This window comes from Melospiza melodia, chromosome 3, assembly GCF_035770615.1.
Source record: "Melospiza melodia melodia isolate bMelMel2 chromosome 3, bMelMel2.pri, whole genome shotgun sequence".
In the NCBI taxonomy this organism is placed as follows: domain Eukaryota; kingdom Metazoa; phylum Chordata; class Aves; order Passeriformes; family Passerellidae; genus Melospiza; species Melospiza melodia.
In genome coordinates, this window is record NC_086196.1 from 133,092,465 (window position 1) to 133,354,921 (window position 262,457).

Genomic DNA, 262,457 nt, shown 5'->3' on the forward strand with positions numbered 1-262,457 from the left:
TAGGAAAGAAAGCAACTGACAGCAAACAGAAAATGTCTGAAATACCAAGTGAAACAAGAGGATAATTATACAATCTCACATAATTTGCTGAGGAAGACTCATGAGATCTACAGATAAAAAAAAAAGAATTTGAGTTCCTTCTTAATAGTCTTCTGAGAGGTTTACAATCTGATTTTGGAAGTGATAAAGGACTCAGTAGTGGAAATAATGAGAAGGTACAGACGGGCAGCTCTCCCTATGGAAGAAGCAGCAAACTCATTTTCAAGTTTAAAAAAACAGAGCCATATGGCTAGATGGTAATGCAGGGCTGAACCCTATTTAATATCAGCATTAACACTATAGAAGCTGTTGCTATAGTAGTGACATCTGGAAGAATCCTTCAAATAGATTATTCTCTAACCTGGATGAAGGATTCTGCCAGTCTGTCTGTCAAGGAAAGCCTTCAGAGCAAATCAATAACAAAGATCTTGTTACCTGAATGCAATGTAATTTAGTGGCTAATCAGTTTGACAACATTAGAAACACAAGGAGAGAAGAAAAGAAGAATAGAAACCAGGAGATGTAATTAACAGCCAAGAAGGCAGAGAGGAGTCCAGCAACACAAGGAGAAACATCAAACTTTTATATGCCACTATCCAATGAACTTGATCAGTAAAATCACACCTTCACTCTGAACTGTTCCCAGTCCAGCTGACATTTGCTGTTCATAGGCTTCACTTAAAAAGCATTAACACTACCAATAGATAGCATCATTAGTGAAGGAGAGAGATGCATGCACAAAATACTGCTAATTGCCAGAGCAGTGATAGACATGATGTTCCATTTTTTTAATACTGATTTGAGTACTGTTTTGCTTTGGCCAAGTGAAAAGGCTCCTCTTGACTAATTAAAATGTCTCTGCTGAGCACAGACATTTAGCAGCCTCTAAAGATTCAAGTGTAGCTGGTTTCTTGTAGCTGGTTCTCTGGACGAAACAATATATGAAAATATTGCTAGAGAGAGGGGTTTGTTGGTCATTTTGTTGGTTTGTATTATATTTACACAAAAACATTTTGAACCTGATTTACTTCTGACACTGAGGAGATCAGCTGAAGGAGCAATTCTCAGCCCTTGCACCTGATCTGGCCATTGAAATTGTAAAGTGTGATAAAGTTAGCAATGTCATTTCCATTCACTTGCACAATGTATGAAACAGCTGCATGCCAAACACTCTGATGTGAAATCATGATCATGGCCACATGTTTTTGGAAGGGAACAGGCTGTGTGTGGGGACACAGCATCAAGCTCTGGGGATATTATTGAAAAAATCTTGGAAATAGCAATTGCCGTTTTTCACACTTGTTTTCAAAATGTACTGTCCCTTGCATCCCTTAATGTAATCCTGGAGGGAACAAACCATTTATTCCTTGAAGAGACATTGATATTCATTAGGGGTCTTACCCCCATCCCTTCAAAGTCAGAATGGGTGAATACTGGGTCCCTCTACGTCTTCTCCACTCAGCAGAGCAGATCTTACAGAGAACAAAGGCATGACACAATTCCTGACTTGCAGCCCATGGTTTCCCACGTGAGCAAGGGAATCCTACTTCTCAAGAACAGCCATGGGCCCACGTTAATGGGTTATATGTATTTACCAAGGCATGTTGCCATGGAGGCCACAGAAATTTTGTCACGGAGTCCAGTGGGAGCAGACCCTTGCAGAGGTCCCTAACACCATCTAAGGTGCCACCTGCAGATGTCTCAGAAAATTTGTGGTTTTAGAAGTCACGCAGTCCTGGTTGTTCACAGACACATGTGAGCTAGAGCTGGATACACGATTCATATCAGTAACACTTAATACCAGTGCTGCCTAAGTGTTAACACAATATGTGCTATTTCAGTATACCACATTTCTCACACAAAGTAATTCTGGACTTTCTTGTGCATGAAGCAGAGACAGAATTTCAAAGTCTCAGCATGCTCAAATGTGAAAATAGATACAATCTTTAGACCAAAAAGCCCATGCTCTTTGAGATTTGGTTTTATTTAGATATATAAAGGTGATATAAGTTATTTAATAGCAGAATTCATCGAGTCTAAGCAGGAGGAGCTCTAAGAAAGAAGAAAGGTAGATGGAGCACTAGGAGGAAAAAAAAAAAAAAAGAAATTTCATTCCAGTTCTGAGAAAGTAGTTAAGAAGTCCCTGGATGGCTGTTCATGCAATTTTTACTCTAGCAAAACTGCCACTGACTTTAATTGTAGTTCACTCTGTTGGATCAGCCTGCTAATCAACTAAGCACTTTTCATTTCATGGCAATGAGAAGGTGTGCTGAAAATGCCATCATATCTCTAACCATCTTCAAAGCCTAGAATGTCTTCACACCCTTTCATGGGTTTCCCCTTTCCAGTACTAAAAAAAGGATGCTATAAAAGCCATGATTTAAATGATATATTGCAATTTTATGGACTTGGAAGCTAATTTTGCTTAGAAGCATTTTTATGGACTTTGGAAGCTGAGAGTGGGGGGAAGCAGAGCTCCTGAGATCAAAAACTTTCCTTCTGTAGAAAAGGGTTTTAGGGGAGAGCAATTTCTGCCTCCTCTGGATAGGACTCAATTGCTTCTTGGGTCTCCAATATTAAAAGGGTTTTGCTGGAGAATATGCCTATAAGAAGGAATCCATTCTATCTGCCCTGCAAACAAAAGAGATTATTTTCAGTTTCTGTTATGAGAGTGAGAAGGGGGGAAGTCCTTTCCAGGGAAAAGCTGTAAGATGTTTTCCTTAATTAGTTTAATTACAAAATGCACTAAGACTATTAGATAAACATTAGGCTGTTTTCGGGTTCAAAACAGGCAGATGTCAGCAGGATTAAACCAAAATACTTTATATGCCTTTGAAGATTTTTTTTTTTTACTTAAAGACCTCAGATTTTTTTTTTCTCTTTTTAGGCTCTGTAACAGCTGATATTATTAGATTTTTTTTCCTTTTGATTAAAATTATATTTATGCAACTTATGCAAGTCACCTTTCATTAGCAAAGCAAGTGGTATCTGGCCTATGGTATCACATTTCTGGAATCTGATGATTTTTTTTTATTCTCCCTACTCTGATCAGATTCTAATTGTAGCCAAATTACTGCTATTGTCTCAAAGGCTGAGTAACATATTTGTGGTGGTGGGGGAAGGAGGAACAGAAGATGGCTGATTTAAAAATAGGAATTATACAAAGTAGTAAGAGTTGTTTATAACAATTTTTAAGGGAAGATGGCAATGATGGAGAAGGGGAAGGCATCTTTACATCCAAGCAGGAGGGAGTTACACTTTGCTGAATCGAAGCTGTGTTTCTACAGCTTCCTTCAACATTATAATGCACTTTATCAGCTGCTATGAGGCACTGAAGAGCTTGGTAACTCCAGAGTTACAAGTATGATATATGCTGCTTTGGGATCTAAAAAATATGAATAGTTAAAGTATCACTGGAGAAATAAGTGTAGAACATATAGAGAAAGATTCATAGTCAGAAGCAAATCTGCTATAAACTTAAAATTATGTCACATTTACATATATACCAAGAGAAGAAATAACACTTTATTAAGCAAAAGTATAAGGAGCTGAAATCCATGCTTGTGGATCCTTTAGAGCAATAACAATGCTTCTCTGAAACCATAAAAATTATTTGCAAACTGAATATAGGCCAAAGGCATTTCCAGCACAAGTATCCTTAACCATTATCATTGACTGAGAACCTGACAGAACTGCTTGTAAAGGTATGAATGCCATCAACCCTAAATGAGAACTCAAACTACAAAATGCAACAAACCCTTTTGCTCAGAAAGGCATTTTCCACTGGTAATATATTTACAGAGCATTTTTACTTTGTCACTTTTAAAATCTATTGCTAAAGACCACCTCTAAGATTGCTTAATACTGCAAATGACCCCAAGATACATGCAAAGTCAAATGAAAGACTTCTCACACATTCTTGCATATCAATAGAAGCTGGTTTACAACAACAAGGCTAAATGCAGTATATTTTATTGCATTACCCTTCTGGTCACCTCAATAAGATGAAAATGTAAAAAAGCTTTTTTTAGAATTTGGTTTTTAAAAGGCACTTTGGATACTTGGCAGATTTTCGTCTCCGCGACTGATCTAAAAGTTTATTATTTTCTCAGAGACTGTCTTCACCAGCATCTCCCAGGTAGACAATAACAGCAAAAAAACAGCAGGGCAGGCTGATGATGAACAGACAGCTTCACTAAAGAGTCCATAAAACACAGAAAACCTATATATGGACAATGCTGCAAAGACAATGCACTGCAAAGACATATACAATACAGACTATACTGATATATTCAGTAAAAAAGTGTGCATTGTGAATATTTGCTCTTCACGTACATGCACAGGCCAGTGGTCAACTTTTCACACACAATAAACCCTTTCAAAGCCTTTGGCGAAAAAAACAGAGGCTAAAGTCCCTGAAATGCTCCTCCTGCACACAGAGTTGTGCAGCTCCTCCTCAAGAAAGAAATGCATAAATGTCATCAGGTGTTAGTGTAATGCAAGGACCACCAGATTTTATTAAATGACTAAATCTATTAAATGATTAAATTCTTGGTCCCACCAATTTGTATCAAGTGTAAACATACGGTGAAACACTTTTAAATCAATTACCTGATGATAAAGGAATAATCTTCTTACTTGAATGAAAGCAATTAATGTATGTCAGGGCTATGCATTTAAGAGGTTTCCAGGATCAGAACCATCCCTTTGATAGTACCTAAACTCACACTTTCAGAAGTTAAATTAAATATCACTAGCAGATGTTGAGTAGCACACTCAGTTGTTGTGCACTAAAGCACATGGAAAACTAAATAGTGCTTCCTTTCCCCCCACACAGGCACATTCCATTCCACAGGATGGCACAACGTTGTAACTCACAGAACACTGAAATGCAGCCACCGATTTTCCTCCTGCCGTTTGTTTCAGTTTCTGTGAGCAGGACCCCGGGAAGGGAGCAGAAGGGCTGCTCCACTCACACTGCTAAAAGGTGACGCCATGGTGCTCTTACAAGCCAGGACAACACAAATAGCATGTGAAAGAGAAGAGGAGATTCAATAGGGCCAGATGAGGTGCCCCGAGGCAGTGCCTCAGCTGCTCAAGGTGGCTGTGGCTGCGGGGCCAGGCAGAGCATCCCCATGCTGGACCAGGAACACAATATGCTCCTTCTGGGACCCCTGGACCACAAAAACTGAGACTATTGAGAGGCCACAACGTGCACCTGGCCAGCTGACAAAGAATAAATACCATCACTGCTTTAGTTAAGAGCCTTTACCGAAATTGCATGCAGAACCTGCCACATTTTCATAGAATTGAAGAATCATTTAGTTTGAAAAAGACCTGTAAGATCATCAAGTCCAACAGTTAACACTGCTAATTTTTTTCTGACTCTTGCTAGCTAAGCCTGTCTCCTGCTCTTGGCAGAACTGTGGCCATTGGTCTTGCTCTTGGGAAGAGGATAAATGAAGAATTGCAACTGCCTCCATGTTCACACTCTTCCTTCAGTCTTCCTTACTCCTTTCAGGCAACTTGTTTTAGATATTATATTTGCAGTATGGTGGCACCGACAGAGAGGTGGATGTGACCGCCCTCTGTCAATGTCACCATACTGCAAATACAATGTCTAATACAATCCTTTCTTCCTCAACCTGTGGTCCATTCACCTCAACACAGGTCTCACCTCCACATGCACCACCACAGAGGTAGGAGTGACCCTAGGAGGCAGGTCACCACTAAGAGCTCATTTTCTGAACAGAATAATGGCAGTGAATGCCAAGCATGAGCTCAGGGGGTCTGGCCCTGGGCCCTAGCTGAAGGGCAGCCTTCAGTGTGCATTCTGTTGGATACCTTGACCATGCTGGAGAGGTCTCATAGCATTTATTGTGGGTGTGCTGAAAGATGTGCACTGTTAAGTGATACTCATGAGCAGCGTGACCATACCTGTATAACGCACAGTGAAACAGCATTACACATGGCTTGTGCCAGAAGTCCAGTCTCCACGAGCGTGCAGCATGCAGTCATTCTGGGGCAGGGCCTAAAGGCAGCCCTGCTAAGTGGCAGCAACAACTGTGGGTGCTGGTGGAACAGGCTGATACCCATTCTGCTGAGAAAATGCAGCGCGTTCCTGGAGCTGACGTAGCAGCTCATCCAGCGCAAGCTCAGTGCTCTCCAGCACTGCAGGATGCATTGGATGCACCCTAGGTTGCAGAAGGATGGTGATCTCTGTCTTCTCAGTGCCGCTTTCCAGCCTTCACCCTAATTCTGTGAGGGAGAGAGAAGTTGCTCTTCCCAGCACATGGGGAAGGGAGAAATTCCAACCTGCTGCCAGCCTACGGCTCAGAAACATAAGTTGTTAATGCAGACAGTCCCACAGGTAGGCAGATAGTTGTGCATAGAGTACAGATGGAGATGGAGACATGAGTCCAGGGACTCTTTCTTTGACTGACTGGCCTTTGGGAGCAGACCTTTCCTAAAGTTTCACTAGTTGCATCTTTAATTCAGCTAGTGTTGTTTAGTGTCCTGGCTATTCTCTACTTCCTACCTTTCTTTTGTCCCCATCGCCTACATCTGTATTTTTGCTTTTTTTATGTCTAGGGTTTCACTGTATCCTGCCACTAATACCTATGTCTCTATGGCAAAAATAAAATCAGAGGTGGGAAATATTTCCAGGACTACTATGTCCAGCTGTAAAATCTTTGGACCTGTGTGTCTTTTCTCTGATCCCATTCTGAGAGCCATTTCCAGAAGAGATGCAAAAGACCCTTAGATGTAGGGAGGCCCTTGGACTGCAGAGTGCCAGCTTTAGCTAATAAAATTAATTTCCCCCATAACTTATTATGTTGCTAGGCTGTTTGTTACCACTTCCTGCATCCCAGGTTTCACTGACAAATTGAGAAGAGCTCCTGTCTAAACAAGATGATACAGAACTGGATCCTTGGAAGCATCATGTGCAATATAAATGTATCACACTGAAGTATTTATCTCACCATAACTTTTCACTCACACTGCCCTTATATTCCCAAACTGACTTCTGGAACTTCAGCTATGTTTTACCTACAATGCACAGCACATATACCACATATAACTGTCAGGAAAGACTTTGAACTCTCTCCCATTTCTGCTGAACTTCATCATAAATTCCCCTTAACCTTTAATGCATAGGTTCAAGTTCTTTCTCAAATGATTGAAGATCACTCTTAAAAACCAGACCTCTTCTAAGTATTAAAACCTGGAAAATAAATTCATAATACCCTCTTCTACTTTTTCCAAACCCAAACAATTGACCAAGTTGCCTGATTTCAAAATCTTACGGAGTGGGAAAAAATGTCCTGCCTGAGACTCTCCACACCAAACTTAAGCCACAAACACATTTTTTACCATGACCATTTACAACTGGGAAATGTGTGGTTTATAATGGAATGATTATACAGCTTTGGCTTGGGATGTCACAGGCCTGCTGGTAAGATCAGTAAGAATGGAGCCAGTTCTGCACCTTCACGCATGTTAGGCGCAACTATTGCAATAAAGCAGCTCCCTGGCCCTTTGTACACGGTTTTACCAGGTCTGGGTTTTGTGGAATTCTCTTTTTAATAAAGTATATGGTCTAAGGCCCAGCTTGAAACAAAAATGCTCGTTGCTTGCTGAGTTGTATGAACTTTGGAAATATGGCAATAAAATGGACACATATGTTCTATTACTATTATTATTATGCTTAAAGGCTACAAAAATAAATCATTCACGAAGCTCACATGGACAAAATGAGCACTGCCTTCTGCGAGAGTCTGTACTTACATGTATCTGTTTACTTAGATGCATCTGTTCTTGATATCTTGTGGAAAAATCAAATATTGTATCTTATGAAAAACCGTTGCTGAAGCATTGTTCAAAAAATCAATCCTAAACCAGAAGTCCATTAAAAAAAACTGAATACCTGGGTCTCTCTGCTTCGAACTCTCTTTTATTGTTATTAATAGATCATTTATCTTCAGTATGGTTGGAGATAAAAATTCCTTTTTAAAGTGATGAAATGAAGAGATTTGCAAGTGCTGAAACCCCCTGATCTCCCCCTCTCTCTCATCACCTGATACAGGCTTAAGGTTTCACAGTTTGTAAAAATCAATGGGAAGTTCTCTCCTTACCAGCAGACTGGGCCAATTTAATAAGCACCTGAACAGAGGGGCGGCCTGTGGAAGGGGCAGTCACCTTTCGCCTGGCATTGGGAGGAGCTGCGAGGGACACTGGAGTGCATTGTGTCCCCGTGCGAAGGCCTGGATCCCCACTGACGAGATTTCTTCTCTCCTGCTTTCCCCCATCGGCCTGGCTGCAACCTGGAGGGGAATCTGCGAGGGGATGGACAGCCTCTGCCATTGCAGGATGCAGCTCCCAGGGGTGGCAGGAGACTTCACGTTTCCAGTAAAGGGCTCTCTCATCTCCCACTAGGGCAAGCTCATAGTGGGAAAACTCCAAGCAGCTGCCAGGCAATTTCGTTTCAACTCTGTCCCAACACCACTGTTTACAGTTTTATGAAGGCAGCTCTGACTGTCCCTTCTCCTCTCCCTCCCACTTGTTCAAGTTTGTCGATACCCGATCCATGAACATTTGTTTCCTCCTTCCCTGGAGGAGTTTTGCGCTCCACTGACCTCAAGTTCAGCCCCGACGAGGCTGGCAGGAGGGCTCAGCTGGCTCTCGTTTCCCCACTTGCTGCAGTCCCTTCTGTGGGACTAGCAAAGCCAGTGTAATTCAAGCGGGGCGACTCTTCCCTCGCCAGCTCCTCACACCGCCCAGGGCTCTGCTGACGGGGCAGACTTCATCCACCCTGTCCCGACCCACGGAGGAGAACCCCGTACCCTCCATCCATGGAGGCCACCGGTGCTGGGGGTGTGCGGGCAGGTCAGGACCCTCAGCCCCGCTCCGGCTGCCCTTAGCTCTCCTCCCTGGTCTACAGCGCTCCACGCTGCTCTGCACCGCACACAGCTGCGGCCGCGCTGCACCGTCCCCAGGTGGGTCCCAACTTGCCAGCACAGGGGTGAAGCACTGGGGGTGGCACTGGAATGGTTGGATGGATGGACGGACGCGTATTTAACTTCCCTCGCAACTTCATCTCCAGGTGATTCCCCCCCTACCCTGTATCTTATACTCTTCAGCATCAGACCTCTCTTTCCTCCCCCCTTCTCTCCCCACATCTCCCTCTTTCCAGCAATGACAAAGCCTTTTACTTTAACCCGTCGGGGCTGTCCCCTGCCATCCCGCGAAGATGGATTGAGGAGGGCTTGGGAGATCGAGGCTCTCTGTCTGTCAACAGCTGCGCGGCCCCTGCCCAGCCCTCGCCGCCGCGCTGCCCGGCGCGGAGAGCCGCGGGGGTGCGCGGAGCTGTCGCCGGCCACCCGCGGCGAGGACGGGAGCCTTGCGGGGCAGAGGCACAGAGAACCGCGGAGCAGGGGAGGGGAGGGGAGGGCTGGATCCCCGCGTGGATGTCCCTCCCGGCGCCGTGCGGAGCGTGTGCGCAGGCAGGGAGCTGGAGACGGGAGGTGGGCGAGGTTCCCTGCCCGCACCGCGGCTCCGCTCTCGGTCCGCAGCCCGGCGGGGAGAACCGCGCTAATTCCCGTCCCGCGGAGCCGCTCCGGCGCTGCTCCCACGGCACTCGGAAACCGCCGCCCCTCCGCTGGCTCCTTCTGCGCCACCGGCCACTCAAATGTTTATTAAATGCCGGCATTCGTTGCTTTCTAATTAGCGGAGCCCGAATCCGTCTGCTTTGTCTTCTTCGAGACGTTGCTGTTACGCGAGCAAGATGCATCGAAGACGGGCGGGGGGAAAACTCTTTATTTTAATTAATTTTTTCCCCAAGCGTAGAGAGGTAAAAAAAAAAAAAAAAAAAAAAAAAAAAACCAAACCAAAAAAACCCCCAAACAAACAAACAACAAAAAAAAAAAAACAAACCAAAACGCAGTACACATTCTGGGAGATAATCTCTACTTTCTGCCTGATCTGCCCCGGGTTATTCATTCCGATTGTCGCGCTATTATTTATTTCCGTGTATTTGTGTTTCCCGATAGTTACTCAGTAAAGCTGTTTACGCAAACTTCAGCGAGGGAACCGTGGCAAAACTTTTGGGAAGGATGTGAAAATGATTGTGGTTTGATAGTGCCAGAATTACGGCGGAGTTCAAATTTAAATTGCACTCGTCGTCGGAGTACTCTGGGTATGCGTAAGGAAAAAAAAAAAAAAAAGAAAAAAGGGGGAAAAAAAGGGGAGGAAGGAAAAAATAAGAAGAAAAAGAGCACACGCTAGGAATATCGTACTTTTCTCGGTGCTGCCGAGGGGCGGGCGGGGGAGACCCGCCCGTGTTTGCTCCGCGCTGGCTCGGAGAGCGCTGCGGCGCCGCAGCCCCGCGGCCGGCGGGAGGGAGGGAGGGAGGGCAGAGCCGGCTGATCCCGGCCCGCCGGGCCCGCTCAGGTGCGCCCAGCAGCAGGTGGGGTGAGCTGGGCTGGACCGAGCCGGGCCGGGCCGGATTGGGGCCGCGGAGGGGACTGCTGAAAGGAGGGGTGTGCGAAAGCTGAGTGCTCATTAGCCCGGCGCTAATTGACCCTTCCCTCCGCACCGCTGCAGCACCGGGGCGCGGGGACCGGGGAGTGCCGCCGCCCCTGCGCCCGGCTCCCTGTCCGCTGCAGCGCCCGGCAAGGGCCCCACGGGCGGGGGTGTTTTCCTTTCCCCTCGCACCAGCCGCCGGCAGGATTACCGGCACGGCCTTGGGCTTTGACCGCTCTGCAGCGCGCACCGCAAACAGGGAACTGCCCGGTGGTTCCTGCGCTGAGGAGTGAATCAGCCGCCGGTGGGACGAGCCCTGGTGCTCGGGAAACACGCTCGGGCTGCTGTCGGGAAGGAAAGCGGGCATCTTCTTTTTTTTTTTCTTCCCGGGGATTTATGTGAAATAAAAAAAAAAGTCCCTTTTAAGAGCGTTGTAAAGCGGGATAATTTATGATACAACACGAAGTCCCTCGGTACGGCCTTTATGTTCGCTCCCAGGAGTTAACTCGTTCCTCGGCGTCGCGGTGCCGGAGGCGGGAGGTGACCGAGCCGAGCCTGACGCTCCTCACCGGCTCCGCAGCGCTGGGAGCTGCTTAAAACGTGTCCCTCCATACACGTTTTATAAAAACCGATTCTCATCTGCAAGCAGCTTCTCAGAAGCTAAACAAATTACTTGTTATTATCGAGCTTACCACTTGCCGTTAGGGTAAAACAAAACTAACTTTCTGTAAATAAACTTACCCCCGGGGGTGAAAAGGAGATTCCGGGAGACTGCTGATGTCTTTTTTGGATTGCCCTAAATGCAACGCTTTGCATAATCTTTAGCGGCTACCTGGTCATTAAAACGCCACAGAATTATTTGTGGGGGTTCAAAGAAAAGGGCCCCCAGGCGTCCAGGAGGAAAAGATATACATACTGGATTTTAGGAGTGGGGAAGAGACCTGCATTCAAGCAAGCACTTTCCTCCTAAATCACTTTTCAAACCAAATTCACCTAATTCTGGTGCCACCTGAGCCTCCTCCTCACTAGCACAAAAAAGATTATGTTGTTGGGGCTCTGGGATGGTTGGCAAGCTATTGATTTCCCAGCTGTTGAGAAGACAGACTGGACGCAATTCAGCAGATGCAAACAGAATCTGGCTGAGAGATTGTTTTCCTCCAGAAAGTAACCTTGTGAGATGCTGAGGTTATTGACTTTGGAGTGGGGAAGGAGGTGTCTGATAATCAGCTCACTCTCTATCTCCCCTAGATTTATAGCTCAGGGCCTCCCTGTCACTCCTGAAAATATAATCACGCTGGCAATAAACCCTGAGGGAAGAATGAGACAGCAAGTGTTTTTTCTTAGAGGTAACGCAGTGACCTCTGAGTTACACACTTAAATGAGCCATGATCTTATAGCAAGCCCACTGCTGGTCTACTTGATTGCCCTGTCTTGGTTGAGATGCCAGAAGTGTCCCAGCACATGCAGGGCTGCTAGCATGTCCCACATCCTCACTGCAGAGGGGCCAAGGGCACAGTGCCTTTGAGAAATGTAGTTTGAGAGGGGGGAGAGATCTGTCTCACTTTGCTTCTCCAGATGGGAAAACTGTACCAGAGGGATTGCTGGAGTTTTTGGTTTGAATTTTGGGGGTTGTTTTTGCTTGTTGGGAGGGTTTCTTGACAGAAACATTTCCTGTCCTCTTTACAAAAATGTATTTTATGACCATTTTGCTGTACAGACTTCTCCCTCTCTGGACATTGAACAGAGTAATGTAACACCTTCAATCTGTGGAGCAGATACCTCTTGGTTTCTCTAGCTCAGAACATGCCTTTGTCTCTCTTCAACCTGTTCTTGCTCTTCAGCAAAAACTCACCTTTTTTACAAGCTGTCAAACGTAACACTAACAGCTGAGCATTCCTTTGGAAGGAAAAAAAAAAAAAACCACATATATTTTCTTAAAAATCACTTAGTATTTATTACTCCTTGATTTTTTATTAGCCTTTTAACCATGTCTCTCACTTTAATCCAGAGGGAATGGGCTCTCTCTTGTGCTGTAGTAGATATATCCAAACAGGGAAGGGGAAAAGAGTTGTTTAATTGTAGTATTGTAGTATTTCTGATATTTAAGGCCGTTTTTGAACAAGTAAAAGATCCTGCTTTGATGTGTGCCCTCTGCTAAAAAAAAATATTGTTTCCAAAAGCCACGGTCTATTTGCTGATAAGCAGATTCAGACAAAAGCACAAAAGGCTGCAAAAGCACTGCTTCTACAATCCCATTCCAGAGAGGAGACGCCAGGGATCTTCCTTTAAGGAGGAAGAACATAATCAGGTGATTATGTTCTTCAGGCCCGTTGACACAAAGATGGCCCAAGCATCCATCTCTCCTTCACTTTCCTAAACTCAGTTGAGTGCCCTCAGCCTGCCCACAGTCTGGCAGGCAAAAGGAGGATAAGAGCAACTCAGCTGAGCAGTGTCCATCTTAACTGGTGCCAGTGGTTACCTTGGCCAAAAGCGTGACAGACTGAGAGGAATTTCAGAGAGCCCCAGGGCAGCCAGGAGAATGGGTAACAGCTTGGGAAATGTTAAACAAGAGACACAAGACTTGAACAACACATTCACTGATCTGCTCCTCAAGTCGTTCTAGTGACTCAGGGTGGAAATCTGGACATCACTGTGGATAATACAGTGAAAACCTCTGGTCAAAGGGCAGCGACAGTAAAGGAAGCTAATTAAATATTGGATAGCAGTGGAAAGGGGAGGCAGGCGTGGGAGAAAGGTTTACATAAGCTTTGTCATCGTGTACATCAGTGGGAAGCCCCTGCCAGAAATAGGATCTCAAAAAGAAAAGAGCAAAATGTAATGGCTCAGGGAAGAGCACCACAAATTGTCAGTGATCTACACAAAACTGATGTTTGGAAAGACCACTGGGTGCTTTGGGGAGTATGGGATAATCAGAGGGTAAGATGAATAATACAGATGTGTAAAATACAATGGGTGTAGTAGAAGATAGATTAGGAACTTCTTGGCCCTCATGACTTGCATGAGTAATACTTAAATAAGACAAGAGGAAATGGAAAAGAGATCTTAGGAATTTTCTGCACAAGGGAGAGTGGAACACTGCAGAACTTTGGAACATTGTCAAGAGGTGCCATTAAAAGCAAGGTCTTCATGGAATTACAGGAAAAAAATACAGATGGATAGGCAGAGTTATACTCTCAAATGAAAACAATAATAATAATAATCTTATATTATCCCATTTGGAAGTAAAACAAATCTTCATCTCTAAGCCTAAGTAACCGAATGTTTAGAAAGAAACATGATTAATCTAGAAATGTTATTTTTGGCAATTTTTGCATCTTCCTTAGAAGTAGTCACTAGTAGTCATAATTTGAGACTGAATACACCTTGGACTGAGCTAGTATGACCATTACCATGTTTTTAAATCTGTTCTGGAGGCAGCTTTCTTTCCTGGACAGCTTTTAGTTCAGCTTGCTAGCAGAAAGTCTTGAAGAGAATTCACAGAATAGAAATATTGAATATGACACTAAAATATTAAGGAGAACAAATTAAATAAAGTTCTATCCTTTTCTTCATGTTATTATGGCACCTATATGAATTAGGATATCTAATTTTAGTGTCATAAAAATATTAAGTCTTTAGATTTATGAATATGGGATTGGGAAGCTTTTGAAAATATTGAACCCACTGCCTAAATAATAACATGGAATGTGTTAACCATCACCTCTTCACCCTATTCAAAACAATAACCATGAACAATAATCTGGGTCTTCACATGTTGCAGTCAGTTTGACTTTCTCTTCCAATTCAAGTAATCACTACAGGAAATCTTTATATTTGCATACTAATTTGGGGACTTGAATTTGGTTTTAATGGAACTAGAAAGAGTGCTAGCATGAAATGTAAATTTTTTTTTTAAACTGCAAAGAGAAAAGTTCCACCCTTATTTTTGTTCTTTAACATTTACTAAGAATAATTTTAATTTACCACATCTGGGCATGGTCAGATAGTGCTTGCATATCCATTCTTCTAAGCAGTCTGAACAAATACGGTGATTCAACAAATATTTTTATTTAAAATCTCAAATTAAATAAACCCAAGAGCAACCATGACACTCATCAACCATCCTTACAGACTTCTAACAATATTTTTTTGCCCCTCCAAACACCCATCTCTTTTAGGCAAGAGGAAAAAAGAGCAGGGGGTTTGTACCCTGAAAGAAAATACCATCAGTAAATTCAAGCTATTTGAAACATAAAAGAAAAATAAGCAGCAAATTTCCAGGATTCTAATACAGTAATTTCTCCCTCAGTAGAGACTGTGCTTCAATACCAATTCCTCTGCTGATTGAAATTCCTCTAGCCACACTCTGCCTCGAATCAAATACTTTCAATGTGGGACTGCTGAAGCAGGTTACAAACCTGAAAACACCCATGCTTGCAATCACTGTGACACAGTCACTGCTTTACAGAGAAATATTATTTACCTTGTACAGAAGAAGCAAGGTACAATATCCTGCCCAAGCTTAAAGGAAGTCTCTCTAGTTCAGGAAGAGAAAGCTCTTCCCAAATCCCATTGTGGAAGACTGGAAGGCCACCATTCCACACAGTATTTAACCCAGCCAGCCCACCTCACACAGCACCACACTTTTGTCACATTTTCTCCATTTCAGTTGTCATTGTGGCCGGGGGACAAAAAAGGCTGTAGACTGCCCCAAAGCACTTTTCCCTCAGCTCTTTTTTCAGAACAGGATGCCATTTAGACTCATGCATATCATTAACATAAATAACCTCAGAACTACTTAAATCACAAAAAGAGTTTTCAAGTGTTTGTAAACAAAAATGTGTGCCGGGTATACATTTTAATTTACCCTTTCCTCCTGGTTTTTTTGTTGGTTGGTTTTTTTTTTTTTGTTTTTTTCTTGCTTGCAAACGTTGCTAAATTAGAATATTGTGAAAACGACATAAAGGGATAGTTTTCAGTTTGCTCATTCCTCCCTTCACCCTCAGACGTTCTCTGTGTGCCCTGACATGCAAATGCAGGGTGGTTGCCTCAGATTATTCTGCTATTGATTATTGAAATATTTTTACTGCTGGGCAGCACCCCTCCCTGTAATTTTGAAGATGGAAAGCCTTTGAGTCAGTTGATTTTAAAAACGTGTTTCACTTGTTTGAGAACACCTTTTTGGTGTTGGAAAAAGCCAAGAAACAAAGTCACCCAATTTGCTTAAAATGTCATGGACACTTGATGGAAGCTTAACTTGCTATTCCTTTAATTCTAGCCTCTTGTCAGTACAACTGATGGTAAAGAGCAGATATTTAAATTAAAATGTCCTGTGATGAAAGTGTGACAATATCTAAATAAATTCGTGCCTCTTTTTAAATTAAAAAAGAGAGTAATGTTCCTTCCTCTCACTTTCTGTATTTTCTGCCCTTTTCCTTTGTTTTCCAAGCATCCAAAGGTAAAAGAGCTTGATAAAAATGTAGTAATGGGATGGGGGGAAGGAGAGGAGAGGTAAGATAACATTATTTCAGGTCTTTGCTCTGCTTTGTTAGGACAGATTTAATCTTTGGGCAGCATCAGAAGATAGGCCTGAATGATCACCTGATCATCTCTTCACTCTCTCCTCTTTTATCTGGATTACTGCTGACTCTTTTCAGGGATGATATCTCACTATTCCCATTTGGTAAATCAGGTTATTTTTCCCTGTATTTCGCTTATTGTAAAATGTTTTCTTTCTTAACTTCAGGCCCTTGTTCCTGAGTAGTGAGCATGGTTGTCACTGGAGACAGGGTGAGAGGATGGAAATGTGTAACTGGGGACACATATGCATGTTTTTTCTGCCACATTTTGCCAGTTAGCAGTGGCTTGCTGTCAAGTGCTCTTGACTTCATGGCAGTTTGTAGCAGAAAAAAAACATGGATAAAAGGGGTCAAAGTTGGCCTTGTAACTGAAAAATGAGGAAAGATAATGAATATTATGGAATATGGAATATTCTCAAATGGCAATTTAATTTTCAAGTTAGCAAATACTCAGAATGACAGAATAATACTCAGAATAATACTCATGAACTGGGTGAGTTTTGAGAAAGCATTTGTTCACAGTCTGATTTATTAGTGCTTCTTGTTGCCTTATGACAAACACTAAAAAAAAAGAAGAAACAAACACAAACACCAACATCACAGTCATCTTTGTTCCATTTAACAGTGAAATGCAAAGATAACAGTTGCAGTTCAGAACCAGAAACCTCACGACAGAATACTAAAACGTGGGGTGCTGGGACTTTGTTGTCACTGGAATGTATATTCTGTGTGGTAATCTTTTATCTAGTTGTGCACTGAAAATAAAAACCCCAAACCAAACCCCACTGTAATTACATTTTGCTTGTTCATGCTGAGTAAAACATGTCAGACATTTGGGGAGAGCAGGCTGAGGTGCAGAGGAACCAAGCATGAGCATGTGTTAGTGTTCCACAGCACATGCAGCCTGATTGCTGGCACCAGCCAAGAGAACCAAGGGATTGCTGCTGTGATGGTCACAAGGTGAAGGTGGTTACAGACCAGCTCATTAAACATTATGGACATGAGTTGTGCCACGTTTGATGGCTGTTGAGAGAGGCCGGAGTGAAAGAGCTTACATAAAAGCCAGGACATAATGCCAGTTGACTCACAGCACAAAGTGGCCTCTGCACGTGGAGCCAGAATGAGTGCAGGAAGTGCTCCTGTGTCTTTCGGGAAGCGTTGGGAGCTACAAGTTCCATTAGGTGGTCAATGACCACCTGTCCACAAGTCAGGCAGGTGATGGGCATTTCACAGGAGGCACACAGAGAGCTTCTCTGGGGAGGCTACTGCTCTTTTCTGGCTCTCTTCCCTCAAAGGCATCAACATTAAGACCAGGGATATTCACGGAAAATCACACCAAGAGGACTATGTCCATAACAGCAGGGTGCCTACAGTAGAAGAGTGCAGCAAGATGGAAGTTGCACCTCACCTGTGTGAGGTGGGTTTTCCTTTTTAATTGCTCTTTCAAAATGAGGCAGGGATGCAACAGCATCTGACATACTTATATGGAGCATGCCTCTCATCCTGGAAATATTTATTCTGAGCTCAAAAATAACATTGCTGGACCAGATCCATCCCTGGTGTTCATTGTGGGACGCTGGACTTGCTGTTGGTGGGGTAGCGAGCAGTCTGTGCCCATAGGTGTGGGGGCAGAGTGTTTTGGTGGGAGGCATGGAAGGGCCCCGCAGAGGCACCTCCACATCACCGTGCCAGATGTGGAGATTGCTCAAGGACACCCTCCCTGCTCAAGGCATGATGATCAAGGCATGGCTCTGGCTCTCCAGTGGGACTTTCACCAACCCCTTTAGACAGACTGACATAAGGGATCGAGCAGGCTGGGGGGCAGGATGCATATGGGATCAGTCCCACCAGAAAACAGAGCAAGCTGCTTGTCTGCAGCTCTCCAATGCCCCACTCCTACCAGTGTCCCTGCCACACCCTCTGCTGCAGCGCTGCACGCGATTCCCCAGCTCGGAGCTCCCACGGACCGAGCTATATTTTTACTATTCTCCTTTTTTCCTACATAAGACACGAAAGGAAGGCAGACACGAGCCGAGCCGCTCCTGACAGGGCCGCGCTCAAGGGCCCAAGGGCGGCCCCGCTCCCTGGCAAGGGCAGCGGAGGGGGCTGAGCTCTGCCCCTCATGCCCCGCGGGCGAGGCCCTCGCTGCCGGGGCTCCTGCCAGGCGCCGCGGCCCCCGGGAGCCCCTTGCCGGGGCCAAAGTGAAAGTGAAGCGACTCCCGAAGCCCTTCTGGGGGTGGCGGCAGGGGTGGCCATGTGACAGCGGGGAAGCGGAGCCCGGCCGCACGGGGGGCGAGCAGCGGGCCCGGGGCTGTGTGTGGATAATTCCTGAGGGCTGCGGTGCCCCCTCCCCGCCCGCCGCGGCAGGGGCGCCCCGCGCCGCCTCCCCTCCCTTCCCCGCAGCCGCACCGTCCGCATCTCCCTCCGCAGCCGCACTCGAGCCCTCCCTGGAACCCGGGCCGGGCCGGGCCAGGCAGGGCAGGGCGGGCGGCTCCCCCTCCTCCCCTCCCCTACCTCCGCCGCGTCCCCCTCAGGCAGGGCAGGGCAGGGCAGGAGCGCGCCCCGCAGCGCTGCCCCCGGGAGGAGGGACTCGCGTCCCCAGCATGATCACGGCGGCTCGTTAGGGTGGTCGTCTCTCCACCTCTTTTTTTTTTTTTTTTTTTTTTTTTTTTTTTTTTTTTTTTTTTTTTTTTTCCCTTGCAACTATTTTTTTCCCCCCCAATTTCCCTGCTCGCCGCGGCTGTCAGCGCTCTCACCGCCGCTCTTAGCACCGCGCCTCCCGGGGCCGCCCCTTTGTGCCCGGCGCGATGCTGCGGGGGCCCGGGGCAGCCGCAGGTAAGCGGGGCGGTGGCGAGGGGCTGGCGGGGCACGGCCGGGCCGGGAGGCGCCGCTGAGGAGGGCGCGGAGCCGCCTGCCCCCGGAGCAGCCCCGCTCCTCGCCCGCGCCTCCGCGCCCGGCCGGGTTTGTGCCTTCCTTTGTTTTATTTAGGCTGTCTGTAAAAAGTTGTTATCACCGCTACCCGAAAGGACACTCCCTCCCTTCCCCCCCATCCCCAGTCGAGACCTCGGGGCTCAAACCCTGCCCTTGCTTTGGGTCTCCCTGTAAGTGCTGCGTATTAAACCTGTCTCCAGCTGCGAATCATCCCTCTCTCCAGCCTACTTACCCCGCTGCCCCATGGAGTCCCCCACTCCAACCTTTCTATTTTGATTTTATTTCCTCCCCCTCGCCTCTCCTTGGTTTCTAAGGGACTCCCCTCCAACCTGTCTGTAGGTATGTTTGTGTAACCAGACACTGAGAGTAGCTGTCTGCCGAGGAATTAACTCGGCAACCCCCAAAGCTTAGTTTGCATTCAATAGACGTGTTTGTTTTTCAGGTTTAAATCTCCAGACGGGTTGAAGAAGTCGCCCAAAAGGAACCACTTCGCAAATTTTGTTTCCTCCCCTGAAATCCCACTGGACGTGGAGCAGGTGGGGGATCGGGAGGGGAAACTTTTGGGGTGGGAGTGATGGGATGGAGAGTGATCAGGGCTGAGTGGTGGGGGAAAGCGCTTTAAAGTTGGGAGAGTGGAGCTGCACTTTCCCCCTTCCCCTCCTCAGCGGAGGGTAGCTCAAGGCTCTTGCTCTCGTTCGTTAAAAATAAATACTACAGAAGTTGGCAAATTTTTGTAGTTTTAGAGAAGTGGATTCTCTCCAGGATTAACGTAAAAAATGTTGATGTTTGAGGAACTGCTCTTGCTCAACCCGTAAATAAAGTGGAGATGTTAACAGTTTGTCTAGCCTCTGGTAAATGAGAACAAAAAAATATTTCATTTCTTGAAGGGCACCAATAATTGTTAGGGTGGGAGGGAGAGGAAGGAGTTTAACTATTAACCTTTATCTGGGCTCATAAATGAGTTGAAACTCGTGTTTCTGAAGCTTCTTTTATGCGTTTGCTTTCCTGCTTTCCCCCCTTCTTCTTTCCTTCAATTGAGATGGTGAAAGGTAAATGAAAATAATGATGCTCGCATTAGTTGGACAGGCAGGCGATTTTATGGCTCACCAGTAAAAAATAAATGCCACGGGAAAGTCGCTGTTTGCAGTGCAAGCGGTGGGAAAGTGGTCTGGAGGGCGTGGGGGGGCGGGGGGCACGGCAGAGAAGCGTGGCTGGCTGCTGGTTGCACTCTTACTTTAGGAGGTTTGGGTTTGTGTTTCCAGATCTTCCCTTGAAGACGGCAGAGGACAGTTTGTGGAAGGTAAGGGAGCCTCTTCCCCAGCCCTTACACCGTGCCCACGTGTGCTGTGAGTACCTGGGTGTTCGCTCCGGCCCGCAGAGCCAGCGCAGCCGCGCTGGGAAGCGATAAACAGGAGAGTGTGGAGCTGTTGCTGGACACGGCGTGCGTATTGGGGAGAACAGGATGTTTTAGCAGAGAAATTAGCCGCTTTTACACACTGAAATGATTCTTAAGTTAATGAATTCTTCCCCTCCAAAAACGGGATAGCTTTCCTTTTCTTAATCAGAAAACAGCAGTTGAAGACTACAGTGAAAAAGTTTCTGTTTTTTTCTGCAGTGAAAGTAATATGCCTAACTTAACATGTAGGTTATTTCCATCAAAGATGTTAGTATTTATTTTGGTATGAATTGGGGGTAAAATTATCCCTGTATTCTTCTTAATTGCATCTTTTCCAAATGTGGTGTTGTTATTTTGTGGCATGGTTCTTGCCAGAAGTGAAATAAAGTTACTCTTACTCGCTTTGGAGATAAACTATGTCCAGCCACCAGAGGTTTTCTCCTTCCTACAGGCTTAATGAAGTGAAAGCAAGAGATCCTGTGGAGGAGGCAAGGGTGGGAGAGATATGGGATCATAAAATTTGGCAGAGCAAGTGATTGAGTGCGGCGTCTTTGTTAGTTTGTCAGCATCGCAGTTACAAGTAAAATATGCTTGTAAAATGCAAATTCAAGTAATTTTAAATGAAAATTGAAAAAATGCTTTCTCCCTTTTTTTTTATTCCCTAGTAAGAACAATCTTTCACTTATTTGTCATTGTTTTGTCATTCTCTGGTGTGGGAATCAAAAATACAAGGACCAAGTAATGCTGTTTATTCTCATGAATTTTTGTAGAAATCTGTACAGCATACTCAGTTTGGAGGGAGTTCCTCATCTCCCCCCCTAAAATGAGTCCTTGTCAGCAACAAGTGTGTTGATATATGGATCTGAAGGACTTGGGCACGATGCCAGCTCAGGCAATTTAAATGACATGGTTAATAGTGTCTCTACTGTCCTTATCACACAGTAGTTGTCTTTAATAAATTCAGAGGCTTCCAACTGATAATCACAGATGACAAATTAAGTGGAATCCTAGCTCCCGTGTTCAGATGAACTCTCTTTTGCACTAGTTGCTAAATATGAAATGCTAGTTCCAGATGGACTATAAAAATTCATGAAATATACATTTCTCCTCTAAATATGTGATTCCTTTAAGACAAATAGAAGCCAAATAGATTATCTGAAAGTATTTCTAAAGTTGAAGTGTTCTCATGGATTCTATTGCTAGCAGTGTAATTTTTAAAAAGTTTTTCTGTAGTAATAAATGTATGTGGGACAGTGCATCCTTCAAATGAATCTTTATCAAACATTTCAAAAGAGGGAACAGTTTTACATAAATTAGGTAAGCCAGTACAGCAAATATAACAAATTAAAACACTCTGTAACTCTCGTAAAGCATTTAGGATTGAAGTGAAAAAGATCATACCATCACTTTCAGTTTGAAATAAGTAACCTTTAAAGAGCAGCAAATACAATTTCAGAAATACTCACACTGATACACAGCTGTTTCATAATGGGAATTTTAAAGTTCTTTGAGCACCTCTGGTAATCACAAAAACTTTTCCCCTTGTCAAATTAAAAGACTACAGCATAATATGTAACTACATAAGAAGAGGCAGAGTAGTGCAATTGACAGTTTAACTGCAAGTTGCATGTATGATTGCATAGTTTATGACCTTTTTTTTTTTTTTTTTTTGGAAAGGTTTGATCCTAAAAATATAGTGACCGGATCTCATTTTTCCTGATTTTCAAGCCTGCTAGATCTTGCCAATAGTTGTAGAAATGCTCCCTGAAATTCTCAGCAGCTGTTAAGATTTTGCTAAAGCACCTAATAATAATGTGTTTTAGCATTTGTGACTGTGGTAGAAATACAGTACTGTGTGTTTAACTGATAAGCTTGGAAATGTTCTTCTTAATGGTGAAGATTGTGTTTTTGAAAAACAATGAATGCAAATTGTCATCACAGATTTTGTTTCTTGTGGCTTTGTTTTCAAAATTCATTCCTTTGAGACTAGTGAAAACTGACAAGATACTACCTATGTCTTAAAAGTAACAATAGATAAATAATAGTACTTTCCTAAAAGTTGTACAAAGAAGAAGTCTAACAGATTTTTTTTAACTTTGTGTCTCAGATCATATCACAGTCATACCAAAATTTATTCAAGTGTTAGCTTTTGTCAAAGTGAATGACTCAACCTGCGGTAGTAATTAAATGTTACCATGAAAGTCTGTGGCCCAGAGAAAGGGGCAAAGAAGGGAACGTGCCTTTATGTTCACTGTATAACAATGAACATAAATTCACTGTATAACAAATATGTTCATATTTGCCACTTCTTGCCAATATGGATCTGCCCTATTCATTAAAACTAAATACTTGTTAGTTCCAAGTAATACTTGGAAAGATACTGTGCCTTCACACCATTAGTATTCCTAGAGATACTTTTTAATTGAGTTGATAGGTCACTCCTCTTTTTGCATGCTCTGAAATTATGATAGTGGCTTTCTGATACTCAGGATGTGAAGTTAAAAGTGATCTTCATTGTTAAGAATTATAACTTACTACCTTTTTTCCCCTGGAGCCCTCCTCAAACCTGATAGCATTTCAGTTCCACAGCTGGCCCACTTTTCTTTTTAATTTGAAGGCTGGGCAGAAGTCTTGTCAGGGTCTGCAGCTGTACTCTCTGTGTAGGGCTGGGTGTCCATGCTTGAAACCATATGGGTGTTACTCTTCCAGAAGTGTTGCCACCATTCCCAATTCCACTCTTTTATTAAACCAAATAATCCTAAGGATTTTTTCCTTAATAAAGTATCACAGTAGAAACCACACACTAAGCATCATGTACTTGAAAAATTACAAGCCTCAAAGGGTTGGGTTTTTCTGGGTGGGGTTTTTGTTGGGATTTTGTTTGTTTGTTTTTGTTGGGTTGTTGGTTTTTTTTTTTGGTTGGTCGGTTTGGGTTAGTTTGAGTATATTTGTGAAAACTAGGCACATTCATTAAATGCATAGAAAAAGTGTTCAGGGTCAGAAAACTTTGCAAATGTTGTGCATCTGAAGCATTTCTCTATAAAATATCTTTGTCTTTTACCCTCTCTTGCTTGCCATGTTCATCACAAGACCTGAAATTACCAGCATGCATAATAAGCACAGTCTTACTGCTGTGAGAAATGCCACTGAAGTAATTGCAATAATTTTTGGTCAAGCAGTGCCCTGTGTTTGCAGAATGGACCTTGTCTTTTAAGCTCTGCAGGGAAGGGAATTGTCTTCAAAGTATTTTCTATGAAGTGCCTGCTATGTCTGTATGTGCCAAAAAATGGTAAATTATAACAAACAGTAGTTGACAGTTTATGCAGACTTCTTTTTTTTTTAATTATTATTATTATGATTTTGGAATTTGCCTATGGGGTGCTTTCTAGCAAAAAGAAAAATGCCAGAGTGGCTTCCAGCTGGGGCAAGATGTGCTGTGATGGCAAGAGAAGCTTTTAATCGGAATAGAGCCCACGATTAATCGATTGTATCTTCTGTGAAGCTGTCGGGTCAAAACATCAACTGGCGTAAATCAGCGAATCTGCACTGAAGTCTGCAGAGGCACGGCTGACTTACGCCAGATGATGTGAGTGTCCTTTTTGGCTTTAACAGTTTTCCTTTAATCTTCCTGCTGCTTAAACTTTTACTATGATCTGCCCACATTCCAGAAGCATGGATGGGCGATGGGATAATGTTTCCTTACTTTCCTTCTCCTTTCAAGCTTTTGGAGGCTTTTCTTTTGCGTGATGGTGTATATGCTTCGTTAGTTATGTATGCTCTATGTACTCTGCAAGCCAGTGAAGAATGCTGCCCTTCTCAAAATCACACCTGCAATTATATTCTGAAAACCTCCAGTCCTGTCTAGCTTGCCAAAAGCAAGTGTATTGCAAATAGCACCCAGATCATGGTGTATCTGTAATTAAAGGTTTCTAATACTGTTGCTAGTAACTCCCTTATTAACAATTTTTTTTACTTTAAGAAGTTTTAAACCCTTGCCCCCTGCATCTATTTCCCAGAATAATTTTATTTTGTCTGCTAAGGGTCATAATACCTTTAGTTACTAAACTGCATCATCTGTACAAAATAATTGAAAATACTGACTTTGTCTTGTATGGTGGGAGTCATCCCACCCATGATACTTGCACAGTAAAGAGTAGAAATAAACTTCTTTTCTCTTTCTTACAAGCCACTAGTAAATATTCTTGAAAGCAATGTTGCTAAACTAATTCTTGTTAGACATGGGAAATCTGTTTCATTAGAGATAGGAAATCTGATTGATTTCCAAATGTTCAAGCTAAATCTCATTTCCCATTGAAGTATAATGCCATTTTTAGAATTTCAGCATAAATATTTTTAACAAAACTTGCTTTGTTAACTAATGTAGAAAAGTAATCAAGTTTCTTAGATGCCTGCCCAAAATTGATGGTTTTGAAGAAGGATTTGAGATACTTGTGTGTGTGAGATTTGAAAAACAGAGAAATCATAAATCCTAAAACACAGCGACACAGGCATGTTCGGAGGAGAATTATATTAATTGCCTAACCATACATTTTTTCTCAAACTTCTCACCTCATATCCAATTTTTCCTGATCTTTATAAATTAATAATACCTTCACTGAAAAAGGAAGTAGTAAGAGGAAAGTTGTGCCCAGATGCTTCTGTACTGCATAAGGTGACACAGAAATGTCTGTAGAGGCTGATAGAGAGTGGATTCTGCAAGTGGAAATGACCATACTCCTTTGAATTGATTGGAAAGTTACTTTCCTCTTTCCATTTGTCAGTTCTTCCAGAGCTATAAAGGACCATAGTAACCAAACCTTTCACCAACATTTTATGAAAGCAGGAAATATATGTAATTACAACATTTCAAGTGGCTCAACAGAGATACATAGAAAACCAATAATGTATGTAATAATTTTAGTTTTTTACAGGCACTTGGATGTCTGTTTTCTTTTTGTTCATAGTTAGGAAAAACTTTGGATAGAAATGGAGCTGGAAGAGGTTGAGAGTTGATGCCAAAAAAAGTAAAGCACATTTCAGAACTTGGCTTGATTTTATTTTCTATTGGTGATGCTGTCTTTGCAGAAAGTGAAAATATTCCAGTGAAACTCTTAACTGGACTGAAAAGCTGTAAGAGTGAGCCACTTTCAAAAATGTGCCTCTTCAGTATATTTCCGTGTTGTATAAGAAGACATGTTTTCACTCTTTGTTTGTACCTGTTTTACTGTCAGAAACACTTTGCTGGTCCGAAATTAGTCCTAGTGGGACATCAGCTCCTGCTGAGATATGACAGTTCATAGCAGCTGAGTATCTGATAGATTTCTAACTTAAGAACCTGATCCTGCTAATGTAACATTGTTAGATTTCATAGTTAGCATGTTACATAAGGAAAATGAACTTCTAAACACTTATACTAGAATTCCTTAAAAATATGAATTTATAAGATGATTTAATATGAGAAGGAAGTCCTGTTATTTCACAGGTTTTAGTGATTTTCTTAAAGTTCTGTATGACATTTACAAACTGCAGCTAGTGACAAAAAGTCAAGTGCTGCAAACTTGCATCATAGATTGTTATGTCTAAAGATGTTTTTATGGTTGCAAATACTTCACTGGCACTTAATCTATAGCAATAAAATAATTTCTTGGTTCAGATTTCTGTTACATATTTTCAAGGGTTTTTTCCCCCCTACCTTTTTAAAGAAATTACAGAAGTCTATAAAATACAAGAGATGGGTATTGTGATTTAGAGAAAGTAAAAAAAAAAATTAAATTCCTAAGTGAAAATCAGTAATGCTAGAAATTATTTGTTTTGTAGAAGCCTTTTTCCTAAAGAGCAAAACACCCCCAAAAATTTTGTTGTTTTTTTTTTTTTTCGAAAGTTTTACAAATATTTTAATGGAAGAACTTTATATATTGTGTATTGCTTTTATCTCGTAGCAAGAGGTTTTTTTAAGGCTGGATATCTGAGGATTTTATATACCAACAGAATGATTTTATATACAGAATGATTCTATAATTCTGTATGAACTACAGACCCCTCCCAGCCAGTCACACAAAGTCTGCATGGTGCTGACTCCTGTAAGGTTCTTGTTTATAAGTAATTACAGTAATATAATGGACACGCTACGTTGGATAGCAGAACACTGGAAAGTTTGTGGATCAGGAGTTTAATCCTTCCAGCCTTGCTCTGCAGCTGGCTTTGGGCAAGTGAAGTGTCCAGCTATGTGAATCTGCAGCAGGAAAGGAACGCATGGGAGGGCTCAGACAGAAAGTTGTTTGTGAGGGAGTGTTTGCAGGACCAGAGCCTTGTACTGTGAGTTGGCTCTCATGATTTCAAAATGAAAGCATTTTAACTTATGAGCTTAAAAGTAGTTACTCTTAATTTAAATACACATTGACAGACTCCTGAGGTCTCCTAAATGCTTTTCTGCTATGACTTTGTATGCTGAGTTATCTATTTGAGAATGAAATCATCTATCACAGCGAAATTAAAAACCAAAATCTGATCAAAGCAATTGTTAGAAATTACACTATTTGATAAGATCATCTGCTGAAAATAAAGGGGGAAATGAGATCTGACAGAGGTAAAACCAGGTAAATAGCTTTCAGCTCTTCTTTTGTTATTCAAGAAGAAAGAGAAACAATAGGTGCTGTTTAGAGTCAGGAGCTGCCCTTCTAACCTCTGCTGCTCTTAAAATGCCTGAAGGTTATTGCATGGTTCATGGTGCCTTTTATGTTTGCAGTTCAACTTTTAATTTTCTAACTAAAGGAGATGTGGTACCAGCCTGCTGATAAACACTGTACCGAATAATCAGAGAAAAGAATGGAGAAATTCCCTCACGTTTTCTTCCTCCATTCCAGTTACTGAATTATGCTGCCATATTTTTAACAAAGAAGACCACTTCTTCTTTTGTTAAGCTGCCAAAGTTGGAGACTGATTTTTTCTAAAAGTAGGGACATTATGAGGATGGGATGTGCTCTTGCATTCAATAACCCCAGCCCAAACAGATGATTCGTTGCATGCTGTTATGGGAAGTGATCTGAACATCCACAGGGGCTGAGTGTATTTCAATAAGATTTTTAGTTCTTGCTGCACTGGTAAAACAGACGAGTTTGCCTTAAATCCAGCCTTCTCTGCATCAAAACTCCAGCTGGCCCAGGAGTGTTCCCTGAATGAGAGAAGCAGCCTTTCTGTGCATGCTGTAAAGTGATGCACGGTGTAAGTAACACAGAGAAACTTCAGTCGGTGCTCTAGCCCTGTCCTTACACGAGCTGCTTGAATTTGTTGGCTGATCATTGCTGCTGTTTGGAATACCGTGCTTGCTGTGATGCTTTGTACTCGGACACCAGTGTCATCAGAGGAGAGAAGGGGTCAACTTCTGAAGGTATTGTTTTCAAGCACAGCTGAAAGTAATGGAATGTAACAGTTTTAGGAATGTACACCTGTGAGTATATAATAAGAGAGTATCTGTTTGTGTATTTTCACCGCTGACATTCAGATCAAAGGTCCCCTAGGTGGTGGTGGTGTAAGAAAAAGGGAAAGGGGCCACATGTCTCGGCAACTCTGACCTGTCCTCCTGTTTGTTGTTTGCAAGTTTTCACTAGAAAATCAGCCACGAGCCTGTTCTGATGAGGTGACTTGCTTTCAGTTACATACAAATATGCAGTTCAAAAAGCTGGCAGTGAACAGAAGAAAAATACTGTTAGCAAATGCTTCCTCTTAAATACCAAAACTAATGTCCAGTCTTGCATTGGACTGCACTGGGATATTGTCACAAGCCCTTAAAAAAACCCATTGTGTTTTGGGGCAGAGACCTCTGGATGACCGATGCCAAAAAGGCTGACAAGTAAAGTGAGAAACATCTTCAAGCCTTTACAAACACATACCAGCTAAAATAAAAAGCCAAGGAAGCATCTGTCTCTTGCCCTTCAGCTTGCTTAGAGCTAAAATAAATCTATCCCAAATGGAGGAGAATCCTCCAGGCCCTCGAAGTTGTTTAATTAATCATCAGTTTCATCCTTCTCATTAAATGGCTTTTCTTTTCTCACACAGGCGAATTTAAAAGATGATTACACCTGGGAGAAACAATGACACCTGTTACATTTTCCCCTGTTGCTGAGCATGGTCAGAAAAAATTAGATTTAATTTTAGATATGCAGAATAAGTAGAATTATGCTTGGTTTCTTTTTATGCGGGTTATGTGGATGTGTGCTGGTACATATTTGTGTCATAATAATGTATGCTATTGCTCCTGGCAGTAATTCTCATCTTCTTTAACTGAACTTGCTGAAAAACTAGCTTTTTGAAAAATTTATTAAGGTAGAGAAACTTTTACCATCAATGTTTCGCTTGCTTCTGTGACACATCTGACTTAGATATAACAAAGGTGTTTTACATGAGAGTCCTGATATTTTTTTTCATGTTGCTTCAGTGCTGGCACCTTGTTAGCTATGAGGAACTTCAGGCAGAATTTTCCATTGACTCAAGGAAGCCAGCAGACTCACTGTTAGACTTTTTCATGGATATCTGTATATAGATAGGGCATGAAGGAAATTGCTTATGATTTTGGGTGCATGTTTGGTAAGAAGAAGTAAGAGGGGGTGTTGGGTAACTGTGGTCATCAAGAGCTTAGTTTGGTGTCTGTTCTCAACGTGCATAAGACCTCTTGGAATAATTTTCTAACATGTTGTGGAAAGTTACCAGTGCTTTGATGATACACATTTTTCTCTTTCCTGGTGGGCTCTGCAGCTCCAGTTTGCTCTGGATGAATTCCTGGGGCACATGGTTTGCTTTCTGGACTCAGGCCTGGGAAATCTGTATCTCACTAGGTGATAAAGAGGGTTGTTTAGACAGTTTGATTTAAGGTATTATTTCTGAGATAGAGATTGAGATCGAGTCCTTATTTTGCTTTACCCAGATTTATTCCAGAGAAAATAATAAGCTGGGTATAATTTGCAAATGTTTTCTTTAGTTGCAAAGTTTTCACAGTGTGTTCCCCCAGTCAAAGGGTGGGGAAAATATGCAAGAAGGCCTGTGACAGCATTTTACTCAACTCTTGGCCACATGGTTTTGTTTTATTTTTGTTTTCTGTTGGCAGGCACTAAAGGGGCTGTTAATTCGTGGCCTGCTAATTTTGCTGGGAGGTCTGTTCAGCCAGCAGCACAAGAAAAGGGTTGCCAGCCTTGCTGTTGCCTGTGGCAGCCGTGGCGCAAGAGCAGCAAGTGCTGCTCAGATCGATCTCAAGGCTGGGCTGTTGAAGTTAACCCGCAGTAAAACCTTCACCCAGCTCCTCTTTGCTTGCCCACTGCATCTTTGAGAGCAGCAGTGTGCCTTCAGCTGGTGGTACTGTGTGCTCACTGTGTCAACCCTCTGGTTTTTTGGGTTGCCAAGCTGTGTGAAGTGGTGACTGAACTTTAAGGTGGTGGTTCTGCTGTATGCATTTCAAAGCTACGTGGTAGGACCTGGTTACCTTAAAGATTGCTTCCTGAAGCTTCAGCCTGAAGAATGTTTGCCTTCAGACGTAAGCCCTTTAATTTTCCCACCATTATATTGACTATGAGTAGAGGTGGTGAGATGTTTACCTCCTGGACCCTGCCTCAGGCCTTCAGTTGTATCTTTGGTCCCTCTTCAGTGATTTGGCCAAAGTGGCATTGTTCCAGAAGGTGTAGGTCCACAACAGCTTGAATTCCTCTTTCCTTGCAGTTTCTGCCCTCTCCCTTGCTCTAGAGCTGGCTCACAGCTGATCCCATACCAACCACCATACAGACGTCAACCTGCAGACTTAACCACAGAAAATCAAGAAGGTTTCTGCAGGGTTATCTCCCCAAACTGGCTTCTCAGAGCAGTGGACCTGTTCTGCCACCGGCAGCAAAGATGTGGTGATGGGAGCAGAGAGCCTGGACAAGGGGGAATGATAGCACAGTCTGAGCACCAACACAATTTAGTTGTTACCTTTTAAATATTGTGAAAATGCAGCTCTTTCCTAGCACTACGGTTATTGCCTATATTTCTAAGCAGGAAAACCTTTTAATTGCTTTATCACATGCCTGGACACATGAGAGAGCAAGACAAAAGCTTGAGACATGGTTAGGCATCACTGTTAGAGAGGCTAAAGGGGTGTCTTTTAAATGTTATCAAAATCCTTGTTGTTGCCAGTGCTGAGAGCTGGTCTGTAATGTCATGTTATTTTTCTTTATAGTTCAAGATGATATATCAGCATAGCAGACTGGGAAGCCATAACACTGAAACCCAAGGACCAAGGGTGCAGTCTGTCTAGCTCTTTGCATCTCTAGCTCCTGCTTTCTTATAAAAAACCTAATACCATAGCAGGCATTTTTGGCTGAGGAAAGGGGTCTATTTACAGTATTTACGTAAATATTTTTTTTCTGGAGGAAATGCCAGTCACTGCACTTCATACTTTAGGTGATTAGCCAGTGGGAGAAAATGAGTTTGTTGCTGTTTAGCTTGCTAAAAACAATGAAACACATTCTTCTTATGTTTTTGCCTTTCAAATATCAGATTTTTTAATCTTTTTTCCCTAAAACAAGGCTAAAAAACTAAAATAGGAGCTGTCTGAGACTGAAATTGGTAATGATAAATATTTTATAAAATTTATTTTCATATTTTGGTAATCAGCTGGAATGTTGAATAAAGCAAAACATCAAAACCTGAATATGCTACATGTATAACTTAAAAAAAGAACAAGAGAAATTAGATTAAAATATCTTGCCCTGACGGTTGCTGAAGTTTTCATCTCTTGATGTATGAAATGTTAAAAGCCAGCAAAAATATCTAGTGAGACAGAGAGGAGGAAAGGAAAAAAGCTAAACAAGAGAGACAAGTGGGTTTTGGTGCAAAAATAAAGGCAGCAACAAGTGTAATGCCTTCTGTCTTCAGAACAATTTTGAAATTAGTAAAAATTCCATCCTTGGAGGGGCTTTGTCATGTTAGAGTGATGCATAGAATAAAGTGATTTTTATATCTTTTTTGCTTATGTTTAAGTGGGATTTCTCTCAGACAAACAAAGTAAGGCACACTCAAAGACTCTTTCTGCCTCATTTAAACACCCCACCTTATCAAAACTCCATTTCCCTGAGTGATGGATCTCTGCCTCTGGATGGGAGAATGAAGTATTCAATTACCTTATTTTCATGTGCTAATGAAGCAGAATGTGGCTTTAGGGGTTTTCTTTTCAGCGAGGTAGCCTGTTTGGTTATGCACATGCCGCCTTCTTATGTTTCCTTCCGTGTCCCTGCCTACACTGGAGCGGTGCCTTAATGGGCAGCGAGGGCTAATCCGTCTGTCCGTCTGCCTGACAGCGAGCCTTGGCCTTCTGCAGCCCAGCGGGAGCAGCCCTGGCCTGTAATTAACGGAGCCATCAACCCAAACTCTCTGGCTCAAAATTATTTCTTTTGGCACATCTTGCAACAACTTTATGTATTTCCCTCAATTTTTTTCTCTGCATCATTGAGTGCTAATATGAGCTCACAATTCCTCTGCCAGCTCTGATAACTCTGCCGGTCCCCAAATGGGAAATGTGCAGCTTTTAAGGGTTTGCCATGGTTTGTTCAACTGAGTTTAAAGTGCAGGTATGTTTGTGACTGAGAGTCAGATGGTAAAGGGTATTTTTTATAGAAGTGTTGCACTTCTGCTGATGTAGGAAAGGCACATGTTCAGCTCACAGGCTTCTCAGTACTGGCACAGCTCCTCTGGCATCCTCAGCTTTGCTTCCATAAGGGATACTGGTTGAATGGGTAGGATGACTTGTACCCTTGATGTTAAGCTTTTACTTAGTGCTTGGATGAAACAGAAAATAAGCATTCAATGCTGTACACAATAGTTCCTTAGCTGCAGTTGCACATCCTTTTAGCACCATATAATGAAAATAAACACATTTGGATTTTTTTTTTTCCTAGCAACTTTATGCTAGGAATTACTGTATCAACTTCACCCCAATGGATGATGGAGAAAAATAGCCATACAGGAATTAAGAGTTACTCATTGCCAGTTATGAAGATGAGGAATTGGAAAAAAGCAACAAATTTCCCCTTCTTTCTTCCCCCAAAGAATGAAATAAAAGAACTTTACAAAGTACATTGAAACCTATGCAAGGCAGGAATCTGTGTGAGTGTGGAGACTTCTGAAGAAAGCAAAGAATCACTTAAATGATTGTAGTAGGTGTAAGAATAGTCACCTTCAATTCCCCTAGTAGGTAAAAGGAGGAAGTGTAGTAGACACTGAGGATTTTGTAAGGTGCACCATGCTGCTTGGCATTCTGTTTTCTCCTGAAGAGGGAAAGAAAGTGTGAAAACAAAAGTTGGAGATGTTTTTGATATGCACTTTCACAAAGGGACCAAAGTTAATGGTTTAGTGGTTTAGTCTGGTCAGGAATTACAGGTGAAGAAGTTAGGTGGTGAAGGATAACAGCCCTCAGCTCTTGAATCCTATTTAAATGGAGCTTTAAAACAATACTATTCAAAGCAGTGTGTATTAAAGGCAGCGAGAGATGGAGAAGCAGCCCTGATCATTGAGGATTCCTGGCCAGTAGTTTGAAATTATATATTTTAAGGCTGCTAGGGGAAGATGACTGGAAAAATGTGCAAGAAAATGAGGCAACCTAATGACACACAACGTGTCTGGAGTGCATCACAAGCCAGATGTGATCAATGCAATGACATTTCCAATTCCCTTTCATGCAGGTGAGGCCAGTACCATGTTCTGCTGTAGATGGTCGGTATGGCTTTTGTGCACAGATCCCAGCCAGTGCTGCTCCTAGGAAATTCACCTTGTGTGAAGGAAATTCCCTGCATGCCTCCCCGCTCCAGCCTTCCTCTGCTTGGAGGGGAATTTCCATGCCTCTCCCTTATCTCTTGCCTATCCCATCTCCAGAGTGTGCTGGGGAAAAACAAGGGGTATTTGGAGCTCTGCAGAGTCCTAGCTGCCTTTGGCAACCAGAGATGCAAACTGTGGTCTGGCCAAAGTCACAGCAGCTCTTTCATCCTCAGATTCGGGGAAACAGCCCTGTGCTCTTCAGCTAGAGCTGTGCAGAGGAGGTTCTCATGACAAATAACATTGCCAATACGTGCTGCTGTGGAAAGCAAAGCAATTAACTTGGTTATGAATTCAGTTTGTTGTTCTGGTTAAGAGTTGGAGAGTTTTCAGCTGAAACTTTTTTAAGCTTTTAATTTCATTAATCATTCTCAAAGTGTAGCATCTCAGAGCGTCCCTTTTGAAATAAAACACATATTTTTAAAAATACTCAAAGACTTTCTTTGGGAACACTTGAGAGGTTTGGTTTTTTCACACTGCTTAACATTATTCATTCATCCCAAAACAAAATTTTTACAATGTGCAGAAAAACCCCCACCTCCTACCTCCTTAACTGGTTTTAAGACAATTCTCCTTTTTCCTTCCACTTCCTTTTCTATGTCTCTCTCTTGGATTTGAGTAAGTAGAGTATCTGGTGTCTCAGTGTGTCTTGAATTTACTGAAGCAAACTTTCCAGAGTTTTGGAAAAAATAAAGGGAAGCAATGTAGCAGCAGAATGTCACTTGAAAAAGTAAACTTATTATTAGCTCTGCACTTGGCAATTGCACTGTGCATTCAGAGCTGGTAGTAGCAAATTAAAATTAGTAATAAACAACATGCCTGTTTTGCAAAACTGTATTTCTTAGAATCAAAATAAGTTTCTTATTTGTTTAGTTACCCCAGGTTTTGGATTATTTCCCATGAATTTCTCAGCTGAAAACTTCCCACTAAAGTTACTCTTTTTAGTTCACTTTCTGATTCTCATACCTCAGTACCCTGCTGAACCATTAAAGCTGGAAACAGTGCATAGGTCTGTCTTTCCATGGGCATGCTTACCAAATTCTTTAGAAATTGGTAAGCTGGTGTGTTTTGGGAAAATCCTCTCTGAAAAACTAGATTTTTTTCACTGCATTGCATTTTAGATTAATGATGACAGGAAATAGAAAAAAATAAAACAATTTTATGGTGGTAGAGGTAATACCTTCTTCATTATTTTGTATTGGGGAATATTTTGAATTTGTTTTAGAGTGATGTGTCTTGCACTGTGATAGAGCTTTTTGTATTTATATATAAATAATTCCTGGGGATGAATTTTTTATGGGAAGCAGTTATCTTATTGAATCTCATCCCACTCAGGAGGGAAATGTGAAAGTTGTATGACCATGCAGTGTAAATTTTGTATATAATAGATATGTAAAGCATAACCACCAAATTTTGAGTATTGAGTTGCAATATTCAGTGCTTAACAGTCTATAAGACAGCTCTATTATCACTTCAGAGATTCACAGACTAGCAGTCCTCCTCCTGCCTGGTTATATGTAGTAAAAAATTTCTCTCTCTGAAGAAATATAAAGCCAACAGTGTCAAAATCCAAGTAAAACCAGGAAGAATTGATAGTGCAAAAATCATCAATTGATAGCAAAAGGCATGTCAGGAAGAGAAGCCTTCCCAGTGAACTGATTGCAAGTCTAAGATTAGCATTTAGACAATGTTGCTTCTTGCATATCAATGAATTTATGCAGACCTAGGGGACCATGGAGTTACAGAGTAGGCAGCTGTGTCATGGGGAAGCTGAAAGCACTTACAGCTAAACCTTTATCACTGCATTAAGTTCAACCTGCTGTTGTGCATAAGTGATCATAGAGCCACGCTTGGGCTGCCCTGTGTGTTTGATTTCACTTCAGCTTCTGTGCAATCTTAAGGACCCCAGCAAGTAAAGCCATGACAGTAGCCCGCTCTTGAGGTGACCAAAATATGGTAAATGTCAGAAATCCACATCTGAAATAAGAGGTCACACGCTCTTTACCAAGCTCAGATGAAGAAAAAAGGCTCTTTGATGTGGCTCTAGTGTAGTATCAGCTCTGTCTGCAGCAAGACCTTTGTGCTCCGAGCTCGATCTGTGTGTAAAAGGCTGTGCTGCTGGGTGGAAGGGCTGGTACAGGCTGATCCTTCCTGTGCTCTCCACCCCCACCCGCCTTCTGCACCTCTCGGGGATCTCTGTTTTGGCTGGCTCGTGTCTCAGCCAGCTAGTCCTCATCCCAGCCCAATCACCTAAACCCCCAGATAATCCCATTCCAGTGCATAAACCAGAGCAGCCATAACAGCAGTAAACAATTGCAGAGCAGCTGCTTGTTGCAGACATAGCCCCACTGGAGAAACTGATGGACATCAAATGCTGCTGCCCAGAGAGCAGCCCCTCAGGTGGCAAGGTGGCCTTGGTGTGTCCCTCTGGTTCCTAGCACATACAGCAGTTTCCATACCTACAGAATTTATACTTTGCTGAATATATACCCTTAATTAATATTAGCATTGCCCTTTACCCTACTGCTGCTCATACCTGTTTCTGTGCCTGGGGCAAGACCTGCATAGGACATAAGGACCCCTCTTTCATGCCGTTCTCCTTCACAGTCCTCATTTGCCCTGGCATTTTCTCACTGTGAAGGAGTTTGTTTTGATACACCTGATCTGACAGCATATGACAAGACAGTGCCCCTCTTTGAATCATAATTATTGAAAAATTAGACTTCTATCCCTGGATATGTGAGCAGAGTAAATCTTCCCATGCTGTTTTTGTTGTAGGCAATGGATGTGGTAGGAAAATGCTCAATGATGACGTAACTAAGTGGAGCATATTAACCTTATGTTATACTGCTATACTTTTCTCACACTATCACTGTCTTTGAAGTGCCTTTAAGTTTTGTAAAAAATGGGTTGGGTGTTCTGCTAGGTGAGAAACATCCTTCCCATCACATTGCTGTAATTAATCTGTTGCATGCATCATTGGTCCTTATTCTTCAGCCATGAAATGTTGTTGGCTGGTTTGATGAGAAGTCCTCAGCTCCTGCCTGGGTACTGCACATTTGAGGGTGTCAGGGATATATATGATCAGGGTGTTCACTTCCTCCAGAATTTAGGCCGTCCATGAGGATGGCAGAAGGGGGGATTTTGCAGTTGGTTAGGGACATGCTCCACTTGATTTTTGAAAGGTAAAGGGATTCCACATATTATTACAGCACAGTAGTCACTCCTGTGGTGACTGGCATGTTTCCTCAGTGCAGAGACTTGAGGTGCAGGGACAGAAGGGTTGCCCTGAGAGCTTTGTCTTCCCTGGTCCTCACTGCACCAGAAGCCAGAGCAGAGCAAAATAAGGCATAAAGGTTGCACTGGAAAAGCACTTTCAAAGCCTGGCCTTCCAGTTAGGTTGTAATGGCATTTCAGCTACCAAGTTACTAATGCATGGCACAGGTGAACTGGTGGTGACAGCTACTTCTGCTGTCCCACTTCCTACCTCTCCATCCCAGAAAACGCTGATATTCCCAACTCTGCCTTCACTGGTGTATACAACTTGTTAGTGACTGGCTATGCAGTGTAACTACTTGCATGGCTGATGTTGGTGGAAATGGATATATCTGGACTTGAGGAAGAAGACAGAGCACCATGGTGCCTGTTACACTTTTGGTGTGGGGAGTAAAAGAGTGATGAGCCGTGGGTGAGCTGTGCCTGGAGTCCCCTCCTCCCATTCCATGGACTCATGGGACACAGCTAGAGTGCCAGGTAGGGCAGTCTGCTCCTGGGCTGGAATGTTATCACCTTTTATTAACCTTCTCTTATTTTTTGAAACATATGCAGAGTATTTACCAGGCCATAAAAAATACACTATGAGGAGTTGCCATATGCAAGTGCAGCTGCCAGAATGAAAAAAAAAAACTGTCTTTGTGAAGCTGGTGATAGTGTATTTAGAGGGGAATGGGTTGCTTTGGGGTTTGATGTGATGTTTACACACTACCTTACAAATCTCAGTGCAATGCTTGAGCTCCCAGCATTAAGGAGTAAAAATTCCGCTCTCCCAGGAGAGCATTCAAACAGGGCTGTGTGAGTCAGAGCTGCTGACTTGCAGTGTTGCCCAGACTCCATCCCTCTGCTTGGCTATGAGCAGAGGAACACAGCCCTCCCCCTCCATCATTTGCTCAGCAAATGGAGGGAAAGATGCCAGTGGGAAAGGCGACCAGTGTGGTTCTTGCTCTGGCATCTGGGCAGCAGGTGTGCTCCCAGGGACTGCCTGCCTGCAGCTGTGAGCTGTTACAGATACTGAAACAGCATGGGCAGAAGGGTTTCAGAAAGCAGTCTTCATTTGTGTCTCCCAGACTCCACCTATCCCTGATAAGGTCTGTGTTAAGGAAAACAGGGCTGTTTATCAGGTCTCAGGTGTTACTTGCCAGCCAAGCATCTGGGTTTTCACAAATATTCCTCAGCAAGAGGTAGTGTATAGTGAAGGAGTTTGTTTGTACTTAAATAGGGCCATTAAGGCCATTATGAATTGTAAAGGAGGTACTAAAGTAGGGTCATATATCCTGGCAAATTAATCTACCATGTAATCCATTACTTTTAGTTTTATGGTTTAATATCTTTGTGTGGTAAGGCATTAGCTGCATCACTTGTTCATGCTGAAAATCAGTTTGGTCAGTTCAATACTTGCTGTATAGGCACTCCAGATCACAGTTCACATGAAGGACTGCCTCTCTAGGTATTGTCCTGGGAATTGCTCCTCCATGCATCAGAAATCTGGCTTTTCTCTTACCTAGGTCAGGAACACAAGAGGAACTGATAGAAGTCGCTCATCACTGTTAGCCATGAAACAACCATGACCTTGTTTGTTTTGAGCTAATTTTCAGATGAAGAAAGCATTGACATTTCTTTCCCCTCCTTTTAGATTGATGGGTGGAAGCAGTCCTTGGGATTTGGCTATTTTCAAAACAAAATATTTGACCTGTAATATTTATAGCAGGCAGCTAATAGAAAACATACTTGCCCTCTCTGTGTGTCTCTTGTGTGTGTGTGTACGGGCACTTTGGGTTCCCTCCTGGGCCTGACCTCTGCTGTGCTCAGTGCAGCTTCATTGACTTCACCTTCTATTCCCTTCTCCTGATAAATGAAGCACTGGCAGCAGAGGGGCTGGGTATGCAGGGGAAGCAGGGTGCAGGAAGTTCATGGCAGTCCCGTGCCATTCTGATCCTCTGCAAATGTCCCTTCCTGCCGGAGTGATGGATGGCGTGGGGCTCCTGCGCCCGTCACTTGTGAACTCTGAAGGTCACCCGGGACAGCTATTCTCCCTTTGGAAAGAGACCCTGCAGGGATGTTGATTTAGTGACATCTAGCAAGGACTGACCCTGTCAGTCAGTGCAGTAATGCTGGGAGTGGGGAATGGTGTTAGCATTGGGTCACTGGATCTAAAGCAGGAGGAAATGATAGCTGGCCTCTATAAAAGCCCTCCTCTGGGCTGCTGATTGGACCTGGCAGGTGGGAAGGGGCTATTTTGGAAGAGGTGTCTGGCTGAATGAGCAACTGCAGTCACAGCTCTCTTGCAGCAGCAAGTGCTTTGCCTTAAAGTGAGGGCTGGGGAGTCCTCATCTTCTTACAAACAGGCACTTTCTGGTTTTTTTCTTCAAGGTAAAAATATCAGGGGGGCAGTGGGTCTCTACGGAGCTTAAAAATGTCCATGTCATTAGAAGTTGTGCCTGCAGCTTTTTGGGCTCATGGTTCCTGTGAAGTTTGGATTTGAACAAATCTAATTTTCTCATGTATGGACCCCTGTGCGTGTCAATAAATCCATCATTGCTCAGGGAGGATTTGCTGTGTTGAGGTGTGGCTCAGTGGGATTCAAGGTGAGCACGGGACAGGCAGTGAGGTGCCTATGCCATTAAAATGAATAATGAGCAGAAGCAAACCAGTTGCAAAAGCAGCATTTGGAGTGAGGTGGGAACAACCTGGGCTGAGCCAAATAGAGTTCTGGTCTCCTTTTTCAGCCTCTACCTGGGATGCAGTGCTGGTGGCCTATTTATCATCAAGGCATTTCTTATACTCTAGTCTGGCCATAGCTGCAGACTTCATCACATATTTGAAAACACATTCTATTTTTTCCAGTCGAAATTGCTGATACACCAAACTGCAGTGACTTCACAACAGCTGGAGACCCAACACAAAAATTCTGCATTCCACAACATCGCAAAGTTCCAGATTTTGGTTCAGCCATTATGTGTTCAGAAATAGAGATCATACTCTAAGCAAGTTGGAATTTGGGTGAATTTGAGCTGACTATTTATTAAAGCTCTATTTAGACTGAGCTGTGATGAGGGTGAATTGCAGAGCTACAGCCCGTGATCAACACTCAGCAGGAGGTTATTTAGATTAAATTCCAACTGTCTTGGAATGGTGGGAAAAGTTTCAGACAAAAGTTTTATTTACTGGGTTTTTGGACAAAGCTGTGGGATTGCGGTAATATTTTAGGAATTCTGCTGGACAGACATTTTTCCTTCTTGAAGAAATATTCGTTTTGCATTGCAGTGTTCTTGAATTCAGCTACTCTCTTATGTATCCTCTGATGAATACAGCTCATATCCAATTTGCTCCTGTCCTTTATCTCCTTACTGTGAGAATGTAATCATCCTCTTGCTTTCTTTCAGTCTACATTTTTTTTCTGCAAAGACAAAAACAAAACAAGGGAGAAGCTTTTTTTTTCGGGGGGGAGGAGGGGGAGAGTGGAGGGATAAGCATCACAATTTTCTCGTTTTTCTTGAGATTTTTCTCTCTTTTCCCACTTCACTTTTCCATTTTTCATGCTGACCTTCCTTCTCACCTTTCCTTTTCCTGTGTTCTCTCTAAAGGGTGGGCTCGCTCCTCCCTTCTCATCTACTCTTTTATTTTTGAAAATAAGAATCATGACTGACTGATTGTTTTTTCCTCTCATCACTTATCTACTTGTCCACACCTGTTTCTTTCACTTTGGTTTCCTTCAAGTTTCAGCATGCATTTTCTCTTGTTCTGCTATTTGCTTTTCATTTCTCCTCTGTGATTATGCCAGATCCCCTGGTCCCCCCTCTCCTCCTTTCCAAGCTGCTTGCTTCCTCCTGCCCAGCCCCAGCAGAGGACTTTGCAGCTTGGCTGAGCAGCCCCTGCTGCTGCTGCAGTGCTGGGGACAGACTCCTGCCTTTCCTTTCTGCTTCTCCCAGCACAGTGGCATTCAGCTCGAGCGCTAATGTGATTTGCATCGTTTTATTTTGGGGTCAGCCCTTTCAAAAACTAATGCAGGTAGGAAGCACCATAATGACTATGTTGCAATGTTAGGCTTGAACTGCAAAAAAGAGGGTCCACTGACTGACTTTCAGAATGAGTGCACAGTGTATAAAAATCACAGAGAGGAAAAATGATACTCATGCAGTTAATGTCCCTGTAAACAGAACGAGTGATTCTGTAAACAAATGTGGCAAGAAACTCCCTGAAATTAGGAAAAATGCATGTTTCCTGTAATACTGCTTCATGTTTATACAGGGTGTCTTGTCTTTCTTTGGCTCCACAGAGCAAGCAATACAAAATACTGGAAATTATAGTTAGACTATTGAAGGTTTCCAGCCTTTCGCACTTATGCAAGTGTGAGATTTCCTGTTTCTCATTGTCACCTGACTGCCATGATGGAGGTATTTGGTACAATTGTTAATTTTATCTAGAAGTTATTTCTTCTTTCTTCCTTTTTTTCCCCCCTTCCAACTGCTACAAAACTTTCCTGAAATTTGTTTTACTAATTAGTGTATTCCTCTTGCCTCAGTTACTTTATTTTGTGTTGGAGCTTGGAGGGTCCAGGTGAGATGATGCCTGCCAAAAGTCTCAGTGAAGCCATGCAGTCCTTGTCACACAGCAATGTGAAATAGGTCACAAAGGGCCTTCCTTGGCTGTGATGGGCTAGAAGCAAGTGTCCTCCAAAGACTACAGTCACAGGTGTGCACTGTACATTAGCAGGGGAGTCATTGGAAGGTGGAGGCCTTGCAGGCACCAGCTCATCAAAAAGAGTCAAATGCTGGGGCAAAACAAACTAGCCCCATGGCCAGTGCTGAGCAGATGGATTGGAGGGAGATACAAAGACTGAAATGTTTTTATCTGTAGAGGTGTAGTCTGAAAGGCTGATGTGTGAAGCATGTCACTGTGTTGGGCAAAGAAAATTATGAAGACTTTGTACAATGGAGGTACTTTACATTACTAACTTAAGTAAAATTCAGCAATATAAAAATTATAAACTTCCTTAAAATAAAACTGAAAATTCTGAGAGCCTTTGATCAGAATTTACTCAAGCTCGAACTGAAACTCTTACTTGATTTTCCAATGTCACAGTGAAACCAAACACTCATTAAATCACTGTTACAGTATTTAATATCCTTAAGTAGTCTGCAGAAGTTTTTGTTTTCAGAAAATAATTTTACCGAAGTTACATTTGTCATCTGAATTTTGCTAAGTAGGTTAATCAAATTGTAATTTAGTATCTGAACCACAAACACCTTGCAAAGCTCTCTGGTTTCGGGTCTTACATGCTAGTTATTCTATTTCCATCCTGCCTAGCATAGAAATAATATTTTAAAGGTTATAGGTTTTAACTAGAAACCATAGGTGAACGATCTCAAGACATGTAGTACACTTTATATGGTGTCTCCTGCAGACCCTTGTAGTGCTTAGACTCAGACTATTTCTTCCTGCACCTGTCTCATACAAGCTTTTGGGGAGGCTCCCATGTGTAGACATTTTCATCTTTGCATCCTGATGATGAAGAAACTGAAAATACCCCTTCTGTTTGGTTTAAAAATGTGCCAACAGACATTGGAAAATTATTATTGTTATTAAAAGGGACAAAATATGAGTGGGAAAAAAAAAAAAGCTTCACAGGTCCTCAGCTCATGCAGCACTCCAGTATCACAAATGGTGCAAAATAGATATCAGTGGGCTTCTCATGAATTGTTTTCTGCAGGGTAGAGAGAGTGACTGAGCCTTAGCTGGTGTGCATGGACTGACACAGCTTCCTCTTTCCAAGGTGCTTCCTTGCAGAAGCTGTGATCAAACTGCAAACCTTCTCAGGCAGTGCTGGATTAGTGATTGAGGAATGATGCCTGGTGGTGGCAGAGCAGCAGCCACCACAGGAATGTGTACCATGGCAGCTCTGGCTTCTAAGCAGTTGAATCCACATTTTCAGGACATCCCTTCAGAAGTGCGGTTAGTGCATCTCAGTTTGAAAATGTTTAAATAAAACTTTAAGGTAGTTTGGGAAGTTTTGCTCACAGGCTCTGTGAGCACTCCTCATGTGTCCCATCAAAACTCCTGATGAGGAAGGCTCATTAGCATGTGTGCTCTTCTACTGTTGTAAGATCTCTGTGTTCCAGAGAATTCAGATTAAAACTATATTTAATGTGATTATTAAAGCAGACAAGCAGCATCTCAAAATTCAAGCACACAGCTCAGTTGGTAAAACGAGTGCACATCAGCAATAAAAAAAATTCTTATACAATAAATTTATTTGTCTTTGCTAATCTAAAGAGAAACACACTTGTTCTTCATATAAACAAGCAACTACAGTTACCTTCCTGTTTTGGATTTCATCAGTACATCACACATTTTATTTTTCAAAATCCAATAAAACAGATGGGAAAAATTCTTTGAAACTCATTTAATGAATCCTAATATATATAATTTAAAATGTGGTTTCCCTGTTTCTACAAGCTGTTTGCATGCCATGCTTTACTACTGGTCTAGCATCTCCTAGATGAGGAAAAAGTGATGAATAACAAAGCTGCAGTTTTCCCCAGTGTAGGGGTGACTGCTCAAGCCCAGATTTCTAACAGACCAAAGAGAATTCCTGAGAAGGGATAAGATAACTATTTACTGTGGTAGCCTTTAAGTCTAAATAATAACTCTTCTAATTGAATGCATGGGTCCCAAATCACAGCTTAATAGCAATTCCCAGGAGGATATTTTACATCTCAGATGAAAATAAAATATAAAGATTTTCTTTTAGGTGAGTGATGCATTCAGGTTGTGTCTGCATCCTCTCTTAAAAATTTGGTCTTATGTTCTGAGAAAATGGCAAAATTGAAATTGGGATAAGAACAACTTGGCCATGTATTGAGATAATAGATTTTATTTCCACTCATGAAATTTTGAGGCAAGATTGTGAATTAATGTAAATTTTTAAGCCATCAGCAATTTCACAGCACATACAAAAATCACACAAATTTCATTTATAGCTTATCAATTGCAACAGTATCAGGAAGATATTATATGGACCTGAATTTGTTTGGTGCACTCACAGTAGCACTGAACAACAGCCTCCAACATTAAGGTCATAAAAAAAAAGAAGATACACATTTCTCTGTCACTGTTAATTTGATACTGAACTGTGATAGATTTATGAAAGAAGCTATGTGTGGAAATCATTATTCCTAGAAAAGGTACTGCAGGAAATATCTGTGAAATGCTGTGGGGTTAGCACACTCAGGACAAAAGGAAAACCTATAGGTTCAATTGCACATATAAAGCATTATTTTCTTCTTTTTTTTTTTTTTTTTTTTTTTCATCTAGATGAATATATTGTGTTTAGATGATGGGAGATATAAGTAAGGCTCCAGTACTGCAGACCTTCAGTAGGATTCCCCATGGCAGCAAAGGAAAGGGTAATCATTTGTCAGAGAGATAGTAGGATTCATAACCGAGTGTTTTGTTTGTTGACTTGCTCATAAATGGTTTATTTTGGGCTGATTTTATGTTGGCTGTGTGCAGAGGGCATCCAGCCATGTTCTGAGGCAATTCTGCTTTGTTACATTTGGAAAGAAAATGGGTTGGATTACGTTTTTTTCTCAAATTATTAGCAGGAACAAATGGTGTTTGATTTATCTTGCTTTTCTTTTGCATAATGATTAATGATAGGGCAGTTCCTGAATTAGCTTGGAAATCACACAACTGTTTTGAATTGACCTGATTTCTATATTTGGACAAGTTTCCTTTTCCTGCATGTAAATATCCATAAAAATATGTTGAAAATTTCAGGTCTCACCTAGTTATTCCCCTTGTTGTGGCTACTGCTATCTTTATGAGTTTGATTCTCAAACTCTTACGTACCAGTGCTCCACTTGATGGCTTGTTAACACACATTGTTCAAATAAAACCCCTTCCCTTTCATCTGATTTAATGTCATATTCTTCTTGGAGAATCATGGAAATAAGAGTTAAAAAAGTAAACTTGTGCAAATCTGTCACTTGTTTAAGATTTTTCTCTGATTCCTGCCTCTCATCCAATGTTTATTGATTGCCAGTGGTCTGTTAGTTAATAGATGGCCTGCCACCACACCTTATTTAGGTAGAAGGCCTTCTGTGCCTCTGAAGCTCAGGCAGTTAGTCATGTTATCATCATCCACAGAACACTGTTTTTCCTATGGAAAGACTGGTAGCTGCACTGTTTATAAGCTGGCTACTAAGAAGGCGTAAAACCCCATACAGTTCTGACTGTTCCTCTACGTGGAAAGTACAAAATAATTTAAGAACTGTGTTTCTCTTTTTTACTCAGGCAATGTTCCGAGTAAGATTTCAGCAGAATTGCTTTTGTGATGCAGCAAAAAAACCCCCCAAACCTGTCCAAGGACTTCACTGTCTGTTTTCTTTCTCTGTCTTTCTCTTTTTTTACATCTTGCAAGCAGACATTGCCGTTACCCAAATTAACCTCTTCTGAGTTTTTCTTTTTTCCCCTGGTATTTGGATCAGGCTTCTTTCTGGGTGGGGCGAAAAGTGAACTCTCCTAACATACAGTACAAATTAGGTCTTTCTAAAAACAAAGACTTCTCTTAAGAATAGCTGTATTTTATTTCTGACAAAAGAAGGGAAAACACAAGTGTGCTCAGTAAATCAAGAAGTCAAATGTGTGTAATCTGATGCCAAGTGTAAACATGTATGGACTTTACAAGGCTTGCCGACACTAGATGCTCTGATTTTCTTTCATTTGAAAAAGTGCTTTTGAGTATTCACAGTAGTGCTTGCAAGAGGCAGTCAAAATCACAGAGTGAATAAGAGCAGGTCCATGCAACAGCTTTTGCTGAATCGAGACACTTTTAGTGTTTTTATGAATACATTATTTTCTGCTTGTGCTAACTAATGTAAATGTGGTAAATCTAGCTAGCTGCATATGCAGTGGGACCTTTTGGCCTGGCTTTTTGGCAGAAAGTTTGTTAATTGAATACTATAAAAACCTGCTAAAGAATCAAAATATAGTCCCTCACATATTAGCAAAACAGTTTGATTTCAATGGATGTTAAATACATAACAGCCTGAGGATATTGGGCATAAAGACCACATGAAAACTCTTCCAGCACTGAAGGGCCTGAATTCCTTTCTCTGTCCACAGAAGGAAAAACAGAGTGCAGAAGTTAGTGCTTTAATTAATAAAGATGTTGTCATGTCTTCATTGCTATTCTGACAGGCTGCTGCTGTAACAAATCGTGGAATTACTCCATCTGTGCAGGAGTACTGATGTAAAACTAAAATTTTCAGGCTGCTCAACATTTGCACTGAATGTTTCAAGCTGTGTTAATTAGATATCTGTAAGCACTCTGACACTTGTGTTAGTTGGGGAGATCCCAGAGGTCTACCAAGATTTTTTTCACATAATTTTAATATTGACAGTATTTTTGTAGCTGGGTATTTATTTTAAACATATCTCAAGTGTTTCTGAGCACTAAGAAAAATTGTGTTTGCAGCCAGCGAGTGGGACTTCTGTTCTTCAGCCATATCTGTAATTACACCCCATGACTGGGAGAATGTGTGTTTAATTTTTGCTTCTTCATGCTTTAGATTGCTTTGTGGGGAAGGGAAGGGAAGGGAAGGGAAGGGAAGGGAAGGGAAGGGAAGGGAAGGGAAGGGAAGGGAAGGGAAGGGAAGGGAAGGGAAGGGAAGGGAAGGGAAGGGAAGGGAAGGGAAGGGAAGGGAAGGGAAGGGAAGGGAAGGGAAGGGAAGGGAAGGGAAGGGAAGGGAAGGGAAGGTGTGCTGCTATCCGCCTTGCCCGTGACATCAAATCTGAGGGACATCTTCCAAAGAAGAGTCTAGAACTTCCTAGATGGATTCATACAGTGCTTTTCATTCCCTCCCATCCTCTGCCAAGTTTTTTCCATGTAAAATAAGAGAACTGGCTCCTCAAAGTCACTTGGATGAATATAAACTCTCGAAAGTGTCACGTAGCCCTTGGAATCATTCCAAAAGAATCCCAGCTTATTTGGAAAAAACTGTTCCTTGAAAGAAATGCACAAACATTGGTCTGGTTCCAAAGCCATGAAATCAACGGAGAGACTCTCATTACAGAGGGCTTTGGATCTGACTGACCCATTGGTGGCTATGACCAGAACAATGGTCTGTTACAATAAATAATTTTTGGATTCATGTTTTCCTGATGCCTGCAAAGTTTTGGTAAGAGTAGAAAGAAAAGAACAACCTTCCAGTGCAATCTCCTTCTGTTTTCCAAGTTCTTTGAAACTAGAATTTATGACTGTTATTGTTCTTTTTTGAATGCAGTACCTTTTTTTCTCTCTTTTTACAAAAATTAGAGATATATGTAACCATTTAGAATGAAGAGTGAATTAGCCATGCCAAGGACTTGCTTTTAATTTCCTTTTCTGTTTGTTTTTCTTAAATGCTCTGTTCTTTTGATTATATGGATCCATAGGTCATCCTAGGTAGTTTAAATACCTATGAGACAGAAGAGATAGAGCAAACAGCAGAGACTAAAAAAAATCAAATATAGTCCTAATATTCTCTATCCTGAGTTCTTCAATGTGCTTTTACATAGCAGAAGCTTGAAACTACATATTTGCTAGTGTCATTTGCTTTGCACTCATTTTTTTTCATCATTTGGGTTTTTTTACCGTTAACAGCAGACACTGCACTTGCTTTGTCAGAAAACCACAACCTTCACTGCTAAATGCAGTGGAGACAAAAGTGTTCGTCTAGAGGTTGGAGAAAGGAGTTTATTTCTTGGGGTATTATGACAAAATATTTTACCTACAAAAAAAGCCAAGAAAAATTTTTAAGCAGTTCAGAGAATATGGGGGGTTTAGATTACCACCTGTAATATTATCAAACCCTAGCTTTCAACAACTGTAAGTCATGTCATGAAGTTGCCTTAAAATCACAGGTTATGAAAATAGTATTTTGGGTTCTGGGCTTGGTGCTAATCTATTTCAGTTTCAGGCTTTTCTTTGTCACCTAGACTAGACAGCTAACCTCTTTCTTTCACAACAACTGAGATTCCCAAAAATCACTTTTTATTTTACATACAAGGCTTTAAGAAAAACTTATATTGTAAGATTCACATTTGAATTCCAAAGAGCTCACAGCACTGGTCTTGCATGAAGTACAAGCTGAGGATAGATAAGCAGGTTTTCCAAATTTACTCTAATAAATACATTCTGCTCCTCAGATGGTGTGGATACATACCATCTCAACATCCTTAAATATTGTGCCCGGAAACACCTAAGGAGCACCTGCTACTCTTAACTGGGCAGAATGGTCTCTACTGTGCCTGCAGCAGCAGAGGGTCTCCATTTCCTCGGTCAGATTGGCAGCTCTGGGTGTGTCTTCTTCTCTCCTTTGTACTGGGAAAGGAGAAAGCAGGGGGCAAGAGGGTGCCAAGTGGCCCTGTATGTCTCTCTAATTAGCGATGTTAATTAGCTGCCTTTTCCCGGAAGCCATGCAGATCATAGAGAGCTGACAGTGGTGATAGGTTTTCCTATTGCCAAGTCTGGAAATGTAATAGGTACTCAACCTTTTCATGGGCAATAGTACATCTGAGAAATTGATGCACTGGCACAGAAGAAGCACTGGATGCTCTAGTAGTCTTCACTAACTGACCTGCTGAGATTAAAAGTATGGCTGTATGATCTTGAAGTGTTTCAGAGTGATGAATCAAAGTGCACTCTTCTTTTAGACTCACGGTGAAGACAGTAATGTTCTGGAAACAGGATCACATTCACAAATAAGCTCTAAAGTCTTCTATCTTAGTCCAAACTTTGGGACTTGTGATAGCAGGATCTCACAAATGGGCTGTGCTTGCTCATTCTGGAGGAACTAAGAAGACAAGACAAAATATGATCCATATTTCTGCTTTTAATCTTGTAAAGGGATGACTGTTTCAAGGATAAAAGAGTTATAGCTGGGGTTGGGATATCTGAGATTGGATGAGGTTTTCTTACTGAGTCCCAAGTGAAGGAGGTTTGTCAGCCCTGTGGAAGACACACAGAGGTGACCTGAGTGGTGGGGCCATGCACTCCTTCATCCATCAGTTTTTGTAGCTGGAGCAGGACAGTAACACAGCCCTGTGCCGAGGGCACATACTAATTCCTGATTTTGCTCATTAATGCATTTTAACAGCTCCTTTTTCTGAGTACATGAGGCAGAATGATCAAAAATCCCCCAAGAGGGGGACTGATGTATGAGAAGTAAAAAGCTTCTTAGTAGCCTTTGACTGAGAAAATCCATACTTGGCTCCTTTTGTGTAAGTTACTGCCTCTGGTTTGGGGAAAAAACAACACATTTGAAGCACTGTGCTTTGGTTTGGTTTGGTTGGTTTTGGCTTGTTGTTTTGTTTTCTTAATTTTTTTTTTTTTTTTTTTTTTTTTTGGGTGGGTGTTTACGCTTTTGGCAAGGCCCTTTTAATGCTGAATGTCTGGAGTCTACATGCTGTCATACACAAAAGCTTGTGGATTCTTTAATACCGTGCATTTCTGAAAATACATAATTATTCACTTTCTAACTTTGAAATGGAATAGTAGTGTGTGTGTGTGTGTGTGTGTGTGTGTGTGTGTGTGTAGTCTTCACTTACAGTAAATGTGGAAATAGGGAAGACCTGAGGAGGATAAACAGAGAGTCAAAAAGAATCTCAGAGGAGATAAGTGGTGAAAATGGGTAAACAGAAAACTGCACTTCTGTGGGAAACATGGAGGAGCTAAACCACAAAAGGGAGAGGAAACATCCAAATCTAAACAAGGAATTCAGCAGCAAGTTACAGCAAATGTGATTTTAAAGAACAGAGTGTTCACAACAGACATGTGTCACTGCTGAAGTGTGTGAGCCCTGCTTTCCTGCTTCCCCATCCCCAGTACTTCCACAGAATGCTCAGCCTCTCCTGTCCACCTTATTTGTTCAGTAGTGGACTTCACAGGATTGATTCAGTTCTCATTAAACTGATTTACTGGGCTCGCTGGCTCTGCTCAGCTTCAGTTTATTCCTACTTTGTTTAAAATTCGGGAAGTGCTGGGGGAGGGGACAGGACACTAATGGCCGTTCTCGTGTGAGTGGAGTGGTAGCTGATTTATTGCAAAGGTTATAAAGGAAAAGTATTAAGTGTGTTCCATTCTACTTGGCAAAGCCATCCTGCACAATGTCCAACAAAACCCTGAGAGCGCTGGTTTGTACCAAAAGGAAAAAAAAAAAAAAAGGAAGGAGAGCTCTGTGTGTGTGTGCATGTGTGTGGAAGGGGGATGCTCCACCAAGACGTTCTCTTCTTCTTTGAGAGCATTAATTAAGACTGTAAATCACGAGCAACATGAAACAACTGTATTTGATGGAACATGGACAGTTCTGGAGTTGTGCTGTGCTTGCGCCATCAGTTTGAATACCTACACTGAGACACTAATGGGAGAGCAAACTTCAAAGAGAAATTCTGGCATGAAGAAGCAGGCTGCAAGGATCATTACATGGATAAAGTTGTAAAATAGACTCCTCCGTGCAAACTGGGAAGGAGGTGGAATGAAAGTTTGAAAGGTTTATAGGAACTCAGGCTTGTTTTCCTTTCATGCACAAAGTCAGTCCCACATTAATCTGGTAACATAAACTTGTGTATTAGTGTTTTGAATAAAAGGGGGGATAGGAGAGTGACAGCAGGAAAAAGAATTGTACTTGAATAATGAAAAACTCTTTAAAGATAATTTTCCTTTTCTAATTAATAGTTGAGGGAGGTTTTTTGTTACATCACAAGTAGTGGTGGATTGCATTCCCCATACTTAGAGAATTTAAAGCCTAAATTTGTTACAATCACATAGTTTTATCTTCAGCAGAGCATCAGTAATAGAAATTCACCCAGTAATTCCTGCACAGTTGTCATACCCTAAATGAATGTGCTTATATTTAGGAATCCATTTAATCTTGTTTTAAAGGCATTAAGTAACGCAGACAACCCCCTGTGTCAGATTGTTCGCTTTATTATTTGTTTAAAATAATATTTTGTCTTTAAAATTTGTTTCTCCTTGATTTAATCTAGTTTCTTGCTGTTGTGTCTGTACTGGGCTGCAGTGCAGTGGCTCTGCTGTAGCTGAAATGATTTTCATCCATTGTGGCATATAGTCCATTTGTTCCTCATTTCCATTTGGTGTAAAGGACTGGATGCAAGTAACATCTTGATGAAAAATGGTCTATCCGTAATAGTTAATTCACAAGCAACTTATTTCCCAGCACAACATTTTTATGTAATTATAAGTAGACCTCTGTCCAACTACTTGTCCAGGATTACTCAAAGTTTTTGGTTTGCCAAATGTGGTTTGAGATGCAATTAATAATATGGTGGATTCCAGAATTGCTGATGAGGGTAATTTTCCTTCTTGCAGAATATGATACTGTAATAGAGATGTTCTCTATAGATGCATGAGATGGAAAAAATTGTAAATAATAACTTAGGGGAAAAATTATCTGGAGTTATTTATATTTAGGAATCAGGAGCCCTGTTTGCAGCAATAGCTTCCACGCTTACAACAAAGCCACTTCTTCCACTGATCCTATTAATTTTATGAAGGATAACCCCCTGATGTTATGATACTATTTTGGAGACTATTCATTAATATAGACACATTAATTCTATATTTACATGTAGTATAAATGCCTATGCAATAAGTAGGGAAAAGGAATTTGTTATATTACAGGAATGTGCATGCTAGAGGGTTGATGGAATGAGAATTCATGTGCCTCAAACCAAAGGTAGCGTTCAGAGTCATTGGACTTGTCATAACTTGCAGAAAGAGACAAATTACCTGTATGCTACTTGGGTTGTAAAGGAAAGTACTTCATGTTCAGCACAGTGTATCCACTACTTGCCACTGTACTGGTACTTCAGAACAGTACCTCTCCTTTCCCTAAGGACAGAAAAAACCACATTAACTGACTTTCTATGGCATTTAAGACAGCATCTTTTTTCTTCATTGGGAAGCAGGATTGTGCTGGCTTAGCCTGCAGTGTCTTTCAGAGGCACTCAGATGGTCTTGGACATGAATAAATGTGTGCTCTTTGCCAAGAGGGGTTGCACCATAGCGTGGTCGTGTTTGGAAAGGCTAACACTTGCATGTCCAAGTGTAAATAAAAGGTGCACAGTCTTGAGCTGTAACTATGCTGGAAAAAAGGTCTTGTCAGAAACTCTGAGATACAGTAGACTCTTCTTTTACTTCTCCACTGTTCTCCTGTTCTCTATCAACCAAAAAAAAACCCCAAAAAAACCAAAAAACCCAAACAAACATACCTCCCCCAGCACTACAGCATAAATGAACCTTATGTTAATAATTCTTTTTAAATAAATTTATTTCAGTGTTATTATAGAATTTCATACAAAAGGCACAATTTGCCACTGATTTCCATGGACCTGAACCAGTGTTTCTTGCACCCAGCCAGAGCAGCTGCCTTCAGTTGCTAAGGACATTGTGTGCAGCCACTAGACGAAGTTGTATTTTCTTTTCTCCATTGTCTTTTGTACACTGCTGTGGCTGGTTCAGAATGTCTGTGACTAAATAGGTGGTCACAGGAAAACCATGCATTGAAAACTTCTGGCCTGAAATGATTGGCAGATGTGAAGGATCTGTCCCAGGCTCTTTAGAACAAGCACACTATAACCTTGGTTCCCTAGTTGTCTTGGTGTATGTAATCAATTCTTTGATCATCTGGGAAGACTCCCCAGCTCAGGGTAGTTTAATTTTCATTCATAGATAATTTCTATGTATGAGAAACAGTCAAACAGTTTTGAATGAGAGCTGATAAAGGGAGGCAGAACCAAGTGAGATGCTTTTCCATTTCTTATTGACATCAGATCAAGACCCAAAGTGTTCCTGGGAAATACACTCCATGCAAATGAGGTCCATGGAGTTACCAGCCAAGTGACACACAGGCTGGTGCTGTGTAAATGAACGGGCTTTCTGCCCATGCTGGCTGAATCTGTGGTAGCAGCAGAGCTGAGCAAATGCCCTTCAACACCATTTGCTAGCAAAGTGACTGCTGTTGCACAGTCTGTACACCCAGGTAAGCGTGCTTTGGGTCTCATCTTGTGCAAGCACATTTACATGGAAGAGAGAACATCCAAACTGCATTTCATGGCTGGTGTTTGCCTCCAGCATGGGCAGGAAGCGGGGGTGGCATATTTTTCACCCATCTTCATATGCCAGAGTTTGAGTCAGTTTTCTCACAGCTTCCTTTACAGCCAGCATTTACAACACATTTATCAATCTCTTTCAGACATCAGCAACAGAAAAGTTTACATTTGTTAAGATGGAACAGTTAGCACCAGACTTTTGAAGTGTGTTGAGATAGATGTCTGATGATGCAGAAGGATACACAGTGGGTATGTCAAAAGATGGTGGAGATCGCTCCAGGCTGTTCTTTTTTCCCTGAGGAGACAAAACAGCTTTAACAATCAGTCTCTGAGCTGCTGGGCTAGTGATGCTCGCCTGCTGGGCACAGGAGCCTTGGGTGCTGGATATCTACACTGAACTGGTGGGGAGGGTTGCTAGCAGCTGTGGCCTGACTCATCCAGCATTCTTTTGGATGATACCTGGACACAGTTGGGGTGTTAATGCTAGACCAGGCGTTGTTGCCATTGCTGTAGGTGACTTGCATAACATTGCTGTGAAGGAGTTTGATGCTGTGACATGTGATGTGGGCCCTCCTGGGTGAGTAGTCTGAAGTGCCACAGGATGGTTGCAGCTGTGTCTGTAGCTGGTGTGTCCCTGCTCCTTGTTTATTAAATGACAGCCACAGTGTTCCCTGGCTCAGAACAGTTAATAAGCCTAAATTAAAACTTGGGGAAGAGTTCCTAGACAGGGTAGTTTACAGCCAGAGTAGTTCCTTAGTCCATTTTGCTCACAGCTGAACAAATCCTTGTGTCTTTATCACTGGGGAAGACTGGGGTGGGGGAAGGTAAATATATCAGCAGGTAGAGAGAGAGAGGTGGCAGCAACTGCTTTAAACCAGCATTGCTGCCAGAAACTTGTTCTTCAAATGACCCCCTGTCGACTTACCTGACAATCCATGGTCGTTTGAATAGTTCACTATATTGGCTTCAGGGAGCCCCAGAACAAAGACTTTCCTTAAAAAACTCAGACCTTACTCAGATAAAACTCCCACTCATGCCCCAGGGAGTTTTGCATGACGCAGGATTACAGGATGGGGTCTCAGCTTTGTTGTGTGTACTGCCTGTAGCTGCTTTTTACTTCTGTGGATGAATAAAGGCTGTGCCCATTTACAAGAAAACTTGATTTCCGTTTGCTCACAATCAGTTTACTAAAAACTTCATCATCCTCTTAATAAGCTAGAGATGGGGCTTTTGAGGAACTTACAAGTGAGCAGGAAGAGCACCCGCCTGAAGGAGGTGCCTTGGGACAATGTGGAGAAGGACAAGGCTTTTAGGATCTTAGCAGGCAGGCAGTGGCATCTGAGATTTTTAATTTGCCCACACTTTCCCAAGGTTTCCGAGGTGAGGAGTTGCTGAGGACTGCTGGTAAACCCAAGCTCAGCTCGTGAGTCTGTTCAGTGTTTGGGGATCCTGAGGTGTTTTTTTCCCCTCCTCCTGTGTGACAGGTATGCTGCATCATGCCTTTAGTTTCTCTGATTCTGTGATTACTCACTGTTATTTCGTGTGAGCAAAGCCAGCAGGTGTTACAATACCTTCCCCGTCAGCATGTCCTGCAGTTTCTGTTTACTTGGATGAGGCAGGAAAGCAGTCACTTCAGGGCCAGAGAACTGAGCCTCATTTCGTCAGCTGGAAGGTGACTAGTTAAAATCTAACTAGCAGTCTCACACCCAGTGCCTGACAGGAACAGTCCCTGAAGACTATTAAGAAAATAAAAATGCCCTGCTCTGTCATATAATGGAAATGAGAATACTTCAACAGCCATTCCCTCTAATCTGTTAGCCAGCCCTTAGCAGCTTACCAAGCCTGTATTTAACCTATTTCCCTAATGGCAATTAAGAAATGTTTTCATTTCCCAGGGAGAGGATTGCCAATGAAATCCCCCTCTCGCCCCAGCCCCCATCCTGTGGCTCCCTTCTCTCCCTCCTCTTCCCCACACCCCAGCCCCTTCTTCCTTAGCCCAAGGCATCCAAAGCATTCCCCGTGTGTTTGGGTAGCATGCAGTGAGGAAGAAATGATTAAGCAGCTGAATGTTTGAAATCCAGCTAAATGCACCGATTATTATCTGCTTAGGGCTTTCTTATCTCGAACTGTGTGGTGCTTAATGGCAGGCCCATTGTTTTCAGCTCAAAGGTATTAATGAAGGAATCAGGGCAGCAGGCTGATGTCATAGGTGGCTGAAAGGTGACTTGTGCACTGATTTCCCTTACTCCACCCCTTCACAAGTCTCTTCCAACTAGTTCAGAAGGAGGGTTAGTATTTTTAGAATGGAGGGAAAAAAAAAAAAAAACCAGCAAGCAGCCTAGGTTGCATTTGTGTGTCTGGTAAAAGGATTGCAGAGGCTCCTAAATATCCTGCTTAAAAGATGTACTCTCTGAGCTTCTGCTCTACTTTCTCACTTCATAAAGACTCTCAAGTGTTGGCGCAGGTCTCAGCGTGAAAGCGACCGGCTGGCCCTTGTTCACACCTGCCCCAGGCACTCACCAGCCGACCACACTTCATGTCCTGACCTATATCCAAGGTGAGGTTTCCACTTAGTGGTTTCCACAGGAAGAAAGAGCTGTGTAAGTAGCTGCTACCAAGGATGGCTTCTTGAGGTGGATGAAGCCCTCAAGATGATGCACAATTTAAGGAAGTGCTTTCGTAGTCAAGTTATCAGCTGTGCTTTTTGTCACTCTTGGGAGTTAAATCCTTTTCTCTTTTTTTTCAAATGTACATAGGTATTAGATGCAAAGTGGTGTATGTTATGTGAGGAAAGACTCTTCTCTCTGGGCTGAGGTATCCTGAGTGTATTCAGTTTTCTATTACACAACACAAGCAGGGTAAGAGTAAAGATTTAGAATAGATTAGATTTCATTGTCATTGTTTGTATTTTAATCATACACTTATTGCACTAATTCTTTTTGTCACAGATTTAATTTGGTATTCCTTCCTTTTTTGTCATCAACATGAAAAACACTATTATTTCTTTGACTTAAAGTACTGCTCTATGTGGTAGGACTTTGGCATCAGACTCCTGTAAAAATGCTAAAATTTCTTCTAGGTTTTTTTTGGGTTTTTTTGTTTGGTTTTTTTTTTTTTTTTATGGACCCAGCTAAGAATTCAAGGAAAGATGTGCCACCAGAAGCTGACTTGTGGAGCTTTTGTAATTTTGTGGAAAATAAAAGAAAAAGAGCTTTTAAATAGCAATGTCATAAGGTAGCAAGTAAAGAGTTCTTGTGTCCATACATATCCAAGCAGATCTCAGACTAGAATAAAAAATAATGCACTTTCTTTTTTCATTTTAATGAGACAATATTTTTTGTGTAATATGTAAGTTAATCAGAATCTTTGTGATTACAGTTATAATGTCTTTGCTGGCACAGGGTTCATAAGATAGGATTTCTGTCTTACCTAGACAATTGAGTGCAGAGCTTAATCCTTTCAAATTTTTGATCGGTTTTGTTTGTTTTTCTCAATTTCAGTTTAGTTTTGCTTTGATGAACGTGCAGTAGCTTTCACTGTCGCTTGAGTACTTTGTGCCTGTTGAAGGAGCTATCTAAATAGTCCACTAGCAAAGACTAGAAAGTAGAAAGAGAAAGCAGAGAAGAAAGAGTGGCACTGAATACCCATAAATGCATCAAAGCCAGCTACTGTCTTGAATAAGATTTACTTAACAGGAAACCATCAAACACCAAGACGCTCCCTTCAATTTTTTTTTCCAGGGAGAAAAAGAATTGCATAGCACAGATTGACTTTGAGTTGGGCTTTTTTTTTTTTTTTCATTTTAACTTATTAGTTAATGACTGAGATTGGTTTGTGTGGAGTGTTTTTGGTTTATTTGGGGTTTTTTGGGAAGGGTTGAGTGGACTGGCACTTCCAGTCCTGTCCTCTCACATCCCATTCCTGTCCCCCTCCCTGTTTCTGTAGATTCAGCAGTAAAAACCTATTGAAATGTGAGATTACCAAACTGAAGCAATCAGTCTGAAATGATTAAGGAAGATGACTATTCTTTTCTTCAGATGACCAAAAGTCATCTTGTCCAGAGTTCCTTATCTTCAAGGCGCTATTTCACAACAGTTTCTTTCTAAGTATGTATTTCCTGTTAAAATCTGAAGACTTTACATTGTAGGTAAGCTTGTATGTACAAACTATCACCAACAGTTACAAAAATTGGTATCTGTCTTTCTTTTCAAATTGTGTTGATTTTTTAAAAGGAAAAAGTGTTTATTTATTTCTTTAGTAATTTAGGAGATTATGTGTCAAGCCTAGGGTGAAATTTTGTTTGCTGAACTTATCTTAAACCTCAGGAGGGGAGGAAGGTTCCGTTTAAAGGTCAAAGCATTTCAAGGTTTCAATTCAGTGTATTTTTTACTTTTAAAGTTTTCCCTTACCCCACCCAGACCTCGGACCTTAGAAACTTTTCAGATGCCTTACACATGTTCATCTTGTATTGAAATTTTTGAAATAACTCCACCATAGTTAAATATTCATGCCCATATTACTATAATCTACTGTGCACCAACACTCCTCTGGCAAGAAATTCAGTGTTTGAGCTTGGAGGAGAGTGCTGGAGCTGACAAAATTCAGATGCTAATGATAATTAATTTATGTAGTGGCAAAGATAGGTGCACTGCCAGGTGCTTTACAGGCAGATAAGATCTGGTTTCTGCTTCAGTGAGTTTACAATCCGAGGCCCCGGTTTTGCAAATACTTATGCACATGAGTTATGCCACCGGGTGCAGTGACACTACTCATGCATGTGAAGTTACTCACCTGTAGTGAGCTCTCTGTGTACAGTTTCAACTGCATTAGCTTTTCAATTGATTGTGCAGTGAGTCAGTAACTATTCAGGCTGATAATTGCAGTTATTTAACAAGTTCTGCCAGTCAGAAATTAAACAAAAAATACAGGAGTCACCTTTCCACAAGGGAATTGAAAACTGATGTTTTCCTGGGAAGTTTTCCAGGAAGCAAACAGTCCATGTTGGATCTGGCATTTTCATGTCACACTGGCTTAAATTATGTCTATTTGCGTACAAATCACAGAGGAGAAAAAAAATCACCTGATAATTGGAAGGGAAAAGTGTTATTCCCGTTCCTCATTTGTCCTGATGCTGATCTTGGGGCCGTGGTAAGAGTGTTTCCAGTGAAATTACTTTCAAGTCTGGGAAAAAGCAATCAGCAGAGGCCTTGGTAGCTGTAAATTTGTGGCAGCAGTCCCTAATTCATCTTGTAATTCTATGACAGGCTCTGAATTGCCCGTATTTGGCCAGGGATCACCTCAGTGGACAGTTAATGAAAGAGCAGAGGGAACTTGAAGGTCAGTCACACTGAATTCTTTTTTCTTCCTGGCTATGTCTTTTTTATTGCATCCTACCTTTCTTTGTATAATTTATTAAAGAAAACCTTTTGTTTTGTTTGTTTCTGGCAAAGGCAAATCTCTGCCTCTTTGTTTATCTGCTTTTTTTTTGCCTGAGGCATTTACAAAACAGCTTAAAATGCCTCAAAATAGATGTTTCTGTTGAAATCAAGTGACAGAATTACACTTTAGCCAATTTCTATTTCTTGTCTGAATGTGGTCATGAGAATAAAACAGCAACAGATGCGGCAACCAGGTATGGTTTTGAGGATGGAATTTGTTCATTGGCATGTGAATCTAATCTAAGTACAATGAGAATACTTTAGTTATTGGCTCACGCTCAGAATAAATGAATTTGAACTTCAGAAAGCAAAGAGACTAATTAAAATAACACCAGAAAATGCATTTGTGTCTGCTGGAGTCAGACTAACCAGCAGATAAGCTGTAATAGCATTTGTTTGTTGAAACACTGTAGTAAATGGGGGCTGACTTATCAGAACACAAGATTTTTTGTGACATCTATAGCAGAACAGACATGTTGAAAAAAAATTAAAAACAAAGAGGAGTCACGTATTAAAAATTAAGATGGCCTTTTCTTTTTCTTCTTCCCTCTTTCTTATTTTATAAGATAATTCCCTGTCATCACTGTTTTCTCTTTTTCAGAATCTTTTCTTTCTTTGGAGGATATCAATCTTCTCCCTTGTTTTATCTCATTCAGTCTGTCTCTCAGAATACCTCGTGTCTTAATCTTCTCTCTCTAGCTTATGCCTTCAATCTTTTTGCCTCCTTTTTCTGTTCTTTTCATAGTGTTGTTTTCATTTCTCCTTTATTTTGACTTTCATTCCAAATACAATATCTTCCCACCTCAGAGTTCCCTTTCCCAATTCAGCCTTTGTCAGAAAAAAATTCATAGGGCTCACCATCATTTGACCCTTCCAGATAAAGTATTTTGAATGACCACTCTGGCTGCAGGGAAAAAGGAAGTGTTGGTGGATGAAGTTGTGGTTTTTTCACTCTCTGAACTCCTTTCAGTCACAACAAGATCACTGTTACTTCCTCTCAGGTTGAATTCAAAATCCTTTGCAATTCATTGGAAGCTTCATTTGCTATTAAACTAAACCTACAAAGTAGGGAGAAAAGGGAGAATAAAAAAAAAGCAGGTAAAGAAGTTCACTTTCTGCCTCCTATACAAGGAAAAATTAAATATTTAGAGGTGAGTTTATTTTTCAAAGTACATTCAATTTAAACTAGTGGTAAGAATTAACTGCATTTTAATGGTTATCATGTAGTCAAGGATGCCCTTACTATAAGCAGAGTACAATGAGCTTTTCTATTTGTGAACTTGGGATTCCATGTCACTTTTCAATAGGCATCTGCAGCACATGTCCTTTTGTGATAGAGCAGGGGCCACTCCCAGCTGCAGGACCTGCTGCTTGGCTGTGCCTGTCTTGGCTGCTGGGATGTCTCCTGTGGACTGTGGCCACTTGTGACTGTGACTGTGCCCATTTGTCACTTACCAGCACCAGGGGATTTCCAGCCCCAAAGCTTTTGCAGATCCCAGACAAGCAGATCACAGATGTGCTGTGGAAAGCAAGATGATGCCTTCATCCGTACAGATAAAAGGGGGGTGTGTGCATACATAACCCTTCAACAATGATGCCAATACAATCTTAGTCAGGTCTAGTGGAACAAAAATGTTCTTGGTTCTTGCACAAGCCAACACAGGAAACAAAGCAGCCTCTCATAGTTTTAGCAACATCTCATTTCTACACATGCTGAGTTTCCAATATTTGTACAAGAAGCTGCTCTCTGAAGGTTGACTGGAAGTGATCAGGATTGTTTTGTGTCTCAATTTTTCATATTTCTGTTTAAATCAGATTAAGTCACCATATTTGAAATGCTGGATTTGGCAGAAACAAAATTGGTTGAAGGAGGACATGAAAATCTTCTCTTTGTGTGTAGAAGACTATTGTTAACTTAATATAACAGGGTGTCAAAACCCATCATATGCTAAGTGTTTATAAAGTGCTTTTATTAATGGTGTAAAAAATCCAATAACAACCCAAGAAACTTCTCATTATGAGAGGAGAAAACATTAGTGCTTTTCCTGACAGTGTTCATTTTCATGGGGGATTCCTCTGTGGAACACTAATCAAGTCCATTCAGAAAGATCTTAATTAATTTAATTAAAATCTGTCAGATCAAACTGATTAGCCTGACATCCAGCCTGGCGGGAGGAAGGAGGCTGGTGCAAGCATTGTAAGTGTGTTGAGGTGGGCTTGCTGCTTGCAATCAGAGATGTGTGGCTGCTGTGGGGATCAAAGTTGTCTTTCACTGTCATCAGAATAAATATTATGGCTCCCCCGGGCAAGTGATCCAGTTTCTTTTTGTCAGAAAATATTTTATACCTCCACAGCCCCAGCAGCTCAGCAGGGGACAGCAGGTACCTGGTTCTGTGCCGGGTGACCTTTCCCACCCTCCTGACAACGGGAATACAGATTAGGCATTTCTCATCTCTTCACCCTCCTCTGTCTCAGGTGTTGGCCATGGGCAGGAGAGAGGCCATGGTGACAGGGGTGACATTGCATTTTGATGCTGAGCATGGGTGTTGCTGCAACAGAGCCTTCCAAGGAGTGGTGTGTCCACATGGGCATCTTCCTTCTGCTGCCACCTCCCACTGAACTGAGGTGGGAGCTGAGAAACTGCACTCTCTGCTACCTGGCTGTGCTCGTCCAAAATATGAGGAGCTACCTCAGCCATGTAAGCTTCTCAGTTCTGCAGCTGCTAATAATGATGTGTGGTTTCCATGGCACACACCAGGGCAGCCAGTGCTAATCTGTATCTCCAGGTCCTTCCACTTCCCCTACCCCACACATGTACTTACAGAGTACCTCTCGTCTTCAAAGATTTTAATAAGCACTTTTATCCATCGTTACAGTGGGAGGGATCCATCAAAAGGGTAACAGCTAGTAAATACTCAAATTTTCAGGCCCCAATCCTGCAAATGCTTAGGCATATGTTTTAGCTTTATGTGCCATAATTCAGGTTTCAGTGGAACCATTCACAGTACGTGAGGCTAAGCATATGTGTAAGTTAGGAATTGTAAAGATTAAATAGCATTCCTGTTAGCTGGAAATCAAAAGGTAGATGAAAACAGGGACTCCAGCTACAGAGGAAATGCAGTTCCTGAAGGAAGAGCAGCAGCAGCAGCTGACATGAAAGACTTGCCAACAGAAGACCTGTCAGTGACACGTGTTAAGTCTTTATTTGTGAGAGGGACTCTTCTCACATTGGCAAAATGCCAATGGGTCAGTTTCTCCAAGGGTGGAATTCATCTGGGGCATTGAGTTCCATTTGCATGGGCACACACCCTGTGAAAGCATCTTTCCACAGTTTAGAAGCATGTATCTGATTTCAGTGCTTGGGCTTCACCAGACTTTTTGCCAGGAAATGATAGATTGTTGGAAGAAATGGGACATAAGTTTCATCTGCAGATGCTTTTCCTGACTTACACCTTCCCAGTACTTTCTGGCCGTGTCAGTGGAATTGATACCAATATCCTTGAAACAGGCAAGGTAGCTTTAATTTGAACAGTGAGCCTGCAATAAAAAAGATATGTTTGGTCAGTTTTGGATCTTACAGCTGGAGGAAGACACTTTATGGAATGATTCATGGTGATAAGGATAGGGCAGACAAATAGGCAGAAATAAGCCACTAGCCACACTAGACAATATATTTGTCCCCTTTTTTTAATAAATTAAAAATGTAATAATATTTTGCTTTCTCCACTATCTAAGCCTCAGCTCAGATATTCAGACTTTTTTTTCCCTACCTGCCAAGGGCTTATTTGATCCTGATCTTGTATTATCTCCACACTGGCCCAAGAATCCACCCATGATGACAGCTTTTAACAAGAAACTGTATTACACAGTGTACATGTAATAAATGTGGTCTCTGTTGATGGTGACTAACTCAGGCCATTCTTCTAGTGGAGTACCAGAGTCTATAGTTTTTTCTCCTTGTTGTTTTTACTATGGAGTCCTCCATGGCATCTTCCCAACTTCTTCATTAATTTTCTCTTAAGATAATGCAAAATTGAATTCTATTCAACCGTACTTATTAAACTGGATTCTGCTCTAAATTTTATTTTTTTACTAAATGTCAGGTAACTAACTTGAAAAGCTTCAAGGTTCCAGTGACGGAACTGAGACTGAGTGATAGGTTCAACACACTGCCATAAGGCGTATTTGTAGGTATAAATGGGAAACAAGAAGGAATTTTTGAAGATATCTTTTCAGTAAGATTTTATAGAATTGGTCTCTTCCAATGCAGCAGCTGTATGAGCTGTAGGTACCATTTGGATCAAAGTGATTTTTATTTTTTCTTTGTCTTTTGCAGTCAGCTAACCTAATATTTTGAGGAAATAACACTGGACATTATTGATCTATTTTTTTCTTTTCTTCCTGGCTCCTAGGTCACAGTTTAGGCCCTAGTTCAGCAAAGTACTTAAGAAGAGGCTTATCTTTAAGCACATGTTCAAGTCTCAGCAGAGTAAATGAGAATTAAGCAAATACTTAAGTACTTTACTGAATAGGGATAGAATTAAGCATGTAGTTGAATGTTTTGCTGAATCAGGGCCTTAAAATTAAAAATTAATCTTATTTGTGCTACGAAGATTGGAAAGCTACGCGCTAGATTTGGATCTTGAATTAATATAAACCAGGAACAGGGTAGCACCAACTGTCACAAGGAGAGGGGTGTATAGGTGTAAAAAGGGGGTAAAGCTGGGGTAGCTAAAATCATGGGCAGGACATAGGAGAGATGAGCATTCTGTTCCTGTGTCTGTTTCAGGCTAAATTACTGGAGACTGACATTCCTTTGTGTTTCAGCCCTGCTGCTGGTGGAACCTGGCATGCATAAAAAGTTCCATTATAGCTGCCATGCTAAGTCTGAAGTTGCAGGAGAAGGAGCTTAATCTTTCTAAGCCTCAACACACACTCTATCTGTTCTGTGAAGGGAAGGTGATGCCACTTTCCTTCTTTCAAACTCTTTGAGCTGGTGAGATTTCTTTCTGCACATTACCATTATGCCTGGCACAGTGCTCTTGCTTGTGCTTTTTAGAAGGTTTTCTAATAAAAGTCCATACTAATAAATCCTGTGCTTTGGGCATGACAAAATTATTTGTGTGACATGATAGAGTATTGTTGCAGCTGAAGTTTTTGTCAAGATTTAGGTTGATATAAACTAATGGCAGCATTAAGTAGCTTTTTGACCAGCATCATTAACTTGTGAGACTCTAGGAAAAAAAATATTTGAAGAAGTGTGATAACTTTCCACTATTTTTTAGGAAGACAGCTGCTGCTTTCTGCCTGTAGGGTTCAGCAGGTTATGGATGAATGTACAGGAATGTTTGCATGGACCAGTTTTAGGGATGTCTGTTAAATCTGCAAACATTTAAAGTTTTTAGTGCCTGTGAATTCCTTCTGAGCAGTTTTTGGTATTGGCAATAAACATTTGAGTGGTTTAAGTGAAGCATTTCAAAACCATCGTTTCTGCAAACATGGAATTGGTGCCTGGAGCTGGCTCAGTGTTCATCATGATGTTCTGTGTTGCTGTTACCCTGTAGTGATGCTCAGAGAAGATTGATTGACCCAAGTGCTTCTCTTCAACTAAACTTCGTACAAGGATAGCTCAGCCGGTAGGGCTGTGAGTGTAATATGAGCTGCATGGGTACTAGCTAATGGTTAACTGGCTCTGCTGAACCTGTGTTCCTTGAACAAATGCTATCAGTGTGGGATGAGTTGTCTTATTCCTGCAGACAACCTACTTCAGGTTGGAGACTAAAGCTTTGCTCTTAGGAGTAGAAGACAGCAGGAGGGCTTTCAATGCCTGCTCAAACAGGGAAGGGAAGGAAGGCATCGTGTTACTAGAGCTGCTGTTTTCCACTGAAAACAGGAGGGATGAGGCTAGTAGGGTGTCTGAGTATGTTCTGAAATGTGTAGGGTGGCTGACCTCCACTCAGCTGTTATTTTGATTTTTTAACCGAGTGTGGGGCGAACAGGTGCTTGACACAGTGTGAACCTTCTCAGGATAGCTGGAGAAACTTTGTGCCAAGGCTCTGAGAAAGGGGAGAGAAACAGGCAAGATCATGCTTTACACAGGAGGTTACAGTGTGGAGATACTCTGTATGGAGAATGAAGGGGCAAGATAGTGCTGAAACTTTGAGCTTTCTGTACAAGACAGAAAATTAATAGATAAGGTGAGTCAAAACTGTGGATCTTGTATGCTGGGGGCTTTGAAAACTTTGTGGAAACTGCTTGTTATTAGGCATATGGGATAACCATCTTTTTTTCTGAAATTCCATAAGAGCATAAATCTACATTTTTCTGTATTTTATGTATATGAGGGAGCTCTCACCCAAGCACAGTTTTTGCAATGATAGCATTGTATGATCATCTTGATTAATCATTTTGGCTTATAAAATAGATTATTATCTTAAATCTGAACTGTTTAAAAAACACTAGCTCTAGATGATTTGTAATAATGTGGGTTTGTTTGGGGTTTCGTTTTTGTTTTTTTAATGGCAAATACAAATTCCCCTCTATGCATTTGAAATACGAAAACTTAGGGGGGTTTTTGAGAATAAACAAACTACTTGTTCCTATAGGTAGAAATCCAGAACTCAGTATTGAGGGCTTTGAAAGCATGTCTAGAGCAAAACCAGTGGGTTTCACTTTTTCAGGTATGGGTAGAGTAAGTTGGTAATTCATTTTTTTTTTGATCCTGACTAGTAGGAGATACATTAATTACATCAGAAATTATCTCTTTGTGGTTATTTTTTTGAGACTTTTTTTAACTTTTCCTCCCTTGATGAATGAAGTGACCCACATCTAAAAAGAAGATAGCTTTGTATAAAGTAATGGATTTTAACTGTATAGCATCAATTGCTTACAGTGGAAGCCTCTGTTGAGAACAGAAGTTTACGATTTGATGCATTTAAAATGGTTTTTTTGACCAGATAAAAATTCTTTGTTAAAATATTGTTGGGCACTCAGTTCCCTCTTCATTTAGGTTACCCTTGCGCTGGTGTAAGTGCATTTAATTTGATTGAGCTCCCTGTGACTTAGAGCATTAAACATGTGACAAGAAACAAAATTATGAGAGATTTAAAAGGCTACTATTTTTCTTTTAGTTTTGTGTTATTTATTAACAGTATACTTCATTTGACTTCGGTTGCCCAAAAGCTCTGTCAACTAAGTTAATAGCAAATGCCACTTCCTAGTCAGCATGACATGAAAGTCTCTGGCACACAGAATGATTCCTTTAAGTATCTTGCATTCACAGAATAAAATAAGTATCTGTAATTTTTTTTAAATTAGTCTTTTAAAATTACTATTAAAGTACAAAACTTTAATTGGTTATCTTATTTAAATAATCTCTAGACAGAGTATGGTTTGATATGATAACTGAATTGATTTATTATACAGAATGAAAGAGAGATTAACATATTTTAGACAGGTCAATGAAATATTGACAGGCCTGGAACATAAGTAATTTTGATTTGTGAATTCTCCAGTCACTTTTCTCTTTGGCAGAAAAGTCACACTTGCACAATTTCTACGAGTTATTCTGTTAATGGCAAAAAGTTTAAACTTATAATTCGAAATTTTTGAAGCAAATCAGAAATTAGGAACCTGGAACAAGAGGCAGCTTTTGAACTCCAGGTTTGTTAAACAAAAATGCATTCGATTTTTTGCTGGGACACTCCTCTTTTAAGCACACCAAAGTTCTAAATTTTTATCTCCTTAATACCTTCTTGGCTTAAAGTGACAAAGTCTAAAAAGACTTTATGAATACAAGTTTTGGGGGTTTTTTTTTGTTTTGTTTCACTAACATCCATTTTATGGAGACTTTATGAGTTCCTTTGCATCCTCCAAATATTGACACTGCTGGGGCTGGATGGAAAGTTCAGACCAAATCTTGAACCTCCTCTTGTTGGTTCTACAGACTGTCTGGAGTCCAAAGGTTACGAACTGCTTGTAAACTATCTCCAGAATAAAAGCCTGTGTGCCAGGACATCAGTGCTAGTATTGTGTCCTCTATTCTTTTCCTAATTTGCAGTTTCTCCCCACCCTGCCCCCGTGGATTGTCAATGGCCTGAATTGTTTCAGTCTGTTTAATTCAGCGAGGCTGTGCTAATCGGTGTCGCCTGAAAGCCTGTCCTGAGACCCCAAGACTTCAGAGATGTTAATTCGCTTAGTATTACAAAACTAAAAGGGAAGAAAAAAAGAAGAAAACAAAAAACCACCAGAGTAGTTCTTCATTGTCTGCTCTAGTGACACAGACATTAAACCCTTGGATTCTGCAACAGTCAGTACACAATTTTTAACAGAACAGTTTTTAATCCATGCCGATTTAACAGAACTATTTTCTTAAATATTAAGAATTCAAATTGCTCTGTACAGGATTTACCCAGTGACCAAAAGTCAACAGAAATCTTCCTGTGAACCCAAATGTAAAGAGTTCGCTTTGCTTAGCTGTGCCAGATGTGCATGTTCAACCAAATAAGACCATTTATGTCCTTAAACCTGAGACAGTACCAACGCTGAACCTACAGCTTTCCCAGAGTGGATGTGGTCCCTTCGGGTTGTACCTGGAGGAGAATCTAAGAGCTTGAGTTACTGCCGAGGCTCTCTGGGTGGCTCAGTGGGAGAACACAGTCCTCAGGAGAGGAATCCCAGGAGCCACCAAGTTCAGCCAGCAGCATCCTGAGTTCAGTTCAATGACTTGTGCATTTTTGCAAAGTGGAGGATAGACCACAGTCCAACCACATCCTTCCTCAGTAAACCAAATTGTCTGTTCGTTGGATATCCTTTGAGGATCCAGGCTCAACCTCTCAGGAAAAAGTGTAAAATAGTAGATTCCTTCAATGTTATCAAAAAACTTGTTCTAAATGAACATTTCTGCCTAGAGCTATTTTCCAAATAAATACTATTGCTAGAGAGACAGGGAGCAACCACTTACAGCTTTCCACAGGCAAACACTACATGTATTTTTACTCCCAACTGTGATAAATTTACCTTGGGTTTAGTTCATTAAGAAAACTTCATCAGGGAAATGCAATTTCCCCTCACTGTCTAAACGTAACAAATAGTACTTATCTCCTTTGGCTAGTTGTTTTTCAGACCTGAAATTCCTGTTAAATGGATCTTGTTAATACAAACATTCTTAAAAGCCACACATTCTTTTCCATTGCATCGGTGTGTGGTTTTTAGTTGGTAACACAATATCTACTATCTGTGGTTTATCACAGTGATTAAAAGTCCAGTGAAGGCAACTTACATGAGTCTTCAACAATGAATTGATCCTCAGTGATCAAATTTAATTTGTTGGTTTTTTTCAGGAATAAAATTATTGTGGGGTTTTTTTGTTTGTTTTATGTAAAATAGCTTTTACCAAAAATTAGGGTTTGTATAATGATTTTAAAATGTTTTTGTGGCATATGCCTCATGAATATTCTCTAAATACTCCTCACAGCCAGCAGTAATCTTAATGATAAATCATTTTGCAACGTTTCAAATGTTCTTAAGTCTCGGTGAGATAATTCCAAATTCAGTGTGTTAAATATTTTCAAGAAGTAGGCTTGCTGACTTTTAATCTGCAGGTCTGTTTTGTGCCACATGCAGTTTCCAGGTACCCTGTATCTCTGGTGCTGTGTAACCCCGTCTCGCGTGCGTGGCTATCTAATCTTGCGGCAGGTGAGAAGCTGTAATTTGTGCGGCTCCTTATCGAAATGCAGAAAACCGATGTGGAAAGAATGGCAACCAAGCTGTATTTTGCCCTCACAGTATTAATTTTGTTGGGTTTTTTTTTTTTTTTAAGAAAGGTGTAACTGAATGGATAATCTGCGGAGCTGTTAGAACATGGCAGGTTGCGTGGTTCAAAGGCAAACCCTGCGGAGTTGAGTTGTGTGGGGCACCAGCGCCCTTCACTCCCCAAGGGCCCAGCGCCCCCCATGCTCACCGGGGTCTGATTGTCCAGTGATGCAAGAGTTTGCTAATTAAACAGTTCACAGAAGTGTTTGGGGCAGAACCTGTGGACATTTAACCAATTGAACAATTTATTGCTGTAATTGAAGGGGTTAGCTGGTGTTTATTAACTAGCCTTCTTGTCACGTTCCAATGGCTGGACTAACCCTTGGTCCCTGATTTGTTTTCAAGGGTCCCACCGGTGGTGTTGGCGCTGCAGTGTCACTCTTCAGGCTGCCACTTCAAGGCCACAGCTTCACTTATCAGCCTTTTGCAAATCCAGCCACATTACTGGATTTTTTTTTTCCCTTGCTGGCGCAGCAAGTGTTTTATTATTACAAAGTACTGTTGCTTTGGAGCAAAAACCAAGATGAAAAATAAGTTTGGATTATTAAGAAATTTCAGCAAACCGCTTCTGGCTTGAAAACATTTTCTTCCTTTGTAATCTCAGCATAGCACCAGTTTATTTTCCTTTTATGTTTATGGTCACCTCTGCCGTCTCCATCATCATTAAAGCGGGTTTGGGGCTGGGATAAAGGCGTCATTGCGTGCAGCAGGGCTCCCAGTCAAACCGCTGAGGCACGCGCAGTTTGGGACACAAATCTATTCAGGGGAACAATGAGTCCTGATGGTGATAACAGGCTGCTTCTCCCCCTTACCCATGAAAGCTTCTATAACTAGAACTAATTGGCCGTTCTTAAAGTGCAATTAGCAGGGATATTAATCTAGGCCTGACAGGTGTGAAAATGTGTTTCTTTGAGTCCATTCAATAGGCAGTCTCTCTGATCACCCGTAGGAGGGGTCTGAAGAAATTGTACCTATAAACTTGCAAGCCTTTAGTTTGCTGGAACCGAACAGCCCACTTTTAATAATCGCATTTGAGTCAGATGACATTAACTCGACAGAAATGCATGGGAGGAAGTTCACTTAGTACTGACATAATAGTTGGTATCACTTCCATCATCGGGAAAGGAAATGACTGCTTTCGCCTTCTTTGGGTATGTGAAGAAAAGGGAAGACTTTTTAAAAATACATATTTTGATGAGAAAGTTAGGACTGAATTATTTTGCATTAAGGATAATTAGGTGTCCTCCCTCGGTTTGCCTCTTGTGCAGTTTGATAATCTCCATTTGCAATGTTTGCTGCTTTCCTCATTTTTGTTCTTCATCCCAATAGGCACAGCATAGAGCAGAGACATTAAAAGGCATTGCCAACAAGGGTGGTATTATGGTATTATCATCAGCTCTGCAGCTTTTAAATAGTGATAATGTAACTGTTTAACTCCAATTGGAAATAGTTTCAGGACTGGGATGGATACAGCACTGCTAGTTCAGCTTTCCTACAGCTGGTGTGCAAGGGCACAGCTCAGTGGAGCTGCATTGGTCTATACATGTCCAAAGATCCTTAATTTAAGCAGCAGACTTATTGTGGGATGCTGAAAGGGTTCCAGCTGAATCTGCAGATGGCTGCTTATGCTAGTGGGCTTCAGGCTTGGAACTAAACGAGGAAATTTGTATTTCCCGTTTTAATTAAAAGGGGTATTCACAATTTAAGACTAAAAGACAAAAGCCTACCCCAAAGACATGCATCTGTTTTACATAAGATAAATGTGTTATAAGAGTGAGAAATTGCTTGAAGATGGTCTTGATACTGAAAATAGTGTGAGTTCATGGGCATGCACATGCATGTATACTGCTCAGTCAGCTAGAAATTTTTCTAAAGATGGAAAACTTATTATGTATGGTCTGCATACATAAAAAAAATCTGCATAATGCTTTACTTCTGAATTGTGATATTGTGATATTTCTTAGAAATACCTTAGAAGACTTGTTAGAAAAAATAAATCTGGTCTTTCTTAGCCACTCAGCAGAGTCTTCTGATAAAAAAGGAAACTTCATTTAAAAAATTGTTCTACTAAGGTAGGAGACCCATCTTACAAAGTCTGGCATTTTTTTTTGCCTCACTGCTGTGATGGAAACACCCCTCTTAGACTAAAGAACTTATTGTCTGAAGTTGCTTGAGAGAGTTTTGTTCTTCAGGAAAATCCTTAGCAGAAAAATCTCAAAAAATAGATCCTTGCTGTTCTTCATGACACTGAGCACATCCTTTCCCAACCTAAGCAAAACCAGAAAGATCATGCTTGCATAATGGAACAACGTTCAGCAGCCTCCAGGAGTTCGAGCAGTGAATGCAATAGCCTTAGAAACTGTGTATGTCCCTGAACCCGAATTTGTGCACCCTTCTGAGATGTAAAGCTTATTAACTTAGCTGTGACAGGATCTGCATTGCTCTCTTGATGCCCTGATACCCCTCAGGACACTGCAGCTTTCCACAGCCACTGGGGCTTGGAGCTGGCTCTGCAGGCTTTGCAACAGAGCATGCTGCATGGTTGGATGTGCTCTCTTGCATCTTTTCTAAGAAAGGCTCTGCATTTTCTAACCCAATGCAATCGAAATTGATCTTGATTCAACACAGATGACCAGCAGAGGAAACAACACTCTGCTTCTGGAGCAATAGCAAGGTTTGTCATGCCTTTGAAACTCATTGCCCTTCTTCCTGGTTTAGGAGGGCAAGGCAATATTTTTCTTGATTACCCTAAATAGTGCAAAACATCCAAGGGGAAGGAGGGTCTTGTGATTGAGACAAAGGGCTGTGATTCAGGACTCGTGGGTACAGCTCCTATCGCTGCTGCCTGCTTTCAGTTAAACCTTGGGGAAGTCATTAGATCTCTTCCTCTTACACAAAATCCCAGACTCCTTCTGTCTTTTCCATTGAACTGAGAGGTTTTGTCACCAGCTGCACATTTGTATGCATTCCTCACCATTGTTATCCACTAATGCAAGCTAGAGAGCCTGCCTTCTCATATTTGGGGAGGAAAGTTGAGGTATTAGTGTTTTGGGGGCTGTCCTTGGAATGGTGAACATGATCCTACGCCCAAATCTGCTACCAGGACTTCTGCTTGCCTTTTCATCTCCCACACTAATTCTCTCCCCTCACAACAGCTCCATTTCTCCCCTGTTCTTCCTGAATCACTGAGAAGTGGAGAGGAAGAGAAGAGGTAGAGCTTCCCCCCTCCCTACTGTGAAATCAAAATATATTATCTGTCTTCTCTTAACCAGACATTGCAACAAGATTAGTCAAATTCATGTCAACTGAATACGAGCTATGAAGTTTTGCAAGTTGATGACTAAAATTATTGGAATTACCCAGAGCTAAATGGTTTGTTATAGCTGGAAATTGGAAAATCTCTTGGTGCTTGCACCATTGTTTGTCATGGAAGTGTCAGTCCTGCTGCTTCATGTCTTCACCCTTTTTATAGACAAAAAGGATACACAATGAAGAGGTTTGTTCATACTTGCTTAAATTCAAATGGTTTGGACAGTTACTTTCTTTATACCTCAGTTATATTTTCATTCCTATTCAGAGTTTTCATTAGCAGGTTATTTTGTGGTTACCCAGGATGGCATTTAGTCATTGCATTGAGATATTTTTCTCTTAGATTTCTTAGCTGTAATAATGCAGTAAATCCTGCTTTTGCTCAAGAAATACCTGAGAAAAAAAAAAAACAGTGATTAAAAGAATGCCTAAATAACAACTGCTATGGTATTCACTGATGGGAAGTTGCAGCTCTTAGCTGCAAGGCTGGTAAGAAACAAGAGAATGAATAATAGCTACCAGTGTCCCAAGTTTGAAAAGCCAGAGGAAATGGCCACAAGAAAAAGTGAATGAAGATGGATGAAATCCCAGGAGGGTGAAGGGAGATTGCATCCTCCATGCTGGACAGGGCTGAGTGGCTGACTCCTGGCTCACCTCAGTGTTGCCTTTTGCAGTGGTATTTTGAAAGGCACTGTTTGGGAAAAGTGCTTCCCGGCCGCCACCGCTGCACACCACTCGCAGATGCTGCCTGTGGGTCAGTGAGAGGTCACCTCCAGTTAACTCAACACCCTCAGTGAGGAGAAAGCTCCTGGGGATAAACTGTCTTACTATCACTGTCTAACCAGCACTGAGAGAACTTGCAGATGCTTAACTTGCTCTTTTGCCTTGTCCTGAAGTAGTTTTCATGGCATCATTAGCAGTGCCAACTATTACTTCTCCACTTGTCCAGTACAGCAGGTTCAGCAGCACCAATTTCTACAGCCTGGTGGTTGGGGTTTCTCCTGGCAGGTCCCCCTCCCTGTGCTGTGCTGTGGCCAGGGCCCAGCTGCCCTCCAGTGCCTCACCAGCACCTTGGCAGAGCTGTCAAGGACCAAGAGAGACCTTGGGGTCTGCAGAGGGAACAGCATCCCATGTGCACTTGGATGCCCCAGAGCACGTGTGGGTGCCTCCCCAGCTTGCTGTGTGTGACAGGATATGGCCCCTGGTCCCACGGAACCTAAACCAGGGCACTCACAGCTCCATGGCTCAGTGCCAAAGGGAAGACAGAGCTCTTACACCTCTGCCTGTAGTTTTAGTTTGAATGTTGTCAGTGATGACATGGAGGGTGGCATCAGGAGGGGATGAACTGAACGGGAAGGAGGGTGGTGTTTGCTCAGGAAATGTAAAGTAAGTTCAGCAAACTACTCAAGTCCTGTAGGTCTAGAAGCAGAGCAGTCACATTTAAATAATTGTGTTCTGAAAAAGATCAAAGATACAAATAAATGGCACAAGTCGTGCAGGAGCCCATTTTACATATATGCATAGAGATACATGAGAAATCAATGTATTTTACACTGCTCCCACATTTTTACTTGTGACAGCAGTTACAGAGCCCTGCTCACAGGTGAGTCTGGGTGCAGGCACTCCCTGGTTGTTACTTCCCTGGTGGGGCTTTCTCAAGTATCCGTGCAGATTTGGGGCAAAAGTCTGGAAAAGGTAAAATGCTGAGGCAAGAGACCCGAAGTCTGAAAAACCTCTTTAGGTTTCAGACTGTTCTGTTCTTGTCCATAAAAGAATTTAGTAGGCATATATTTTATGTGTGTGGGTACATCAGTAGATGCATAAAAATACATACGTCTGTTTTCAATAAAAGTGTTCCATGATCTAAACATCTTCCAGATAACATCTTAAAAATCTTAGGCTTCACATTTTCTCAAACAGGCTTGTTCAGGGAAACGAAAGAGAGTGCTTGACAAGATTATGGTGTTGCTTCTATACATTTCCTTTATTCTTGTGGCTAAAAGGAAATTACAATGTGTTGTTAAGTCAAAGCGTGGTCTGTGGAGCTGAACCAAAAAACCTTTAAATGGACTAAAATTCCCCTTCTGATAAAAGGGAAAACTACACAGCAGAGAGACAGGATATCTTTAATTTAAATAGTGGGTTTAGGTATATTAATTTGAGTTCAAAGCATCTTTCAAAGGGTATGATGCCCACATTTTTAATTTTACCTAATACTGAGCATCTGGTGTGGACTGGTTTGTGGTACTGAGAGCAAAAGGAAATACATTACTCATAGATGAAAGGAGTGAGGGAGAATCACTGTCCTGACTAAAAATAGCCCCTTTTCCACCAGTTAATATCAGCTGGAGGTTTTATTAAATAGTAATTGTCTAGAAAAAGACAATAATTGAGTGTGACTGTTTCCTTTCAGGGGCCAGGCCCAGGTGGTGAAAGTTAAGTATTGTCCTTCAGATAAGGTCCTGAAAGCAGTTTTCCTGAATGTCCACTGAGCCCTCCTGCAAAATGTCCTCTCTGGGTGCTGAGCTGCAGACAGACAAAATCCAGGCCTTTTTGCCGGGCAGCAGCAGTTTTCAGGGATGTAGCACCAGAGGATTTTATGGCTGCTTTGCAAATACAAAGCTGGCTCACCTCTTTGGCTGGAACTCTAACCCAGAGGCGCAGAGATCACAAGAGACAAATGTCTTGAATTAAGAAATGGAGTTGACATCTATAAAAGTCAGAGCACATCTAGTAGGCAACATGTGTAATAAGACTATAACATTATATCTAATAGGGAGATTGGAAAGCTGTCTGAAAAAAATTCAGCTTCCGTTCGGATCTGCACATTCAAAAACAAAATACACCAGATTAATGTTTTTTTTTGTTCCTGCACCCCCCTTTCCCCTATACTTACTGATCTGAATCCCTATGCTCTTTTCCTAAAAATCAGTCCAGTTTTTTTCAGTACAAGGTTAGTGACAATCCTGGTAAAAACTTTGCCTATCTTTATCGGAGTCCATAGTGAAAAAATGTGTATTTCTGTGAGGTTAACAAAATTAACTTTGTTGCTATGAGGTTGTTCTCTTTGAATGACAGTTTTATGCATCATAATGTTAACACCATTTGTCTGGGGCTGTACGTATCATGAATATCTAAACATTATTTAATTAACCTTTGCAAGTGTCCAGTGAGTCAGAGAACCATGAGACAGAGCCAGACAGGAAGTGCTTTTTCTGCCCTCCAAAAGTTTTCAAATTGCTACTTATTCTGAGTTGAATGGACTCAAAGCTTTGGGGGCGTTTTCATGGAGGAGAAGTGGAGGACGAGAGAGCGTGAGAGACACAGTGGTTTGCTGCAAAATGGCCAAAAGTTCCAGAGTGCTCCCTGGGGAAGGGGAAAGCTGTCATTTCAGCCCTTTGTCCTGCATGGTGAAGTTTTGGAATTTTGGCCTTACGCCTCCACATGCTGAATGAGGAGTGCAATGGCTGAGCCAGAGTCAGGCCAGCTCTGCTGGGTGGTCTGCAGAAAAGCACTGGGAGAGAAGGTCACCATGGCCTTCCAGTGAGAGCAGCTCCCAAAAGCTTTGCTGGCTGAAGCTTGGACCATCTTTTCTTTTGCATTCCACTTAAGTGGTCTCACTGTGAGGTGAGGCTGAGCTCTTATCCAGACAGAAACACCACTTCCCCAGAAACTACCACATATGTTCTACTGGGAAGCCTGGGTTTTGGCCATTCAGCATTTCCCAGGGGAAGCCGACCCCTTGGGTCTCTAAGGGTAGTTACTTCAAAGACTGCAGAAATTGATACCATATTCAGTTTGAGAATTCAGATATCTTGATTCGATGGTTTAAACCACTGGACCACACTTTTTCTGAAATAGGTAGGAATATTTGCATTTTTATATAGGGAAACTGAGGCACAGAAAGGGTCTGAGGTTTGCCAGAAGCCACATACTGGGCCTGTGGAAGGGCTAAGAACAGAACCCAGGTTTCCTGATAGCAACACGAATGATTCAGCCACAGCACACTGTAAGGGCAGGACAGGAAGGAGCAAAGAGATAAAAAATTAATTTCTTCTGAAAGTGAAAATTTTTGCTTCGAGTAGTGTTTTCTATTATACCCAAATAATTTCTACATCCCTGTAATCTAATTTTTCTTTACCATTTGGGTTTAACAGTGAATATTGCATTGACACCTACCCCTGGAAACTCCTGGCCTTCTGCTAGCCACAGATTGGTGGGCTAAAATGAGAGACTGCCCATTGAGATTATAATCCTGGTCTGCAGGGGGCACTGAGATTTCTTCACCTCTGGGAAGCAGCCAGTGGTTTACAGTTACCCATGCCTGAAACTCCACTTTTTTTACTGGGGCCTGAAGCTCCACGTTTAGTTTAACTCCACACTGAAAGTTAACATGAACCTTAAAGTGGGAGACAGAGGCCTTTAGCTGATGAGAGGAGTCATGACTTTGCTTGTGGCAGTTTTAAATATGTAGAAAATATGTATGATTTTTTAAAGGATATGTTACCCACAAGTTCAGGAAGCCAGATATTTTCATGTCTTCCTTCATTTAAAATATAGTGGAAACCCAATACAATTCCATTCACATTTATCAATGTGTTTTAACAGAAAAAAAAAAAAAAAATGAGGTCAATAAATCCTCTGAAAAGAGGCTAAAATGAAGGAAGATAGAGTTCATCACTTCCATATTTTGAGCCTGGGACTTCCAAAATCAAAGGCTTGGTAATCCTAATGGATTGACTTCCAAATTTCCTTGGATTTGTATTGCTGGACTTGTCTCTCTCCAGGGCTTAGCTGGATCCCTGCAGATAGATTTTTAGGTTTATATGGTGTAATTCCACTTAGTCCAGCTGTAAACTTGTGGTGGCTGAATTAATACATTACAAGGGGAAAAAAAGAAAAAGAAAAGAGTATACCTACAAACCCCCTGGTTTGTATATCAAATCCTGAGGGGGAAAAAACTGGGCATTTCAATTAGTTGGTTGTGTGGCCTGATTGAAGAACAGCCCCATGGCTAACAAAGCTTTGTCTGTAGTATCAGCTTGCTCCTCATCCACCAGAACAAATAGAGTGGTTGGTCATTAACGGGCTAGCCATCGGGTAGGGGTTTTGTTCTTAAATGGGGGCTTTGTCTTATCCCTGCTGTTTAAGCCCTCTCCAAGCACTCCTCACCTGTCATATCTGTCATACATTTAATTCATCACGCTCTCTGGTCAAAAGCTACACTGATAGTATCAAAAGAAGAGGAGGGGGCTTCTTATAACTTTAGCGATCAAAGGAGATTACAAAACAAATAAGATTTTAATGAAGACGGCAGGTTTGGAAAGGAGAATTTACTGCCCTGCGAATCGCTAACACATAAATGTTCGTTTTATCTGTATAGTATTTGAGAGTGGAATCCCAAGCTATTACAGGAGGAAGGATGGATACATGTGTTGGTTCATGGTTTTAATTAAAAACACAGAGGGAGGAGATGTGGGCAGGAAAAAGGAGGTCTTTTATTTCACTTTAAAGGTCATAGTGTTATTCTGTAAATATGATAAGCAGACTGCGTTTAAACACAAGTTTGTTTTAATGGTGACAAACATATCAAGCAATTTGCCACAGAACTGATATTGTCAGGCCAATGTTCTCTGTTATTTGACCCAAGTCTCAAAATATGAATCACAATACTAAAATACACTTGCCCTCACTGCATCCACTAAAGGGGTAAAGCAGGCAGGCATTTTCCAATCATAGTCATCAAAATCCACACGTCCCTGGGTTCATACATGATGGGGGCCAGAGCTGCTGAAATGCACCTTTTGTGTCAGTGGGTGTTTCACAGGAAGGCATCTCTGTGCCAGTGGTGTGGGGAAAACTGCCTGCCTTGCCTTACAGGGAAGCCTTCCCTTACGGAGAAGCACAGGCTGCCCTGTGGCACTTTGTCATGGAATGCGAGCCTGAAGCCTACACATCTTAATTCACAGAAAATTCTGGATTGGAAGGGACCCACAAGGATCATCTCTTCAGTGAATGGCCTGTAGAGGAATCAAATCCATATCCTTGGCATTGTTAGCACCATGCTCTAACCAGCTGAGCTACTCTCAGTGGCTCATTCACTCATTCACCTTTTATTAAACTTGCAGTCTTTCCACAGAGGAATTTTCCCATTTGGGACTGTCAGTCCAGAGTACATGCCCTGTTTTCTGATAAGATGGAAACAACTGATGGGGAATTATCTGTTGCAGTTCCTAATGTAGTAGTGTACAGTACCCAAAGTCTGGATGGCCAGTCATCTGGAGATTCAGTTAGCAGCAAACACACTCCACTGGAAACATAAAGGTTCTGGAGCAGATCATCATGACACATAAAAAAAAACAAACGGGATCAGGCTCAGGCAGTGTGGATTTATGAATGGCAGGTACTGTTTGACTAACCTGGTCTCCTTATGACCAGATGACCCACTTAGGGGATGAGGGTAAGGCTGTGGGTTACCTGGACTTCAGTAAAGCCATTGATACTGTCTCCCACAGCAATCTCCTGGCTGTTTATGGCTTGGACAGGGGCATTTCTCACTGGGTAAAAACCTGTCTGGATGGCCAGGCCCAGAGAATGGTGGTGAATGGGGTGACATCCAGCTGGTCACCAGTGGGGTTCCCCAGCGTTCAGTATTGGGGACAGATTTGTTTAATATCTTCATCAAGTACCTGGACAAGGGGTTTAAGTTTACCCTCAGTCAGTTCACAGGTTGCCAAGCTGGGCAGGAGTGCAGATCTGCTGGAGGGTAGGAAGGCTCTGCAGGGGGATCTGGACGGGATAGGCTGGATCAATGGGCCAAGGCCAATTGTTTGAGGTCCAGTAAGGTGAAATGCCAGCTCCTGCAGCTGGTTCACAAGAGGCTCATGTAGACTACAGGCTGGGGGAAGAGTGTCTGGGAAGCTGCCCAGCAGAAAAGGACTTGAGGCTGTCAGTGGCTCAACATGAGCCAGCCTGTGCCCAGGTGGCCAAGAAATCCAGCAGCATCTCAGCCTGCATCAGCAACAGTGTGGCCAGCAGGACCTGGCCAGTGACCAGGACCCTGTACTAAGCACTGGTGAGGTTTACCTCAAACACTGTGTCCAGCTCTGGGGCCCTGACTACAAGAAAGACATTGAGGTGCCATAGTGAGTCCAGACAAAGGCAGCAAACCTGGTGAAGCATCTGGAGCAAAAGTCTCATGAGGAGCAGCTGAGGGAGCTGGAGTGGTTTAGCCAGGAGAAAAGGAGGCTCAGTGAAGACTTGTTGTTCTCTATGACAAGAGGAAACAGCCTCTGGCATAAAGGGCAGTTCTGATTGGATATATTAGGAAAAATTCTTCACTGAAAGGGTTGTCAAGCAGTGAAACAGGTTGCCCAGAGAAGTGGTGGAGTGACCATCCTAGGAGGAGGTATTTAAAAACAATGTAGCTGAGGCACTTAGAAACATGGCTTAGCAGTGAATTTGTGGTTGGAATGATCTCTAAGGTATATATGATCTTAAGGGTCTTTTGTAACTGAAACAATTCTATGAATTTATAAAGCAGTGCTTTGGGCACTGGCTAGCATCTGTGCAGTGTACAGAGCCAAACTTGCCCTGTTAGTAGCAGAAACAGGCAGCTTTACTTTGCAGTTTTTCTTTGTGATGAAAAGAAAGCCTTTGCAATTGCTGAAGCCTTTGATAAAAGAAGGGGTAGTTTGTATTATTAGCACGGATGTTAACATCTTTACTTCAAAGACAGAGGGGAAGTGGCTGCCTAGCTTTCTTTAAATTGAATTAAAAATGTGGGGTCCAGGAAGGAGCTCACAAAACCATGTCTGAACTTGTCAGCCTTTACGGGTTTAGGTGGAAAACTCCAGTTCTCACTTTCCGCTGAGTAATACTGAGAGCTCATTATTTGTGTGGTTTTCAACCTTGCTATGAATTATGAATGATTTACTTAAGCAGTGATAAACTATAGGTCAGCCCCTAAGCTAAGAGGAGGTCCCTATAGCTGAGGTGTTTTATGTTCAGCAAGGAGATGGTCCTCAGCACCCTTACTGACGTTGGAATTAATATCTTGTATTTTCATCTGAGGGCTAGTATCCATCCCTTAAGTTGCTTTTCTGCAGCCCACAGGATCTCCTGATATGCGAGGCCCAATGAACTAGTTTTACTTCAAGAGAGATGAAAATTCACATGTGATCTGTCATCTGGTGGCATGAACTAGCTGAACCGAAGTCAGACCCAGATGTTTTTGCAAGTGAAGATGGGATAAAGGTACTGCCAGTACTGTAGTTCAGAAACTCTGCTTGAGTCTTGCTTTGAGTAAGCATGTCAGCAAGGAGCTTCTAAACTGATTTGCTTTAATCGAGAGCAATAAAAACTGTGAGTGAATAGGGTCTGTATTTATCTGATACTGTGATGAGCTGCAGAGGCAGCTGTAGCAGGGCTCTTCCAGTGCTCACACCAGTTCGGTGAATGGCACTGGGAGTCCATCTGCAAGACTCTGCCCTGTAAACATGGTTGGTACATGTACCAGACACAAACATTTCATTTACTGTTGGTTTAAGGACCTCCATGCTTTTATTAATCTGGAAACTGTGGGTTTTTTCTTTTTTCTTTTTGTTGCCCTAAGTTAAGGTGGCAGAGGCTAACTTAAAACATAGTGCTTCCTTTCACAAATCAGAAATACTGAGAAGGTGCTCAAGTTACTTGAGGTATAGACCAACCACCTCTACTAACATGTTCTGGTTATAGATCTTAATAGGTTTTTGCAAGACCAAAGTACTTAGGTAAAGAAGTGTTTTTTAAAATAACCTAAGTCCACGTGACAGCATATAAAAGTCAAATGACAGAACAATTAATGGGTTATTATTACAAAACTAACTTTTCAAAGGAGTTCCTAAAATGCTCTGTGGTTGGAGTTTCACTTATGGAATTTACTTTTAAGCCACTTTCTCCAAGCTTAAATCTGCCTACAGAAAACTTCAGAAACTTTTTTATGTTGTTGCTGCTGTTAGGAAAAGAGAGAAAGAAAAATAGCATGCTCTTTTTTTCTGTGTTAAAGTAAATGCTTTTAAAACGTATCACCCCATACCTGACTGGAATTAAAAACAAAAAAATGCAAACCTTCAGAAACCGGGCACCGGTTTTCTTCGACAGCACAAAAGCCACCGTGCCAACATTTGGAACTGCAACACATCAACCGCTCTCATAGCTCATACTTTATTCTCTGCATCAAAGCTCTGGTGGGGGGGAGTAAAAACAGAGAGTGAGAGAGCGAAAGAGTCAAGCTCTTCAGAGCCTCTAATGACGCGTGCCAAACACGTGGAAGGTAAATCCCCTAATTCAGTCTATTCTTTCAGCATTCCCTGGCGGGCGGCCAAGCTAAATATTTCTGCTGGATAAAAAATGCACCCTCCTATGCGGCACTTTCTTAACAGGATGGCTCTCCAGCTTTAGCAGAGGGGGCTTCTCTGGGGGAAAGCCAACATGTGTGTTCTCTTATCTATTTATTTATTTTATTAAAAAGGGGCTTTATGGGCTGTGATTGGATTAACTTAGTGAACTCTGGAGGAAGAGGAAAAACAAATTGGGAAGCTGGTTTAGCACCCCCACCTTTTTGTCATCTTCTTTTGGGATTTCCTGGCTGGCTGCCACCTTGAGCCTGTTGAATGTTCTTTAGATCAATCAATTAAAAAGGCTTTAATATTTGGGTGATTGGAACGCAACATATGGGCTGCTGGTGCGGATGTCATATGGTGCATGGAGTTAATTGAAATGATTAATAGAGGTGTTAGTTTCTTCAAGACTAATTGAAGAAAGAATATAATTGGAAGCATAGACTAACCATTATTGTTGACTTTTTTTTAACATATTGCGTCCCTTAAACACTTGTACATGTTTATAAACATACAGATGGACTTTGTTTAGATGTCTTCGATGTGGTGATTTGCAAAATCCCATCAACTCTACAAAAGTCAAATTTATTTTTATGTAAATTAATCAGAAAAAATATTTCCCTGTGCCTTGCCTGTTTTCAGTAACCAGTACGTACACTGAATTTCTGGTACCTATTTGTCTTTACTCCTTGCCAGACTTAAACCAATTGATTCTTCCTCATCATTATCTGTGGGGTCAGAGCATCCGTCCACAGAAACTTATCAGGAGCCTGTGAAGGTCTGGTAGTGCCCTCTTCTCTCTGCAGTGTGAGTTGTGATAGCACAGTGCAAATGTGCCAGGTATTTCAGGGAATAGCATCACTATTGTACTGCCCCACACCTTGTCAGCTTGACCATATTTCAAAGGGATGAATATATGAAGGGCTGTCAGCAGCCTGGATTTGACAGCCAGAAAGAAATGTCAAATTAGAGAAACTCAGAAGATTTAACTGAGATCAGCTCTTTTGGCCTCTCCACCTTCTGTAAGAATAATAACTTTTTTTTCAGGAGTAGTAGCCCAGGAATTTTTATTAAAATTTCCAAGCTGTTGTGAAATACAAAATGAAAGCAATGAACTGGCTGCAGAGGACATCTGGCAGCAAGGAGAGGGTCTGAAGGATGCGTCTCTGAAAGTCATCCTGCCGCACAGGCCGGCTCTCAGGGTAGAACTGGGGAACGCAAACATGACAGTCTCTGGTGTGTAGTGGGTAAGCACGGGCTGGCTGCCCGAGCGCTGCGCGAGGAGGAGCAGCAGCATCGCGTCCTGTCGCTGCCGGGCTGTGGTTACAAGTGCCGCAGCAAACTTTCATATGGGGATTTCTTAACACTGAACACAATGGCTTAAGTGACTTATGAATCTGCAAGAGGGCAAGTGCTCACTTGTGGAAGAAGAAAATCAGGCGAGATGGCAATGAAGTGTTGATCTAAAGCGTAAGTCAGTTCGGATTTAGGACAGATAAACTACATTTGGAAATGCACTTTTTTCACACCAGCTTTCTTTTTGCCTGCTTCTTGTAATAGGGGAAACGCTTGTGCATAATTTTAATGTTCTGGAAAAGAACTGTCTCCCTGGAAGGGACACACATATTTTCTCTATTTGTTTTCCTTTGCACATGTGGTGCAGCTTATGCATTTGTGCATCTTTTTCAGTAGTCAGAAAGTTTATTCTGCAGCCCAGAATAAACTGAGCAGAGAAGAGATAGATAAGTTTAGAGGCGGTTTCTTGCTGGCTTAGAAGAAAAAAGTATAGGATGGTTTTAATATTTTAGAGTCTTCCCACACAGATTTACAGTGATGCTTTGAAGGCAACTGTGTGTCTGCAAAGACTTTGAGCCTCCCCGGAAGATGTGGCCTGTCTTGCGTACAGATCTGAGCAAAGCGTTTGTAGAAAGGAAGTGGCTGTCCTGTACTGGGGGCTGAGAGGAAGGGAAGACATTAGGTCTGATTGCAAGCTTCCCTTACTCCCCGTTGCCTGATTTGTGTGCACGTACTGCTAGTAGTTTTAAATGAGAGGGATATGCTGAGACAGACTGGTGCAAGTTTATTCTTTCAAAAAGATTTTCTATTATTATTCAGTGATGAGATTAGTCATTTAAGGATCTGGGTTTTTTGCAGCAAGCTACTGCAATTACATAGTCACTTGTTTATTTTTCTAACCTTAACAGTGATGCAAATTAGGAGTTTCAGCATTCCATTGTCTGCATTTTCCATTAAGATTTAGTATAAGAAAATGAGAAAATGATATAAACTTACAGGAAGAGGAGCATCGTCTCTGTCTCTATCAAACCTTGCCATGTTGTATAAGTAATAAAATCCTAGTGCATTGGCCTGGGTCACTGAAAGAGGAACAGCAGACCAAGGAAAAAGGGCTTAAATCTATGCATGTGCTTTGTATGTGGCTCGTGTCTGATGGAAATATTCTTATACACAGGAGAGTTTTCAATAACACGCCCCTAAAATAAATCTCAGGGAACTATATCAAGCACCATGCTAGCATCACCTATTGCTAAGACAGACAGACAATTTGCATTTGGAGATCTCACTTTAAGGTTCTCATAAATCTACCAAACTCTTAACATGTGCCTCAGGTGTTTCTTGCATTTTATTTTCCTATGGATGCATTTCCCCCCAAAATCTGTTCTGTCATATCCAAGAATTTAGCTATGACAAAAATTGTATTGCTAACATTAGGAGTGTGATGACTTTTCTTTTGAAAAGTAATCTCCACCATGACAGCCTCCATTTTTTGGAGCAAAGTTTGAATGACAGGTTCAGTGGCTTGGGGAAGGGCAGCGTATGTGGCAGGGGAGGATGGTGACTGTCATTGTCTGGGATGCTCAAATGCCATCCCCTCTGTCAGGAGCACTTCCCATTTCTTGGATCTCCACATCCAAGTGGAGAATCCATGTGCTTCATTTGCATTGGGTCTCTCTCAGAGCAAGACCAGAACACACTCTTGCAATGTCCCCACCTCTATCTCTGACTCCCAGACCCAGGAGAATTGCTTTTGAGCTAGAAGCCAGCCTAGAGGATTGGCAGAGCAGCCCTCCCAGGAACTGCAGAAGGGCATCACAGCTCCCTTCAGTGGGCAAACACTCCTGGGTCTAGAATGGAACACTGGAACTGAGAGCAGAGGAGTGCATGTTCAGCACGTGCTCACTGCAAACCGTCCTGAGACCAGAGAGTCATCAGAAGGAACTGTTTTTAAAGCCTATGGACAAGAGCTGAACCTGGAGGGGATTATGAAGGAGGAGACACTATGCCTGGAGATCAGCAGTGTCAGGGAAGAGGGAAACTGAGAGTAAGGTTAGTACAAGACCGGGGGATTTATCTTTATGGGTTATTGTAGACGAAGACGAGCAGGCTCGGTGTTAAAAGCGGGCGGGATGTAAGCCAGCTCTGATCCAAAAGCTGCCTGGCTGCATTAGCACAGTGCTAAGCCCAAGCTAATATATCCGGCTTCTCACCAGGGCTTATTAGCTCGGGCTCAGTGCCATACTAACATAGTCACAGGAGTTCCAGTTGGCCTGACACCATGTCTGCTCAACATGGTGTGAACTGAGCACAGGGCTACGTGCCCGCACAGCAGCACCAGGAGATGCCTGCAGACTTGGCTGCACCACACTGATGAGGAGGCTGTGGGGGCCAGGCCTGCTGGTTTGCAGGGCAGCAGGGGCACATGGGGATGGACAGCATGTCGTGTTTGCCTAAAGTGGGACAGGAAAGAAGTGCAGTGCAGATGAGGAACCAGGAGGGACTGAAACTGGCTTGATGAGAAGACTTGGCGCACAGGAGCCTGGGTGTGGGAGTGGTAGATGTGAGTGACTGGAAAGGGAAACTACAAGAGCGGTCAGGAGGAACAAGCTGAGGACTTGCTGGGTAAGGAAACCAATCAGAAGTCTGAGTCAAGCACTGGAGGAGGAAGAACAAACTCCACACCACACCTGGCATGAAATCAAGATGCCTGAAAGCAGTCATTCCTCCGCTGCCAGCCTATCACCTGATGAAACCCATCAAGAGAAGTGTTCTATCCCTTGCAGTGCTTGTGCCGACCTTGCCAAAAACAACTGTATGGTTGCTCTGAGTCAGGTCTGCCAGTGTCCCTACTGAGGTCTGCCTGTGGCAGATCAGAATACCTCAGCTTTGTTCTTGATCTGTATAGGCATCAGAGCAGTGCTAGGTCATGAGCTCTCTGCTTTTTCTATTTGCAGTTTCAAAAATCAGCATAAAACCTATAGAAAAACATTACTGAAATTGCAAATTCAAGTTCTCCAGAGTTTAGGGTTGTTTGCCTAACTCCAATTTGATCCTCTTATGCATTATGATACAGTCTTTAATTACTCATTTAATTACTGTTAGCTGGCTACGTGCCTCATTCAGGCATAAGACAAGCTTGCTAGGGGAGATGAATTGGGGTGGTGTAATAAAATGTTATCTTTAAGACACCTCTTCCCGCCATCTCATTTGCTGCTGCATAAGGAAGTAAGATGGCCATGGCAGGAAGAAGTGCTGCTCTCCTCAGAGCAGGGCAGGTCTGCTCTGAAGAACTATGTATTATTCCTACCTGTGATTCAGAATAAGATTCAGGCCAATTCACCTCAGTAAAGCCTTTTGCAGGTGTGCAAAAATTTTGACATTTTTCTGGGTGCCTGATGTGAAGCCCTGCAAAACACAGAGCCATCACAGAAATGATGCCAGGAAGAGAAATGCTTTGAACATATAAAATAATGCACTGTGCTGAGTAAATCGGCTGCTCTGCATCCCAAAAGTAATGTATGCTTTTGATGTTAATGTCATTGTGTCTCCATTGCCCTTCTGCAGAGCAAGAATAGCAATAATATCTTCATCAACATATGGGGGAGGTATTGTGAAAATCAGATTAGTCATTATTTGATGTTTGTGAAGCGTTCAAGTGCTGCTGTTCTGATGAGCAAAGTGGAAAAATACAAGACAAAATTGGTTGTCTTCATTTGAACGGTCTGTGGTTAAAGCAAAGCACTGGGCCTTTATAGGAGAAAGGAGAGAGAAAAAATTCTGGAAAAATGGCTCTCTAGTCAGCACTCTTCTTTCTAAACACAGAATGAGGTGGAGAAAAAGATGGTGTGTCCTATGCCAAGACTGCAGAACTGAGTTTCTGTACACAATCTTAGATCTCCTGGCATCTCCTACCAATTGAAAGAATGCCTGAGTTTGCACCATAATAGGTCTCCCTTTTACTGATATTTTGGAGTGTTTGTCTCACTGTAAAGCTTGGGGTTTTTTATGTGAGTCTGTTGTCTTGCAAATCTGATGGTTGGCTGTAGGTTTTTACAGAACTTTGACTCAGCTTCAGGGAAGGAGGAATGAAGAAGCAGAAGAGTGAACTTCTGAAACCCTCCTTTCCCTGGGTTTGAGCAATCTGTGCTGTTATGAAACCTTTTGAAATCTCATTTGCTGATGTCTTCCTGACCCCCCAAATTATTCTTGTGTAAATGTTGACACCCAGCAGAGATGAAATCATTGACTTGGGGAAACACAACAAGCTTATCAGAAACTGCACGATTCCAACAATAAACCAGCAATACCAGCCTTATTTTTTCTTTCTTTGTCGTTTTTAAAAAAATTGTTTGTGGTTAGTTGGCAGATGGTATTGTGAATCAGACTGTACGTAACTGAGGGAACAGAATGATTTTTCAGTTCACATGAACCCAAATCCCTGTCACATATCATACCAGTTTTATTTTCAGGTCTTCTGTGTGCTTATGATTTTAATATGTTTACTCATTTGATGTTGATAGTTTTAATGACAAACTCACAGAGTGTATAAGCAGAACAAGAACTAGATATGTTTTCCAACTGAATTCAGGCTGTCTGTAAATTTTCTCTGCGTGTTGTACCCATAGCTTACTGAAATCAAAGAACATCAAAGTTTCTCCACTGACCACCTGAAATCAGTTAGTCCTCAATTGGGTCTTTTTATTATTCCGACACTAAAGTTATGTGATTTGCTTTCTGAAGGAAAGTGATTTAAAAGTGGACAGAGAAACCATCAGAAAAATGTTGAGGCTTTGGTCTCCTGTATCATGCCATTAGACACCAGGCAGGGCAAAAGAAACAATTGCAATCCGTTTATTCATGGACAATTGTAAAGCCAGAAGATGCATTAAAACTTGATTTTACACCTTGAATGTTTAGGATCAATCACAAAGTAGCTCCATAAAGAAAAATCTTTCTAAGGATTTTGCAAAGGAGAAGGGAGCTGCCCTCTAGCAAACTAAGAAAAAAATCAAAATAGTCTTGTTGGTTCAAAAGCATTAATTTTGAGTTCTGCTGTTCAGATGTGAGTTTTGGTGTTTTATGTTTTAAATTAAAGGCGTGGCTGAATGTTCATTATCCCTATGATAAAAGCAGTAGAAATAGGTGCAAAATGACCCTTGTGCAATGCTGTAATTTACCTTTATTTTAAACTGGCTTACACATCTTAATACATTATGACAATCAGAATTATCAGGCCACCAGGCGGAGAGGAGTTTGTTTTGTTAATTGTTCTTGTTAAGCCTAATTACAGAACGGGGTGGAGTGGATGTGAGGGGAGGGAGGAATCTGCTAGCAAGAGGAAATTCTAAAATCCTCGGAGCAGTTCCAGGCAGTGTGTGTTGGGGAGCAAGAGTGCGGGTGTGGTGTGGAGTGCATGAGCATGCGTGCGTGTGGGTAAGAGTGTGAGAGCGAATGACAGACTTTCCATATGGACTAAAATCCTGAGATGCATAAGCTGGAGGTGGGGAACCTGTGCCGTGTGGACACATAAAGGTACAGCTGAACAAAGAACCGTGCTGTAGTTTTCTTTATGAACTAACCCTTTTTTATTTTTGGAGGGGGATGGTGGTGGGGGGGGAGGCAGATGACTTACTTTGCTGTTAATCTTTGAGGTTTGCATTAGATTGAGTGTTAAAATGGTTTGCTGATATGCTGCACTATTCTTTGATATTACAGGTTGCCACGTAGCTGTGGGTTGGTATCCTAAAGCCCTTTGAAATATTTTCCTTCTTCCCAGTGATTGTAGCAAGATGTGCCGTGCACAGACTGTGTTATTTGTTTATACTTTCCAATGGAAAGCATACATCCAAAGAGCCCTTCTGCCCTGCATTATTCCAGTTTGTTTATGTGCCCCACATTACGCTGTTGGCAAATTACTGTGCCTGACCTGCATTGTCAGCCCCCTCCATTGCCTCGGGAGCCTCCGGCACAGAAGTTTCTGATAAGGCAGTTTTGAACAAGCCAGACGCCAAGTGAATGATTCTATAACAAATCTGTGCTCTTCTCCAGGGTATGTTACCTGACTTGTTTGCTGCCAAGGTGGTTTTATTGGTTTGGCTACTGGCTGGAGGGAGGAGACTAGAACAGCACACGAGTCACGCTTTTGTTTTGCTTAATTATAATGTACACTTTTAATAAAACCTTTTAGTGCCGTGAATTAAATGTCATTGCAATCCTGCACAAGAAGAAAAATGCTACTGCTGCTGTAGCTGACAGCTGAGTGGTTAGACAGCCAGCATGAGTCTGAGGCTCAGAAGCCTTTTCTTTGCTGGCTAGAGATACTGCTGGGTAAATGTGTTTACTTTTTCCTTAGTATTTATACTAGTTAATGTGTCGCACTAGATAAATCTACTTCCTGAATCCATCTTTCAGCTTGCTCTCTTCCCTCCCAATTGACAAATGGTTTGAGTTTGACACCGTTTTATCAGTTGAGCCCCTGCTGGGTGCTGCATGCCTGCTTGTTCCTGCTTTATCGTGAAAAGTGAATTATCTGCAATATTTTGCTACCATCTCACTAGCAGTTGGCAGGCTTTTCTATATGAACTGATTTAGATTTCAGCAAGGGGAGGCTGTTGTCTTTCTCTGCAAAGCCGTGTTGTTGCTCTCCAGGAAAACAAAAGATCCCGGAGCTTTCTGCACCACAATCTGCTGCTGTCCCACTTTCAAGGAGGTGTTTTGTTTGTTGCGGCAGCTTCCTATCTTAAAATGATAAATTGAGCGGACATGTGTGCTGTTTTAAACTGCTGTCTCCAGGGCTTTGTGTTCACTTAGGATAAAATACATTATTTTGTGGTAGGCTCTGGTGTGATTTAAACTTGGTTTAGAGATTACAGAGCAAAAGGGAAAGCATCAACATCTTCAGCAGTGGTAGTTTGATGAGGAATAGCTGTCAGAAGAAGAACTCTACTGACTTAACCTCAAGTGGATTGCAAATGCATTAGGGATTCATTAATATTAATAGTAGAAAAGACATTTCCTGCTTTCATTTGACATCTTCCAAGCTCTTTTTTTTTTTTTAAGAGCAACTTGAAGTGCAGTTTTAACACTTATTCAAGTTACTACAAGGATGATAAGCTAAAGTTAAACAGAAGGAGACCTCTGAGTGTGTGGGGTTGGTTTCTAGGAGTCCTGGAATTTGGTGCTGTGCTTTAGAGAAAGATTGTGGTAAACTCTCGGGTGAGACTTTCAGGGCAGTTTTTAAAATGGGTCTGTTAGGTGTGATTGCAACCAGAATAAACTGTTGTCACAAGAAATTGTCCTATGAGGGTGACAGGAAGGTCACTTTCAAAATGACATGTAAAGGATAATAACTGTGTAGATTTCTGAGGTGGGCACAGTAGCAGCTAGTTCATAAGTTTAAGGGTGAAAAAAAAATCCAAACCCTTCTCAAGTCTCCAAATACACGCTGAGGTTGGCTGAACAGTTCTGTTTGAAAAATACAGAGATCCAAAGTAATTTTTACTTGTTTCAATCTTCTAAATCCAGTGATGCATTTTCATGCCTCTGCTCTGTTGCCAGGAGGCTTACAAGATTTATTCAATGAAATATAATAAAAAAGAAATTTGACAAAATCACCAAATATCTTTGAGACATAAAATAAACCCAAGAATTCTGTTAGGACCAGAAGGGAACATGTAATTGCAATGATCATTTTTCAGCATCCTGCACATCACAATTTCACCCGCTGAGCCCTTTAAGTAAGAGAATTTGTGGCAGTGAAATGAGGCAAGGGCTTTGCTTTTTATAGAAAACACAGCTAAGAGTCCCAGTTCATAAAATACCAAAAGAAAACAGGTAAGCCCCCACAAAGCACCTAGTCTGGCAAGTGTTGTGATGCAGCAGCTACAAATGCAGAAGTGCACACGAGTTTGGCAGCTCTTACTGATAGGGCAATTTGAATTGTCAGTGTGCGTCTGCTCTACTTGTTGAGCCTAATGAAAAGTACAGTTTAATCACTGGTGTGCCAAATTGACCATGATTAGCTGTTATTGCAGATTAGTGCATTGTCTGGGGCTCCAGAATTATTGATCTGGGTGCTGTGCTCTGGTGTTTTCTGTGCCCTCTATCGTAACCTCTTCTTAATGCTTAGGGCAGAGAAGCAGGAAAGGAGAGTAGGAGGGAAGAAGTCCAGATGGGAAGAAAACAGGTCCTGAAAAGACCACATAGGAACTAGGTCAGGTACTCTGGAGATTAAAGAAGCATGCTTCATCCCTGGACGCAGGAGGCAGGGACAAGTAGCATACAATTACGAGGAATTAGAACGGCAACAAGTAGTGCAGATTTATCAGCTTTAATTGTCTATTGTCAGGACAGAGCCCTTCTTGTAGATCAGGCACTGCCAATGCTTTAATACCTCTAATGGACTCTCTATTGTGGGATTATCTCTCCTAAGGACAATGTATTTCTTAAAACTAGTTGTTTTGGGAGAGGGAGGGAAAAAAAAGAAGAAAAGAGACAAGAAGTGGCTGCAGCCCTCAGTTGTTTTGGGTTTTTTCCCCCTCTCTGGTTTGTCACATTTGCAGGAAGTAGCTGAGAGCCCAGTGTTGCTCTTCTGTCAGCAGCACCATTCCTTCAGGGGAACTGATAGATACCTATTGAACATTAACCCCCTTTGCTCCACCTTCCCCAACGAGCTCCTCCAGAAACAATAGCTGGTTGATAAAGAGCAGATAAGCAAGGACACCCGGCTTAAGAATCTCTCTGCTATCTTTATTTTAAAAGCTTTCCTGGGTTTTGCAAAGTAAACATTACAACATTTAAAGAAGGATAAGGTGTCAACTATTTAATGAGAAGTTGTGTTTAATAGCAGAGGAATTCTTCCCTCCCCCAGCCAACACACAGGTATGAAAAGACTGTTATTTCACCACCCTGGGGTAGGAGAGGTGGCGAAATGACAACTGTACTCTTAGAAGCTTAAAAAGTGGTACTACAGACCAACCCTAATCAACTCTAAACATACAGTCACTATTTTGAATCATTTGGTCCTCAATGCACGGTAGTCACACTGCTGGATGTGTGATAATCTGTGGGTAAATATTTTCATTTCCACCACATGCACTTTGTCATGGTGTGTAGCTGTTGTTTTTGTTAATCTGTTTTGAAATGCGCTCTGTGGCCAGCTCTTTGTCAGAAAAGTGGCGTGGTTCCATCCATGGATCTTGCCCTCCTTCTTGCTGTGTTCATCAGCTCCAGGAGATTGGGCAGCTCGGAGAGTGTCTGACATGAGAACTGAACTGTGCAAGAGCACAGTCTGAAGTTTCACCATTGTTCATATCACTGTGTCTTACCAGGCAGGTTGAGGAGAGAGTACCCCAAAAAGTGTCATGACTGCCAAGTTGGGAAGAGACATGAAAGTTGAAATAATACAATTAATTCTGAGGTGACTTCATTATTTCAGCTTGTTGAGAGCTTGTTATGATGCTGATGTCTGAAGTATTCACAAGAGTGAGCCTTCTAATATATGCATACCATCTCAGCTCTCCTCCACGACAGTCTGGAAGTCAGCCTATTTTAAATGAAAATTTTCCAAAGCACACTCTTTTTTCAGTCCTCTTGTTACCAGTAAGGTTGGAAAGTAATTAAGGTAGTTGGAATGGGTTGGCCAGTTGTCATTAATTTTTCCTCAGATTCAGTTACAATAGACAGAATATTCAAAACTCCATGGTTGGGACATGAAAGGTAGAATTTGTACTCAGCTCTTCTTGACCAGCATAAACTTGTGTTGGTAGAAACACACAAAGACAACAAAAGTGTTCTTATATGGGCATTTGACTATCACCCCTACCTTTCCCAAGACCACTATTGCTCAGAAGTGTGATGGGAAGGCTGATGGTAACCAAGAAGGGCACATCTGTGGTCCACCCTCTCACAAAGCCTTCTTGCCCTCCTGACAACAGGCCCAAACAGCTTCAGCTCCTTCTTCTCAAACTGAAGCCTCAACAAGAGGAAAAGGCTGAAGCTTAATTCTCTCCTCTGTGTGCTGTGAGAATGTTTTTATTCCATTGGAGGAGAATTGTTTTGGCTTATTCATACGTCATTTCTGAGCAGTATTTTAATAAGGCCTAGTGGGAAACAAAAAGGGATATGGTATTTTAGTTTGATTCCTTTTTTCTCTTTTTAAGGAAAATTTCTTGAGAGGATAAAACAACAGAAACCAAAAGTGATGTTAAGGCTTGCACTAGGCAGTAGCTGAGAGTGCAGCCAAAAGATCTGCTCTTGGTATTGCACAGCCCAGACAAAAATAAACGTTTGGCATTTGGAAGTGCTACGAGGCAATGACCAGGGTGCTCTGTAATTAAAGGCAGTCCCTGAAAGCTGCATGTATTAATTCAAAAGCCTCCTGGCTATAGCACACACCATCCCAAATGCCCTTGCAAAAATCTTCTTGTAGATTCAAGTGCAATTTTAATTTCTCTCCTTGTAGGCAATACCAGCTGAAGTTGTCTAGGGCATACAAAGCCTCTGAGATCATATCTGAAGCCCATAGGCAGGTTTTGCAAAGGTCAGGCCAGTCTGAAGAGAAGGCAGCTTCTCTTTTACAACAAAGTGTAACTTTTCCTGTTGCACAGTCTCTAACGTGTGCTGGGTCTCTCTCTTTCCCTTGAATCTGACAGCAACCATGTTTTTAAAAATGTGGCCCCAAAACTTGAGTGCATATCAGAACTTGAAAGCAAGTTCTTCTTAGAGTTTGATTTCTCCGTTGGCTTTTGAAAGATGTGCAGTCGTGCAACTACATCATGTACCTTCTCCAATAATGACCACAACTGGTCCCCAAATGTTTACCAGCACAAGGATGCCTACATGCAGGAAGTGGGAAATGGGGGTGGGTCTGGTAGTTACTCTTGATGTGGTCAATCTGCCACTGACCTTGTTTGGGGAAGGGGAGGATGTGAAAATGAGACTCTCCTTTAATCTCTTGTGTGCATTTTATCTCCCCTCCAACTTTTTAAAGAAATTTCATCTATTAGAGTCAGTTCCCTTCCCTCCTTCTTCCCTTTACAATTACAGCAGGCGCAGGGAAAACAGCAGCAGTGGGAAAACTCAGTGGCAGCTGAGGCTGAGTTGCACAGGCTTGTTGTTGAGCTGAAGTGGTGATAGCATCAAAGGAAATGGATGGGGATTTCTGAGATCAGAGCTGTTAGGGCCATTCATGATTTGTTGCCAGGCTGAAAGCTGCTGCAGAGAGAGCTGCCTGAGAAATGCTGATTAATACAGTAATTGAGGTTTTCTATGAGCGAGAAGGAAAAAATTAAAACATTACTAAAACTGTTCTTTTTGAAATGAGCAACATTTTGAGATTGCACATTCCAGACAATAGCAGCTACTGGTGCAAACGATTTCTGTAAAAGAGCAGATAACTTCTGGTTGAACACGGCGTCTTTTTATGTTTCTCTCTTAAAGAGGAAGGTCAGAAGGTCAGTCTATATATTTCTTTAATGGCAGAGCTTCCTCTGTGATTCTTACTTTAGTACACATTCTTAACAATTTGTTTCTGTCTCTTTTTCTTGATAAACTTAGTTTTATTCCAGATCAGACACTGCTAGGTTGGATCTGCACATCAGTAATACCCCTTCTCCTGCACTAAGATAGTTCTGGGCTCAGCTTCACTGGGACACCTGGAGCTAATTTTGGGATAGCCTCAGAGCGTGCCACAGAGTTTTTTGAAGTCCATAGGCTTCATAGGCTGTACTCACCTCCGCAGGCTCCAGGGATAGAGCCACACTAACCCGGGATACTGGCATCCTCCTGAAGAATATTTCACTTTATCTGATGTGATCTAATCGAATCTAATCTAATCTCAGCTTCCTCTTGTTTTCCAGCCCAAAAGCATTCTCAGTTCCTTGAAAAGCAGATTTGCTTTTTTCCCCTGGTCTCCTTCACATTAAGAAGATCAGTCCCTAAAGGAAACACATCAACCCTTTCTTCTTGTCTCCCCCCCACCCCCCCGCCTTTTTTTGTTTTTCTTGCAAGCTAACAGGGAAGTGAAAAGCTCTGAAACAGCTGCCTCTCGGAGTGAGACTATTTTTCGGTAAAATAATCACCTTCAGTATGACTACATTGTTTTTCTGTTCTATGCAGTGTGACTCAGCATCAGTTAATTAACCCAATCAAGTAGGCCGGATTTCTCTCCTTTAATGAATGGTTCTTCCTACTTCAGAGCCTTCCTAGACCTCATTTTGGATGTGCCTCGGTTTTACAGGGTATATCCAATTACATTTCTATCCTCCAGCCCCAGTGCTCGGGCCACCTCTCCTGTGGAATTATGCTGTGGTGGCAGTGAAGCCAGGACACTCACTTGGGAGCAGTTGCCCTACTTAGGTCTGCTGCCACGAGCCCTGCCGCACACACACACACACGGAAGGTCTTTACACAGATGTGCTATTCTCAGCATCGCAGGCCCAAAATGGCAAGTAATCCTTTCCACACGTCTTTTTATCAGTGGGAGGAGGAGCAGGTTAGAGAAAGGGGTTTGTGTACGCCTGTCAGAGAGACAGACGGGCACCCGACGGCATAAACCTGCTTCCCGCCCCCCCTCCCCTTCTGCCTTTCTCCTGTGAAGAAATTCACCAAGATCATCCTAGAATATAAGTGCACGTATGTTTAGAAGGAGAATGTGAAACTAGCTGCCACGTAAAGTGCCAGGCAAGTGACGAGAAATATGCTTACAGAAGTGTGAGGAGAAGGAAAAGGAGTAGAGTTGCCTCACAGGGAAGCAGCTAGCATTCGTACTGGGCTGTGGATGGCTATAAATGGAATTGTGCATCACCGTTCCTCTGAGCCCGAGGACGCCTTGCTGAAGAGACAGGACCACTGAAGGAAGTAAGGCATCTGGTTGTTTTGTAATGAGAAGCAGGAATGCTCTTAATAATAAACAAACAGGACATTGTATGCCATCATCACAGGATGTCCTTCCTTCAGCCAGCATGCTGACTTGGATCGGAGGAAAAAAAAATTGGGTGCCGGGCTCTGTTGATTGCTCTACCAACCCTCCTTCCCTCGGCAGTGTGCTCCCGGGCGGCCGCTCGCACATCGCCCCGTGCGAGACCCGGGCTCGTTTTCTTACCGCGCTGCGAAAGGGGCACCGGGCTCGGAAACGCTGCGTGCCGCGTCCTGCTGCTGAGAGCTTCCCTGCTGTCACCAAGGGAAAGGGGGAAGGTTTTGTTTAAGGGGAGAAACAGAAATGTTTTCCCCAGTTCCTCTTACAGGCACTGATTAGAGACTCTGGAAAGGGATAAAATCAAAACTCTGAAACTCCCAAATTTGTCATCTCAAGTAAATTGCTGAGGTTTGGGAGCAAGCACTTTGAATCGAGTTTTAATCAGTAAACCAGTAAATTAATTTTAGTTGGTATTTTTTATAAAGTGCTATCAAGTCAAACTACGCAAGAACGAAAGCGGGCACGTGTTAAACTCCGGAGCTTAAAAATAGCGCGGAAAACAGATTTCTAGTAAAAGTTGCCTCAGGTGCGCTCTCCGCGAAACGCCGCGGTGCCCGCCCACCCGGCAGATCCCGGCGGCGGGGCAGCGCCGCGGCTCTCCCAGCTGACGCACGGGGCCGAAAGGGGGGGGAAAATAAAATAATAACAGTGATGTAGAAAACCCAACGCGGGTGGGCTGGGCGGGGCAGGGTCCGCAGGTAGGGCCCCACCTCCCGCGCTGTGAGAGGGGCCGGCGGAGGGCGGGGCGGGCCGGGCCGGGCCGGTGCGTGAGCGCGGGCGGGCCGGGGCGAGCGGAGCGGAGCGGAGAGCGCGGCTGTGGCAGGCGGCCCCCCAGCGTTCCCCAGCGGCAAGAGCAGCAGCACCTGTGACAGCCGGGGGAGGGAGGAGCGGGAGGGGAGCGGCGGCTGGAGGTGTGAGTCAGTCTCCCGGGGACCCGGCCGCTGGAAGGAAGGAGAAATGTTTACTCTGTAGAAATGAGCCAGGTTTGCCGCCGCCGGTGGGCTTCGGTGTGGAAACGCGCGCGGACTCTGCCCCGGTAAGGAGCGCGATGCTGTCCCGTCTCTCAGCCCCGTCTCCACCTCCCAGGCTCTTGCTTCTCGCTCGTCCCGGCGCCCGCGGGACGGAGCAAAAGTTTCCTCGTCGCCTCTCCCGGATCGGGAGCGCTCCTCTGACCGGCATTAACCCTTTCACTCCGCTGCGCAGCTGTCATACCCCTGGCCCGAGTTTCGCTGTTCATCCCCTCTTCCCCTTCAACGCCGAGGGTCCGGCACTGTCGCACTGCTCGCCCCGACCGCGGCCAGGACGGGGCACGGGGCCGGTCCGGAGCGGCGGCGGCCGAAAGGAGGGGAGGGCTGTGTATTGCCGCGACCCCCGCCCCAGCCTCTTCGGGCTGTGCCTCCCGGGAGGGCCCGTCCCGGGGGTCGCCGGGGGTCTCCCCCGAACCCGCAGTCAGTCAGCCCGTAACCTCTTTCTCGGAAAATCGTGCGCTTTCAGTCTTCGTGTTTCGTTTTTCCCGGAGGAGGGGTGTGAATTTCCTAGTAGCTGCGCATCCAAAAAGGAAAAATGAAGGGATTTTACGCCGGATTGAGCGTTATTCTCAGCTACCGGCGAAAGCACAGATTTTGGTTCCTCATGAACCTTATGGAAAGAGCCCGACCCTAATACATGTTCGAGGATAGGTTAGATAACTGCTTCTGTCCTGAACAGACAGAGGGGCTGAAGGACTTGCTGAAACTATTCTGCTAGGCTCATATCCACTGCTTTGGGATACTAATTCTAGGACTAATTCTAATCAAAATTAAAAGGGATAGAATAACTTTAAAAAAAATATTTATTTTATTTATTTCCCATGTTCCTTTTCTGGTTTGACCCCCAGGAACATGTTGCAGTGCTTTGTACAGGGCTGCTGCTGCTACAGTGATGCTGGCAGGATGTCGGCTTTCTCAGCCTTCCATGCCAAAGGATAAGGGGACGTCAGGAGGAGGCGGGGGGGCCAGGTTGTTTTGAAAGTTGTTTGTGTGTTGAAAGCCGGTGGGAAAGTTCAGGCTTCCCCATTTGGAAGAGGCAAGGCTGGGTTCCGCTCTTCCAACATGCGCTTTCCATTTTTAGCTTCATTCAGACGCAGACAGCAGTTCCTTTCCTCTTCCTCTCCTTGTTTGTGTGACACTTTTCTGAGGCAGCTTTTCCACAGGCGACTAAGTGGTCTCACGGCCATGACCCCACATTTTCTTCAGCACGGAATATTATTTTCTCTCTGAAGCATTAAGGAAAGGGTCTGAAAAAGGTAAAGTGGTTGTCACAGCCTAGGGATTTTCTCCTCTTTGTTTTTGTTCCCTCATTACTACCGAGACTGGCATTTTAAAGTGCTGCTTCAGTCAGAGCAGCTTCGTTTACACTGCTTTTTGGCTATTACTCAACTGTACCAGCTATCCCGCATACGCTTTTAAAGTGTCACAGACTACTGTATTAGTCACACTGTATCAACGGAAACCACAACACTGAAGGACAATGAGGATTAAAGGCTGTTTTCTTTTTTTCCAGGCTGCTACACAGTGTAGCTCGGACGCTGTGAGTTTCAAGAATCTGGTGAAAGGGAGAGAGTGGACAATGAAAATGGACATGGAGGATGCTGACATGACTCTGTGGACAGAGGCTGATTTTGAAGAGAAGTGCACATATATTGTAAATGATCATCCGCTGGATCCCAGTGCCGATGGAGGCACCCTAACTCAGGCAGAGGCTTCCTTGCCAAGGAACTTGACTTTCAAATATGCATCTAACTGCAAAGAGGTAAGCGGCAGTGCTCTGGGGAAGGTTGGAGTCAGACAAGCCAAATCACAGCGCTTTGGAAAGCGTGTGCTCACCCTGTCTTTGATTCTTTAGCATACACACACACACACCCTACCAACAACAACAAATGCTGCCCGCTGGCCTTTCATATGCGACCCTAATAATTCTTTTAAGAAACTGTGTGCTGGTCATCTGTTGTGTAATATTTTCACTGAAAATTGTAGCCAACCTATCCCTGAAACTGGTTCTGTACCAATTCGCAAACAGTTAAATTTTCACACAATTTGAACAGCATCTGAATAAGCATATTTAAACTGTGGGGTAGTTCTTTGTGCCAATTTCTAGGCTGCTGTTTGCCAGGACCATTCATTGCCTCTGGCTCAGAGATTAAAGTGCCTCGGTTGTCCAATAAATAGCTTTAAAAAAGTAAAGGAAAAAAAAAACAACAAATTCCTGGAAATGTGTTTAATTATTTCTTTTTGTTTTCCCTTTGGTTATGAAATTGCCTTATTCTTTTTGTGAGGTTGTTGTATTCCCAACTTCCTAAATTCTTAAAAACTCTGGCATGTCGGTTAAGGAAGTAATGGTAGAACTGTAGCGAGCTTGACAGAAGTGTGGTCGTAGCTTAAATTAACTTTTGTTTATCTGGGACAGTATCTTCACCGGTAGCTAGCCGTGCGAGTCTGTTCCATCCTTGTCCCTGGAGTGGGTACATTCTTTGTTGTTGTTTCAGAAGGGCTGGAAAGAAACAAGCCTGGATGAGCAATTTGGTTTTGTGTTTACTCCTTCATATAGAGTAGCTATTATAGCTAGGTGTGATGTTCAGTAGCGTAACAACCCAGGGGACAACCCTTCATTTCTCCCTGTGCTGAGACTTGTGGTATAGCAACTATTACCTGTGCTTCTGCTTGGGCTAAACATACTGACCACAGAGCTGAAAAGGAGGTACACTCATCCATGCCTATCAAATATTTCCTTCCAGAGCAGGTACTTGTTTAATCCTGTGTAGAGAAATAGGGCCAGACCCCCAACTGAAGGGTGTTGACACCGTGGAATTTAGCTTGGCAGTACTTAATAGAGTGCCAAGTACATTTGGTAAGAGGTTAAAACTAAATTCTCCTTAAAATCACTCTTCTCTTCCCATCTGCCTTGCCCTGCCCTGCAGAACTTTGGCAGAGAAAGGTCATGCTCCAGAAAAAAGTGTGAAACCTGGTTTTGTGTTATTGCATTGCTAGATAGGTCTTAGTATGGTGTGAAGAGGGAAATAAAGCTGAGACTCTGCCATGGGATAGAGGAGGATTTCTGATTGAAGGATGAGTTGCAGTGTGACAGCTCGGGTCAGTCCTTGGCTGCCGGCTGATGATTGATTGGCTGCTGAGGCTGCTGCTCCCTCTGCCCCTGTAGAGTCCTGCTGCTGTGGCTGGAGACATCCAGAGAGCTTTCAAAATTCCCAGCACTGTGTTTGGAAACACCAAGGTGTAATTTCCTTATTCCCTGGCTCAGGTCAGTGAATCAGGAGGATTGCTGCCATCTCTGTATAAGAGGTGGGGGAAGAGAGAAGTTGTTGAAAGATTGCTGTTTCTTTCTTGTAAAATGTGACCCGTGCAGCTCCCTGGTAGTGGGAGTCTGACTATAGGACATCCTCCTTTTGTTCTCCAAAGCTCCCCCCGGTCTTTCATTTGTGCTGAATTGCACCTACCCTAAGGAGCAATAGGAGTTTTTGAGCCCTGACTATCTTTAAGGTAGCTCTGCAAGGAAGGGCCAATATGATTGGGCTCTTTTGCCCACCTTCTGTGAAGGCTACATTCTGGAGAATGTACAGACAGGTCTCATTTGCTACTTGTCTGCAGGGTGAAGTAGTTGTAAATGGCATAATCTGCTCATGTGCTAGGAACTTCTGACATGCAACACTGTATTTTTCTTCTGTCTGCCTTCTAAGTTCGATTTTGTTTGGTGAGGTCAGGACTGGGTACATGTGTTGCTTTTGCGTGTTTGTGGGTCAGTGAGGGAGCCTGATTCTGGTTTTGACCTCATGGAAAACCACTGGAGTTCTGACAGCTCGGGAGAGTGGGTTTTTTTCACTTGCAAAAGGATGAGGTAAGACTTTGAGGGATGCATACGTGCGTGTTTGCCAGTGGGTTTCAGATGTGATCTGTCTTCATTGTTAACTTTGGGGAAAGCTATGGCTTCATCTGGCTGAGAGTTTAAAATGCTGAGTCAGTTTATTGTCAAAAAAACATCTATAATATATCGCTTGTGAAATGCTGATACTGTCATGATTAGATCATTAAATCCTAGTTCTGTCACGATTGGTATTGTGTCTCTGGCTAGAGCAGGAAAAGTACTGCGTGCCTGCTTAGGAGGGAGGAAGTACGGCCCCTGATGTTTGGGGAGGGCTGCTTCTTCTATATCTTCTCCTTGCATGCTTTGTGGAGCTCCTCTTTAAAGGTTTATGCAATTTGCAAGGGAGCCCATGACACGTCATCATACTCTTGTTTATTCTTGGATCTTGATCAGGGACTTTTCTGAAGAACACATTTTTTGCTGTGAGTTCACAGAATGTGTCAGCATTTTAAAAAATGAATTACTACTGCTCATAACATTTTAGGCTGTTAGATTTGCATGAAGTCATTTATTTATTTGTATGTGAATTATTTATACTTTCCCCCAGTTTTGGCAATTGTCAAAAAATGATGAAATGTGGTGTCGGGCTTATGCTCTGGAACGCCATATGTGAATGATTTTTTCATAGAAACATTTAAAAATATTTTTTTTCAATAATCTTCCCTTTTGTCTCAGTGCTTAAAGCCCAAACAGCCTTTCTTCATATAAAATGATAGTTACTCTGCTATCTTGAATATTACTAGCATCGCATCCTGGTGTGTGAGCTTTGACAGAGGAAAACATATCTCGCCAAACCACCCATTACTGTTGCATATCTCTGATAAGGCCATTTCTTAGAGACAGACCCTGAATCAGTGATTTTGGTGAAAGGAGTGATTTTGAGCTGTTATGAACTGTGCCTCACTGACCTCAGACACTTGCTCTCCCCTATTGCTTTTATTTATTTTTTATATGGTTGCCGAGGAAGCCATCTGAAAGCATTCTATTTTGTGGCATAACTTTTAGAAAACTGGTCCCTGAGCAAAGGGGTAAAAAATACATAACTATAGAACTAGTAGCTAAAAAAAAATTAAAATCAGTGTTAATTGAGGACACATAACGGCCTGCCCTATTTGCGTGTGGAGAATGCTGCTGTTTTAATGAAGCCAATGAGAGTTTTGTTCGATGTTTTGGTTTTTTAAAGCAGTTTAGTGGTCCCACTGCAAAATACCGTCCCTTGCAGAATGAGCAGGAGTCGTTGTTTTACTTACATCTCCCCAAACAAAGATGCAGGAGCGCTGATCTTCCAAAGCGCCATCTCAGATGAGATTTGGGACCGGAGCCCAGCCGCCTCACGCCCGGGGGCCGCGGGCAGGCCGGGATGTGCTGAGCGGGCCCCCGGCGCCGCATTAGGACCCTGGTCAGTTCCAGGGCCGCGGTCGGTCCCGGGCTGCCGCCGGCCCCGGGCTCCCCCCGCCGGGCCGGGCCGGGCCGCCGCGCCCGTGCGCCGCTCGCAGCCGGGCCGCTCGTGCGGCGGGCTCCGGCTGAGGCCGGGCTGCACCTTCCTGCTGGAAATGCTGTTGTATAGGGAGAGGAGGGACGCGGCGGAGCGCTGGGAGCTCTGAAGGGAGAAGGGGTAAGCGCCTGTGGAGAGGAACGAGGAGGGAAGCGCCCGTGAGGCGAGGTGCGGGCCCGCCGGCGGCGGCTGAAGGGCTCCGCCGCTCCTGGGGAGCGCCCGCGCCCCGCTCCCCGCGGCTCCCGGGAAGGGCTCCCCGGCGGGCGGAGCGGCGCGCTGGAGGACACCTGGCGGACACAGCTCCGAAGTGCCGCTCTGGCACAGCCGCCGGCAGCCCGGGGGCCGCTCGGCCCCGGCTCCGGACCCGGAGCTGCGCCGCTGTCCTGCCTGCCCGCCCTCGGCAGCTCCCGGCTTCCTGGCCCCTTCTGAAGCCGCACCCGCTGAGCTGCGGCGGGGCAGGAGCCCCTTCTGGCTGCGGCAGGGGGGCTGCTGGCGGCCTGGAGCCAGGCTGCCTTGGCACTGCCCTATCGATCCCAGCAGCTGAGCTTGGCAGGGAACAGTGGAGTCCGAGAGTTGCTGACCTGAGAGCCACCATCAGCTAAAAGTCATCTGGACAGCTTTAAAGCCTGGTTTAGCAAAACTTCAGTGTTGGCACAGGCAGATGTGCAGAAACCACTTCTGCCAAGTTCTGATGTGTGCAGGCTGGGAAATCATCTTTTCTTCTCCCCTGGCACAGCTGAACACAAGCGCTGTCTATAAAGTGGATATCAAAAAGTATCTGCTGTGTCACAGAGTGTTTCAAGTTGACTAGTTCAAGGAGTGATTTCTAGAGATTCTGAGAATTTCATTAAAGTCGTTTTAATTAAGGCCAAGATATTTTTAAAACCATGAAAAATCTCAAGCTATCATGCAGTAAAACTGGTAGGGTGTGCTTGTAGCTTGGTTGTGAACTTTTCTTGAGAGGGCAGATGGATGTAAATTAAGATATATAGGGAAAATGAGAAGAACATCTGCCTTTTTCAGCTCTCTATGAGACATGTACAAGTAAGACAAAAATAAAACTGAGCCACTGAGCTTGTTTCAGCTATGGTAGGTGTAAAAAAATTTCTGGAAGTCCCTCTTCTCTCTCTTTAGTCCAGATGCACAGATCAATGGAGCATTTACCTCTGCTGTTGATGTTTCAATTTTTTTTTCTTTGTACTGTGCTGAAAACACATGTTAAAATGCAAACGAGTACAAACAGCCACCACGAACACCCAGCAATGTGTTCCCAGGTGATTCCTTGAATCCATGGCTGTTATTTGGCCCCTTTATTTTGACATTTAACAGGAAATTATGTTAGGTGTTCATATTTCCCTGGGATTTTTAATCTTGACCAGTACACAGGCAAGGATTTCTCTGTCTGCCTCTGACTTACACATTAAGGATCACAAAATGTAAGAAAATGTAGCATGAGAAAGTCAGAAGGCTTAGCTAATTTGTGAAGCACTGTCTACATACAGTTCAGGGTTTTTACCACCCTTTGCTGAGAAGGACTGTTAAAAGAAATAGAAAAGCTCACTGAAGTGAGCTATCTGTAGGGTCTGAGGAGTGCTAATCTGCTTTGGTAAGGACATTGATTCTTTGTGGGGTACACACAGCAGTAATCCTAGTCCTCAGTCTTCTTCAGCTCTTCTGGTGTTCCTGTCTTGTTCTGAAATCCTGGTGAGCAAAAAGACAAGTGGCAAGGTGTGTGGCAAGACAAGTGGAAAGATGTTTAATACATTTTGCTATGAGCATTTTTAATACATTTGGTTTTAGTACCAAATTAATGGGCTTTTTACCTTCTTTTTTTTCTATTATCTGAGCAGCAAGATCAATCTTGCAGAGGCTTGGGGTTTTTGGTTTACAAAATTGTTGGTTTTCTAACATTGTTTAGATACATTAAATTTAAGAAGATTGGTGAGAAACAGGGAGACAAAACCAATAACTCAGCAGTGTTTTGCAAAGGGTTACTCCAAGGCACGTTCTTCTGAATAATGATTAATTGCTTCCTGATTTGTGGTCAGTGACTTTTTTTGGTATAATTACTGTCAAGAAGGAAGCTGAACAACCAGAGTACATTTCTTAGACCTAGCATAGTGGAGCATGTTCTTCAAAATCCTTACACCTTTTTTGACCAAACCCACTTAATATATGTTACTGGAACTGATGATTCCTTTTGTACAAGAAAGTGACCTGTGAGTATATGTCCCAGAGCCATTTCAGATTCTGTTTTGTATGCCACTGTATGCTCGTAAGAGAACTGAAGGTTGTCTTTTTTTTTTTTTGGTGTTCTCCTTTTAGCTATCTGGGCGGGTATAGACCAGAGAATGGAGGGGGGTGGAGGGTGGTTTCATTTTGATCTGGAAGAGCAGTCATTCCAGTTCCTAACTTATTAGAAAAGCAAGCTCTGTAGCAGTGAAGTGATTGATAGATATTGCATATTTTTGTTTGCTGGAACTAGACTTTTAGGGGTTGCCTTTGATAGGGAAAAATAACTTCTGAAGATATTTGACAGTCTCTGTACATTTTGCTTACTGTTTCTTCTTGTAAATGTATTTCCAAAAAGCACATTTTTAAGGTGGTTTTCATCATTAGCTTCCATATGTCTTAGGAAAATGCTAGTACCTAACAAAACTGTTCATATTGTAACCAACACCATTGTTCATTTATTAATTTCTGGTTTGCTGACCTGTCACAAAAAATTTGCTGCATTGTCTGCTTTATCTTGTTACACTTGGGGGACAGGGGAGAAGAGGGAGACTTCTCATTTTCTACTGGCAATGGACTGATCCTGTGCTGCTCTTCTTGCAGGTCACTGGAGTGATAAGCAAAGAGTACATCCCAAAAGGAACACGCTTTGGACCCCTGGTGGGAGAGATCTATACCAGTGATACAGTTCCCAAGAATGCAAACAGAAAATACTTTTGGCGGGTAAGTAGGAAGAAACAGCAGCACGTTGTTGCAGTGAGCAGATCACTAAATGAGTATGGCTGAGAAGCTGGGTCACTTCCTGCTGTGTGATGCAGGGGACAGCCTCTGTATGTGGCCAGGCACAAACAGGGCCAGTGGGTGAATTAAGCCGAGTTAGAAGCCTGGCTGTCTTGGATGTAGGGACTGTGTGGGTGGAGAGAGCACTGCAGATGCACAGCCCTTCCTGGCTTGTTCTTCCAAAATGTATCCGTGCTGATTCTGTAAAGAAATAGTTCTCCTGCTTGCTCTAAGGGCAGGTTATTTTGCATTTCTTCACAGTGGAAAGTCATTCTGATTTATGCAAGTATCACATCCTTGATTTTTCCCACCATGAAGAAGCTGTTAAAGTACTGCATAAACTTTCACTCTGGAATTATGATACATTTTCTGACATTTCTTCCTGCTTCTTGTATAGAGCTGCTATAACACAGTGGTAGTAGTCTTCAGCATGTATCATTCAATTCATAAATCTTTCTAGGCCTCCTCAGAATTGTTAAAAAAGCAGCTCATGCAAAGGGAAAAGAGACAAACACCAGAGGTGGTTCTTAATTTGTACTCCATAGTATAAGCTGGAAGAAAGCAGCAGCCAATGTGTTTTGGCGTGGGCAGTGTGTGCTGTGGAATATGCTTCCAGTTTATCAGTTGACATAATCCTCATTTTCCTTACAGACACATTATTAATTGTTAGAGAACATTCCTTCAGCCCCATCTCATTCCATGGATTTGTTTTGCTGCCTTCTAGCCATGTAGGTTGTGTCTAAATCCGTGGATTTGGGACTGTGTCCAAGCCTCTGTGCTCAGGTGCCTGCCTGCCTTAGTAATATCCCAACCTCATATCCAGGTGAAACCCAGGGCATGCACCAGCATTCCCCACACCCCTTTCTTCCTACCTAATTGAATCATTTTGGTTTTCTCAGATCATTCTTGTACAATGTAATACAGCATTGCACAGGCAGTTATTTGCATGAGTGTTTTTACAGAGCGGGCAACTGTTTTCTCATTAACAAGGCCACAAAATGTTTCTTTTTGTTGAATTTTTGGGAGCTTGTGTCCAGTGTAGGAAGAGACCAGGAGACTGACACAGGGAAGAGGGGCTGATAGCCATCTTGCAGGACTTCATTCCTACACCGCAGTGAGAAAGATGACATCATTCTTATGATGTGATTTTAAGCTTTAATGTGGAGGGATCCTCAGAAATAATATCCTAGGAGCCATCTAGGCATCATTAAATTCCCTGTTATAACCTCTTGATTCGTTCAAGGCAATCTGCTGCACTGAAAATTAATTCCTTCCTAGGGGTCTGACACAGCCTTGCATATGCAAAGGAAATTGTGGGAGATAATTTCCCACATGTTGTTAGAGGCATCCTGGGCTCGCTGGCAGGGGCGGGCACATCTGCTGGGCGCCCGGGGCCGCTGCCCGCGCCAGGGGAGCGGGGCCGGCCGGGCCCGCGTCACTTCTGGGAAGCGCGCCGTGACTCAGCACATCTGGGCGCGCCTTCCTCAGAATAGGTGGGAGCTGGGGGTGCCTCTGCCGGGGAGCCGGGGCTGTGGCCCTGACGTGGGAGCGGCGGAGGGCTGGTTTGGGAAGTGGTGGCAGGCGTCAAGCGCCGGAGCCCCGCGTTCCTGGAAGTTTGCGAGCCGGGGTGAGCGGAGAAACGCGGAGGCTCCTCTTGATGCAGCACATCTCGCCCGGCTCCCTTCCATTTTCTCATAACAAACACACCGCAAAATCTCTCGCAAGCTGCTTTGATGAGGCCACATGTATTTCCCCCTTCTCAGTTTACAGGAAGTTACTCTTAAAGAAAGTGATTCTGGTGTTTACGGCCCGCGTTAAAGGGCCAGGCCGCCTCCCCTCTCTGCCCGCCGGGCTCCGGGGGCGCAGGAGGGTCCCGGCCGGCCCGAGAGGTGCGGAGACAGCTGTGCTGGGGGCACAGGGGCAGGAACGCCCCGTGGAGGGTTTTCTCCCCGAGATAAGCTCTGTCTCCCCTTTGGAAAGGCATTTCCTCCTCAGCGAGGTGTGAGCTGCTCCCACTTCAAGGTCTGGCTTTTGCCTGGTCATCTGTTTTCAGAAAACCAGGAGCCCCATTTCATCAAGCATGGAGCTAGCTCCCCTTAAGAGTAAGCAGTGTGTGTTTTTACAAGTGTGTTTCCTGGATTTCTCTGGATTTTTTTTTTAAATAATTATCTTATTATTTCAAGAAACAGTAGCTTTTGTCAGTGATGGGAACTTCTTTCCCCTGAAACCACTGAATAGTTTTCAGATTCATGTTTTCTTGCCCCTCTGTGGACAAGTCAGAGCATGTCCCTTGGTAGGAGAAGTGACATCTCATGGGCTAACCCCTTGTCAGGTCTTCCTTCAGTTATGGCAGGTGAATTTCATCTTTGCCTCGCCCAGCCTTCCTACAAAAGGGTTACAGTTCAACTATGAGCAAGTGTTGCTTTAGGACTCTGGGGGGTGGAGAATGTTTGCATAGTTTAAACCTTTGGGTGGAGGTGGTAGGAAACTGCAAGTACAGAGGCCATAGAAAGAGGTGAGAAGAACTCTGACATAGCACAGCCAGTCAGTCTTATACACAGGTGACTCAAAGCATTAATGCAAGCATGCACTCAGACCTGCCCTCATCAGCATCACCCACTTGTTGATCAGAGCACCAGGAAAAGGGCTCTAAGGTAGACTGTTCACACAGAGAGATTACTCTGCATTTCAGATTTGGGGTCTTGTTTTCCAAAGCTAGCTAAGATTAAATGGAAAAGGTGACTGTGGACTTTCCTTTAAATACCTTCTTAACTCAGAGGATGTCATTGTTGGAAAGGCATGAACACAGCTTGAACTCTTACTTCATCTTAAAAAAAAAAAAAGGGAGCTTATCACTTTTCCTCTCTGGACTCTGTGCCTACATGTTGCATATTGTGCCTATATATATCTATATATATTCATAAGCACTTCCTCTCTGTTCCAGATCTATTCAAGTGGTGAACTTCACCACTTCATTGATGGATTTAACGAGGACAAGAGCAACTGGATGCGTTATGTAAACCCTGGCTACTCTGTTCAGGAGCAGAACTTGGCTGCTTGTCAGAATGGAATGAACATCTACTTCTACACCATCAAGCCCATCCCTGCCAACCAAGAGCTGCTTGTGTGGTATTGCCGAGACTTTGCAGAGAGGCTGCACTATCCCCCCTCCAGAGAGCTGACAATGATGAACCTCAGTAAGTGGATTACAGTATAAATAAGGAATGCTAGTAATGTCTCTTCTGCCTATACAATCTAATAATAAGTTGTATAATTACACAGCTTCATCATCTGTTGTGTCACAGGAGGTAGCTTGGAGTGGAAAAGGGGAATTAAAAAACCCAACACAAGAGAATGAGTTCCCTGTGCTTGTTCAAATGGAAAGAGATTATAAAATCTGAGTAGCTGTTTGTTTACAATCTGAGTCTTATCTGGTGAAATTCTGGACAGACAACCTGACCTCTGTCTTCCTAACCATCGCTGTTGGCTCAGTCTCAGACGGTGCAATTTCAGATCTCACGGTGTGTTGAGCAAAAGTCTGCTTTGGTAGCATACACTAAAGGCTGTCCACTCATGCTCCCAAAGGGCTGCCCTCACTGTACCAGGAAGTGGCAACGTGCCATGACTCTGTCTAGGTGTCTGACAAAATACGTGTTTACTGCATCATGCACTTTGAGCCTTGCATCTGCCCTTACTTATCTTGTGGGAGCAAACCTCCTGTGGTCTTCTCATCTGGTTACTTGTGTTTTAAGCTCCGTGTACTTTGTCCCTATTTCTTGACTTTATTGCAGCTTTCATTTTCTGTTCAAAAATAATAGCACTGGTAGCAGAGGGAAGAGGTGTTTCCAGGAGTTTGTGTTCCTCTGTGGTTTCTGATTATTTCCAGCCTTGGTGCTTTACTTCTCGTTTAATCATTGCCTGACACCTCACCCAGAGCCCCTTCTAGAGAAGAAAAGATTCTTGCTGGCTTCTCAGTGGACTCTTAGGCTACTTCCCCTGTTGCTGCTCTTAAAACAGAGTATTCTTTTGTCCTTCTGCCAGTGATTACATTGAAACTTGAAGGAAAAACTGCAAGCAGTTTTGGGGTTTTTTGCTTAATAAAAAGAACTATTTACGGTTATTTGGCAACAAGGAATGGATTATAAAATAGCAGTGTTACTTGGGGATCATTAGAACTGTCATCCCATATTATAAAACTTGTGTCACACATTCAGATTAATCAAAAGTACATCTATACTCTGTGGGTGTCACCCTTTCACTAGCTTTTTGTCTTTCACTGCAAATTAATAGAAGAAAACTTGTCTCCTAATGACAGAGAGAAGAGAGGGAGGGAATGTGTTATGCAGCTATATTCTCTATTCAGAAACTGTCTCACTGATTCTGTCATCTTTGCACATATGTCATTTCACCACTCTCTGTGCAGTTTTATTTCCTTATATAATGAGCTGTTAATTTTTCAGTGGGACCTGCAGGTGAGATGAGACAGCAGTATGTAGGGCTCTGGTGGATGAGGAGTTTGCTAAAATCTGGTCAGGCACATTTGGTCACTAGCTAGGAGGATACACAAACATGGGTTCAGTTTCCTGCATCTGCTGGCACCTTGGGCTTCCTTGCAGAAGTAGCAGTTAATGTATTTGTAATGTGTTTCCTACTGTGTCTGGTTACTCCTAATCAGGTCAAAACTAGGAGTGACTGGACATGGCAGAATAACTGATTTCAGTAAAAGTAGTAGGCTCAGTATCAGGATTTAAAGAAATGGAAACCTGAGCCACAGTTTTGTAGTTCAGCCTTAATATTTGCAGTATTTCCAGCTGCTGAGTTTGAAATAGACATTCTTCTCTTTTTTGAGATAATTACATTTAAACCATATAGAAATTTTATGTTAGCTCCTTCCACCTAAAGAACATAGCAGTTCAGAAAATGAGAAAAACTTTTCACTATTTTTTTCTTCTCCCCTCATTCTTGTGAGGAACACAATCAGGTCTAAAGCCTGCAGATGGGCCAAAAACCCTACAGGTACCATAAGGATTGAGGTTTTCTAAAGTTAGCCTTTTGAAAAGTGTGGAAGAACAATCCAAAAGTCTCCCAAAGATCTTTATTTGCCAAAGTCCCTGTAGCAATGGTGCAAGCTGGGTTTTTCCAGCATTAGTACTGGAACCAGATGAATTTACTGTGAATGCCAGCACTGTTGAGCTTTCTTCTGCTCCTTTCTCCCAGGCCATTAGTTAAATCTAAAATTAGAGAGCATCGTGGTGCCTCTCCAGCCTCTCTCTGTCACAAAGGCTGGCCAAGGCACCCTGGCACTGCATTCATCCGTGAGTGAAGTGCAGGAGTTGTCCCCAGTTCTCTGGCACCCTGTACCTGCTACAGATGTGGGGCTTTGGCCTAGCAAGACATCTGAACACAGCCTTGCTTGAGGGGACCCCCTCCTCCCCCCCAACCTGCTAGGAAGTCAGGAAAGTCCTCTCCAGCCAAATGGATTGCTAATAATTTGGTGTTTAAAGTGGTATGGCCTCCCTCAGGAGAGCAGGGGTGCATCACCACCTCTCCCAGCCTGTGGCTGGTTTTGGCACTCTCTGAGGAGGAGGGAGGGAAAGTTGGGGTCTGGGTCCCAAGAGGCAAAGCTGAAGTCAGGGTTTCCTCCCATGGATGCACGCTGGTATGGGCAGGAGGCAGCCAGTGGCCGTGGTGTGTTGCACCCAGATCTCTCCCTTAGCTGTGTCTTGGGTGTGCAGTGCACACTGGTGCCCGTGGGAGGCTTTGGAAGAGTCTTACCTTGGCTGGCTGCCCAGCACAGGAGAGGCCACCTGGGACACACACCTACAGAGACCTTCCAGTCTTGCCAGCTTAAAATATAGGCAGCTGCTTTAAGTGCCTCAAGGGTTTGGGGATCACAGCCTTAGAGTTCAGCACCTTAGCTCCTCTTTAAGCACCAGAGCAGGATGGGCCTCCGGGGAAAAAATGTATCAGGGAATTTCTCTGGCTTTATTTCCTGTAATTAGTGGCCTCAAAAATGAGAGAACTACCACTTTAGAGCATAAATGTATTTACACACCCACATGTAACATCTACTTGCCTGTGTAACAGCAAACTTTCAAATTAAAGGTAACTTCCCCAGCATTAGCTCATTTGTGCCGCAGAAGGAAAGCATCCAGATGCAAGACAGCAATTAGGCATGTACTTAGTTGTGGGTTTAACCCTGTCCTCTGTGTTTTCCTGAACTGGGGCCTTTGACCCAGTCCTTCAGACGCTGGAGCACACACCTACCTCCACGGCCATGATTAGCTCCCAGTGCAGCTACGTAACTTCAAATGGATGTTGAAGTGCCTGCTAGGAGTTGCACAATAGTGGTAGAGGCAAGACTCCACATTATCCCAGTGCTGGAAACTCAAATGGCATTCCCTTCCTGCCTGTTTTGAGGTCTCTAATGTTTTCTGTCAGGATTGGAGATGTCACCTTCAGATGGTGCCATTGTCCAGTAAATAGTTTTAAGTATGGTGGCACAAGATTTCTGTATTCTGCTAAAAATAAATTTTCAGTAATTTGTTAAATGTGCCTAACCTCATTCAACTGCTCCTTCAGATTGTCTTTTAGTCTGTGATATTTTAGTTAGCAAACACTGAGGAAATTTGCTTTGGCGGTTCCAAATGGTTTAGAATTTCATTCTTACCTCAACATGGGAGGATTATTTTAGGATGAAGGGGTGGAGAGGGTAACAGTTAAAAAAAAGCCAAACCAAAACCAAACAACAAAAACCCAACAAAATCCAAACAATTGCATTGACTCAGGGCATGACTATTTGATAATAATGTTCATATATTGCAATCATATGATGCAACTTCCTGCTGCTCATGTCATGTTTGTCTCCTCAGTCAAGTACAGGCAGGTGACATCTTTTGGTCAAGCTTTAGAAAAAAAGTTCAAGCTGGGGGAAGATAATTTGCATATTTACAAAATATTTGGCAATCTTTTTGTTTCGTTAACAGGTTTAACAAGACATTATTTAAAGTGTTTCCAGTTTTATGAAGATTAACTTTGTAATGCTTTTTTCTTAAATGCGATTTATTCTTCTCTTCTTCCTGCTGGCCCTGACATGCTGGCCGTTAGCTCAGCTCTGTCGCTCGCTTTCCCTTTTGTTTATGGGCAGTTTCACTTTCTGGTTTTGAAGCTTTTCTGTTTGGGTTGAGAGGAAACATCTGCACTTGCTTAAAAAAATGCCTCCTGGAATGTTCAAAAGGGCTCAGGAAAATGATTTTTAAATGATATGAGAAGTTGTCTTCACAAAATCAGAATTTGAGGACTGAAGTTGTCTTAATATTGAGAATTATTTGAAGGCTCCCAGAAAGACCTTCTCTGAGCAAAAGGTTTTCAAAGGCATGTCACACTGCCATGGACACATTTAGAAAACAGATGATCAAATTTTGTACTTCTGAATGTTGGTCTCTATTCTCATTTTGAGTGGAAACACTCTTTGTTTTGCTCGCTTCACAACTTCGAGGTTCTCTTTCTACTAGCAAAAGAGGTGCTTAATTTAGATCGAAAATGTGAATCGGCATAATTAAGCTCTGCCACTCGAAGTGTTCAGTACCATCTCACTCCTGAAATTACTCTTGCAATTACTGTCTGCCTACAACCGTTTTTCAAGTTTTTAGAAAAGAACAGATCATTGTTTTTATGAAATGTTTCTCAGGGTACAGCTCAGAGCACAGGAACCGAGAGCAAAGTCTATAGCTCTGCAGCAGTCTGTAGCTGGAACACCCACACTGGGGTGACTTCAGGCAGCTCCTTCACCCAAGTTTTATCAATACTTAAAAGTAACAGGAGTTTTGTCCCTTTTCCTCTTGCACGCACTCACTAATGTCAGATCTGAGCAAATAATCTGTTGACCTCAGTTAGAAGTGTCAGGATCCTCAAGAGGCAAGTCTGGGGTTTTTTTATTTCTTCCACACACCCCCACCCCCCCGCCCTCAGATCAGTAACTTAAAAATGCAGCTGCACCATTCTTGTTTTGTTGTGAATCTCTTTTCTGTGTGTCCCTCTGACCACAGAAACTAGACAGATCTTGGAGGAGTATGTGCCTATATTTACTGTATATGTATATATATGTGTGTGTGTGTATGGGGGTGGGAGGGAGACATGCATTTCAAGGGTGAATGGGAGACATTCTGATTGATAAAAACTTAAATCAAAGATCACAAGTTCAAAAAAAATTCCATTTATAAGAAATATCTCTTTGACTTTGAAGTGTGGCTCCTTTAAGAGAAGCAAGAAGGGTTGTAAACCTCTCAATCAGTTTCAGCCCTGGTTTAAATCCACCTTCAGTATAAAACTTAAGAACCTCTCCTTGGCCCTGGACATTACCTTCTCTTATTTTACACAGTGCTGACACACTTGTTTATGTTTTGATCTCTCTGGTGTTCCCAAGTGTCCCTTGTGCTCAAGTAATAAGGGAAAAAGCCAAGAGGGGATTTATGGACCAAAGATAGCTTGCAAACTAAAGACAGCTATCACAGTTAGACTTGAAAAAATTTCTTTAAATATCATAACTTCTGTCTACACATGGAAATTAGTAGGAGGGACAGCTTTACTGGGAAAATTCAGAAGGGAAGAAAAGAGCAATTATCAAGAGAGAGCATGGGATTGTTGCACAAAGAAAGTTACGATCTCTGCATGAGCTTCCTTTCTGTCACTCCTGGGCTTGCTCCTGCACATAAGGCACGTACATCCCCACCCTCATGTTTAACCTTGTGACAGTGGGAGCTCTTTCTCCAGCTGAAGAGGCCCCAGTTTCTCTATCACTTTTCCAGCACCACCAGCATTTCTCCTTCCTCTTCCCCTCCCCCTGAGTTTTTTTCTTTAAAAGAGAAAAGTGTCAATTTGAACTTCCTGCTTGACAGACCCCACTGAGAAACTGATATGGGCCTGATAAGGTGGTATTTATTTATTTTTCCTGCTGCAAGGCTTCACAAGTCCTGCCTCCCCCACCCCGTCCAGTTTTCAATACTGCCTGGTCTTGATACTTCCCGATGCTGATAGTGTCACCAGGAATGTTTGCTCTGAAACACTGCTGTGGTGAAAGGCAGCTGATAAGAAGATACAGATAATATTACTCACAGTGCCATTGTGGAGCTTCTTGAACCTAGTAGGACCTCTGTGCTATGCCCCAAAATCTGGCTGACATTTAGAAAATGAGTTATCAGTCCACGAGTACAGACAAAATTACCAAAGAAAGTAGATGATTTTTAAAGCCAGAAAACACAATATGTTATTATTTTATTTTTGATACAGCTCTGCATTAAACTTTGGACACTAAGAGAAGTAATTGGGAAGCTTTCTGTGTGCTTATGTGTACATATGCTTGCTGTATAACACTTTTAAGTTTTATCATACATATTTTAATTGAACTTAAATGTGTTCAATTGCATTTCATTGGAGCTTGAAAATATCCATACTATTCAAAAATCTCAAACTAAATTTGCTTGTTACTAATCTAATGCCATTTCAAAAAGGATGCTACTGTAAAGTGGGTTGCTGTAAGTAGGAGCATGTTTTGCAAGCAGCTGTTTTCTTGGATATGTTTAATAAATGGCTTTCTTTGCCTTATAGGGTAATGTTGCCAAATGATAGATTCCATCAGGGTAGTGAATAGTGAAGCAAAGAATCTGTGTTGAAAGCAGTGTGGTCATTGCTGGTTCTCACATTCCACACTTGGTTCAGATGATCCTCCAAAAATCAGAAATAACTGTTTCTCACCTCAGATAGTGAAGTAAGAACAGTCAGTCATGGGAGCAGAAACATTTCTAAAGGACTGCAGTGTTTTTGAGTCACGTACCTACTGGTGTTGGCTTGTACCTCCTGATGGAAAACCTTGCACTAACTAACTATGATTATGAAACCTTCTTATGGTTTCCCCCCCTATAATAAAATATCTTACAAGTAATCAAGATTATGTAACAAAGATAAAGGCAGATTTGTTTTTCTACTGAAGGCAGTGTGCTGTTAAGATTGTATTATGTTCAGACAGCAAGGTCTTTGAATACAAATAAATAGAGTATGTGCTGACCTGAGATGAATGTATGCTAGCTTCTATTTCCTTCTAAATACATATTTCTTTTTCCCCCCCTTTTTTTTTTTTTTAAGCACATTTCAACTTAAGCTGGAGCCAACCAGTCTTGCTTTCTTTTGCTTTGCTTCAGCATTTTTTTTATAAAATACAGCTGTAAGCAGAGGAGTTTTGCATAGACTGAATGCCACAGAAATCTGCAGTAAATAGTCTGCTTTGTTGTAGATGTTCCTAAGCAGTATATTTAATGAGTAATGATCTGTTTACTGATGGAGAATACCTTCTCTTTGAAGAAGGCTTTCATCCTAGCCAGCCATGGTTTTTTTGGTACTGTAAGTAATTGAACTGGCTGGTGAAGTGACTGCTGCGGTTTGGCAAAACCCGATTTGTCATGCCTTGTTATTTTACTGAGGAACATTTCTGGGAGCTTGTGTTCTGCAAAGTCCTTCAGTTAAACCTGTATTGTGAACAAATGCTCATTACCACATTTATTAGAAATACTGCTTAAAGAGACATTCAGCAGCAAAGCTAGGCAAATTTAAGGGGGAAGAAAGTTGAAATCACTTTGCAGAGTGGAGGCTGGCACTCTGCAAATGCATCATCATCCAGATCTCTATGTACTCCTTGGTATCCCTTAAATTAACAATGCTGTTTATTAACACTTAATACCAGCAGGCATTTCTTCACACAGCCATTAGTTTTGTGGCAAGTTGAATGATTGTTCATCTCCAAGAGTAGCCCTTCCTTCCCACTAAATTTGTAGGGGTTAGATTTTGTTTTGAAAAGAGATAATGCCAGTGACATATCTAAATAATTGTTATCTTGTCTTTGTATTTCAGCACAAACCCACGTTAATCCAAAGCAGCACAGCGCTGATAAAGATGAGCTTTATCAGAAAAGCGTCCCAAAGAAGGAGCACAGTGTGAAAGAAATCCTGAAAATGGAATCCAATCCTCCTAAAGGAAAAGACTTCTTTCAGACCAACATTTCACCAGTTACTCCAGAAAAAGACTTGGATGATTTACGTAAGAACTATAGCCCGGAGAGGTGTTTCTTCCCTCGAGTTGTCTACCCGATCCGACCTCACATTCCTGAAGACTATCTGAAAGCTTCCTTAGCATATGGCATGGACAGACCCAGCTACATTACTCACTCACCCATCCAGGCATCTACTACACCAAGTCCTTCCGGGAGGAGCAGCCCAGACCAAAGTTTAAAAAGTTCAAGCCCTCACAGTAGTCCGGGGGTCACAGTTTCACCTCTGGCACCTACTTCCCAAGAGCACAGAGAGCCATACTCTTACTTGAACGGATCATATGGCTCAGAAGGATTGGGGTCTTATCCTGGATATGCACCTCCTGGCCACCTCTCACCTGCCTTTCTACCATCCTATAACCCCCATTACCCCAAATTCCTGTTACCTCCATTCAATATGAGCTGTAATAATCTGAGCGCTTTGAACAATATCAATGGCATCAACAACTTCAATCTCTTCCCAAGGATGTACCCTCTTTATGGCAACCTGCTCAGTGGAGGTAGCCTTTCCCACCACATGCTCAACCCCACCACGCTCCCCAGCTCATTGCCCAGTGAAGGAGGCCGTCGACTGCTGCAGCCTGATCATCCAAGAGACTTCCTCATACCAGCACCCAACAGTGCCTTCTCTATCACGGGCGCTGCTGCCAGCATGAAGGACAAGCCATGCAGCCCTACCAGTGGGTCCCCCACCGCTGGTACAGCAGCCAGTTCAGAACACATAATGCAACCTAAACCTACCTCAGTGGTGTTGGCTGCCACCGGCAGTGAAGAAGCCATGAATCTCATTAAAAGTAAGAGGAATGTGACCGGTTACAAAACCCTCCCATACCCACTGAAAAAGCAGAATGGGAAGATCAAGTACGAATGCAATGTTTGCTCCAAGACCTTTGGCCAGCTCTCCAATCTGAAGGTAGGCAGTGGAGAATAAGACAGGAGCCTTCTTTGAAGGCTCGGGTTTCTCCCTGTAGGTTTTCGAGGAAAAGCAGGGTCAGGCCTCCCTTGCTTTGTTAGGCTGTTTATGTGTCTGGGCTTAATACAGTATCCCCCAGCAAGAAAGCATGGTTGTGTGCTTTAATACTGACGCCACCTAATTAACTAGATAACATTGTATTTTGGCAATGGGACTCTTCTGCTGACTTTAGGAAACATCTGAAAGCACTTTTGTTGTAGTACTGGAAACTGCAAATTGTTAATTGCTTTGTCTCTCCCTAGGTGCACCTCCGAGTACACAGTGGAGAGAGACCATTTAAATGCCAGACTTGCAATAAGGGCTTCACGCAGCTGGCTCACCTCCAGAAGCACTATCTGGTACATACAGGAGAAAAACCCCATGAGTGTCAGGTATGTAACACAGAGAGAGAGGTGACTCCTTCACAGGCCAAAGGGATGGCAGGGCTTTGCACACCCCCTACAGTGTGCAGGGAGGGCTGAGGGACAAACCCTTGGCTGCTCAGGGCTAGAATCTGCACCACAGCCGGGCCCAGCCCTCGTGCAGCAGCGTCTGTGAGACAGCACGATTGCCTGCAGCCTGCTAGAGCAACATCTGCCTGATACAGTTTTGCCATCAGCCACACTCAAAATGACATTCAGCAATATTTAAATAAAAAAGGTGGGGATTTTTTTCCCTTTGTGAGAAAGTGTGAAGATATAGAAAGCTGCTGCTTCATCCTGCCGTCTCCTCCTAGGTGTCTGTGATTTAAACCATAAAATCGCCTCCCACTCATTCGCTGTTTCTCTGCCACCCCCCACATTAGGTTTGTCACAAGCGGTTCAGCAGCACCAGCAATCTCAAAACCCACCTGCGGCTCCACTCGGGAGAGAAGCCTTACCAGTGCAAGCTCTGCCCAGCCAAATTCACCCAGTTTGTGCACCTGAAGCTGCACAAGCGTCTCCACACTCGGGAACGCCCCCATAAATGCATCCACTGCCACAAGAGCTACATTCACTTCTGCAGCCTCCAGGTCCATCTGAAGGGCAACTGCCCCGTCGCCCCGGCCTCTGGCCGCTCCATGGAGGACCTGAACCGAATCAACGAGGAGATCGAGAAGTTCGACATCAGTGACAATGCTGACAAGCTGGAAGAAGTGGAGGACAATATCGACTTAACATCCATCGTGGAGAAGGATATACTGACCATGCTCAGGAGGGAAATGGAAGGAGCTAACCTGAAAGTCTCTCTGCAGAGGAACCTGGGAAATGGGCTTATCTCCTCAGGATGCAACCTTTACGAGTCGTCAGATATGTCAGTTATGAAGTTGCCTCACGGTCACCCACTACCTCTGTTACCTGTAAAGGTCAAGCAAGAAACAATTGAACCAATGGACCCTTAAGACTTTTTGGCAAAGTGATTTTTTTTATTTATGACTTGGCAAGTCAGGGTGCCTGTAGCAGTTGCTTGTACATAGTTTCAATGCTGCAAAGCAATCTTGGCTTACAGTAGTTTCCCTACGCTCTCCAGCTGAAAGAAGGAACTCCAAAGTTACTGTTTTCTCAGGGCATAAAAAGGGGCAAAGGACTCTGCATTGCCTCGCCAGTTACTAAGAGACAATCATTTATCCATAATTATTTTTTCAATGATAGTACTTCATAATTTATTATGCAATTAATCATTCTAAAAGCAATAATTAGGAAAATGTTTACAATGACTGGAAAAATTCATTGTAATTTTTACTTTAAATGTTTTTATTTTTTGTTTTATGGGCCATTCTTTGTAGATATTTTTTTTCTGCACATCTGTTTTAAGAACCTAAGATTAGGGTTTCAGTAAATGTGTTTTATGTACCAATGTCTTTTAAACAAATGTGGTTTTTCATATTGCCAAAGTTGGACATGTGACATACAGAATCCTAGAGCAGTTGGTTTGAAAAAAAATGCTGTGTACTTTCATGAGCAAATCACCCCACTGGGAATTGAAAAGGAGAAAAAAAATAGCAAACCCAGAGTAGCAGCAAGCAGGGAAGAAACTTTTTCTCCTGCCTCTCTGAGGGGAGGAGAAAGATTCTTCTACCTGCAGCTCTCCCTGGAACAGATGTGGCACAGCAAACACCGACCTGCCATGGACAATACCACAGGTTTTTAGAACACAGCTCCAGCCCCACGCATTATCATGTAACTTTTAGACCAAAGGAACACATGAGCTTAAAGTGGCTTTTCCAAAATAAAATCTCACTTACATTTTTTTTTTCCAAAAGCAGTTTAAAAGCAAAGACACAAATATTATTCTGCCTAAAAGAGGGGTTTAGGCAAATTTCTTTCTTCTGATTTTTGTTTTATTTTGGGGTTTTTTTTGGCCAGAGCCTTCCAGGGATAAAAAAAAAAAAAAAAAGAGATGGTCATATTCCCTGAGTAAGAAGGGGTTCAGTTTTACTTGTATTTTTCTCTCCCACTTTGCCTGGGTAGAAGTGGGGAACAAAGTCCTTTCCTGGCACATAATTTTTTTTCTTCCTTCCTGTACGACTCAGATTTTTCTCAGTATTTGTGTTTGTACATTTTGTGGTTAATTTAATTAAAGAAGAAAAGGGCATTGCAAAGTTGTTGAACAACAATTACCTCAGTGCTTGTGTCCAGTGGTGCAGACAATGCTGTTTTACCTAAATGCTTTGCTACTTTAGAGAAGAAACCAAAATGTGCACAGGGAAAGATAGAATGCACGTCCTTTTATCTTTTTGTTTTGCTAAGCCCAAAGATGATATGGTGACGTTTGAGGTGTAGCAAAGAATACATGTATATTTATAGATATATTTATACCACTATACGATATATGTATATGTATATATATTTATACCACTTAAGTTGTGAGCCAAACCATGTAATAAAACCTATTTTTCATCTAAGTGTGAAAATCAAATGTTATCCCAGTTTTGCAAATAACCAATGACCTCAAAACCAGAAGGTTGAACCAAGGCATTTATCACTTGCAAATACACATGCACAGCTGAACTTGCAAACGTGAATGACATCATCATGCATCCACGTGTGGCATCTCAGTGAATTTGGTGGGAATTACCCTGTTTGCAGGCCAGGGCTCCTTCAGTCCCCTGCTCTCCTGGCAGTCTGCACTGGGGGGGAAGGAGGCTGGTGGTCAGTCAACAGCCAGCCAGAAAATGTAACTGAAAGAACTTGAAATGAAGCCAAATATGACCCGTGTCTGATGTGGTCACAAATCACAGTAAAGGCAGTGTGGAAGTCAGGTGGGACAAGGCCCTTGTCTCATTGTGCCTGCCACTAATGAGTTGCACAGTCAACTCACAAGAACATTATTAGCATTATTACACACCTCCCCACCATGTATCCCTTTTTGTCTGGTTATGTTTTTAAAAAAATTTTTTAGAAGTCCACCTCAACAATTCAGGATTCGGTGGTCTTTTTTTTTCCAGCAAACTTCATTTTAATGCCTTCTGTTAAAAAAAAAAAAAAAAAAAAACAAACAATCCTGAAATACAAGTCTCTAAACACAGCTTTTGAAGGACTCCAGTTCATTACATTTCCACTCCTGCAAATTATGAGGCTGACATCTTTTAAATGTAGCAATAGTTCATAAATATAGTACTTAATTGTAGGATAAACCAAAGTATCACTACTCTGTCACTGGACACACACTTTTCCTATTATTGCCTGTAGTGCTTTCTTGTATTTGATACAAAATTTACAAGAATTTATATGCATCAGCTTTAAGAATTGTTACTTCTCTTTACTGTTTCCCCCTTCCCTTAGACGTTTTACATGTGAATGTAGCAACAATCAACAGTGTTTTTGGGGGTTTTTTTGTCTCTCTTAAGAAAGACTCTGACCAAAGTTAACAGGCTTTTTACTTTGCTAGAACAACAAACTATTATATGTTTACGTATTGGTTTACATCATTATTTATGTGCAAATTGTCAAATGTAAATTAAATATAAGTGTTCATTGCTTTACTGATGCTTCCCTTGTCTTCAATCTCTCTGCACCAGCTGGGTGGTTGAGGCCCCAGTGCTGGTACACTGAGGGCAGTGGTGTCTTCAGCAATGCTGTCCCTGCCCTTGTGGGTTCTGATTTTCCTTCACTGAAAGGTGCAAACAGTGATGCCACAACTGAACACCCTGGCTTCGTTTTTTACAGAGGTTTCCTCAATTTCAGCCAGTACCTTTTTTTAGAAAAAAAAAAGCCAAGAATTTTCAGTGTTTCAATGGAAATGCTTGAATGCTATCTGCCTCAGAGATACATGACCAGAGTTCTCATTTACATTTTTCCAAATGATTGTCATTTCTGGCCTGAAACCGTAACCACCGGGACCACAATGACACACTCAAAATGTCAGTGTGAGACCACTTAGTCCTGCCTCAGCATGGTGGGAACTGCATTCAAAACAAATGTGGATCTGGTGTAAGTGCTCACAAAGGAGATGTGAACACTGCACTAAATCCAGGGGAAGGTCAAGTGTCCGCCCCTCCTTCCCCACCTCAGCCCAAGAGTAACAGCAGGCCAGGATGCCCCAGAAAGCCTAATTCAACATTTGCTACTTCCATCATTTACCGTGAGATCTAAACCAGAGAGGCCATGTGCTGCCCTGCCCTACCTGAATGTTAAAGAAATAACGTTCCTGCACATATTGAGACACTCAGCGCCGTATGATGTTTTAAAAGTATTTCACTGTCCTCTTAAAAAAATTCATTTAAACATCTGTCTCAAGAATTTGAAATACCGCCAACACCGAACTGTGGAGTTAAGAAAACCAGAGCACTGTTGTCATAAACGTGCCAAATGCAGCATGTTATATTCCTATATTCGACAGAGCTATTGCTGTAATAATTTTTTTAAAAAAACATAGGATAACCATTACCACCATAAATCATACTTCATTACTTGGCAAAGCGTTATGTTGTGCTGGAGAGTTATGTCCTGGGGACACTTGTAAGCTTTAGAAGATGTTTAATAAAACGCATTACATAAAAAGACAATGCACGTTATAGATCACAGCCTCGCGAGGCCGAGCGCGGCAGCTGCTGCCTTGGTTCCTGGCAGCCCCAAGCCCCGGGAGCCGCTGAGGGCCTGGGGGCTCCAAGCAGCGCTACAGCGGGATTCAGCCATGGCAACACCACCACCACCAGGTCAGACAACCACAACAGCCTTAGCAAGGGGCTGGGCTGGGGGGAAAAGCTCATCAGTTTGGGAGCTGCCACAAACGCGGCCCTGCGAGACCGCGTGCCCCGGCACAGGGCCGCTGGCAGCCTGTGGGCAGGCGGGCCTGGTGCCCATCTTGCTGTGTCAGTGTGAAAATGCTGAGGGGCTGAACGTGTTGGGCAGTGTGGCCTTGCCAGCTGAGCTGCTTCGCCACAGGACAGGGTGAATTACAGCTGAGATAGACTTAAGCATGGATTTAGGGAGGATGCTGCTGCCCCTCTGGCTGGTTTATAAAGCCCAGTGCTTCTCGGCTGGGTACTGGGAGACACCGCTAATTCCCAGTGAGGGCAATTATGGCCTTGAGGTCGAAAATGAAAAATGTGACTCACTGAAGGGGGTATGAGCCCTTTGGGTTCCAATCAGTGTCTGCCAGTGCACAGCCGCGTCTCAACACGTGCTGGGACCGTCTGGGATGTGGCCCAGAACCTTTGCTGTCATTCAGAGGTGTTACATTAGAGTGAGGGAAATAGTTGTGGCTGTAATTTAAAGGCAGCCAGGAAACACTTGTCTAATTACTGCATGAGCCGGAGCTGAGTGGATGCGGTGCGGCTGAGGAATGTGCCCATCATGAGGCAGGTATCTGCAAAACACAGGCTGTCACAGTGGCTAAAGAAAAACTCATTGACAGCATCAAAGCAGCCGCCCTGGCACTGACAGGGAGGTTTCCCTCCTCTGTGCAGGGTTGGGGTAGGCTGGCAGGGAAAAGACAGCTGCCTGGCCTGGGATGTGGGGAGCTCAGGTTGACTTTCTGGTAACTTCAGCACAGTCTCACCTGAACAGCAGAAAAACAAGAGCTTTTGTCAAAGATGTGGCACTTCCCAAAATCACAAGTGTTTAACTTTTCATGAGATGCTGAAACAGACCCATCCTGCAACCAGCATGTCTGCTGTCCTTCCCATTCTCCCAATAAGCACACGGAAGAGCTGGCAAAGAACACATTTGCACACCAGTGAAGGCCACCTTTGTACCAACTGCCCTCAGTGACAGAGTTTCTGACACACTGCATGACTCTGCTATCATCCATTTTTAAGAGATTGGGGAACATTTCCCAGCAATTCTCTGGGCAGAGATCTCTAAAAAGAGATGCCAGGCCCTTGAGGAAAGCGAGATGGACACTCAGAGTTCTCTCTTCCCTGTGAGCTGTCAGCCAGGCACCCTGGTGGTGCTGAAGCCAGGCCCTTCCTTCCTTCCTCCTCCTCCTCCTCCTCCTCAGCTGCACGCAGAGAGATGGTTGGGATGCCAAACCACTTAGGTAGGTGTGACCAAATAGCCCTATTGAAGGGAGCAAAACCAGTATGACTTCCTTATTGTGCAATGATTAATAAAGGCTTTCAGCTCTTTTTCTCCATTAATTGTGAATAACCAAGTCCTTGATCATTTCCTTATCCATGGACCAAGTGAGATTCCTTACAGCATTCCTGCCTTAAAGGGGCCACACTGTGCTGGGAAGAGAAACAATTCCTGCAATATTGAAACCACACACAGCAAAATCAGAGGCTGAAAACCTCTTTCCCAGTTCACCTGCGCTGAGGACAGCTGTCACAATGTGATACCAGTAAGTTTTACACACTAAATCCTAACTTAAAAGCAGTGGTCAGCTTTTGCTCAGGAAGAGGAGTGTGGCAGGCAGCATTTTGAATGTGATTTCTTGGATATTATAGTCTCCCTTGAGCTTTCCTATGGCAAAATTTTCTGTGTGAGAACTGTCCCTCTGTGAACCCCAGGAAACATTTTTTCCCCACCTTCACCTTCTTAGTCTACCTTGTGTATTGTGATGACCTTTTGTTTTTACAGAACAGGTTCTGTACATCTTTACAGACCAGATCTGCTCTTCTTGTCAGCCTCAAAGCTCCTTGCAGAAGGGCTTTACTAACAGGGAGAAATTTGGTTTCTTCCGGCCATGCTGGAGCCATGTCCCTAGGTGGGGACCCGGTTAACCAGGCTGGGTGGTGTCCCAGAGAGGTCTCACTTTACTCTCAACCAGTCATGAAAAAAACAGAAGTTAAAAAATGCTGTAGAAACTGCAACCAGGTGCTAAGGGGTGCAAGAATACATGAAAAGTGAAAATTTGCCTTTTTAATAAGCCGTTACAAGTAAGTTGGGTGTTTAGGAGGGATCATGTGCTGGTGCTTGTACTCATTCAGTGAAGATTTGGTGTTGTGTGCATGTTTTTAATGAGACTAGAGGGTGCAGAACAGGGCTCCTTTTTTAACCTATATTACAGCAATTTGTGCATGTCTGTAGCTGTGGGTGTTATGTGCTTTCTACTCTGAGTGGTAAGTTTCAGTTTGATTCTGCTCTCGAGAGCTGCGGGGACAGTTTGCACTTGCCTTATCAATGCAGAATCCAAATTGCTTCACAGTGCACCCAGCCCCCTCACACAGCAAACTGAGAAAATACACTTTAAGCACAGAGAAACGAGAGAGGTGACAACCAAAGGGCTTTTTCTCAGCAGAGCATCCCAATCTGCCAAAACTCTCACAACCCAATCTTGAGGCAATAAGCCTCAAGAGCTGCAACCTTGGTGCCACCCTGAGAGGCTCTAGACAGGCCCAAGCTGGCAGAGCCAGGATCCCGGGGCTGGGGCTCTTTTCCTACATCCCCTTTGTCCTAAAATCCTGCCTCAGCCCCATTCCCTTGCACTGGTGTCCCAGTACTGGGGGCACAGCCTGGCAGATACAAACTGGGCAGCTGCAGGATGTGCTTGCCCATCCCCATTCCTCCCTGGGCTGGCCCTGAGCAAGACTGGCCACAAGTCCCTGACCAAAATTGTGCTCATGATTAGAGATGGCAGCAATGGAAGGGCAGGGCAGGTACATCCATGGCCCTTGAAAAGCAGCTTTAGCTTTGCTCCAAAGGCTTGTGGTCTCAACAGTAATACCTGTGCCCAGTGTGCATCAAGTTCCAAATGAGCATTGGTGTCTTTACATGTGTTTGCTATAAACACCCAGCTTTTAGACTACACACCAATGTCTGTACTGGCTGTCCTGCTGTCCCTACCTGGGCTGTGACTGAGAGGAGCTGTTTAGGAGGAGTTCAGCACAGCTCCAGGGGGACAGCCCAGTTCCCATTGCCCTCCTTGGGAGCCACATGCCACAAATCACTGTGAGACTGTTCATAAAACACCCAAGTATTTCTAAGATGAATTTATGACCTACATAGCAACTGTATGTAGATTTCCTTCCTCCCTCACATCTACTTCAGTTTGTAATCCCCTCCAGATACAATATTCAGGAATGACTGCATTGTTTGCTGCACTGTTGTTGGTCTTGCTTGACCTCAAAAAGCAGCCTAGCAGATGAGGTGGAGCAGTGGCTGCAGGTGTGAGTGGCTCAAGAGCTGCTGAGCGTGGGCAGCATGGCTCAAGCCTTTCTGCTGTGTAGGGCAGAATTTTCCTTACCCTGCTAGAGAGCACCCAACAGAGAGGCAGGCTGAGGAGCAGAGGGGACAAACCTTAGTGGAGGCAGAGTGCTCTCCAGTTTCCTTCAAAATCTTAGCTACTCATCCAAAATGAGAAGGCTGGAAAACAAGGGCCCTCCCTGACCATTAAACCCATTTCCTGAAGCAGCACACACCCCTGCAAAACACTATAAGTGCCTTGTTAGACTTGAACATGCTAAATCTCAGTTCTTTGCCACTGGTCTCTTGGCCATTATCTCCCTCTGCATTCATTAGCTGCAAGGAAATGCCTCACCCCATGTGAGTCTGGCTTCAAAAATATATCAAGAGATGGACTCAGACACAGACTTCAGTCACAGGGGTTCTCATTTACCCCAGATTCGGGTTGTTTAAGTGTGGGAATACCAGTTGATGCCATTCTTACTACATTTTTAAAAAACTGATTTTCAGTGTAATTATTTAGATCAATCTAAACACTAAGGCAGTGATGAGTATCTACACAGGGGAATATCTAACAATGGAGGTTATCTAACAATGGAGGTTTAAAGACAAACTTTTTATTTTTAATCTAAAAACTTCAGTACTTCAAGGCCAGAGCTAAACAATGAAAACAAGGACCCTGGAGCTAAGATGGCTGTGCTCTGGTTTTGGCACCTCCACTAACTAGTAGTGAGGTCTGGAACAAGTCAGTTGACCTTCCCATACAGCACCCAACTCATTTGTAGAATAGGTACAAGACTTGTTCAGGCTGTGGTGTAGGACTAATATTTGTACCTTGTTTTGAGATCCTCTGATCTGTAACTGCACATAGTTTGTTGTTCATAGAGAGAACAAGTTGCTTACAGTACCATCTGCAATATCATAATATTTAGAAATCCTCACTTATGGGCTATGACTACCCTGAACTCAACACCAACTCTCTCTGCCCGAAGGACCTCACAAACAAAGCACTATTAAAAACCCAAAAAACCACAGTGGCTAGGTGCACAGCTTAAATTTCCATTTTCTCTCAGCATTTTCCCACGAGGGCATTGCATGTGAGAGCACACAACAGAGAGTCAGATCACACCCGGATCGGTTGTGCTGGCATGCCATTTGGCAATACAAGAATGACATAAATTAAAGTGAAACCTCTTCACCTCAGCCCAAGTGAAAATGTGAAGAGCAAAGGGGTTGAAGAGGAAGGGGAGATATTGATCCATATCTACTCAACAGTCAGACCAGTGGTGTGGTGGCAACAAAAGACATGCCTTTGCTTTTTCAGTAACTAATAATCTATAGAGAACCATTTCCTTTTCTGCTGTTGAGATAACACATTCGCCATCTCAGCTTCATGCAAATAATTCATGCCTCTGCTTACCTAATTTACCTCTCTGGTGCAGACACAAGGGCAGAAACCTCCCACCAGCACTGACTGACATGCTGCACTGAAAAAAGAGCCATCTCACCCAGAACTTTCTGAAATGCGTAAATCATTAGAGGATAACTGCACCAAATGCTCTGCAGGAGACACATGGCTCCGTAAGATTAAATGGATTAATTTTGCTGGTCTTCAGTCCTGCCTCTGACCCACATGTGCTTTGCAGGCTGGAACTGACATTATCCAAAGAAAGGCATTTGGTATCTCTGCACACAGACCGCAGCTGGTCAACAATTCATCCCAGATTTAAACATAATGTATTAACTCTCATCTGTTGCCAGAAATTAATATTACATGCTATTAAAAGCCTGGGCCCCCAGACGTGTGCTGAACTGAGGGGGCCTTCACATCACTTGGAAACAAACAGGTACCAGGTTGGACATGTGTCTGCATCGAATGGAAACCTTGTTCTAATCAAAATGCTGACACCACTTTCACTGGCTCACACACACTCACCTCTCTCCTCCATTACCGCACTGCAAGCAAAGTTCAAATGTCAAGCACCAAAAAAAAAGAGACAGAATTAATTAAGCTTGTCCACACATAGCTTCAGGAGCAGCCCTTGCTTGCAGGATCACACACTGGTTTTCCCACAGGACTTGTACCTTGCTCAGTGCACAAGGCAGGAAATGCTCATCCTGCATGGGACAGGGAAGGGATGCCAGGATGCCATTCCTGTCACCCCATCTTCCTTTCTGGCTACATGGCTCTGGCCTTTGTGCTCCTGCCCCACTCCAGATGGGGCCATTTGCTTCTGAGTGCTCTCAGTGGACCCACTGAAAGATGGCAGAAGGCTTCACCTGGGAGAGAGAGGTGGTATCCCTAGGCAGGACTGAAAAAGAAATAAGACACAGGAGTTTAAAGTCAAAAATTCTCTTTGGGCGCCTAGAATTTCAGGGCAGTTTATCCCACATGTTATTTCAGTTTAGCTTATCTTAACCTCAGGGATCAGCTGGGAATCCTGAGTACCTTCAAACCAAGCACAAACCAGGGATAACTACACTACATGACCTGTGAAAATTCAGGCTGAGTGACTTGCTCCATGCAATGCACAAATCTTTGGGTAACAGCCAGTGGAAAACATTCTCCCTAGGCAGCACTTCAGTCTCTGGCCATGACAGCCCCTCCATCTATCCCTCCTCTTTCAAGAGACCATCTCCAAGGTGTGGGATTTACACGCTAGAGCCTCCTTTGGGTCCCAATTCCAAAGGCCAAGGGCATAGGTAACACACATCCTGTAAACACCACATAATTATGCATGTCCATGAAGGACTGACTGAACCTTAATTCCAGTTTTTCTCATCCTCTGAGTGCCTGAGATTGCTGCCTCGGTGCTGTTCTCACTAGCTGCATGGGCAAACTCTGAGGCTTTGGAAAGCACATGCACTGGTAAGATTTGTCCATTCTGTGACTGTCCCATGCTATGGCTGCACAACACAGCAGGATTGGCACTTTCCATGTATCCATCCACCAGCTCTGCTAGCTGTGGCACTGCTGCCAGGAGAAGGCTGTCACCCATGATGCACACTGGCACAGGAGGGTGGGGAACCTTCCCCACTTCCTCTCCATCTCTGTTTACCTTTCTCATTCCCCCCTTCCCTATGCCCATCCCTGTCCTCTTGCCGTCTAGGTGAGCATCCCTGGGGCTCCTGGACCCCTGGCAGTGCTGCAAGTTGGTGGCCACCAGCTTCTTCAGTCTTCCCAGAAGGAGAATTTCTGGGGAAGTGAAGCAGTGAAACCCTACCTTTCTTTGGAAAACATGGTTACTACTGAGGGGACCCACACAACTAAGGGCAAGGGTGAGATAAAACACTAAGAGAGAGAAAAAGAAAAAAAAAGGAAGAACACATTTTCACAGTCTGCAGATGCAAAGTGAAACTATTTTGATAGATTCAGCTCTCCCACATTGAAAGGTCCAGAGTTTCTCATCTCCGACTTTACTCTGAGGCATGAAATTTCAATGGCCTGACAAACTGTGACATCCACGATGCTTTCTGTCTCCTTGGAAGCCTATTCCCACCCTGCCAAAGCTCCCCTTCAGTATTTTGCTGTGTTGATATTACCAAATAGCTCTTTTTTAGGGTTTTCCTTGTTTTGACATGTCTTCCTTTGCTAATACTTTTCCCTGCAGCTGAAAATCCAGTGATATGGAGCTGATGCTCTTGTCAGGACACTGACATCTCCTTGTCTGGATACAGGCAGCCAGGGAAGAAAATAACTGGGTCCATGCTAGCAAAATGTCCCTTTTAGTGGCAAGTGATCACCCCCAGCTTTTTCATGGATGCTGAGAAAATTGCTAAGCTGCTAATGTATGCAAGAGCCATTTGCCTTCAGCCTCTTCACAGAGATTCCCCCGGCTCAGCAGAGGCCAGATCTGCCCGTTCACCGCCTCATTTCACATGGTCTTCAACTACAACCCATGCAGTGGACATTTAAATTAGGACTGGCTTCTTCAGAAGCATTTTAAATGAAGAGAATTGTGTTCCAACATGATCTTACAAAAGCTCAGCCATGTGCTTGCCTTCCCACAGTTAGCTCAAAGGGATAACAATTCCATATACTGCCTTTGAAAAGATTCTTGTTTTGCTCAATTCTGTTTTAGCAAAATAACAATCTAGCCACAGGAATGAAGGAATTGGTAAATGTTTCAGTTTGAACTGAACATCTTTCAAAAGGAAATGGAAGGAAGGAACTGGAACTTCTCAAGGAAGTTACAGAAAGGTTCAAAGGAGTGGGTGACACTCATTAGCTTGTATCATACAAGGAAACAACCAAGGATTAAAAATCTATTATCCTGGGATTATGCTATGAATTTTCCTCCAAGCATTATGAAAGGTTTCTGTCTCCCTGTTGACAAATCATCTTCTACAATGTTGTCTAAATACACAGTGCCTCATCCACTCACTGTCACCATTGTACCCTGTGATTCAGGAGAGATAAGAAGATAAACCAAAAGAGAAGTAGCTGCTGGTTGGTTGTACCACCTGTGAAATATTCATGCCTGATGTGTTGTTTGCTAGAGTTGATACTCAGATACTTAGGATAAGTTTCCTTCTTCTTCATGAAAATGTCCCAGTATCATCTTGGTCAGTTTTGGCACTGACCAAGGCATATGTGTGCTCTGCCCTGCTTCAGGGATAACTAATGTACCTCTAGAATGATTTTTAAAAGCTAGGAATGAGGTAGAACAAAACACAAAATCTATGCTCTGGAGAATTTTTGTCCTAGTACACGCAGAAATTAAATTGTGTTTGTCTCCTCCCTCTGCTCTAAGGACAGAGGTAGCATTAGTAATACAGAACATGTCACTCTTCAAGCTCTCATGCAGCTTTTAAAACATAGAGAGCAAATGGCAAATTTACCTTTCATCTCCTTTTGAAACTTAAGTTAGGCCTTATTGGTAACAAGTGAAATTAAACTGGTTGTTGCTGTTTAACTTCTCCGTGCTGTTTCCTCACATGAATTAGTCATGACCAACTCTACTTGGCAACTGTCCTTACAAAAAACAGAACAGAGAGAAGGGTTAAGCACTCCCATACAATTTACCCAATAAATTTGTCATACCCCTCATATAGAGTTGTCCCTCCAGTTTTGCCTGTTCCCTAACATATCTGGCAGTTTGAACAATGTTGGCAATATTTGAGCAATTAGGCATTCCAAGTGGAAAGGTTAATACACCTTACCCTCAAATGCAGGGTGTGTTTTGTCTTGTGCCTTTAACCATCCTTGATGAGCACCGATTGCACAACAGCCATGAAGTAGGAAGGTCTTTCAATTTCAGCACAGCCAGCTTGTTTTGGTTTAGCAAAAGGCCAACAGCCCAATGCAAGGATGGGATAAACACACCTTGACTTGAGTGTTACCGAGGCAGATGAGAAAGAGGGAACTTGATGGTGATTATCGCTGTCTGGGTGTTAAATGCTTTTGTCATCCTGGCACAGCTGCAAAACCAGGTAAAAGATAACCCATAAAAGAAAGCACTTTGATGATGGAGCTTGGAATAGGACTGTCAAGGAGGTGTGAGACTTAGTTCACAGGTGGTTTACTTCCTACTCTTTTGGTTGAGCAGCATTAGGACCTCAGTTTCTTTTTTGGCAAGTTCTCAGAAACAGCAGTCTGTTTGTGGCCCAAGCAGCAAGTTCTGGGCAAGAGTGGGCAGAGCTGGAGAGATCCTGCAGCCTTGCACCTGCTGGGACCTGCAAAGATTCCAGTCAACCAGGATAAAACACCTCCCAAGCCAGGCAGCCAGCCTAGCACCACCATCCTCAGCCCAAGCCACTGCTGAAGCTGGAGGGCATCTGTGGGTTGGAACCAGCAGCTCTGCAGAGGAGCACCCAGGTCAGCAGGAGGCCAGCAGCTGCCACAGCCCTGCTCTGCCACAGCAGGGCACACCCAGAGGCCAGCCTGCTTGCCCTGCCCGGCAGGGATGCTTGGCTGTGCTGTCCAGACCCAACTAAAGAAAGAAAAAACAAATCTAAGCAGCATGGAGAGATGTTTTGCAGGTCACAGCAATGTTGCCCATCCTCCCTGAGCCTTCACAGGAGGCCTGGAGCACTGGTGGATGAAGGAGGTCAGGCCTGGTATGTCTACTTACCCTCTCCCACAAAACCTGAATGGGTCTGAATGACCCAACCCGTGCTGGGGTGGTCCTGCAAGGCCCCACAAACCTCACCAGGGTCTCTTGTGCAGCAGCCCTGGCCTGGTAAAAGCTGCTGAGAATTCAGCACCCGGCCTCTCTACTTGTGGCTGGTGGTATTTCCCTTGCTGGGGTGATGTTAATGTTTGTAATGAAGCTTTGGCAGAGAAAGAGAGACATGTTGTAACCATTAGCAGACTTTACATTTAGAATTTATCTGAGGAAAGGACAAAGGATAACTCAGCTTGATTAGGTTTTTGTACAAGTTTGGGTCTAAGCTCTCCATTGTAGTATCAGTCCCAGTCTTCACCATTTTCTTCCTCTGACCCAGAAAAACTTGATCATGAAAATAATGTTAGTTAGAAAATAATGGAACTGATAAGTCATTGCAGGCACATGTGTGTCTCATTATACATCAGTTCGGTTTCACTATATATTTTACACAATGTAACATAAATTTCACTATGCACCACAAGTATTTCAATATGTGATAGTCAGAAAGTGGCAGTTTACACTAAAAGTTTCAGTATGTGGTAGGATATTTCAAATACTATAAATTCTCCTTTTAAATTAAATGCATTGTGTAGATTAGTAAGAAATGTAGTTGTTTTAGTTTACTCAATGTGGTTTTCTTTCAGAACAGTATTTTAGTACTGTACTGTTCAATTGCCATGTTTATTTTATTAATACATATTAATGGATAATTAAGTGAAAATTCATTAAATATACACCACACAGGACTCAGGCAGGAGTTCTGTTTCTTAGATCTTTTATCTCAGCTCAATTTATACCATATTAACAAACACACTGCATTTAGAGAAACTGTATTAATGAAAAGAATAAACTTCCTGTTATGAGCCTGGTTTTTAAGTGAATTTTCTTTGAGCAAGTAAAATTTGATGGATCTGAAAGCCTCTATGAGAGTGAATTGTTAAAGCAATGGGCAGGCATATCCAGGGTTTGCACTGATTCACCATTTACTGCAGATAATCACCATTTCAGTCAAAGCCAGCAGCAGAGGAGTTGGCTCTGCCAGTGTTGTGCTGCTGCTCACAGCTTCCATCAGTTCACCACAGAAGTATCACGTCAGTCAGGCCTTTTCCAGCAAACCCATCCCAGTTACTGAAAAGGGGTGTTCACCATGGCCCTGCTACACCAAAAACCTTTGTCACAGAGCTACCTCATCATCACTTTTTTACACATTATGTATTTCAGGGCAGGAGAGTACAGATTACCTCTGAGAGATACTTGCCATGAGAACAAAAGCATATCAAAAATAATCACACAGGTTGGTAAAGCCAGGGCACATCTGGCAGCAAGGACCATCTCCTGGTCACCTTGGTCACAGCTACAGTAACACTTCCACACTGGTGCAGCAAAGCAATTTCCCCAAATCCTGCACCTACCATCAGAAATGCAGAAAGAAGAAAAAAATAGGCTAATTTTGGTTATGAATTCTCCCTCAGAATTCAGAGCACAGAAGCCACACCAAGAACAGTCCCATGCAGAGTTCTATTTTATTCAAAAAACAGCCTCAGCAGAGATTATGGGGCAATGCTGAACTCCAGCCCGAGAGAGAAACATCAGCCAGTGAGCTCTGCTCTGCCTCCTGCCCCTCAAGATACAATCACATGGATCATTTCCAGAACTTTTCTCCTGATAAGCTCAAAATGTTAATGATCTGCACTGAAGTTCAGTGTCCAGCAGAACCAGAGGTCTCCTCTGCCCCATGTCACACTCACAGACAAGGGTGACCCTGCACCGACGTGACTTTGGCCAAGCTACTTAGAGAGTTACACAGGCCTGGATTAATTGGAAACTGGGTCTTTTAACATAACTCCTTGACCCATGGCAGAGCCAGCAGACCTCATTGGCTCCCTGCCAAATAGTTCAAGCACCTCTTAACCAAGGAACAGGTAAAGAGCTTGGGTTGGAACGTGCTGGATTTCAGCCTGGCAGCTTCAAATCTCCTAACCCACAAGAGCAGCTTATCTCTGTTTGCAGGTCAGAGACCTCAGCAAAGCCCTGTTAGCAGGTGCATGCTGGCACAGGCTCCAAAGTTTCTCTCTCCAGATTGCAGCAGTTCCCAGGTTTCTTGCAAGTGTGGCAAAAAGGACCACCAAAGTGGCCAGTGACATACTCAGGGCTGGCTGAGTCTCCTTCTGCTAATTCATTTGGCAAAACATGTCACCATGAGTGCTTCCTTAGCTCACAGAATGCATCCAATGCAAGGATAAAGCTTGGCTACCCTACTCTTCCAAAATTTTAAACCAAGACCCACAGTTTTTCTTGTCTGTAGTCTCTGAATACCATAAGAAACAAATTGTGCCCCAGACACACAAATCAAAGCTCATGAGGTGTGTCAGATGCTTCCCAGGGACCAGGCTGAAGGAAATACAAATGTTTCTGTCACATGTGAGGCATGTGGACTGTTCAGGTTTGCTGTGATCACTGCTTTCATCCCAGACAGGGGCTGGGTGCAATGGGAGCTGCCTTCCTGTGCCAAGCCTGAAGACCTGAACTATGAGTTTCCTCATCTGCCTCCTTTGTGACTGCCTGAGAGCAGCCCTGCTGTCTGAGAGTCTCTGTTTTGGGCAAAACCTGGGCTCATATCTCCCTTCAATAAGATGTTTGGGATGAAATAAAGGTAATGTTTTTAAGTTCATATCTATTTTGCAGCACAACCAAGCCTGAGCTGTCCCCGTTCCTATTTAAAAAAAAGGAGAAGCAACAACAGTGCAAGCTTTGTCATATTCACTTGCTCCCATGTTAGATCTGGGCTAAGATATCCATAAAGCAATGTATTTATGCCCTAGATTCCACTGCTGATACTGCCAGCAAAAGCTAAATTACAGTGATTTTCCTGTAGTCAGGCTGCTAGTCCAACAAGTTTTGGAAGGAAGCAAATGTATTACACACATCCTCCAAGTGCCTCCTAAGCACTGTCAGGCTATAATTTTAGCTTACTCTTATTACTTATCATGGGTAATTGGTATTGAGCTGTCCTTTAGCCATCATGAAAGTTACATTATCAAAGCTATTGCATTACTTTCACTTGCCCAAAGTTTTTGGCATTTCTCAACTGACAGGGCAGAACAGCAACAGAAGCTGACAAACCATATACCAACCCATGATCAAATCCAAACCTTTTCATTTGACCCAATTAAGTCTCACTTGTAGGCTAAACCACACAATTTCAGGAAAGGACACGGCCGTTCAGCTTGCAGCATCCTCTGTTGGGATTTCAGAAGCAGCTGGCATAGGCTTGAAGACTGCAGTTTCATGGGTACCAATAAAATTTAATAAAGGACTTTTCCATCTTCACTGATGAAGAGTAGGACCATACATAGTGTATAATTAAGCTGGTGAGTGTTCATTATTTTGAATATGACCTACCTTTTTTTTCCTCTTTACTCAGCTCTGACTGAAGCTAATATCTGCTTATCAAAATCCTTCTCTTTTGAGTCAATGCATCTCCATCTATGCAAATCTGAGAGGAGAGGTGCTCACAACAGTTCATATTCCTGGTAGCTGAAATATCTCTGGGGAACATCTCTGCTGCATTCACGTTTCATGGACATCTCTCTCTTTGAAGTCAACTTCTACAGGTTTTCACACAGAGAAATTTCATCAGTCTCATTTCCTCCACACAGCTGTAGCAGCATAACATTATCATCAGCAAGCAACCTTGCAAAGTGACACCTTAAAGAAAAAAGACTTGATAAAAAAAATGTTGTCTTGGCATGATGGGAAAATTATTCACATCAGCAGCTTCCTGCACTCTTTTCTGTTGATTTTCATCAAATTAACATTTCTTTGCTTTTAAAATAGAACAAATATTGGTACTTCAACAACAGACTGCAACAAACAGCATTCTGCTAACCTTATGTGAGAAAAAAGACCAGTTAGAACAAACCTTCTCATTCATTTCTGCATGTCCCTGCCTCTCCCTGGTGTTCTCTTCAGGACAGAGGAAGCAGCTTTGCTTCACTTTTACGATTGCTTGAGACTTTGGGTGGGAAAAAGGCTTTTCTTCAATGTCCATACTACAGCTTCTACGCTGTGAGACATCAAAAAACTGCAAAATTCAGCATCTGTTGTATTTCATCTGTGGACAGGGAGGCATTTCCCTGTTCTGGAATTGGGGTGTGCAATATTGTTTACAAGGATGGCAAACCTCCCAACTTTCATTTGCAAAATTCTCCACAGATACAGATGAAAGCCATGAAAGATGCTTGGGGGGTAATTTTGTATCTTAAACAAGATGGCCAAGCAAAAAGAAACAGCTTGTCCATATACAGGGTGCTCTGAGGACTGCTCTGTGGCAGCACAATGCATTTTACCTTCTGGACAACTAGAAAAGATTACCAAATCACTTGCTTAATGCTGGATTTCTGTGCATGGAAACCTGCTGGTTCCCACATCCTGTGAGCACAGGAAAACACTGAGGATCACACAAATTTCATTCTGCCACAGTAGCAGGGAACAGCAGTCAGGACAGCACAGAGAGGTGCACTGGAATTAGCAGTTGTCCTCTGAAGCTGGCATATCAAATCATGCTTTATTTTTTAACTTTAAAATTTTAACATCCCATTATTTTCACAGAGCTGGCAGATCCAAAGAGCTGGAGAGGAACAGACTAAATCCAGAGAACTTCTTCCATGCAGAAGCATCGGAGGATGCAGCAGTCCCAGACTGTGTTTAAGAAGCTCAAGAGCTGGGGGAAGTTTCTGCTGCATGGGAGTTGTACCTGAGATTCAGACCTGAGGCCTTTGGAAAGGATGCTGCTTAAAAGGCACAAACCAATACTGGCATAAAGGAACCTCACAGGCCTCAACAAACCCTGAATCACCACAGCCTAAGCAAAAATCAAGCATTAAAAGCAAGGCTGCTCTAAATTCATTCCCAATAAGAACCATCACAGATCAGATTTACACCTTCCCTGGAAGCTGACACTTGGAATTTACATTTACCCCTCAGCTGCTTCTGTGGAAATAATGAAAATCACCAAAATAAAACTCAGGAATCAATCCAGATCTTTGTAGTACTCCAGCGAGGCATATCCTAAATCCTGGGCGGTGGGAGAGGGAAGCCACGCTGTCTTTCTTGCTCACTTAGCAATACCCCAGAGCACACTGAAAGTAATTATTTCCATCTGCCACACACAACCTACAGACCTGAAAATGGTACTGCTACTAGAAATCTAATACACCACTGAGCAAGCAGAAGCAACCTACTGCTTTCATTTGAGATTGGTCACAATGCTGTGGAGGTGCCACAAGTGCAGGGCACTGGTAGCCTGAGCTTGATAGGGTGAATGCTCAGTGCAAGTCTCCAGACAGAGCAGTGCATCAAGCAACAGCTGGGAGAGAACAGAAGTCTAGAAAATACCCAACCCACTGCAAAAATCACTTTTTGTCCTTTGAGAAGTATTAGACTAGTCGATTTCCCCCCTTCTTTTGAGAAAAAGCTGGTAATGACCCAATTATCTATTTAAAGAAAGATAACTGCTTTGAGATTACAAAGTTCTTTGAGCAAACAGCCACTGTGTGTAATAAAAAGTAATTTTGGGATGAATGTGTAAGACTTCAGCAGGTACAAACATAAATTGAAGCAGAGCAGTTGCCATAGTTCAGCCCATAAAATCCTCATGTATTTATATGATCACTATTTTTGAGATGATTGAGCACTATCACCCAGAGCAGAGATGTCACTCTGTTGATGTGGCAGCACTGCCTTTCATTCCTGTACATCTGACTCAAGGTGCTGCATCCGTATGTGTGCACCACTGCAACCCCTCCTTTCCAACAAGAGCACTGTGCTGGGTGGGGAGGAGAAGGGAAAGGGAAATGAGCTGTAGGCATCACTTCAGTAGCCATTAAAGTCTGAACTGTTTGATAAAATGAGGACAAGTTCTATTTCTTTATGAGACTTGTGCAAAACATTCCAGGAAAAGCAAAGCGTTATTATCTGAAGGCCAACTTAATCTTTGAACTGTGTAACAATTCTCTTCTTAATCATAAATATAGGACTACATAGGCCAATCTGCCTTCCACAGGTTGGTGAGAGCCATATATGTTGTGCTTTGATCAAAACAAGGATAACTAAGATGATTCCCAGTCCTTATACATGACAGAGACCAGACAACCAGACTCAGTCCCATGCACAGAAGATGAGCTCAGATTGAATTACCTGGCAAAGAGCAAGTTGCTGGTTTAGCAGGACCTGCAGAATTTAAATAAAGGATGAAAACACACCTTTTTAAAGAGAAGAGTCTTAGGAACAAATGTAAAAAGCAAAGTTCTCACATTTGCTAGAAACGATATTGTAATTGCTGAAGAATCTGCAGTTCCTAAACTCATCCTATGATCCCCCATGAATTGCTCAATAACTGGGAAGTGGACTGGCTAGAAGCAAACAGGCTAAGGAGCCACTCTCCCATTGTTGAAATAATTGAGATGTCTAAAGATCCTCAGTTAAGATAACAAACTAACTCTTGTGGTCTGATCTAGCTGAAATATTTTGGATATTGTGTTTCTGCCAGCCCAAGGAATTTTTCTTTTTTTGGACAAAAGAGGCAAAAGCAATAGATCTGCATGATGAATCCCCAGACAGTCACATCCCAGTCAGATCGAACAGGATCTCTGTCTCAGACTGCAACATTCATCTCCCCCTTTCTTTTTTCCTGGGAGCTGTATTTGTCAGACACAGTATTTTCCAGAGGGAAAAGTAGGATCCAGAGTCTAAAATACTAGGAATGCCACCCCCACCAGCTACACACACTAACCCCAGCCATATCAAAGCAGACAAGAAAAACTAAGGGTGCTGCATTGTGTTAGCTCAAATTAAACAAGCCAAGCAAAAGATTTTTAAAATTTTATTTATGAGATGTGAAGAAGTTGCTTTCTACTTGCCAAACCATGGTGCTAAATACCTAAGACGCTGTGAAAGGGGCACCTCTATTATTCAAAAAATATTTGTATGCTTTTGGTGGATTAATTGCATTTAACATTTTGTTTAAACACACAAACAAGCACAGCTTTTTGTTGTTGCTTCAAATGAAGCCACAAAGAGAACAAAAGGCATCCAACTGAACCAATTTAGGTTTATAAACATATTAATTTTAAGAGCACTATGTGTACACTTAAAATGAATTTAAAGCAGTCGACCTTTGCAGTACGATGCCCATTTTCACTGTATCCAAATTATCCATAAATCCAGATGCAAGTTGTCACAGACACTTCTTTGGAGAGCTTGCAAAGTTAAAAGTTAATGTTTCCTATTAATTAATAATTGTTTTCAGCTGTTTTGGCAAGTGATTAAAACAAAGTGTCTGCCTTTAATGTTTCAATATAAAAGTTTTCTTCCTCAGCAGCTTGAGCGCCAAGCGGGATTTGCCTCATTTGCAGGAAGGTGTCACACATGATTGCCTGGGGCATTTGTAAGCAGAGAAGGTGAGCACTATTGTACCTGCCAGTGCAGTGATTCCCATTCCTCATCGGCCTGGCTCTGGCAGGACAGGGTTAATTTTTGCCCGGGATGGGGATGGCCAGGACCTGGAGGTTATTCTGTACCCCCTCACAGTCGTCTGGATCGGTGTAGTGTGGTGGAGGGAGCAGCTGGGTGTTGTCAGGGGGTCTCTGTGTGTGAATCATTCACCTCTTTCTTTTACCCTCTGCCATTAACACTGCTGCTCACACTGTCCATTTTCTCATCTCACTGCTGTTTCCAGTGAACTGCTCTCACCTCAACCCCTGATCTTTACCTTTTGTGCCTCCCATTCATTATCCTCTCCATCCCATGGCAGGGGGAAGGGGAAGGGAGCAATGGGAACACTAAATTGTGGAATATCATTCCTAAACCATGACACACATCCATTAAAATTACCCACCAAGCAGTTTCAGAGGAACAGCAGCTGAGATAAATAAAACAATGCTCCTCATGTTAATGGTGTACCATGCCATGAAAGAGTTGTTCCATAATAAAACCATACAGGCTGTGTGCATCGTTTACCAAACCCTGCCATCTTCCAAATTCAGGATCACACACTCTTGAAAGTTTGCACTGCCAAGCATGGTAGCATCTGTCCCTTCTGAGGCCCAAGCCATCACACCGGTATTACTGACAGACTTGTTCCACACATCAGCAGATGGTTCAACACAAGCCCAGTTCTGACCAGCACCTGATCCACAGCAGGATTAAACAAGGCTCTGAGAAGGATCCTCTGCCATTAGCAACCTTCTAGACATCGTCTTTTGTTCCCAAGCTTCTACCAATTCATCCCCCCAGTAAAACTGAAACGGAGTTCTCCTGGAAGATGAATTTCCATAGCCATGCAGAGGGAGGAAGCAGATTCATGGCAGAGACTGATAAGCTCTGCTTGCAAAGTCAAAAGTACTGACATAACATAAGCAGCAGTAAGACCCCCAGTTCTCTTCCCTACATGAACCCCAGACAACTTACTGAGAAACCTTTCACTTAGGCTGCATCAAGAAGCTTGTGAAGTGATGAAAAGTACAGAATTTGAGATTTCTCTCTCTTTGGTACATCATGGGAGGTTGCTGCTAACTCCTCCTAGTTCTAGCTTCTTCCACTAGTTTGAAAAATTTTAAGGTGTTCTTCAGTTGTTAAGGTAGGAGTTTTTCAGAATAAACGGCAGGCTCTATCTCTGCAAGGGAATAAATCCAGAAAAAAACCTACAGACTTGCTGAGCAGCAACAACATGGTTTGTGCTCACTGAAATGATTATTGTCAGAATTCAGAAGAACCAGACTCAGGTTTAGTTCAGCCCTTATCTTGGGCAAGGAGATTTTTCCACTGGAACAACACCCTTACTACATGATCTGAATGGCAGAGGGATACTTCACTTCAGGCAAACAGTGACACCCACCAAAACCCTCAGCAGAGAGCACAGGCAGCAGTGCTCTCTTTTTTCTGTGATCCTATGTCACACTGCAAAATAAACCTAAATATTTCTCAAGAAGCTTCCAGCCACACCATTTACACTTAATCTTATCTTGCTCCACAGTGAAACTTGATAAAAATGTTAGAGTCTGATTTGCTTCAAATAATTCGCATCAAGGGTAGTCAACAAAATGATCCCATGCCTAAGGTTACTTCAAATCCCTGAAGCCCTCTTTGACATAAATAATGGAATCACTGAACATAAATCCTGCAGGTAGAGATAAGCACTCAGTTTCATTCCTATTGGGTCAAGATGCACATCTACAGCACATCTGAGAAATCCACAGCAATTAATTCATCCCTCCCTGGCCAGTGCCAGAGAAAGCACCCCACTGCTCTCACAGACACCAGCAACCTGTTTACCCTGGGACAAGAGGAGGAAAAAGTTCCCTATCTTGGGGCAGCTCCGCAGAGCTTACGCCCTTGTTTATGATGTGGCAACTGCGGCACATGCCCATACATTAAGGTGTTAAGGATCTTCTCCTTTATTGATGGTATCCACATTCATTCCAGCATAGCACCCCACAACACATTAGGATCAAAGCAGAACACATGAATATATTAGAGTTCATTTCAAGCATATATTATATTGAAGAAGCATTTTTATCCCCATCCAGATCATAACAACTTCTTCTTGTTGATGCTACACACTCAATGCCTTTTATTACTTCAGCATTTTCTAATGCTGAAGAATAAACTCCCTTTAAAATATAAACAATTTTTTTCCTGAATGCTCAAGTGTCCCGATACGATCAAATGGCATTTTGGAAGAGGAGCTGCTGTGGTTTTGAGCACTGTTAATTGCCTGCAGTGACACAAGCAAGGGCTGAGCTGGGTGCGGGCAAGGGAGTTGTGCAACAGGCATCGTCCATTCCCTCCACACCACCTCAGTGAGGTTTGCTTTTTGGAAGTATCCAGAAAGCTGATTACACAGAAACAGCAAAACCAGCCTCAATGAAGGCTGGGGATACTTCCATTTACATGAGTGCCAATTTTAAAAGAGAGCTTAATTTACACTGTGTACTAACTTGTTGGAAGCTTGTGTGGCTACCCCAGAACAAGAACTGTTAGAGGTGTGGCTCAGAAACTTGAAAGACCTAAACTTCAGAGACCCTCAAAATGAGAACTGAAGATCATTATCATTATGCTCAGTAGCTACAGTTCACCTGGTTTGTGGTCCAGTGCATGCAACAACAACAACAAAAAGGGTTGCATGATGGAAGATTGTGGCATCTAGTTTGGGGAAGGAGGGAAGGAAGAGTGCAAGTAGGTAAGCTGCAGAGAACTATTTTCCCCTCTATCTCCATAAGACAGTGATCCCAGTGTGATCCATGGAGGCCAGAAGGGACACAATTCCTGCTGCACTTCCCTGAGGAAGCCAATTGCAGCAGAACCTTTGAATGCATTCAAGCTTCAGTAAGAGAAAGAATAAAATACAAGTAATTCCTATTAATATGCCAACGCATATTAATTAAAAACACACTATATATATTTCAGGGCAATTGTAAGCAGACCCATTAGGATTGCTCCCTCTTACCACTGAAATAACTGAATACACAACCAGAAGTAGGACATCACTAATTTTGCTGAAAACTGACATAATGATTTCTTACTGAAAGACATTCCATTTGAACAATAAATTAAGCTTTGCTTCTTTTTTTTTATGGCTATTCTTCCAGTCATTTTCTCAACAGCCACCAAGTATAAATTTATATACAATAAACCAAAACTGGAGAGTTTCCATAGGGGAGCAGACCTCCCAAACTGGCAGAGAAACTGCCTGGGTGGCTCAGCAAAACCATGCCTCAGCAGAAGTCCTCATGTATCTTCATATTAAAAGGTGTTGAGATGTACAATGCAGAAATGCTGATCATTACAATGGACACATCCTATTTCTACTGCCTATACAGACTCATTACAAATATTGATGTCCTGTTCTACAATTAAACCCCCTATAATGGAATTTTATTCTGACTGGAAAATGAAACAGAAAATGCTTGTGACCAAAACTGGGTTTGGTATTTATTAGCTGCACTGAAAATGTATTCTGCTGTTCTTTATGAAACATTCAGAACAGCATAAAATAAAACTTCAGAGACATGAAACAGTATTTTTTATGAAAGAAAGGTCCTCTAGTGACCCGTCCACCCGTCCATGGCTGTTTTCCAACACACAGTGTATTGGAACAGTGACCTGTGGTGCCTGTGCAGCATGTTGTCTGCAGCAGGACCTCCCCACTCTGATTCCTCACATGAAGGAAGCCTGGGCCAAGGATCTGCTGCAGAGAAGAAAGCTCTGAGACAATTCCTGTAAATAAAGGCCTCCTTCAGCAATGTGCCAAACCATCAAAGCTAAATACACGCTCAGTGACTGCTCACTCCCAGCACACCAAAGGTGCCAGACACTGTCCTGCAGGTGAAAGCCATTGCAGTGTATTCATGGAAAGGATGGAAAGGAAAGCACGTGGTGGGAGCTGCAAGGTGATGAGTGAATGAGAAACCTGGGTGAGATCAAGAATCCGGCTCTGTCATTTCAGTCCCCACAAAGTATTTTCTCTCAAGCCCCACCTTCACTGTTTTTCAATTTCTCTCGTTTCCCTCTCCTCCTCTGCACGCTTCTCTCACTGCTTTCCTCCAGGGCCACCCAGTTGGTGGTAAAAGCCAGCAGAATGAACTCATGCTCTGCTGGTGAGGGAGGAGCTGTGTGGAAGTGTCAGGGAGGGTCCTGGGGATGGGCAGCTCAGTCACACACAAGGCACCAACACTGGTAATCCTGCAAGGGACAGACAGAGCTGTGGAGCCAGGGGCAGGCACAGCCTCATCACCACTCAGCTGAGGTCAAGCATCAGCTAAACAAAGAGAAGCTGCAAATTAAAGGAAAATCTGCAGGGGCCAGGATTCATATGATAAAATGGTCGCTGTGGAAATGGTGAAGAAACCGTATGACTTCCTGTGTCATGCCACGATTTCAGGGCTCTAGGCTCACCCCCATGGCCTGATCCCCTCCTCCTGTTTGCCTTGTACAGACTCAGATAGTCTTTAAAATAAAGGAAAACCAGCCTATTTTGCCAATTTTGAACTGCAGAAAAAATCCAGTGAGGGTGTGTGTCCACATGACTGATGGAAATCAAACCTCTGAAGTGCAGATTATTTTAATTATAGTCAGAAAAGCATGTAAGGTGCAAGTTTCAGCCAGATAGTTTCCATTCTGAGCTTTAATTTTGTAGTAATAAAAATACTTGAGTGCCTCTGTCTAGCTGAAAGAATAACAAGTAGTCTGGCTTGTTATGTCAGCTGGGACACTTAGTAACAATATACACAAGGAGAAATTATATCTGTGCAAAATAAGGCATCACCAGCTCTCACTCGTGCACTCTCTCCACGTGTCTTTCACTGTAAGGCAGCCACCAAAGGGACAGGTTTAGTGAACAGTGCTATTGATTACTTTTTCCCCCACTACAGCCTGATTTTCTTTGAAAAAGAACCAAACTTCTAGAGGTTTCTAAGAAATGTTTGTGAACTTGCAAAACACACTTGACAAAAGTCTAGCAAGCAATCCTTCCAATTCCAACAGATGCAAGCAAACTACATTGCAAATTGGCTTCACCCTTTCCAACACGTTCTACTCAGTTATGGTGAAAGCTCAGGTTACAATCAGTATTAGTAGCTGGATTTGTTTCCACAATACATTCATTCTATTATTGATCTAGATTAGTGAAATGATGCAAGGATTAAGGCTTTGAACGTCTTCCATGGAAAGTGCTATTTTAAAATTGGACACATTTTGGCAGTCAAGATCCTCCAACCCTAACCTGGGTGTTGACTGCCTGTCTTTCTACCCTAAGTGGTTTTTATACATATAAACTCCATATAATGCTAGTTATTTTGTACATATAAAAACCTGACATGCACCAAACTTTTCATGTAGCTGTTTGCATAGCTGGTTTGTATTGCTTTCTGTTCCTCAATCTATAGTTCAGAGAAATTGGTGTTTCATTTCACAGTTAAAAAAACTTACTTGAATTGTAGAGATATGAAAGGCAAGGGAAGGAGAGAAAACATCTCTCCCATTTTAAACTCATCTTCCACAAGCTAATTTGACAGTGTAATGTGAAAGTACAGAAATCTGAAATCTAGTTCTGAATGTCTTTTTACCTCTCTCTCAAGAGATATTACTCAGGTTTACTGTGACATTTCAAAATGTCACCATGCCTATCTCAAAACCAGACATTTTAACAAAGAATAGATACCTACCTGCTTTAATTCAGAACCCAATCTGTATGTGATGATATTCTAAGAACCTCTTCTAAGAAGTTCCTACTTATTAAGTAAATACTTGTCATACAATGACAAAGATCCTTATTTAGCTGGAAATAAAGACAGACTCAAACTTTGTTTTATTTTTTAATAAAGTTTAAATAGTTAAAGTAAGAGGAAAGAGTAAGTTTTAAAGCCAAGCTATTTCTTTGTTCCATGCTAGGCCTTAAAGTTGGATTTACTGGCAAATACGGGCCATAAGAAGAGCTGTATACTTCAAATGCTGGTGTAGAATATATTAAAATAGCCAGTGACTCACTCCAGATTACCTTAAAACAAAGGAAACACAATCTCTACAGTTTTTGAAAGGTATTGCCTCTTATCCTGATTAATGGAAAAATTATCCCTACAAAAGATTTTTTTTTAAATATGAAGACTCTACAAAATATTTGCTTTATCCATTGGCAGGACTTTGAAAATCTCCAAAATATTTAGATATGTGTGCCTAAGGAAGTTTATAAATGCCAATCCAACACTGTAACAAAAATTCCAAACAGAACTGGAAATTAGAGTAACTTAACCAAATCATCCCACCATAAGAATATTATATTTCTATTCTGCATAAACACAGACCAGCATGGTTTGTTTTGTTTCAAAAATTCTTCATGTCCTGCAGAATACAGCATAGATTTGTTTCATTAGTACCTTTACCCTTCAATTTTCCTTAATGCTGTTTTCCTCATTAACATTTAAAACAGTATCTAATCTGTCTACAGATTTTTTCTGCCCTCAGGGCTCTTCTTAGCCTCAACCCTATCCTCACCCATGGAGATCCTTCCCCTCTTGCTTCAGAAAGAGGTTTTTGTTCATTTGGCTGATTTTCATTTTCTTCTTTTTCAGACACAGGTAAGTATCCTGCCATCGAGGGAGCATGGGAACGAATGGGAACAGCACTGGGAATTACTGGGACATTTACAAGCCAAGACTGTGAGTAGGAGCTTCGACAGCCACTATTTTTGAAAGAAAAATATCATGCTTTCTTTATATTGGATAATATTTGACAGATTGGATAATATGTCTACTATAAACAGTTTTGTGTCACAAACAGCCACAAATTGCAGACAAAGCAATAGAGGACAGAGTTTGATGAATTTAGTGCAACAGAAAAAAATTGGTAGAGTTTGAGTAGCATCTTGCAATGGTAACGACCATTTAGAAACCAAAATGATCCAATAACCTAAAAATACATCTGCTACACTAAGAGCAATAAGATTAGAAGCTTCCAAATTGTGGACTGATTGCACAGGGACCACAGATGTAAGAAAGTATTAGCTTGGAAAGCTTCAGCTTTCCAAAATTCAAAATCATTAAAAAGCAATCTGTTCATCATTCTACAATTTAACTGTTTCCTAGTCTATGGGAATAAACAGCAGGATACAATCCTGTTTGCAACATCCATGTAGCTTTTTTTTTTTTAACAAAACCTTGTTTAAGTAAATTAAGAAAATATATTCTTAAAGAAAAAAAACTAGATGAGCACAAAAAAATGCCATGACGAATCCTGAGACAAATTATCCTACATCGTTGCTAGTCTATGAAAACTGGTTTGAATAATAAACACACTGGAGTATTCAGTGACAGCATACAAATCAAGAGTATTTGTAATTATTAAGTTGTGCATGTTTTTAACTGACAAAACATGCTCACGGGCTTACTTTAAAATCTCTCACTGCTTGTTATCAAAGTTAAAAGATCATTTGCATACCAATACATATACTGTAAACATGAACTTCTCATTAAGGAAAGATGGATTTACAGTAATTTGATCTTTTACAAAAAGCTATTGGTAACCAAATCTCTCAGTGTCTAACTTTCTAGAAAATTAAACCAATGTTTCCACCCTCAAAGCTGAAACACTACCTCTTTAGGAAACAGCCCTGTTTATTTGTTAATCAGAAATACAATCAAGTGGCATATTTCCATTTGCTCTTCGGCTGACAGTTTCAGCTTCATTATATTTTACAAGAAAACAGCAGACTTGCAGAAGTCCTGTAAATTCTTTCATATCGCAACTGATTTAATTACAGCAGTGAACAAACGCAGCAGTGATGCAAAATAAGATCAGCCCAATTGCCCTTATCTGATGATAGGATCTCTCTTCCTGTTTGGCTTACAGCAGTGAGGACTTCTTGTTTTGTTTCGGCTTTTTGTTGGTTTCTTTTTTTCTGGTCAGGCTGCCTCTGTCAAGACTGACAGAAGCAAGAAGTTGACATGCCCTTAGAATTCCAGCTTGAGAATGATCCTCATAGGAATAGAGCTGAGTTTCAATCAGTAGGTCGGGGAATGATACTAATGTGGAGAAAATTATCTGGATAGCTCATATGTTCGCTTAGCCACTGAATGGGTGTTTCCAGCATTGGCTCAATTCCATGAATCATCACTTGAGTCTTCTGCTCTCCATCTAATTCAAAGAAAAAGAGAAACCACTAGTATGCCATTCAAAGTTCACAGGAAGATTAAACATTTACTCATACTTAATTTACGGTAGATTTAATTGGTGTTACCGAGTTCAACATTTAACAGAACGAAAAGTAGGAAATATCAGTGTGGAGAAAGCTGAGATTTGTATCATCTAAAACAGAAACTTTGAGTTAAAATTAATTCCAAGACCAAACCGGAATTAAGTAAAACTTAATGAAAGTGCCACTTTTCTTTACTAGTTGTAAGAAGGGCTTTTTTTAATCCCGCAGTGATCCCAGCTTGTTGTCTACCCAGCTAAGGCACATCCATCTCAGCCAGCTGTAAGGCATATGAATTTTACACAGATCAAGCTCAAAATGTTGAGCTTCCTAAACCATACTGGTAAGTTGTATTCTTAATACTGTGATCTCCTGAAAGAGCTGGACTGTGTGTAATATAATACATGCATTATTCCTGAAGTAATCTTGTATTGCTAAGAATAATTTACATAAATCACTAGCAATATTTCAGAGTTACTCCGAAGGCAGAGTTGGCACCGGCTTTTTCTCACTTAGTTTCATCTCTTGGAAAAGCAAAGTCAGCAAATTATTCCCAGTATAACAAGAGTATTTTCTAAGAATATTTCAATTCTTTTTATTTATACTTGTCCCGGAGGATGCAAGTACTTTGATCCTTTGATTCAAATGATGGGAACCAGCTAAAGCAACTGACATAACAGTCATGACATGAACTAAAACAACAAAAAATGAAAATTTATTTCAGAGACAAGGGATGAGAAGAGAATATGAAATATGCTTCAAATAATGGTTAGCAGGGGGAAAAGTAGGCAGTGACCTTTCACTCATTTTATTCTACACTATGGCATTCTCACATGGACCTACCACAGTGAACTCCCCATTCAGTACTCAAAAGTACTACTGCATTCACTAATTGGCATTTTATGTCCCACTCCAGTGTCTATAACAGAACAAACCACCATCCTGACCAAGAGCTGCATGGAAGAGAAGAGAATCTAGAAGTATAGGTATCATTACTGGTTCTTGCATTCAGTGGCCCCAATTGTAGTGTAATTTCTATTTTATAACACAGGTGAAATCACATTTGTTTGGTAGCCAAAATGATTTGACAGCTGCCTGAAGAAGTTTCTAGTATAACCAGCTATCTATGCCTGCACAGCTGGTAAAAAAATCATTCTAAACATGTAGTTGACTTTTTGCTAGTAATAATTCTTCCTGCAAGAGCAGAAAGTTATGTTTGCTTAAAATAAAGCATTATACTCTTGTTACTTGTTACCTACATATGGTATATTCTGTACCAAGTCTTGATTCTCTAAATGGCATAATACCCACATTATCACACTAAATTAAGCATAAACACTTGCTGGTTTCTGGTTTTATTTCAGACAAGTCTGAAGAACAAAGCACATTATTTAAAAACCAACTTCTGGTATTTCTATCCAAAACAGGTATTTATTGGGCTGAAACACTCCGAGTCAGATTGTCAAAAGAATTAACTCCCAAAGAAAACATCTCAGTAACCCAGTTGTGGTGGTGCATTCATTCGTTTACAACACCAGTTTTCTTTCTTCTCGGAAGTTAGGGAACATCTAAATATTTTTAAGTAACTTCCAAATATATGTATTTAACACTTAAAAATTAAAACCTACCTATGGTATTCCTTAAGTTGGTGTAAGCTGACGACTTCTTTTAATGTTTCATTAGTATTATTTCATTTCCAGAAACAACTAATTTACATAAAACCAGATGACAGAATGCACCTGACTCTTTTTAGCCCAAACTTGCAAAAAAAAAAAAAAAAAAAAAAAGAATGAAAAGCTTTAGAACCCCAGTATAATTTTCTTGCCATTGAAGGAAAGGCTTATAAATTATAAACATTTTCTTTGGCTCTTCCATTACTGTGCAACATATGTATGTGTGTGCATGTGCCTACTCTTGCTTGAAAATGAAGTGCAGGTAATCTTGATGTCTTTGCTGCTTGTTCCTTACCCAGCTTTGTCCCTTTCTCATACAAATCTTTTATTCTGTTCCTCGGCAAACTGAGAAAGCCTCAGAGGTCAATGAAGAATTTACCAGTTTAATTAAAATCTAAATCTCTGCATTAGCATTGTTTGTGCTTTAGTATTAACTCTGACAAAGCATCACTTCTTAATTCCTTTTCCCCTTGAGGCTTGACTGAAGAGATCTTATCTCCCAATTCTGTATTTACTGCAGCCTTCTTTCACAAAATCCATTGTTTTTACTTCAACATTCTTCTCTCCTTTTGTTACTAGGAACCACAAACTCTCACTTCAGGCACATTTACCCAAACTTTCCTCAACTTTCATGTTTTCCATCACACATCCGATTATAAGTCAGAGTGTCTCTCATATTGACTCTTCTCTACTTTTTGCAGCAAAAAGTTGTAAACAGCAAATACACTAAAACAATTACTGAAAAATATTCTTATCTTGTCAACAGCTGTCTAATTATTATCCATTTCCACTGTGATCTGAGTACTGAATGATTTACTAGCTATCATGAAAACTTCATCCACCTGTTTTACAGATACAATAGATTAGGAGATTTACGAAATATTTTTTCCATGATTTTAGATGCAGTTTGACCCACCAACTGCTGTCCTCTTCTTCCTCAACCCACATTCTATAATCACAAGAAGCCTTTCTAAAGTGACGAAATGCTGCTACAAAGTGTTCAAGTTGCTAAACATAATGTATTTAAATTAGTGGTATAAAATGTAAATGACCTAATTACAAAGTAATGCCCCTCTATTTCATTGGATAATGTCTGTGAAAATTAGGGTAAATAACTCTGTTCATCTGCAGTGCACAGGGTCCAGACCTGATGATATTATTATTGTCAATACCCATTCTACAATGTTCAGTAATGTAGTGAAAAAATAAACAGGATTTCCTCAAAACCACTAATTCAAATTTTCCAGTAACCTCCCCAACTTTTTTTGTCCTCTTAAAATTCTATCGGAACTGAGTTATATGTTACTTATCACATAACCTAAGATTATTTTTTTTTGCTTTGTTGCAAATTACTTTTGGGAGTAAGATGAAGTGGAAGAAAAATAAAAGCATAGCAATCTATAAGTTTTCATAATGCTACTTAAAATCAGAGTGCTTCTATTTACTGAAGTGATGCTCAAGTAACAAACACTGTTTTGGCATTTGCAAAAAAAAAAAAAAAAAAACAAAAAACCCTGAAAACTAATTAAGTCATCTATCAGAGTGGTTGTCCCAAGATTAATTTATTTTTTTACCACTTTCCTTGTGGAGCTGTATCAACGGAGAAGATACTGTAGCCCCCTCAAATTACCAGAGGCAAGCTCTAAGCAGAGATGGTAATGCTTTTTGGTAAAACTGAACAATATTCCATCTCCAGAAGGCAGATAACAATGCTTAAATGTTATGTACTAAGATATTTTTTCACCTGACTTAACTTAGACCCTAACTCAAGGCTGCAACACTTCAAGTGTTGACCAGACTCAGGCTAATTAATCATATAATGTAAAGTCAGAAGGGTTTCCCAGCTCTGTACAGAAAATGGAGAGAAACAAGAACCTCTGAAGTGAAGGGCTTTAAGAAGAGATCTGCTCCTCTGTCACCAACAAGGTGGCTCCATGCTCCTGATGAGGAAACCACTACAAGAAAATATTGCAAAGGACTCTCTTTTGCAGATAGGCATCTGCTGGGAGGAAGCAAGAGAGAGTGGCCTCTTGCATCTCAAGTGAGTCCTTGAGAGAGTGGCTCAAAGCCCTCCCCAACCTGAGGCAGCTTGAGCCCACTCTCTCTTCTTTAATGGAATGCCCTAACTACAATATTCACTGTCACTAATCCCAGCTTCCTTTAAAACCCCTCAATATTCAGGAACCAGCGAGACACAGCGGAAGAACAAACAAGAAAATCTGTAGCCTTCAGAGAAGATGGGAAAATGTGCCATGTCATGTTATCACACAGTAAGTTTTACTCTTTCCTTCAGCTACATAAGTTGTTGCTTGCAAACTAATCTACTCAGTAACAGGAAAATTAGCTCATTCAGCATCAGTTCAGATGGCTGCACATGAGCACTGATGCGTCTCAATAAATTTTTCTACTGAGTTACGTTATAATTTGAAAGAAAGAACTGAAGATGGACATAAAAGATTGGTTTAGTTTTGAGACAGATTCAAGTGCCTGAGAGCAGAATAGTGAGAAGGCACTGCCTCTGTCACAGGTACTTCAGCCAGTTTTTATCCAGATTAGCACCTCAATGCTCACCAGTGCTGCAATGCCATACTCCCTTTCACCTACACAAGACAGCTCCTCTAGCCAGACTACATCTGTGATGTACCACTTAAAATTCTTTAGTGGGATGAAATACCTCCCTTCTGATTTGTGGCCTCAAGCAATCACCTGTCAGGGCAATTTAGTAGGCTTAAATCCCTTAACAGATAGACAATACAAGATATTCAGGCTTTAGCAAAAGTGCCCCTGGAGTACTCAATTAGAATCCTCAGTATGCAAGTTCTCTGCCTGTAGTCAGGGGCAGCACCACTTATAAAATTGGCTTTACAACCCTAAAAAGGCAAATAGAACCTGGTACTTCGAATCAGGGGCAAACAATGCATTTCTTGTATGGTACAAGGCCACAGGACTATAGACAAGGACACTAAAATGTATAAGGAGTAAACACAACCAACTTTCATGCAGTAGCAGCATTTTAATAGTGCAACATAACTGGATGCCAGCTTTTCCAGCTGCAAAGTGGGCCACAGACATTTGGCTTATCTTCAGAATATATCATATGCTCTGAAGACAATGATACCAAAGGTATTCCTGACAATAGGCTATGCCATATTGTAGGAAAACTAATCTTGGGACAGCATTATAAGGAGCAGAATTTTCTTTTTGTGATTGTGATGTGGCTGCTTTCCTCCCCATTTTTTCTGCTCCCCAGATTATCTGGCAGGAGAATAGTGTGTGCTCAGCACCTGGTGCCTCAGACATCTCTAAATCTGAAGAGATACACCAACAACTTCACTGGAAAGATTTTATCTACCTCTGAAGGATGTCATAGGAAATTACTTAGAGAAACATAGCTTTCAGTAATGTGCCTGGTGTGAGTAATGCAGTGTGCAACCACCAAGTTTGCTACTGAATGATTTTGCTGACCCAGTTTTGAAAGCCTGAAGCCAAAGCTGGGCAAGGCCAAATCTCTGGTAAGCAAAAGTGAAAATTTCCTTCTTGGAACGTAGGTCTCTGGTTCAGCACCAAGGATCACACAGGCCACTGTGCACTTATTTACAAAAGATTATTCTGTATTAGTAAGCAAATTCAAAGACTGTTCTAATTTGTAACCACATGTGGTAGGAAAGCACTGGACAGTGGCTGACGTTATTCTTTCCCTCTCTGGGCACCTCAGGTTGGAAATTCTAGGACCTACAGAGACAAGACAGCCCCTGACAAGCCTCAGAGTCTAAAGAAATTCTCCACCAGTGACTTCAGCACTGGTAGCAGAAAAGAAACACAAATATTTGAACATACTTCTCTTTTGCACTTTCAAATAGGTAGCATCTCTAAAAACCTCAAACCTTAATAAAGTCAGCAATTAATTTGTTAGCCCTGAAACTTGACAAAGAGCATCTACCTAGTTTAACAGTAACCTGTCCAAACAGTTCCAATGTCCAATATTAAAACTGACAAAGACAGGATACCATTTACAATGAAACAAGCTTCACAATTATTTTCATTGTGTGTGCTACAAAAATATCTACGTGTTCATAAAATGCAAAAAAATTAGGCTAAGGAGCATTTATGAACCTTTTCACATCACTTCTGTAGTATTTACTATAGGCAGGTACCTTATATTTTTTAATTCATGGCAAAATATTTCTTTGCTCAATGAGCAACCATAGCTACAGAATTAATTAAATCCATGTATAAATTAAATATTGATGCTTTACTTTTCTCCAGTACCTTTAAAAAACATGTTAGAAACTAACATATATTATTACAGGCTTTTCCATTCATAAACTACAATCTAACTGGAACATCTGCAATCAGTTTCTGGCATGTGTATGTGTAACAGTGAGCAAGGTACAGAAATACAGTGAGGTGTTCTGATTCCACACTGATGACAACCTCAACGTACAGTGATCAAATAGAAAAAAGAATTTGAATATTGAAAAAATTGTACTTAATCAGCTAAGTACTAACAAGAGCTCAATGTCATTTCATGGGAAGTGCATAAAAAGTTGATTTTGGTGAAATCTCATGGCCAAATGATATTCTGCTCTTCGAATGAACCCAGCACAAGTACTTCAGACAGCAAACATGTTCTTTACTAAAACCAAGTATTTCACACTTAAGGAACTGTAACTTCAAGGTCTAAGTTTACTACATGTTCAATTGAGCAGGGTATTTTTAGATAGAATTTAGAATTTTTTAACTAGGAATAAAATCTTATGAGCTTTCAGAAGCTTCACACTAACCTATTTTAGCCAGCATATCCCAGGCTTTCCTTACTTTTCTGTGAATTCCATCTTGTACAACACAACCCTGCTTGCCACAGCAGTAGGCTCTATTGCTAGAAGTGACTCATTTTCCATAGCAATCTTAACATGCTTTAAACTCACTTCAACCTCACAAAGTACCAAAATCCTTATTCTCTTCCTCTCCCCAGAGCTGGAATGATGATCAGCTTAAGGACACACACAGATGGATCATGTCAGCAGATCTGCTGTTCAGTATCCTCTGACCAAGAGCAAGAACACACAAAGAGTTCTGCAAAGCCAACTCTACAATAGCCTAGCCACAACAAAAGGTTCCTCTGACCTCAAAAATTTTAGATGCTGATATGTGACATGAAAGCACAGGACTGACTTTTCCTTCCTGCCTACGTATCTCACCAGCACTGGGGAAAGCCACTGAAGCTGATTTCAGGTGAAGAACTCACCCACAGAAATACAAGGTCAGTGCATTATTCAGTAAAAATTTTGTTCTCAAAATTATTCTGTGTCTGAAATAAGAATTGTTCCAAACACAAGATGTGGTTTGGAGAATGAGAATGACAGTTCCTGGATAGACTCAACTGCCTGACATGAATATAAATAAACCATGACATAGATTTAGTTAACTGTCAGCAACAAGACAATATCACTCATTTTAACCATTTAGTAGTAACATGAGTTCAATTGCTCAAACTGAAGGTCATTGTTTTCCTAAATGTCTGTTTCCAGTTTGGGGTATGGTAAATAAAAGCTACAACTTTGTATTTTGTTTTAAAATCCCTTTTAAAATGAATATTAATTTTTAATACTTTACTGAACAACCTACAGATAACGGAACAGGAGTGTTCAACCTATCTTTTCTAACTAATTAAGTTGATTTTTCAAAATTCTTCTCCAAAATAAAAAGTTAGAAACATCAGTCTCCTGATCCTGAAGTGTTTTATCACTCATATTGTCTCAATTTAACCCTTGGAGTGCCTTCATGTCATCTCACCAGAGCCCCTCACAGGAAGGAGTTGTCCAAAATGCTATGATAGAACCAGACCTGTATCAACTTCAGTGAACTCTATTCTTGCAGAGTACCTGACTGCAAAAGCCCACCTCCAGGCAAGATACAGATATGGACTGATATTAAATCCATATCCACTAATTTAGCTTTAATTACTGCTCTACTTCTTTACATGGTTTTGACACAGGCCAGTTGGCTGGTATCTTTGTGATCTTCTTGTGGTGTAAACATCTTAACTTGAATTTACACATCTATGACTTAATGGACAGGACAAAACTTTCTTTGTCACAGTTCTTATATGATTACCTTCCTTGGATTATGCCAGGCACCATCCTGCCTTCTCTATCCCCCAAACAGAAGTGCAATCTTATCATATGCAATATTACCATCATCTACATTAAATATCACTAAATATTGAGATGAAATCAAGTATTTGGCATCACTCCATTCATAATTTTCTTTTCTATGCAACTCTTCTCTCTTGTTATTTCCTATCATTTTTTACCTCAAATCTATCCTCAGGTTAGACAGCCACACTTCTGAAATATAGTAAAAAAACAGATTAAAGTAATCACCACAAGTAAAAGTTTATGATGCTTTGAAGTAGCAGATGAGAACTTGGCTTACACTTCTAATCTCACAGGAGCCAGGAAGCATGTAAATGAACCAAAAAACCTTTTTTCCAGTGTACTCAAAAAGTTTTTACAGAAAGTGAATTTGGCCTGAAACACCACTAACCAGACTATTTTTAACAATTTCCCAAAACAGTTAACACTGACAGTAACACCATGCAAGACAAGGAAACTTTTCCTTTTGTAAAACAGCTCATGCAACTCAATGGAAAAGCAGATAGAGGGTGGAAATGGGTTAAGCTTTACTTAAATGAACTTTGTTGTTGTTGCTTTTAAATTATTTTATTCTTGTATACTTCATAGAAGTTTTTAAAATGGGATTCTTGGAGTAAGTAGCAAACTGATTTATGACAGAACTCCAAAATACTTTTCTTAAAAATCTGACATCTTATGGAAGCAAAGATGCTTCCCATCAAGCATCTAGCTTCAGGCAGAATAAAAAAAGAAGTTAAGATTGAACTCCCAGGGAATATTCTTATAATCCTTCTTCCTTAGCATCAGTGTCTTAGCCTCATCTTTTGAACTAGCAATGAGCCTGTGATAGTTTATAAAAGCCTGGGGTTAGCAGCTGAGGCTTCTAAAACAATTTTCTACAATGCTTTAAGTTTGGCCATTCACACAGTGAGAAAGTTCAGTGTAAATCGTGCTGCTGTTCCATGTAACAAGCAAGCACACAACATGAGGATACATGAGGACAGGCAGGGTGTGCATTCAAAGATAAACACTTGAATGTGTGACAAATTGAGGCCAACTTGTCCATGATATATTTTCCATTGTTGAAGGAGAGCTAAATCACTTTTAAGAGTTGTGCAGCTTTTTTGAACAGCAGTCATCTTGACTTACCAGAAGTTAACCCTTTTATGCACTATGCCCTTAATTAGATTTGAGGTTGCCCTTCCTTCCAAACAGTGTAAAACTGACCTTCAGAAATTAGGGCTCGCTCTCTATGCAGCTAGGGAGCTAAACATGATCAATGTGGTTATTGGAAAAAAAAAAAAAAAAACAAACAAAAAAAATCACATTTGATAAAGATTTATCTCTGCGAAGTTTGGTCTAGAGCAAATCAATTCACTGTAAAAGACCTTGTTACTAGTAGTTTGTGAGAATTTTTATAATGTCATTGTTTTCAAAATCCTATTATGCCAAACAATTAAATAACAAATTCTCTGTGCAATCATATTATATATCCTCTAAGCATATGCACATTCATACACTTTTAAAGGTTTTTAATGGCATTCTTGAACTTTCAACCTCAAGTTTACTTCATTTTCAAGTTACTCTAATTCACATCATGCCTGCAAATATTCTGTGATCCTAATGGCCGTCCATCTTTATATAAAGAACTTTTCAGCTAATGATGACCTATGCCTACAAAGCACAGCAGGATTACTGTTTCTGAAAAATCACTCTCAATACAGAAGAGACCAGCACGTTCACTTGTTTTCAAGCCAAAATGCTAATTGCTAGTTTATCTGCTCAGTTTAATACATCAAATTCAAAAGTGGGCATTGGGACATAATCACTGGTTAAAACTATTTGGCTGAAGAGTGATAAGTGACACATACAGATTCAAGGCTTAATGGCTGTTATTTTCATGTTTTGCCTTCCCCTACTTAACTAGAGAAAAATAAACTGGTTTTTCCTTTTTAAAAATGCTACATCCAAGACTATTATTACGTTATTTAACAGAGTAAACAATCTCACAAGCAAACTACATGTGAAAATTGAGATGAGCTATTTAATTATATTCCAAGTACGGACAGTTTTGCTCCATGTCTGACAAATCCTTCAACCTCTGCTAAACTGATCAGTAAAAACTCAGCTAATTGAATCCATTGATGTGAAAAACCACAGGCTCAAGTCTGTACTGCATACATCAGGCTGAGAGATTTCTGCTCCAGCCATGGCAGTAATAGTCAGTGGGGTCAGGTCAAAGAGGGTTAAAGTGAGTCAGGATATAGCCAAAGGAATACATCAAACACTGATTTTAAAAGGGCAATTAATCTTAGACAGAAATGCTTCCTGGGGAATGAGATCTCAATCTTAAGAGCACACTACATGATGTAGCAGTAAAAATGTACATATACAAGCTTAGAGAGCTTTCATCCTGTGATCACAAACAGAAGGGGAGTGCTGTTTATCAGAGAAATACAAACCCTTGCTAAAATACTTACATTAGTGTCTTCCGGGCCCTTACTCATCGAAAAATAAATTCTGTAATGAGCAGGCTGTAGAGTCTGCACACATGAAATACCTTTTTTAATACATGTACTGTAGGTTCTTTTGAACAGCTAGTAGATTAAAGTATTTAGAGATCTGTACCATAGTAAAATTAAAGAATCTAGCATTGAAAAATTCAGGAAAGAGTGGTGAAAGGAGGAATGGAATACCTGCAGGACTCTTTACACTGAACACTAAAAATATAACAACCCCTTCTCAAAAAAGCTACCTGGTCCGAGTTAAAATTGGGAGAAGGCTTTCATCAAAAGTTCTTTTTAGCTTTTCTATTCCAAAATATTAAGACAGTTAGCTGCAAAGCTGTTAGATTATAATATAATGTCTGTTTTTAATGAGAGTTTGACTCATAATTTAAAATTTTTAGAGTTCAGAAAGTATTTTTCTGCTTTATAGTAGAAAAATAGATCCCTAAAGCTTACAACACAAACATACAGCATTTGCAAACAAAATTTGTTACATTAGTATCACTAATTAGTTAGCAAGATTACTAGGAATCATTAGCTGTGTGGACAAACACAGGTCTGAAATTAATTACCACAAATTTGGCTGCATTGGCTCACAGCACTAAAGAGAACTGGCTCTGCAGCCATCTCTCCATCTGAGGATATTGATGCCCAACATCACAAGTGTCAGAAGGGCATCTATTTGTCTCTCTGGTTCATACATGTGGCTTCTTGGTTTAAATGCCTGGTGACAGCTTGCACAAAGATACTGAACACAGTGAAGTTTGCCAAAGCGTAGAGACCTGCTGCATTTTGCCCTTGTAAATGTGGTGATGATGCCATCTGGAAAAAGGATAAGGAGCACAAGTGCATTCAAATCTGCACTGACTGTAGCACCTCCTGTGCACAAGTCAAAGACTTGTGCATAAGACTTTGGCTTCAACATAAGGAAAGGTTTTACCTCTATTTTTTAACAGATATTCTCCAAATGGCTACAGGTGCAAAGCAAAAAATAAAATTATCCACTCATTGTGAAGTTACTAAAATCTCTGAATAAAATGGGGTATTGAAGCAAGGGACAACTACTGTTAGCAAGTGCTGCTGAATCCTTAAAGAAGAGAGTAGGACACAGTGGATTATTCTCCTTTACAGTACTCGTAAAACTGCTATTTTCCTCCTAATTATTATTTGTAGGTCCTTTAGTTTTGCAGTTCTATTTTTTCCAGCCCTGTAAGTTTATCTCCTGGAAAAATCAGGTGCATCCTAGGTTGCATCTTGATGCAACCTAGATGCATCAAGACAAAGCAGAACCAGACTACAAGAGAGATGCAAGGAAGATAGGAATGACTTCACTCAGCCAACCCCCAAAGACACAGTACATACAGCTAATTTAAAGGTGTATATATCAAAAAAAGGTATATAAAATATATTAACATATATATAAATTATATATATAATTTTAAAAATGGGCCAGAACCCACTATTTGAACTTCAGGGCAAATGCCAGAGAACAGCTCGAGCCTATTCAGATAAATTATCTGCCCCTCTCTACTGCCTATTGAGAACAGACCCCAAACTGTTAATCCATGAGCCCTGCTCAAATTTTCTGGGATAATATTAATATGCCTTGACCAATATTATGCCCAAGAACTGCTAATAGTCATACAGCACAAACAACACATGTTCTAGCCCACTTCTGTTAACTAGTAAAAATAAAAACACTGAGAGCAAATAATTTAAATCTGTTTGTGGGCTGCAGTGTCCTGGTTGAGAACTTCACATTGTGGATCTTCACAGAGGGTTATTACTGTCTCCTGAAAGTTTTGGTAGACCCAAATCTCCAGTTACTCTTGAACTAATTATAGCACTAAAGGCATTGTCACATTTTCTGTGAAACTAACCATAAGAAATAGCCTGTAAATCTATGAACTTTGTGTAATTCAGCTGTTGCTGACACGCTTATTTCTGCGAGCAAGGATATATGAAAAACCAAAAGTTTGGTTTGGGTTTCTTTCTGTGAAGTTTTTGATGGCTCACTCATACTGAGGGACCTCTGTGGCCTCTGGAGTATGACAGACTCATTTAGATCATGACTCAAAAAAATCCAATTCTTAACTCTGCTACTGACCTCAGTGTGACCAGGTACAAGCCACATCACCCCTCTGTGCCTCTTAATTTCTCCTTCTTTTTTGTCTCTCTTCACTCATCTTTTATCTAAGTGATAAATTCTGTGGGAACACACTGCAATGTGTACAGTGCGTAAGGAACCTGCGGTCTCCTCCTAAAACACAAAAAATACTCATTTTAAAACTGAAAATTCAACACAACCAAAACACACTGTCAAATGCTTTGATCCCAAGAGCACTCCTAAAACTCACATACATAGCAGATGATTAGAAATCAGGCAGGTTTTCTGTCAGTAATTTTCCACAATCTTTTCTTAACTGTTTAGATTTCCAAATCTATATAGCACTCAGTCAGGAAATTGGTGGTAGGACACTGATGTTCCTGGGAAGAGCAGATTACTATTCTAGGATGAAAAACCTCACCTCTCTTCTGAGGAGCATTTTAGAAATGCTGGCTTATGATTTTCAAACCAAATAAGCTAAATTTTGAAGAAGTTCTTTTGCTCTGTCGAGGATTTGACTTTCTCCATTTCATACTACTACTGTTAATGATAGACTTAAAAAACTTCTTGTTGTGTCTGAATAAAGTCATTGGCCTTTTGACTAATTTAAAGAGAATAGTCTGGAGTCTGATACTAATAAAACTTACTGGGTGGCCGGCAGAACAAATTTAGCTGAAGCTGAACAAATTTCCAAAGGCTTGTCCGAGAAACAGGATTATTTCCCTATTTGCTGTACCTCTTCCTACATTCTACCATTCTGAATGTGCGTGCCTGTGCATGCCCAGAAACCACTTCTAAGTCACAAAGAAACAGCACATTACTCTTGTGATGTTAGCAAAGTTGCTGGACACAGGAGCAAAGAGCAGACTAGCACAGACTATGGCAGCTGGAAGGGACCTACAATGATCATCTCATCCACTGCCTGAGACATCTGGGGCTGGCCAAAAGTTAGAGCACATTATTAAGGGCATTGTGCAAATGCCTCTTAAACACTGACAGGCTTGGAGCATCTCCCAGCCTCTCTAGAAAACTGTTCTGCTGTTTGACCACTCTCATGGTAAAGAAATGCTCCACAAGGTCCAGTCCAAACCTCCCCAGTGCAGCTTTGAGCTATTCCCACGTGTCCTATCACCCAATACTCAGGGAAGAACTTAGTGCTTTCCTCTCCACTTCCCTTCCTCAGGAAGCTGCTCCTCCTCACAGGACATGCTTCCAGCCCCGTCACCAGCTTTGTTGCTCCCCTCTGGTGGCACTTGAGTGCTTTAACAACCATTGTGGGACCCAGAAGTGCACACAGCACTCAGGTGAGGCTGCACCGATGCTGAATTCAGTGGGATAATCCCCTCTTCCTCCTGACTGTGCTGTGCTTGATGCACCTCAGGATGTGGTTTGCTCTCCTGGCTGCCAGGACACACAGCTGCCTCACACTGAGACTGCCAATGGGCAGCACCCCCAGACCCTTTTCTGCAGGCCTGCTGTCCAGCCACTCCTCTCCCAGGTAATATCGGTGCTCCACGCTACTCTGTCCTAGGTGCAGAATCTTGGCATTTGGATTTACTGAATTTGATCCCATTTGCTAAAAGGAAAGGAGGAAAGACTCACAAGCTACCAGATGGATAATCCTTGTAGAATCGATTGAGGTGAAGTGAGAGAAACCCTGAAAACCAAGCCACGTTCAGTGTTTCACAGGAAATTGTATGCAGAAAGATCACAAGCAGCCCCACATACCCACTATGCTTCCTTTCAGGAGCAAGTGAGCCAGAACATTCTGCACACAACAGAAGCCCTCTCTGATTATGTAAGGAGTTTGTTTAGAAATGAAGATGGCCAACAAGAAGCACAACTGCCATGATATTCTCAGATTATCTGCACCTTTTCATGTGGTCATGACAAATTAAATCTATATTAATGAATTGTGTAGTCATGACTATTAATTCTATAATCTCAAGCCAAACTCTGGACTTCTACCCCAGTTGATTAAAAAAGACTACTAAACCAAAAGGTATGCAACTTGAACACAGAACAAAAAGTTTCCACTTCAACTTAAAAAAAGGCAACTGGGGCAGGTAGGTGTTTGTGGGCTTCAAAAAAACCCTAAAACCAAAAAGTCGGCAGTAAGATGCAAGTCAGATGCAGGATAATCCAAGCAGATGGCCTAGTTAGGAAAAGATAACAGGCACAAAGAATGAGTCACAGCAGAAAGGAGAAGTACAGGATGACCTCCTCCAGGACGGAAAGCACCACTGAGACAAGGACACAAGGAGGGCGGAGTAGCTCAAGCAGTGGCTGAAGCTCAGCTGTGGCCAGAGGATGACTCCCACAGTGGAGCAGACAGTGGACTGAACTCGTATCACTAGTGAGCTTTTAACCATCTTCTAGTACACCCACACTCTACAAGACCACTAACCCTTCACAACACTCTCATAGCCACGTGGGATGGAAGTGTGGCTAATAAAGTGTCTAGAACTGCTCAGGACTTGTTGTATTTTTAAATTTAGGTGGCCTGGGAAAGTATTTCAACACTTTACCTCCACAACATTGAAAAGCAGACCAGTCTGAGACAGCATATGCAATCAGATTTACTAGTCAGACACAGGGAGCAAAGACTTCCTCAGTTTGCTCACCACAGGAGCAGCAAGGAATGGGATAGTGCTGTGCTGCTCCAATTCCCACAGTAAGCCCCACGTCAAGCTAATTCTGACCTCAGGCACAGCAAGCCCAGTCATATTTCATGTCTATCCAAAGACATTCACACTGCATAAATTTACCTCCTTCTGTTGCACAATTTCTCATTTGTATCAAAATTAGGAGTCTACATGGCAAATCTAATCTAAATTCAATTTTCTGTTTAACTAATTTACTGGAAGTCAATGCTTAAAAAACTGAGAGAGAACAAAAACAATTAATATGTAGTCTCTCATACATTATACATTAAAAAAAGCTGAGAGTTAATTGAAAACAGTTGATCCCTAATTTTCCAAAATCATTCAGTACAGCAAGTCTTAAGAGAAAAATCCTGAAAGTCTTTTTGATCCTTGTTTTATTTCTGAAAGAACTAATGACACTGCTTTAGAAAGAGGTCAGTTCACGCAGCTTTTCTGAATGAACAACAATGCTGTGAAAACTGGGAATGATTGATAGCCTACTGTTTGCGTCATTATGTCCAAATGTTTACCATTTGAGCCTTCAAGGAAGCATGAGACAAAAATCAAAACAAGTTTTATGAAGACTTCAACAACACTTGTAAATTAAAATTGTATCCAGAATTGTTTAGACATGATAGCAACGCAAGAAAACTGCTTTCTTTTGCATTACACCATTTTTATCTTTGCATTATGCCCAATAATGTCTTAAATTTCTGGTGGGGAAGAGGAAAAGTCCTTCCCTCCCTAGAACTCTGTTTTCTATCATTTTAACCCTTTGCTTCTTCAAAGCATTCTGTTGAACTCAACACTGTTTCCGCTTGCTGCTTTGTAGTTATGTAAGATCATACTGTGTTCCTCCCTTTCTCCTAATAAGATGAGTCACTATTTCTAAATGAACTGTTTACAGTGTTAGGATGTTCATTTACAGGAACTTCATAAATGTGCACTAACCAAAATATTTTTTTCCAATAGTTGTGAATTATTCACTTTTTTTCCCCCAATTTGATAAACGTTGACATTCAGAAATGGAATTACTTCTGGAAACAAAGACCCTTTAATTAGCAACAGGAATGCTATCACCAAATACAGAAAATCACGGGGTAACACAGCAAGACTTCCTTGAAGCAGATAGATAACACTTAATTTAATTATCTGTCATAAACAACAGTGTTGCTGAAGGCAGGTGGTGTAATCCAACTAATGTAAGTAAAACTGAGCATTTTAGACAGTAGGGGAGAGTAGCCATGGTACTATCTCTTTCAGGGGTGGATAATTTTGTTATTCATCAGTTTGAGAAAGAATATCCACAAGTGACATGTTCTATCATATCTGGTGTGAGATCTCATGATATAGTTGCAGGCAACAACATGATCTTAACACCCTCTCTTCCTTACCTGCATAGAAACTACAACAACACAGTGTAAGAGACCATAAGTAATATCAAGCTTTATCTTAGCATGTTCCTGGAAAATCCACGAAACCTTCCCACAAATAGCAATAACTCTGAAGTTATTTAAATAACTGTCTAATTTTCTGAACTTCTTGCAACTACTGCAGACAACTGCACTTCACCACACAAGAACTGTCCAATTAAAGAACCAACTTTTGTCTGTGCAAGTGGCATCCACAAGCATAGGAAAAAAGATCAGACCATGAGTTTATAGGCTGCAGCATGAATAATCAGAATAACCTGATCCTAACCCTGATTCTAAACGCTCATGAATGTTTAAAAATAAAATAAAATAAATATTAAATATTTATTAAAATAAAAAAGTCATCTGTCATGAGCCTAGATTCAAAACTACATGATGCACAGCCTGTGAGAAGCAAAGTTGAAGGATTTTGGACTGTTGGCTGGAAAGGATAGATGTAAAGTTTCAAGAGTGTAAAACAGTGAATGAGAAGGGCAACACTGGACAACTTTATTCTGACTTTCCTGAGTAACTAACCAGGACATTGGTCATCTTGGAGGGCAAATGAAAAGCAAGAGAAATTGGGAAATGGAAGAATGCTGATAGAGAGGCACAGGCCCTAGGTGTCCCAATATTTTAGATTTTTGTATCCAGTGATACCGAAATTTGCTAGTAAACTCTAGAAAACTGAAGTCTAGATAATAGAATATCACAGGACAAAAAGACAGAAAGCAAAAAGAAAAAACTAACAGAGCAGAAGTGACTGTTGACTAATTACTATCCCAGAGAACAAGATCTATTCCTGTTAGGAAATCAGCTAAGGTCTGAAACTCCGCAAAATTAGTTATATAAATGACAGTGAGCTTAGTCAAAAGAAAGCTAGCTTTAGAGGTTCCAAAAGCAGATACTAAAAGAGTAACAAAGGACAGCAAGAGCTATTACTGGAATAGATGATGAAGGAACATGAGCAGGAAAAAGAAGAGATATTGACAGAACAGAAAATAAGATAGGTCAATGCAAGTTGAAAAGTGAACTGAAAAATAAGTACCCTTCTTTCTTGATGCTGCTATCAGGATCAAATATAATAAGACACTGCCCAAAAACCCAACTGACCAGCTTGCCTCAGATTGGAGTATGAACTACTAGGGAGAAGCAAACCTAAAACAGATACATACATGCTCCTCCAACAGAGGGTAATCTCAACTGAAAACTAAACACAGTTTACTATATTCAAACAGAATATATATTTAATAGTTGATTTTATATTTAATAGTTTCTATTTATATAGTTTAATATATTCAAACAGAACTTGCTATGTTTTAAAGACTGAAAATTGAAATTAAATTGCCTATCTTCCAGGAAGGATTTCCAAAAACTCTAGACAGCCAGGAATAGTAGTCCATGAATAGCAAGCTAAGTATATCTATATTACTACACAGCTCCCATATTGATTTCAGTTGTATGCAGTCTTTAGACGAACTGAATGAAACAATAATTATGGAAATACAGTAAATAAAAATATACTAATACATAATATAGGTTTATCCATAGTAAAATTTCAGACTGAGGTGACTTTGATTTATGAACTGCTGTGTAATTGATAAAATACAGTTCAGTAACTAAACACAAAAATATAACATGCCTTAAAGAAAGACTACAGCAGGCTACAATACAGAAGAAGTGATTATTGGATTAGTTTGAAAATACTGATTTTATATTTATTAAACATGACAAGAAGGATTTCGCTACTTCTCAAACTTTATGTCAACACAGGAAGACCAGAACAAAGAAAAAAACTGAAACAAATGAAATGCATCAATGTTCACTGGAAGGTGGTGACCTGGTCTTACTGTTTCTGTTGCCACATAACCACAACCACTGCCTATGAAGCAGCTAAACAGGAACCATGTAAAAAGAATAAATATTCAGCTAATGAGAAAACAGATGATTTAACACACTTGCTGTCTAAATACTTACTCAGACACAAAATCAGAGAGGGTTATATTATATCTGCTCTAACCTAGCCTTCTGGAAGAAAGTATTGCACAGTACTGCAGGAGGAGTAATACAAAGTGAAAATAAGCGCGTTTTCCTTGAAGGTTCTCTGAACATTTCATTATTCTTAGAATTCTTAAATGTTTCCACTACCTAAAGGAGGCCTACAAGAGAGGTGGAGAGAAAGTGATAGAAAAAAGGGAAATGGCTTTAAACTGAAAGAGGGCAGGTTTAAATTTGCTATTAGGAATTAACTCCTTACTTAGCAGGTGGCGAGACCCTGGCACACGTTGTGCAGAGAAGCGGTGGCTGCCCAATCCCTGCAAGTGTTCCAAGCCAGGCTGGATGGGGCCTTGAGCAACCTGGGATAGTGGAAGGTGCCCCTGCCCATGGCAGAGGAGATGGAAATACAGGAGCTTTAAGATCCCTTCCAAACCAAATCATTCTATGTTTGCTACTAACAAAGACAGGCATTCTCATTGTTGCTTTAGAAAAACAGGGTATCCTTTATAGTCAAGACGATTAATGCAATTGCCAATAGTTTTAAGAACTACACTGGCTTCTTAGTGCTTGTTCTAATTTCACTGCTTTTCTTTACACTTTCTGACCATTACTACTAATGTTTAAAATGCCTGATACATATTTTGACAAACGGGTTCCCAACTACTGTGCACACTGCTCCAACTCCACTGCAGTGACGGAGGACAAGGGAAGATAAAGCCAATGCTCCTTGAAATCTGAAGAGTTAGAGGATGGACTCTAAACAAAAGCCACTCTTTGCTTTTGCTATAACAACACCCATAACAAAGTCTTTGGTCAACCAGTTTTTCTCTTATTAACAGCTTAATCAGATGAAACTATTTAGCAGAAAGGTAAGCACTGTACAGAACTTATTAAGCAGAAAAAAAAATTACAGACACACATACATATTTTATTAAAAATATGATTATGTGTATATATAAAATTGAATAAAGGACCAGTTTGAGGAGACACAGGGTTGGGATAATAACAGTTCAAAGTTTTGATTTTTTACAGCACTTCAACGAACAATAAAAGCCTTGAATAAATAGTTTCATAAGCTAATTTAAATAAAATACAGTATTCTAAACAACTACCCGCAGTCTACAACAGTCCAAAATAATATTGACACAGCATTTTACAGAGACCATTTTCACTATCAATCTTTTAATGTCATTATTCAACCTGTTCTTTTGACAGTGCTCTTTACACCGTGTTCTCAACAGTTGGTAACCAATGCATATATTCAATCCACATATATATATATAAATACATTTTTTCATTGAAACATTTTTCTCAGCAGAGTTAAAAGGAAGACTTAATTATATCCATGCTTCCTAAAGCAAAGGCATATAGACACTGTGGGTGGTTCTTGAAACCCTTCCCTCCCCTCTTCTTGTGGTGGTCCCTAAGAATCTGGCAGCAGGAACAGCTCAATATACAGCTACAAATGCTGAGTCTGAAAACCATAAATTCCCTGGGTTCCCACGGCACAAAGCTCACTACGGATGCCACCACAGACAAGCGACCACCACAATCACCGTGAAGCTTCCAGTTGAATGAAAAGTCATTGGAAAAGAGAAAACCAAAGAGGAAAAGGGGGAAAAAAAGTCAACAGATGGAGAAAAACAGAAAGAAAAAACTCATATTGATTGTGTTGCACTGAAGAAAGGATGCAGTTAATGTCAGCACAGAATCAATTCACTAAAGAGGGAGGTTAATTGGAAAATTATCTAAATGGCTTTGAAAAGAAGATTAAAAAGATTTTAGAAACCTGCTTATCCAGTATCTATTATATCTTTAAGCATACTTTTCATGAGATACTACTTTAATTTCCTTTGTTCAGAAAAAATAAGTAAATCTAAACTTTGGTAGTTTAGATTTGAATAGTTTGAAAATCCAGACATGAAATTTTAAAAATTATTTTCTAATAAACCTTTGATAATATATTCTGGTTTGTTACAATATTATTTTAATGTCTCCACTAGAATAAAGTGTAGATTAAGACAAAACATACAAGTTTACAAGAAAAATACTAGAAGACAGTAAGTAAGGTCCAAAGAGGACAATTTTTAATGTCTGGCTACAATCTATTTTTCCTTTTTCATTTTAACAAGTTTCCTGAATTATCATCATTTTAGAGATCACAAATTGAAGTCAAAGCGATATTATAGCCAGAAATATAAGTTTTTTGGAGGATGGGACAAAAGAATAGTTATGAGAGGCCTAAACTTTACTTCAGAAAGTGTCTAGGGTTTGCACACTCAGAGGCCCAGAGCTCTCACTGATTTCAAGCACAAGCAAGCAAACTGTTCAGCAGAACACTCATGCTGATCACTGGATTTTTCTGATGCTCCTCTCTATAAAATGTGTGGATTTGTAACACTCAGCTTGCCTGCTATTACATATGAATGAATTCTCCGGGGAAAAAAGAACTAAATTCTGTTCTCAAAGGCAGTATTTAGCTGCCTAAATTATAATACTTCTTGAAACACATTCATTCTTGATTTATTCCTTCAAGAATCAGGATTGTGATTTTTCATTCCACACACCTGATGCTAAAACACACCCAGCCTGGGCAGGAAGACAACAGTCTCAGAGAAGACAAAGAGAGATGACAGGCAGAGATTATCAACAGAATGTAAATATAAGTATGTGAAGAAATTATGATTGTACAGCCAGTCTACAGCTCTGACACCTTCTAAACTTCAAGTATTCAACTTCAAACGGAGACAACTGCTTCAGAAGTAAAAACTTTAGGTGTGGTATCCCATGTTTCCAAAACATGCTTGTAAATTAAACTCTCCTAAACCCATATCTCCTCTGTATTTTGAACTAATGGAACATCTGTTGACATAGCAAATTTGTCAAATTCTCAGTGATCCAGCATCAGAGAGAAAATTATTTTACTGAATGAGTTTCATGGAGACTTCAATAGCACAGATGTGCTGTGGTACTGCAGCCTCAGGAGTTTACTTGGTGGAAAAGGGTGATGCTTTTCCTCATTATGGCTGCTAATATTTCTACAGGCAAAACTCAAAAATGGCACTGAACATTCTGGTGAGTTAGTTGGTTTTTTAATAGTTTAAAGTTATATTAGAGCATGAACACTTAATATAGTGCACATTACATTTGAATAATGAATGAGTGGATTTAGTCAAGCAAGAGAATAATCAAATTCACTTCTTGGCTAAATTGAATAATCAGTGAACAGAGTATGATGACCTCAGCAGTCAAGCCTAAACCAGCACTGTCCTTCCCTGCCCATGATGCTTAGCAGTAAGAATCACATCTGTCATGGGCATCCATCTTTTCAGGTCACTCCCCTCTATGCCTGAACCTTTCTTGATCATCCCTCTGTCTTGTTCTAATTCTGCTTCTTCCTTTTTGTCTTTCCATGTTGCCATGCCTAAATTTCTGCTTTGTATTCCTGTCTCCAGTACAGCAAACCCTGAACAGGCTTTCCTCAGTCCTTTATCTGACAATCTCCAGCTCCACCTGACCACCTCTTCACCTGCAGCTTGTCATTCTGCCAGCACAACCTACCTTTCTTTTCATCTTCTGATTCAATTTGCTTCTCCAAATCCCCTCTCTGAATCACCTGGCCAGCAGGATATCTACTCACCATCCTTTCACAGATGCCTTGCACAAGCTCTGTGCATGCTCCACAAGCAACATGATTCTTTTTCTCTCTCATCCTTTTATCATCTCCTACCCCACTTACTTTGTCCAGGTGTTCACATTTATTATGTCAGGTTTTGGCTTTTGCCCCAATCTCTTTCATTCTGCCACACTGTTTATAGTCACTCTCCCAATCACATTTAATGATTCCCAGATCTGTCATTTTCTTCTAAATTACTTGCTTAGACTCTTACCCCCCCTTCACTGGCTCTGTGTATCAGCCTACCCCCACATCTCCTCAGAAGCCCAGGCTGTTTTCTGCATTTAGCTCAGACAGCTTCCCCAGCTCTCCAGCACACCAGAAGGGGAGAATGCCCACAACACAGGAGGAACAACTGAAGGACACTGCAACACAAAGCTGTGTTACAAGAGAAAATGTGCCGAGTTCTGGATAGCCCACACCCATCTGAGGGACCAGATCTATTAAACTCTGAAGTTTGCAAGTTGCTCAGTGAAAACTGGGCCAAAGTTAAACAGATGTATACAGTAACAGAGAAGCACATTCCAACACTCCAAAACCCACTGAATTTCACATCCCTCCTTTTATGTGTAAGAACAGTACCTACTTTCTCTTTTTCCAACTTTTTTTTTGTCCAGGTTGAATAAATGCAAGCTTTTTTAGCTTTTAACAAAAACAAAGCAAGCAATTAGCACAGCCTGTTTCTGTTCTGCTGTCCAAGATTGGTGCTTTTGTCAACATCTGAAAAGAAGGCCTACTGATGGGAAGCATCATCACTGCTATTCAGATAGAATTGTATTACATTCACACTTTCAATAAGGGCAGTTAACTAGCACACTCACCATCTGCAGCTTTGGCAAATCTATATAAAAACTGTCATCCCTTAAATCCTGGAATAACTTGTGCATAAATGCTTATGAGTTTCTTTAATTTGTGCTCAACTGCCTTTCACGTTAAAATGCATCCATCCTTCTTGATGATTTTTTAAAATTCCCTCTGTACCTTTCCAGTAGGGTGTGTATGATACTGACAGTTAAGTACTTAAAGATGGTTAAACTTGCTGGTGCTAACATTCATGTATCCATTGGTATCTCCCTTTATCTTTTGGACAGTTAGTAGAAAGCATTACTTAAAATAATGCTCCAAAATTTAAAAGAGCTTTATGAAAAATGGACACATGGTTAGCAATACTCCATATTTTTCTTACCTTCTGTTATTTTTGGAAATTGTTCTCATATGTTAACAAGTATTAAACAAGGGTAAAAAAAAATGTACTTTGATATTTCAGTGAATTTCTAAGATCCTGATACTGGGAGAAATCTGTGACAACTGTTTAATTTTGAATGAAGCAACTTCTGTGTACAACAAAATCTTGCAGAATTTTATATTGATTTCCAATTCAGTGCTTCGCTGTTAAAAGATGCTGATACTACACCAGTAAATTCTGTGCCAAGATTTTCTCTAGAATATCACACATTTCTCTTAAGTTCCTCATTTACAGGTAAGGTAACAGCAAGAACAAACTAAAAACCTTTTGCATTAAATAATTTTGATCTTAATTTGCAGAGTACATAACTGTTACATTTATCCCCCCCCAAAACGTGTATCATAGTTACAATACTTGTAAGCTTCGAGACTAAAATTACATCCAAAAAATCCTATTCCCTGAATAAGTGCAGATCAACAAATGCTATTGTTTGGAATAATGTTACAGTGATTGCTCACACAATACCAATTTGTAATCATAAATAAACTATTATATACTTGTAAAAATCTCTTACTGGTACATTTTAGAAGGTTGGACTTCAAGAACAAAAAAAAGCATTCTGAAAACATCTGCAATTTCTATCAGTTTTGGAATTTTACATATAAAAAGTTTTTGGAATACAAAATTAAAGGTAACTTAAAATCTGCTGACACTTTCCTAATTTTTTTAAAGTGCAGAAGATAATGTAGATATTTCTACTATGACCATCATAACAGCAAAAGAGTACAGGAATTTCAGAATAAAATTTCTAGAGATTAATTCTTTAGGAATGACTAAGGACTCAATCTTACCTTCTTGAAACCATGCAGGGCACAGTAAAGAGCCAGGAATGAATGAAATCTGAAACTCTGGTACTGACATTTTAGTTCTCTCTCCAAAATAGTCATATTAAAAAAAAAAAAAAACAACAAAAACACAAAACAAAACAAAACAAAAAAAACCCCTCTACCATAAAACCCAATAAATCAACAGAAAAAGAATTATCTTATGGGACAAAAAGTTATTTCTGCAGTACCTTCAGTGGTGATAGCACTAGGACACACATCTTTTAGCAGGTCTCCCAAGGTATGCAACTGTCCTCCTGAAGCAATTGGTCGAAATAGCTTCTGTATAAAAGGTCTCTCTGTTGTTGCCTGTTTCAATAAAAAATAATCAAACCAAACAATTAAAGGACCATGCAAATATGTAGTATTAGCACTTCAGACAGGTACACAATAGGACAGAACTAAAGGTTGCACCAGAAGAAACATCTGGTATTTCCACATTCCCCCTGCCTCACGCCTTGCATTTCATTCATATCATGAAATGCAGGGAAATTTTTGTTTATTAACAATTACAAGTAAGCTGTCACTCCATAAAAACTGTGAAGATAATTCATAGATAGTGTCATGGATACAACAGTGTTAATTATTTTTTTAAAGCCCCAAATCTTCTGTTATGGGAATACAATCTGCTTTAACAAAAACCATTTTAATATATCCTTAACTTAAAAAAAAAACAAGCAGTGAGCACAAACTTAGAAGTTCAACATATCCTTATATATTTTGCCAAGCCAAAGCAATACTTTACCCTTACAGATCAACAGTTGATTTTTTTCTCAGTTTTTTCAATATCAAAAATTTCAAACTATTTCAGCTGCAAGAACCACTATCAACTTACACAAGCAAGTGTTGTGCTTTGACAGACAACCAAGAATCTTCTACCCACTTAAGGAATCAGTCATATGTAAAGAACATATATGGCCCACTTCTGCTGCAGATATGCAAAGGAATCCCGAATTACTTCAACTACGTATCTTTCAGTTTAAAGCCATTCCCTTTCTCCCATCATCACATGACCCTGTAAAAAGTTCCTCCCCAGCTCTCTTCAGGGCACCTTTAGGTACTGGGAGGTCTCTTTGGAGCATTCTCTTCTCCAGGCAGATCAAGCAGAACTCCTTATTCCGCACATGCATTAGCACAGTTTCCAGCACGATTTCTCCATGATCTTTGTTGGGCACTAAAGTTAGACTGACTGGGGCCTGTAGTTCCCCAGGCCCTCCTTATTTTCCCTTTTTAAAAAATGGGGTTACATTTCAGTAGGAACTTCACTGGACTGCCACAACTTCTCAAATATGATGGATGGTGGCTTAGCCACTTCACATGTCACTTTCCTCAAGTTATTTTGGGGTTTCTCTCACCCAGTCCCACAGACTTGTGCACCTTCAGATTCCTTAGCTGTTCTTGGATCTGATCTTCTAGATTGGGCACTTCTTTATTCTCCCAGTCTCTTCCTTTTCCCTTCTGGGACTTGGGCAGTCTGGCTGGAATATTTGCTGGTGAAGAATGAGGCAAAAAGACACTGAATACCCCCACGTTCTGGGTAAACAGGTGTCCCATTTCTTCTGGAGAGGGCTCACAATTTTTCTAGCCTTCCTTTATCCCTGACATTCCCATAGAAGCTCCTCTTGTTGCTCCTGATGTCCCAGGCCAAATTGAATTTTATCAGATCTTCAGAACTTATTTAAGAATTGTGGTTCTGTTAAGGTAGCTGTCTTTGGGTATCTGTAAAAGCAGCTCCGGGGCAGCAAGAACCTGACATTGCAAAGGTAGGCAAAGTTTTTTTTCCTGGTAACCTGACATTGCCACCCAAACCAACCACCTCAGGCAGAGAAGTTAAAAATCTCATATTCAACCAACCCAAACATTTTAATCTTGCTCCAAATGGTTGCTGACAATTTTCTGCTAGCAGCTAACTCCCAAAAGCAGCTGATGTGCTCTGCATTGAGGATGAGTGGGCTCCAGCAAATGAGACTTTCTTCACACATTATTTTAATTGGAACAAGCAATACAAGCCATTGCCCCTTTCAAATTTAGTTTCCTACCTCTCAGAAACTATCTGCCATCCTATTATGGTAATTAAAAAATAGAAACAACTCAATATCAAAAGGTATGTTCTCTCCCAGTGGGGGTTTATGGGCAAAAAACAATCACTCAAACAAACAAGAACAACACAACTGTCACTCACAGGCAGGGAGTCTTTGCCTGAGCAGTGCTCTAGCTCAGAGGTAATTCCAAGGCAGTACAGTGCAGAACTGTTGACACACAATTACTTTTTACTTCTTGCTAACAGTCTTCAAATAAGGAAAAATAGTATTTTCCCGGTTTTTCTTATGAAGAATAATCAAAAGTCGTTTCCTAGCTGCTCCAATCACTTCCCCATGTCCTCAGGGTACCAGTATGGGGATATCATCAGTGCTAATGAAATATCTGAACATTTGAAAAATGATGGGAGGCACACAGCCAGCAGGATGCATCCACCTCAGACAGATCCACACTAGAAAAGTGAATTCTGGCACATTATGCTGAACAAATATACATGCAAAACATTAAAAAAAAAAAGGAAAAAAACCCCAGTCCCTCTAAAACACTGTTTTAGTCAAAACAATTTTGTATCAGGTTTACTTTTTAAAAATAATTGGATATTCACAGAAGTCCAGTCATAACTCTCAAGTGTTTAACACTTGAAGTAGAAGTGGAAATAAATGGAAGTATGTAGTCAAAGGTTGTTATCATCAACAGACTTTTAAGATAAGAATTTCCCAAGTGTGTACTGCAGTTTCTCATTATTTATTAATAAATTAAGAACAATTTTTTCCCTAGCTATAATAATTTAATGCCAAGAGGGAAAAGCCAAAATTGTATTTTCTCAAGTCTCTCACATAGTTCCTGACTGCTGCAAACAATATCCTTAGCTTCTATCATGAAACATTATAGAAAATGAATTCAGTTTTGCATTTTAAGTGTTAAGCAACACAGATGTGGTAAAGTAAATAAAAATCACTGGTCTTCATCAATGTTAAAATGATAAAAGTAACTGCCTGTTGTTTATACAAAGACTGTGGTTCACAAATCTAATCCTACAGGCAGAGCATTACCCCAAGATGCTTACACACTTCTTCCCTCACAAGCAGCAGATGCTTTATGCATTAAAAGAATCAAAAGAAAAGTCCCATGCTACATTCCACAGTATTTACAGGATAACTTTTCCAAGTGTCTTGGTCATACAGGAGCATAGTTTTAGAAGAACTTTGCCATCACCCTTTTTCATGTGTAGCAATATAAGACCAGCTTGACTACAACTTTCTACTCCAGCATTGCCATCCCTGCAAGTCCTGGCCAGGCTGGGTGGAGCTTTGAGTAACGTGGTTTAGTGCAAGATGGCCCTGCCCATGGCAGGTGGGTTGGACTCAATGACCTTTGAAAGGCCCCTTCCAACTCCATTCCAAACTATTCTATGATTCCATTTACTAGAACAAGACATGAAGGAACACCCACCATGAATAGCTGCTTTTATAATGTTGTGTTTTGTAAAATATTTGCTTAATCAATCATGAGAAAATCTAATCTAACCCATAAAGATATCACTGCATAACTGATAATGATTTTAAATAATCTACACCAGATCTAAAGCAAATGTTAATACAATATCTATCATTTTGCCAGCTAAAATGATCATACCTTCAACAGAAATTTGGAATTTTAAAAATTATTTTATTTTACAGTGTAGCCTCCATGCAGCTGTGAGCTGTTCAAGATTCTGGACGCATTTGCAGAATACAATAGGTGAAAGTCAATCAGCAATTGCCAATCCCTGCAGAAAAAATGCCTTCAGGTATATGAGCATAGGAAGACAATCACTCAGCCGACATCTCACAAATGCAGAACAAATGAAGATTTTACTCTTTTTAAAAGAAATTTTAAGCCCTGACAATGATAGGAGAGTGAGGGTGAAAACAAATTACACCACAGTGAGAAAGATTAAAGTTACCTATTCAGGAACACTGGTGCTGAGAAGAGTTATAGGTGAGGGCAAGTTTTAAGAGGCCCTCTAATGCAGTGCAAAGCCTCACAGGATCACAATCTTTACAGTCACATGCTATGCTAACAAATGTAACTCTTTCCTCCCTATCATCCTGGCAAAAAAAAAAAAAAAAGTTGTCAGCTTGCCTGGTCCTTTTCAGAGTCAACACAACATCAAACACTGCATGAAATCCACAATTTAATTAGTCAGATACTTTACACAGGATGCATCTTAAAATGAAAAACATAACTCCCAAACCACTGGGTTTTAATCTGGAAAAATCACAGTTACCACTATTTTCATCAAGAGGAAGGGATTTGGATTTTTCTGCCTAAACACTCAGCTGCTCCTCAATATTCAAACAAATAAAAGTTACCATGCATACTGAACCCACAAAGTAAAAAAGAAGTTCTTACAATCCCCACATGTGTATAAGCTGGTAACCTAAAACGATAAAAGCTGAGACCTCCCTACATATTCCATTATATTTTCAGTAACTTGTCAAATTCATAGTCTGTGCTGTGTTGTGATGAACAACTTTACATTAAAAAAACCTCTCTTAATTTCATAGAACCATTTTGTTTAAGCTTAAACTCAACCAAGAAGCTTTAGAAGTAAAAAGAGTTTGCACAATAATGCTAGTCATTGTATATAAAAAAGAAAGAACAGGAAAATAAAATTATGCAAATATTTGCTAAAATACATTTTTCCATACATTTCTACCTTGTAGAAATGTTTTCAATTAAGAATCTCAATGCACAATTTAAAAGTGACTAACTGAAAACCTGATGAGTTGCTGTAATCACAGAACCATCACAACACCATGCTTGTCCAAAAGCAAGATACTGCAAATCCCCATGTGAAATACTGTTCTTCCACTGGTGCTGAAATTTTGGGATTTTGCTGGAATTTCAGGATGATTTCTTTTTGCTTAATATTAGACCAGACTCATTGAGTATTTAATTGTGGAGATGGTACAACAATGTTTCTGGGAGGGAGTTGATGTTTTTTTTTGTTTTGTTTCTTTCCTTTTAAAAAACCTTTAAAAAACCCTTCCATCTCTTTCATAAAGATGATTTTCAGCTCAACAAGCTTAAGTACACACAAATATGATCTTGCTTTATCTATTTGAAATCTGTCACCTTTCAAATGCCATTAATATTTTTGAGCTTCTATTACAAGAGGCATAAAACATGACAATGGGCTATGTCTTTATCCTGTAATCATTGCTCCTCTCCTCTTCAAATCTTCCAAGTAATAGAGGGCTTCTCGCAGACAACCCACTGCTTTATTCTATACCTTTGATAATTTTTCTATTTTACTCTTTAACTTGTTGGGACTGGAACAACATTCCAAACAAAAAAAAAAAAAAGATTATTTCTAGTATTTCTTTAGTCTCTGCAAAGTCCACCAAGTAAATGTTCTAGTTATGATTTTGTGTGCTTTGAATAAGGCTGGCATTGCTTTTAATTATTAATTCAAAATTTTGAACTGCTTATCTGCAGTACCACAACATTGTTCAGAGAAAAAAGAACAACTCAATATAAAACAGAATTAATTATTTTTTTAATAAAAGAAGCAAGTAAAGCTTTTATAAGTCCAACACGTAACTAAAACCTGTAAGACAAAAAGAAGAATAGACATTCTCAACACACCTACCCAGAATTACCACAAAAATTGAGTCACTGACAGGATGTGCTGTGGGTTGCAGGACTAGCTATAAAATCAACAAATATGTTAAATCAAATTACCTGTTTTTCCTATACTACATTTTAAATCTCTCTAATAAATTAGACATTTTCAGTGGTTGTAAAAATTACAACATATATACCTGAGTTTAAACTATAGAAAAAAATTAATCCTTTCACCTGTTTTGGAGTTTGCATTAGAATTTTTACAGTTAAATGTTGTAAAAAGGACTCTGGTTTCCTCATTGAATGGAAAATCTTAATTATGATGGACAGGAATTTTACACTCCCTACTATTCTTAAGAGGCCTGAAACAACAACAACAAAAAGATTCGACAAACAGGCTACACTTCATACATTTAATTACATTAACTCCAGTCACCTAAATTAGTAGTGCAGAATTTTATCACTAGATTAAAGCTGAAGATGATTCTATGAATGCATGCACATTTGCTTTAATATGGTCATGCTAAATATGTGCCTCTATAATGGCACTTCTGCAAAACTCCTTAGATAGGGAAGCAATCATGGTATCAGTCATACGTGTCAAGGAATCACAACATCAAGTCAAGTGAAAATTCTGTTATTCTTGAAAGCACTCCTAACAGTATTACACAAACTGAGAAACATTTAGGTGGTGCTGAACACAAATGATCACTGGTTTAAAAGCAAGATGAATTACATGATGTGTTTTCTTGGTGGAAGCTTTAACAGACCTTAACAACAGCCCCCATAACATGTGGCAAGTATTATGTCAAGAATTGATGCAAGCAATAATGCTAAAATTATCTAGTATCTTAGCCAAAACTGTAGTCAAATTAAAGCCACAACTAGAATTATAAACACATCTGGAATAAGGTTAAAATTTTATGTAGTAGAGCTTATTACAGTTATGTCTAGACAATAATATTGAACCATTTTTTATCATGAATGGTTAAGGACTATTCTCCTAATCATTCATGGACAACAACTTGTGTCTTCCTTTATGCCTTTCATTAAACAGAGCATACTTATGAAGCAACTGCAGTTCTGTGCTAATTTTGTACACAACTAACAATAGTTTAGCATTATAAACCTACAGAGAAATATGGCAACTATTTCAGCTAATTCTCCCTTACATTGTTGAGAGCAATTACTTGCTCATCCTTAAAAAGATTAAAGAACCATTTAAAATATCACCCTTCTCCATATTATTTAAACTGGCAGAGAATGCTTCCTTACAATCTTTTAGAAAAAACTTTACATAATAGCAACAAAATGAGTAATTAGAACCATATAAAACATTTGAAAGTTAATGTCCTACCACATGTTCTAGTTATCTGAAAAAGATATGTGTAGTTAGAAAGCATCCCTTAACAAACTGATTAAAAATTTAATGGCCTGAGTGCATTGTGACACTTCAGAATTGAAGACATTGCTTAAGTTTCTGTAACTGTTTGTGAAGATGCCTCATGTTGTTTACACTGATTTTGCACGTAAAATACTTTCTGATGTTCAGATAGATATTTATACACATTGATGAGATCTCCCCAACCCTAAATTTTTTCTTCTCTAGACTGAACAGTCATAGCTCCCACAGTCTTTTTTCACCTCTGATGTTAGATTCAGTAGCTCCTCAATCATCTCAGTGGTCCTTTATGGTACTCTCATCCCATAGCCCCATGTGTCTCTTGAATTGCCCAAAACCAGATTCCAGGTGTGGTCTCACCAGTGTTGAGTGAACTGGAGGGATCATTTCCCTCAAGCTGCTGAAAACGCTCATCCTGCAGCAGCCCAGGATATAATTTACTTTCCTTGTCATAGGTCCCACTGCTATGTGGGACCTATGACAGGGAGTAATTTGTGGCTCATTTTTAACAAGAGTATGTATTGCCAAAAGTTCCAATTCCATAAAAAAAGTTGCAGAAGTACCACTCAAAATGCCTAACAAGTATGGCTGAATCACATTCTGGCTGTTGCCTGGTCTTTCAAATTATTTTCTTGTGCAGGGAAAGTAGCACTGTATTCTCTGAACAACTGGATTTGCATTATTTTTAATGTCAGGTGAATTGGACAGATCCTAGAAGCAGAAGAAAGTCAACACTTAAGACACAGAGAGCAGACAGCAGGCAACCATCACAGAGCCAGAAACAGCAGAGACTGAACACAAAAAGCAGCTTCAAGAGGCAGTTTTGTTGAGCCCTGAGAAGAAAAACACACCTACAATAAAAGCATGGCCTCAAAGTAATACATTTCCTTCCCAGGAAAGAATTTGTATTTGTAACTGGTAACATGTCAAGACATCTGAAGAGTCAGGGACAACAAACCAATAGTGCTCTTCACAGCTACAGTGCTTTATGTGCACATGCAGACCTAAGCCTCACTTAAAAATTGAGCAATTGAATACGGACTACCTATCAAGCAAACAACTTTAGAAATGGATTTACATCCACAAAAACAAACACTACATTGCTTGCTTAAGAGCAGTGAAAAATACAATACTTAATAAATCTCTTCAAGCTACTTCAAACCATTAAATCCAATAATTGCTGTAGTTTTCTACACTAATGATTAACCAAAAGGAGCTCCTATAATCAAGGACAAAAAAATTTTTAAAAAATTGTTTGCTAATTCATACTGTATTTCTAGAGTGTGCTTCCTCATAGGTCTGTTCCATTCCACATTTACCTGAGAATTTGCTTTTAGTCTTCTGGAAAATGCAAATGGAAGTCTTGGTACTTTCCAAAACCAGAACACTTTCTATATTTTCTTATCCTCAATTCTGTGCACAAGTTAACCTGCTTTATTCACCTATTATATTTTAAAATAAGTAAAGGTGAAATGCTGATATTGATAAGTCAAAACAGGTACTGTCTGTGGCTTTCATCTCTGCAGAGTTTTGCATCAGCATGACAGGACAGCTAGGCTTAGTTCCACAGGCACTGCTTATGCTGCACAGCCACAGAAATGACCCTTGAAGATGACATCCCTCATTTCTCTGAAGAAAAAATTACATGTCAGCTTTTCCCTTTTTCTGAGGAAATTAGCTGCTCACCAACTAACTTTTTTTTTTTTTTTTTTTTTTTTTGCTACTACACCAGAGTACAAGAGCCAATCTCTAGGGAATACAGCTCAGGTAAGCTTCAGGTAGGCAAAGTCCCTTTTGCCACAACCTAAGAACTTGCCCACATTACACAGTATGTGATAAAAGTGGCAAATCACTTAGTGTTGACTACAGCATGTGAAATGGAAAAGCAAAGTGATCAGCTTCAATGATATGAGGACAAGTAGCATTATACTAAAGAACAATGCAATTAAATTATAAGATCTGTGAGTAACTGTACACAGACCCAAATGAAATGAATTAATGCTTCATTCATTGTCTTCATTACAGCCTCTCAATGTATTGATATTCTTAAGAATAAAGATTCAAGGATGAGGTAAAAAGTGCAATTTTTAAAGAATTGCATACATACACTAACATTCTTAACAAATTTAGGATGATATATAAATCTACAAGGTTACCACCTTAATGAAAAAGTTTAGGGAGCCACAAGGATTCAAACCTCATGGCTTAAATTCAAACTTGTAGCATGAACACTTTCCCAAACTTATTTACACTCAACTCCATTATCATAAGACAATTCAAAGAAAAGACAACAATTGAAGAGTTTTATACAATACCAGTTGGTTAAAAAGTTACTACCAATTTGTAATTGGAGGGTGCAATTAAGATTAAGATACTTTCAAAGATTAAGATTAAGGTACTTTCAAATTGCCAATGGACTTTTTTTCCCCCACACAAACTGTTCATTATTCCACTGTAATTCAAGATGCACTTCGACTTCATTTAGTAACTAGTAAGATTCTACTGGTTTTTCATATACTTAGATTCTTCTGGGATTTACAAGTAACTTAAATCTTGCAAGATAAAAAAGGATTAAAAAAAATACTACCTATTTTACCCCCAATATGCAGAATCCAGTATATCCCTAATTTTTTTAAAACTAGGTATAATTATCTCAGAACCTCAACAAACTGTTTCTCATACAAGCAAAACTACTTTATTCACTGTATGCAAGCTACATCTACGCTCAACCCAGAAGAATTACTGTAGCTCCTAGTGACAGGCCTGAACTAGTTTAAAACCATCCAGCTTGGTAACAGCTCAACCACAGCTGAGAATCAACGCAAATCGAGGTTTTATAGCTCCATCTCCTCTGCATCTCCTTCCCTGAGCACTGTGCAACTTTTACAACAGCTTTGAACTAGGCAGATTGACAGTTTTACAGACAACCTGGGCATATTTAAGGAAACTTTAGTCACGTTTTGACAACAAATACAGTTTATCATCTCAGAACTTTTCTTTGAAACTCTGATCGACAGCTCCCATGCTGTACCAAGATTCTTAAAGGCACAAGGCTGAACTTGCACAGGGGCTCCTGAAGTCTTTCAAGAGAGCTGCATGAGCACTCCTTAATACAGAATACGTTTAAAAAGTCATCTTTAGCAGCACTGGTTTGAGCCAGCTCATTTCAGTGTGCACTGTGATGCATAAGAAAAGCTTATGCAATTACGGAACCTCTGGTGGGACTGTGGTGACAGTGACCTTCAACTCAAGGTGAGAACTAGTCAAATTGCTATTACTTTCAGCACAGAACAAAACATCCCAGTTCAGAAAATGAGTATTTAAGGATCACACTGCCCCTGTGCAACACTCGATAGAAATGTTTCTTTCTCTTCCCCCCATCTCCCCCAGTCATGAGGCACAAGGAAAAATATTTACCTAACAAAGCTTTTAAAATTTCTTATTTATGAAGCTTTGATTTTGAAGCAATTTAAAACTGGTGAAAGTGTGCTACTGTTTCTTTAGTGCCAAACCATCAGTTATTAGAAAAACTCAGAGTCCATTTGTTTCTCTTCAGCGCAGAAATTCAGCTGAGCCCAGCTGTTACACAAATCACCCTCTCACATGATCTTCCTATTCACTCAAACTTCTTCCTTGTAAAAGGAAGTTTTTAAGAAACAAATTGTCTATTTTCAGCAAGTCCTTTATGAAAGCGTCATTTTCAATAAATAAGAAAAAACGAAGATATTGTACACAGATCTGTTCAAGACCATTCTACACTAGCCAACAAAATGCTGAAACTTGCTGTGTTGTGTTGCCCTCTTCAGGTCAACAGCATATTTTCTAGTTCCCTTCCTTGACGAGGTATTGCATTGCAACTTCTTCCATAATATTTTTTAGATCTGAAGTTTCAAGTAGCAGCTAACTTCACCTGTATTCTACCAATGCTTGAATCATTTGTGGTTTAATATCCTATAAAGATTAACTTCACATTTGCCCTTTATATCTCCCTAACCTCAATACTAATCTTGAGGATTATCAAGCTATCAGCCAGCGTTTGAAAAGATGACTAAAAACAAACTTCAGTACTGATAAGAAAGTCTCATGACAAGAGGCTTAAAAAGCTGAATTGATTCAGCTTAGCAAAGAAAGCTCCTGATACCAATCCATAAGTGAATATGGAAGATCAGAAAGTCACATGACTTTAAAGGGGGGCAAGGCAAAACAGAATCTAGAAATTGAAGTCAGAGAAATTCAGACTTGAAATGCAATGGAGACTTTTCAATAACAACAAAAAATTTAATAATCTACTAGAATAAAAAGGTAGATTTATTATTACTTGAAAACTCTACAGGTAGACCCAGTATCTTTCCAAAAAGCCTCTTTGATCTTTTTTTTTAAATAGCTGTCATAATGTGGGCCAAATTGTGCTGTTGATTTGCATACTTGCAATGGGTTTTGCAATTGCTTATCTCAGCTCTGCCAATTAATGTGGAAATATGGATGAAACAGTCTTCAATTGCTTGGAAATGGCCATGCTTGAGCTTCTGATTCACTTATTGAGACAGGTATTAACAATGTCTTAAAATATTTTACTTCCCACTCCCACTTTTAGAGGACAGGTCATGGTAAACATTTATATCGACTCAGACATCTCAATAATGCAGCCTTGAGTAAAGAGCAAAGTGTTGAATTTAACTTATATATTATTAATATGGAGAATTTCCCTCATGTTACAAAGGAAGAGAAACATCCTCACAATTTGTGACTGTACAACTTAATCTCAACATTTTAAGGGACTTATGATAGGAAAACCTGTTCAAAGTTAAGGCCTACTATGTAATTGTAAACAATAAAACTAATAAGTTAATCAAAACCCTTAGAAAATGGAAGCAAAGGAAATGCTTGTTCAGTACCAAATAAAGGAAACACAATCACAAATCATCCCTTCTTGGAACAGCAAACACAAAACAGCCAACCTGCCTCAAGCAATTGAGGCTCTAAAAAAACTCAGGAAAACTTGGCATGAAGAGCTCTTATCTACTTTCCTTCCAATAATTTTGTAATTTTAATCTCAAGAATGAAATACACTATACAGCTGTAAATCCCATACACTTAGAGGACAGAGTCCAGAGAAATAAAGCATGATGAGGTGGGTGAGCATGACGAGGTGGGTGAGCATGACATGGGAAGAGAGCAAGAAACAAAAATGGGGAATGAGTACAAATGAAGTACACAACAGCTGAGACTCAGAACGCTCCCACAGCAGGCAGCAGCTCATCAGAGCAGTCTCTATCAGCATGTAGAGATTCCTCTCCTTCCTGACTAATATGCCCTGTCACAGAGCCTGGAGCCAAAGACTGATGAAAACTTCCTGCTATCTATCAGCCAGTTTGTTCAATTAGACTGTGAAACATCAGCTGGTCTTATAAACACAGGGGGAAATTCCACAAGCCAAACCAGCTCTAGTACTGGATACAGAAAGCTTGACACCTGGGATTCAAAATATACTCAAAACATTACTATTATTTTCTTTCTTGCCATTAAAGAACAAGTGCAAAAAGCACTCAATTCTACAGTACTATCAGATAAAAGGCAAAAAAGCTTCTGTGCACCTGTCAGTTGAAGACAAAGCAGCTTACGCTTCTGAAGAGATGAAGTGGGAACTTCTTTTTTGACACATTGAATTAAAAGTATCACAAAAATATAATACTATTTTTAAACTGTCTCTGGTAGAAAAAGTTTCCACCTATGTCAAAGGTTTATCTGGTTCAAGTTCCATACAGCACAGCTGACAGAATACGACAGCAGCTGGCAATAAAATCACCAAGATACCTTAGCTAACTATTAAAATTGCAAACGAGTTAATCCTTAGTGATTCTCAACCTTTTTTTACATTATCTACTGTAGATTCCAGGATTCTGGTCCAATCTTAGCTGCTATACTTAAAAGAAGAGGTGCTGGACAAGGGTTTTTAAAATTACCTGTGGTTAGTTTAGTTCTGACTTACCCAAGTATGATGTTCATATTTTTGCCATTTCTTTCTCCCACACACCTCATCAGATTTGGTCACCACACGAGGTATGATTCATATTATTCTTTAGAAATGTATTTTAGTAGACAAACTTTACAACTGAAAGATTTGTTGAGTTTTTAAAATAATGAATTCTTCAGTGAAAAAGAGCTATCAAATCACTTTATTGAATGCATTTTTTCTGCAGCAACTTTGCCAATTCACATTTAATTGCAGCTAAGACTGGTTTTTCTTACTTGGTTCATAATCTAGTACAATTTTTTGTAGGAAAACAAATTCATCCACCTCCTACTGCCAAAAAGAAGAAAGTTCCCTTCACAGAATTTCCTTCTAATAATTTGGCATAATAGAAAGTATGGAGAATACAAGGGGGAACTCTTCCCATTGAAGGCAATGCCTCACTATTTCCTGCCATCCACTTGTGTATCCCTAAGTACCTACAGGAACACTGTGTGAAGACACACAGGGAATAAATATCCACTGCAACATAAACTCAGGTTAAATCAGGTGTTTATGTAGAGCTAAACAAGCAACCAATTAGAATGCCAAGAGGTCTCCTACCAGCACTAATGGAAATCAAATGCATTCTGGATAGGGGCTAAATACATCAGAAGAACACTTTAGAATCAGTTATTTTTCCATATGCAAGTTTGTCACTAACTCTTTGTTTGGAATTAAATTATAATCTCACCCTTTCTAAGGCTTTCTGAAAATTCCTTTAAACACAGAGCAGTAATCAGTACACACACTAACAAATCACATAAAAAAGCTAGAGACATCTGCACCCACATTTTTAAAAAGACTGGAAATATTTAGAAATGCTAAGAGCAGCATTACTGAAAATAATATATACCAACCTTCTCAAAGGTTGTCTCAGCATCATCTTTATTTGTGTTTGGTCTTTGATTCTTAATTACATATTTTGGGATTAAACCATAGCAAGTAAGGGTTTCCAATTGAAAAGGTAATGGCAATCAAGATAAGTACAACTGTTTCAAGTGATAGATGTTATCGATTTAATTATTTTTAAAAAGCTTTATTAGTTGGAAACCATGTGGTATCATAGAAATCTTCCCTCATGCCCTAAAGATCTGCAACCTATTCAGAGAGCAAAACCTCTTTTTTGCAAACCTATTTACGTGATTTCTATGAAAAGACTTTTTAAAAACCTCACACCTATCAGAAAACAAGCAAATAACTTAGTCACCAACCAAACAAATGCTGTGAGTACCACTCTTCCTGATACATACCTTTTGATTCTTATACAAACCTTGCCATCTGTTGTGATCTCTGTCAAAATAACTGACTTCCGTTCTCAATCTGAGGTTTCATTATGACAGTAAATGTCTTATATCTAACATTAAAAGCTACTCCAGGCCCACTGCAAGACTGTATAGGCTTCTATGGTCATTATAACCTGCTACAGAGTAATATCAGAATATGCAGTACTATGAATAAAGAACTTTCTTTTCATAGCTACTGGTGCAAAACTTATACATAAATAGATTGAAACATTCCAACAGAGCACAACTGCAGAGGGGTTACAAGAATTTACAGAGGGGCTACAAGAATTCTGGTATGAGCTTTTAACCATACATAATTCCAAACTTCATTGTGACCTTAATGCTATAAAAGCTAAGGAGGTGTCCTTAGGATAAGAAAAAATTGTAAAGATTCCAAGGAGTATGTCTCCAAACAAAATGCTGAGAAAAATAAAGTGCTGGTATATTAAAACAGGAAAAAAAATCCACATTCAAAGCTAGTTTTGGAATGTAAGTATACAACTAGAAGACAAAAGTAAGAACTAGATGCAAGACCTACACCATTATTTCCACCTTAAAAAGCCTACAAGAACAAAAGCCCCTACAGTGGTTGAGGGAAAAGTGTTGCTTCTAACGTGTTTGGCTTAGAACTTTCACAGGGCATTTTGCATCTAAAGCATTCTTCATAGTTAGTAGCTATTTTAAAAACAGAATTAGGTTGTTGAACTGTTTTTTAAAATAGAGCAGACAAACATTATCTACACCAGCTGTAGCACATTGTCAAGTATTACACACTTGCACCATAATAAATGATAATTGCCTATTAGAATAAGTACAGTCTGTTTTGTCTGCTAATCCGTATTACTCAAGGGTCCAGCAAAAATGAGCATGCAAAGTTTTGCCATAATGCTAGAAAAGGAAACAAAGTCTGAAAACAGATTACAACATGTGACACCTCAGTGGAAGAGTTTGATTTTATTTTATTGTCTCCTACCTGATAAATTCTAAATGGGATGTATCGAAATCCATTATCTTCTGGAGGATACTCCATCAGTTTTCGATTTATTGCCCAAAACTGCTCAAATTTATCTGTGAAGGTAAAATTAGACTTTGTCAATATCAGTAACATTTTTTTCAGCCTAAAGAGGTAAATGAGACAACTGGAATATCATGCAAGCTTTTCTTACAGAAGTTTAACCTGTATGAATTAATGTTCCCCACATTTCTATTCCCTATTTAGCCTGAAGCCAAAAGTAGGTCATCTGCATTCTCCTATGAAAACAGTGATGTGGTGATTTATTGAACAGAAAGAGAAAGCAACTTTAACTCATATCTTATCTCCCACTGTTGAGGAAATACTGGGCTATAAATTATGGATTTCATTACCTCAATTAACAGTGCCTGTTTCTCCACTCCCTGATGTTACTGGTCCATACTGTCTCACAGTCTGCCAAAAACATCTAATTGTTCTTAGCTTTAACTGAGCAACAGGTGTAAAGCACAAAGAAACTAAAGCAAGAGAAATACTTCTTGAGTGGTTTACATTTGGATATGTAGATCTTAAAATAATCTGCAACAATGCATGATATGATCAGAAAATATACTGCTAGATTCATGACACAACCTGAAAATAAAAGTTTATGTTTGTAACACATTTTTGTTATTATCCAAGTAAGTAGGGTAAATAGCCTGCACACCATTTCATGCTGTCCATACACTACAAGAACTGAATAGTTTATTACATTTAAAATGTACTAAGAGCACATTTAAAATGTACTCTTAATGTACTTTAAAATGTATTTAAGAGTAATAAAGGCTTTTATACATGCAAATCAGTTATTCAAATGAAGCAAATAACTAGCACCAGAAGTGACAGAAAGAAATACAAAGAGCTAAGATGAATAAAGCCAGTGCTAGCCTTACTGAAGAAGGGAGGGAAGAGCAAGGGATCAAATTCCTTATAGGCCCTAACTCTCCCAAGACACCAAATACAGAAGATGTTTCAGCAGAAGGAACAAACAGTCTCCAATTTTCTCTCCTGGGTACAATGTTCAGTCAAGTTTCAGAATATACAGAATATACCCATTACAAAATTCATACCCAGTGAAACAAGGTAAAATTCAGAAATGTATTCACGGGAAAAAGGTTCTTCGTGCTTCCAAAAGTGCTGATTACACTTAAAGCAATTGCAGAAAATGAGTTTGAGATTTGCTTCACTCCAGCACACAGCACAGATGCCTGTCAGTGCACTAAAAGGCACAGGTTAGTATATACTGCAGGGTTTATAATACACTGCCTTTCCCGACTGAATGCAACACAAGGCAGGAATTTCCAAGAAACTGGGAACAAACTCCTGCCAGGTGTGCTGTAGCAGCATTTCCTGATACTTATCTGAGAAAGCACTTCCACACCCTTGTTTCCTGATTAGCAGCAAGTGCCTCTTGACAGGCACTTACCTGAGCCACAGCAGCAGCACCAGGCAGGCACCTGCCCGGCATGGGGAGCTGCCTGATGCAGGGCGTCACCCCATCCATCACCCACCGGGCGGGGAGGGACAGGGACAGCCCTGGAGCAGACTGCAAGCAAACTATCCCACATTTGGGAACCCCAGCCTGCAGAGTCAGAGGTTTAGTCTGAAATGTCCAACACAAAGATGACCGCCTGCTCCTCAGGAACCCTTTCAGAGGGAAGGTGAAGATTTAGCAAGGTGAAGATTCAGCAGGTTTCCTTTTTGCTTGCAGGCAGCACTCAGAATGACTTGTAGCTTTCACTACAGATGTGTGAACAGGCATTCCACAGCAGGCACTGATAGATTTATACTCCAATTACCACTTCTAACTCACTTGAGAAAACTGTTATGGTGATACACCAAACAAAACAATTCAGGCCTACTTAAGCTAGTGAGCTTCAGCAGACTTAAATAAGGAATCTCCATATTTGGAGACATCCTACTTGAACAGAAATAAAACAAACATTAATTTGATTTACTTGTTTAATGCTCATATTACTGTAATTAGGAACGTTGGATGAACAGTTTACTGTTCTCAAAATTCATCAGAAATGAGCATCACATCTTACGGATCAGGAGAAAAAGAAATTATGAACAACTAAAAAACTTATGTCAGAAAATTAGGCATATTAACCCTTGTGGCATACAAATATGGCACACAAGGAAGGCTCTGGATGACAAAAAGAAGTTAAACAGTGATAATGTACAGTTAACTCACTTCTGTTCTTCATTCCCGTTTCCTCCCACAAAACACACCAGAAACCAGGTAATCTTATTTAAGTCAGCTAAAATTAAAAATTTATACCCCTCAGATTATTCTCTGAACACTCAGGCAGTGCCTAAGACAATCTATTGTTCAAAGTTCTAATAGTTTCTGTGGTTCCCAAATATAACAGCAATAAATCTGCAACAGTTGAATTATGAAATTGTTGCATTTTGTAATCAAGCATGTTCTGTCAATCCACCTGATATCCCAGGAATTTTAGCTAGACATAATGGAGTCAGGTATCCTAAGATCTCCACAGCACTGTCTGAAGACCTCTGAACAGATTCCTCCTCACAACCCTATATTGCTGCCTTCCAAACATCTTTCCAGTGATAAAGTATTTTCACCACAGGAAACAGAGTTGGGTGTAAGAAAACTAAGACAAATTTTTAAAGCAAGCAGGAGAAAAAAAAGTTATCCAGTTTGCATACTGATATATATGACCTGGTAAGAGCCTTTACTAGCAGAGCATTGGCTGAGTGCCAGAATCCTAAAGCTCCAAAAGTACAAAATCCAAAAGGGACTGCTTTTCACAGAGTCCTTAAGACTAAAAGCTTAAACAGACAAACAAAACCACTGACGAATTTCCACCCCATTCTCCTTAAAAACCTAAGTGAAAGGATTCTTCCTTCTCTCATTTTTATGTATCAGTACCCCCTATTTTTGCAAAGTCTCAAGGAAGCTATTAGTGCTACACTGAGCTGGAAGAGCTAATTAGTTTATTGGCTAGACAGAACAAAGACGGAAGGTACTGGCTGGAAATTTAACAATCAAAACAAAACTAAGTTTTCATCAAGCCAGTAAACAAGGAAGAGTTCTCTACCTATCAGCAGAAGCACTTTACACCCTTGTCTCCCTCCCTCATAAAAAGCTTATGCAGTCTGCATGACACCTAAACCACCCTAACAGTCAAATCTGGTCCCTTTTGTTTTTCACAGTTTGCTTGAATTGTTGGAGAGTTTCTGTATTAGCAAAAAGAGTACTTGCAAAAGGCAGATGTCCCTATCTGAATAACAATGTTTAAAGTAATGACAATAAGATTTGAATAGAAGTGAGAGTAGTGACAGTACAGAAGTTTGATATGACTCCACTAATCATATTTCTTAAACAAGAGATGATGATTCTACATAAATTTGCATAAAATGAAATATAAAAGCTTCTCTATGTATTTTATGTCAAAGATCAGAAAGTTCATGACCAAATAATTGAGAAATGTATCAGCCAAGCTGCTAGTATTTATAACTATCTATTGCTTAGAAATGCAGTCACTGAATGCCCAAAAAACAGACATCACCCTTCAGTACTACAGAGATGCACAGAATCTATGAGTTGGCAAAACTACAAAGAATTAATGTCACCCATGACAATAATCTCAAAAATTCATTAAGCAACAAAGCAAACTCAAACATAAATTTACAAATACAGTATGCCTACATTATGCATGTAGGGTTCAGAAACTGATCAGTAAAATTATTCACGTCCTTAAAGTACCCATTAAAACTGCTAGAAAAATTACTGACACAGGGAAACACTGGGAATTGTTGTTTTCTCCATTAAACCAGACTGGAAATCTGTGGAAACCAGGGCTCTGGGAATATTTCTCTGTCTGCTCTGGGGTGCCCTGATCCCCAGAGGAGCACTGACTTTCACCCTCATTCATGGAGGAAGTTTCCTAGACTTCAAGATAGACTAGAATCCACAAAAGTGTGAAATAGATTATAGAGAGTAGTGCAGGTGTATCACTTGGTGAGAAATTTAGGTTTTGGGATTTTTAGTATGTTGTGGATGGAAGTAAGATGGAAGGCACAGGGTGTTATCCTGAGTTTCTTCTTCATGCTTCTTCTTCCTTCTTCCTCATGGGTTTGGGTGGCATTTTGTAATTGGGCAGAAAAGTCAGCATTGGGGGCTCTTTGGGATCAGTTATTGGGTTAAAAGGGAAAATACTCTAGGTGTCAGTTCTTAATTGGATAGTTTAGTCTTAAAAAGACCTTGTAACAAGAGATTGTTGGCCATTTTGGGCCTTCTAATGAAAAGCTGCTGAACTCACAGTAGTGAGACTGTTTTACTGATAAGAAATAATAAACACCTGAGTTTGAACATGAAATACCATCTCAAGTGCCTTCAATCCAGACACAGAAAAACCGATAGAGATCCTTTAGCAGTCACTGAAATTAATCCAAATTTATACCTTGTTATGTTAAAAAGTTCTTGGTAATGCCATTATACTTTGTTCTTAATAGACAGCAATTGCTGAACCTCTTACTGTTGAGCAGTGTTAACTGAGGATTAGTCCCAGCTAAGGGCCAAAAGGTTGGGCTCCCTTTTGCCCCTAAGTCTCAGCCTGAAATGGTCCTCAGGCAACCAGAAAAATTAGTTTCACACATACTAGCCTCTTACAGTCATTTCCTGAAACTCAAGTGCTGTCATGCTTCAAACAACTTGAAATTTCACGTGGATCTTGAAGTTAGACACGTCCCTTTCACCCACATGAGGCTACAACAGGATGGATCACTGGGAGGGTAAAGGGCACTGCTCAAGTGCCCCCCATCAACACGTGCATTTCACTACAGCATAGCTTTAAATCTGCACACAAACAACCTGGGAAATTACCACAGAATGGAAAAATACACCTGCAAATACCTTGCAATGAAAAGCCCTGGAAAAAGCATACAGACAGTTAAAATGAAGTTCTCACTGCAGTGTAGTACGCAAAAGAACTACAAAACTCCACCCTAATCTTTAACCTTATCAACAAAAAGATCATAATTGTAAGGAACTATTTTGTTTCTGTAATTGATAACGAGGTAACTATCAGTGATTATCAGATTCTAGGACTGGACATACTTCAAGAAGGCTGTTGAGAGGGTTTAGAAAACAGAAAGAACTAATACAAAAATGAGTTGAAAGACTTGAAATTCAGAAAGGAAATACTAATTCATGGCTCTTGTATTTCAGCATCTTTTAAGCAAGTCAAAGAAGTGAACAAACTGGTGTAGCCCTTGGGTAGCACATATGCACAATTTTGTCTGGACTATTCATGGTTTCTTCTTAAAGACATTTATTGGAATAAATTAAACAGAAAGCTTGAAATTAAATCATATCTGTAGCTCTGTGCAAGCAATACCAACTCGCAGCCTGCAGGCAACTGTCTTCAGTACTAAAGTTTAAAAAACACAAAACTTGTCCATTCTCAGTGGTTCACCACTGTCTAACAACCATATGAACCATGGAATACTTGGGGACAGCACTAAGAGACTACAGACTCATGTACAAGATGTACAAGAATGACAGAAAAACTTTAGTTTGGAAGTGCCTTTAGAGGTCAAGCTTTGGAATAGCAGCTCCTCACCCTATCCCAAAAGTACACAAAGTTCAATGAGTTTGTTCAAGGCCTTGCCCAGTGAAGTTTGACGGTCTCTGTGGGTTTCCACTCAACCACTTTCACTCCCTATCACACCCCACCCTCCCTTCCCCAGGTACCATCAGACTTCCTGCTGCTCTAACTAGTAACTGTTTCTTGTTTGGTAATTCCCAGCTCCACTGACAGTGGACACAAGAGTGAGAGGAGTCTGACTGCATCTGCTCTAGGGGCCTTCCTTTCAGGTAAAGCTGGTATAAAATTCACCTTCAGCTTCCTCCTCATCTTCAGGCTAAACAAGGCAGCTGCCCCACTCTCTAACACAGCATGTGCTACAGCCCCAGCACTCTGCTGGATTCTTTTTGTTTGCCCACATATCTTTTGTCTTGGGATCCAAGAGGACACAGCACTCCCAGTACAGCTTTACAAGAGCTGAGCCAAGCAGGGGGCACAACAGCTTGAGTAGCTCCCAGGTTAATCTTTATTTTGGCAACACTATGCAAGAGGCTTTCGCTCAGATTCTTGTTCACCATTATCCACTTCCAGAAAGCTGCTTCCCAGTCAGCTCTTAGACTGCCATGGGCTTTTTCCAGTCTCTGTGTCAGCTCTGGGAGGGTCCAGCCCATCATGACCCCTCTGAATGGCAGATCTGCCCTTCAATCCACCAACTGCTCCCACCAATTTTTCCCTTCACTCACAGACAAACTCACTAAGGGTTAATCTGTCACATCCATACAATCAAACTGTAGGGTACAGAGACCTGCAGCTGAAAGTCAAAGATACCTTTATATGTATCCCTTTAATGTTAAAGTAAGCATATTTTCTACTGACTCATGTTTTAACAAGCATTGCTTTTAACTGCTGTAGCAAAAAAAAAAAGGCTTCTCAAAATTTACTATAAATACTACTTCCACATTGTTCCCAGGAAGACGAAGACTCTGCATGCATACATAATTCTGCTCACTGGTATTTCTAACCAATTTTATAAAAACTTAAGTTCTTGAGTGGTATGCTTCAAGCATGAAGGAGTTTTTGTTGATGAAATAGATATTTTGAACACTTTAAAACTAATTTCTGTGCTAGTCAGAACAGCTGATTATTAAAATTTCCCAGCTATATAAAGACTTGTTTCTAAATTACTTAGTTCACCTAAATTAATAATTCATATTCTTGTTTTATAAAAACACCAATAATTACAACTATCAAGGACTTCAGGAAGATTTTGGTACACATCTGACTCTCAATGACTACTACAGTTAGTGAGAGCTTTTTTGAGATCACAGTTGAAATACTGGTATGACATTATTAAGATGTTTATTTTTCTCTTCCATTTTACACATTGCCACAGTTAAACTATTCTTGCTATTAAATATCTAGTTTACCTGGGCATTTGAAAACCCATGGTATATAATACAAATCCACCCATAAAAAGGGAACACAAGTTTACTGAGCTTTTCAGACTACCTTCATATATGAGTCACTATCAGATAGAGAGAGACAGGACCTTAGAACAGTTTTGACTTAATGTAGCAGAAGCCACAGAAATATGTGAAAATATTCTTGATGTGACAGACAGCAAAGTAACAACATTCAACATAAGAGGACATTTTGAAGACTGTACAAGAAAGCAGCATGTCATTCTTCAGGTTATCTATCAGATCAAAAAGGCATTTTCCCCCTGTTTTCTTATAGTATACACAAGGGAGCCCATACCTTACCAACATTCTTTTCACTTACTAAACATACTCACAAACCAGAAGTTTCACTTTAAGTATTTACAGTTTCCTTACCACCACCTCCCTTCATTTCTAGGTCACTAGTTTACCTGGAAAAAGTTTAGGCAAAGAAAGGCATCAAGATGGACTACTTCCATTCCTTTATTCAAATAACAAAATGCATAGATCCTACAAAGCTTTCTCTATACAAAAACCAGGTGATCTCAGAAGCCCTGTCACTTAAACTAAAAGGAAAGCTCTGATGACAGACAAGGTGTAGTGGTTTTGGTTCACCAATTTAAGATTTCCCCAATGTTGAGGTTTTCCCGAACAATGTGCTGATGTGTGTGGTGGGTTCAGCGCTGGCCAATCACCCATGCACTCACTTCTGCTGTGAGACAGGATCAGGAGAAAGGCAAAGCCATTTCTGAAACACATACCCCACAGGTTGTATAGGAATTAGAAGCAGGGCTTGTTACAGACTTTCCTGAGAAAGTCAAAGGGAAAAGGACTCCCAGCAATTTTATCCTTCCACGAGCTCTCTGCTCCATGTCTAGGATAGCCTTGAAATTTTGATTTCTTTATTTCTAATTATGCTTTCTCTATAAATATGAAAACTGACCAGCATAACACCATGTAACTTTCTAACCCACTTGGCTTTCCCTGTACTATGTTTTTCCTAAAAACAAGCTTTTCTTAAAAGTCAAGGAACTTTTATGTTAATGCATATTAATAAATTCAGGCATTTACTAGGAGAAAGTAACTTAGAAGCATTTCAAACTGCAAAACAAGAAACCTTCAACAATTAAAGGAAGTTAAATTTAAACGTAAAGTCTATTTTTTAGAGACACTTTACTCTAAATTTTAGTTAGCCCATACAGATTTTTCAGGAAATGACTTATTTTGAGAGGGAGGGGAGGAAGAAAAGTAGAAGGCAGCAAAAAGAGACCTTGAAGTTTGCTCCTTCAGAGTGTAATGGTTTTCACTGGACACATGGCCATCTAACGCAAGAGGGTGAAAATGCTAGAAACACAATCTCTACCTCATCTCTATGCAACCTGCTCTCGTGGCAGAGACTTCAGTAGGATTGTGAATGCTGTGTTACCTTTTGTTTTCCTTCCTTCTCTGCCTTCATGTAGTTCTTGCCCCCCTTTGAGACCCACTGGTTCTCACTGGCTAGACAGACAGACAGACAGACCTGCTCTGCCCTCCTGCTTGAGAGCAGAGAAGGAAAAGGCAAGGGGGCAATGCAGGCTGCCAACAATTCCCCACCTTTGTGCCACAGCAAAGGGCAGCTACTCAAGCACACACCAGGCCAGCACAGGGGACAAACAAAGCCAGAAGCAGTTTCAAGGGGGATGGCAGTTTAGACTCACAATACTTCACCCATGTGAGAGGAGCACTGGCTTAGTCATTTGTGCAGAAAGGGTAACAATCCCATAAACACTGCAGAACTAACAGTGAGGTCTAGGTCATAATCCATTACCAGAAAAACCACCACAAGTAACTAAACCCCAAATAAAACTTGCTGCTATGGAAAAAACCCCAAAACATCCCTTTAATGCAAATTACACTGTATTAAAATAAAACAGAAATTAAAATTTCAAAATACAAAAAGATTAATCCCATATTTGGATTAAAAAAAATCCCAAACATTTATGCCACTTGGAATATCATTAACAACCAGCTGATTCATTCTGCAGGTCCAGCCTGCTTGAAGCCAGACCCTGCTCTACACCAAACCAGCAGTGGGCTCACTTTGTGCAGGGCTATCTGAACCAGCCTAAATCGCATTCTCTCAGTTCCATGGTATCAGGAACACCAATGTTTGGTGTGTGCCATGCTAGCTGAACTCCAGAATAAGCAGGTACTGATGCTAGTTATAAAGCAACTTGATGCACTTTGGGACATTTTTAACTAAGGAGGACCAGGAAGGTAATGATTGGGTTTTTAAAATCACTTTTAACCAATACACTAATTTTCAAAGTTCAAATGAATTATTTAATCTTTTTTTCACAGTTAACCAAATCTCCACAGATTGAACATGGAAAGAACTCCCCATTTTGGTACCAATTCAGGGAAGAAGCAAACAAGGTAGCTTTGCATTTAAAAACCAGTAGCTTCTCCTGATAAACTCCAGAAGATTTTCTAACCAAATTTCAAATGATGAGTTGAGATCACAAAGACTTGTTCAGCTACTAAAGCATGCTCACCATGGGGTAAAGGACAGCATTGCTTCCACCAGTTCTCTATGAGGAGGAGAAACACATCCATCAAACCTGAGTGGGTCAAATGTATGCAGCACAAGAAAGGCTCTAGGACACTCCCTTTTTTGCAGTTTGAACATTTCTAAGCAGAAATGTGGTAACTGAGAACAAACACAACTTCTGGCTCTCAAAAACCCAAGAACAGTTTAGACAGATTTTGGAATGAAATGCAAGACTACACAGGGCTGATTCTGTCAGTAAGGCAAGAAAGAGATCAGATGCATTAAAAGATAAAATATTGTATATTCTGAATGCTCGCAGGATTTTTCTCCTCTACTAAGAACAATTCAATATGGCCACTTAACTTCTGGTAATCCCTACAGCATGAGTGAGCATTACATTCTTTTTCCATACTATTTTCAGTAAAATAATGACTTCATTATATTTTATAATATATAAAAGAAACATTAAAATAGTTATGAGTTCTTACTGTTTATTTTTCCCACTCATGTATCAGAAATACCAAGTCTATTCTTCATTGGTTATAAATGATGCCTGTGAAAGTTCCAGGGTACAGTGACTTCTGTTAGTCCACAGCTGATAAAAAGCAGATGTGCTGAATCTAAATCCCCTCATTTATCAGAGCCATTATATACTGAAGTTATAGATATTAATTCTTTGAACCATGCAAAAAATACAACTCTCCCCCTGGAAACAGTTGGGATTTCATTGGTTTGATCCTGACTCATCAGTAGGCCCATAGAGTCTTAAGAGTTTCAAAGCTGAAAGCCTTTATTTTTCCACACAAAAGGCAAGAAGAAAAAAACCCACCCACTTGAAAATCCCTTTCATGCATGATAAAAACGGCCATAACTCTATCAAAGCAAAAACAGTAGTAACGTTTTCCATGAATTCTGACCAAAGAATCTGAACAATTCATACAAAAGAACAAAGGTCAGTATGCTGCACAGTCTGCTTTCATCACTTCCCTACCACAGACAGATATCCATGGCTGGTCAAAAATGTACCTGTCCCAAAGAAGAGTTCCACCTCAGAAATATCTGGTTTATGAATCAAAAATTGTCTGTGAAGAGCAAGAAAAACCACAGCACAAAATAGAAGAATATGTTTTCTTTCCTGATTTGGTATCAGATTAACATAAAACCAGAAACAGTGGGAGGAGGGATGTAAAGGTTGATATGAATAACCAGCAGCTGTTACCAGCATAAGATTTTCCCACAAATTCACTATTACAGCTCTTCTGTGCTGCAACTTACTGCAACTGGTAAGTTTCATGTGTTACCTGTTCAAGTAACTACTTCTCAGCAGAAACATTTATACCAAATTACTTGATAGTTATATTTCTCCAAACAAAACTGGATATGGGGTTTTTTCAAAAATGTAAATTCAGGACATGTCTTCTAAGTAATGCTATCACTCATTAAACAAATAACACTTCCTGCAATTAAGAACTGAAGAAAATTGTTTGAATTTGCACAGCAAAAACAGTCTGCAGATGTACCTTTACTTACAAAGCAGTTATCACAAATGCTACTTTCTTTTCTTTTTTGTGGTCATTTATTCTGTTTCACAAAGGGGTTTAAAATTATTACATCTCAAACGAAAACCTATAAAAACATATTGAAAGATACAGCATGCTTAAAAAGAGTTTTCTTGGTTTCACAAGCTTTTCTTGTTTCTCTTTTATGAAGAGTTGAGAAATTAAAATTAGCATTTGAAAGATTGCTTAAACTTCTCATTCAGCTGTCAGATTCCACAGGTGCAATTTCTCATTAAGTACAGTGAAACCTTGAAATCAACTTTGCTAGGCAACCTCTGTTCTTAACATTATACAGCAAAACAGAAAAATTCTCCTTTGCCTACAACTGAAGATACTCTTAGACAAATAATCAACTAAAAGATAAAGCCTAAGATGAGCACAAAAAAACATGCTGTTTATCTGTCCTATTACCCTAAATATCAAGAGTATCAAGATTCTGTAACTTCTGGTTAAAGGAACTTTAACTTCCACTGTTTCATTTTGAAGGTATGCATGGGCTTCCTCAAGATCTTACTACTCAAATGGCAAATTCAGATAATGCTTTAATTTTTAACTCTTGTCCAATTAAATAAAAAATAGAAAGCAGAGTTTCTAATAACAATTCATCTTCAAAATTATCACTAGAGTACCTTTAATATGAAAGGCAGTACCACTAAACAACAATGAAAAAAAAAAGCCACACACCCACTGAACACACACAAAACTAACTTGGAACCTTCTGGTCTAAACCAAAAGCATGGTTCAAGTCTTCTTGCATTCTAAGGTTCTTCTTTTTCATTTAATCTTTCTTATACATATACGGGAAGACATTAATTCTAACTGTCCAGTATTTTGTCCCACAACACAGAATAAACATCTTCATGCTTCTACTAAAATGTTTTCATAAAATAAATTTACTAAGGATAATATAAATGACAGCTTCAGGAGATGAGAAAAATGCAATGAAAGCAACATGATCACCCATTCCAGAGAGCAGTTTCTGAAATACTTAAAAAAGCTTTTTAACTTACAAGCTCTACAAACCTTAATAGAGAAGACACTACAAACAAAAGTTTTATTGTGCACTGTAATATGGATTCATACCATTTATGCAAAATAAGAACACTAATTAAAGATCTTGTTCTGAATTATTTTGCTGACTTTTCCAAGTCAATACTTATTTTTGCAGAAGTCCTTGTGAAAGCCATCAAGCAATTTTAAAAAATGGCAGAGAGAAAAGTAAAATTATTAAATCTACTGGACAACTTTTCTTAAAGTTTACTTATATTGTTACCAGTGACAATCCATAAGCATTAACTAGAGGACACAATCTCTTATGCATCTTCCAAGATAGCTAATACTGAATACTTACACCTCAGGTGTCTCCCAAATAAAGACCATCATTTGCACAGAAGTACACTAGACAATATTGATCTATTTTGACTTGCTGCTAGTTTTGGTTTGTTAAAACAGAGTCACAACCCAATCTAATTCCTTGAATAACTCCAGGCACATTTAAATTAACACCAAAATGATTATTTTAATTTAAAAAAACCTATAAAACACCAAAACCATCAATGCTTTCCATGACACTAGACAAAAATTCTGCAGAACAATGACATTTTATATCTCATGCAATAACTGAAATTTGAAGAAATTATTTATTAGGTTGTTCAATCTGAATATAATTAATACTTGATGTGTTGCATTTACCATTCTGTAATCCCATCCACAATTGCTTATGATCCTTTTTTTGCATTTCATTGATGACTTGACTTTTGTGCTTTAAAGCATCTGCTTCTTTTATACAAGCCATAAAATGAGCTTCAATCACATCCTTAGAATGGCAGTGGAGAAGATCCTTTTCTGGAAAATTCTACAAAAATAAATGATAGATCAAGAAAAATAAATGTATCACACACCTTGTATGATGAAGAATAAATGATAATTTTAAATAGGCACACATTTATGCAAAAGAAGCACACTGGAATTTTCTACTTACAGAAGAATGTAACAACCATTCTCTCACTCTGCTGACAAGAAACAGGTTGCAGTGAAAATGTTTCAGGAAAAATAAAAGCTCAACAACTTTCTGTAAAACCAGAATTTTAACATGTTTTCAAGCAGATATTCAATCTCAGACATTAAATAGAAGAAAATGACGAGAAGTGACAAGCACCTAATACAAAATGGCTCTCTATGATATTTTATCAACCAATTTCTATGCAGTTCCTTGAAAATCAAGCAGTATCCCCTACATATAAGAACTGTAGCATATCTGTCACTTACAAACATTTTTCCTTAGAGACACTGGAAATCTTTGTCAGTTCCAGTTTCAACTAATCCACGTGACTACTGCTAGCTTGTGTGACTTGATTTTATATCCCTTTTGCTTGGTTACACTGGCACACAGCATTCAGCATTGCAGATGCACAGCTACCACTCCTCAGGTAACTCTTAACCCTTCAGTAAATGACAACTACCTCTCCTAATGAATTTATTAATGAGTTATAGCAGTATATCTCATTCAGATACAAAAAAGATTTCTTTGAACATTAACTGGTCAGAAGTCTGGCACTGTAAAGGTTGTGGGTTTTCTTCCTCCAGTTTTTCTTTTATCCACACTTACTATCACTAACCATTTTATAATAACACAAGCATTCACTACCACAAATCCACTACCATTAGTTTTCACAAGTTTTAAACCCCACCTTTATTCCCTCCTAATTAACTTTATTTTCACAGTTGCTTATGACCATGCTGAATGGAGCAAACCTCAGAGCCAAACCAGAGTGGTGGCACCATCAGTACTCCCCTTCCTAACAAGGGCTTGCCACATGTTTATACTTGAATTCTCATGCTATTCCAACAGAGGCCCTTTCCTCTTAATCCATTACAAACTGGCACTTTAAAAAGCTTTTGTGAGGGACTGTCAAAACCATTTTGGAAATACAAATACATATAATGGAGTATCTTTCAAAGGCTTTTACAACATAGTTAACATGTAGGAGCAACCTAATGCCAGAAAAAACTCTACCTTCACTCCCCCACATAACCTCAAGAAAAAATGACTGCTTCAAAATACAGAAACCCAAAATATCAAAAAGGGAGCTGGGGATTGCCTTACCTGAAAGAAATTCTGAGGAAAACAGTGATACTTCCCTCCTTATTAGGTTATTGAGAATAATGGAAATTAAATAATGGAATTTCATATAGCATTTCCTCTTTATGACAGTGAGAACCCAAATCCTGGAAACTGTGGATCAAAAGGATGAGTGTTTTCCAAAAACAGGGGCAGAAAGAAAAGATTGCCAGTATCTTTTCCACTAAAGTTTACATGGTTTGAGCTGAACTCGCAAAAGGAAGTGCTGTTGTTAGGAATGGTGTATGTTAAGCTGACTAGAAAGCTAAGGACAGAGGTAAATCTAGTTTACTAATGAGAATGGCCAAGTATGAAGACATTAAAGAAGACAGAACAATAAGGAAAGTTCTTCTGGGGCAGACCTTGCTCCTGTTCTACTCCACAAAGCTGAGTGTCTCAGCATAACTGGGCCCAAGATTACTAGGAAAACATTACTGGGACTGTTACTTGCCAATTGACATCTGCATAGGCCTGTAAATTCTTTCAGAAGTTCAATTTACTTGCTCAAATAAAAATGTAAAGTCTTGTAACCAATCCAGAAGAAGCAAATACACAGAAATAGCATACTTAAAGATCAAAGAAGTTCTTTACACACAAGAATTCAAAGAGAGACACTGGCATCCCTCAGAACAAAGGAAAAAACAGTGGTACATACCTAATGCCAAATAATATAAGAGCCTAAAAATTGACTTTCCTAGTTAAAAGGTGATGTTTTACCAACCACTGTTTCACTACACATGTGTAAATATTGGACTGCAGGGTCTTTTTTTGGACATTCTTCTCTTTCTACAGGTAGACATCGTCCTGCTGACATTTTTGCAATGAATTTTAAATTGCAGCTAATGTGACTCCCTGAGGATGAGTTCCAGAAAACATACACAGTGCAGTCTGCAGAACAGCAAGGATCTATTTAAAACTGGTCAAAGCTAGTTAAGCTAGTGTAAAGAATCTAGACACAGTAGTAGAACTAGATGTGGCAAGATTAATTTTCCCAGCTTCTAAGGAGTAACACTGTGAAAGACTAGAAAACACTCCTGAACCTCAGTGCTGTATATGCTTTTCTTTAGTAGGAAAACACTGACACATTTCTATGAAGTACTGTGAGGAGAAGCTGAAAAACCTAAACATGAAAGTGATGACTTAAAAAGAAACACTGCACACCTGCAAGAAGTAAATGAAACAGTTTCACCTACATGAGACTGTCAACAGAAAACATGGCATCCCAGCTGATTTATCCATCAGGGTACAAAACAGTAAGTTTTATATTTAAATGTAGGTCATGTATGCTTGTATTTTTTAAAAAAAAATTCTACTTGCCTTCTTTCTACCTGAAGAAATATTGATCAATCATAAATAACTTCATTCAGATCCCTGAAGAAAGGGACAATTGTAAATTGGTTGCCACTCTTGGCTATACAACTAGGAGATTTGCAAAAAGTATTAACAGATGACATAAGTAGCTTTAATTCAAGTACTCTCATTGGTGGTGTCTTACTCCCTCCATGTCCTGCATCTTTGAAAGAACAGTTACTACGGGTTGGCTTTGATTTTTTTAGAAAGCTCAAGGAGTTCTGGTTTTTATTTTCACATACCAGTAGACCCTTGCAGTATGAACTGGTCACCAAGAAATAGGTACTGTCTGTACAGACAAGAGCACTAAATAACCTCTCAAAAAAACTCTACCAAAAACATAACTGGCAATTTCAACAGTCTGGTTTCATAACTCCATTCCACCCATATTTATCTCTCAGTTCTAGTCCATAAAACATCTGTTTATCCTGTGACAGTCTACTTGCATTAGACTACATTTACAGAAAATAGGGCATTAAAAACCATAAGGAATGTATCCAGTGGCAGGGGGTATCTATGTATTTGTGTTTAGTTACCATCAGTGGTCTTTCTTTAAGTAAACTGATTAAAAAAAAAAACTTCTGGCTTCCACAATATCTCCTAGCAGTTCCACCATTTATCCATATGCTACATGGAAAAGTACTTCCTTTCCATTGCACCTGATCCAATCTTCACCTAAAAACCCACAAAGATGATGATTGTCACACCAGGACAGCTGCTGCCTCTCCTCCTGTACAAAAGGTCATGGGTGGAGAGGCAGGCACCAGCAGACAATGGCTTCAGCACAACCTCAGCATTTCCCCTGGCACACACAATTCCCTCTCCTCCAACAGTGCTGCCATCTTATCTACTGCCCAAAATCTGGAGGGGTGATTACCACACTGAGAACTGAGTAGTGTTAAACAGGCCTCAGAGTAAGGTGAGATGGTTTTAAGAGGAAGGGGTAGAATTTCCCTCCTTCCTCTAAAGCCACACCTGGATAACAACAGCAACTTGAGCTACAGCCTCTCATGATTCTCAGATCCCAGTATGCTGTTCAGCCTCATCCTTCTGCAACTATTTAATGCAACTGTTTTTCAACTTTACAAGATACAATGCATGTAATTTTATTGCATACCAGAAGTACAAATTAACAAAGTGATTCTTCAATGCAAAAACTCACTGTGTTTATGATTTGGTCTGCATACATAACACAGGAGGACAATTACAAACACCTATCAACTTGAAAACTTCTGCTGAACACAAATAAGCCTTTTCCATGTTTTTAACTTCAAACAAGGAAACCTGATAGGGGGAGTCTGACTTATTAAAAATAAGTTGAAAAACACTTTTTACAGATGTTTGAGATATCTGTTGTTGACTGCATGCATTGGTAGAAGAAAGGAGACAGCCACAACAACTAAAGTTAAACCCCATAAAAGCTAACACTGTTTAATTAAGCCAAAAAAGAATTACGACTCTTTGAAGAATAACTACACAGAAATGAAAAGAACACTCTACTCAAAAATCCCACACCTAAACTATTCAGCTGTAAGGAACTGTAACACATGAAAACCTCTTCAATATTTTGACATACTTTGATATCTTTCAGTTATGTTTTGACTTAAGGATTCAGAGGGATTTTATTTAAATAAACTTTCAGATTACATCAAAATAGGAAGAGAGATGATACAGGTGCTAACTCCACTGTATTATATTACTAAATTACATCAACCTTTAAAATAATACTACCTTAGCAGTTAATTATTTCTGCTGATATTTAATGTACACCTTTCAGAAAAACTAAAAGTAGCTGATCTTTTGGCAAGCAGCAACATGGACAATAAAGCCAAATTTATGCTGCTGATTAAAAAGCACTGTGGTGCTGCAACTTCTCAAGATGTCTCTACTTTGTGATGGCAACATCCCCACATTGCCACTGTTAATATCCCAGAGCTCTCAGAACATAACAATTAAACCATGGTTTATGAAACTAGACGCCCTACATTTTCATTAGGACATTCTGGAAGTTTCCTCATCCCAGCTCTCTGACATTTATCAGACAAGTGTAGCAATTACAGTGGTTTCAAAAACATCCCCAACTTCAGATCTATTAAGTCAGTCACTTTAGAAGTTTCAACATATAGAAATACATATCATAAGAATGTATGCTTTCAGTGTACACTTCCAAAAATAATCAGATTACTGTTGGAAAAAGTTTTTCTAACACACCTTTGAGAATTGTTTCAATGAAAACATTCAACACAAGTGCTTCCCCAATACATTTTTCATTTCACTCAAATCCCTCCAGCACTAAAGTCAAGCCTATTAATGTAGTGTTGTCCTTCAGATCAGTTTTCCTATTGCACTGTTTCTTTTACAATGGAGAAATTAACATTTCAAAGTTAAATATTATGATTTCTAGTTGTGCTTTTGACTTCAAAATATCCTTGGAATTATTGTCTCAATGCATTTCAGACTATGCAAGAATCCTGCACCAAAGCTAACCTTGTTCAAGTTCCATTCTGAGCAAAGATCAGTAATGCTGTTAAGCCATACCTAATGGGTTTACAATGCATAATCAAAATAATGTCTCTCCTGTGACTAAGCAGTCACAAGATCAAACTCATTTCACTCAGTTCTCCAAAAGGGACCAACATTAGGTACAACAGTACTCCCTGACTTCAAAGATTTCTACAGCAGCTCATATCCATGCTCATAATATGCCTAAAAGGACGAGCACTTCTCAATCTTCCCAATCTTCAGTGAACTCAAACCAATTAAATTTAAAACATTATAGACAGTTCTTCTATTATAAGCCTCATAACTTAAAAACAATTTTGTATTTTGAGATTATAATAGAATAATTTTCTACAGAAAGTGCAGTAAAAGCACACACAGTCTCATGGAAAATAGCTGCAGATTTACAGAAACCATTAAATGCTTCCTGAACAATGGACAGTCTCCCTTTCAAATCACATCATTCACATGTGTTATAAAATAGTTATGAAACCTTTTCCCAGCTTCCAAATGTCATGAAATCTCACGTTCACTCATTCTTAAGAAATCTCTATCAATTTACCTTGAAATGCACTGTGATGCTCCAAGGAAGGGCTGTATTTGATGCATGGAGATCAAAGAGTAAACCAATTGGGTAATGCCTAAAAATGACAAGATATTCATTTAATATAGAAGCCGTGCATTTAATTCTATGTATCACCAGTATCAACATACCTGCATTTACACACACACACACACAAAATAGCTGTTTGACTCCCACTCTATAGCTTAGAAAAGTTATACAGGCAAGTTTAGATGACTGACAGGCAGAATTAAGTCTGGAATGTACGTGTTCAATATCTAAACCAGTGGTTTCCAAGCTGTGCCCACAAAACACTGCTACTTTTGCAACAGCCTTAAGTGGCCTACAGCTGCTTTGTGGAACCTTCCAAAACAGAACTTCGGGTTAAAAAGCCTCAGACCAGGAAAAGCACACAGGCTTTCAGATGCTAGAGTGTCTGGGGTTCATACCACACTGACCCTTAATATCCTTTCCTTCTTCCATATGTCTGATATAGCAATGCAGAGAATAAGGAGAAGAGTGAAAAAATTACATATCTATAAAAGGCCTGAAAGATGATAGATCAAGATCAACTCTGTATCTTTGCTATCAAATGAAGAAGAATGAAACGGAAGGAAAAAAATTAATTGGAGTTTTGTATTTCAGTGGCATTCTAGATTAAAGGAGTTACACAAAAAAGGTCGCTTCTGACAAATATTCCATTTTGTCTCACAGCTTTCTCTCCTTTAAATTCGTTAGAATATACAGCTCCCAGCCGTATATGGAATGTATATCACACACACAAAACCTCCACAGGCACTGTAAAAAAAAACATTTTTCAGTCTTCTCACACACAGATATTGGCAAGATTTTTGATAAAATGTTTGTTTTTTATTTTTACATTCAATGTACCAAGACCCATTCTCTTATCTTTCAAAAATCATAACCCAAACAGCCTTACTTGCTTTTCATCCTACAAAAAGAGAAACACACACTGAACTGTAAAGTCAGTAGTTTCACTGAACTAATAGGACTGATCTCAGGTCGCAGACCCAAGCACGTACACAAGTTTTGAAAGTCCTGAGAGTACTAACCAAGAGCATTGCTTTAACAGCACCTGTGCCAAGCCACTTTCCAGATCGGTGAAACTCTCACACAACAGTGCTTTAGCACCCTCTACGGGCGAGCCACCCATAAACTAAGACAAATTCACTACAACAGCAAAATAAAACACAAAATACTGCTACAATTCCTGAGCTTACCTGAGAATAAAAAGGATGCATATCCAGATTTATCCTGATTCACTGCTAATGCTCAAGTTTTTACCATGAAGATTTTTTGTCTACTAACTGCCAATCATGTTCTAAACACTAAACAAGGATTCAGCAAGAGTTCCATGAAAGAGTGGTTTTCCAGGTGAGTTAAGTAACAAAAATCAGATTTGATAATGAGATGAACACAAATTTTCAGCATGAACAATGACTTCTAGTTATTTTCAACTTATAAAAGAAAACAGATAACTAAGAAAAAGAAAACCACAACAAAAAACCCATACAAAAGCTCCTGTATCAGGTCTTGTCCTACATCTGTATTTTCTAATCAGTTAAGATTACACAATAAAGTTCATGAAAACAAATTTCTTCAGTAAAATTAAAGCACAGAGTAAAATTTCCGTAAAATCTCAGTAAAATCTCTGTGCTTTGCAGAGTAAATAGATGCCTGATTAAATGATGCTTTGACCTTTTGTCTTCTGCTAATTTATGAACAGGAAGGGTCTAGCATGTCTTCTGCTAATGTATGAACAGGAAGGGTCAAGCACCCATCCAGTTGGTAGTGGAGAGCCACCTTTACAATTACCAGGGCTAGAACACAACCCACACAAAAGGGACAAAAACTCCACTGAAAGCCATGTGCGAGTGCTCATGGAACAGGATGGAAACAAGCTGCAGGTGTCATTCCCCAGCATCTGCTGAAGGAACTACTCCAGCACAGTGGCATCACTCAGGGAGGGCTCCTGAGAAAGGCTGCAGCTCTCCAGGTTTCAAGCTGCCAGGAGAGCCTGGGACCTCTCCTGAGGGTTGGAGCAAGCAGAGGAAATGTCCTTGCCTAGAGGAGGTGCACATCAGTGAGGAGCTATGTCACCAAGCTAAGGAGCTGCAGGAAGTCAGGGGGCTGGGGCTGCACAGCATCAGGGAACACAGAGATTAATGGCATCTTCACAAAGATCTCACAGAGATGAGAATCTGGAGAGAAAAAGTGTCAGCAGTCATTGAAGTGGTCAGTGGGGACTCACAGGGAGTCTGGGAGTACCAGACTTGTGTGAACTCTGGTGATGAGGAATCCATGCAGTGCCAGTAGCACAGAGTGCAGCTGCACAGGGAGCTGCAGGTTGAGCTCTGGGTGATGGGAACCCCAGGCAAGAGGCCAAAGCTGGTGCTGACCCTTTGCACAGGAAAGAGCACAGGGACCTGTGGCCCTGCCAGGTGACTGAACACTCAGGGACACAGCAGGAGCCAATGGCACAGAGGAAAAACCCCACACTATCACACACACACTGTGAGGGAATAAAAGCTCAGGGGTTCCTTGGTTTGGGGTCCCTGCTCAGGGACACCAGCCCAAGCTGTTATTCTGTTGTTACACCTGACTAAGCTCTTTTAAGGATCCAGATGCCTGAGGCTCTGCTGTGAGAGACCAAGGGTTGAGCAGGAAAGGAAACCTTGCCAGGCTGTGTGGGTGTGCAGGGAGCCAAGCGAGGCACCCATCGCTCCCTGGAGCCACCTCTGCAAAGGGGCCTGTCCCAGCTCAGGGGGTCCAAGAGTGTGACTGACTGCCAGAGCAGCTCCCAGATGGACAGACAGAAAAGTTTCCTTAACCTCTGGCCAAGAGAGGGCAAGCCTTCTGCAACCACTGGCCGTGCTTCAGTGTCAGACAAGAGGCTGGAAGTTCTGAGGAAGCATCAGAGCTGTCTGAACAGCACATCCATCCACAGCCAGAGGAAGCAGACATAGCACTATGAGACTCCATCCTACAGGAGAGAGAGCCCCATCTTGAGCCAACTTCACTTGTTAACCTGCAGAGGTTTGCTGCTTGGTAAAAAGTTGCAGATTGGCAAAGTTGTCCTCTGCTTGGATTATTAGTCCTTGCTGTTTACCCACAGGGTACAATGGGCACAAATTTTAAGTGCTGCAACAGAACCTCTGAGAGTATCAAAAGTGACTCAACAAGTTCTAGGGGCAAGGAGGCATCTCCACAATTTTGTCATTAAAGGAGACAAGTTCAGAGAGATGTCTGCAGGTCAGGAGCTGGTTATGCAGCTGGTGCAACAACAAGGACTTGGCTTTTACAGACATAGGATACTCTCTGGGGATAATGGACTGCTAGGGAGAGATGGAATCCACCTAAGTCAGACAGAAGTATCTTTGCCTTAAGGTTGCCCAGCCTGGTGAGAGCTTTAGACCACAAACAACAGAAGTGTAAATAACAACCCACAGATAAATAGAAATTAATGGTCATGGGTGGATAGCAAGTGGTGAAAGGTGATAGCTGCAAGGGAGATGTCAAAGTGATAAAAGAAGGGAGGACAGAGCCCACCACAAGTATCTACAGAAGTGCACATAGCTTGGGAAACAAGCAGGAAAAACCAGAGTTGCACATGCTGTGACATTACTGGGAGAGTGTTGGGCTACCTGAGGTACAGTGAGACAGCTTGCACAACTAGAATACTGCTGTGGAAGGACAGACATAAGCTGCTTAGTAAAGGCAGGCAGGGCAGATGAGGACAGAGGGTTGTCTTCCATGTCAGGGAGTAGATTAGATGTATGGAACTGAATAGGACAGACAACAGGTTGGTTGAGTTCTTGTGGTTCAGGAACAGAGGAGGCACTAGTAAGGGCAACAGATCATGCAATCTAGGTGAGAAAATCGATAAAGTTTTCTTTAAACAATTTAGTAAGTGTCTACATCATAGATCCTGGCTCCTGTTAATCTCTCACATCTTCTGGAAAAGCAACACATCTTGACAAGTAGTCAAGATTTCTTGACACAGACGCTGGATAAACCAGATAACCCAAAGCGAAATCTGTTAATTATCTGTTAAGACAAAAGAGTTGTGATAACCAGTGGCAGCTTTAGCTGCAGTGACCATGAAATGTCAGAGTTAAAAGTCCTGGAGAAAGGACAGTAAGCCAAATACAGACTTATGACTTAACTTTTCATTTCCTCCTGGTGCCCCTACACAGTTCAGGCTCAGCCCTATCAGATGCATTACTGGACCTTCAGTCCTTCACCTGCAGCCAGAGCACTGAACCTATGCTGTACTTAGAGAAATGCAGGTGCAGAAGGAACATTCCTCCTGTTGCAAAAAGTCAAACTTCCAGCTCTTCCAAATTCTAGGAGACTGTTTTCTAATCCAGTAATCACAGTCTCTGACTGCACCTCCTTCACTGTAGTTGCAGGTTTAATCTCCTGTAGCTGCAGGAGGGTCTAAGGTTTCATCCATTTCCTTCTGTAGTCTCTAATGCTGCACAGTCTGACAATCTCTTCCTGAAACGCCTTACCTTGGTGACAGAGACCCTCCTCCACCTCCTGCAGGTAAAGAATCTATCTTCCCCTGTCCCAACACCCTCAGCAGGACAAAGAACCCAGACCCATGTAACTCCAGGCCTGGAGGGCTTCCTTCTCCCCTAAGAACTTGACCCAAGCACTGCAGAACCTGAAGTACAAACTATGTTTCAGACTTCCTCCAAAATCTCACTGGAAAATGGAAGAGCTGCATCTGAACAGATATAGACTCCATCCCAACTAGGTATGAAACTGCAGACTAGAAGCAATAAGACCTCACAGTGCAAAGTAAATAATTAGAATAAACAATACTATTAACAAGTTTTATTTGATTCTGAATGCACAAGTCATAGCTTAAAAGACTAAACATTAATGCCTCCTATTCTTTCTCTACCAATTACTAGTTCAATCTAATTCTCAGTTCTGGTGTTTGGTAATCCCATAAAGAGCTGAAGCTTCTTCTGGAGAAGACCCATTCTCCTAAAATACTGGTTTACAAATAGCACTTTCCTTAGAAAAGCAGTTCCACTGAAATCAGTGGAGCTGTCCCTGGCAGAATAGGCTTTGTTTTTCTGCAAGATGAGAGCCTTAATTAGCAGATCATCATTACACTATTTAGTTACTTAGAATTACCAGCTACATCTTCAGTCTATACCTATATTGGACAGTTTTGGGTTTTTTTATTCTACTTCAAATATCATGGTATTTGAAAACTTACAGAAAATATGAATCTATTTGTGGTTGAAGTACAAAGCCTCTCTCTCCTTTCTTGTTACAACTTCAGTGAAAACAAGTTTTCTTCCAATATTTACCTGGGATTATGAACACACTGGGATAAATGTGGTACCTTGCTGTTTATTTAGGTAGTATCCATGACTCACATTACTGTGGCACATAAGACACCATTTCTTGTTATATCCCACATAATTTATTTAGATGTCTAAAGATGGTTTTGTCAGCCAGTTAAAATAAAAGCTTAAAGAGATTGTTTTTATGGGTTTCTCTTTACATATTGTCAAGGTTTACATTAGGTTGGTCTCAAAGAAACAAAAGACTATAAAAGATCTACTGCCTCACCAAATCTACAGGCACTCCATGATGTGATGCTAATCACAGGACAATCCAGGTCCAGTAAAATTAAAAAAATCACTAGTTTGATTTCCTATGATGAAACAAGAAATAAAAAGAGATAAAAATCTCTTAATCATTCAAAATACTAAATACCTTCTAGATGGCTGATGCTGTCTATATAAAACTAGGAAACACTGCAACTCTCAAAATACTTTCTTTAAAACTCCTTAACAGCAAAAGAAGTAGAAAACCTGATGAAAAGTATTTATGAAAATTAATTAAATGAAACAATATCAGTCTAAGTCCCTAACCTCTCACCAAAAAAACCCAACAAACTAAAAACCCAAAAAAGATCATTTTAATAGACTACAGGACAAAATAAAAACAGAATCAACAGCAATTATTTCAGTAAGCTTGAACTAACTGAATTCAACAAATCCTTGAAGATCAATATTAGATGTTTACAGTGCAAGCACATATCACACCAGTGAACAGTGAAGGCCACTCATGTTTTATTACCAAGATGCATAAAAGCTGTTTGCATTCAGATTCCAAAATTATTACTTCCTATCTGTGTTATTAGACATCTTTAGATAGGTGAAATATGTTAAAGGAAGATTTATTTGGTAATTCTACAGCAAGCAATGGTAAAGCCTAACCCACAAGTATTCTGAATTATGGTAACAATGAGAACAAAACCAGTAAGGGCAGCACAACACCTCTGTCTTATGCATACATTAAAAATTCAAGCGGAATAATAAAAAATATGTTCAACACTAAACCTTTTGTTTTTCCCCAAAAACATGCATTTCTTACCCTCCTCCTCTATTGTTATCTTTGAAGCCCAAGGGAGTGATTACTTTAGGAAAACTACTGACACTGTGCTAAACCTGGGAACTCTCTACATGATGAAGTGCATAAAGTACAAAGTTCAATAAACTCACCATTTCAGTGGTGTACCTTCGTATTCAAACCATATTTCACTAACTTCCTCCTGTCTCATAACTTTCTGAAAGTGCTTCTTCACTTTGTCTGTTACCAGTGTCAAGTAGCTTATCCTTGGCAAAAGCAACTGAAAAAAAAATTATAGAAGGTTTAAGTGTAAATAAAATACACTAAACTAGTAAAAATCTGTAACCAGTATGCATTTTCATAACCAAAATTCAGTTAGCATTCTTTTCTTCCCCTTTTTAAGGTGAAACAGTTTACTTTTTAATGGTCAATGGAAGGCTATAAAGTGATGTACACAGAAGATGCAGAATAGTAGTATCCAATATGTTAACACCAAAAAAAGTAAAAAATTAAGTTCTTGATTCTTTCGGTGGGGTGGGGGCAGAACAGTGGACTTCAATTTCTGATTTTCTGTATTTAAATAATGAAGTTTTAAACCTTTTTATATGAACACATAAAAAGAGATTATAACTTCTAATTGAAAAGAATGAGAATGTGTATTAGCTATTATTCAAAATGAAAATTCCTACACAAGGAAAAATAAAATAAAGCCAATGAAAACTAGATATTAAGGGCTTGGTTTCCAAGTGTTTTGTATTTCTAATAGCTGTCAATTTCCATTTTCTTTGCACTGGGTTTGCCATTTCAACCTATTAGTCAAGACTGCTATTCTTCTACTATTTAACCTTCACCCAGGAACTAAAATCAGAAAGAAAACTAAATATTTTATTAGTTGAAACAAGCTTCATCATATACTATCTTCTTGTCTCAAGTGTATACTACCCAAATCAGAATGTTGTGCTATTTTTATTTGCAACATCTTCCCTATCATCTCTTTTTTTAAAGCCTTATGCCCAGGAGTGGTTAAGCACTCAGTACCAATCAGTGAATTGACTGATGACTGTGTGGCACATGGACTAGAGATAAATCAATCCCTAAGAATTAACAAACAGTGCTTTTCAGTATTCAGTAACCTTCCTATAAAATATCAATTCGCTTTAGACCAAACATTTTAAATTAATAGTATCCATCCTGTGAAGTTCTGCTTCATAATTATTAATAAAATAGATGGGCCTAAGGTATATATAGATTATAGTTTGCATGTTTAGAGAAACATTTCTTTTCCAGTGTTCCTCATAATCAGTGCTGCTTCTGAAAGTATTTTCTTTATAGTATATGAATAATGCCAGGCCTCAGTGAATGCCTGTGGTACAGACATCCTAAATCATGTAAGGATATATTCTGACAAAACACTTGGTCTCTGCTGTAACATTCTTCCAGAATTTCTCCAATAACTAGACCACACTTTGATATATAAATCAGATAATAATTTGGCCCTGATAATACAATTTGTAAATACCCAATTCATAAAGAAGTATAGAGAGTACATCAAGTATCTGGAAGAACAGATTCATCTTTTTGATAATGCTGCATTAGGTTACATCTGTGACACAGGTAAATTTCACAATTTTATAAAATTACATAAGGCCCAGTCTCACCCCTATCACAGTGATCATGTCAGTTAACACTCCATTTTTCATGTACCATATGGTTCTCTTTTTCCAACTGCTGCTTTTATTATCATCATCACATTATTTCTACCATGTTTCATAGGAGCAATGCAATCAAAACACAGCCTTCATTTTTAAAAGGCAAACAAACTCAATAAATTCAATGAAGTTATGTACACATTCAAGTAAGAATTGTTTGGTACTTTAATGACAGAAGCTTATCCTTTATTTACCTAATTCCACATATCTTCACTGATTGCTCTTGAGACAATACAGTCCAGGCTATACCAATCAATCCCACATATTTTTGGTAATAATTTAATGTAATTTCTGCATGATATGTACAGTTAAATTAATGCTGGTGTACTTTGAGAAGACTTACTAGGACTCTTACAAAAGACAATTTTCAGCATGTTGCATGTAGTACAGCCATGCTGGAATTGATAAATATATTAAAGCATTATTTATTGCAACAGTGTTTCACATAACCCTTCAGATTGCATAATTTCCTCCATAAAATACTCTGCTTCAGTTTATATTGTGAAAGAACAACCCAGTTTTACTTCAACAAAATTAGAGAACGCAGACAATAACCAAACAGCTTTCAACTGAATTTAACAGAACTTGGCCAGCACTCCCAAAAGGCTTCAACAAAAACTGTACAACTGTACAAAACCCAACAGTTAATCAGATTAACAGGAATTACCTGCTTTTCAGAGATGCTGAACATTTGTAGAGCCTACTGAACTCTGTTTGGTCTCTCCCCATTCTTTTACCGTGATATAGTTATCCCCTTCCCTTGATATAGTTACCCCCCTATAGGATAAATGAAAGGATCCAATTCTACCACTTTTCTAGCTTTAATTTATCTAGCTTTTATTAGTCTTAGAGATTTACCAGTACACTAAATCTGTTAAGTGAGATCTTTAAGAGCAGTTTAAACACATTTTCACCTTCTTACCCCTTTTAATATCCGTTCTCCACCCACTGAAAAATACCAGGTCATGGGTTCCCTTCATTAAATTAAGAAAAGTAAATCTCCAAATTCATCACTAAGCAGAATAAATCCCAACAGCCATTCCTAAATGTTATGCCCAAAAACTACACAAATCTAAACACCTTCCTTTTGAATAGTATGTATTGCTACAGTATTTAATCACAATAACCAGGAATGTTTTCTTATTAACCAGGAGGTTAAATGAATAACAAAGAACTCCTAATGCCTAAGTAAATGCCTGCAATACAACTTTGTGGAAAGAGTGTCTCTCCAGGTATATCCACAGCATGCAGTATTTTTACATACAAAGCGCTAAAATAGAAAAATTATAGATTTAACAAGAACTGGACTGGTCTGATCACTAAAAAGTCAAGGGAGATGAAACAAAACATCCTATCTTGAAATGGCTTCATGTTGCTCTCTCCTACAGATATCTTAACAAAATAATACTTTTGACACCAAGCAAGCTAAAGAGTGGTCCTGTTAAAGACTAGTCCCTGGGGCAGAGCATCATTCTAAAACTGTATCCTGCTGTAATTTTGTTCTTGATACATCTGGCAAGTCTCAGCCAATGAATCTCTGCTTCCTGTATACTTCTTTCATCCTTTTCTTTTTAACTGTTGCTTGCAGAAACAGGCAAACATCATATAATTTTAAAATGAAATGCATAACAATTTTAGGATGAGAAAAAAACAAGATAAATCAGCAACCAAAGTAGATCAAGCAAATTGTTCCTAAATGTGCTGCCACTCAAAACATAACCATCTGTCTGAAACACTCCAAAGAAAATTGATGTATCCATTCCAGCATAACTGCAGAAACCTACCCTACATGACTACATTAAGACACAGGACAATGTTTTACTGGAGTTGCCCAGTCTTTATGTCACCACTCTTTCCAAAAGACACACAAGTTAATTTTAAATTACTTGTCCTACCCCTGTGCAGTGCCAGAAGGTGATACACACAATTCCAACTGCTGTGCTGCACTAACCCATCTGACAGACAGGGCTCTCCTGTCACACCACTCACAAAAACCAAAATCCATCCCACAGACTCAGAGTTGTTTTTCTAACTCCTCACCCCCCAAGTCTATGTCATCCTTCATCTTCATAAAGAAAATTCCTCAGAGCAGAATCCTTTATCCTCTCTCAGCTTAATGATGCCAGTATTCCCTTCCCATGCAGTCTTTCCATTCATGAAAGGCAGTCTGGAATAAAGAAGTTGTATCAATACTAACAAGTAAGAGGAGCCATGTAAAGCTGAAGAGCTGATGTCAAGGGCTGGAAATGTTAACTACCTGTGCTTTTCTACTTTACCCACAATTTTACTTTGATTTAGCTCAAGTTTGCTCCCACACACCAAATGTCCATTAGCAACTGAAGTCCATCTCCTCCTTACACTTCACATGAATATAATTCAACCCATGGGCTGACTGCTCTGTGATACCAACCTGGGCACAGAAGTGGGAAGGATGAAGACTTATTTCAAACACACTCCCAATCTGAACAAAAACATTAATGCAAACACACTCTGAAACTATCAGAACTATACCATGACTTAAAACCCTGATTGCTATTCTGCCTGATACTATTATAAATCCTTGGTCCCTCATAAGACACAAAGCTGTATTATCAGCCCTAACATGAACTGAAAAATTAAGAAGCTAAAATTTTAGAACTGTCATCCTGAGTAACCACATTTTGCAGAAAGAAAAAATTAAGCATTGAGAATTTTGTGCACACTTTAAATGGAGTAAATAAAAGAAATCCTATGACCTTAAAACCATTTCCTTGACTTAGAAAGCTGGCCACACCACAAGGATAACATGGTTTCATGCTTTCCAAGCCAATGTTAAACAGATCAAGGCTTCTAAGGCTCTAAACTTAAACCCATAACTTTCAAGTAGCTCTTACACAAAGTGTGCAAACATATTTTAACTCATATGTATAATTTAAAGTCTCAGACTTTTAGGTTAGATGTATTTGGCAATAGGTCAATAAATATGAAGTGCAGTGCTTATCTTTCAGCAGTGATGAAACTAAAATATACAAAGATGAGCACTATTACTGCTGAACAAAAAGCACCAATAGTTTATTAGGTTTCAAAACAACACATGCAAATGAGAAACTGATGACCCAAAGATGTTACTGAACACAGAAAAAAGAGATCCATCCAGTGTGGAATGGGATATGATAAGGCTTAAGAATTTCAGAATCCCATAAAAATTAAAAGTTCAATATTTCCCTCCCATATACTCGTTACATTTCAAATTTGCATTTCACTAAATCAGCTAACATTCTTTCTCAATTACATGTCTATTAGGTGCTGAAAGAATGAAAACTGATGAGAACACTATAAATAAATACATCATTATAGAAGACATTTCCATGTTATAACTCAAATACATCCATCATCCCTTTTTTATATTCAGCCAGCAATCCTGTTCAGGCAGTGTTCTCTATAGCCATTACAGTTGCTTTTCTTATTTCTTTAAAGTCCAGCAGTCTGGACTTTAAAGCAAAAAAAATGAGCAGAGGTCATCGACAGAGCCAGTGTTTGTTGCAGTTTGTGTTACACAGGTGACCAACCTTAAGCATTGAGATTTCATAAGTCTGACTTAATTATTTCTGCATTAACAGAAGTTCTCTCCCTTTAACTGCTCATTATCCAAGAACATACAAACTCACATCCAGCCTCCTCCTTTACTTAGTCACTCACTGACTTCTTAAGAATTTTTTCAAAGATCTTAATGACCTGTGATAAGTTTCTCTCACTAGTGACACAACTTGCTGTGAAGAAAGATGAAGTCACACAGCATGGCTATATGTTTACTGTCAGAAGCTTCTAGGAATAAGAAGAAAAGAAGTGGGTTTTTTTCACAATATGTAGTAGTACACATGAAGAGAATGAAGGAAACAAACATAACCATGGCCTTGGACTATTTGTGACTACCTTTGTCATACTCACATAGTAGGGGTCAGCTTCCCTTTCAGTTATCTCATCCTGATACAGAGTGAAGCAGGTCGGTATTCGCCCAAACCACACATCTCGAAGTACATCTTTGTCATCTGTCATTCTTCCAATGGACAGTGAAGCACATGTAGATCAATTTGTTTCTTCAGCTACAAATGTAACCCATTCCCCCCACAGAGAAAACAAGTCAAGACGACTGCAAATAAAACACATCTTGCTAAAGGTTCTCCCATAACTACGTTCCTGCAGGCTGACCAACGCTGTCACAGAGGCATTAAATGCATCGCTTGGCACAAAGAACGGGATGAATTAAGTTCCCAGCTACAAACGCATGGTGGATAAGGAGTGAAACATAAATGAGCATTTCCTAAGGCTGCATCACGCCCCAGCCGCAGAGCCAAAGGTCCCTTCCCGGTACCCCGCGAGGCCGCGGTGCGGGGGCAGAGCCCGGGGCCGCGCACGGACACCGAAACGAGCCGGGCTCTCCGCCGGGGGCGGCACCGGCCCGGGGGTCACCGAGGCCGCAGGACGGGCCCCGGCATCGCCGAGCGCCGCGCTGCGACCCGGCGCCCTCCGGAGCCCGGACAGGCCCCGCGGGGTCGGTCTGTCTGTCTGTCTGTCTGTCTGTCTGTCGGTCCGTCTGTCGACCTCCCTCCCTCTCTCCCTCCCTGCCGGCAGCCGGCCGAGGTGAATCAGCGGCGCTCCCGCCCCACGGGGCCGGACCAGGCAGCGCCGCGGCGGCCGCGCCAGGCGCGCTGTCCCGGGCAGCGGCCGGGCCTGGAGCGGCCCCGGGCGAGCGGGCAGTCCCGCCGTGCCGTGCCGTGCCGTGCCGTGCAGGCCGGGCCGTTACCTCTGTCGCGACCGGCGACACCGCCCGCCCGCGCGCGGGGCAGGAACTGAGCGGCGGCCGCGCCCCCGCCGCCGCCACGCCCCCGCGCACGCGCCGCCCGCCGCGGGGCTTCCGCCCGGCCCGCGCGCCCGCCCCCGCCGGCGCCGGAAGCAGGAAGCGGCGGGGCGGGGCCAGGGGCGGGGGCGGGGCCTGGGGGCGGGGCCGGGGGCGGGGCCGGGGCCTGTGGGAGGGCTGGAGCCGGGAGCCGCTCCCAGAGCCGCTCCCGGAACCGCTCCCAGAGCCGCTTCCCGGCCGCTCCCGGAACCGGCCTCGCAGCCCTTCCGAGAGCGCTGTTGGTGCGGCAGCGCTGGCGGCGGAGAGCCGCAGAGCCGCGGGGCCGCAGCCGTACCGGACCCGGCCATGGGCCCCCTTCTGAGGCATCGGCGGGGCCGCTCAGCCGCTGGACCGCGTGTTGGAGGATTTTGAGCGCTTAATCTCTCTGTTTTCTCTTACCCGATTGTTCTTTTTCTGCTTCCCCAAGGAAGTAATCATAGCACCGGGGCTCCCGGAGTTCAAGGAGCGCTTGGACAATGCTGTCAGGCACATGGTGGGACTTTATGGGGTCTCTGTGCAGGACCAGGAGTTGGGACTCGATGGGTCCCTTCAAAACCAGAATATTCTGTGACTTTTCCTGTGGTAGAATTTTACCCACCGTAGTGGATGGAGCCAGTCTAGAGGAGGCCACAAATTTGCTAAGAGGACTGGAGCCCCTCCCCTACAAAGACAAGCTGAGAAAGGTGGGGCTGGAGAAGAGAAGGTTCTGTGGAGAGCTCATGGCGACCTTTCAGAATCTGAAAGGCGACAGGGAAACCAGAAAGGCTCTCTGGGTCAGGAACTGTGGTGACAGGACAAGGAGGAATGGGGACAAACTGAAAGATGGGGTGACGCTGTTGAGTCAGGGATGGAATGAGTGACTCTAGTCATCAGAAGGTGAAATAGAATCGGTTTCTTAGGAAGAAGTTGTGACTTTTATAGTCTGATTTGATAAGCTGATACTTGATTGATCTTAAAGTGAAAATTTCTCATACTATTGGTGAACTATGAATAGCACACTTTGGAGAATTATATCTATAAACAATGGTTACCGAAAGAAAGTTAATAATTGTTTGAATTCTTTCTTCTAAGCTTCTGACAGCTTTTACACAGCTTCCTAGGATTTTCTTGGGAGAACTATGCTTCTCTCTGTTTAGAGGATATGTGATTCCACAATGGGAAATTTATTTAAGGTATTAGGAAGAAATCTCTTACTGTGAGGGTAGTGAGGCACTAGAGTAGGTTGCTCAGGGAGGCTGTGGGTGTCCCAGCCTGGCAGTGTTCAATGCCAGGTTGGATAAGGCTTTGATCAGCCTTGTCCAGTGGGAGGTGTCCTTGCCCATGGCAGGGCAGATTTGGATTAGATAATATTTAAAATCCCTTCCAGTCCTTCATATTCTACACTTCAGTGATTTTATACCATGGTCACATGAGGAGTACCTGTTGCCACCAGTGGCACCTCTTGCCTACCAAAGCATCCTTCTGGATTGGTTTTTATCAGCTCAGTAGATGCAAGTCCACAGTGAATTCCACCTGTGCACTTCAAAGAACATCTCCCACAATTCTGTCGCTCTGCAAATCCCCGTCTCAACGTCCTACAACTGCAGGAGTGCAGGGGAAGATCAACACTGGTGGCGGGGAACATCATAACTCCCAAGGAAGATGTGTATCCTGTTGTGCTACACACTAGCAGTTGTCAAGGCTGGGTTGTTCCGTGGTGTGAAAAACGCCAATCACTTGTTTTTACAATTTTTAAAAGTTTAATAGTAATAAAATGATTATAAAAATAGTAATACAATTAGAATAATAATAATTTGGACAATTTGAATTAGGACAATATGAGACAACAAATGCAAAGAGTTATGGATGTCCAGGTACCTTTTTCTGGGCAGCATGAGCCCAAAAGAGGACACACATTAACAAAGGATTAACCCTTAATAAGCCTGTTGCATATTCATACACTTCATACATGATGCATAAATTCCATTCAAATACAGGATTCTCTCTGGTCATCGTCAATTTCTTCCTCCAAATCCTAACAGCACCTTCTAGGTGGGAAGAAGTTAATTTCTTCTGATAAGAGGGCAATAAATTCTTTTTCTCTGAAAGATTTAGGTGTCCTGTGGCTGCTATCTGCGAGTCCTTTCTTTAAAAAAAGTATCTCACATAGCATTGTTTCTATTTTAACAATTTTTATAATCTAAAACTATATTTAACACAGTACTTAAGAGAATTAATACAGCATTACTTTCTAACACAACGCATATAATATTCATTTTAATATTTGCGAAAAGCCAGTCATAAAATACATGCATTTTTCACACTTTGTACCACTTGCTGTTGGCGAAGCGTTCAACAGCAGCGAGCGAACATCTCAGAGCGGGTGTTTGATGAGAGCTGGCACAGGGCGCTTTTAGAGGAGGCGCGGGCGGCAGTTCCAGCAGTGCCGCGTTCTGGCCGTGCTGCCTTGTGGCCACCAGGTGTCGTGCAGTGGCCACGGCTGCTCGGGGAGTCTTCAGGAATTCGGGAACTAGCTCCAGTTATCACAGACTTGCGGTGGGGTTTACCCAAAGACTGGCATTTTAATAAGTTTGTGTGTTGCTGAGCCAACAGTATGATTTGTGGAAACTGTAGTATCTTTTCAGTTGTCTGAAAGATTAGAAAAGTCTGAAAGGCTCATTTTAATTTTTTCCCAGTTTAAATGAGATCATCATGATAACATCTTTTTGATAAAACATAATATTCCAAACATGAGGCCTAATAAAAAATGATCTGTTTTGCTACTGCTCTATAGGCAAAAAGTTAAGCTGTGGCACTTCTGTGATTTGGGACATACACAAGGAAGCTTTCCTTGCCTTTTCTCTCAATTTTTCTGTGACACATGGATTTAAAAAGGAGGTAAACTGCTGTAAACCTGGAGAAAACTTAGTATTTGGTATGGCCTGCCCCAAGGACAGGGAAAGAAGGCACAGAGAACCTGTGATATTGCAAGGGCTTTATGCTCCGAAGTGACCAGTTCCTTCACACTCCTGAATATGGGCAGCTGCACTCACCTTGCATGTGTTGGGCATGATGGTGGAAGGGGAGAGGTTCCTCCAGAAGTATTCTCTGTGCACTCACGACAGTTTTAACTAGTGTGGATGGGGTGGAAATTACTGTCTTGCAAACCTGGAATGGCAGGAGGCATGCACAGAACTGATCCCGCAATTACAGAGACATCCAACCCACAAGCATGGCACATTTACTGAAGGCTTCTCTGTGTGTTTCTGCAAGGAACCCCCTTAATGCTGTTAGAGGTCTGCTGAAAGCAGTCTCAGGAGGGTGCTGTGAGATGCCAGCACCATTGGAAAAACAAACAGAAATCCCTGACCAAACAGACAAAAAAAGAACAAGATTTTTACAAAGATTTTTCCTCATTACGTGATTTGCAAGCTTTCAGAAAGCTTTGCACATAGGGATATCCCTACAGGAAATCAAGAACTACAGGGTTACTCTTTGCCCTTTCCTCCTATGAACTCCTCAGAGGTCTCCTATAGAAAAGGGTGGGTTTGGTAGGATGTGTAGGCTGAAGGGTTTGATTGATCATCGTAGCAGCACCATGAAAGGTAATGCCAGGTCATTTATTTTCTCACAGCCAGGGAGGAGTCTGCAAGCTATTATCAGTGACCCTGTTAGGATGTGACTCCTTGATGCTGCCTGTGCTCACCTCCTGAGGTCTGTCCTCAACCCCACTACTGCAGTTCTTGAAGCACAACGTTAGCCTGCTAGACTGTGCAATCAGCATTCTGTTGATTACTTACAGTGACTACCAAGCAGATTAAACATTTACTTTTGCATGTTTCTCTTGTGTATAATATAAGGAACATAGGCACCTGACTCAGGCATATGGATTCCACTTCATAGGCTGAAAACTGAACTCCATCGAGCACCCAAGTCTTTTGCTGGATCTAGATACAAGAATAGAACTCAGTCAAGTTATAAAGTGAGAAAACTTGCTACTTAAATTATCTTCCCATTTAAACATTGTGCTGGTGTAATTACCAGCCACAGATACAGCAAGGTACGTTGTCCATGTGAGATTTTGAAGACAATAATTCTGTAGGTGAATGAGGCTCTGCTACTGAGACAAAGTTGGTTGTAGATAAACACATGAGATATAATGTGACTACTGAACAAATAAACTAAACCTGAAGTGAATGCTAGCTTTGCTGTTATTATGACTATAAATAAAGTATCCAAATCTAATATTAAAAATAACTGCTAGGATGTAATGTCAAAATAAGCACAATAAAAAGAGAATTACCTCTTTGACATACTGTTTTCCACATTGCTATCTAATGCTTTAAGTTGCACTGTCACTCGGCACAGTGGACTGGTCTAAATTGGAAGGGGAAGAGCTCAACAAACATATTTCCAATTCCAAAGATCCTCAAGCAGTATTCCCTCATTTTAAATGTCATCATCAGACAACACACAGTGAGTCATTGCCTAATGGCAGCTGAATCAAAATACCTGTTATTGAGTGCACATGGAATGTGAAGATGCTTGTAACGAACAAGATTATAATTAAAGATGCATTAGTTCTAATAAAAATAAGATAAATGGAACAGATGGTTTACATATTTGTGGGCAGTTATGTTTTTGTGTAATGGTAGTGCAGATGAAGATTTGTAAGCACAATCAGTGTATAATTTACATTGGAAGGGACCTCTGGAGTTCTTCCCTGACATCCAGGCCAGCATCCCTTCTCAAAGTGGGAGTAACTACAAAGTTAGAACATACTGGTAAAGGCAAATCATGCCACCATTTGATTGCTGTAAAGTGACCTGAAATAAAACATGAAATACTATTTCCCTCTTCATTTTGCTGGAAGTGGGATTACTGATATTCATTGCTTTGATGACATGGAAAGGTGCTTTTATAGAATTGATATTTTATGTCACCTAACATACCACAAAGTAAGAATAGTTTGTAAGTATATAATGTATATACTTATGCAAGTTATACATAAATGGATGTATAACAAATACCCTTGGCAGGTGGAGAAAATATTCCATTTATTCAGTCCGGCTCCACTTCTGTAAAACCCAGACTCCATTAAATCATTGACAAAACACACAGATATGTGAAACTTTACCTGTTCCAGTGTTGTTTTATTAGCAAATGATCAGCAATCACTATTGCTGTTTTCCCTTCAGTTCCCTAACTGTTTTCTCTAGAAAGCAAAACACACTTTAATTTTCTAGCTATTGTCTTTTGAGTGTGTAAACAAAACCAGATTGTGAGAATCATTAATATACACCTTTTAATATGCAACAGTGACTTAGAGTCAAATGAAACTCATAAAGCTGCTATTTATATCTAGCTAAATAGTTCATGGTTGCCTACTCCCAGTGAAGAGTTAATTTGATTAATTACATGAAAAGCTGATTCATTCACCTGACAACTTCCCGGAAATATTACAAGATGGCACTTAATGTTTTCCAGATACAATTTTAATTTATAAATTTGTGAAAGCAAAAAAAAAAAAAATCACTCCTATCTGGATGTAATTCTCCTTTCATACTCTCCTCACTTACTAATATTTGTCTTCTATAACAGCAAATGTATTTGTAAATATTCTAGACTGGTTTTAAATTCTTTCTTGTCTAAATAACTGAGGTATGCTGACAACTGTCCTAGCTTTCCCTAAGAGTTATTAACTCTTTTTTACTTTGCTGATTTCATGGAATCACAGAATTATTTGCACTGGAAAGGGACCTTGAAAATAATCTAGTTCCAACCCCCATTTCCTATTTTAGTTCAAAATTAAAATTCCTAAATCATATTTCAGACTATCAAAAAATCTTTTACTGCTAAACCAAGTGACTGGACATTAGGAAATCCTAGTTCTAGGTCTGCCACTTAATACTTACCTTGAACAAAATTTCTTGGTTTTGCTACTTCATTGTAAATTCATGAAGACATCTTGGTCTTAGTGAGGAGGAAGGGAAATACCACCTTTTAAAATTTCACAGTATGTACATGTGGAGATTTCTTATGAACATAGATCAGATCATAAGCTTTCTTTTTTAATATATTGAAAATGCCAACAGCCACTTAGCCCATTGTTCACATTTTTACCCTTCCGCATGGTAACCAAGTAATACCTATTCTGTCAAGTATTCTCTCTTATCATAGAGGGGAATTCAAAAGGTGGTAGGATGATGATTCCTGACACATCTGGTTTTTCTGTTGGGAATACTAATTAACAAAAAGATTAATGGCTTTGTTAGTACTATCTCAGTATGGGACAGGTTTGGCTCCGTCTATGTTTGCTACATAAATTTAGTCATTTATGACCGAGGATCAGTACTAACTTAGTGCTGAATCACAGCACAGCCAGAAAGTAACACAAAAGTAGAAGGAAGATAGTACAATAATCCTGTGCTATTTGGAAAATGGAACAGCCTTTAGGTTGTTTACTTTTAGGCAAGAAGAGGTTTCACCAATAACCTACCTTGTTAATACAATTGAAATGTCAACTGCTGAGACATGGGCAGTCCAGCCCTCAGCACAAGACACTAAGCACCCATGTGTCACCCAGCACTTGGGAACTCCCAGAAATTAAACCAGAATTAACAGCTGCTTGTTGTCAAGTAATCTTTTATACCTTGGTAAAAACACTTCTTGCTGTACAGCTCTATATCAAAATCATTTGAATAAGGACTTCATTCCTTTTCTGTGTTACACTGTGTAGTTGCAAGCGTCTGAGTTAGACTCATTACAACCTGGTCTATTTGATATATTATGAAGCCTGACTTACTCTTGCATTAAAGTACCAAATATCACACAGGTTCATGGATAAACATAGTGCCAAGTGTGACACAGAGACAACAGCCAGATCTTCCCTACCCATCCAAGTCATCAAGACTTCAGAAAAGTAATTTTCTATTCTCAGTAAACATATATGTCTTATTACATCTGATGTAGGCCAGTTTTTTCCTTAGATTTCTGAAAAGAAATAGTACTGATTTGTAATAGAACACTGTATTTCTCTATTGCAGACAAAGGGGTTTTTTTAAATATGACCAGATGATCTTCAGTAGTTTTACCCAGGGAAGGAATTTTTCTCAGTGATTCCAAATTCACTTCGATAACTTTGTAGTACTGAAGTGTCAATAACTCCAGTTTCAAAGCTCTGATATATCTTTGTTTATCCACTGATAAATCTCGTCTCTTTTGGAGATTTAAATTTACAAAGACCTTTCTGTAGATTTAAAATCAATATTGGATGAAAGTTTTTCTGGTTTTCCTCTTGGTTGTATTTGAACATTTCTTATATGAGTTAGCAATTAAATTACTGATTTCTCAGGGAAAAAGTAAGAATAAGATGCATGTAAAATAAGAGAATGGGTGTTCAAGTTGATGGTGAAAAAAAGTAAAAATCCTAAAGTCTATCTTATTCCATGAGAAGTATAATTACCAGTGGCCTCGTCAGTGCTGAGGGAGTTGAGTTGGAAATCACTTCCCTTGAGCTGCTGGCTACGTGTCTAACATAGCCCAGTGTATGCCTGATTTCCTTGCTTACAAAGGAGTTTGAATTTGCCTCTCTTGAACTCCATGATTCTTGCATCCTCTTGTTTGCTGAGATTGCTGTGAACAACAGCTCAGCCCTCCAGCATATCAATCACCCCACCCTACCTAGTTTATATCACCCAAAACCCAAACAATGTGTGTTCCAGCTCCTTGTCCAGTTCAATGATAAACGTGTTTCGTGGCTTTGTGATGGGTTGACTGTGGCTGGATGCCAGGTTCCTACCAAAGCCACTCTGTCACTCCCCTCCTCAGCTGGACAGGGAGAGAATGTAAAGAAAAGCTCATGGGTCAACATAAGGACAGGGAGAGATCACTCACTAGTTACCATGAACTGCTCCTGCCTGGATTCCTTCCATGGGGTGCAGCCCTTCAGGAATAGGTTGCTCCAGCATGGGTCTGCTACAGGGTAACAAGTCCTGCCAGCATTCCTGCTCCAGCATGGACTCCTCTCCATGGGACCACAGGCCTTGTCAGAAACCTGCTCCAATGGAGGCTTACCACAGGCCGCAATCTCCTTTGGGCATCCTTCTGGCATAGGCTCCTCCAGGGGCTGCAGGTGGGGGTATCTGCTCCACCATGGACCTCCATGGGCTGCAGGGGGACATTCTGTCTCACCATGGTCGGCACCACGGGCTGTGGGGGAATCTGCTCTGGCACCTGGAGCACCTCCTCCCCCTCCTTCTGCACTGACCTTGGGGTCTGCAGGGCTGCTGCTCTCACATATTCTCTCTGCTGCTGTTTCTGCAGTGTTTTATCCCCTTCTTAAATCTGTTATCACCATTGCTGATAGGCTTGATCTTGGCCAACAGTGGGTTCATCTTGGAGCTGGCTGGTGTTGGCTCTGTAGGACATGGGGGAAGTTTACAGCACCTTCCCATAGAAGAAACTGTAGCCCCTCTGCTACCAAAACCTTGCCACAAAAACCCAATAAACATTTAATTATTAACCGCTCCTCTCTGATCCTGGCAGTCCAGCCAGTTTTTCACTACCCTTGCAGTCTACTCATCCAGTCCACATCTCCTCAGTTTAGCTGCCAGTGCACTATAAAAGACTGTGTTGAAAGTCTTGCTTCAGTTAAGGTACATCTGTTACTCTCTTTTCATCCACAGAGCCAGCCATTTCATCATAGAAGGCAATCAGGTTGGTCAAGGATGATTTAACTTTGATAAATCTCTGCTGGCTGATTCCAGTCATCATTCTGTCCTTCATGTGTCTAAAATGTGGAGGACTTGTTCATTCATTTTCCCAGAAGCTGACCATGCTGTAGGCCTTCCTTCTTGATTAAAAAAAAATATATTGTCTTTTACCAGCAACCAGGGAGTTCCCTCAGTTGCCACAGCCTTTCAAAGATGACAAAGGGGAGCCTCACAAACACATCAGCTGTCTCAACCTCTATGGAGGTTGAGCATCTTGCTTATGTCCAGAAATACTTAAATTATTCCTAATTTAATCTTCTTGTAGGATGGCTAGTGCCTCAATCCCCACAATTTTTCTACTAGGCTCAGAGACCTGACCTTGGCAGTAAAAAACAAGGCAAACAAGTACTCCAGTACTTTTCTAATAAGTACTCCAGTCTTTTCTATGCAATTTGTCACTACATCCCTTGCATCTTGCCTGTACTATGTAGCAGCAAGTTTACATTTTTATTCACCTTTCTTTCAGGGCTGCTTATCTGTGGAAGATCTTCTTGTCCTCTGTGTTCCTTGGTGGTTTTGACCCCAGCTGTGTGGCTTTCCTAATTTGGCTCTTGAATGCCTGAGTGCTGCTGCTAGATTCCTGGTTACCCCCTTTCTATGTCAGAGCTCAACTAGAACTTTCCTCTTCAGCCAATCTGGCTTCCCACTGTATCTGCCCATCTTCTTGTGCAATCACAATGGGCCATTCTAGTGCTTCAAGGAGATTGATTTGAGGACCAACTTTTTTTTTCTTTCTTGTTTCCCCAGTGATTACTGCTGACCCATTGCCTGACCAAGCTGAAGTCCACTCCCCTGAACTTCAGGGTTTTGCCATGTACCTTCCTTGCTTCCCTCAGCATCTTAAATTGAACCTGTTTTCCCACTTCTCTTTAGGCTTTGATCTGCATACTTTGATGAACCTGCTTAGAAACCTTTCTCAACAGCAAGACTATTGGGAAAGGCGCTCTTGCCTTTCTCTCTCATGCTGTTGCCATCACTTCCCACCAGTCCTCACTCCCAGAATCCATGGACATAGAAGTCAAAGGCTCTCTGTGACACCAGCTACACTGACTTTGACCTGCATAATACATCCTCTCCTGTTAAGCCCATGGCCTTAATGGTAGGGGGAAAGAGGAACACCACCTTGTACCAGAGCTCAGAGCACAGTTACCTGTGATCTGCTCGAGTTCTCTTCTGACAGCAACACTTGAGTCCAGGTGGGTAAGAAATACACAGTAACAGTGAAAAGGCAGTAATAGATAGCAATAATCCAAATGTATTCTTGGTCCTTCTGTGGTGTCCTGCACCAGGGCCCAGGACAAGCAATCAGCTTCCTGACACCAGGTCTGACCTGTAGATAGGCACATTGGCCCCTAGAGAAGGAAATAGCTTAAATAAGAATAATCTTATTAGAGAAGTTAAAGGAAGTCCATTCCTTGTTTCATCTCATATTGATTACTCTTACTCTTTTTGTCTTTTTTGTTTTCTGAACCCATAATAGTGTAATTTCCTTGATAACTTATTGGGAAGGGCATGTTTATACAGACTTAGCTTAGCTTACGCATTGTCCCTCATCTATCTTTTTGTGGAACAGCTGATAGATAACTCCCTAATTATTGTTTATTAATAGTAGAAATTCACTGACCCACATTCTCACAGTCACTCTCTGTGTTTGTTTTAAATATTACATCTTTATTCTCTGCAATCGCAACTGATTATCCTGGGAAAAGCAAATGCTGACAAACAGCTCTACTACTTCGTGCTTCTCCTCCCCAGGACTCACAATAACTGGTTTGTTTCATCAGGCTGTTTCAACACCTCCTCTTTGGACGACTTTTCACAGGACAGTGCAAGGATTATATTCATCTGGAAAGAGGGCAGAGCTGATGGTGCACAGAGGCTGATGGTGTTCACAGGGTCTGTATTACAGACCCTGTGTAATATCCAGGAGGAAGAAGTGACTGGTAAACACAGCTATGAACAGACAGTTTCAATTTCCTAGTAGTGCTCCTGTATTATCTGCAGATACATAAGAACAGTTATGCTTTTAATTACATCTGGTCAGCTTAATATTTAATTGCAGATTCTTTAGCACCCAACTAGGTTACAGAAGACTGGATAGCTGTTGGATTTGTCACAGGATGCTCATATTCCATAGCAATTTAATCAGCTGTGCTTACATTTCATTCTTTAGCACATTGGCTCTAGACTGTAAATTGCTGAAGACAGAGAGGGACCTACCTTCCTTCATCCTTGTCCATTTCCCAGCTCATTTGTTAGTCAGTATGAGCAATAATACACAAATGGTAATTATGTATCTAATTTGCAGGGCTATTGATTTAGTAATATACTTAGAACATTTATGAAATAATTAATTTTAAATTTCCTAGTATTTTCTGCCTTCCTTCTTAAAAATTAAAAGAGAAAGATCTTATCCTATCTTAAGCCATGCTGGCTGATAGAGCTCCATGAGATTATGATGAAAATATAATAGAATGGCATTTCTGATTCAGTCCAACAAATTAAAAATTATTCTTTAGGGTGACAAATTAATTTCAACCTAGATAATAATCAAAAATTGAGACCAGAGAAGAACATGATCTATAGCTTTGCTTTTGGCCAAGCATGAAAGTGCAGCAGTAACCAGCACACTAACCCATGCAAAACTGGAAAGCAAGAGAAACAGAACCATAAAATATTAGCCTGGAAATAAATACATTTCAGCCAAGCTATATCTGCTCAGGAAAACATAAGCACATCTTGATATTAAGCAGTATTTGTCAGTATTATTTTCCTAATGCCTCATTGTTATGTTAATTTGTGGTGTTTTTCTAATTGAATTAATTTATGGTCTTACTAGTATACCTTTAAATTGTGAATACAGGAGAACTGAGTGCTAGAATTCACTTTTTTTTTTTTCTTTTACTCGAACTCCAGAGGAGGCTGGAGCCCCTGATGCACAGAATGGCATCGATGATGCTGCCAATCAGTGGCATTCTGCTCCCATGAGGAGCAGCATGTCCCACCTCCTTCCTCCTTTCCCACTAAGATGGGAAAGAAAAAAAAGTAGCCACAATGTGGAATGTTCTCTCCTCTGAGTAGCATCCACATAATTTGTTTCAGACTAGTTGAAGGCTCAAAATCTTTATTTTAACTCTTTATGCAAACTGGTAAGTCCAAAGACTGAAAGCTTTCAAGAAACTGTAAGTTGAAAAATGCACAGAGGAAACATTCATCTTTTAGAAGTGGGCAAAAGAAAAAAATACTTGGATACTCAGAGTAAGAATTAAGTGATTTGTAGGTGAGTTGTAGGTGTTATCTTGGCTTTGTACTGACACTGCACTTCAGAGAAAGATAGTTATCATTAACGAAAAGTAACATTGGATTGTTATTAACAGAATGAGAAAAGCACCTGGCAGGTAACAGAGAAGAAAACCCCTGAAAGAAATATTTTTTCTGGGAGACTTTTTTTCCTCCTGTCAACTGATTAGAGAAGGAATGAAAACTACTGACATAGATGTATTATCAAGAAAAAGAGGAATATTCCACACTGGGAACTCCTGAACATTTCATAACTGAAATCTCTTTGGCTATCTGCCTGGACTTATGGGCTGAACCCAGCTGGCATTGAAACCGAACAGGGCACTCTCACTGTTAACATCACAATGGGACTATTATGTGGAGGTAGTAACTGATGCAGAAGTAGTTCACTTGTATGTTAAAAAACCTACCATGGCTCTGGTTAGCACTATAAAATTTCATGTTCAAGTCAAAGGCCACATGCTACACCTTGGCATAGCTGTGGGACACTTCTAATGGGTGAGCACTGAACTTACACAACCCCATGGATTGGATACATGACTTATTTTGTTTGCTCCCCTTGAGCTGTAGGATTCTAATGAAAGGCCCAAAGATGTGTTGTAGGACTCTTCTTTGAGTAGCAGACAGGAGGTGTGTGAGTAGTGGGGAGTTCTATATTACACTTTTCATCTATGTGAATAGACAAGCAACTCAGATAAAGGCTCAGATAAATTTTTGGCATTTATTAGCAAAAATAATAGTAATAAGAAACCATGCTAATATTGAATTGATTAATTGAACATGCTCATTTCCCACAAAAAATTCTACTCACACCTATCTCCTGTGGAATGCTCAGTTTACAGAATAAAAATCTGGGTTATAAATTAGGAGTCACATCCATTTTTTACTTATCTGATCAATAATTAGCCCCTAGGAAATGGACATTGCATGCTTTTAAGAGAGGTATTAGCTCACAGATGAACCTAAATACCAAAGATCCCAAACTGAACCATGATGGGAACCAGACAACTTAAAATAAGACCAAAAAGCATCCAACATGGAAATGTAAATTGCTGCCTGAGGTAATCACACAGTGTGTACAAGATCAAATTCAGAGCATGAGGTTATGTAAATTCACCCCCACTCCAAAATACCCCCAGAGCCTGAGGTGCTTCCATCTGCTTGAGCTCCAGTGCCTGTGTGCTCCCCTGTGTGTCTCCCCAGGCAATCCAGCCATGTGCTGCCAGACAGAGCAGGGTAAGTCATGGCAACTGGCACGCCAATAATGAACACCCTTGGAGCCTGGGTGATGGTTTGCCCCACCTACCAGGTACATAAGGCAATCCCAGAAAAGCTTGACTTCCAAATTTACCACTTGGTTGAAGCCCACATCACTGCCCCTTGCTTCCAGATTTCTTAGTCCTACTCTCAGTCAAGCTACTGCCATTTTTCCAAAGTCCTCCCCTGCAACATGGAATTGCTCACCTTTAAGGGGTTTGCCCTGCTATTTTTTTAAGGGTCTCTTTTCTTCCCTGGCTTCCTACATATTACTCTTGCTGCAATTCTGGCTGCCATGTTCCTGAACTAATTTAGTTCCTAGCCTTGGCTCTTCCTGGTCCTAATATTTAGTTGCGTTTTCCAGGCTGTCCTTAACCCCCAGGGGTGATCACCCACATCCCACCATGTGTGTATCCCACCTGACAATTTACTGAGGACATTAATTTATGCCTTTTTATTTTTCAAGGCATGGAATGGGACTCACTCCTCTTTTCAGGTGTGGCCAGGAAACCTCTAGTCCTTTGTTGGGCCAGAAAACAAACATTAGTGGGGACATGACTGTGAGATAGAATGTATTCTTGTAGGTAGGATTTTTCCAAATTAAGGTTACCATTTCCATCACTGTTTCTACATCACACCTGGAAAAAATGGAAGCCAATATGGCATTTTGTATGAAGCCTGCTGTTAGAGCATGAGTTAATGAAGATCCGAATATGCAACCACAGGGAGTCCCAGCCAAGATTCAGGCCAAGCCATACCTGGTTTTTAGCTCCTTGTCAGACTTGGGCAAGAAGCAGGCACCCAACACTCAGTCCCGTGAAGACTGAGGCAACTCTGAGCATGTGGGGAAGTGAATCCCTAAGAACCTGAGGCATTTTCAAGACAAACAGGGAGGCAACCCTGGAATTTAAGTGCCCACAGGGTTAGGTGTCAAATGAATGTGGGATTTCAGGACCATAGTTTGGGACTTACGTGTTTTATGTGGGACACAGGGAGGATTTTGTCCCCTCTGTACTTTATTGCTCTTTTACCACCACTCCAAAGTGTGAAAATCCAAAACAGTCTTTATAAATTCTGACAGTGAATTATCTGAATCTCAAATGTTTGCATGCATGCACCATTTCTGAAGGAGATTTCACACCTCTGTTTTATTGGAAAAGAAGAAAAGATATTTGATGATAAAGTTGATGATAATCCATTCATATTTTTCTGTAATTTGTGCATAGGCTTTAGATTGTAGGTTTGTTTGTTTCAGAGCTATTGTGCCATATATTGGAACAGTTTTATATTAGAACAGAGCTTGTTTCTGTTTTGAAACAATAAAAAGGGAGAATCAATTCTTTGATTTAATAGTATTATCTCAACATGTGTGTTAGCTGATTTCTATAACAACTTCAAAAATGTTGAGGCCGTGTTTACCAGATTATCTTTGTAACTCAAATATTAGCATGTTTCAGGTTTAGGGGGTTTTTTGGTTGTTTTTTAAATCTCACGTACAGTTTGCAGTCAAGCAAGACTATTGAGTATGGTGAAGTCTAATCTAGATACTCAATCATCTTCTTTTTCACCATGCTGGAATGATAGCAAACAGGAGAAGGATCATTTGTTGCATAATACCTTTCTAAGGTATGAAGTACTATGAACTCTTGCAAAATTGTGTTGGTTCTGATAAAGCTAGACTGACTTGTTCTGTTGCATGTGTCTGGATTAAACTGACATAAACTAGCTGCTGACATAAACATGACCATCATTTAAAGTTTCCTGAATGACTGGATAATTCTTATGAATGTCTATCTTAACTAATGGCCTTAAAAATGCCTTTCCTGACTTGAGGTCCAAACCTTCTACATGAGACAGGTACAACAAAAAGTACAGGGTCTCAACAGATCTCTTTGGATTGAAATCACTCATTTTTCTGACACTGCCATATTTAACAACCAAACTTTAATTTTGGCCAAAGTTTGAAAAACAACCAAAACAACCAAACCCCTTCACTTAAGTTTGTGTATCAAGATTTTTTAGGATATGTCAGCACTGAAGCACAAATGCTGGATACCTCAAGGCTTATGTGGAATGCACATTTCTTATATGTGTCTCTCTAGAGACTTACGGAACTCTGCACATTTTCTAGGTACTCTATGGTGCTAATACTAATCCAGACCCTGCCAAAATAATCTAAAAGGACTTGAAAAAAGGTGTGTCTTTCATTTCTCCCTTTTCTCTCCTACATCATTTAAACTGCGTGTTTTCAGGCCAAACACATCTCTCTCTCTCTCTCTCTCTCTCTCTTTTTTCTTTTTTTTTCCTCTTTTTTTTTTTTGAGTGGAATGAAGTAGCACAGCTCTGCTGAACATACCCTCATCTGCCTGGTCTGCTATCAACTCAAGGTATCTAATGGGTAGAGTGGCAGGGAGAAGACACACCACGACTGCAGTGGCCAAGACTCCTTTCTCTCCAGTGCTGTTTTAGGGGAAGTGGTTCACCAACACCAATTAATTTACCTTTGCTCTGGCACAGCAGATTCCCAATTATAACTGAAACCTAAATGGAAATGTAGCACACAGACGTGGTAATGTATTTATCTGGCTTCTTCAGAAATGAAGAATGTCAGAAAATGCCACGGTTATGTGTGGTTCTCTAGTCAAGGAAATAGAAAGGAATAATTTTAGGCTAAAGTAAGAGAAGTAGTATAGCTATTTGAATCTTTACAGTGTCTACCCAGTGTCCAAAAATGCTATCCAGCTATAGGAGGCAGGACTTTCTGCTTTGTTCCTAGTCATCCATGAAGGAAAGCATCTACCTGGCATCAGATCTCCTGTCTCTGTCCTCGGAAATACTTAAAATCCAAAAGGATCTAGTCCTGAATAGCCTGCTTTTGCTGATTCTGCTTGAGCAGGGGGCTGCACTAGACAGCCTTCAGAGGTCCCTTCCCATTTAAAGTGTTTTGTGATTCTACGATTTTCATGCTTATATAGCTTGCTTTACTGAAACTTTTATTCTCAATCCCTTATGTACTTCCTGAGAGTACAACTATCATTCTTTCCAGTTCTGCCCAATTTGGGCATAACACATACTTAATTTTGGGAAAAATAACTTTATTTTTAGGTTATTCTGTTTAGTTAATCACTAACCAAATAAATTACAAGTCAAAATAATTGAATCTTCTACCCAGACAAGGGAGGTTAAAACAGCAGCAAAGGTAAAAGTTAGCTGCTCAGCCAACTTCTGTATATTTTGTGTTCCCCTGCCTTGCTCACCTCCTTTTCCTTCTGCCATAAAAAACCCAGCATTAATTTATATCCATCAATTTATGTAGTGATTGTCAGCTATTGGCAGATTATGACCATTGCATAATGCAGAATTTAAAGTGTTTCCAGAATACAGACTTCCAACATTTTGATTGTCATATTAGTATTTTAGCAGAGAATTATAACATCTGTGTCACATCAGTAATAAGCAAAAGTCAGAACCAAAACCACAAGAGCCCTAAAAGCTCCTTACATCAGACGAATGCGTTTGTTACAGACAATTTATGACAGACGGTATCCGTCAGCGCACAACAGCGATTCTTAAGGAAAGCTGGACCTCAGGATCATTTAAGAGAAGATTCCTAAAAGCGCCGAGGAACACATGGGATCGCCAGGTCCCGGTGACGATAGGACCCGACACGATCCTCCCCGCTGCAAGGTGTCTGAGCCCGAGCCTTCCCGCGGGAGCGACTCTGCCTCCCCAGGGAATCCCTTCCTCATCCTCCTCGGCGGGACACCGAGCCAGCAGGGCGGTCAGAGCCAATTTATTCCCAGCGAGAGGGATAAGCAGCTAATTAATTAATGTGGCGGGCACCGAGACAAAAAGCAGCGCTGCGAGGTTTGGGGTGTGTTGGCTCCTGAGCCCCTCGGCTGTACAGCTGGCTTTGTTTTTATTCTTTATTCATGTTTTCCTCCTTAAATGAGAAGGGGCTGGGGGGCGGCCGGGGAGGATGCGGAGCCCCCGGCGCGGTGCGCAGCCTTTCTCCGCGCCTCGCACAAGTGTCCGGGGCGCGGGGCACACCTCAGGGTTAGCAGAAAACAACAACAACAAGATAATGGCCCCTAATGCGCACCTGGGCACGGATCACACGTGGGCCGCTCCCTTCCTGTGCGAGCGGCGCGCAGCCCGCCCGCCCGCCGCGGCTGGGCTCGCTCCGCGGGGAGGGACCGACGCGTCCGGCGGTGGGCAGGGAGGCAGGCAGGGAATCGCCTTATTAAACGCATACAGCGGGGCGGGCTGCTGCCACCGCCGCCCCGTCCATGCCCGCGGAGAGCCCGAGAGCGCCGCGCTCCCCCCGCTGCCGCTGCCGGCGGGAGATCCCCGCGCAGAGCCCCGCAGAGCCCGGCATGGCGCGGCGCGGCCGCTTCCAGCGCCTCTTCGGCCGCAGCGAGTCGGAGGACTCGGAGCCCGAGGCGGCGGCCGCCGCTGCCCCCCGCCGCCGCCCCTCCGCCGCCGCCGCCGCGCCCAAGCGGCGCCCCGCGTTCCCGCACTGGCGCCCCAAGAAGAAGGAGCAGCATCCCCGGGAGAGCGCCCGGAGCCCGCAGCCCGCCCCGCACCCCGAGTGCCCGGCGCCCCGGTAAGGCGACACCCGAGCGGGCGGTGGGGCACCGGGCACGGCTGGGGCCAGGGTCGTTCTGTCAGGAGGGGAGAGCGTCCCGCAGCCGCCTGCCCGTGCCCGTCCGCCCCAGCGTGCTGGCGGAGCGGCGCCCGAGCCGTGTTGACAAACAGAGCGCCGTGTGAGTGAGTAACAGCCTGTGCCCCGAGCAGGGGGAGGCTGCCTGGCCCAAACCAGCCTCCCAAGGGCGGCTGGCGTGTGTGAGTGGCTTGTACGCCTCTGCAGCAGTGGGCTTGCTCTGTGCTCGCTTTTCTGAACGTAATAGAGGAGGGAGATGAAAGAGAAGAGTTTGACAACTCTCTGCTACAGTGCTCCCCACAGCTGTTGCTCCCCGGTGTGGTGGTGCAAGTGTCCCATGAGTAATGACTATCTAGTGCATGCTGGCTTCTTGGGGACACAGGTATTCCCCGGGGGATGTTTAGAGCCTGTGGCCACAGCACAAGGAACCTCAGTGAGACAGTTGTGGGGTTGCCGAGCAGTAAAACCTCTGACGTGAAGGTAATTCACAGTAGCATATGGCATATGGTGAACTTGAGGCAGCATCAGGAAAGGGTTTGGTTAGTACTGCTCAGATCAGAACATCACAAGCCAGGCAGTGAGAAGATGCCAGTGCTGCCTACATTAGGGAAAAAAAAAAAGTTGTGAGCTATTGATCTCTCAGGTGTTTCCTTCAAATTGAGAAGTCTGTGAGTTTCAGAAGGTGGTTCTTTATGAAAGTGTTAGTACTTGCTGAAAAACAGACATCAGAACCTGACTATAGTCTAATTATGTTCGTGTTTTGTGTTGAAATATATTATTGAAGATTTTAAACATCAAACTCTTCTATAAAAGGAAAAAAAAGCACTTATGTTTACATGTTTGTAAGAAAGAGAAAATGAAGTTTGCTTTTCAGAACTTTTAAACTGGGAAATGATGTATTTCAGAATGCTGTTGAGTGGCCAAGCTCAAGGTAATGCTGCAGGTGATCCCAACGAGGAGCAGATCCCTCTTTTGCCTTCCAGAGGACAGATAAAACAGAAGGGGATGGGGTCACAGGGTAGCTCAGAGTGGAAGGGAACCACAAACAAGGCTGACTCTGAGTTCAGATCCCAGTTGCTCAGGACTGTGTCCACTTGAGTTTTGAAATCTCCCAAGAAGACAGAGTGTACAACAACTTTGGCCAAGCTGAGTTACTCCTGCCTTGTGTGAAATAGTTTCTTCTGGTAGAAGGCTGGGACGCATTTCCATTCATAGCTTGTGCTGCGCCTGCCATCACTGCTGAAGAGCCCTGTGGCTCTTGGTGGCCCTGTCGTGCACACTGACAGGCAGGTGATGCGTTCTCTCTGTGCTCCTCTCTTCCCAAGGCTGAACCGTCTTCCCCAGCCACTCCTCAGGGCAAGATCTTCAGCCCCTCGGTATCCTGGGGCCCTGTGCTCTTTTTAGCAGTGTATTTTGTATTGAGGGCCCCAAAACTGAATAGAGTATCTAGATGTGGGCAAATGAATGGTGTTGTAGAAGTGGCATAAGTCTTTAATCCAGGTGTGGGTTCCTTTTTCTTCCAGATACCAGGATGTTTTTACTGCATAAATTTGTTTTCAAGTTCTGTGCCTAAATTACAAGAGAAGTCTAATAATTTCAAGTCTCCTGAAAGGACAGGGTTGTAATTCCTGTTACAAAACTCTGGGGGGTTTGGGTTTTGGTCAGGGAGCCAATCCTTCTGCTATTGATGACAGGCTGGGTTTGTGCCTCAGCACATGAAAATACACGTGTATGTCACCATCTTTAACTGCAGTTGGTCATCTTCGGAGGGCACAAACTTCTCTTGTTTGTGTAGCTTTCTACCACCCTAGCCTTAAAAAATATGGAACAAGCTAAGCTTTTAGTGTACAGCCAAAACCACCAAATACATCTTAAAAAATATGTTGAAGATTATGATAGCACTTCTCAAAAGACATGGTTTGAAGTATTTAATTTTTATTGCATGCATGGTAGGCTATAATGCTTGGTCTCAAGAGTACTGTATAGGATGGATAGAGTGTCCTGTTAACAGGGATGACTTTGAAGATATGAGATTAGGGGCCTTGGTTTTAGCTTTGATTTGGCACATGGCAAACATGACAGCTGTCAGTTTGAAGACACCTATTTATATGGTACTCCAATTCAAACATTATCTCATCATCAGCTGTTTTGCTCATCTTATGTTATTTTTTCAGGTAGCCAGTACTTTTCCTTGCTGTTGGTTATTTATCTGGAAGAGCAGTACCCAGCATGGCATAAAAAATCTTGTGATACAAACCAAACAAGCATCCCAGCTCCTTAAACTTGAAGTTACAAGGATGCATTCTCCTGTCTATGAAATTTGTGTTGTACTGCCTGCATTCATGGGTGTCAGGGCAGCCAGATGAACTCCTCTGATTACTTTTTCCACCAAGAGCTTGTAGAATCTCTTTCCCTCAGATAACAGCTACTAGTTTGAGCCTCTTAACAGAAGCAGGTGCAGTGAAAAGAAAAAGAATTACAGTTGTCACCATGCTGTAGGTAACTGCATCTTATTATAAAACAATTTTTTTTCTTGGTCTTTTGGAGGTCATGTCCTCATGTCATGGTTTGGACACTCAATGATCTCCACCCAATGGCAACTTGAAAAATGAAGAGGATGGCTTGGAATTGAGCTTTGTAGCAGGAAGCTGACTACAGGAGGACAAAAAAAATCCTGTTTATCTTTGGGTGTGTTTGTTTAGCAGTGTTTCTCACAATGTATGCTACCCTGTAAATCTTGAGCTTTTTGTATTTGATGGTCAAGACCAGACAAGTTACTTTGTCCAGTTATGACTTGGCTACTATAAAAGTAGTTAGATTCTTGCCTGAGATGTATCAGTAAAATCACTGTGAAAAAGGAGGATGTTTTTGCTGCTTATTACTTCCTCAGTTTGAAGAAACACAGATATTTGATATTAGCATGTTAGAAACACTACCACCAGCAACACTCCTTGTTTTTATTACTTTCCTCTGCTCTAAATGAACTCAGCTCATCTTCATCAACATGCTAAATATGTGAAGGCGAAGAAACCTGTGTGACTCTTATTCTACAGTGATTTGGCGAGGAAATAAAAAATATTAATGGTTCTGTAATAGCATAAACATGAGAGGGCAACAGCATTAGGCTGCATCCAAGGAAAAGTTCCTACTGTGGCATTATACCTTGTCTTGGGGAAGAACATGCACCTCCACGAGATATATGGGATGTGAAGAAACATTGTTTCTAGTGGAGAAAGTGACAGTGAGACCAAGATCTTGTATCTCTTCCCTACTTCCATGTTCTTACTCTAAGTTACTCTTCTGTGATTTCTGTGTTAGAAGAGGTGAAGGAGCTGTGCTGTACAGCCCACGTGTAACATCACGTTTTGGAAAAAGATGAGGAACAAATGCTTCATCCTGTGAAAAACAAAGTGTGTAATAACACAGACTATTAGTAGCTCAATTGATTGGCAAGATTAAAATGTAGAAAACCGTTACACAGTTTGCTGTTTTGTAAAGTACAAACCCTCAATTCAATGTACTTTTTATGGGTAACTTCACATTTGTGCATTGTCTGGTTGAAAAAAAGAAAAATGAAACATTCCCCTGTGTTCTTTTGTAAGACAATATGGATTTCTGCAAGTGTTCTAGTTGCACTTAGTGGGAGGTGGAAATGGACGAGGGTAATTCGGTTTGATGTATGATTCTTAGTAATCTGTAATGTAAGCATAACACATTAGGAGTAAAGACTTAGTATTTTAGTTTTTTTTATAGAGGAGTGAAGATCTTTTAAGATATCATGATCAAAGAATTAAAAGCAGAACTTTTTTCTGAGTTGTTTTCTGTACTGTGACCTAATGAGAAAATTGATCCTTAAAAAAAATATGTTTCTAGAAAGATACTAAGATAAGAGGGATGACATGCTAAAACACTTATTTGCTTTTTTGCATTTTTAAGAAGTAAAAACACTGTCCTGTGAAAATGTAATGACATCTGTGCCATGAAAGTAGTAGTTTGTCTTTCCTGCATGAGTTTAACATCAGCTGCTATTTCTGTGTTGCTCATTTCGTGGGTTTGGTGGCTGTGTAAACACCAGGGTGAAGAACACTCTTTTTCATTTTGTCCTTTTCAAAATCAAATGACAGTCTGAAAAATATGAACCAGTAAGACTGCTGATGCCTTCCTGGTCAGCTTGCTTGGGTGTGAAAGGTAGATCCTGGTAGAGAAGAATGGCACCTCATTCATGACTGATGTTGTGCACAAAAATTGCTGGCTTTCTTTGCTCATGCTTTTTCACTTAATCTAGAAAAAAAAATCTTAAAAAAAAAAGAAGTGAGTTAGTGAACTCATGCCATTCACAGTCAAAGATTTTTTTTCTTTCTTTTTTTTTTTTTTTTTTTTTTTCTGGGTGTTTCTGGCTTTGTTGGATGTTTATTTGAAGAGATGGTAATCTTACTGTATCCAGGAGAATCTGATCCATAGTAGTGCTGAGTTCCATTCAGGTAATAGGAGTTCTGTACTGAAAATTTAAATGCCTGTTAAAACAAGGAGTGTTGTGAAAAAGCAGGTTCTATCCTACTCAAGTAAGGTGCCAGTCTTGGCACCTCTGGTTTTTGTGTGTCAGATCCACACTTGGAAATAGTAACAAATAAAAATAGAAAGGTCTTTTGGGAGATTACTGTTATAAAGAACCACTGTAGAAACCATCCAGGAAGGTGCACAAACAAAAAGTTCTTATTGAATGCAGGTACATACAGTTGGCACTTAGTAATGCATGGAGTGCCGAAAACAATGTTAAATACTGAATGCATACCACTTCAGTGAGTACCACTTGTCTCAGTGAGAAAACAGCAGTTTTCAGTCTCTACTCTTTCTCAGCACACCTATCTCTTGCCTTTTCCTTTTCTCCTTGCCTTGGTCCTTGCTCCTACAACTCTGTCCCATCTTTCCCTCCCTCTCCATCCTCTCAAGATTTACATCATGCAGTTTATGCTGCACACTCTAGTGGATTTCTGCTTGCATGGAACAAAGAGAAGAGTGGAACTTTATTGTACCTGTGGTGATCTCAGGGAAGAGGCAGGACAGCATTTGTGGATAGAAATTAGTATGTTATAGAAAGGGTCAATATAATTAGTTTCATTTACTTCATATACAAGATGACATCCATATCCTCTAATTTCAGATATCTGCATCTGAAATAGCTCTTCACTTTATAATGGAGGAGGGCAAGTAGTCATGTCTGGTGTGCAGTGCATCTCACCTTAAGGTGAGTGTCTAAACCAGGCTAAATGAATTGCATCTTAGAAGTACAAGCTTTTTCTCATTGACTTTAAAAGCTGCCTGAAGGTGACACCTTCAACATCTAAATTTGGGCATCTAAATTCCATCAATGTTACCCAGTGTGGGGGAGGCCATAGGGTGATACTTCCATGTAGGAGATCCTACAGTGCAAAGTCAAACAGTGGTTTGACTGTGTTCTGGTTTTTCATATGCAGCTTTAAGGCACCTTCCTTGTTCACAAGCAGTCTGGTTTGAGAGACTTATTTTTGCATAATTTCTGTTATTCAGGATATTCTGTTATTCATTTCATTGTGGTTAAGACTTTCCAAGTTTCTTTAGGGAATAGGGATTGATCCCTACTTCTGCATTTTCTTGGGATGGCTGGGAAAAAAACCTTTCCCAGACAGCTTGGGAAAGAGAACAGGGGAAGCAGGAGAAAAGGGAGAGGACACTGCTACACCTATGGTCTGATTTGCAGAAGTTTAGCCAAAATAGCAATGCTTAGGAAAGTGAAATTCTGCTGGAAATATAATCCTGTGATAAGAAAGAAGGAGAACTGTTAGTATTAGGCAATTCTTCCTTTAGCAGCTTGCATTTAAAAATAGAATAAAAACATGAGGACCTGTTCTGTCACCAGAGGTACAAGAGGAAAAAAAAAAACTCTTCAGCTTTCAAAACAGACAGAAGTCATCAGTGATTTGCTTGCATATAATGTATCTGATAGGGGTGTATCTTTGTATATATGATTTTTGTATTTGTCACACCAGCAAACTTTCTGCTGTACATCTTATCTTCACACGTGTTTGTTCATGCAGCCACGTACTGTGAGCTCCCACAATCTGTCATCAAATATTTCATCATTCGGTGCTCCCTTGAGACAAGAAGGGAAAGATAGGCAAAGACTGATCAGTATAAAAGATTGGCCTCCTTTGGTGCTCTCTGGAAAAAAAAAATCCTAGTATATATTTAAAGAAAATAAGATACCATCTTCTGTATTATTCTGGAACTGTACTTGGAAATTCTGAAATATAAATTTAAAAAAATGTTAGTTGGATACAATTTCTTTATGGTGCCTGAATCCTATATTCATTTAGAATTCACAGTTATGAAGTCAACCAAACTAAAATTAAAAAATGTCCTGAGCTGTGAAAATTTGTAAAATAGGCATATTTGATGAATTCCCCAAATCCTGAGTTTCAGGTAGAGTGCAATGCCAGAAGCAAAACTTTATTTGTTGTCCCAAAATAGGTTCTTTTATTCTGTGTGTGAGGAGCCAATCCACACACATAGTCAAGGTACCTGATTTATTTACAGTTCTGTGCAGAAAGGGGTGCTGGGTATCAAACCCACAAAGCCAACACTACCAAAACATTTCACTGTACATTTTAGCAAACAGAAGCCTTAATTCATGGGCTACAGGTTTCATAGTTCTCGTATTAATTAGTGTTCTCTCTTCTATTGGTTAATGATTCTCTCTTCTCATGCTAATCAGTCCCACGGTGTTTCTCTTCTCTTGGGCTGGTGGGGTTTTTGGGTCAGTGATCTGTGAGTGGTGGTTGGGATCTCCCCCTGCATGCAGAATTCCCTTTTACCCAGTCTCAGCTGGCTCAGCACAGTTGCTGGGTAAGGTTTATTCGTTTCTTCCTTATCTTGGGGGTTCTGCCCAATGTCCTTGTGGCCCATAAATTCTGCATTCTTTGTGTCTGCTGCCAGTGGTGCATCCTTCTCTCCAGCTTTGTTAACCTCCCTCTGGGTGTGAGATCACTGAAACCTGCCAGGCCCTAAAGCTCAGCAAGGCAATTCTACCAACCAGTAATTTGTCTTTCTAACGCCTGCACATCACTTAGAGCTTGTGGGCTGCTCTCTGTTTCAGATTAAAGCTCCTTTCTTATTGATTAGACTTGAAAGTATGCAAAGATCAAATATCAAATATCCTTCCTTAAGGATGTTTTTATGTATTTAGCATTTTCCAGCATTTTGACAAAAGGAAATAGAAAAAAATTAGGACTTATTACAATGGTCCTTGTACAGTTTAATCATTCCATAAGTACTCTAAGAAATACAGACAGACAGAGGGGCCCCTGTGCATCCTTTGACCAGCTTTTTTATAGTTGGTCTTTCTCCTTTGTAAGCCACTTCTTTATTGTCTCCAGAGTATTTTGAAATTTGCTGGTGCCATATCTGTGGTGCTGCTGTTGAGGCAAGGCTGTAGGTCAGGAATATTGTCTGATGCCCTTCAAATCCAGAAGGATCAGTGCCCAACTTCACAGACTATGAACAGCCAAGCAGAAAATGTTTAAGTTGCATGGCCTGGTGGAGAACATCATTTTCCATTTGTCCCTTCTTTATGGCCAGGAGCAGGTGCCACGATGCAGTCTCTTAGGACTCGTGAAGGGTCGTGTAGATGACTTGTAATTAATGCTAGGAAAGTGGGAGAGAACCTCAAAAATCAGTGGACTGGTGAGAAGAGGCTGCTTTTTAGGAAATGAGGTTTTCTGTTTCTTCCTGGCAGAAGGCTAACAATTTCTCATGCTGCAACTTGTACCTGTTCTCTCTCAGTCCTTCCCTGTGCACCTCCAAGGACAGATTGGCTCCTGTTAAGCAGCCAGTTTCTACTCTTCCAGGTGTTTCTTGTACCTCATTTCCCAGTATCTAAGCATCTCGGTGGTCCTTCTCTGTAGTCACATAATTTTGTACACTTCTCATGTACAGGAGATGTACAGGTGGCCCCCACTGCCAAGGCTGTGCTGCTCATGATGCTTGATGGTAGAATGATATGAAGACTAAGTCTTGCTGGGACTTGGCACTGAGAAGCGCAGGGTAATTCCAAGTGTCACTGTGAACCTGTGGATTTCTAGGGAAGGCCCTATAGTTTCTTATTCTTTGACTTTCAGAAGGTTTTACTGACCTGTTTGATTTGGTTTCCATAATTTTAATTCTTTGAGAACCACCAGTGGGATTTCACAGTGGGCATTCCACAACAGCCAGGGAGCTGCTGTGTGATGAGCAGTTCTGACATATTTTCCTTCCCTTGGCTGGGAATCCTGTGCCACTTATGAATTATTTAGTGAGGAACCAGTAATTATTGAGACAAAATATATATTTAGGATTTTTGGTACAGTATAAACACATTTGGCATTAAATAAAGCCATATGATTATTAATAAGATTCTACAACATTATACTGCCATCTCCATCTTCAAGGACAGTGTTTTGATGATTCACCCATGGTTATACTGTTTTACAGATAAAGTACAAATAATTAATTCTCCATGGTACAGGGAGGAGACCTGTAGATACACGCTGGAGCTTCCCTGTTGAAGCATCTTTGTGACCTCCCTTAGCTGTGTGCAAAAGCTGAAGGAGTAGGGGAGAAAATAGAGATGGATATGATAAGATATAAATCTTACATTTTCTCTACTGGAAATAAAAAGGTTATGTTCTTTTTCTTTGAAGATTTGTGCACTTGGTGAAGAGGAAAAAATTGTTGAGTCTGGCAGGCTGCAATTAGGTCACCCTGAAGCCTTCTTTTTTCCAGGCTAAGCCATCCCAATTTCTCTCAGCCTTTCCTCAGAGGAGAGGTTCTCCATCCCCCTCATCAACTTGGTGTCCCTTCTCTGGACTTGCTCCAACAGGTCCCTGTCATTCCTGTGTGGGACCCCAGAGCTGGATGAGGCACTGCAGGCGGGGTCTCACCTCCCTGGGTTAGAAGCTGTCTAGGAGCAAGGTACTTTCTGTTTGGAAGCACCATAGCCGGGTTTGTCCAGCATTAACAAAAACAGCTTGATGCAGTCACGTTCTGTAGAGAGGCAGATTGGTTGATTGGGTGATGGATTGGTTTTTGCAGCACTGAGAATAAGCTCACATAGTGTGCCTGGAAGGATGGATGTGCAGGCACAGCACCCAGCTAACGCAGTGACATGGTTTGTAAACCACAGCTGCTTTTTACCTGGCTGATTTGGGCTTGGACACATTAAACACAGACATCTGCCTCACCCCACCTTGTAGATGTATTCCGAGTTAACTTTGTGAGATTCTCCTGATTTGTGGCTGGCTTCCTTAACTTATTCAGTGGGAGGTACCCTTGTCTGTTTTCAGTTTAGGGAGGAAGAAATCTTTTTCTCAGACCTTTTGTCTGTGTTGTTAGTTTACTGACTATCTCTCCCAGGCTGTGGTGGCTTGGGTTGTGTGTTTATCAAATGTCTAGAATAATGGAGTCTGATTTTGACTATGTAAATAGTAAATAACAGCACAAAAGAACAAAAAAAAAGTTGGCATCTTTCAGAAGCTCTGAATGAGTACATATCATTTGCAATTTCAGAGCAGAACTTATCAGGCTTTTTAGTGTTTGTGTAATTTGATGGGCGTGTATGAGATGAAGAATGAAAAAAGAGGCTGAGAGGCCTATGAACATTCCACAGGGGAGTATTGTAAATACAACATCAGTGACAGTCCTGCAGGTAATGAGTGTACTCACATGCAATGGACTCCCTGGTTCCTGATGAACAGCTCAATGCCCATTCCTGTCACGTTTCCTGTCAGGAACTGAGTGTAGTCTTCTGTATTTGGATTGAAACCTCCTTATGTTTTCAGGAAAATGCTTCTATTTAAAGTTCTAACAAATCTGAATTATGGAGGTTTCTGTGCTCTCTGGTGGAAGCATAGAAATCCAAAGGCAGCCAGAGATGTACTATTACTCATATGAGTTTGTGTCATTGTTAGCACTATCTTAGGGCACGTATCTGTGGCTTGGAGCGACTGGTAATTGAACTAACCAGTTCTTCAGTAAGATCTAGATGGTATCTCCTTCTCTTGGGATGAGTAGAAAACTTTACTATATAGCCTTTGAGTAAAGGTGAAGCTAGTCATTTTAACACAGGATTTTCAGTGTTCCATATGAAATAAATCTATGGGTAAGTTAGATTCTATGGGAGAGACCTCATGTTTTCACTATAATTCAATATGAAAGGACAAAAATTACTAGAGTTACAACAGTACTGTCTCCTGGTTCATTATAGTTAATAAATCAAACAGAAAAAATAAAATTAGCATTAAAATTGAGGCCTAAATGCAGCTTTTTCAGTTAAGATAACGAGCTTCTCATCTTGACTTTCAAGAACTATTTGCTAGTGCAAACATACTGTTTTTGATTGAAGGATAATTTAGAAGATGCTTCAATTTTTATAAACTGAAGTTCAAAACAAAAAGGAGTCTTATCCCAAAAAACTTCTACATGTGTGCCAGGGTGCTAGGAATATCTTACAAAGAAATAAAAAATTAGAAAATCCGCATATACTTCATAATGTAAGTTTTGTCAGAAGTAAATGTAGTCAGATGATAAACTAGTCTGTTTTGTTCTGTGAAAAGTCTCCATTTTTCCCCTGTAAGTACTAACCACAGCCTGGTAGTGTGACTTTCATACAAAAACACGATCAAAAAGTGACCTCATGTCTAAACAGTGTGAAACAGCGTAGTACTTTAGTCCTGAGTATTTTTATGAATCCTCTGCATCCTGAATGCGCCTAGATTTGATGGGCTTATATCTCTTTCCTCGGCACTGCAGAGCAGAGTGCTCAGCAGCTGTGTGTGAGCCTGGCAGGAGCTGCTGGCACTGGAAGAATGTCCCAGCGGCTGCCAAACCAGTGGGGCAGCATTGGAGGCAGTAATAACAGTGCAGGGCTCACCCGGAGGTATTCGAGGGAGGATTGCATCTTACAGGATGCTTGCTTTGGCTGCCGGGGAGGAACTGAGCAGGAAGTGTCCAACAAAAACTTGGCAGCTTTACATTCTCAATTTCTGTGTCTACATGTGCTCTAGCAAGTTCAAATATTGAGCAGAGTATTTTTGATGACGTTGTAGTGCTGCCTGATGTAATGAAGATTTTTGTGAGGAGTATTTATGTTTAAATGTTCTGTCAGGTTTCTTCTAAAAGTAGAAAATATGATTAGGCCATGGGAGATGTTTAATTACTGTTAGGTATTTGAATCCAAACATGTTGGATGCATATTTACTTTATCTGATTTGTCTTCAAAGATTTATTTGTCAGTTGTTTTCCTTGGAATTGTTTAAATTATTTTTTTAAATGATTTTGCTAAATATAATCAGGGTGATTTATTAATATCACTGCCGTTGTGATTAACTTGCCACATGCTACAGTTAGTTTTGCTTGGCTTTGCTTGGTTTAAAAAAAAAAAAAAGTCTGTGTACCTGTTTGGACATGTCTAATCTCTTCTGAGTTAGATCTGAGTTACTTGACAACCTTTGACATATTTCCTTGTGTAATTCTTCTGAACAGTGCTTTCCCCCTCCCTGCTTGTTTTCTGCAGTAGTGCTTCTCCTGCATCCAGTTTAAAGCCAGTCCTTTATGCTCTAAAGACCCCACATGTTGATAATTGGATAAGGTTTGTCAAGATTCCACATGTTGATAATTGGTTAAGGTTTGTCAAAGGCCAGAAGCCTTCTATTCCCACTATTCTTTATTATTCTCCATGGAGTTTTTTCTCACCTGGCAATGGCCTGGATAGGCTGTTCCAGCTGAATTCTCCCGTCCTTACCGTGGACAGCTGCCAAAGCAATGTGCTATTATGTATTAATTTCTTCCCACAGTGAGATGTATCGGTTCTGACTTTGTTTCACACCAGGTAGGAGTTAACAAGAGTTTACCATCAATTTCCTGGTTGAGACTTTGCAACCAAGGCAGAAGTATTTCCCCCTCATTAGTAATACTACTTATTTTTTTCCAACATGCAATCCTTCCGTTCTTTTTCTGGACATAATATTCCCCAGACCACCCACCATCTGATTTATCTCATAATTCTGAAATATGTTTTTTTTTTCACTTCCAGAGGACTCATTGATCTACAGGCTGCATTGCAGCACAGGTGTGTAAAGTAGATTTGATATAAATTTTAAAAATATAAATTAGTTTTATATACAAGACATAATAATTGTTTTCATTCTAGCATGTGCATTTTGATTTACTGTGTTTTCTTACTAGCAGGATGTCCTTTACATGTGCAGATGATTATAAATAAATTTTGCTGCTGATGACAAATTAAGTGTTCATGTCATCTAATGAAGAAGTGTGAGCAGCCAGGTGTTGGCAGCAGCAGGCCATGATGTGTGTGAGATACATGTGCTTCCTTTTTTTACTATCAGAAGAAATCAGAGTGCTTCTCCAAGGGTAGATTTTGTTAGTTGGTGCTTTTATTTTCTTTTTTTTCCTTAGTGTGTATAATATTCCATCTAGTGTTTGAGTCATTTTTACTTGTGAAAAGACTTCTGAACCCCTCTTCCAAGTGGCCTCTTACTCAGTCTGTGGGAAGAGGACATGCAGTTGCCTTTGCCTCTCCAATCACATTAGTAGTTTCAGGGGAAACAGCTGTGAAATAAAGGCTATTGAGAGTTGAAGTAATGAAAATTAATTCTGGATACTGAAATGTGGACAGACTTACTTGATTTAGCATTTTTTATGGCTTCCCTGGGTTGCCCTCACTTGCCTCTCTTTTCCTTGTAATTTTAGCCTGTGAATACGAAAACTTGGAGAGTCTTTTGAGCATGCCGTTTTCTGAACTTTAGCGTCAGGTTGTACAGGAGATGTTAGAACTTGGTCAAAAATAGAGAAATTACTCCTGCAACAGCTTATCAGAACAAGGGTTTGGCAGAACCTTTCTCTGCGTATTTATTTCAAATAGTCTGGTTTGCTTTTGAGCAGTGGTCTTCATTTCAGGTTCAGAGATGCATGTGTGTGTGGTTGCTGTGCTCGAACATAAGGACTGTCTAATCTGGCAATATCCACAAGGCTCCACAGATTTGCCACTGCCACTTGTGCTTCCTGTCAGAGGAACAAAGGGCCAGGCTACCTCCCCTGCTTCAAATGCTTCTCAGCCTAAGTGCAAGTTTCTTGTTCTTGTGGAGTTTTTAAATTCATTTTCTAATACGTTTAATAAGCTGGGGTTCATTGGTTTAGGTCCTTTGTCACCCAGTTCACAAAGCTGAAGGACACATGAACAAACAAGGCAGTGATTGGAGGCATCTGGAGTAGCGAGCACCTCCCAGAACTGTGAACATGAATATTTTCCACTGGTGCTCATGCAGCTTTGGCTGTTGGTGACCTGTTTCTGAAGTGCCTGGGTGAGGAACAGGTGCTGTGGCACTGCCAGTGCCTTCTGCATCTCTCCCAGGGTCGGTCATGACCAAGGGACAATAAGGAAACAATTTGGACACTACCCTCCCTGTGGTATCTTGTTTTGTCATCCCTTTTATCACTGTGGTGTCCAGTAGCACTGCTGGCACAAGCCAGGCTGCCAGGTTATATTTGGCAGAGAGGTCAGGGCATGTGAGCAGCACTGACTAATGCTCCAGCCCTTGAAATGGTGTTGCTGATGCCATTCAGTTCCTGTCATGACCCTGCTGCCTTTGGCCCCAGAGTTACCTCCGTGCAGAGGAAGGGTGTTGCCTTTCTTTATGACTCCTCACCAAATGCAGGAATTTAGGAGGATGTGATGGGTGTAAATATTCTCAGTCTTTGGCAATATGAGTACATCCTGGAAAGAAAAGATGGTTTCTGGGATGGTCTAGAGATGCAAGGCATTTATGAGGGGACAGCGTGGCCCAATTAGAGACTCCTCAGCCCCACATCTATCCAGGAGGAGTCCCCATGGCAAGAAAATGTTTGGAAGACAGTAATTGAGTTCTCAGGTGTTGGAGATCCTGTTTCCAGCTCATCCTCCAAGATGAAATGATTGTAGATGAGCACTCCACAGAAGATTTCAGAGAGCTGAGGTCTAGGATGTGATGAAGTGGCACCGTGCCACCACATCAAACAGCTGTCAGTATTGCTGTAGTCCAGCAGACACCTTGGGAACAGGCTCTGTGCCTATAAACCAGTGTCCTCCAGGTGATGGATTTGCTCAACTGACCTAGGCTGCCAGTAAAGTAGCTCCTCCAGCATGGTCATAAATTGTGTTTATCTTATTTAGGAGGTCCAGAGGACAGTTTTACAGTTCCACATTCATGAAATACTGCCTGTTTTCTGAGGGCATCCAAATTTGATGGTATATTCAGCAAAACACTCCTTGATGTCTTCCTTTCCCTTCCCACTTCCAAGTTAACTGATTATTCCTTTGTTATTATTCATGTGTGTGCCTGTGAACAACCACAAATAGAAGAATGGAATTTTTTTTAATGTGTCACTTAGCTTTCCTGAAGATGTGCATAGGCACCTTCTGCAACCACTTGCTCTACATATATGGCAGACTGGGATCACATGCTGATGAGGAAACTGAAGTTTTGGGTGTGTTTTCTCCTGTATGACATCAATGCAAAGAGCATTGAGCTACATATGAAGAATATCAAATACATAGGTACTGCTACAAAAAACTCGTCAAGTGTGTATGCTTCTACTGGAGTGTATTTATGGCCAGTACTGATTTAACTCTGGTATCTTCTTTTTTTTTTATTTTTGTTTTTGTAACAGTTAGGATTGAATTAAAACATTTTTGCTTATTTGAAAGAAATAGTCCAACACGATGCCATAGTAAAGTAAAACCAGAGCAGTGTACGTTTTTGGATGATAACTGAAAAATAATATGAATTTCATAAATATGGCACATATATAATCTCCCAAGGACATCTTATTGTGCAGGAATCCCAATCCCAGCCCCATGAGAAAGATTTTACTTGGTGATGGGTAGGCCTTGGCCGGCAGTGAAGCACTTACCCTCCTCACAACAGGAAAGCTCCACACTTACCCACTTCGCTCATTCCTCCCCATCACTGGGATGGGGAAGACAATTGGAAGAGCAAAAGCAAGAAGAAACCCATGGGTCAAGATAAGGATGTCTTAATAAGCAAAGGAGAGGAAAACCAATCCAAATCAGTGTACAGTCCCTCAATAATTCCATCATCAGACCAGTGCCCAGCCACTGTCTGAGTAGCAGCTACTTTGGGAAAACATCACAAAACCAGAGTTTGTATTGCTGAGCATGATGTTACATGCTGTGGAATATCCATCCCTTTGGTCAGTTTGGGTCAGCTGTTCCCTCCCAGCCCTCTTGCTGGGGAGAATGTGTGAGAAATTGATAAACCCTTGGTGCTGTACAAGCTCCATCCAGCAGTAGCTGAAACTTTGATGTGATGGGGTTTCTTTTTGTTTGTTTTGATCTAAAATAGAGCACCATATGAGGTGCTATGAAGAAGATTAACTCCATTCCAGCCAGACCCAGTGCACACCCTTAGGTGCTTATTCATAATTAATGATTTGTAATTCACTGAAATATTTACTGTATCACTTTGTGTTTGGAAAAATTGGTGGAAGAACCTTAGTAGTTAAAGGTGGTGAGTTTTATGCATGTAGATTATCTGGAAGACAGAGGAAAAAAGAACCAGCTGTGACTTGGAAGATCAGAAAAGTAACTATGAAATAATTCAGGTTGGCAAAAAAAGGAATATTTTCTTATATAAAGCTGATGAGCAGTACTGTTCTATAGATCTTTAAAACCTACAGAGGATCTTTAATGTAGGAACTGCAAAATCAATAAAGGAAGTTTAAGGCTGATTTTTCTTAAAGGAATCGAAAAATGACATTGTATTTTGAAAGCTCTTGAAATAAACTGCCTGGAGTGCACATGGGGTCAGAGCTGCAGCTTAGTTTTAGGAAAGTCCTTGATAATTTTTACAAATTAAAACATTTGTATTTAGTAAGCTTAGAGCAAGGAAAAATAAATCCTAGATTTCAGAGCTTAATAATATTGCCTAGGAAAGACAGAAAGGGCTGGTTTTGCCCAATATGCTTTATCACATAATTAGAGAAAAAATTGCCCTACTTTGTTTATAAAATAAACTAAATAGTGTCTTTTTAATGCTTTAATGAAATACAGATTTGCACATCTAACATTATTTCACTGTCTAACTTCTTATTGTGTAAGTTTTCTTTCTTCCTTGTAGGCTTTATTTTTGAATACTTGTTGAACTTCTGTGTTTATATTTCTTAATCCATGCAAGCATGAATTTGGACACAAATCCATGTCCAAGCAAATAGCTGATCACATCTTACCACAGTGTGACATTCCCTGCTGCCCTGCTTTACTTAGGTAGTAGAGAAATGTTATCACTGGTACATCTGCTGCCCTGGAGGTTACTGGAAATGTCACTCTTGTCCCTTGATCTTGATTTGAAACCATGGAGGTGCAGATGTCGTGTCCATCTCGGACACTGACGACACCGAGCTCGCTGATGTCACCTGGTGTTCACACCAGCTGCTTTGTGGTGTTGGTGCCTCCCGACACAAGTTTTCCCTGGCAGGTGCTGGGTCTTGGTGGTGATAAATCTGATGAAGCTGTTAGGATAATTGCAGATGTTTCAGTGTAATTGTGTCTCCTCCCTTCCTTCTTACTGGACATACCAAGTTTTTGGTACAGCACTTACCACAGTGAGATTCTCAGCATAATTTCAGTGCAAATAGTACTAAACTTTACCTCTTACTCTTTTTTTTTTTTTTTTTGCTTTAATGCAGTTTGCCTGTTGATTACATTGTATTACTTTATATTTGAATTTGAATTTTTACATGGCACCTACATAGAACAAGTGCGACAGAAAACAACAAATTGCAAAAGCCTGAATCACTGCAGACAGTTTTTTAATGTTTATACAAATTAAGTTTGCTGAAACTTCTTTCAATTTCCTCCAAGAAGAAGAAATAAATTATTTTAAAAATGGCTTGAGGAATCCTTCTTCTGTCAATTGTTGAAGAAGTCCTCACATTCCTTCATCTCATACTTTCAGAAGTGTTTTACTTCTTCCACTCTGATTTCTTTATGTCTCATATGCTGGAACAGTCTCATTATTTACATCTGCTCAATAATGTGTCTTGTAAATGTGTTTATTTTAGTTAGTTTTGCACCCTTTTATGCTGCTCTGCTGTCCTTTAATCTAGCCCAAATTACAATTTAATAATGAAGGTGAGGGTTGAGGAGGACAGACAGTTCTAGTTCAAAAAGTTAGCTGTAAAACAAAACCCTTCGGTTCTTTTGCATCTTCTGGTGTTGTAGTCCAAAATATCCTAGATTTTTCTGGGTTCAGTCTGCCCAGACTTTCAAGGGCAGCTCTGCTTTCATGTCCCTGAGTACAGAGTGCAGTGCAGAACTGCTGCTGCATGTGGCTGACAAAGCCAAGGGGGAACTGAGGCTTTTCTTTAATGAAAACTATGTGCCTTTTTACTAGGGATGAGGAGAGCCTGTTAACAGAAGTATTTTACTAACTGCCTGATGAAGTTCCTATAGCAAAACTGACTTTTGAGCCAACTCTTTTGAGTATTTGCCTAGTGGAGTACTAAAAAAGAATTACTAAGGACATAGAACCAGGCAAAAGAAAAGCAGAGTATAACATAGGCAGTTTGGTTTGCCCCTTCTTGTATTTATCTTCTAGAGTGTTTCCATCTTTTCTTCTCCATCACAACAGCTTTTATTAATTTTGTGCCAATTAACAGAGGGAGGCATTTGGCTATACCAGCTATACCTTAGCTGGAAATTTTAAGATAGGAGACTGACATTTCATTTTAACCTATTTTGGGAGTTCTGATCAATACTGGGAAGATAAAAATGGATTTGGGGTAGTATTTACATTATACAGACGTACGTGATAAGAAAATAAACTTTCAATGAATTAGCTGGTTTCACACTGATAGTGAGATGGGTGTGTAAAATAAAGGTTGTTAATTATAGATTTTTGTGCTGAAATTTATAAAGTTTGAGTTGTGTTTATTGCTTCCATTTTCACTACTCTTCTGACACATCCTTTAGGAAGAGGAATATTGGGAATTGTTGTGTAAGTTATTTTGAGCAACTGAACTTACCTCATTGCCTGAGAAGGATTTGGGGTCTTGCTTCCAGGTACAGCCACTGTTGTTCTGAAGTTCCTAAAAATGTTATTGCATGTTTTAATTAGTGAGAGCTGAGTTATTAAAATTCTGTTGAACTAGCTCTCATTAGGGAAACCAAGACTTCAGTGTCCTCTTGTTTCTGCAGCTCCTGGTTTTTTTCCCTGTTAATTAGTGGAAACATTAATAGAAATTGGTGAGTTTCAGTTACTTTTTTATGTTAAAGACTTGTAATTAACAGACTTACAGACCAGGCCACAGTGCTGCCTTCTGATGGAAACAGATCAGCTGATGTCTTTCAGTAAGTCCATTTCTTTACGATGCTTCTGCAAAAGCATGCAAATTTACTTTTACATCTATAATTTACTATTTTATAACATTTGAACCAATGAAATTACCTATCTCAAAAATAAATGTCAAATATTTAGGAATTATTTGCCATCCTTAGTTACCTCTTCCTGATCCTTGACTTCTTTGAAGTTGGCATTGTCACATTTGAAGGCAGAACAATGTACAGTTCTGCATTATGGTTAATGGATATCCTTGACAGAGATTTCAGGGTCTGTATCTTTGCCAGAAGAAACTTTGCAGCCCGAAAGGTCTGCTGCCAGGTTGACTGCATCTTCAAGTGTGCATTTACTGCACACAGATTTCTAGAGAAGGCTTTTAGAATGCTTGAAGGTCGGGTTTGGAGACTGGGTCCAAAGATTTTGAACCTGTCCCTTGTTTCACTGTGCATGTAATACAGGGAAAACATGACAGCTTTCTTTCTTTTCCCTTGCATAACTGATTCTAGTAAGAGAGTGTTGATTACCTCAGTTGTTTACTCATGCTCCCTTTTGGAGATTACTTAGGGTTTTGGAAAGGACTCTGTGGCTCCTTTAGCTGTGGGAATATTGCTAAGAAAGGAGGGGTTTACATTATGCTTTGAAAAATCACCAAGCCAAAATACTTTGCTGTCTCAAACTGAGTATCAAAAATAGTTTTCCCCCAGATCCTGAGGCTTTATCTGTGTGAGATTCTGATTTCTTGTCCCTTGTGAATGAGTTGCCCCATCTGGGTCACAATGATGAGATAAATGCCTTGTTAAACTGGTTCTAACCCTCAGAGGGTTGAAAGTAGGCAAATGCAGAAATTAAAATAGAAGGTTTTAGCAGGTAACTACAGAGTTGCAGGCAGATGACTCTGTAGTCAGCTATTGTAAATAGGACATCCTAAATGACTTAAGTCAGTCTTTGAACTGGCTCCAGAGCGACTTGCATTTCATGTCTAAAGTCCAAGGCTCATAATACATTTGTACCACATGATGCTTTAGGATAAAGTTTACTGTGTGAACTGTCTTAAAATTAAAATGTGATTGAAATGGTGGTAGAATTATTTTTTGTGATTTGAGATGTTTACTTAATTACTCTTTGTACTCAACTGTCAATTAGATGTCTTGCATAAGACCCAGAGCTAAAGTGAGCTGCTCAACCTACTGAGACACTGGGATGGTACAAACACCATTGGCTCCAAAAGAACACCAGAAAACTTTGTGTGTGGAGCTTTTGGGTTTTTGTTTGTTTTTAATGGTCACGTGGACATTTTAAAACCTGAAGCTTTCAGCCGCTTGCACACGGAGAGCCCGTAAAGCGTCAGAGTCCCTTAGATGGTGTTCACACACACTTGAACAATGCAGTTTGTCACCGAGTGCTGCACTGAAACAATTCATTTCTTGATGACAAAGAGCTGAAGCATGACATTCACTGCAATGAAAATTCCTCCCTTCAGCGAGCACCACGGAGGCTGCTCCTGCTCCATGCACACCAGTACAGGTACATGTAAGGATATGTGATGCTGTAGCTGCAGGCTATTAAGAGCGAGTTCACTCTCTTAAGTTTTTATTCTTAAATCAGCTTCAAACACTACCATAGTTATCTTATAGTTTTATAGATAGCATCTTTAATTAAAGATAAGGGAGATGATATAAAAATTTGCTTGTCATATGGAGAGGGAGCTTTCATTAATTATAGACTTGACCCAAACAGAAGAGTAGGTGTGGCTGAAAGTTAATGCTTGTGGTGGACAAATCAAACTTGTTTTCATGCAGAAGTGCATGTGCATTGAGATTATCCACCTCTGCTCTGGCTGTTTGTTAAATCTAAGAGACAAGATAAACTTATTTCTTTTATAGAGGTGTGGCCACAGATCAGTGCCAGAGATAGAAATAGTTTGTTGTAACCAGCTTCCTTAAAGTCAAAACCTTATTTAGTTTTTTCTGAGGATTTTTCTTTACATGTAATGATTCTATTATAGGAGCACATTGTTTTTTCTCATCACAAAGTCTCTGCCTGGTTTACTGTGTTCAGAAGCGCTTGGCAGGCTCCAGCTCAGACATTTAATATAATTAACATGAAGGTGTTTCCTGCTCGGGAGGTATTTAAGCATTCTAGGATGATCAAGCATTGAGGCTGGAAGCTGAGCTGTTCAAAACCAATAGTTGAAGGCCTTGTAGATTAGTAATCCAGAAGAGAGCTGTTAATGAACAGAGTGGAAGCAACATTAAGTAAGTGTACTGAATTGTAACAAAATGTTCATCATTTTAAATAACAAAGCCTTACACAAAATTAACTGGGCTGTCAGTGTCCCAGTTAAAAAAATATTCTCCCTAGTTTGTCTGCGCCTCCTTTCCCAGGAGCCTCCCATTTTCATTTTTCATTTCCCCCTCTCTTCTCTTCTCTGGATCCTTTCTTTTTTTCCTCTCTCACTGCCTGCAAGATCACTTTTGGTAGCTGTGGAAAAGAGAAGGGAGTGAAACAGGAGAGTGGTAAATGGATTTGACAAGAGGCAAAACTACTGTCAGGAGACAAGTCATTCCTCAAAAGGTGAAGCAAAACAAACTGTGAAGGTGAAGCCCGTGGTCTTCTGGCTGTGTAAAGATGCAGAGATGCAGGTAGGCTGCCTTCAGTGAGCTTGTGTCCAGAAGGAATCCTGAATTCTGCTGCTATTTACTCGGTAAGCTAGTCCTTCTGAAGAAGCCAATATGACTTCAAAGAAGCACTTGGTAGTGTAAATCCATGTTGTGATGTCTGTTTGAGCTGGCAGAAAGCCTGAACTCTGTGGAGGTATGTAGAAAACCCATCCACATCCATGCCTTTATTTTGATGTGCAACTTTTGACAATTTAAATAACTGTATTAATGGCATTTCAAGGAATGTGAGAATGAAGAACTCCAATGGTAATTGGTAGGGCTGTGGGATGTGCTGTGAAATGGGATCTTACATTGGTGCTGTGCTAAAATTTGTGACAAAAATCACTTGCTGGCTGTGATGCATCTGTGACTGCAATTTATATAAGTTTTGAGTTGCCTTTTCCTCTTCTTTATTGTTACCTTGTTGAAAGGTCTAATACTTTTCAAGACTTGCCTGAACTACTTCTGCTGGACACATGACTAGAAAAGCTATATGAAGTATGAGAATAGATTTTTACAAGTTGTATCTAAAAAGATGTCTGTGCTAAGCATTTTTAAATTGTTTTTATAAATGTAACTGTACATACACATAAAAGATGAAGGTTGTTTGCTCCAAGACATGGGAGTCATGGACCTGGCCCATTAAACACTCTCATAAATTGTGATTCAGTATTGTCATCTCTTAAGAAATGATGCTTCACTCAGATACTCCATATTGAAATACACATGGAATTTAAATGAAAGCAATTAATCTAAGATTTATATTGAAATCTCTGCAGATGTGTGTTTTCAGGCAAATGAGAAAATCCATAGTGATAACTTGTGCAATAAAGTTATAATTACGCAAAGCCTGAAATAATAAAGTCTATTATTAAGTCTGGAAGCAACAAAATGTCTCATATTACACAAGCTGACTTGTCTAAGTATAATTCTATGTTTTCCTGCTAGTTCTTACTGAATTTGTAATTTCAATTCAATTTTCCATTCCTGACATCAAAAAGAAGTTGTTTAATCATTTTAGTAAATTGTTCTGTCTTTCTTCTTAAAGCTCAGTAAAATTTTAATGGCCAGTTTTCAAAGCTGAATTTACAAAGCTATGTCTACATTCTTAATTGGTGCCTTTCTAGTGCCACTTTAAAAAAGAAAAATTATGGCTTTTTTTTCTGCAGCACGTTTGCAACTGTAGGTTACCTAAGTATTTAGACTGTTGATATTCAGAAGTGACATAACAAATCTACATTAATGCAATTTGTAATCACAAATCTCCAGTGTATGTAAGCTGCTGTGTTATTTTGTGAGCAAACGGTGGCTCAGTGCCTTGTTGCCAAAAGTCTGAGTTTCAATTGGGCTCAGCATAATTGATGCAAATGTGGAATGGCTGGTACCACACTAGATGCTTGTCTTTGTTCTAGACAGTGGGCTAATTTAGCTCATGAAATCAACTCATTTTAGGTCAGTTCCTTTGCTGAAATTGCAGGGTGTGGTTTATGAAGATTTTGATGCACAGATAAATGGATGAGTTTATGCAGCACCGGTCAAACCTCGCAAGTCCTGGTTGCATCTCATTCATTTGGCCCTTTCTCCACTCTCAGGCTGTGCTGCCAGGGGCTCACCCTCATGCTGGGCTCAGGGACCTGCACAGGGTCTCCTCACTGGCCCAGTGGGTGCAGGAGAGGGCATTAGGCTGCTGAAAGGCCATGGAATCTTCTGGGGTCTCGTGCTGAAGGGGCCCTTGCTGTGAGCTGCAGCCAGGAGCTGTGGTCATTCACTCCCCTGTGACAAGTGTGTCCCCAGCACGAGACCAAGCCCTCAGGTGTGTGTAACAGTGCATCCCTCCCTCCCTCCCTGCTGCCTCTGTGCCCATCTTGCACAGCCTTTCCTTCCTTTGGACAGTGGGGACTTGAGAGCCTTGTTTTGGTGCATGCAAACCTGTTTTATCCCTTCTTGTGGGCAGAAACGTTCTTCCCAAGAATTAAAGACTTTCCTACTTATTGCTGGAATTGCCCTGTATTTAGAATTGTCCAGATGAGTTGGACTTACTCTGAGTTCCACTTTGTTTCCACTAAAGTGGAACTTTAGTCCAAGGCAGATTACAACATACTCACAACAAACTTTAAAGAGCACAGACCTTGCTGATTTTTTTTTAACTGTCACTTTGAACCACAATGCTTAAACTCACATAAAAGAGCAGGTGGGGAAATGCTGCAAGTGTGAGTCTGGATGTTCAAAAGCGTTTTCATGTCCCTCAATTTGTAAACAGCCTTCTGTATCTCCCAGTGTAGCTACAGAAAGTAGGAAAATGATGCAGTAACGTGATGTTTCTGTTCCTCAAGTCATGGTGAGTCAATATGAACAAAGCAAGACAAGCATCATGTGTTTAAAGAAATGAGTGATGCTGACTTTTTGTCTCCTCAGTCAAACTGCTTCATCTGGTTCTTTGAGCTTCTTACTATATAAAATGAGATATTACCTGTGTTAGGTAACTCAATGTGATGATTATTGTTTATACAATGCTTTAAAGCTAGGCCAGAGTATAAATATCAAGATGAGCTTTTCACTCATTGAGATAGTCCAGTGCAGCATAGTTACAATTGGCCGAGGGGCAGGGATATTATTAGTTCATTGCCCACCAAAACTGGAATTTAACTTTTCTTGGGCTTGCTGCATGCTACTGTAATATTTATTAGACATGATTTGTTTTATATTACTACAAAGTTCATTATATATTTTCTCTGGCACAACTGTCAAAACAATTTCATAGGCTATCAAAAGTTGCCCATACTTGCACATATTCAAGGAATCAGGTTTCCCCTGATGGCTTTCTCTGTACAGATTCATTTTTTCCCAAAAGTTAGGAGTTGAAAAATTACAGCAGAAAATTCCAGGAATATTTTACAAGGCCAGTTTTTCATAACCAACTTTAGCTGTCTCCCAAACATGGCTGTGTACATGAAGCTGATGTAATGTCAACACTTGGCTGTGGGAGGAATGGAGTGGTTATTGAAGGCATCATGGGTTTGTTGGGGCACACCTGCCGTCTATGTAGAGGTGCCACCCAGTGGCTGGATGATAATAATGAGCTTTTCTGATTAATTAAAAAAGGCCAAAAAAAGGGGGGAAAAATACTTAAAGGAGTACATCTTATATTAATATTGTACTAAGTTTTGGGATTTTTTTTTAAACATCGCTATCAGCACAGAGAGTTCAGTTTCACAAAAAAGTAGTGACTGACAAAATTTGTTAATGGTCTTCAAATTACAGAAAAAAAAAGAGCTTCAGTAATTTGAATAGTCTCCAAGTGATGAAATGACAAAACGTATTTCTCCTTTGAAATGAGGTTTTAGAAAGTGGATCAGTACAAGTTCCAGTTATTTTGTACCAAACTAAATTTTTGTTTGTTGTTAAATTGTAATTTTTCCAATGCAAATGAGGGCTAGAAATACAACTAGAGGGGAGTGATTGTGGTAGGTACCAACTGAAATTTATGATGTATCTCCTCATAGGAATGTCAATACAGAATGATAGTAACCTGGTTTGTAGACATAAAAAGTGAGTTGCTGTGAAGATAGTTAAGATACAAAGATACTTAAGACAGCAAGATACAAAATTAAATCTATTACAGTCAATTCCATAGTTGGGAACATCAGGAGGCAAAATTGTGAAAGGGTGAATGAGCATCTGGCAGAAGCCTGGTACAGGTAAAACTCTATGCTACTATTCATCAATATTTTAATTAGTTATATAATGATAGATTTCTGGGCAGCTAACTCCATCATTCATTAAATTTCCAGATTATCTAGCAGATAACCTTATAATTCAACTTTGTAGTTGGATTTTATAATTCATCTTTCTGAAGTGTCTTTACTGGATTTTTTTCCTAGTTAATAGAGATGCTAAAAAAGTTTAAACATATTTAATAAGTGCAGTAATTTCTATGACAGAGGGGCTTTTTGATTTTGTAAAACGGAAGAAGATCAGTTGGAATAAGAAAGCAGAAGCTGCTTGGATTCACTGTGTTAAAGATTTGGCAGAGCAGCACTGTGTCTGTGTTAGCACTCAGAAAAACATGTTTTGAAGGCCTAATGACTGTAGCATTTCCAGCTGCTTGCTGTTTGAAGTGCAGGAAAGCCAGAAGCTTGGAGCCATTTCATCTCATCATGAAGTTGCTCAGAGCTTCAGCAAACTGCCAAATGCAAACAAATACATTTAATAACCTGAAATTAATATATTGTACTGGGAAGGCGGTAGAAAGAAAAAAACAAATACATGTAGGAATGGAAGTGGACAACAAGTACGACAAGTTTGTGGCGTGAAGGTGGCTCAGAAAAGCTCTGTGCAGTCTTTGTGTGAGCAAATGTATCGTGGAACAAAGCGACGAGGCAGCAGACCTGCTCTTTGTGGTTTTTTGTGTGAGTCGAGCAGGGACACTGCGGGCAGCTCTGGACACTGCTTTGCTGGAGAGGTCTTGTCAGAAGGAAACAGAGAGGAGAACATGGGAATTCCTTCACAGAACGGGAAGATGATGCTAAATAATGGTTGTGAGTGAGAGATACAGCTGAAGCCTGCAAGTATTTAAATGGTGTGAATTTGCCAAACAAAGGAAGGAATGATTTAGGCTGAATTAGTAAGGCAGAGTGGAGTAACTATAACAAAGAGTACTTTTAGGTGAGGTATTAACCCTGTTATTAAGACATATGAGAAAACACCTTGAAGTAAGCCAGTAGGAATACTTCTGTGCTGACAAGATGTGACCTAAGGTAGTTTAAAAAGACTTTTCTATCTCTAGGATCTAGAACAGTGGAGGCAGAAAGGTAAAACTCAATTCACCTGTGAATCTGAAGCCTGGCCATTAGATGGCAGGGTGCTGGCACAAGAGGCTGTGTGCCTCCCCGCCACTTCTCAGTGCCATGCCCAAGGAGGAGCTCTGAGCCAAACATCTGTCCCAAGGCCTGGGAGAAGTTTGAAATGCTCGGTTTCCATATAAAAATCACACACACACATATCCTGTCACTCCCACAATAGAAGGACATGCAGTACATGTCCCCCAAGCATACATCTGTTCAAAGACATGTGTCTGCTCCAGATTTCCACCCCTTGAAACTCTGTGTGAGTAGGTAGGCATGTGCAAGAGGTGTCCCAGCATAGCAACCACTTTGTGTAACAGAGCTGAAGTTGGCTCTTCTGTTCTGTGACCAGGGACACAGAAGTGGGATTGCTGAGGCAGTGAGAAGAGGTGATATAGATGTGGTAAGCAGCTTGCTGCAGACTGTTCAGGGAGTCCACATACTGGTTCTGTGGAAAAGATGACAGAAAGAATAACAAGCAGTAGCTTTGTATGGAAAACTTCAGCCCAGAGCAGGCTGTTTGAAATGCTCAAAATATATTAAGGCTGTAACAACAGCAACTCAAATAATGCACAATTAAAAACCCCTTGTTT

At 41.0% G+C, this 262,457-nt stretch overlaps 2 protein-coding genes and 2 long non-coding RNA genes across 8 annotated transcripts; 1 reads left to right on the plus strand and 3 right to left on the minus strand.

Annotated features, from left to right (window-relative positions):
- The first annotated feature begins 19,517 nt into the window (after positions 1 to 19,517).
- On the plus strand, positions 19,518 to 120,333 carry PRDM1 (PR/SET domain 1). 4 transcript variants are annotated; one of them, XM_063153093.1, is made up of 8 exons: positions 19,518 to 19,606; positions 20,333 to 20,370; positions 97,440 to 97,688; positions 104,143 to 104,262; positions 107,264 to 107,516; positions 115,222 to 116,330; positions 116,633 to 116,761; positions 117,175 to 120,333. In XM_063153093.1, the coding sequence occupies exons 3-8, from the start codon at positions 97,506 to 97,508 to the stop codon at positions 117,748 to 117,750; spliced, it is 2,370 nt and encodes a 789-aa protein (XP_063009163.1). In that variant the 5' UTR covers positions 19,518 to 19,606; positions 20,333 to 20,370; positions 97,440 to 97,505; the 3' UTR covers positions 117,751 to 120,333. The 4 variants fall into 4 exon arrangements, with proteins under 4 accessions (XP_063009163.1, XP_063009164.1, XP_063009165.1 ...); XM_063153094.1 differs by lacking the exons at positions 19,518 to 19,606; positions 20,333 to 20,370 and adding an exon at positions 87,309 to 87,454; XM_063153095.1 differs by lacking the exons at positions 19,518 to 19,606; positions 20,333 to 20,370 and adding an exon at positions 95,795 to 95,934.
- On the minus strand, positions 98,139 to 101,187 carry LOC134416436 (uncharacterized). The gene is made up of 2 exons (XR_010027267.1): positions 101,063 to 101,187; positions 98,139 to 98,426 (listed from the first exon to the last, which is right to left on the minus strand). It is a non-coding gene; the product is annotated as an uncharacterized LOC134416436 (long non-coding RNA).
- Positions 117,306 to 134,767, minus strand: LOC134416437 (uncharacterized). The gene is made up of 3 exons (XR_010027268.1): positions 134,431 to 134,767; positions 117,586 to 117,706; positions 117,306 to 117,438 (listed from the first exon to the last, which is right to left on the minus strand). It is a non-coding gene; the product is annotated as an uncharacterized LOC134416437 (long non-coding RNA).
- A 9,621-nt stretch (positions 134,768 to 144,388) lies between these two features.
- On the minus strand, positions 144,389 to 217,947 carry ATG5 (autophagy related 5). 2 transcript variants are annotated; one of them, XM_063153097.1, is made up of 8 exons: positions 217,870 to 217,947; positions 217,014 to 217,168; positions 211,530 to 211,657; positions 204,976 to 205,054; positions 199,136 to 199,298; positions 186,322 to 186,416; positions 171,190 to 171,307; positions 144,389 to 146,715 (listed from the first exon to the last, which is right to left on the minus strand). In XM_063153097.1, the coding sequence occupies exons 2-8, from the start codon at positions 217,119 to 217,121 to the stop codon at positions 146,579 to 146,581; spliced, it is 828 nt and encodes a 275-aa protein (XP_063009167.1). In that variant the 5' UTR covers positions 217,122 to 217,168; positions 217,870 to 217,947; the 3' UTR covers positions 144,389 to 146,578. The 2 variants fall into 2 exon arrangements, with proteins under 2 accessions (XP_063009167.1, XP_063009168.1); XM_063153098.1 differs by lacking the exon at positions 144,389 to 146,715 and adding an exon at positions 159,265 to 159,350.
- Between the last annotated feature and the right edge of the window lie 44,510 nt (positions 217,948 to 262,457).

What these genes read in the sequence shown, in the direction of transcription:
- PRDM1 (XM_063153092.1), top strand. Translation starts at nt 97,407, where the DNA reads ATGAGGATTAAAGGCTGTTTTCTTTTTTTCCAGGCTGCTACACAGTGT. An exon ending in ACAGAAAATACTTTTGGCGG is followed by an intron (nt 104,263 to 107,263) that starts GTAAGTAGGAAG and finishes TCTCTGTTCCAG; the next exon opens with ATCTATTCAAGTGGTGAACT. An exon ending in AAAAACCCCATGAGTGTCAG is followed by an intron (nt 116,762 to 117,174) that starts GTATGTAACACA and finishes CCCCCACATTAG; the next exon opens with GTTTGTCACAAGCGGTTCAG.
- ATG5 (XM_063153097.1), bottom strand. Translation starts at nt 217,121, where the DNA reads ATGACAGATGACAAAGATGTACTTCGAGATGTGTGGTTTGGGCGAATA. An exon ending in GGGAAGCTGACCCCTACTAT is followed by an intron (nt 211,658 to 217,013) that starts GTGAGTATGACA and finishes TTTTTTTTTCAG; the next exon opens with TTGCTTTTGCCAAGGATAAG. An exon ending in GCATCACAGTGCATTTCAAG is followed by an intron (nt 199,299 to 204,975) that starts GTAAATTGATAG and finishes TTATTTTTGTAG; the next exon opens with AATTTTCCAGAAAAGGATCT.